A 250,184-nucleotide genomic window follows, 5' to 3' on the forward strand; every position below is an offset into this window, starting at 1 on the left:
ATAGAAGTATATATTTATACCTAGACCCGTTCTGCTGTGAAGATGGAATGGGAAGTAATGCTATATATTTCCATAGACAAAATTAAAACTCTATCCTCTAGTCATTGTTTTTCCTTCTCTATCTAGGTTTATCTGTCTTACTTTCACTTTACCTACTGCTGGTCATCTGCGATGGTGGTGAAGATCATGCTGGAAAGAGCGCTGTGAATAAAAAAGAAATAACAACAACAACAAAACAGTGGTGACACACAACATAGTTACTGTAGGCTATCCTGAGATAAACAGCATCATCATGTGTGAATTCTGTTTTTTTCATTATTAGTGCCATATTCTTCTAGATTTGTTGCCCCAGATCACGCTTTTTTTTTCTTTTTTTTTTGAGATGGAGTCTCATTCTATTGCCCAGGCTGGAGTGCAGTGGTGCAATCTCGGCTCACTGCCACCTCCGCCTCCCTGCCACCTCCGCCTCCCGGGTTCACGCCATTCTCCTGCCTTAGAGTAGCTGGGACTACAGGCGCCCGCCACCACGCTCAGCTAATTTTTTTGTATTTTTTAGTAGAGACGGGGTTTCACCGTGTTAGCCAGGATGGTCTTGATCTCCTGACCTCGTGATCTGCCCACCTCAGCCTCCCAAAGTGCTGGGATTACAGGCATGAGCCATCGCGCCCAGCCGATCAGAAGTATTTTTAAAAATACTTCTGTTTTCCTGACTTTGCCAACATCTTAGAGCCAATCTACAATTAAAAATGGATCCAAGGTAGTATTCCACTGTGAGAATGCCCGTGGCCTGTTCACAGTCCCTCTGGACTCTGCCACAGGCTCCCAGGTTGGTTCCAGTTACAGACCTCTGCTGTCTATAAGCCAGCAGGGAAGATAGAAAGGTAAGCAAAAAGGCTAGTCACAGTGGTCTGTGAGGTTTGACAGCAGGCCTCATAGAGGTCCCCATGGATGCTAGAGAAGCCTAGATTGTGGCTAGGGATGCCAGAGTCCCAGAGTAGTGAAGTCCATCAGTGAAAAGATACAAAGGCACAGGTGGATCTGCCATAATTTCTTCTTGGGCAGAGGTAAGACTAAATTAGATCATCCAAAATCCAAACATCAACAACATTGCTAAAGAAAAACTCTGTACCAGAAAGGCCTTGGCTTATCAGGTTGGTACAGAAACAGGGGTTATCTGGTTGGCCAGCAGAGCAACACAGGGCATTACAAATGCAGACAGCAGTTGCCCAGGAAACAGTCTTAGCTTTAGACTGGACCACAGAAGCTGAAAGTGAGAGAGATGGTGGCTTGAGATCTTAGAGGTCAGGAAAGAGCCATGTGCATCCCCATCTAATTGTTTTTCACAATGAGGACTGGAAATAGCAGGAGGGTTTAATGCTCCATAGTCAGGGCTAGAGACTGGACTCAATGTGGTTAACAGAGGCAGAGGGAAGAGCCCCGATAATAAACTGTAATATCTGTTGACAACGTATCCTCGGTCTTGGGAAGGATGAAAAGGATTCCCGGAACACTGTGGCTAGAGGGACATAACAAAATCATGTGGGGACCTCAAAGCATTGAGCCTCCCTGCTATGGTCTGAATGTTTGTGTTCCTCTGAAATTCATATGCTTAAATTTATTGACCAATGTGACAGTATAAGGAGATGGGGCTGTTGGGAGGTGATTAGGTCATGAAGGTGGAGCTCTCATGAATGAGATTAGTGCCCTTATGAAAGAGGCCCGAGGGAGCTCTGTTGCTCCTTTGCTGTATGAAGAAGTGGGCTCTCACCAACACCGAATTTTCTGGTACTTTGGTCTTGGACTTCCCAGCCTCCACAGCTGTGAGAAATAAATTTCTGTTGTTTAGAAGCCACCAAGTTTATGGTATTTTGTTACAGCAGCCCAAATGGACTAAGGCACCCCCATGCCATTGGTCCTGAAAGGACCCTCAAGGGTTGAAGGTACTGCTAGGCCCCAACCTCTTGAAAGCATAGGCAGGGGTCTTCTTATGTTGCACTGATCTCCTCCCTTCCGATTGACCATTGTGGTGGCTAATCAAAAACCAGAGGAATGCTGGCCCTTGTTCTCCTTTCTTCCTCTGCTCCCTGGGGGTGTGGTGTGGTGGGGATGAACACACACACACTCTCACACACTCAGGATGTGTTATTAAAGCACAATTAGAGTGGTTGCAGCATTCTGCCAAGACAAGCAAAAGCCATAGGTCTAACTAACCAAATCCAGATGGGTTGTTTTTTAACACAGTCTTAGGCTCTTTCTGCTCCCCCTTGGGATTCTCTTTCTCTTGTTGGTATTCAGGTTGACAGGCCTGAAGATCCTTTCCTGACCCAAGAAGGACAAAGATGGGCAGCTCAAACTAAGCAGTGTAGTATAGTATTGAAAAGCATGGACTTTAGGGCTAGGCTGCCTGGGTTGAAATTCCAACCCTGCCATTTACTGGGTGTGTAACCTCTCAGTGCTGCATTTTCCTCATCTGTAAAATACACAAACAATAATACCAAGCTCCAGGGTTCCTTTGAGATTTAAATAAAGGAAAATGTGTAAAGTTCTTATAACAGTCTTTGGTTTATGGTAGATGTTACATAAATGTTAGCTTTTAGACACTGGGCCAAAGTACTTATGCCACAATAATTTATTGAGCATCTACTATGTTTCAGGCACTTAAGTCCTGGTAATAAAGCAGTGAATAAGATCAGGTCCCTACATATATGATGCTTACCTTCTATCATGAAGGCCATTAGTAAACCAACGAACAAGTAAAGAGAGAAGATAAGAGACAGTGATAAGTGCTATGAAGAGTATAAAACAGGTTGAACAGATGGAGAATTACTGGGGGGCTACTGTAGTTTGAGTGCAGAGACAGCCTCTTTGGGGAGATGACACTGACTGAAAAGGAGCCAGCCATGCAGAGATCAGTGAAGGAGCATCACAGGCAAAGAGAACAGCTTGTGCAAAGTCTCCAAGGCTGGAAGACACTCGATATATTTGGGAACATAAAGGACAATGTGGCTGGAGTATAGAGAATGGAGAGTGGTATGACATGAGATCAAGGAAGTAGGCAGAGGACAGATCATAAAGGACCTTAAGAATTTTAGAATGTCTGCAAGAATTTCAGATATCCTCTGAGTGGTATATGAAGCCATTAGTAAATGTTAAGCAGACGACTGACATGGTCTGATTTATGCTTTGCAAAAATCACTTGGTCTGCCATGGTGAACATGGATTGTATAGGAGGGGCAATAGTGGAAGCAGGAAGACCAGTTAGGAGATTGATGCAATAGTCCAGGTAAGAGATCATGGTGACTTGCACTAAGGTGGAAGTAGAGAGAGCTACAGGTGGATAGATACACTTTGGATGTAAAGTGTATGGATTTGATTTTGCTAATGGATGGGATATGGGGGTTTAGGATAAAAGGGAACTCATTCTAGGTCTTTGACTTGAGCTTCTGTGTAAATATTGATATTTTTATTGGTATAGGGAAACAGGGAGAGAAGCAGGTTGTAGGGAAAATCTATTCAGAATATATTAAGCTTAAGATAAGTTTAAGAGGGCACATGGAGATGTCAAGTATGCAGGTGGATATATGAGAATGGAGTGTAAAGGAACATTCAGGTTTGGAAATATAAATACAGATGTCATTGTGCAGGGCAGGAAAGCCCCAAAATGGAACTTAGCCCATGAAGATTCTTGGCTTTGCCCAGGAAAGAATTCAAGGGCAAGCCAGAGGTAGAAGAAAACAGCTTTACTGAAGCAGCAGTGTTACACCTCAGACATGTTACAGCTCTATGACTGCTCCTGGAGAACAGGGATACCCCCTAGACAGAAAGTAGCAGCTCGGGGAAGCTTTGCAGTCATATATATATACTCACTTTTAATTGCATGTACATTAAGGGGTGGTTTATGCAGAAATTTCTAGGGAAGGGGTAGTAACTTTTGGGTCATTGCCATGGAAAGGGGCAGTAACACTCAGGTGTTGCCATGGCAATGGTAAATTGACACAGCACACTGATGGGCATGTCTGATTGAAAACTCCTTTTGCCCTGGTCCAGTTTTGGCTAGTTCTCAATCTGATCCAGTGTCTGAGCCCTGCCTCTGGAGTCAGGTCCTGCCTCCTACCTCATCATCAACATCTAGTTAGAAGAGAAATCCATGAAATTGACTGAGAGTACCTGGGAGGAAGGTATAGATAGAGAAGAAAAAAGGCCCTGAAATTGAGCTCTGGGACACATCAACAGTCAGAGGTTGGGCAGAAGAGGAGAGGCCTGCAAAGGAGTCTGAGGCATGGTCAGTGAGGTGGGAGGAAAACTCAAGGAGTGTAATAGCATGGCTCTTTGTAAACACAGAAGCCAAGAGAAGGAAGAATTTCAAAAAGTAGGGAATGGTCAACTGTGTTGAAAGGTCAACTATTGTAGAAAGGTTAAGTTAGCTAGAGGACTGAAAATTGTCCATTGGATTTGGCAACATGGAGGATGCTGGTGACCTTGGCCAGAGAGGTTTCTATGATGGGGGAGGAACAGAAGCTGGATTATAAGTGACTCCTGCAGAGGGTGGGGAGTGGGGAAGTGGAGTCAGTGACTGTATTTTTTGGACTGCTCTTTCCTCACCATTAGAGTAAGTAGTAAGGAAAGAAGGCAAGGAAAGGCCAGTTTGTTTTTCAAGGGAAAATGGGTAAGAAAGGCCTGCCTGTAGCCTAGCTCAGCTCAGCAAGGGACTGCATCAGAGGCACACTGCTTCTTCTTCTTTTTTTTTTTTTTGAGTTTAAACATTTAGGTTTATTCAGAAAATTTGCTAATCCACTCCTTGAAGACTGATTGATCATCAAATCTAAGTGAATTCATTCTTTATCATATTGCTAGAAATAAATCAACAATTCTAATTTCCATATAATCTTATGCAGGGAGGAGCAAAAGCGTTCTTGTTTAAATAATATTTGCATAAGAATCATACTTGAAGTTTGCAGTTTCAAAACACCCATTTTTTTAGTATTTTTTTTTTCTATTGCTTCCTCCGAGTCCTTCACATTGCCTCTTTCTGCTTGCACTTTCTTTATCTCTGAAGAACCTTCGGGCAGGGCTGGCCATGGCAGGGTACCATCCAAGTTTTTTGTCACAATCTGTTTTTCTCTCTATTCACTAAGAAAATCAAGTTATAGTTATCTTTAACACTGACAAGAAACTATTAGACTATTAATTTCATAAATCACTTCATTTCTTTTTTTGGTATAGTTGTTTAATGCTAATGACCCTTTACCTTCAGTCTTAGTTTTTGGAAAGCTTTTAATCTTGTTAATCATATGCTTAAACAAATTAAACAACATGACTAAGTCTGTGATCTAGTCGCTGGCTGATTCCAACAGGAAATTTGTCTTTAGGAAAGTTCACTCTGCAGGTACATTCATCTGATGTCTAGTCATAGATAGCGCGTGTTTCAGACTGTGAGGCAAGAATATAATATTCTAATAATAGGCCAGTTGAACCTGTAAAATTGTTTATTCACTTTGATTTCTTGTGTGTGTGTGTGTGTGTGTGTGTGTGTGTGAGAGAGAGAGAGAGAGAGAGAGAGAGAGAGAGAGAGAGACAGGCTCTTGCTTCGTTGCCCAGGCTGGAGTGCAGTGGTGTGATCTTGGGTCACTGCAGTCTCCACCTCCCGGGCTCAAGCAATCCTCCCACCTCAGCCTCCTGAGTAGCTGGGACCACAGGTGCACTCTACCATGCCCAACTCATTTTTGTATTTTTAGTGGAGACAGAGTTTTGCCATGTTGCCCAGGCTGGTCTTGAACTCCTGAGTTCCAGCGATTTGCCCACCTCGGCCTCCCAGAGTGCTGGGATTGCAGGTGTGAGCCACCGCTCCCGGCCCACTTTGATTTCTCTATCCAAAGCAGTGCTTTAAACACTAAATGGTTAAGAACCTTGTGTTTGAAATAGGTTTCCAACCCACACCCCCACCCTGTCCTGAAGGCTAAAGCCTGCTCCAGCTTGTATTCTTTGCTCCACCCTGGAGGAAACTGTTCATTTCTAGATCTTTTAAGATGCCAAACTGGTTAGTCAGAGGATTTCTAAGCTCATTCAAAATTCATCCTTCTATTCAGTCATCACTCTTATGCTTACCCACTCCACTCTGAAAAAAAAAAAAAAAGAAAGAGGACAAAAGTCGATCTTTTAAAATGGCACCTGTGCTCTCTAGTTTTGAAGGCATAATATCAGGGTATTAACGATGGAAGATAATAAGTTGTTATAATCGAACCTCTCTTGCCTTCTAGGGGTTATAAGGATTAATTAATTAATCAATCAAATGATGAGCTCACTGCTTGCTATTATTATTATGTTAAAATATGTGAACACAGAAAGTCTTTGCTGCTGTATCAAGCCCTTCATGATCCATTCTTTGTTCATTTCTTCAGTCTCATCTCTTATTCCCCAGGTCATACTGTAATTAACAATTATATCACAATTCTTTTCAAAACCTGAAAGAACCAGGAGAGCTCTCTTTTGTTTCTTGGCCTTAATAATGAATTAGTTTTTTTTCCCCCCTAGGAATACTTTTCTTCCTCCATTCCTTTCTCTAGGCATCTTGTTCTAGTTAATGAATGAGAGTTAGGTCTCACTTAGATGTCACTTCCTCCAGGAAACCTTCCTAAGTATCCAAGGTTGGATTAGACATCCCTCTTCCATGCCCTGGTACTCCCTGCATCACAGCACTTATAACACCCTGTTGTAAAAGTACAGCTGCTGGTGCACATGTCTCCCTGGTACCAAACCTCAGGTATAGTAGTTACTCCATACATATTTATTGAATGAATACATTGAATAATATGATTTTGTAAATAATAAATTAAAAACACACTTCCCTTTAACACATTTTTACAAATTACAGTAAGAAGTAAAACATTAGATTAACTTTATGAATATTAAATAAAATATTAAATAAACAAATTTAACTTTAGTTTGGCAGTTTGTAAAGTTCTAAAAGTTCCATGTCTTGTGACCAGAGACACCAAGCTTATGAGACTGTTTAATAAGATTTCTGCACAAGTCAAAGTTAATGATTTACACAGAGTAGGTATTCTTTTTATTGGTAAAGAAATTAAACTTTAAGATGTTGAGGTACTTTCTTGATGACAAAAAGCGTACGTATACTGAAGTGGTTTTTCACATCCAAGTTAGCAGCACTATAGTGTCCTCTGTGACACTGCAGTGCACTTTCTACCATGAAGATGAAACCCAAACAACCCCACCCCTCTAGCCCTCACATTCTTCACTGCCCTCTCCAGCAGCCACTGATGGGACCCCCCAGTCTGCCATCAGCTTCACTGGGTGCACGATCTGTGTGAGTACCCACGGGTTGGGGGCTGCATAAGGGGACAGGCAGGACTGGGCAGACAGAATGGCATGCAGTTTATTCTGGGCTCAGGTACAGCTGGAACCCATTTGTGGCACAGACATGACACAGGAGGTAACACCAGCCAGGCCAGGCCAAGCGCCTGAAGTCCTAGCCCATCATCTGCCTGTGGCCTTCCAGGCTCCTTCTGGGCTAAAAAGGCAGAGAGATGGAGGAGAGAAAGGGGCACCTCAGGATGATTAGCTGGGTCCCCAGTGGGTGAGAAGGTGCAGGAAGCATGGTCAAAAGAAAGTAAATGAAGGAGAGTGTCTAGGAAAGAGGTGTCATGTATGCAAGAGGCTGGTAAAAGGGAGGGACAGACTGGACCCAGCCTGTTTAAGACCTTTGTACTGAGGGCAGCTGCTGTATCCTGGGGCAACGGGAAAGAAAACACACTTTAGCACTGGATTCCAGTCCAGGTCATAACAACAGTTAACATTTGCAGTGCGTTTCTCTTCCTTGTGTCCTTTATTCTTGGCTCTGAAAAGACAGAGTTCTCCAAGTCTTATTCCTCAACCTGCACACCAGACCTTTCCCCACTGATTAGTCCTCTCTCTTTGGAATGTCTTTCTATTCCCCTACTAGCTCCTTTACACTTGCCTTAACACATGTTTGTTTCCCTCTATTGCAAGACAATAATAACCTCCCTCCACAACTTCACCACCTGAGTTCCTGAAGTGTAGTCCATTCTCCTTCCCACTCCTCCCTTTGCACCGTGATTTCCTGATTCGTCTTCTACCCCTTTTTATTGGTAAAAAAATTAAACTGTGAGGGGACTTCTGTGCGCTTAGAACTCCACATCTTAGCTCCACTTCCTAACAGTGCTCTGACCTTGGACAAATTGTTGAATTCCTGAACCTTGGTCTCCTCATCTATAAAATGGGGATAATGATAATCTCCTCATATGGTTGTTCTGATGATTAAAACTAAAGTGTCACTCATTTAAAAGAGAGCTTTAAAAACCTGTTATGTGCAAAATTTTTTAAAACCTATGGGTTTCTAATTCTAGTAGCCACTAAAAGTATATGACTTCCTGCATTAATAATGAGAGGCAATGCTCCCCAAGTAATTTGTGTGACATAAAAGTAATAATCCTCCTATTTCTTTTCCTTTTCAGCTGGGGTTTTTATGCATGTAAAGAACTCATATCATGCCAGACATTTTTAGTACAGTCTTTCATTTCGCCCTCCAAGGGTACTAAGAAATTGGTATTATAATGCTTGTTTTAAAATGGGAGAAACAGCTGGGTGGGGTGGCTGATTCCTGTAATCCCAGCACTTTCAGAGGCCAAGGTGGGTGGATCACCTGAGGTCAAAAGTTTGAGACCAAGAGTTTCTGTATTTAGGGATTTAGTAGAGATGGTGAAACCCCATCTCTACTAAAAATACAAAAATTAGCTGGGTGTGGTGGTGCGTGCCTGTTGTCCCAGCTACTTGGGAGGCTGAGGCAGGAGAATCACTTGAACCCAGGAGGCGGAGGTTGCAGTGAGCTGAGATCACACCACTGCACTCCAGCCTGGGTGACAGAGCGAGACTCTGTCTCAAAAAATAAAAATAAAATAAAATAAAATAAAATAAAATAAAATAAAATAAAATGGGAGAAACAACTTGCCTAAAATCCTGAGGTTGATAAACAGAAGAGCAGGCGTTCCAGCACTGTTCTCTTTAACAGCAAATTCCATGCTCTTTTCACTAAGCGCTAGTGTAGCTAGTGTACCTTGGTGACAAAGTGCCAACCCTCACTCTTCTTGCCATGATTCCTTCCTTGCATAGTTTTCCAAAAGAAAAGTGTCCCTAACCCTCTTTGAGAAAACCACTGCATAAACATTGCTGCATTTCTTGCTTCAGGTTAGTCCCTTAACCTGGCCTGGTTTTGCTGAAGTTCCCTGCCCCTGGTGTCGAAGGCCAACAATTGGCCACTGCTCCCACTGTGCTCTCCAGCCTCCTTGACTCCCGATTCCTTTTCTGCCGATGGGCACTCAGCTTGGTCCTGAGCCACCTGCCTTGGCGCTTCCTTCATCCCCCTTGCCCCAGTTCTCAGCACTTGACCTGGGCATGATTCATGCTATTCAGTTCTTGACAACCCCCTCACTACAATCTAGAACTCAGTCCTTTAAAGCGGCTAGGGCCTTGCCACTGCCCAGATGAAGTCTGCTGAATGTATTCTCAGGGATCACGCGAGCTACATTCCTCATCCTTTACTCTGCTTGCTTGGTGGGAACCCCATTTTTTTTTTTAGATACAGTCTTGCTCTGTTGCCTAGACTGGAGTGCAGTGGCACTATCTCGGCTCACTGCAGCCTCCGCCTCCTGGGGTCAAGCGATTCTTCTGCCTCAGCCTCCTGAGTAGCTGGGATTACAGGTGCCCACCATCACACCCAGCTAATTTTTGTATTTTTAGTAGAGATAGGATTTCACCATGTTGCCCAGGCTGGTCTCGAACTCCCGACCTTGGGTGAGCCACCTGCCTCAGTCTCCCAAAGTGCTGGGATTACAGGCGTGAGCCAGTTGTGCCTGGCTGTAACCCCCTGCAGTAACCCAACATTTTGCTGTTGTTTGAATCACAACTAAACCTGTCACATTGTATCTTAATCCTAGATCCAATTTTGCACCCTTGCCCAGCCTAGAACAGAGGTCCCCTACCCCCGGGTTACTGACGGGTACTGATCTATGACCTATTAGAAACTGAGTTGCACGTTGATGCAAAAATCCTCAATAAAATACTGGCAAACCAAATCCAGCAGCACATCAAAAAGCTTATCCACCATGATCAAGTGGGCTTCATCCCTGGGATGCAAGGCTGGTTCAATATACACAAATCAATAAATGTAATCCAGCATATAAACAGAACCAAAGACAAAAACCACATGATTATCTCAATAGATGCAGAAAAGGCCTTTGACAAAATTCAACAACGCTTCATGCTAAAAACTCTCAATAAATTAGGTATTGATGGGACGTATCTCAAAATAATAAGAGCTATCTATGACAAACCCACAGCCAATATCATACTGAATGGGCAAAAACTGGAAGCATTCCCTTTGAAAACTGGCACAAGACAGGGATGCCCTCTCTCATCACTCCTATTCAACATAGTGTTGGAAGTTCTGGCCAGGGCAATCAGGCAGGAGAAGGAAATAAAGGGTATTCAATTAGGAAAAGAGGAAGTCAAATTGTCCCTGTTTGCAGGTGACATGATTGTATATCTAGAAAACCCCATTGTCTCAGCCCAAAATCTCCTTAAGCTGATAAGCAACTTCAGCAAAGTCTCAGGATACAAAATCAATGTACAAAAATCACAAGCATTCTTATACACCAATAACAGACAAACAGAGGGCCAAATCATGAGTGAACTCCCATTCACAATTGCTTCAAAGAGAATAAAATACCTAGGAATTCAACTTACAAGGGACATGAAGGACCTCTTCAAGGAGAACTACAAACCACTGCTCAATGAAATAAAAGAGGATACAAACAAATGGAAGAACATTCCATGCTCATGGGTAGGAAGAATCAATATCATGAAAATGGCCATACTGCCCAAGGTAATTTCTAGATTCAATGCCATCCCCATCAAGCTACCAATGACTTTCTTCACAGAATTGGAAAAAACTACTTTAAAGTTCATATGGAACCAAAAAAGAGCCCACATCGCCAAGTCAATCCTAAGCCAAAAGAACAAAGCTGGAAGCATCATGCTACCTGACTTCAAACTATACTACAAGGCTACAGTAACCAAAACAGCATGGTACTGGTACCAAAACAGAGATATAGATCAATGGAATAGAACAGAGCCCTCAGAAATAATGCCGCATATCTACAACTATCTGATCTTTGACAAACCTGAGAAAAACAAGCAATGGGGAAAGGATTCCCTATTTAATAAATGGTGCTGGGAAAACTGGCTAGCCATATGTAGAAAGCTGAAACTGGATCCCTTCCTTACTACCTTATACAAAAATTAATTCAAGATGGATTAAAGACTTAAATGTTAGACCTAAAATGAGAAAAACCCTAGAAGAAAACCTAGGCATTACCATTCAGGACATAGGCATGGGCAAGGACTTCATGTCTAAAACACCAAAAGCAATGGCAACAAAAGCCAAAATTCACAAATGGGATCTAATTAAACTAAAGAGCTTCTGCACAGCAAAAGAAACTACCATCAGAGTGAACAGGCAACATACAGAATGGGAGAAAATTTTCACAACCTACTCATCTGACAAAGGGCTAATATCCAGAATCTACAATGAACTCAAACAAATTTACAAGAAAAAAGCAAACAACCCCATCAAAAAGTGGGCAAAGGACATGAACAGACACTTCTCAAAAGAAAACATTTATGCAGCCAAAAAACACATGAAAAAATGCTCACCATCACTGGCCATCAGAGAAATGCAAATCAAAACCACAATGAGATACCATCTCACACCAGTTAGAATGGCAATCATTAAAAAGTCAGGAAACAACAGGTGCTGGAGTGGATGTGGAGAAATAGGAACACTTTTACACTGTTGGTGGGACTGTAAACTAGTTCAACCATTGTGGAAGTCAGTGTGGCGATTCCTCAGGGATCTAGAACTAGAAATGCCATTTGACCCAGCCATCCCATTACTGGGTATATACCCAAAGACTATAAATCATGCTGCTGTAAAGACACATGCACACGAATGTTTATTGTGGCACTATTCACAATAGCAAAGACTTGGAACCAACCCAAATGTCCAACAATGATAGACTGGATTAAGAAAATGTGGCACATATACACCATGGAATACTAAGCAGCCATAAAAAATGATGAGTTCATGTCCTTTGTAGGGACATGGATGAAATTGGAAATCATCATTCTCAGTAAACTCTCGCAAGAACAAAAAACCAAACACCGCATGTTCTCACTCATAGGCGGGAATTGAACAATGAGCACACATGGACACAGGAAGGGGAACATCACACTCTGGGGACTGTTGTGGGGTGGGGGAGGGGGGAGGGATAACATTAGGAGATATACGTAATGCTAAATGACGAGTTAATGGGTGCAGCACACCAGCATGGCACATGTATACATATGTAACTAACCTGCACATTGTGTACATGAACCCTAAAACTTAAAGTACAATTAAAAAAAAAAAAAAAGAAACTGAGCTGCACAGCAGGAGGTGTTGGAGAGGTGCCTGTGCGAGCATTACCACCTGAGCTCTGCCTCCTGTCAGATCAGCCGCAGCATTAGATTCTCATAGGAGCGCAAACCCTGTTGTGAACTGTGCACGTGAGGGATCTAGTTGCATACTCCTTATGAGAACCTAAGGCTTGATGATCTGAGATAGAAGAGTTTCATCCCAAAACCATCCCCCACCCCATTGTCCGTGGAAAACTTGTGGAAAAACTGTCTTCCATGAAACTGGTCCCTGGTGCCAAAAAGATTGGGGACCGCTGCCCTAGCGGACAGAACCCTATGCCCCTGTTATTTTGCCTTCTCCTCTGCTCCATTGCTACCTCATTCTCAGGCCCCAAATACATTTTTTCTGTATTTAGGGATTTATATTTTCATAATTGTGTTCTACATTGATTTTTTTGTTTAATTATGAGCAATTATTAATAATTTTCTTCTCTCATAAGCAAAAAATGCTTATTGTGGGAAAACAAAGAATACAAAAAATCCTACCACATGTCAAACAAAAACAAGAAAGGAAAAAACGCATGAGGATTACGGAATCCTACTGTCCATCACTAATCACTAATCACTTTTCCAGGCTGCAGTGTAGTGGCGCCATCAGGGCTCACTGCAGCTTCAACCTGCTGGGCTTAAGTGATCCTCCTGCCTCAGCCTCCCAAGTAGCTGGGACTGAAGCCACCTGCCACCAAGCTTCACTAATTTTTAAACATTTTTAGTAGAGAGGAGGTTTCGCTACACTGCCCAGACTGATGAACTCCTGGCCTCAAGCAATCCTCTCACCTTGGCCTCCCAAAGTGCTGGGATTACAGGTGTGAGCTACTGCCCAGGTGGCCAATATATTTTAAATAATTTTTAAGTTTTTTTGTCTCTTTATATTGTATGGGATGAGGGCAGGAGAGAAAGATAAGATCATCTGTAGAATTTGCACACCTGAGTTGTGGTCTATAAGAAATCGAGAATATCACTGCACACTTGGCTACATGAAGAACCATGAAGGCCATTCTCACTAAAGACAGCAGGGATAATCTAGCCAATGAGACTAGATAATAGTTTGGTTTGTTATGAATTCTCTTTTTGTGTGTTTCAGATTACTTTCATAAAGTAAAATGGGGGCTGAAATTTCCATCTCTTGCTTCAGGTTCATTATTACTACGATGCCATCTGCTTATGAACCTGCTTCAAGTGTAATCCTCAATGAGAAAGTCTTTATCAGATTATTTCTACGAGAAGGTTTGTTAGACTCCAATGTATGCTCCATAAAAGCTCTGGCTGGGCAGTGGAATGCTGCAGTGCTTTGCTTTTGCAGTGTGAGGACTCTATGCCTGTATTTTAGTAGGTTACATTCCCCATTGAAGAGAATCCATGGTCTCCAGGTGTTGTGTCAGAGGGAAGGAACATCCTTCTATGCTTGCAGGCTGTGCTGATAATGGACCTCTGAGTCCCCAGGAGCATGAACACCAAAACCTACTGAGATACACCAGTGCTGTATTGGATTATTCCAAAGATGACACCACAAGCATACATAGCTCATTCCACGTGTACTTCTTACAATGTTCCTGACTTCTCCCCCTAATAGGTGAGGGTCTATGTTCTATACTCTTCAATCTGGACAAGGTCTTTTTCTTCTCTTTTTTTCTTTTCTTTTTTTTTTTTTTTTTACAGTTCCAACCAATTCATTTGGTGGAAGTGATGCTATGTGACTTCTGAGGTGACTTTATAAAAAGGATAGAGCTTTCACCTAGCTCTCACTCTTGACATACACCATAGGAATCCTGATCCTACATGTAAGAAGTCAGTTCAGCTACTTCAAAGCTATGATGCTGTGAGGAGTTGTGGGGAGGGCTCTTGGAGATAGGGAGAAATACCCAAGGATTCCCAGTTATGATAGCCCTCAGCTGTTTTGAGTCTTCCAGCATCAGCTGCCAGAATATGAGTGAGCCAAGTAAACCTACAGATTCCTGGCAGAGTCAAAAGTAAGACCCCTCTAGATAGGTGGCTCCATAAGGCATGCATTACTTCCATGGAGAACAAGTCCTACTGAAGAGAAGCTCACAGAAAACATAAAGCTTGCAAGGAAACAAGCCACTGCAAATATGAGTCAGCAAAGGCAACAAATGCGAGAATTTACACACCAGCAACTCTAGATAATAGAACAACTTGAAACCCACTTCTAAATAAATGTGTTTGAAATGTTTAAAAAGACAAAGAAAGACTAGACTCTAAGAGAAAGTTAGATATTATGAAAAAAGAATGTAAATTTGAAAAATAATGAACATTCTAGAAATGTAAATAAAAAGTTAATGGACATATTGTAGACTGAATATAATTGCAAAGAGAATTAGGGAATCAGATAATAAATTTGAGGAAATTACCCAAGACTAGCAAAGAGAAGTAAAAAGATGGAAAATCCTAAAGAAAAATTAAGAGATGGAGGGTAAAATGAGAAACTCCAGCCCATAGCTAATAGGAGCTCTAGAAGGATAAAACAGAGGAAAATGCATGGAGTAGGGGGTGGGGTAAGTAATATTTGAATACATAAGGGCTGAAAAATTTCCAGAATTGAAGGATTTGGGTCTTCAGGTTAAAATGCACACCAAGTCCTGAACAAGATATACAAAAACAAAACCCACCTTGAAACAGTGCAATAATGCAAATATCAAGTGATAAAAGAAAATGTTAACTAGAGAGAAAAAAAAATCTGTAAGTGATGAGACTGACTGCAGACTTCTAATCAACAGCAGCAGATGACAAAAGATAATGGAATAGTCACTTTGAAATGTTAGTGTCAATAATGTCAATTTAGAATTCCCTAGCTGATAAAATTATTACTCAAAAGCATAAGGGAAATGGAGTGAGAGTGATATACAAAGTTGTAGAAAATTTTACCCACAGACCTTTGGTGAAAGAACTCCTAAAGAATGTGCTTCCTCAAGACAGAAATTAAGCCCAAAAGGAAAGCATGAGATAAAAAAACAAGCAATAAGAGAAAACATTGGTAAAATATGTTGGTAAATTGAATTAGATAATAACTATAAAAGCAGTAACAATGATGACTAATCAGTAGAGAATTTAAAATAAGAGGGAATTAAAAAATACTAGACAGTAATACATAGTTTATAGGAGGGGAATTTGAGAGTTAAAATGTTTTGTTTAAGATCTTGAAAAGAAGGGGGAGATATTAACTGACCTTTGATATTAAGTATAAATGTTAACATTTTAAGGGTAATCACTAAGAATTGAAACAGGAGGTATACATTTTAAATCAGTAGAAGTGTTTAGAAAAGTGAGTAAACTAAAGAAAATTCAATCAATTCAATTAATAAAACAGAAGGCAAGAAAGGAGAAAAAAGAAGCAAAGAAAAAGAAAGTGAAATAAATACAAAATGAGAATGTGGTAATAAATCCAAAGATAGTCATAATTTAACAGAGAGTGCTAGTTTTCAGCAAAATCTGTTAAGTCTTCGGTAGTAATAGAATTGCGGTTGGGATACAGCTGTCCAGCTAGTGACCTCATTTTCCTGCTCCTTTGCTGCTAGCTACGGTCATGAAACTAAGTTCTGGCCATTGGGATATGAGCAGGTGAGAAGTGGGTCACTCACTTCTGGGTCTGGGCCTTAAGCAGTTGGGTTTGTGCTCCTTTATGCTCTCTTCTTCTTTCCTTAAACAGGGTCTCCCTAATCAGCTTTCACCCTGTAGATAAGGGCAATGCTCTAGAAATTGGAACGGCAATGTGGAACAAAGAAGCCACCCCCAACAACCTGACCACTAATCCTGGCACTGTTCCATGAGAGAAAGCAACACTGTGTGTCTGGTGAGGCAGGGGGAAGGATCTTTCTTACGACAACTTCTTATTCTAATTAATAGACATGATAAATGAAAACAGATGAAAATAGACTACTAAAAGGCAGATTCTCAGAATGGGTCAATAATATAAAAATTCAAGTGTTATTTACAAGACACACTTAAAACATAATGACTCAGACTGGTTTAAAATAAAAAGATGGAGAGATATTCTTGGCAACCACTAACAAAAATCTACAAAATAGAATCATGCTAAACAGAATTTAAGGGGGAAAACAATGGATAGCTGTCATAGTCTGTTTCGGCTGCTCTAACAACACACCATAGACTGGGTGGCTAATAACAGAAATGTATTTCTTACAGCTCTGGAGGCTGGGAAGTGCAAGATGCAGATGTGTTGTCTGGCGAGGGCCCGTTTCCTCATAGTTAGCCATCTGCTCACTTTAACCTCACATGGCAGAAGGAGTCAGAAGTCTCTTTCTGGACCTCTTTTATAAGGGCACTAATCCCATTTATGAGGGCTCAACCCTCATGACCAAATAGTCTTCCAAAATTCCTACTTCCTAATACCATCACCCTGGGAATGAGGATTTCAACATATGAATTTTGGGGAGACATAAACATTCAGACCATAGAAACAGGCAAACATATAATGAACTGAACTGGGCAAACTGAGTTCAAGTCCTGGCTCTGAAGTATATACAGTAGAACCTTGGGCAGATTGCTTTATTCCTTTGTAGCTTCAGTTTCCATTTCTATAAAAGGTGATAATGATATATCTTTTGCAGAACTGTCAAGAGTGAAATGAGATAACGCATGGGAAAACGATTTTCTATAAGCCACAAAAATATAATAACTCAAGGTACATCACATAATTAATTCATTCCACAAACACTGAGCACCTACTAATGTCAGGAACTGTACTGGGAGCTAAGAAGACGAAAGTAAGTCTGTCGTAATACTTGCCATCAGGAAGACTATAAATAAAAACTGAGTTTAATAAAGTCTTCTAAAGCATTATAATTGTGGGAGAGAGGCATTTAGTGTAGAGAAAGCGCAGTGAAATCAGTTCTAACCTGCAGCAGGGTCAGAAATGATTTCATAAGGAATGTGACTCTTAGGGTGAATCTTGAAAGAGCAGGTAAACTTAGGCTGTGTAAGAGAAAGGACACTCCATGTGAGGGCACAGCATAAAAGTAAGTGGCCCAACAGGGAATGGTGGTGCAAGAAACTCACTGTTTAAAGAGAGTGGAGACTTAGGCCCTGGCTAAGATATCGGGACTTTACCCTGCAGGCTATGGGGAGCCATTGGCAGGGCTGATGTGGGGAATGACTTGGTCAAAAATTTGCATTTTAGAAGGCTTACTTCGGTCACAACGTGAGATGGCAAGGGTGGAGGTGCAACAAACTTAGAGGCAGTGAGACTAATAAGGAGAGTAATGTAGTGTTTCAGGGTCTTGAAACAAGAGACCTGAAACTAGGCAAAAAGCAGTGGAATGGAGGGAAGGTGATAGACAGAAATGATAGGTGCATGGATGGGCAGACAGCAGATGAGAGAAGGAAAAGCCTGGGATAATTTCCAGATTTCTCCTTTGGGTGACTAAGTGGATTGTGGTGACATTTACTGAGAATGAGACTAGAGAGAAAAGCCAGCTGGCAGGAAAGTTGAGTTCTGTTTTAGTCAAGTTGAGTTTAAGGCCGATGGGACATCTGGGTAGAGATTTCTGGTAAAAAGTTCGTTTTATAGAACTGGAGATGTAGGACAGAAATGGAAATTTATGAGTTATCAGCACATGGTTGGTAATTGAAGCCATGTGCCTAGGCAGCATTAGAGACAGACTAAGGGCAAGACCATTTAGATGCTCCAACATGCAAGAGGTGGCTGAGCAAGAAGAGGTTAGGAAACACGGAGACCGAGGTGTCACAGAGCCAATGGAAGGGATGGTTTCAGGAATTAAAATCGGGGCCAGGCGCATTGGCTCACTCCTGTAATCCCAGCATTTTGGGAGGCCCAGACCAAAGGATCGCTTGAGGCCAGCTTGGGTAACATAGTGAGTCCCCCCTCGTCTCTAGTAACAATACAACAATTAGTTGGGCTTTGTGGCGCCCGCCTGTAGTCCCAGTGCTGGAGAGGCTGAGGCGGGAGGATCGCTTGAGCCCAGGAGGTCGAGGATACAGGGAGCCATGATCGCGCCACTGCACTCCAGCTTGGGCGACAGAGCGAGATCCTGTCTGAAAATAAATAAATATCTGATCAACAGTGCAAACGCTGCAAATAGGTCAAGTAAGACGGGCATTGGAAAATATCCAATGGTTTAGGGGATTTTCAAAACCACGAAGTGACTTTCGTCAGTGCAGTCCCCGTGGAACAGCCGGCACAGAAGTCGGTTTGCAGGATCCTGAAGAATTAGAGGGCTGGGGACGGGCTAGATCAATTATGTGTTTTTGACTTGACGATTTGTTTTTAAAAGTTGTGAATGCATTTGACATGATGGCATGATTGAGGGCCCTGAAAAGATGGTGAAAGAACGAACCTGAAAGTCCAGGAGGGGGAATAACCTGTGTAAAGCCAGTCCACTTGGACTGGAACTAGATGAAAATCGCTTACAATGCCAAGATGATCAGAAACGCTTTTTCAAAGGGCAGGAGGAGACTTGCTGTTTACTGAGTGCTCACTGAGAGCCAGCCCATGTCCTAATTTGAGTCTAGGGATAAAACTGGAAGACAGATCGACTCCTTAGCCGGTTCTTTCCATGAAAACGTTGATAATGAATTTAAAAAGCACGCCCTCAAGTTTAACCTCTCCTGTACCCATCTGCATTCTTTTGAACGTCACAAGGAAGAAACCGTGCCCGGCGCAGCTTGCCCTGGAGCGTAGCTGGAGTGCGGCTGAGTTTTCGCTCCGCTGAAGCCGGTTACTGTCCAGTGGGATTTCGCTCAAGCCTCAGCACCCCCAGGAGGGGAGGCGCCTGCAGCGCGGGCAGCCAGCGTTTGGAGGGAGGCGGGCGCGGGCTGCACCGGGAGACGGCGAGAGCGAGAGACAGGGGCGCTGGGAGGCGTCTCCCGGGACCCGCGTCTGCTCCCGTCGCCAGCGCGGTGGCCAGCCTAGCCCAGCCCAGCCCAGCCCGGGCTTTCCTCGCCGCTCTCCGCGCGCCCGGCCCCGGGGGAGGCCGCTCCTCTCCGCGCGGACGCCCGGTGCCCGTGACCACCCGGCGGCCGCTTTCGGTTCCGCGCCTTATAAGGCCTGACAGGGGGGTCACGTGTGTCCCGGGCCACCCGCCGGGAGGAGGGGGCGGCGGGGGGGAGGGGCGGGTAGCGGGGAGGAAAAGGGGAGGGCGCCGGGGGCGGAGGAAGGAGCGAGGGGCGGATTCTGCGCCCGTGGGAGGCGGTGGCGGTGGCGGGGAACGGACCGCTCGGAGCCGCGCAGGGGAGCGGGACCGTGGAGAAGGAGGAGGCGGCGGAGGAGGAAGGGACCGGCGCGGGGGCGGGAGAGCGCGGCGGAAGCCGGAGACGGCGGGTGGGCCGGTGGCTGGCCCCGGGCGGGGAGCCGGGGCGGCGGCGGCGGCCGAGAGGGACCGCGGCGAGGGAAGCGCATCCAGCAGCCCCGGCGCAGCGGCGGCGGCGGGGACCCGGGTCTGCGCGCCCGGGCGGCCGGCGGGCGCGGGCTGGCGCGATGGAGCCTCAGCACGTGCGCCCCGCGCCCGGCGCCCGCAGCCCAGCGTGGGAGGAACCGGTGGGTACCGCGCCCGCGCCCACCCCCTCCCGCTTCTCCTCTGCTCCCCCCGCCCGGGCCGGGTTCCGTTCAGGAAATGGCCCGGGATAAGGTCCCCAGCTGCTTCCCAGCCGGGGCAGCGCTTCCTCCGCCGCCCGGGCTCCTCCTCGCGCGCCGCTTGGAGCGCCTTTGTCCGGCTGATCGAGGCTCTCCCCGAGGAACCGCTGGCAAACCGCTGGCGACGGCCCTGCGAGGACCGTTTCCCGGCTTCACCGACTCCTCAACTTTTCACTTGCTTTGAGACCGTGGAATGTAGGCGGGGGAGAGGAGAAGCCAGGCTGCGCGGTCAGCGTGGGGAGTCGGAGGAGCCCGGTTTTCCCTGTGGAGACCGCGCCCTGGTCGTCACCTGGGCGCGCAGGTTCCCGGGGACACGCGCCTGGAGAGGCTGAGCGCGGCGCGGAGCCCAGAACCACGCCTCCGACTCCTGCCAGCCGCTAAAGCTTGGGCGTTTGGAGGGTGCAACGGGTTTTGCCGGGGACGAAGCAGAAAGCTGACTTCGTTTTCGCCTGGGATTTCGCTGCACACGCAACGCGGAGGTTGAGTAATTTTAGGAACCAAGAGTAGTGTGTGTGCGTGTCTTAAGTGTTCGAGGATAAGGAGGAAGAGACCGGGGGCTTTGGATTTGTTCCCTCAAACTCCCTCAACTTCCTTCTCTCTTCCGATTCAAACAGAACCGTCTCACATCCCTCCAGGGATTCCACCCCGGAATCCCCCTCTCACTCAGAGCTCTGGAAGCCTGTGTGGGCTGCCTTTTCCCTGGCGTCGAATTTTGGCTCTCCACGCCCTGCCTCGATATTTGCTACTCCTTCTTGGTTGACATTGTGAGCCAGTCTGAAAAGCCCCGTCCGAAATTTCTGGCCTCACCCATGTTCCGGTCAACGTGTTCGGATGCTGTTTTCCCAGGGACTCTCCGAGTCTGCTCAGGCCGGCCCTCTGCCTGTTGAGAGCCGCTAGGTCAGGTGCCAGGGTTGGCTGTCCTTTTTCTTTTCTAGTATATACGCTCTCAGCTCCTTTGCCCAGAGTACCTCCTTTGCCCAGAGTACCTCCTTTGCCCAGAGTACGTTTCTCGGCCTGATTCCTGACCTTTCAGAAGCGTGCTTCGACTCTGATCCCTCTGCATCTGCAGCTGTCTTTGCTTTCGTGAATTTGAACATGTCGTCAGGTTGCCCATCTGCTCTTGTTTCTTCCATTGTGGTTATCACGGGGGCTTAAGCTAGTCTCCAAATTAAAAATACAATCCAGTTTTGAAGTTTAAATCAAAGATCATTGAGAACTAAATTCAGTGACTTTACTTTTAAACTTTCCTGTAGGAACCTGGATACTTTAAGCCAACACCAATCACAATGGAAATATCCGGGTGTATGTGTTTTGCTTTAGGCTGCTGATGTCAGAACTACTTAACATTTAGAAAATTAGAGAATTTTCTTTTCTTCTCAAAAGTGACAAGTAAACTGCTCATTTATTTTCCACAGAAAATATTCAGTTTCCAGTCTTAGCACTGGAGCTTTTAAAACTAGAGCCCTAACATAAATGTGTGAATGGACTACAATACTTTATTCAGACTGCAGAGCCATCTTTTAAAAATTAGGTTTATTTTCTTTAAACACTGAAGGCCTTTTCATTTGCTCTGCACCTATTTTCATTCCGCACCTATTATGTTCCGGGACTGTTGGATAGCAGTTACCAACAACAGAGAAACAGATCCTTGACCTCAGAAAGCTAACGTTCTTAACTAAACAGAATGTCTTGTTTCATATATGTTAATGGTTTACAATCAGAAAGTCACAAAAAATACATTCAGAGATCATGGGTATGTGGCATAAAATAATACTTTTTACAAGCGACTTTATTCTAAACCCTGTGGTCATACAGATATGACCAAGTCCATCGAAGAACTAATGAAGGGAATTTTCATTTAACTTCTTAAAAAAGACAATTTATCCAAATTACTAAAAAGTGGCATATAAAGATAAATGTGGGATACATTAGGGAAAAAAGTAGTGTTTAAATGTTAAACCTTTCAGGCATTTGGAGCAAGGGGAAAAGGGGGTGGAGAGACAGATTAAATATGTTTTGAAGGGACACAAAATCCATCAAAATTGGGGATTTGTGACCTTTTTTGGGGTCAGCAATCCCTTTAAGAATCTGATCAAAGCTATGGACCCTTTTTCCCTCAAACATGCACTTATGTGACATATATGTTACATACATATGTTTTATATATGTATTGATGTGTGTGTGTATATATATATGTAAAACATTTTAATACAATTTCAGGAGTGCCACAGATTTCTTTAAGACCAATCTGTGGATCCTCAAAGACCTCAGGTTAGGAATACCTGCTTTGACTTGGACTCCATTTCAAAGTTTTTTTTTAATTTAAAAACTTTTTTGTTTTGTTTTTTTTGAGACAGGGGCTTGCTGTGTTGCCCAGGCTGGAGTGCAGTGGTGTGATCGTAGCTCACTGCAGCCAGGAGGGATCCTCCCGTCTCAGCCTCCTGAGTAGCTAGGACTACAGGCACATGCCACCATGCTGGGCTCATTTTGGATTTTTTTTGTAGAGGTGGGATCTGCCCAGGCTGGTCTCAAACTTGTGGCCTTAAGAGATCCTCCTGACATGGCATCCCAAAGAGCTAGGATTACAGGTCAGAGTTATGTAAAATTTGCTTTTTAAATTCAAATATAGGCAACTTAATGCTTTACCATAAAAGTATGCTCATTTACATTTATGAAAAGGAATGTCCAATACTGAACAATATTGAATACGCTTAATATTCATTCTGTTCAATAATGAACAGATCCTGTTGCATTATCCCTTACGGGATAACATAAGGGCGTGTACATATAACAATAGCATGCATGTAACCATTTACTCTCCTCATTGTTTGAGGCAGTGTCTCACTGTGTCACCCAGGCTGGAGTGCAGGGGCCTGATTCTCAGCTCACTGCAACCTTTGCCTCCTGGGCTCAAGCAATTCTCCGACCTCAGCCTTCCGAGTAGCTGGGACTATAGGTGCTTGCCACCATGCCGGGCTAATTTTGGCATTTTCTTGTATAGATGGGCGTGGTGGTGCGCACCTATAGTTCTAGATATGTTGCCCAGACTGGCCTTGAACTCCTGGGCTCAAGCGATCTGCCCACCTCAGCCTCCTAACGTGCTGGGATTACTGGCATGAGCCACTGCACCTGGCCTCTCCTCATTCATTTTTGATGGAACCTAAAACATGATGGTGTGATTCTGCGTGGAACTATTCAGGCAGAAGAGTAAACACAGTATCAGGAATTGATGCTGACAAACAGTGAAGAGAACAGCACTTCTTTCTTTTTTTTCTTTTTCTTCTTTTTTTTTTTTGAGACAGACTCACTCTGTTGCCCAGGCTGGAGTGCAGTGGCGCCATCTTGGCTCACTGCAACCTCTGCCTCCTGGATTCTCCTGCCTCAGCCTCCCAAGTAGCTGGGATTACAGGCGCGTGCCATCATGCCTGGCTAATTTTTTGTATTTTTAGTAGACACGGGGTTTCACCTTGTTAGCCAGGATGGTCTCGATCTCCTGACCTCGTGATCCGCTCGCCTTGGCCTCCCAAAGTTTTGGGATTACAGGAGTGAGCCACTGCGCCCAGCCCAGCACTTCTTTCTTAAAACGCAGCCATGTTGAGCTGTTGCTGAACTTTACGACACGATTGGGAGATGAACTGAAGTTAGTTAGTTAAGCAAACCATTTAAATAAACGATCAGCCTTAGCATTCTGGCTAAGTCATTGGGCCTAAAGAAGATAAATTTTAGCATTCTAAGTTTCTGTGTATTTTCTTTAATGCTAGCTTTGAAATGCAATCAAATTTCAGTGGAAATAGAGGCATAACCTAAATTTCTAATCAATTAAAAAATACTTTAGTGGTGGCCTTGGATGGGTAGAAAGGTATTTAGCCAAACAAGCCTTATTGGGGGGAAAATAGGTAGTTAGAATTCTAGCAAACACTTCAAAAATGTGGAAGTATTTACAAAGTAGTCCTTAGTTGGGGGATGCTAGAGTACACTTATTAAAATTTGCTTTTGGTGCTGTGGCTCATGCCTGTAATCCCAACACTTTGGGAGGCCGAAGTGGGAGGATCTCTTGAGGCCAGGAGTTTGAGACCATCCTGGGGAAGATGACCAGGGGAAGATGATGTCTAAATAAAAACAACAACAACAAAACTAGCCAGGACTGGTGATGCATGTCTGTAGTCCCAGGTATCCTGTGATTACCCTGGGAGGCTGATGCCAGAGGAGCCTTTGAGCCCAGAGTTTAAGGACGCAGTGAGCTGTGGTTGGCCATTGCACTCCAGCCTGGGCAAAAGAGCAAGACTTTGTCTCTAAAAAAAGAAAAAAAATTTGCTTTATTTTGAAATGGTTTTATACTAGTTAGCGCTGATAAAACTATCCAGGTCGAAAGGAAAATTAGGAAGGAAAGAGTTTCAAAGGATAGGGCCAAAATGTAAATGAGAGGTTATAAACATCTTTGCATTAGGTCTAGATGATGAAAGGTTTTTGCCTCAGATACAAGGATGACCATATGTATATGCAGTTAATATCACAGTTAATCCCCAAATCTTTTTCATTCAGGTAACAACTAAGGAAATGGTAATAGGTTAAAAGTTTTGAATGTTAAATTCTTAATATGTAGCAAATAGCGTGTTCTTAAGTTTTAATTAAGGCAGCTTCTCAATGCCTGTACTTGGTCAACCTGCAGTATTCTTTGATTGCATGGTTCCTTATTGATTAGGAACACAAGTCCTAGAACACTTTGAACTCTTCAGGATATAAAATGTAACATTCTGCGTATTTATGGTGTAATATTTAAGATAAAGCCATAGAATATGTGAGATTTGAAAGTTGCCAATGGGTATAAAACCCCTTTTGTTATGAGTAGTGATCAGTAAAAATATAATTCAAAATACCTCTGTAGAAAATAATACAGGAATATTCATAAAGTTGACATGAAATTTGGCTGTGACTTACACATCTTCAGTCTAATAGGTGTTCTTTGTTTTAATGGGCCAGGATCTCTATTAAGTAAAAACCTAATTTAGGGGTAGCTACCACCTATTTCCATTTCACCCTAAATGCAGTGTCTACACAGCTTATGTTGAAGTCTTTAATAGTGTGTTTGTCACATGTTCTGAACAGAGATTTCAAAGTAACAATAAAAATGTAAGATGCATCTAAGCAATTATTGAAAAATCTGAAATCACTAAGTAAGGAAAAGATCAAGGAATTCTTATAAATCAAATAAATAATGTAAGATACCACATATTTGAAATTGTTTCAGTTGCTATTTTGAGCTACATGGTTGAAATGGTTGGAAAGATTGAGACCTTGACCTTGTAATACTTTTGAGGAAGGTGAAGTACATTGCAGGTACACAATGCACAAATTAGATATTCATTCTAAAAACTTCTAATTTACAGATAAGACTGAGAAGAGGCTAGTAAGTCAGGTATCTTAAATAATGGATTCGTTGAAACCGGCTCTTCAGAAGAGGTGATTGCAGAAGTGCAAAGCTGGCTCTGAGGTTAAATCTTTATGAGAAAGGAATACCTTTACTTTGAGGTATTAATGGCTCAGCTCTGGGATATGAAACTTTTTAAGTATCTTTAAGCAATCAGTGTTCAAATCAAAGAGTGAGATGCGTAATCTGACCTGTTAAAATCACAAAATCAGGCTGGGCATTAGATAATGCCTTTCAGTTTAATCACTTGCTGCCTGGATTCTGGAAAATGTTGCTATATAAAACACATAATGTATGAATAGAAGTATATGGTAACTGACAGACTTTTGTTATACAGTGTGATAAAGTGAATAGAACATTAGAATACTAACCGCATGATTTTGACTTTGGTCCCAGTTTGTCAACTGGGGCCTTAGTTTCTTTACATTAAAGGAGAGGACTAAACTAAGTTTATTCTTTCAAAAGACCCTTTACTGGTGTCCTTGTCTACATTTCCAAAATATTGGACTTGTCCATGACCAAACAGGTGGGAATGAAGGCCATTATTTTGATTATTTTTCTCTTTTAAGAATTTCCAGAAATATGTTCTTTGTAGATAAAGAATTACATATTTGTAGAGTTCTAAGCGTTCTTAAAATTCATTTTGCCCAACTCCTTCCTTTCCTAAAGGAGACAACAGAAGCTGCAGAAATAGCCTCTCTGTTATTATTACATAGCAGCAGTCTCCTGTCTTTAAATATTTGAACTAAACACATTTTACATTTTAATGAATTTAATTTACAGTGTGATGTCCAGTATTGGGAGTGCATACTATTTCTTAAAACTTCTTAGAACTGTTAGCTCTAATAAATCAAATTTCTTGTTGGCAGTAAGATTGCAAGTTAAAAAAAAAAATTAGAACCTTAGTTTGGAGGAACCTTAAAGGTCATGTCAACTGAAAAAATACGAAAGGAATGGTACTGAAAGGCATGAACATAACAGAGATTGAATGCTTTCTCCAGGTGGAGAGACTCCACAGTCTGGCAGGGACTTTTTGTCCTATTTAAAAATATAGCTAACACCAGTTTGGTGTTCTCTTTGGATGACAAGAGGGATCTGTCGTTTTAATGTCTTCTCTCGCAGCCCCCTCACACCTGTGAGGCTTCTTTGACGTTGAGCGTGCACAACCCGCTGCCAGTCCGCGGTTCCCAAGTGCCCGCGCAGCCAGCTTGCAGGGGAGTTGTGCGCGGTGGCTACAGCCTGTTGATCCCATTTCCTCCTGCTCTAGTCCGGGCTAGGGAGTGGCTCTGCCAGGACTTCCAAGGCTTTTTGTCTCGGGTACTGGTGTTCGCATGGCTCGAGTGTATTGTTTTCTTCCAGGCAATCTCGGTTAGCGCTTCAGCTTAGACACTTCTTGTGCGTTCTGTCGTCTTGGGCTGCGTGTAGTCTCTTGTTTCTGCGCTTTCTCCACGCCCTTCCCAGTTTCCTGTTAGCCGAAGGGGATCGCTCTTTCTGAACGAAAAGTTCTCAGAGCGGAGCTGAACCTCCCGGAAAATGCTCTTCTCTTCCGTGTGCGCCGGATGGGGGTGGGGGTGGGCCAGAAACTGAACGCCGCAGTCAGGAGAGCTGAGAGGACCCGACGGCCCTGGCGGAGGCGGGAGAGGTACGGTCCTCGGAGTGGGGCTGGGGGTCGGGTAACCGACGAAGGGCAGCCCCCGACTGTCTTGGTGGCAGGGGGGACTTTTATTCAGCTGGAATCGCGCGGCGAGGCCCAAGTGTCTCTGGAGAGATTCGGGGTTCAGGAGGTGGCGGGTGCACCCAAGGGTGCTGGGAGGAAGCTCCAGGTTCCCATTCTTCCCCAGGGATCGGCGTTGCCCCTGCTGTCCAGAAGTGAGAGGGGGTGTGCGGGCATCGCCACTACGGGGTGGGCTGCAGAGGTTTCCTGCCTCCCTCACCCTCCTGTCCATCCTAGGGACCCCAGACCGTAGAGGGAGTGGAAGAGATGTTGCTCCAAACCCTGTCACCCCATCCTCTCTACCCGCGCTGGTCCTATCCGAGGCTGGGTGCGCAGGGGTCCCAGGCGGGCGGGGGTCCGTTACCTCTGCGTCCCACCGTGGCCGCCGCTCCGGCGGGAACCGAGCGGAGGAGCCGGGTGGACCCCTGCCTGGAGGGCGCCTGCCCCGGGCGACCCTTACCCCGCGGGGGTAGCTAGGGAAACGGAAGATGGCGGCGGCGGCCGGGCACGGGGTTCCGGGCTCCGCTCGGGCAGAGCCCACCCGCTGACCAACGCCGCCGCCCCCGCCGGGCGGTGCTGTGTCCCCGCAGGAGTCGGAGAGGATGGCAGGGGCCGGAGGCCAGCACCACCCTCCGGGCGCCGCTGGAGGAGCGGCCGCCGGAGCCGGCGCCGCGGTCACCTCCGCCGCTGCCTCGGCGGGGCCGGGAGAGGATTCGTCTGACAGCGAAGCGGAGCAAGAGGGACCCCAGAAACTGATCCGCAAAGTGTCCACCTCGGGGCAGATCCGGACCAAGGTAGGGCGGAGGAGGCGGGCCTGAGGGCCGCGTGGAAAGCGGGAGGTGGAGAGGGCGCGGGGGCGCTGGAACGCGCCGGGCGATCCCGGGAAGGCGGGGAAGGCGGGGAAGGCGGGGATGGTGAGACGGTGAGGCGGGGCGGGGCCTGGGGCGCGGGCGGGGCGGTGAGGGGTGGGGCGGGGCCCGGGGGCGCTGGACCGCGGTGCTGCGGGACGGATTCCCGGCGGCCGCGCGGGAGGCTGCGAGCCTGGGCTCCCAGGGAGTTCGACTGGCAGAGGCGGGTGCAGGGAACCCGCGGCTCGGCGGGAGCGTGGGAAAAAGCTGACGCGCAGTCGCGAGTTCCTACTTAGGGAACTTAAAAGGAGAGTTTCAATTTTTCTTCCCTGCCGTTCGGGGGAGCGTGCGCATGTGCTGGCCAACCAGCCTGCGCTGCAGTGAGCCCTGCTGCTTTCCCACTTAGGCCCACTCAGAGGGTGGGTGGAAGGTGACACCGGTCAGCCTTTCCTGCCCCTCTGCCTCCTGCTGCGGTCTGGAATGCAGAAGCCCCGAGGCAGGCATGTGGGACATGGTGTTCGCGGCTTAACCGCACCCTGCATGGCTCCAAGGGCTGGCCAGGCTTTCGTGTCGCAGGTTCCCGCCAAGTGCAGGCAGGGTTCAGAACCATGCGTCCATGGTTCTTTTTAATAATGAGAAGTTACCTCTGTGCTGTGTGGACATTAGGATGGTGTGTTACTCTTGTTAATGAAGCTTGTGCTGTCGACCTGTGAGGTCTCAAAGTTAATTTTTAATTTGATCATGAACATACCAAAGCAAATGCTTATGGATATTAAAGGATTTTTATGTATTCTAATTTTCATAGTAGTTTAAAAATCTTCACAGAGAGAGTCTGTTATCAGTAGGGAAATTTAACGAGGAATTTGAAAACGGAACCACAAAATCATTGGCTTGGGGTACCGTTTTTAAAAATAAATTTGCAAAAAATTCATTCTACAGTTATTTTTATGAAAAATTTTCCCTAAGGTCAATGAACTCCTATTTGGAAACATAATTTTTATTCAGTGCCTGTGGAGGCCGGTAACGGTGGCTCATGCCTGTAATCCCAGCACTTTGGGAGGCCAAGGCAGGCAGATCACTTGAGGCCAGGAGTTCCAGACCAGCCTGGCCAACATGGTGAAACCCCATGTCTATTAAAAATAAAAAAATTAGCTGGGCTTTGAGGCGTGCACCTGAGATCCCAGCTCCTCGGGAGGCTGAGGCAGGAGAATCGTTTGAACCCGGGAGGCGGAGGTTGTGGCGAGCAGAGATTGTGCCACTGCACTCCAGCCTGAGCGACAAAAAAAAAAGCTAGTGGATTAATGTTTGTAGTAGCCTGCCTCCTTATTTTCTGAAATACATATGTGTAAGAACAACACACAAGAACAACTGTTGACAAGATGCACTTACTAAAGAGTTAGGGATTCAGTCACTTTAGTTAAGAGTACATCTTGTAACTCCTTTTAATAGTGACGTTTTTGAGTTTGTAGTAAATGAAGAATATGGCATTTAATGTGTTTTTTAAGATTAAGGCTTTTAAAAAGTTAGGGACTTTCCTAAAAGTGTTTTTAATATTTCAAATCTTAATTCTGAAAAAAGTTCATAAACTGTGTTAATAATGGGCAAAATGGCAGGTAAAAAAAAAAATTGTATAGAGGCCGGGCATGGTGGCTCACGCCTGTAATCCCTGCACTTTGGGAGAACAAGGTACCTGAGGATCACTTGAGCCCAGGAGTTCAAGGCTGCAGTGAACTGAGATCTTGCCATTGCACTCCAACCTGGGCAATGAAGCGAGACTCTTGTCTCTTAAACAAACAAGCAAACAAACAAACGTGTATGTTACATATTTATATGAAATGGTCAAAATTCCATGCATACTTATATCAGGATTAACCAGTAGATTTATACTGTTCGAAAGAAAACTGAGAGATGGCTCTAAATTGAATTGAATCATGTCAAACAACAAATTTGTTGGGAGTACCACTGTATTTTATAGGTTTCATGCGCTCATTGTAATAGCTAAGATTATATGCTTATGGAGACTACAAGTAAATTTAAAAAGCACATTATTTGTGATTTTCTATCTGACTTTCTAATGAAAACATTTAGCACATACATTTTGCCATGAGAGATCATTTTTGACTATGAAATCAAATATTGCTTGAATTTCAAAAGTGTATTGAATGTCAGAAATTCAGCATTTTACACTTTCTCCTATGTTAGAGTGCATGTAAGTTCATCAACATTTTCATATATGAACACTTGAGATCAGGGTATAAGGTTTCTGAGACCAGTGAGCTTCAACCTCATACCCCGCCTCCTGCAACTGGACTGTTCATGTATGTCACAGACTTCATTATTTACGTCTTTTATCACATATACTGATTCTTAGGGAAGAAAGTGAGAGCAATAGGGGGAATTTATAGAATGAGAACTACTAAATTTAACGTTGGTTCCCAGTCTTCAATTATGATTCAGATGAGAATTAAGGGAAGGATCTTTAGAAAAAGACAAATACTTTCTGTGTCTCCGCACAGGTGTGTAAGATGGGAGCACCTGGAGGAGAGGTAGGCCCTAAGATTAGCTCAAAGCCATCTTTTTTTTTTTTTTTTTTTTTTTTTTGAGATGGAGTTTCACTCTTGTTGCCCAGGCTGGAGTGCAATGGTGTGATCTCGGCTCACCGCAGCCTCCACCTCCCAGGTTCAAGCGATTCTCCTGCCCCTGCCTCAGCCTCCCGAGTAGCTGGGATTACAGGCATGCGCCACCACACCCAGCTAATTTTTTATTTTTAGTAAAGATGGGGTTTCTCCATGTTGGTCAGGCTGGTCTCGAACTCCCGACCTCAGGTGATCTGCCCACCTTGGCCTCCCAAAGTGCTAGGATTACAGGGGTGAGCCACGGCCTCAGCCCCAGTCATTTTTAAGACAGCACAAGCAGTTCTTGCTCATCTATCCTGCTTTGTCAGTAGGTCAAAACTGGTCAAATATGGAATGCTTCATATGGTTCAACCTAATATGTCATCATTTAACCAGTTTTTTGCAGAAGTAAATATGGGTTGTTTTAGGACAATGCACTAATCTCAGCTTTTTCATAGTGGATTTGATGATTTTTAAGTAAAGAATGGAACTGGTATGCTTTTGAAATCAGTGTGGCTTAATAAAATCCTCATGTGTATTTTAGCACCCTCATCATAACTCCATACAGTATACTTTTTGTTCCCCTTTTCATTTTCCATTTATTCCTGGTTTCTTTGTATGTCTATGCTGTCCTCTCTACTATTTTCCTCTTCCTCCGTTTTGAACTTTTTCCTTTCTCTGAATAACCTAAGTGGAATTTCAGGTGGTCTCATCTAGCCACTCAGGTGCTAAACACTAAATGATTTTATGCCTGCCTTTATTTCCCAAAGACAAAAAGTCACTTATGTACAAAAGTGAAAGTGGTGCTGATGTAGGAAAGCCAAAATGGAGTCCTAACACTTGTCATATCTCTTCCTCCTCTTTACCTTCTTGAGTTTTTGGATTTGCATTCAGACATACTGTTGTAGAGAATTTCACAGGTATTTACTGAGAATAAGATATTTTTGAAACAACGCTAATACAGATTCAGACAAATTGGGTTTTGAGGATGAATGTGAAAGAAGCTTTGTTTGTTTTTTGTTGGCCCATGAATACTGCAACCTTTCATTTTATGGGAATGGCTGGAAGAAACTTGGTCAGGCTTACAGCCTAGGATTGTTCAACAATCATAAACCAAACAGTATAAACAAATGGGAACCATCTCAATGACTTTTTCTGCCTTTGGGTCATCTCGGCTAAGGTTGTGAAGCTGCATGTGTCAAAAATACTCCTGATGAGGTTTATTGTGTTCTCATTTATTATTATTTTTTTTTGACATTTATATGTCTTCTTACAGCTAATGGCCACAAATGAGTCTCTAAATTTAGGTAAAACATACCTAAACACTAAAAAGATATTCAGAATTTTGCATCAACATTTTATCTAGGCTGAGGGCGGTGGCTCATGCCTATAATCCTACCACTTTGAGAGGCCAAGGTAGGACAATCAGTTGAACCCAAGAATTCAAGACTAGCTTGGGCAACAGTGAGACTCCATCTCAAAGAAAAAAACAAACCCAAAAGAAGACCAAAAAACACACCAGTATTCTATCTGGATTAAGGTATATTTTTGGTGCAGCAAACCACCATGGCACATGTATACCTATGTAACAAACCTGCAGGTTCTGCACATGTAACCCAGAATTTAAAGTAAAATAAAAAAAAAATTTACTACTACTACTAATTATATATATAACTATATATAACTATATATGTAACTGTATATATATAACTATATATGTAACTCTATATGTAGCTATATATAACTATATATAACTATATGTATAACTATATAACTATATGTATAGAACTGTAACTATACATAACTATATATAACTATATATGTATATATAACTATATATGTATATATAACTATATATGTATATATATAATTATATATATGTATATATATAACTATATATGTATATATATATATATATTTTTGAGACGGAGTCTTACTCTGTTGCCAGGCTGGAGTGCAGTGGCATGATCTCAGCTCACTGCATCCTCCGCCTCCTGGGTTCAAGCAATTCTCCTGTCTCAGCCTCCTGAGTTGCTGGGACTACAGGCGCATGCCACCACGCCCAGCTAATTTTTTTGTATTTTTAGTAGAGACAGGGGTTTCACCATGTTGGCCAGGGTGGTCTTGATCTCTTGACCTTGTGATCCACCTGCCTTGGCCCCCCAAAGTGCTGGGATTACAGGCGTGAGCCACCACGCCTGGCCAAAAACATGTATTTTTAAGCCCAGTAAGGATAATGATCACATTCTTCAATTGATATCTTGGTTTTAATTTAATATGAAGGATGTATAAGTAAACTCTTGTTCCTTTATGGTAAGGCAGTATATGAAAATATTGATTTGCATTTTTCACTGCCTTACAAAATACAGTTTGTGCCATTAAAACATTATCTTTCATCACAAACCCTAGGTGAAGTATGCTGGGGAAGACTTGCTCTGTGTTTTTGAAATTGTAGGTGGCAGCCCATTACTGGGTCATATGGTTCATGGCCAGCATTTAAAAGAGAAGCAGAATAAATTAGGAAATATTATTTAAAACTTTTAGCTAGAGTTCTGTGTGGAAACATGGGAATCATAATGATCCAAATAGATGGGAAACAGAAACATGGCCAGAAGAATATTAGGAAATGAGAGTAAAGTGATACTGACAGCCTTATTGCTCTGAAACTCAATATGAAATGAGAAGCAAGTAGGAACTTTTACATTTTGATAGGTGATGAGCAGAAAGATATTTCAAGCAATTAACACACATCCAGGTCAGAAGTTGGCTAACTTTTCCCATAAAAGGCCAGATAGTAAATAGTTTAAATTCTGTGGGCCATAAGGTGTCTGCTGAAATTATTTAACTCAGAGAATGGAGGTTACTAAGAAGGGGAGGGTGCTGGGGAGAACTGGATAACTCCAGAATAATTCTGGAGAATAAGTTCTTATTCTGGAGAATAGAATAAATTCTTTTGTACAGCAAGGTGACTGTAGTAATAATAAGGCATTGTATACTTGAAAATTGCTAAGAGTAGATCTTAAATGTTCTCACCCACAAAAAATTAAGTATGTGAGGTGATGGATATATTAATTCGCTTGATTTAATCATTTCACAATGAATACATACATGAAAAATCACTCCATGTACCAGAAATATGTACAATTTTTATTTGTCAATTATACCTTAGTAAAGAAAAAGAAAAAAAATTACTCTACTTTGTCATTGTAGCATAAAACAGCCATAGACAATACTTTAAGTGTTGCTGTGTTCCAACAAAACTTTATTTAAGGACACTGAAATTTGAATTTCATGTAATTTTCATGTGCTAAGAAATATTATTATTCCTCTTTTTAAGAAATCAATTTGAACATGTGAAAACCTTCTTAGCTCGTCGACTATATAAAATCAGGCGGCCGGCAGGATATGGCCCATGGATATAATCTGTGGGCTGCAGTTTGCTGGCACCTATGTTAGAAAATGGAAGGTAGTATAGTTAGGTTTGCCAAGCATTGCAAAGTTAAGGTGCTGTTAAATATGATCCACATTTAAGGGACCAAATAAAGCTAGATTTCAGTCCATTTAAAAAATCTCATCTTTGTAGAACATTTTATTTTTAGCTTGGTTTGCGTCTTTGCTTCCATTTTAATGTGAACTAAATATAGACTGGAAATTCTGACTCTCAGTACAGTAATATATGGTATAACAGCTTTCTTTCCATTTTGATTACAAGTTAAACATGATATCCCATTATTAAAGATAAGAGACATAATAAATAATTTACTAAACCTTTACATATAACTTAAAGATGCCTTATTTTAAAGTATCTAAATTTAGAACTCTTTCACTTAGTTTAAGTTTGCTTGTTTGCTGTTGTGGTAAAGAGGCAAAAGGTTATATGAAACTACCATTATAAAGGACGTGGGGCCCCGTTCTGTTTCCAGGGTACAGTGTTTTTCACTCATATTGGATTTGTTAGGCTTTACTTACTCAGGAAATGTGTTTATAAGCAAAGGTTTTAATTAAAGAGAGTTTGTTTTACATCTAAGAATAGACCTTTGAAAAAGGCCATAACATGTTAGTACATTACAGTTTCCCTTGGCAAATTTGTTTGGTTTTGTTGGATATTGAGTATTTTACTCTATGACTATTTAGTCACTGGAAACACATTTGTAGCTGGGCACCGTGGCTCATGCCTGTAATCCCAGCAATTTGGGAGGCTGAGCTGGTAAGGTTGCTTAATGCCAAGAGTCTGAGACAAACTTTAGCAAAACAAGGAGACCCCATCTCTATAAAACATTAAAAAATAAGAAAGTTAGCTGGGCGTGGTGGCACCTGTGGTCCCAGCTACTTGGAACCACTGCTCTCCAGCCTGGGTGACAGAGCAAGACCTTGCCTCTAAAACAAAAGAAATAAAGAAACATTTGTATTTTTGAGTTGGTTAAATGATTTTAAAGTGGTCAACAGCTATTGGTGATAGTATGAAATTAGGAGTTAATGTGCATCATTCCTATTTTATATAGTTCCTTATTTTTTTTTCAAATGATCATATATGGTAATAATTCTCTCCCTCCTGCTTTTTGTTATGAGGCTATTTGGGAGACTGTTAGGCTTCTGTTTTATATGAGGAAGTACGGTTAACTTTGTCATGTGTAGGGCTGGAATCTCTGACCTTCTCACTGTGTCATTTGAGTATCAGCACTTTTTCAGACCACCAGAATGTAATTTAGCATAATAGATCTTTTTAAATACAAGCTTGGTGCATTTAATTCAGAAATTTAGAAATACTTTTCTATTTAGCATTTTATTGGTTACAGAGCAGTTTTCTATACATGATCTTATGGAACAGTTGTGTACAGTTACCTAAATTTTATAAATGATTATACAAAAGTTTGAATATCTGCTGAGTAACGGACAAAGCTGGAACTCAAAAGCAGTTCCTTCTGATGATTGTACCCATATCCCTTTCACAGTGGATTAAAATGGGGGGGTTCCAGATGCCTTGCTTTCGGTAGCCCTGTAGCTTCTTGGGCAGTGAAACTTTAATCTACAGCATGCAAGCATGTGTGTGTGCAGGCAGGCAGGCTCCTTACTTCTCTTGGCCTCTCTCTCCTTCTCCTTCCCTTCGCTCTTTTCTCTCTCCCTTAAATTCCTCTTTTCCTCTCCCTTATTTCCCCCTTCTTCCTGCTCCTGCCTTTATTCATTTGTTTAATCCATGAGCATATCTCTCATCAATGTTTTAGGTTTCATCATGCCGTTTTGCATTTGGATCCTATGTTTTTAGGGACAGATATATGACTGCACATTTGAAAAGTAAATTTTGAAATAAAAAATTCCAGCTGAAATTTATATTCATTTGAATTAAACTTAACAAAAATTATTGAGACTTTTTAACGTACTTTTAAAAGGATTATTTTAGAAAAAAATGCTTCTGGGTACCTAACTCTTCAAATAGGTTTTCAAAGAAAACTGTTAGTTTCACTTCTATAAGGTAAGATGCCATTTTTGAAAGGTCATGGTATAGTGTTAAAAAGAATCATGTGAAGTAATTTTCCACATGGCCTATTAAAACATATTTGAGGAAAAAATATGAGTAAAATTTATTTTTACCTAGCTAGAGAATGAAAACGACAGGAATTTTTTGGCCTACTTTTCTCCATCTCACTATTTTGTGTAGGTAAGAAAAAGTGCAAGAGTTTTATCTGAGCAAGCATGGTGATTTGAGTTGTAGTGTTCCTCTACACTCTTGTAGTACTTTAAAATTATGTGATATTATAGTATTTGATATTTATAAGAATATATAATATCTCTGTAGTTTGTGAAGCACAGTGGTAAAATGAACACCCGTGAATCCAGCTTCAGAATGGGAACATTTTCAATATCATGCATCTTCCTGTGTGCTCCTTCTCAGTTTACTCCTTTGTTGCTCCTCAATTCATGCATTCAAAGAAATATCTATGGTGTTCCAAGTACTGTTGTAGGTACCAGGGATAGAGCAGTAAGCAAAAATATACAAAAACCTCTGCCCTCATGGAACTCACATTTTAATGCAAGGAGAATTTATGAACTTGTAAATACTTGAAACGCATAGTATATGAGAAGGTGATAAGTGCTATAGAGAGAAATAGAGCATGGCTGTGAGTGGAGGTGGAGTGGGAAGGGATTTTTAGGCAATGAGCCATGTGGACCTCTGGGTGAAGAGCAGGCTAAGTAGAAGGAACAGCAGCTGCAAAGAGGGAGGTCAGTGGGGCTGAAGGGGGTTGGGGGGAACCAAGTAGAAAGTTGAAAGTGAGTTAACAGTGTCCAAAGTAAGGTACTATAGAGAAAAGTTCTTAGCCTGGGTTCATGCATCCCTGGTTTTGTTGGGTTTTAGAGGGCTCTCCACCAAAGTTTATGTCTATGTGTATGCCCCTCAGAAGGTTAAAACCACTGATTTGTGAAAGGGAACTGCAGGTCAGAAAATAGAGATAGGTGAAAAAAATACATATATATGTAGTAAGTCCTCACTTAACATCGTTGATAGATTCATGGAAACTGACTTTTAAGTGAAATGACATATAACAAAACCAATTTTCTTTCTCATTGATGTTATAATGAAATGATGCATGAAAAAGTGTTATTCTAGGACCTACTGTACATCATTTCACTTAACATCACAGTTTCTGAGAACCTATTGATGTTGTTAAGTGAGGACTTACTGAATACACAATATAATTCCACAGTAATATTGAACTCTTGAATATAAACCAGCTGTTGTCATTTTCATTTGGAGAATTGTTAAATTTGCTGGTGGGTTCAATGAAATGGAGTGAGCCAGCGGCATAGAATAGCAAGGTTCCTGGAGAAGTTAGATAGTGTTAGGTTTGATTCTCAGCTTGTCATGTACTATATTAGATGACCTCAGACATGTTACTTAAGGGGGCAGAGAATGCTGTGCCCACTGATAACTGTGTTTTTCTATTCTTCTTGGCCCACCATTAGACTTCCTTTTCCCCTTGCAGATAGATGGAGCTATGTAACTGACTTCTGGCCAGTGAAATACAGGTGAGAGTGATGTCTGTCACTTGGCCTCTCAAGCTGTGGGACTCTCCATGCCTTATGTTTTCCCTCACCTGCCAGGTAGATACAGATTATCCAGTGGAAGCAGCCTGGATCCCTGAATGACTTCATGGAGCAGAGCCCTTTGTGCTCCTCCCTGAATCCCATTAGCCACATTGGATTGTGACATGAGGGGGAAATAGAGCTTTATTGTGTTAAGTCCCTGAGATTTGGGCATTGTTTGCTATAGCAGTTAGCATACCCTGAGCAATACACATCATCACTCTGAATTGAGGATTTCTCCATTTCCAAATTGGACGTAGTATTCCTACCTTGTAAGGTAGTAATGGTGATTAAATAAATATAAAATATGTTTTTGTATCTGTAATTATTATAATTATTTTTAAAAATTGGTATTAAAATTCTGATAATTACTCCTATGTGTGTCTTTTACATAATTTAATCTGTGGTGTGTATAGGCCACTGTCTTTTGTTAATGATTTTTCAAGTGTCTTTTTTCTTTTTTTTTTTAAGATGGAGTCTCGCTCTGTTGCCCAGGCTGGAGTGCAGTGGCATGATCTCAGCTCACTGCAGCCTCTGCCTCTGGGGTTTAAGCGATTCTCCTGCCTCAGCCTCCCAAGTAGCTGGGATTACAGGTGCGTGCCACTGTGTCCTGCTAATTATTGTATTTTTAGTAGAGACGGGGTTTCTCTATGTTGACCAGGCTGTTCTTGAACTCCTAACTTCAAGTGATCTGCCCACGTTGGCCTCCCAAAGTGCTAGGATTACAGGCGTGATCCACCGCGCCTGGCCTTCAAGTGTCTTATGAAAAAATATTTTAATAAGAATGAATGACCACTTGGAGGTGGTAGTGGAAATAATTGGCCAGGTTGGCTTTTAGGTGCTTCTATGGCCTGTTCTATTTAATCTTGAAATATCTTTCTAAGAGCCTTCTTATCTGCCCTTCTTCAGCTTCTATTTACTCTTCATTCTACTGCAGCTATTTCATGAAGCTTCTTTTGCAAAGGCCCTTAGTAATTTTAATTGCTAAAATCGAGTGGTCTCTAGTTTTCAGTCAACTGCTTCTTGCCAATTTGGATGCTATTGACCACATCTTCTCACATCTTCTCTTCTTTTGCTTTCAAAGTTTAAGTTCTCTCTCTTTTTTCTTCTTTTCTTTTTTTTATATATATAGAGTCTCACTCTGTCATTCAGGCTGGAGTACAGTGGCACAACCTTGGCTCACTGCAAACTCCGCCTACCAGGTTTAAGTGATTCTCCTGCTTCAGCATTTTGAGCAACGGGATTACAGGTGCATGCCACCACGCCTGGCTAATTTTTGTATTTTTAGTAGAGATGGGGTTTCACCGTGTTGGCCAGGCTGGTCTCGAACTCCTGACCTCAGGTGATCCACCGGCCTCGGCCTCCCAAAGTGTTGGGATTACAGGCATGAGCCACTGGGCACAGCCAAGTTCTCTTAACTTTCTTACTGTCTTTTCACTGCCTCTTAGCCTCTATCCCTGATTCCTTTATCTATTGTCAAATGTTTTTGTTTCCTAGAAGTCTTAATTCTGTTTGCCCCTTCCTAAGTTAATGTGATTAATTAGATTAGGCTTTGACCACCACCTCTATCGGTCTTTTTCTAGCCTGTACTTCTGAGATCTGGGCCTCTAGTTCCTTTGCCTACCAGACATTTCCTGTAGGGGGTCCCCTAGCCATCTCAGTCTCCATATTCTCAAACTGAACATATTTGTGCAGTCTACTCACTCCCGGCCAAATTTTGCTCCACAGCTTTTATGTCCTGTAGAATAAATTGCCTCATATAGAAGGGATTGACTTTTTGTCTTGCTAATCACTATCATTAATTCATTTGCTTTCATCAAATACCCATTTAGTGCCTGCTATGGCCAGGCATAGTGTTAGGTGCTGGTGATTTAGAAGTGTATGAAAGAGACACATCCCCACCCACAAGGACCTCACTCATAGTCAGTGGTCACCAAATTTGTTCATTTCTGTATATCTTAGATCTTATTTAATCCTCATAGTAAAACTATGAGGTAGGTAAGTACAATTATTCTCTCCTTTTTAGAAATAAGAAAACCAAAGATTAGATAAGTAACATGCCCCAGGTCACACATGTCAAGTGACTTGTTTGATGCCTGATTTAACTGTTTTTGAAGTGGCTATGTTGTCTGGGGTATATACCCTGGGGTTCATTGTCACACTCCAGGAAAACTTAGGACATGGACACACAGGAGGAGTTTAGGAGCGGCGGTTTAATAGGTAGAATAGAAGAGAAAGGGAAACAACTTCCTCCATAGAGGAAGGGGTCTCCGAGCAGAAAGGACTGGCTGATGGCAAATGCACCGAGTTTTATAGTCCAGTTTGAGGAGGCGGTGTCTGATTTACATAGGGCTCACAGATTGGTTCAATCAGGTATGATGTTTACATAGCACGTGTGGAAGGCTGGTTGCCCTACCCTAATCTTCTTATGCAACTGGGCTTTCCCGTTGATCTGCGCCATCTTGTCTGCTCCTTACAATACACGTAGCTGGCAGAGAAGGGAAGATGGAACTGCCATCTTGAAAATGTGTAGTCCTTAGTTCCTGCAGGCATTCACCTATGCAAGCTCCCAGCTTGTAGGCTGCTCTTTGTTAGAAAATGATTTGGGGCTGCTTTTTATTAAAAAGAAAAGCCTTACCGAGGAGTCTCATACTCTTGCTATCTGTCTAAGTAATTTCTTCTTAACTCCTATATCATTATGATATACTGTCCCTTTGCTGCATGAATCTCTCATGAATTCATTTCTCCCTTTCCATTTGCTGCTTACCCTAACTTCATTTAACCTTTATTATCTGTCATTTGGATTTTTGCCATGTATTTCCTCTCTTCTCCATTCTCTACTCCAGTGCCAGAGTTATCTTTGTAAAAGAGAAATATGATACATGATACATTTTGCATAAGCTCTTAGACTTTGCCCATTACTGGTGGGATAAAGTCTAAATTAGTCTTTTCTAATTTGATACTAAATGACCTTTCTATTCATTCAACCAATTTTTATTGAGTTCTATTCTAGGTGCTGAGATGGTAAAAGAACATAAAAGCCCTGCTGTTATAGAGCTTATAGTCTATCAAGGGAGAAGTTAATTAACGTATACACAGACACAGTTCTATCATACAGCTGGTGTTCATAAGCATAATGAAGGAAGATAAAGCAGGGTAAAGGGAGAAAGATGGAGAGGGGGTGTGTGTGTGTGTGTGTGTGTGTGTGTGTGTGTAAAATATTTGGGTTCAATTGACCAGGATAGACTCTCTTTGATAAGGTAATATTTGAACAGAGATCTTAGTGAAGTGACAGAAGCTATGTATGCAGATAGCTGGGCTCCAAGCACCCTAGGCAGAGCCAATCAATGCCATGGTATTCCAGTTGTGTTTTCTGTCACTGTCACCCTCTGTACAGTCATGCAAACTCTTCCATTTCCAAAGTAAGGCAGGCATTTTCATCCATCCAAGTGTTACGGGTATCTCCCTTTTCCTATTTCTCTGTTTGACTTTTTATTTATATACCATTATTTCCACACATTTTTCAAAATATTCAAAATGGTTTATATTCCACACTGTGTATTAAGCTTAGGTAAAATAGGGCTAGAGGACTATGAGATTAGGAGGAAGGTTAGAAGGCTAATATATAGAGTGAGGTGTCTTGCACAGCTAGAGATGAGTTGTAAATTTGATCCCGGGTAGCCAGAGCAGCAAGACCAGTTATACAGTCATATTACCAGCGGGAAAAAAGCCCTCTAGATTGTAAGGGGGAAAAGCTTTTCTAGCTTTCCTTGGGGGAACCAAAGAAATATGTTCTATCAGTCTTTGATGTGGGTGGGGGTGAGGTCTGCAATATGTTCCCCTCACCTACATCCACTTGGGAGGTGTCCTTATGATGTCCTCCCTTGTGAGGTCCGGACATAATCCAGACTTCAGCTTTGTGTGACAGTAGTTCTGTAGGAGATGTAATTAAGGCAGTTTTAGTTACGGCCAACTTCAGGCATAAAATCCAAATTATTTTTGAAGATTGAATAAACGGCATGTACTTTAAACAGTTCTCGGGTTAAACCAGGTATCTGCTGAAATACTTTCAAAGTGTAGAATCTTAACGTTATCTGCATTTTTATTTATCTGTTCACGTGTAGTTGATACAAGGGGATGGAGTGATATGTTCTTAGCTATTATGGGAAGAAAAATCTGATATTTCTTGGTGGCTCTCATAAAAACTGGTAAAATGATTCTACATTCAGGTTTTAAAAATGTCCTTTGGAGCTTTATGAGTGCATTGCAGAATATTAAAAGCTGTGTGTATTTTAGGATTATTGTGAAAATAGTGTTGACTTCATGGACCTTTGAAAAAGGTCTTGGGAACACTTGAAAATCCTGCTAGGGCAATGTATCTGGACCTATTTTTTTTTTTGAAGAGAGTGCCATGAGGATATCTGGAGGAAGAGCAGAGCAAGCTGAAAGAACAGCAAATGCAAAGGTTTTGAGGAAGAGACACACCTGACACATTCCAGGGATGAGCATTCCCGAACAGCTGACACATTCCAGCTGGTGGGAAGGGAGTGAGGGGAAAGTGAGTAGCAGGAAAAAAAGTCAGACATCAGGGGAGCAGTAGAGAGGTTGCTGTGACAATTTCCTTGACAGTTTGGCACAGTGGTTAGCACATAATTAGCACTTAATACATGCTAGTTACCATATTAATATTAAAAGAATACTATTGCCGATCCATTAGCAAGTTTGATCTTTAAAATCAGCATCTAAAACAAACCCTTTAAACGAGAGGAGGGAAAAAATGAAGCAGTGGCTGGAGAGGGATGCTGGGGTCAAGCTACAGCTTTTTTTAAAAAGTGAAATGACTTTTTTAGGAGAAAGACTGTGGGCTGGCCGGATGTGGTGGCTCACGCCTGTAATCCCAGCACTTTGGGAAGCTGAGGCGGGTGGGTCACCTGAGGTCAGGAGTTCGAGACCAGCCTGACCAACATGGAGAAACCCCGTCTCTATTAAAAATACAAAATTAGCCGGGCTTGTTGGCGCATGCATGTAATCCCAGCTAGTCGGGAGGCTGAGGCAAGAGAATCTCTTGAACCTGGAAGGCGGAGGTTGTGGTGAGCTGAGATCGCGCCATTGCACTCCAGCCTGGGCAACAAGAGCAAAACTCTGTCTGAAAAAAAATATATATATATATATACACTGTGGGCTGAGGAGAATAATCTAGCTAAGAGAAAAGATTAAATGATGCAAAAAAAGAGAGGAGAATTACTGGAGCAATGTCCTTATATATGCGAGACGGGGTGGGATGGCTTGAGGAGCTGGGCTTCCCTCAGAGCAGGTCAGTTTATCCATACAAGCCACTTTATCCATAAAATGCAGTAGGGGCAGAGGTTGGCACTTCTAGAAATTATTTTCTGATTATTTTGATTTTCCCAGTGGAATATGAAGTTAGGTCGTCAGCTGAGAATCAAGATGGAGAGGGTATGGAGGTCTGAGGCTAGGGGAAATGTATGAAATGCTTGAACAGGGGCGTGGGAAAGGGAATAGACTAGAGAAATGCAGCAGTGTGAATATCAAGTTGCATTTAGGGCACACCTGAGCCGGGTGACCCGGACTCTAAGCGCTGTCAGCCTGGTGTGGGATCATGTTCAGCTGCTTGGGTGCAGTAAGTGAAGTGGAGGACAGGGTCAACCCACTGTTGTGGTTTGTCTGTGTGTGCCAGGAAAAGCGTGGGTGGATACAGTAACAAGCTCTGGAAATGATGTTGGATGAAGAGTGAGGGCTTGAGTCAGGTCCTAGGGAGTAACCATGGGACTGAGCAGCTGAGGTAGGAAAGAAGAGAAGACTGTTGGCAGAGGTTAAGTCCAAGAATTAAACTTTAATCATTCAAATTTAAAAAAGGAAAGAAAGAAAAGAAAGAGTACTAAAAGAAACTGTATAATTTTAATGATTTTATATATGCATTAGAGATGCGTTAATAACAGGTTTTGCTGGGGAAAATCTCTAGCTCATGTATGCACAGCTGGGGGCCCTCTTTAGTAAAATACAAAGACCGTTTTACTTAGAACACAAAAAGAAAGTATCCTAAAGAAAGAAATAAATCTGATTTGGATTTTTTTTTTTTTAATTTACAAATGAAACCCTGAAATGCATTGAAGAACACGAGTCCCAGTTTGAGTTCCTATTAGGCAAGTTACATAACCTCTTCAAACCTTACTTTTCCTCATATGTAAACGTTCGTAAGGATATTGAGGATTAAGGAGATAAAGCCTTCAGCCTGGCATACAGTAAGTGCTAGTAAATGCCAATTACGTATTCAGGAATCTTGACGTGAAGGGCACTTTTTCCAATAGGGCACCTCCGAACGTCAGAAGGGTGTGAGTGAATGAGAAGCTAGTGAAATCTTCCAGTCACAGGGAAAGAATTCTCATGCTTGTTCTGCCTTGGACAAGCCAGAAACCAGAACTGTTTGTAAACCTTTTTGTAGATTTTGTAGATTGAGTATCATCTAAGTAGACAGAGCTTTTTATCATAGATCTAGTTAAGATTCCACAGTAGGAAGGGAAGAATGTTGAAGGAAATTCAACCTTCCCTTGGTAATAAACACTTCTACCTTATCATCATTCATGGATGTCACAACAATTTTAAATTATTACCGTTTGAGTATTTGTGGTCTTACTCTTTCTCCTCTTAGAGAGGCAACACCCTAGCCTGTTGGATCAACTCCTTCATTGTCATTTGCTATGGAACAAGGGAGTGGATATAATGAAGGGAGAGGAGAGAATCACTTTATGGCATTGCCTTAAGGCCCCAGGGTGTGTGGAGTAATTGAGGGTCTGGAGTGAACAGGTGAGTCACAGGAACTTTACTTTCCTGTACAATGGTGGACTGGGGGTAGTTGAAGGGAGAGGTGAATATGAGCATATGTGAGATATTCTCTAGGAAATATTTGGGTGAGGAAGGAGGCCGGGGTCCCATCGGAGTAAGTAAGGGAAATAGCCAGTAGTAAAATGTGGATTATTGTCATCATTGTAACCCCATGTTTATCTGTAGGCTGATAAAGCTTGGGGAGCTTGATGTACTCTTTAATTAGCCACAAGCAATGTGATCATATGATATATAAAACATTGAAATTATTATTATTTTTTGAGACAGAGTCTCCTTCTGTGATCCAGGCTGGAGTGCAGTGGTGTGATCTTGGCTCACTGCAACCTCTGCCTCCTGGGTTCAAGCAATTCTCCTGCCTCAGCCTCCTGAGTAGCTGGGATTACAGGCATGTACCACAATGCCTGACTAATTTTCTTGTATTTTTATTGGAGACAGGGTTTCATCATGTTGGCCAGGCTGGTCACTTCTGAGCTCAAGTGATCCGCCCACCTGGGCCTCCCAAAGTGCTGGGATTACAGGTGTGAGCCACCGCGCCCGGCCGAAAACAATAAAATTGTGAAGCAGTTCTACACCATGTTCGTAGCAGCGTGATTCATAGGAGCCAAAAAGTGGAAGCAACCCAAATGTTCACTGATGGATGAATGGATAAACAAAATGTGGCACACACATATAATAATGGGACATTATTCAGCCTTGAACTGGAGGGAAATTCTGACAGGTCACTGTGAGGTGAAAGGTCGCATTTTCAGGTGTCAGGGAATCTTTACTGCAATTTGCTGACATTATTGAACACCACCACATTTAGCATATTTTCACATAACAAAAAACACTACATGTATGTACTTAACATTTTATTGGGTCGATCTTCCTTATTCATGGTTTCAGTATTTGCTAATTTGCCTACTCACTAACATTTATTGTGACTCCAAAATCAATACTTGTATGTAATTTTTCACATGTGAAAAATTCACACATTCGCAGCTAAGGTTGAACCTGGCTGTGCTCTGTCTTCTTGTTTTAGCTCTCATGCAATAAACAAGCACCCTTTCATGACATGGTTTTGCATTTTTGTACTTTTTGTTGATGATCTCACTGTTTACAGCGGCCCCCTGTGCGGAAGTGCTGTCTGGTTTTCCTAAAAGTAAAATGTTATGATGTGCATTATTGAAAAAATATGTGTATTAGTCAGGCTTCCTTCAGGCATGAGCTATAGTGCTGTTGGCCCTGAGTTCAGTGTTAATGAATCAAGTATACTTACATTTTGTTTAAAGAATGTATGTATATGTTTTATTAAGAATATAACATATAACGTGATGTTATATGTGTCATATATATTGTTAATATATATGTATATACACATATTCTTTAAACAGAAGCACACATAAAATGAAATTATATGTTGATTAATTGACAAAGATGTTGTGACCAGAGGTTTGCAGGAACCTAAACCTAGTATTTCCCATAGGGTCAGTGGTTCAATATCTGTTAATCTAGAGTTGTAGTGGCTTTATTGAACATAACTACTGCAAATAATGAGAATCAAATGCGTGTTAAACTATTTTAAGGGAAAAATAGTATTAATTTCTGTGCTTTTCAAGGAAAACCAATATTTGAGTTGAAATCCATCAGTTTAGAACCTATCAAATGAGAATAGTATATCAAATCAGCATAGTATACCCAAAAATCTCTTCTGTAAAAATAGATACTAGTTTATGCTTTAATTTTCAACACACTTAAAAAAGAATTTGAAGATAGAACACAGAATTACTCATTTCATTTAAGAAGACCATTTTTCTCTCCTCACCAAGCACATATCTGGCTTTGAGATAATTTGTTCATGTCATAGAAAAATGTCTTTTATTCTAGAAAGATCATAAAGGCTTGAAATGACAAATAGATACCATTGTGTGTGCTAACGCCAACATTTTATATTACCTCTTAATCTTTAGTTTTAATTATTAATTATTGCCACAACTGATCTAGCAATTAATAGTACATTTCTTGCTTTTATAGTTGATTTAATTAATTAATTAATTAATTTTTTTTTTGCTGGCCATGTTTCATTTGTCCTTTTACTTCAAACAGGATAACCAAAGATATAGACAGTATTCAATAAAATAAAATAGATGAAACAAATTCTAAGAGACTGTGATGCCACATGCTACATTTAACCTAATTTTATTCATGCTTGCCTTGGGATGGGGAATAGATCATTCAGTAAAAACAAAATGTCTTATCATGTACAACTTTTAAACTATAATAATGATGTACCTTAATTACTTCCATGCACACAATTCTAACATTCATTTTTTTAAAAAAATAAACACAATTAAGACTTCTAGAGCATTTTATAATAAAGTAATTCCTAATTAATTTTTCTTTGTAGCTAGATCAAGCACCTCCAAAATACAAATTCCTATACACAGTGAGCACATTACTTAAAATGAGTATGTGGACAGTCTTAGGATAAACTGACATAGATTCGGCTAGGTAGGCAACAAACCATAGTGCCAAATGGAAAAAGTGTATTTGCAAATAAATTTTAAAAACTAAGTTAATTTTTATAATTAAATACAGAAAATATATTGATTTGCTAAAATAAATAAGATGTGATGTATTAACACTTCACTATAAAGAATGAATACCAGAATATTTATAAACAGTGAATGAGTCTTATTAAGAATAGTTTACTACAATACACACTGGCTAAATAGAAGTGCGTTTTGTGACGCACTATGGGTGGTATATGTTTTGTCACATATTTTTGTTACTTTGAGGTAGATAACACACATATACCAAATTCAGCATTCATTTTCAGTTGCTTCTGGTATCGTGTGTTTTACGAAATGTGTACAGTATGAAAAACTTGAAACTACTCATGAATGAAAAATGTCTTAGGATAAAAATAGATATTTTCATGCAATTATGTACAGTCTCACTGTAAATTTCAAGGCAAAATTTGTTTCCTGTAAAACAGATCATTGTTTTATGAGAGGATGGTCTTTACTTGTCTTAGTGCATTTCTTTTGTCTCCTCCTGCATTGCATTATTTTGCTCTATTCATTGTGCAAATGACATGTCAGTTAAAATGAAAACTATCTCACATGTAGAAAAAGAAAGTCTGGATTTTAAAAACCAAGTACTCATAAAATCCTTACTAAATGACACCATCTGATTCAAGTAAAAAATGACTTAAACTCTAGTAATAAAAAAGACAAAATACATTTCATAAGAATACAAAGATAAATGTCTGCTGAGTTCAGATGTTCAGAATGCCGCTGTATGTTCGATGAGGAATTTGAGGGGAAGATTTCATAGCAGAAGCTGTTAATGTGGCCTGTATTGACTTAAGTGGTGACCCAACTGGACTGTGAAACTGCGGGATGCCTATGGGCTCGAGCTGCTTGTTAAAGAGGAACTCCCCACTGTTGTTCAGAAATCCTTCCTCATTTCTCTCTCCCCAAGCTTCCCATCCTCTACTGGCTCAGTTTCTAGCATTTCAGGATCTTCTTTCCTGCTGAAGAACTTGTCTAAGTAACTAGTGTGTTTTCCTTCTTAACTTGTTCATCCTTTCTTACTTCACAAAACTGATTTATGGGAAAACAGTTCTCCCCATCACTCACAAACTGGCTGTCCCAAGAAGATGGGTACAAAGTTTCTAATTGAGCCAGATTTGCCATTCCTTTTTCCTGTTTTTCTTGGCTTACTGACTTTGATATCAAACTTTTCAATTCTAGTTGGGACACTGAGCTATTCAAGTCATTTAATTTATCAACAACATTAGTAGGCTCATGTTGGAAACTAAATTGAATAGTTCCTGCAATAAAGGAATGAAAATCAAATCCCTGATTCTTTTCCCTTTCTTTTCCAGCCAGTTGCCGTGATGCTTCCTCTAGCACTATCTGGGCTTTAACCAATCCATTCCTTTCACATTTTGATTTGCTTTTCTTATCAGATTTTTCTTTGCTTTGTTCTTTCCAATTGGAAAGATCTGTAATAAGCTTGGGTTCATAGTAACGGTTAACTTCATTCTCTCTCCAAACTAAGTTATCTAAATATGATCATGACCTCGTTTTGTAATTACAAGTATGGCTACACTCCAGATCACAATATTTGTTTTCATGATGATCTGGGTACTGCCAACAAGGCTCAGCAGAGTAATTGGTATCAAAAGCAGGATCCCCCAGATACCTTTCCCGATCTCCATCCAAATAATTTCGGGGATCGACTTGTACTTCTTCATCAGTGACATCAGACAGAGCTCTTGGATCAAGCTGAACTTCATCAATATCAAAGTTGTTAAGTATAGGCCAATCATGCTCTGAAAACTGACAGTCATAGTACCTTTCCCAGTTATAAATGTGACTGTGAGTTTCATCCATAAGCAAAATATTATGAGCTTCATCTTCAATATGAAAAGGATGGCTTGAAATTGGCTTATCCATTGGAAAAGAATATATGCTCATGTAAGGATGGGAGAGTGCTTCTTCTGCTATTAACTGATCCATGGGGCTAAATGTCAAAATTTGTTCCAGGAAATTCAGTGCTTCTCGACTAATTCCTGGAAGTAGCTGAGTTAAAGGTTTCTGTGGCTCAGTCATGTGATTTCTAATGTAAACTGGAATTACGCTGAGAAGCTCCTGACGATCTTCCTCATGTGCAACAGGAATAGATTCGAAAGTCAGCTGCATCTGTTCAAGTTCATGTGCACCTGCAAAAAGGGTTTTACAAAACAGTCAGCATTTCAGCAGAGATGCAGCCTGCAGCCCACATGTCAATGGCTTTAGTATAATTATTAGGAGAAAGTAAAAGACATGGAGATCTGTACCATTTAGTAACCAGTCCTTCAAAAGATGACTCTTATGGGAATAATGAGGATCCATGATCCGTGCAAGACCAAAGTCACCTATCTTCAGCACCAAGTCTTCAGTATTAATGAAGATTAGTTGGTTTGAGATCTCTGTGCAGTACATTTGCAGAGTGAATATACTTGAGCCCCCGTAGCAGCTGATACATGAAAAGCCTGGCATGCTCTTCCAGTAAAGGGCCCTGCTCCAGCACTTTAGACAAGTCTGTCTTCATGTCCTCCTGAACAATGTAAACACTGTTTAGTTCCGTAAGAGAGCCCACATCATCTGTTAATTGGCTCCCACTGGGACCAGGAATTTCAAACACTTTCACAGTGTTATCATGGTCAAGTCTTCTAATAATTTTGATTTCACATAGAGCATGTTTGACACTCTGGGGATTGGTAAGGACAATTTTCTTGATGGCTACCCTGTTGTCACAATCATTGTCTACAGCAGAAAAAAACAAGTAATTGCCTCCACAGCCCAGTGGTTTTAAGTCCATATACCTAGAATCCAGATCAAAACCATGAATGTTCATGAGACTTTCAAATTTCTCTGCCACTTTGAAACCCTTATGATTGCCTTTTCCTTTGGAATTGTTGAACTTGTGTAAACAAGGAAGAAAACTGGCATCAAAAGGAAAGATCTTTCAAAAAGGGATAAGAAAAATAATTATGCTTCCACAGCAAGATGGTTTATTGATGTTCATTGCTTCTGCCAAACAGGCCTGTTGATTTCCCCGTAGGTTTAAAGCTCAAAAAGCTCTACTCATGTTGAGAATTTAAGATTGCAGTACTCATAGTTCAAGAAAGGGGCAGCAACTCTGCAGACATTTAAAGAAGACACTCAAGAAACTCAAACAGAATGAAATGACATACTATGCACTCAGATGACTCTGCTAAACGATTTAACATTTAACAAAAATATGAATATGCACACAACAGGCTTCTATGAACATTCTCCTCACAGTGCAGATACATTCAGTGTTGGACTGGTCCTGAGCAGCATCGTTCTAAGATGCTGGTAAGCACTATTTGCGTTTTGCTTCTTTTCTTCCTTTGTTGCTATATATTTCAACAGGAACCCCTGGCGGCTGTTGGATAACAGAAGATGTCCTTTGTTAATGATCAGGTGGCTCCAGCTCACCACAATTAAAATCAAAGCTACTGTCCATCTTACTCTGATACAACGGGACTTCTCTGACTCATCAAGAGAGTGCAGGCCCCGCGGACAGCCCCCAGTGTCAGCTCAGGTCTCCGGCTGTGCTGGCGGCAGTGGTGTCTCTGAGGCCCTCACTTTGCCGCAGTCACCGCCATGTAACACCGACCCGTGAGAGAGGGCCATGTTGGTTTAATTTAAAAGGAACAACCCTGAGACTAGAGACATTCTTAGAGACAGAAGGATGTGGTTTACTTTTATCAGTACATTTTATTTCCTTTTCCCTATCGTAAAGACCCCTGGCATCACTACTCATTGTTTATGTAATAGATTCCCAAGATGGTCTTTAAAAATAGGAGCTATATTTTGCTCCTATGAGTTCATATTGCTTAATGTTTGAATTAGAAGAAAAAACTTTTGTTAGGAGGTCACTTTCTTATTAAGTTTATATTTGAACAGTTAGTAAGCAGGCATATTGAAATGCTGTATGACATAACCGCTCTTATCTTTGAGGCAATGCAGTGTTGTGGTTAAGATCACGGACTTTGTGTTTTGAGAAAGGCCTGGTCTTAAATTCCAGTTGTCCTATTTATCCTCTAAGTGACTTCGGGTAAGTTACTTAATCTCTGTAACCCAGCCTTATCTCTGAAATCTGGACAATCAATGTACCTACCTCACAGAGTTGTCGTGATGATTTGCATGAGATAATTTGAGTATTTAGAACTGTGGCTGGAACATATTGGTTCTTAAAAGAGATAAATTATTGTATTGATGTTAAAAGAATATAGATGATGTTCCACAGTAAGTAAATAAAATCAGCATCTAAAACAAACTTGAATTGTGATGATCAAGAAAAAAAATGTTTACCTTGCAAAGAAATACAGATCTGCCCACTGTCATGAGACAGTGGCTTCCCATTAGCTCTGTTTTAGATCATTTCTAAATTTACTAGATTGTGAAATCTCATTATGAAAGCCTAGACAGGGTGATGTATGTGGAGTTCTGTTTATAATTAACACCTTATAGAATGTAATGTTTTTAACCAATGAATTTTTAAACAAAAGAAAAAGGGATTTTCAACTAATAAAAGTCCCTCCCTCACCTCAGAGGTCACCTTCTCAGTGCGACCTGCCCTGGTGATGCTATCCAGCATTGCAGTCCCCACCCCCAACCTGGCATGCCCCAACTTCCTTTCCTTCTTAACTTCTCCCCTTAGCACTGATCACCACCGAATACACTAGATAGTACCATTTTCTCTAAATCCATCTTCTAATATTAGAATATAAACTCCATGGGGGCAGGGATATTTGTCTATTTTTTTCCCTGCCCTGTCTCCTGTGCCCAGAACACTGCCTGTTACATAGTCATTGCTTAAACGATATTTGTTGAATGAAAAAGGGAATGGTTCTAGTTTTGAGAAATTCTTTTATATATTTTAGCTGTTATGATAATGCTCATCCTTCTCTTTGCTATCTATTTGGTAAGAGGAATGAAATTTTAGAGCAGTGTCCTGCTCGATATACCCTCAAGATTTTAGAGCAGGGTATGCAGTGTATTAATTCTTTGTTTTCTTAGCCATTTATTAAAATAGTGTGTATTTTGTGCAGGAGATCAACAATTAGTAGAATGCAGTCCTTTCTTATAGTGGGGGAGACAGCTATATGTACAGATATACAGATGGTCTTTGACTTTTGATGGTTTGACTTAAGATTTTTCAAATTTACGGTGGCAAAAGCAATACATATTTAGTGGAAATCATACTTTGAATGCCCATACAACTATTCTGTTTTTCACTTTCAGTACAGTACTCGATAAATTATATGAGATATCCAACACTGTATTATAAAATAGGCTTCATGTTAGATGATTTTGTCCAACTGTAGACAAAATGTGAGTGTTCTGAGCACATGTAAAGTAGGCAAAGCTAAGCCGTGATATTTGGCAGGTTAGGCGTATTAAATGCATTTTCAGCTTATGATATTTTTAGCTTTCTATGGGTTTAAGAGGATGTAATGCCATTGTAAGTTGAGGAGCATCTGTATATGGTATACAACCATGCATGCAAATATATATGGTAATGGATACATGCTGTCACAGAAACAAACATAGCGGGCACTCTTGAGCAGATATGGAAGGCTTCCAGAGAAGGTCACATTGAGCTGAGTCTTGAAATGTGGTTAATGACAGTCGTGCACCAGGAAAAGGATAGCATTCTAGCAGGACTGAACTGCACAATGGCTTTGGCGTTTCCTCCTAGTACTCTGCTATGAAGCGTCCACTGAATTCATGGAACTTAGTTCTCATAGAAATTATCTTGATGTTTTTGTTAGACAGTCTACAACAGGAAAGATGAACTAGAAAATTTACTGAGTTGTTTATACTCTTATTATGATCAAATAAGTGTTTTTGAATTAAATATATATAAAATTAGAGTCATTATTGTCTTAAGGTACATAGTGGAAAACTCAATAATAGTTGAAGGAAGCTGATTTGTTTGCATTGCTGTGTTTTGGACATAGAGAATTATTACTGGGGTAATGTGTGTTTTGTTTTAAAGAGTAATTTGGCTTAGGTATTGTTATTCTTCAGAATATGATTTCTGCCATTTATAAACCCTATTATTCTTACAGCTTCATATCTTCTGTCAGGTCTTCACATCATTTATCAAAATTTCCATCCTGAGGATGATAAAAGTTCAGGTATCTCATTCCAAATTGGTTGTGAAAATTACCTAGATTTCATCTTCCTGTTTTCCTTCAAATAAAGGAAATATTTGCAAACTTTTTATTTATCAGTGACATAGTAAAATAACTATTAAGATATGATTTGAAAGAATCCACATGGAAGGGCAAGAAAGACACCCTTGCCCTACCTTGGCATACAGGCTATAACTTACCTGTTTATTTCCTAACCCAAATGATGTATCAAAACAGGCCACTGTATTGTATCTATCCGTCCATCCATCCATCCATCCATCCATCCATCCATCCATGCATCCACTCATCCCCTAACAACTTGAATATAGATCCTATTTATGTGCTGGACTTACAAAGACTAATGAAACATGTCTACATTTTAGCTGTTCACTATCTAGTGTGGTTATCTAATGTTGAAGAAAAGCTAGAGACATGCTTCTAATAAATGCATAATTTAATTTAGCAAAACAGTTTTTGGAAAAATAGAATTGGAATTTGAAAGTGTGTGCCACTCATGAAGTAAGGGTTACGTGGGGCTTTGTTTCACGTGGAGCATGAGAGTGGCAATGTGTAGTAATGGAGATTAAGTTAGTACAGCAAACAGGCCTTTATGCCTTTTATACTTACTAATTGTGTGATAATAAAGGAGTTATGTAACATATTAAAACCTCAGTTTCCTAATTTTAAAATTGAGATACATTCATGTGGTTGGATTGTTATACAGATTAAACGAGATAACTGCAAGTGAGCTTTGATTTACTTCTTGTTTTTTCATACTTTTTCCTGCGTTAGTCGTGTTTCTGCGGTTTGTTAAATTCATGTATAAATTTTCTAGTGGTGTTTGAAGGTGTAATAATCCTTCCAATTTGTTAATACATTTAGAATAGTGCTTTTGGGGCTAGAAGATTGGTGGTGACCATGCTGTCACATTGTTTCTCACTGTTCTAAAGTGAAAGAACTTTATAATGAAAATATTTATTTCATCATGAAAGTGTGTCTCTTGGGACCCAGGACATCAATGAATATGAGATCTAAGTGTAAAAGTGCACTAAGGACTTGGCGCAACTTCCACTATCATTATTTTTGCACCATTGTTAATCTGTATATAAAATAACTTTTTCTTCCCTTAAATCTTTCAGAAGCCCCTTTGAAACTTAGCCCTTAACAGATTTGTCAACTCATGCCTGTTGCTGCTGCTAGCTTATTTAGTCTACTGAAAGGTTATTTATTAATGTCTACAGGTTGCTGGAGCCACTAACTGAAACTTAAGAAAGGTGCAGGTGGGGACTCTTTTAAGCCTCATGCCATGATGGATGTTCATCCAGTCATCATGGTTACCATGGCAAGCACTGGCTGCTACCTGTTTCAGCAGCTTCCTCCTACTCTTTCCTATTTTCAGACTGCTATCTACATTTTACAAGCTCATTGTCACCTTGTTTCTGCCAGTGTTACCTAATTCCATCCTTAATTTCTATGCTTCTAATTGAACTTTCCTATTTTTATTTTTAAAGGCACCAAATCTCCAGAACAGTCTTAAACAATGTTATAATACCATAAGCTTTAAGTATCATACAATAATAGCCTTTTCCTTTTTAATATAGCCCACTTTCAATGTGATTCTACTTTCCATTTGGGATTGTTGCATGTAATCCTCTTACAGCCTTTTTCTGGAAATTCCAGATGGTGTTTGTAAATATTGTGCAAGTGTATTTTGTAAATAAATTCCTCAAAATTTAGTCTATGATTTTTTAAAAAAACCGAAGTCTGTAGGCACCAAGACACCAACTTAAGTTTTTAAAAATCACTTAACAAGTAAAATCATTTCTCATGTTGTTTGCAGCCTGTGTAACAGACTGCTGTGTTTGTTGGATAGGAGACAGCTCAATTCTTTATTGGCTTAAAGAATAAAAGAATTATTACACAGAGAGAAATTCCATGTATGCTATATTTGTATGTGCAGCTGATCTAAAGTAGTGATTCATGTTCTATTACCTGTCATATTCTTGTCACGCAAACTTTCTGTACTGGCCTTTTGGATAATGGCCAATTGAAGAGAGAAAAGAAAATCAACCCCCAACATAGAGCTGGAGGGAGAAAGATACGGTATTTATATCAGGAGAGTGTTGTGTAAGAAAACATCATAACCCTCTTTTTTATTGCCCATTTTCCAGAAATCTTACTGCTATTCAAGTTTAGGTTAACCACTTTTTGTCTGCAGTTGGGTCTATTTTTACTTTGTTTCTATTTCTTGTGACCATAATGTTTTAACATATAATGTTGGGAATGTAATTATTTTATCACAAATAATTTATGGCTCTTTTCCAAGAATATATAAGCAACAGAATATTGGTTTAAAAAAAGTACTGTTTAGATTTTTTTCTTTCTACAGATGTGACAGTGTAATTCATCCAAGGGAAGCTGCTTGAATCTGCTAATTAAAATGACTTGTTATAGCTCCAATTTCTGTAGGATGAGAAAGAAGTTATATAAGTTATTGGAAGTTATGGGTTCTTATTTCTTAAACATGCTGTAAAATGTGTCTGTGTGTAATTTTTTTCTTTCGGTAGTTCATAGCTGAGATTTTTATCTTGTTAAATGAAAGCCCTCAAAGATTTTCTTCACCACCTTTTATAGAATATAGAATTATGCATCACTTTCTCTTCATAATGTTTACTTACTTTCTTTTGGCAGTTTGGTTTAGATATTCTTCTTGGTACTTTCAAATTGCTCATATTTGTAATAATTCTTCCACTAGACCATTAATAAATTCTGTAACATAGCCCCTGAGAGACTGGATAGTGTATAGAAAGACTAAAAGCTGCTTTATTATTCTGCCCATATTATGAATTTCACAACATTTGTAAAAATAACAGTATGTTTTCCTGATGTGGTTTAGATCTCCACTTTATTAATACTTAAAATACTTAATATATTAATACTTAGAATACTTAAACATGAGTTGCAAACTTCAGAGCAGAAAAACATCATTAGAGAAAGTCTGGTATCAGAACCTTGGAAAGCTTCATGAAGCTTTACTATTGATTATTACTGGTGACACTACCTTAATGTTTCAATAGCAAGAAAGAATAAAGTCATTTATCCAAGATATAAAAAAAGGATCAATAGTATGTTCATACAAGGAATGACAAATACAGTTTTCTGAATATTATCCATCTGAAGCAGAATAGAAATTGGAAAATAACTTTTACTATCCTTGGCCCTGGCCTTGAACTTTCATCTGGTTAATGGAAAAGTTAGAGTGATTTTAGGTCAGCCTATTTAGAAACATCTTAGACTGGTTTGTCTTTGGTTGAAGGCATTCATATTCTCTTCTGTCTAAAGAAAATAAAAGAGACAGCTGACCATCCAGATTTAAAGGCTGTCTACTTCCATTTCAACCAAATAGAATCAGGATAAAAATATCCAGCTATAATGTGAGCTGCAAGGGTAGTTTGGGGTTATTTCATCAGCAATCTAAGTGATTTTTCTGATTCCAGCCCTGCTTCCCCCTAGTTCTTTCTCTACAGTTAAAATGATCTGTTTATTTCTTTAAAAGAGAAATATTTTGGGGAAAATGAATGGAAAAGTAAAAAGAAGATAATAGTCTTTCATAGTCCCACCATCCAGAATTAAATAGCATGAACATCTTGTTATATAGTTGCTCCTATTCTTGTTTTTATTTTCTGGAACTAAAATTACTCTGTTCTTTTTGCAAATATAAATATGATACATCAAAGAATCAAAAGAAGTGTAGTAAGTACGCATCAGTGAGCTTTCAATGTTGGAAGCAAAATATTTTAGGCATTTTAAGCAGAAAGGGATTTAATTCAGGGAATTGCCTTCTTAAAAAATTCCTGAGAGGTCGGGATGTGTGAAAATCAGAGGCTGCCACTGGACTGTAAGTGTTAAGTTGCCATCTAGAGGTCAGGAGGCCGCTCCTATTACTGGTAGCACTGCTGCCACTGCCATAGCTGTCTCATACCTACAGGGCTGGTGACTAGATGCCGGAATATGGATTCTGGTCACTGCAAACACATACTTCTGTTGGACCTTGTTTTCTGGCTACCTGTTAACAGCTAAAAGATGGCCTTTACTTCACTTTCACCTTCCAAATCTAGTGCATCTGATTGGCAGAACTCAAATCACATCCAGAACCTATGGGAGTCTGGGAAATGGAGTTTTTAGCTTTCCTGCCCATGTGCTCTGAGGGGTTGGGCGGGGACATGGGGGATGCACATGGATGCCAGATGCCAACAGATAATACCAAACTGAAGCATAAAACTGAAAACTCTAAAAAAACCTTGAAATTCCACTTGCCAGAAATAACTCTAATTAACATTAGGGGTACTTCATTCCAGACATACTTTCTGTGCATATAGACAGATAGACAAAAATACCTTAAGAAATAGGTTCATACAATAGATATTTTAAAAGTAATTCATTTTACTTTAACATACTGACAGAATGACTGAATTTCAAATACATTACTTTCCTCTCTTAAAGAGGTATATTCTTTTTTTTTTTTTTTTTGAGATGGAGTCTGTCTCTGTTGCCCAGAGTGCAGTGGCATGATCTTGGCTCACTGCAACCTCCGCCTTCTGGGTTCAAGCGATTCTCCTGCCTCAGCCTCCCGAGTAGCTGGGATTTACAGGCACCCACCATCACACCCAGCTAATTTTTTATATATTTTTTAGTAGAGACGGGGTTTTGCCATGTTGCCCAGGCTGGTCTTGAACTACTGACCTCAGGTGATCCACCTGCTTCGGTCTCCCAAAGTGCTGGGATTACAGGCGTGAGCCACCACGCCTGGCCCAAGAGGCATATTCTTTAAAAATATATGTACAAAGTTATGGAGTATATGCACAAAGTTATTTGTATATTTTTAAAAAATATATACAAAGTTATGGGTATATGTACAAAGTTATGGGGTATATGTGCAATTTCATTACATGCACAGATTGCATAGTGATCAACTCAGGGCTTTTAGGGTATCCATCACCCAGATAATATACAGTGTACCCACTAACCAATTTCTCATCATCCATTCCCCTCCTACCCTCTCGCCCCTCCAAGCCTCTGTTGTCTCATTTCACTAAAAGAGGGATATTCTTAAAGAAACCTCTAGGTTTAAGAAAAGAGTAAAAAAATGATTTCAGTTGCTTTGGTCAGTGGGTTTTTTTGCTCTTCACCCCCATTCCAGTTTAGGTGTGCTCCCTTGACCTACTAGGAAAGATGAACTATTCTCACTCACGGAGTTCATCCCTGTCCCCTCCCACCACTTCCTAACTTTGTATGATCATGGAGACCTTTTGTTTTGTAACCATAATGCTAACTTTAAAAACTATTTTTATTTGAATGCATTCAGCACTCACCATAAGTCATTTTACCACAGTTTGTGCACTTCTGAGTTCTTTATTTTTGACTCTGTTCTTAATTACTTGTATTTTATTGTTAAGTAGTACTTCCAAGAATGGTGCATGGGTGTTTTTTGAGTTCTTTGAGGTTTGAAAATGTCTGCTTGTTGTTTTTAATACACGAATAACTTGGCTATATATGACACTCTTTGGTCCCATTTTCCTTCCACTTTCTTTTGACTTTTTTATTGTGGAAAAACCTGAGGTCATCCTGATTTTCTCACGTTGCTTTTTCAATCAGGATAACTTGAAAAATTCTTTCTTTATCCTTGAAGTTCAATAATTTAATGTCTTTGTTTTCACTATACCCAAATACAAAATTAAATTGCTACTTAACATGGTAATTTAGATTTCTTCCTCATCTGTTGGTGCCCTTTTTATTGTATGCTTTTTGATGTGGTGCATTCTACAGAATAGTTAATGTTTGTCAGATCAAATGTAAGAGTGTTACAGAAGGCATTTAACTGCACGATTCCAGATTCACTCTATACTTTATGAGGTGCTGAGTTTCGTACCATATAGGTGGATGAGCACTTGTGGTTATGAGATGGATTTCTGCCCCCTGGGAGAGAAGTTCCTTCCCAGCTCTGTTATTCCTTAATGAGTATATTATGACTTCCAGTATAAGCTCATACCTAGGCTGTATTCTAGTGAAATTTTTTGAGTGGTCATTATGTTTGGTGTAATGAAATGAATGAACTGTTTCCGTTTCTTGGTCATAATCTCTTGAAAACTAACTTCTGAATTCATTTTACAGAAATCTTTCTCTAAGAGTTTTAGATTCGGAAAAGGCTACTAAATATGACAATTGTAAATGAAGGAAAAATCAAGTCTACAATATTATATTAGAGTATAACAAATAATCTTTGTGACTATTTATTTTCCTGTCCTACTTTTTTTTTCTTGAAATCTGTAAGCTCCAGGTTTCCAGGCATTTTCTGATAAGTATACCAATTTTAACTGTTATTTAAGTTTTCCTCGGAAGATTTTTATCTCATTATTTATCTGAGTTTTATATATTACAGCTTTTTATAAGATTTTATTTGAAAAAAGAGGCTTTATTGAATTTAATAGTTTAGAACTATGAATCTAAGTTCATATCACTTTACAGGCGAGGAAACTAAGAATCAGAGAAGTAAGTGACCTAGCCCAGCCCAGCCAGTAAGTCACAGAGCCTGACTCCTAATTTTTATGCTTCTTTAGCCAAACAATACTGGGAAATGAAAGCTTGGATTATTCTTTGTTCAAAATTTACCATGCTATATACATATTTTTTAATACTAGAGATACATTTTATTTTGAAATAATTACTATCATGGTTGCCAAATGAATTTTCCAATTTTATCGTTCTTTATTTTCATCATTCTTTTCTCTATTTAGGTTGCCATGCTACTAAGAAAAATCTTTCTCTCCTATTTTTTTTTTCCTGGAGATGTGTTCTCGTTCTGTTGCCCAGGCTGGAGTGCAGCGGCACGATGTTGGCTCACTGCAACTTCTACCTCCTGGGTTCAAGCGATTCTCCTACCTCAGCCTCCCAAGTAGCTGGGACTACAGGTGTGCACCACCACGCCTGGCTAACTTTTGTGTTTTTAACAGAGACAGGGTTTCACCATGTAGGCCAGGCTGGTCCTGAACTCCTGACCTCAAGTGATCCACCTGCCTTGGTTTCCCAAAGTGCTGAGATTACAGGTGTGAGCTACTGCGCCTGGCCTTTGTCTCCTATTTTTAAAATTATCTTTGTATATATCAGTTTGGACTTAAACAGCTCCATGTTTTTTCAATGTATATAAGCCATTAGAATTATTATTTCTTTGGATGCCTGAATTGTCTCAGATTATAACAGTAGGAGCCACCTCAGGCTGTTTTCTCAATTCTTCTGATATGTCCCCAGCATTCTTAAGCACTTAATTTTCTGGCATAATGAGATATCCAGAGTTCATCTTGCTCTCTCTTTGCCCCAGCTTTGAAATAGCTCTTTCTCCAAGGATTCCTGCTTCCTTTCCGTGAAGAATAGTATTTAGAAACCAAGATCTGAGCCTTAGGAGTGCTCATTGGTATTGAGGTGTCACTGTTCCCACCAGGCCCTCTCAGTGGACAGAGTTACATCTTATTTATTTTTGTATCAATTAATATTGAAAACAATGAGTTCACATAGGAACCTTTGATTCCAGTCCACCCCACAAAGTTCATTCACATTTTTTTCCTTAGACAGTGAGAAACGTGGCTCTCATTATCCTCAATATATTTAACCTATCAGATCAATCCTCATTGCTATCCTCATTCCATGTAGTCTCTCACACCTCCTGTTGGGCTGCACACATATCCTTCTTGCTCTGCTTGGACTCTGACACTGGCACTGGCCCATGAGGAGACCTGCATTACCCTTCTGGGCATTTGACACCCCACGCTTGTCTACCTTGCTCAGTCTCACCTAATGGCTTTTGGGTTGAGTTATTAAAGAAGGAAAAACATCTTACATGTTTATTGATAGCAATAATAGCAAAAGTAAAGCCATTTTAAAAGAATATTTTTCTAGACCTTACAATTGCATTTTTAATGACCTTCTTTATGTTCTTAGGATTTTCATATTCTTTACTTAGTGTTTATTCTCATGTTGTTTGCCTTATTATCCCAAATTATATTCAGCCATCAATTTCTATTATAGGATTTTTCCTTCCCCAGAGTTAATACATTTCCAAGACAAAGACCCATTTTCTTTTGAACTTTAGTTTATGGTACAGTGATTTTGCTTGAGGTCATGGATGATTGGATCTCACTGCTTGTCCTGCAGTAGAAATAATGTTTGTAAAATAATGCTAGGTTGCTCCAAGTAGTCAGTATTTTCAAGTCACCATTTTCACCAGGTTCTAGAATGCTGTCTAAATTTATTAAGAGAAAGGCACTCCATATTGACATTTCTTGTAGAAGGTTAGATGCCCCTTCTGTGGACATCAGTAATACTATGTATTTCCCTTTCCTTTACATGTACAAATTGCATTGTCAATTTATATTTGTTTCCCCACTAAAGCCTCCAAACCTTGCTTGTTTTGTTTAAGTATCCCTGGGGCTCATCACAGGGCCTGTTGAAGTTCTTTTGAAATGAATTGAAGAATGTGAATAATAGTTCTAGTTCTTCGGGATAATGGAAAGCTAATAAGGTTTATGCTAGAGGCTCTTACTGCTGGGACTCTCTTCCTGTTTTTGGTTTTTAGGAAAAAAGCTAGAAAATCCAACTTCAGCTAGAGTAACAGTAGTAACTGACTTGAAAGTATGTCAAAACAAAAACTGTTAAGGTCATGAGGATTTTAAAAGATTAGTGAATATAAATGAAGATGTTTAAAGATGACACTGTTAGTAAATATGCTGCCAGTGGTCAGCATTTTAAAATGTGTATGAAGCAAAAAACAAAAACAAAAACACAAAAAAAGAGGGAGAGAGATTTGCTTCGTGCTTCAAGGAACTTGCAACTTAAATGATGAGAAATCCAGAGGGGTGGTGATGCGAGGGTGTGGTGATACTGTAAGTAGTGGTATGACATCGGAAGGTCATTGAAACTCTTTTTTCCGCTTGTAAAATGGTGACATGCTCTCCTCTCTTTCTGTTTTATTCAGCTGCGAGGCTCAAATGGAGAACTTTTAAAAACCATAGTTATACAAATGCAAGTTTGGGTTATTTTACCGTTTGGTAATGCAGGAAGTTCTGGCGGGGTTCCTGGCGCCATTTTATCTAGCGCTGCCGCTGTAGGCATGGAAGTACCTTCCCTGCCCTGGGGCATAGCGGAAGTTTGGATGCGGGCTGAACTGGGCTTCGGGTTGGACTGGGCTTCTGTGGCTTCCCTGAGCAACTCGTTGCTTCTTGAGGACCCATGTCTGGGTCACTAACCCACCCACTAATCTTTTCCCTTTAGGGAGCCCAAGCTACTAGGACAGACAACTTAATCTCTGTCTTTAAAAGCTTTTAAAGAAATATTGAAAAAATGAAACAGGCTAAATAAAAAGAGAGAGAAGAGAAAAAGTACTCCTGGAAACCAACGATATTTTCTCAAGTATTGTACTTTGTAAGAAATAAAAGTGGAATTAGTGTTAAACCCACTTCCAAGAAGCATGAACGACACGGGGATGGGCAGCATTCCTGCCCGTCTCTACTTGGAATGCAGGTAGAGACAGCGACCAAAAGTGACCTTTTACAGGTAGAGACAGCGACCAAAATATGAGAGCAAATTATGGTGAAGCCATAACTAGAAATTGATCACTAACCTTTAATCACAATCTAGACATAATTATTGATATAAAATAACTCCTGGTCATCCATATTCATGTAAATATATTCAATATTTAATATAAAAGACAATAGACATTTATACATATATGTCTTGCATCATAGTTTGTATACGCTTACAGATGCTTGCTCCATAAAATTATTTTTAAAAATCACTTAAAAAAATTTTTTTGCCATGTTTATTCACAGGTATCTCTTGGAAGTTCTTTGCTGTTCATTTTATTGCTGTCCAAATAGAAATAGTACAATCTGTTTTCTTTTTCTTTGATACTACATCTTAGGAAATGATCCCATCTGCTATTCAGTGTTGTATATAAGAGTGCTTGTGTGTTTTTAGTTTAGGTGTAAATATTTAAAACTACCAGATTTTTTTAAAGGAAGTTATTCACAATAGCCTCATTCATCTTAAAGAGTTTTATAATTAAAAATTTTAGGTAACTAGATCTATGTTTATATAGAGTTAACCTTAGTTATATGTATTTCAATGTATTGCGTATTTTTAAACAAATGTTAAAATAACTTTGATGGCTATGTTTTATTTAACCTTTATATTTTTAGAATATAATTTTACAGTTAACAATATTCTTTATAGGTTGCTACAGCTAAGGATTAGACTTTTTTTTTTCCAGGCTAGTAGTATAAACGTGCTACTAGTTTATATACCCTTAATAATTTGGGTTGGTAGTGTCTGGCAAAATGACAAGGACTTTAATGCCACCTAGGTTCTAAACATAACTAAGATGTATAGCAATTTGGAAAACAGATGTTAGTGGTTAATTTAATCTTGCTTTATTAACCTAGTGAAAAGTTTCATAATGATTGTTCTTAGTAAAAAAAAAAAAATTAATCCTATAAATAGATATGTATGCATTCTGGATTTCTGTTTTTGCTCATGATACTTTACATTGCTATTTTTATTCCTACTTTTAAACATGAAGCAGTTGTCCATTTTGAGTTACCCATTTTATGAATTGGCATATGATATAATATAAGAAAAAAATTTAAATTTAGGTTATGTTAATGCAGATGATATAAAAACAGCTGAGACATGCTAGATCATTACCTGAATTAATAGCTGGGGGATACTGACCAATGCAATCTTTATAGGGCATGCGAAACCTCTTAGAATATAACTGAATATGTAAATCATAATTAATGTTACATTTCATGCTGGTGAAATGTAGGTGAGCAAAATAGTTTATGGATTCCCTTTCTCCCTTCCCCCTATGCTTCTCTCTCCCCAAAATGGCCATCCTGCCTGTGAACCTCTCTAGAAGCTGCCCAGAAATGCCATGGTTCCATGGAATACACTCTGAGATACATTGCTGTAAAGGGAAAAGCCCAGTGATTGTGATTTGGAGTTTGTGGCAATAGGTAATTTGAAGGTTCTGACCATTCTCAAAATATGAGCAATAAGGCTGCTATGATATGGCAGACCTACACTGTGAAATGTTAAAAGAAATGATTTAAGACGGTAGGTTTACAGCAGAGTAAGCCTATTATGTGGATGGAAAGGATTGTTTTTGGGGAAAAATGTAAAGTAGAAATAACATTTTCAAAGAGAACAAAAAAACGAGCCAGAGTTTGATTCTAAGACATAATCTTATGCTTTTTACTTGAAGCTAATATAGCCAGAATATTTAAGTTGAAATAATTGTTTTTAAAAAAATTATTCAACTCTTGGAAAATCCAGGTATGTTTAAAGTCCATAGTCTGAGTGATCTCTTTCCTCTATGAATTTCTGTAACACTTAAGAAATATTTTTCCAAAGATATTTACTACATACTGATACTCATGCATGATGTCTGTATTTTTATCTAACCTATTAAACTAAGTTTTCTTTTTTTGAGACAGAGTCTTACTCTGTTGCCTAGGCTGGAGTGCAGTAGTACAGTCATGGCTCACTGCAGCCTCTGCCTCTGGGTTCAAGCGATTCTTGTGCCTCAGCCCTTGAGTAGATGGGATTACAGGCATGCACCACTACGCCCACCTAATTTTTGTATTTTTAGTAAAGATGGGGTTTCATCATGTTGTCCAGGCTGGGCTTGAACTCCTGACCTCAAGTAATCCGCCCACCTTTGTTTCCCAAAGTGTTGGGATTACAGGTGTGAGCCCCCATGCCCAGCAAACCTTAAATTTCTTATAAGAGCAATAAAAACAGGGATCTTTCACTCATCTTTGTGTCAACCTTGTTGCCTAAAGTGTTGCTTTAGATATAATCAGATTCAGTAAGTGTTTATTATGAAGAAGTGAGCAAATTTCCTTGCCATTTCTCTTACTTTGCTGTCTCTACAATATTGGTATAAGGACAAGCCTGAAAGCTATGATAACTTTATTGTTACATGGTCAACCTGAAAATTTTATATTTTTATGGTTTTGTATACTGAGGAAAAAATTACTCTAACATATATCTTCCAACTATAATTTTTCTCAAGCAAACAACAAAAATCAGTTATAATATGTTCTTTTAAAATTGATTTTATACAAATGGATTTTTAGAGAAAGGAAACAGTTTTAATTAATAACAAAATAATTTGTCTTTGGCAATGATAGACTAACAGGGACTTTCTGCCTTAAAGAACTATTCTAAACAATGGTCTGTTTTCAGACCACAGGCAGCACATGACAGTGATCACTTAGAGAAAGAGGGAAAAGCAGTGTAAGAAACAAACCTGGGTGTGAACCCTCTGATTGTCCCAACTTGCTGCCTAGAGAGTTTTCAGACCACAATGCTGGAGGGGAAACCCAAAGAATGCCCTATGGTCTTGTTGAGTTGAAGCAGCAGAGTTCAGAGTTTGAGGAGGCTAGAATTTGTGGGGGAAAATATGAGAGAGTTGGGAACCACGCAGAAAGAAAGCTCTAGAGATCTGCTGTGTCGGCCTGAGTCTGTGGCCAAGAACTATTCTGTGCGTTAATGGGAGAAAATTGTTGGAGGAAAGAAATGCCAGAAGGAAAACACACACACACACACACACACACACCCCAGAACAGAGTAGGCAAAACAATCCCTGGAGCTCATACAGAACTAGGAGTAGTTCATATTCCCACTGGACAGAGTGGAAAGGCCTCATAATACACAGAGATCCTGTAGAAGCCTCAGAAGGGCCTTGCCTCAGTAATGGGACAGGTTAGCCTTAGACTAAAGGCTGCTCTGGACATGCCATAACAGGACTTAAAAAGTAAGCCTGAAATGAATTTAAGTGTATCCCACTACAAAGCCTGACAATATTTAAAGGAATACAACAAAATCCAGATCCCAACAGTGTAACATTAATAATGTTGAATATTCATTAGAGCATCATCACACATACAAAAGCTGGAAAATTCAACCCAGAAATAGGAGAAAATGTAACCAATAGAAAATGGGTTAGAAATGAAAGGGATGATAGAATTGGTTAACAAGTTCATTCAAACAACTACTGTAAGTATACTTCGTTTGTTCAAGGAGGTAAAAAAAACATGAACACAAGAAGAAGATTCATAAAGGACTCAGATTCAACTTCTAGTGATGAAAATGCGATATCTGAAATGAAAATACTCTGAATGGGATTAACAGATACTACAGAAGTAAAGAAAAGTCAATTTGAAGACACAGAATTTAAAAATACACAATATAAAACAAAAAGTTGAAGCACTGCTCTTTTTTTTTTTTTTTTTTGCAATGAGCTGTGGGACAGTATCATGCTTCTTACATATGCGTATTTGGAGTTCCAGTAGGAGAAGAGAGAGAGACAGAAAAAGCATTTGAGGAAGTAATGGCCACAATTTCCCTAAATTTGATGAAAATTATAAATTCACAAAATCCAAGAAGCTCCATCAGCTTCAATCAGAAGAATCATGAACAAAACAACCTGATAGCACATCAGAATCGACTTGCAGGAAACCAGGAGTAAGGAGAAAATCCTAAAAGCAGCCAGAGGAACAAAGACAGATTTTATATAGAACAAAGATTAAAAATTAATAGCAGATTTCTCAACAGAAACTATGACAGATAGAAGACAATAGAGCGACAGTTTTAAATGGCTGAAAGAAAAAACCATCAACCTAGAATTATATGCTCAGTGAAAAATATCTTTCAAAAGTGAAGGCAAAATAAAGAATTTTGGACAAACAAAAACTGTGAGAATTTATCACCAGGAGACCTTCACTGGAAGAAATTTTAAAGGAAGCTACCTAGACCAAATAAAAATAGTACCAGATGAAAATTTGCAAGTTCAGAGAGGAATGAAGAGCACTAGAAATAATTAGAATATGGGTAAATACAAAAGACATTTTCTGATTATTTTCCAAATTAGAGGATAATCAACTTTTTAAAGTAAAACTAATAATGTTTTCTGGGGCTTATAAACTTGTGAAATAACAGTAGAACAAAGGAGGGGAGTTTGAGGAAATGGATGTTTACCATTGTAAGAGTCTCATACTGTAACCGAAGAGAAAATATTATTTGAGTGCACATTGTGATAAATTAAAGATGGATATAGTAAACCTTAGAGAAACCACTTTAAAAAATAGAAACACTAAAAAAAAGAGCATGAGTAATAAGCCAAAAATGTTGATAAATTGAATCCTAGAAAATACTGAGTTAATCCAAAAGAAGGCAAGAAAAAAGAAAGATGAGACCAATATTAAACAGCAAAATTTTAGATTTAAACCTAATTATATTGATAATCACATTAATTGTAAGTTTTCTAAACACTTCCTTTTGAATGCCTTGTTGGGCTGGATAAATCAATACAATCCAATTATTTGCTCTACAAGAATCTCACTTTAAATACAAAGATACAGATGTTTTAAAAGTAAAATGATGGGAAAAGATATACCATGCAAATGTAAATCAAAAGGAAAAACTAGAGTTGTTATATTAATATCAGACAAAATAGACTTCAGAACAAGAACCATTACTAGGGATAGTGAGGGATATTACATATGACAAAGGGGTAAATTCATCAAGAAGATCTAATATCCTAAATGTGCATGCAGCCGATAACAGCTTTGAAATGCATGAAGCAAAGATTGATGGATCTGAAAGGAGAAATGGACAAATTCCCAATTATATTTGGAAATTTCAGCACCCTTTTTCAATAACTGATAGAACAAGTAGACAAAAATCAGTAAGGATATTGACTGGAACATCATTAACTAACTTGACCTAATTAATATTTGCAGAGCATTCAATCCAACAGCAGCAGACTGTACATTCTTTTCAAATATATTTCCTAAGATAGGCTATATTCTAGATAATAAAGTCTTAATAAATTTAATGTTTTCATTTTTTATGGCTATGGTGACAAATGACTGCAAACTTATTGGCTTAATACAATACAAATTTATTATCTTACAGTTCTGGAGGTCTGAAGTCCAGAATGGGTCTCAGCTAAAATCAAGGTATTAGCAAAGCTGTGTTCTTTCTGGAGGCTCTGGGAAGAGAATCTATTTCTTTGCCTTCTCCAAGTGCTAGAGACCACTAACATTCTTGGCTTGCAGTTCCATTCCTCTGTCTCCAACAGCAGCAATATCTAATGTTTCCTCACACCACCATCTCTGCTTCTCTGCCTTCTGCTGCCTTCTTCTACTTATAAGGATCCTTGTGATTTCATTGGGCCCCCTTGGGTAATCCAGAATAACCTCCATCTCTCAAGATCAGCTGATGAGCAAACTTAACTTCATCTGGAAACTTAATCCCCCTTTGCCACATAAAGTAAAGTATGCCCAGGTTCTGGGGATTAGGACATGGTCTCTTTGTGGAGGGACATTACTCTGCCTACTACATTTTAAATGGTTGAAATCATGTCAAATATATTCTCAGATTACAAAAAAATTAAGTTAGAAAAAAAACAAACCCCAGAAAGGTATTTGGAAAATTCTCACATATTTGGAAACCAAATAATGCACTTCCAAATAACCCATGGATCAAAGAATAAATCACAACCCTAATTATAATATATTTGGAAAAGTTGGGTGAAATCCCAGAAGAGCTGACTGGAAAAAAGGTGAAGATGTGGCTACTGGAGTGGGACACTCTGATTTTGTGGAGCAACAGTCCTGGCATCTGAGGAGGGAACACTGCACTTAAAATAGTATCAAAATGAAATATCTATGAATAAATTTTTAAAAACTGTATGCAGAATGGTGAACTAAATATTATAAAACATGCATAAAATAGATATCTTGGGTTTATATATTGGGAGGAATTAATATTGTTAAAATGTCAGTACTCTCCAAAGTGACCTACAGATTCAGTGTAATCCCTATGAAAGTTCCAGTGGCATTTTTTTCATAAATAGAAAAATACGTTCTAAATTTCATATAGAATCTCAAGGGACCCCAAATAGACAAAACAAATCTTGGAAAAGAACAAAGTTGGATGTCTCACACTGCCTGATTTCAAAACTTATAAACTACAGTAATGCAAAGAGTGGTACTGGCATAAAGACAGACATATAGACGAGTGGAATAGAATAGAGAGCCTAGAAATCAACCCATACACATATGGTCTAATGATTTTCCATGACGATGCTAAGATCTTTCACTAGGGAAAGGACAATTTTTTAACACATTGTTTTGGGAGAACTAGATACCTGTATTGCAAAAGCATGAAGTTAGACCCTTACTGCTATGATCTGAATGTTTTCGTCTCCTCCAAAATTCACATTGAAACTAAATTGCCAGTGTGAAGGTATTAAGAGGTAGGGCTTTAAAGAGGTGATTGAGCCATGGGGACAGAGCCCCCATGGATGGCATTAGGGTGCTTATGATAGGGTTTGAGGGAATGGGTGTGCTTCTCTTCCACTCTTCTGCTGGTGAGGAGACAGCGTTCCTCCTCTCTGGAGGATGCAGCAACAAGGAGCCACCTTGGAAGCAGAGAGAGCAGCCCTCACCAACACTGAACCTGCAGGTGACTTGATCATGGACTTCCCAGCGTTCAGAACTGTGAGAAATACATTTCTGTTGTTTATAAATTACTAATTTCGTGGTATTTTGTTATAGCAGCACAAATAGACTAAGACATTTACATTACATTATATGCAAAAATTATCTCAAAAGTGATCAAAGACCTAAACATAAGAGCTAAAACTAGAAGAACATAGATATGCTCGTAGAAGAAAACATAGAAGAAAAGCTTCATGAAGAGTTTCATTAGATTTAGCAATGACTTCTTGGATATGACACCAAAACATAGATAATAAAAGAAAAAATAAATAAATTGAACCACATTAAAATTAAAAACTTCTGTGTGTCAAAGGACACTATCAAGGTTGAAAAGGTATCCTAAGAATGGGTGAAAATATTTGCAAGTCATATATCTGATAAGCAGTTAATATCCAGAAAATGAAAAGAACTCCTACAATTCAACAAAAATACAAACAACCCAATTAAAAAAATGGGCAAAGGGCTTGAATAGACATTTCTTCAAAGATATACAAATCATTTTGTGTAAGGCACAAGCAACAAAAGCATAAATAGATAAATGGTATTACATCGAGCTACAAAGCTCTGCATAGCAAAGGAAACAATGAAGTGAAGAGACAACCTACAGAATGGGAGGAAATATTTGCAAACTGTTCATCTGACAAGGGATTAATAACCAGAATATGGAAGGAACTCAAACAACTCAATAACAACAACAAAAAATCCGATTTAAAAATGGGCAAAATACTTGAATAGACATTTCTTAAAAGAAGACATACAAATGGCCAACAGGTATATGAAAAAATGCTCAACATCACTAATCATCAGGGAAATGCAAATCAAAACCACAATGAGCTATCATTTTACACCTGTTAGAATGGCTATTATCAAAAAGGCAAAAAATAATAAATGCTGGGATTGTTGGATCATATGGTAGTTCTTTTTTAGTTTTTTGAGGAACCTCCACGCTGTTTTCTGTAATTGGCCGTACTACTTTATAGTCTTACCAGCACTGTATGAGTGTTCATTTCACTTCAGTCAGAATGGCTATTATCAAAAGACAAAAGATAACAAGTTTTGGCAAGGATGTAAGGGGAACCCTTACACAATATTGGTAGGAATAGAAAGTAGTAAAGTAGTGCAGCCATTATGGAAAGTAGTAGAAGGTTCCTCTACAAACTAAAAATAGATCTACTGTATGATCCAGCAATCTCACTGCTGGCTATATATCCAAAAGAAAGGTATCAGTATACTGAAGAAATATCTGTACTCCCATGTTTATTGCCCACTGTTCACAATAGTCAAGATATGGAATCAACCGAAGTATTCATCAATGGATGGGTGGATAAAAAATGTGGTATATATACAAAATAAAATATTATTCGGCCATGAAAAGAATGAAATTCTGTCATTTTCTGCAACATGGATGGAACTGGAGGTCATTATATGAAGGGAAATAAACCAAGCACAGAAAGACAAGTATTGCATGTTTTCACTCATGTGAGAGCTTAAAAAAAGGTGAATCTTATTGAGATAGTGGAATGGTGGTTACTAGAGGCTGGGAAGGGAAACGGGGAGGGAGAGAATGAAAGAGGCTGGTTAATGGTACAAAAAATATAGTTAGATAGAAGGAGTAAGTTGTAGTGTCTGATAGTATAAAATGGAAATTATAGTTAATAATTTATTGTTTATTTCAAGAAAGTTAGAAAAAAAGAATCGTAATGTTACAAGCACAAAGAAAAGGTAAATGTTTAAGGTGATGGATATCCCAATTAACCTGATTTTATCATTACACATTGTATACAAGTATCAAAAACAGCATGTGTACACCCAAAATGTTACAATTATGATACAACAATGCAAAAGTACAAAAAAATTAAAAAAGAAGGTATACAAATCATCAGCAAGCACACGAAAAGATGCTCAGCATTGGCCGGGCACAGTGGCTCACACCTAAAATCCCAGCACTTTTGGGAGGCCGAGGTGGGCAGATTGCTTGAGTCCAGGAGTTCAAGACCAGCCAGGGCAACATGGTGAAGCCCTATCTCTACTAAAAATGCAAAAATTAGCCAGCCATGGTGGCACGCACTTGTAGTCCCAGCTACTTGGGAGGCTGAGGTGGGAGGATTACCTGAGCCCGGAAGATGGAGGTTGCAGTGAACTGAGATCATGCTACTGCACTCCAGCCTGGGCGTCAGAGCAAGACTCTGTCTCCAAAAAAAAAAAAAAAAAAAAGATGCTCAACATCAGTAATCATTTGGGAAATGCAATCAAAACTACAATGAGATACCACCTTACACCCACTAGGATGGCTGCTCTTAAAAAAAAAGATAAAGAAAAAGAAAATAGCAATGTTGGCAAGAATGTAGAGAAAGTGGGACCCTTCTGCACTGACGTATAATTGTGTAGCCATGGTGGAAAACAGTATGATGGCTCTTTAAAAAAATTAAAATAGAATTATTTCATGATCCAGCGATTTCACTTCTGGTAATATACTCAAAAGAATTGAAAGCAGGATCTTAAAGTGATATTTATATATCTGTGTTCATAGCAGTATTATTCCTAATAGCCAAAAGGTATAAACAACGCAAGTGCCAATAAACAGACGAATGGGTAAAGAAAATGTGGTGTATACATACAGTGGAGTATTTTTCAGCCTTAAACAGGAAGGGAATTCTGACATGTTCTACAGCATGGATGAACCTTGAGGGCATTATGCTAAGTGAAATAAGCCAGTCACAAAGGGATATTTCTGTATGATTCCACTTATATGAGGTACCTCGAGTAGTCGAACTTACAAAGACAGAAAGTAGGATGGTAGTTGCCAGGGGCTGAGAAGCGGGGGAGTGGGGAGTTGTTCCATGGGTGTAGAGTTTTGGTTTTGCAAGGTGAAGAATTCTGGAGATTGGTTGCACAATACTGTGAATGTACTTAACAGCACTGAACTGTACACTTAAAAATGGTTAAGATGGTAAATTTTGTCATGTGTATTTTCCCTCAATAAAAAAACTTGCAGAAATTGTATAACAATGATGTCAAATTGAACAATGAGAACACATGGACACAGGAAGGGGAATATCACACACTGGGGCCTGTTGTGGGGTGGGGGGAGGGGGGAGGGATAGCATTAGGAGATATACCTAATGTTAAATGATGAGTTAATGGGTGCAGCACACCGACATGGCACATGTATACATGTGTGACAAACCTGCACGTTGTGCACCTGTCCCCTAAAACTTAAAGTATAATAATAAAAAAAAGATGTCAAAATAGCGTTTCTGATCTAACAATTGATCAACTCTGATGATACTTTTAAATTTTAAGCAGCTTTAAAAGGCAAACTTTGACTCAAACTTGTTAGTACAGTTTTCATCTTTAAATATACATTTTTTTCAATCATAAATTAGAGTTGGGCTTGGGGGAAATATTAGAATTTAGTATGAGTCTTTGAGAAGCATCATGAAGTTCAGAGAGGTCTGTCTTGGTATCTCTGTGGTAATGCTTTGTTTGAATGTTGATGTTTCACAAAGGGTTTACATTTTATCTTCCTATTTCTCACAGGCCTAGGTCTGTGTAGTGAATTGAGCGTCCTCAGTTGGATGGAGTTAAGAGCCAAACGTACAACATTGTACCATTTACAAGTTTTATTTCAAAAGGAGATTTAAATTTTTATACAGTCAAATTTCTGCCAAAAGAGAGATTCCAAATTAATTTTTGTTTATGCAAAGCCCATATGTTGTTTTCCACAGTCTCAAAAAGAGTGCAAATTGACAGATTCCTGCATCTGTATCTCACAGGATACATATGTATCATTGCTACCACTCACTTATTTCCTGCCAGATTTTTAGCAATTGTGTTTTAAAAGAAAACCTGTAGAAAGGTAGCAGAAAACAAATGGGTAGTGGGATATGTGTCAGCTAGTTCCCTAACTATAGAAACCCTTGAAATAAGGCAAAAAACTTGTGTTAACCTGGGAAGGAAAGGAAAAATTGGGCAGCAGGATATGAAGGGGCCATGGAAGGAGCGGTGGGCCCTCCTGAGACGCTTTCCTGCTTTATAATTTTTTCCATTTTGACTGTGGGAGATACTACTGTAATACTTTCCTAGATATAGCAGCCGCTCAATAAATGTTGACTCCTTTTTTTTTTTTTTTTTTTTTTTGAGACAGAGTCTCCCTCTGTTGCCCAGGCTGGAGTGCAGTGGTGCGATCTTGGCTCACTGCAGCCTCTGCCTCCCAGGTTCAAGTGATTCTCCTGCCTCAGCCTCCTGAGTAACTGGGATTACAGGCACCTGCCGCCATGCCTGGCTAATTTTTGTATTTTTTGTAGAGATGGGATTTCACCATGTTGGCCAGGCTGGTCTTGAACATCTGAACTCAAGTGATCCCCCTGCCTCAGCCTCTCCAAGTGCTGGGATTATAGGCATGAGCCACTGCACCCAGCCAAATGTTGACTACTTTTAATGAGTGCTTAATACCTATTGGTAGAAGAAATTACATGTTGGAGTTAGGAGCTGTGTTTTTAGCCTTTTAACTTGAATTAGACACTGATGATTAGTAATTTTTTGTTCCTCCCAATTTTCTTCTATATTCCCTCTCCTTCAAAGAAAAGCAAAAGAAACTTGTTCTTCCTGTTTTTCTTAAAATGAATTTAAAATTTTACCATCTCTATATATCTATGTGAATATATATTTATATGCCCCATTTCTATAAAGCAGTATTTGATTTGGTACCTATGGATAACTATTAGCCTAATACTGCCATAATTACAATTCAATTAAGTTTATAACCTGACTTGTTCACTAGTTGGGAAGTAACTATGCATTTGTTGGCATTCTGGTTTAAAAACTTTACATTTGCTTGAACCAATCTGTCTAAATTTATAGAACAGAGTACTTACAAATGTCTAATTGTTTATTTTAAAGTTATATTGTTTCTATGTCATTGCTTGTTATTTTCTTAATAGAATTGAAAACTTTTTTGATTTTATGAATACTTATATTTTGATTTTTGTAAATTCAGTAGTTTTAGGTCACAACAAGTAATGTTTTGTCTTTCAAATTTAATTTGATTTTCATTTTATTTTAAACTTTGTTCAGGGGGGTCCATGTGCAGGTTTGTTACCTGGGTATATTGTGGGATGCTGAGGTTTGGAGTATGAGTGATCCTGTCACCCAGGTGCTGAACACAGTACCCAACAGTTAATTTTTTTACCCCTCCCCACCTGCCCATCTAGTAGTCCTTAGTGTCTGTTGTTCCCATCTTTATGTTTATGAGTACCCAATGTTTAGCTCCCACTTATAAATGAGAACAGGCAGTATTTGGTTTTCTGTTCCTGCGTTAATTTGCTTAGGACAATGGCCTCCAGCTGCATCCATGTTGCTGCAAAGGACATGATTTCATTCTTGTTTATGGCTGCATAGTATTCTGTGGTGTACATGTACCACATTTTCTTTATCTAATCCACCATTGATGGACACCTGGGATGATTCCATGTTTTTGCCATATGACAAGTAATTTTTGAGAGACTTCAAATTTAATTCAGATCCCATTTATGTGGTAAGCTTTTCAGTCACTCCAGACTTGCCTGTTCTCTCCTGGCAATGAATTTCAATGACTTTTACCCAATAATGTCATGCATTGCACATTCTGCAAGGTTTAGTGGAATTGGCAAAGATGAATAAAATTGCTACCCTACTGGAAGCTAATGTTCCTGTTACCTGACTGAGGACCCTTTCAAGATGGAGGTATCATCATTTGAGGTGGGGTTGAGGGAACCACATGAGAAAGGAAAATGTACAAAGATTATTCAGGGACCAATGAGTTTGATCATATGGGAAGAAAAAGTCCTGCACACGTGGGTTTCCGTGTCTGAAGATGGTTCCATTTTTCTTTAACACAAGATTGGTGGTTCCTCTGGGTTTAGAATTCTAGGTGAGAAGCCATTTATCTCTCAGACCACTGAAGGCATTGTTTCACTGCGTTCTAGCCTCCAGAACTGGGAAATCCTTTACAAGCTGGATCTTTGTATAATAGCTTTTCCCCAGCCTTTCCCTCCGGGGCTTTCAGGATCTTCTCTTTTCCTTAGGAATCTGAAACTTCACAGTGAAATTCGTGTGGGTTTATTTTCATCCATTGTGTGGGCTTTTTGTATTCCCTTTCAGTTTTCAGTTCTGGGAAATTGTCTTGAATTAGCTCTTCCTTCTGTTTTCTCTGGTCTTTCTTTTTGGAATCACTATTATTTAGATGTTGGACCTCTTCCACTTATTGTATAATTTTCCTATCTCCCCCATTTTTCATCTTTTTGTCTTTTCATTCACACACACAAGAGAACACGAATACCCTTGAAGCCGACTGGAATCTCTGTGTTGGTTCAGTGGGGGGACTTGTCACCTGTGTCCGTCACTGTTTAATCAAACTAGTCATTTTGTTGGTAACCCCTGTTATCAGCATTTTTTAAGTCTTTTCTCTCAACTTTGTTAGATCTCCAAATAAGACTCATCCAGTGGAAAGTTGTAGCCCCAGATGCCGGCAACTGCGAGCCCAATAAACAGGAAATCCAGGGAACTCTCAATATTTAATATGTAAAATTTGTGTAACCCTCCTGTTTTCAATAATATATTCTTGCCCTCAGTTATTTTTGGGTCTTCTATTCCAGACATTCTCTGCTGGACCCTCTCCAGAATAAACCTCCAGCCTTATTCCTGGGTGGGGGAGGCAGTTGCAGCTTTCCAGAGGTGAAGAAATAGGGAGTGAGGTGCAGGGGGTGTGTAAGGGGAGGAAGGAGCACTTAGTGATTCTAAAATACATTTTCACCCAATCCTTGTTAGCTTCATCTTATCCTGGCATCCAGAGGTACATGGTACTGCCAGTTTTTGAGACATTTGAGGATTGTTTGTTCAAGTGAGTTGATTTTCAACCCTATATCTGTCTTCTGGTTGTGCTAAGTCAATTCTCAGCCATCCATCTGCTTTATATCTTACAAAATCTTCCAGTTCTTGTCTTCTCTCCCATTTTGTTTTCCTTATAGTTTTACACATTTTTAGAAGTCTCTTTTTTATTGGGAATGAGTAGAGCTAAAAGCCTACACTCATTAAGGTGTTTTTAATTAGGAATTTGAGAAATTAAAACTTTACACAGGTGAAAAAATAATTAATATTATAAATTGAAAATTAGGCCAGGGCACGGTGCCTCATGCCTGTAATCCCAGTACTTTGGGAGGCCAAGGTGGGCAGATCACTGGAGGCCAGAAGTTCAAGACCAGCCTGGCCAACATGGCGAAACCCTGTCTCTACTAAAAATACAAAAATTAGCTGGGCGTGGTGGCACATGCCTGTGGTCCCAGCTACTCGGGAGGCTGAGGCATGAGAATTGCTTGAACTCGGGATGCAGAGGTTCCAGCGAGCCAAGATCATGCCACTGCACTTCAGCCTGAGCAACAGAGTGAGACTCTGTCTCAAAAAAAAAATTAATTAATACTTAAAAGTTTGTTAATGTGTAGTGGCATTTGTGTCATATTTTAGGAGCCATTCCTTTTGATGACACTTCCAAAATCAATCAGAAGATTCTTAAGTATATGATTCCTCAAGTTTTTATTTTCTTTACGTTCTTAATGTCATGCTGGTCTCTTTGTGATCTAAATGATGCAGTGAATATTTCATAAATACAAATAATTTAATCTTAAATTTGTTAGTAGTGTGTATTTATAAAGTGAATTTTATTAAAAATCCACTAACAACTGTTTGAGTGCATCTTTGTGCTAATGCTATGAGGTCATTATATTCTTAAGCTAAAGTCAGCACTTCCGAATTACTCTTAGGTGAGAAAAATAACTTTTAATATGAAAGGACACATTCCGGAAGTACACTGGAGTGCATAAGGAGTTACCAAAGAGTTTTCTTGTTGGAAAAATTACAAATTCATAGGAAACATGATTAAATGCCAAATTCTATATTAGACTTAATTGCAATAGAAGGTCAGAGAGAGAGAAATCAGTGTGGGCCAGGATAGCAAGAGGATGCTTCATCCCTGCTTGTGTAGCCTTTTGTCAAAAATGCACCTTTAAAACTGGACTCCTCATCTTCTCGCCCACACTAATTCATAGAGTCAGGTTTGCGAGTAACCTTAAAGGTGCTCAGTTCACTGGCGCTTTCCGGCTGATTTCATCCTGTCCTGCTTGTGTTTCTTTGCCTTATTCCACATTATCAAGGCTTGTTGATTCTTCCTTTGTAACAGGTCTCAGTTTGTCCATTCAATCTAGTGCCTCAACATGTTTATTTAAGCATCTACTGTGTGTCGGATGTTGTGCAGAGTGCGGGGCTGAATAAAGGCCCTAAAGGAGCCTGCATCCCTTCATGTGTGCAGTGGACACAGAAAATTTCCAGAAAAATGTGGGGTGTGCTAGGAAAGTGTTCACACTGGGTCTGTGGCAGCATGGAGGATTGATGCTGAAGCCACCTGGGGAGAAGACCTGAGAGAGCAGGGGGTATTTGGGCATAGTTCAGTGTCTCTGAAGTGTGAATGGCGGGGCTGAGGCCATCTTCACTGCAGGTGAAGCAGCACTGGTAGTAAGCAAGGGTAAAGGCTTGAAAGGTATGTTACCCATTCAGCAAATATTTATTGTGTGCCAACTACGAGCTAGGCAACTATTTTGCAACCGAATGCAACAGTGAAGAAAACATGAAAAGCATAAGTATGATAAATAAGATGACTGAGTAGCGCGTGTGAAGGTGAAATGTGTTGTCGAAAATGATAAAGCAAGATGATGGAGTTGGGGACTTTGGGCCCTAAGCTGGGGTTGAAGGATGTTTACGGTGTACTCCACAGAACTCTGGGGGCTGCAGAGGTGCTTCTGGGGTCTATAAGAATTGTTCTAAATTTTGTTTTAAAATATGCCTTAAAACATTTCAAAAACAGTAATGAAGAACAGCATGAGCAAACAGATACATTATTGTGAAAATTTACACATTAGATCAGGGGTCCCCATCCCCTGGGCCACCAGTCCGTGGCCTGTTAGGAACCAGGCCACACAGTAGGAGGTGAGTGGGGGGCAAGTGAGTGAAGCTTCATCTGTATTTACAGTTGCTCCCCATTGCTGGCATTACCACCTGAGCTCCGCCTCCTGTCAGATCTGCAGCGGCATTAGATTCTCATAGGAGTGCAAACCCTGTTGGGAACAGTGCATGCCAGGGATCTAGGTTGTGCACTTCTTATGAGAATCTAACTAATGCCTGATGATCTGTCACTGTCTCCCATCAGCCCCAGATGGGACTGTCTAGTTGCAAGAAAACAAGCTTAGGGCTCCCACTGATTGTACATTATGGTGAGTTGAATTATTTTATTATATATTACAATGTAGTAATAATAAAAATAAAGTGCACAATAAATGTAATGTGCTTGAATCATCCTGAAACCACCCCCTCCACCCCCGATCCGTGGAAAAACTGTCTTTCACGAAACCGGTCCCTGGTGCTAAAAAGGTTGGGGACTGCTGCATTAGATACCACCAGCGCATTAACTGGTGCCGCCATGGTAGCTCATGTTTGGAAAAATGCGTGGATTTTAAAACAATTTTTTTAATTAATTGACTTCATAATATATAATTTTGCCCATTTAACCCTAAAGTTGAATTTACATTAATAAAACATCTCATTTACACATTTTGTATAAAGATAATCTACTGCTGAAATTATTGGACATTCACCTTACAGGAATTCAACCCGCCTTACTCTTGGATTATCATAGTTGCCCTCAGCACCTTCAAATTCTCTCCCTTCTAATCTCTTTTGCATACCATTGCTAGAGTTAATTTTCTTAAATCACTAAATCTTTTAATTAAATGCTTGAAACTCAAACTCTGTGGTGGGGGCAAGTAGACTTACTAGTTACAGTTCTGCCACAAAATGCTCTGTGGCCTTAAGCAAGTCTTTGTTTTCTCATCTGTAAGAATCTTTTTTGCTCTCAGATTTTACTCCCATAACTCTCCTCACTAGCTGTTGATGATCTTTGTGATCTGTCTCTAGCTTATCCATCCAGCACCGGCTCCCCCACTAATCTCTGCCTTTATCCTCTGCTCTAGCATGGCCATTCTCTTCATTCCTGTCTCTTTCCTTCTGCAATGCACACACCACTAGCTGATTAATTATGCTCGCATATGTTGATGTTATTTCCCGAGCCCAGACTGGCCTCTTTAGTTCATTGACTTACATTCTGCGTATCCTTTAAAAATAGTCTTCTAGAACTTATGGTTAAAGAAAATTTATTGGAAGAACAATAACAGCACCAAATGGTACAGCATTAAGGCAGATTGAGAACTAGGAATAAACCGTTTGATTTGTTGAAAGCTGTGCTGTCTAGTACAGTAGCCACTAGCTACATGTGGCTATTTAAATTAAAATCAATTAAAATTTCACACAATGAAAAACTCAGTTTCTCAGTCTTACCAGTCACAGTTCAATGGTTCCATTTGGCTAGTGGCCACGCTATCAGACAGTGCAGACAGCGAACATTTCCATCATTGCAGAAAGGTTTGTTGGACAGTGCTGGTCATGGGTGGCTTGAAAGTTTTGTTTCAGGGACTTCTGGAGGAGAAATAATATATTTACAGATGGTCCAGAAGGAAATGTTTGATAAAGAAATGGAGGTGAGGAGTATTGATTCTAGAGGTCTGACAGTGGCAAGAAAGAGGGACGGGGAACAGGTAACGTCCAAGTTAAAAAAGGTATGTGTGTATGTGTGTGTGTGAGAGAGAGAGAGAGAAAGAGAGAGAAATAAGAACATTTTTAAAGGCAAAGAAAGTTGTGGCAATGGAAAGACTGGATCTGTTGTAGACATTGGAAGAAGAGTGTGTAGGAAGAGGTAGGCATATTGGATGTCAGGAAAACAAGTGAAACAGGATGTTGAGATAGGTTTCATTCTGTCTCAGTTTTGGCTGAGGCCCCAAAACATTACCAAGAAAACAATAAGTGGCAATGAAATCACATTCCTTAGTGAAGGTTTCTAACCCTCAGCCCAGCATCTTGATGGTGTGATTGAAGTCCAAGAGATCAAGGCCGGGGCTGGGAAGGCAGGAAGGAAAGGGATGATTCCGTCTCACCTCAGGCTGAGTGAGGGAGTTGCAAGGAGACTGCTTGGCTCTGTTGACTTGCTCTGTGTCCTCTGGAGGCTGTGGAGACACTAAACCTACTAACCCTGAACTAGAGAAGTTTAGAGGTCAAACACCTGCTGGAGCTACACCTGCCTGGCTGGCTGCAGAGCAAAGAGGCAGCTGCACTGGGAGCCAGCTGTGCTTTTGCTAATAAAGCAGCAGGATCTGCTGTCCAGGGGCCAGGAGAAGCCTGGTGGCTTTTTAAAAAGTGGCCCCACCCAAGAGTCCTTCCTGCCAATGGACAATGTGGCCTTGGCAGTGGAGGCTGGAGGTGTGCCCAGCAGACGCAGATGTTGGAGTGTAGGCAGCATTCTAAGTGACCACCTGCTTGGACCCTGGGAGCTGCAGAAGGCTCCTTCCAGCAGGAAAACCTCTGCAGAATGAATGAAGAAGCCCCATTTGAGGAGCAGACACTCTGCCTAGTGAATTAAAGGAAGGAGCTGACTGATTCAGGAGAATCCTGCTGTGCCTGGAATAGCCCAGATGGGGGAGAGGAGAGACTTAACTTTGAGTAGAGTTTGGAATTGGGGCCTGGACGTTTTCCCTACTGAAATGTAACATGTTTTTGTGAGTAGAGGTGACCAGAGAACTTTGAATTTTTTATGAAAGACTAGGAAAGCCTTGGAACGGAGTTCATTCAGGACAAGAAATGAATAGGCTTCTGAATGACTTAAGGTGCCTGGAGAAAGCATGGCTTTTTGCTGCTTGCACTCTGTAGGGTCCTACTTATTTGGGACAATGACTATACTGATTTGGTGTTTGATGAGAGTACAGAATGTTTAGAAAAGCTCTGAGAGATGTGTTGAGAATTAAGAAGTAAGTGAATAATAACCTGCAAGAGGCCTGATTGAAGAGAAGCAGCAGGAATTAAGCGGACTGCTCAAATGAGATTTTTTGCCTCCCTTTCCAGAAGAAGTCTGCAGTCTGCGATCAGGAGATTGTTGTATATTTATTTGGGGTTATAGTGTGGGTAATTGGAAGCCTCGTGGTTTTGTGGAGTTTCATTTTGAAGGAAGCATAAGGTAAATGGAGAATGCTACTTGAATGCAGCTGGGTTTTCTTCCGCATGTGGTGGTGCAGGAGCCCTTTGATGTTATTAGGGTGGTAGTAATTAAACACGTTTCTTCCATATGAAATGATTGGGATAGGGAGTAGTATAATATTTCTGTTTCTAGCATGGTTTATTTATTATCTACATTATATGAGGACTCTTGTTGTATTTTATTTGTTAGGATGCTGCAGTTAACAAAAAACCCCACATCATGTTGGCGAAGCACCTGGAGACAGGGCCAGCTCTGACTCACTTCCCTCTGCGATTCCCAAGTCTCTGCTCTCCCGCATGAGTGCTATCCTTAGCAAAGTGCCTGAATCAATTCCAGGTGTCACATCCAGGCAGCAGACAGAAAAAGGGTTCTCTCTTGCTGTGCACCAAATGCAGTCCCCCATGGCACCTCCACTTACCTCTGATTGGCTGGAACTGGGTCACATCTCACCTCTGAACTAATTACTAATGGCAAGGGGAAAGGAATCCTCATAAGCAATTTATTAAACTAATTAGTATGTACTTGCTAAAGCCAGGAATAGAGTCAGCATTCCCTAAGCACATGACTTGGAGAGAAGGAGTGGATACCTAAACCAAATCAGGGTTCGGTTAGGAAGGAGGAAAGGGGAAATGGATGTTGGGTAGTCTTGCACCTCTTCCTAGAATTATATAGAATGACTAATATAACTAATCAAAAATGAGTGATTACAGATTAGATGGTAGGAACATATTAATAGTATATATAGACTAACAAGCTGTGGCAAATGTCAGAAATGCAGTGGCTCAAATAACATCAAAGTTTATTTCTCTCTCACCAGTAACAGTTCAGAGGTATGTGGTCCTAAGCTGGTGGGGTGCCTCTAATATAGCTTAAATATTAGAGTTGTAAAGTTGTAATAACAAATAAGTCCCCCAAATTCAGGAACTTAGGGAACAAAGACATTTCTCTCTTATATCCCAGTCCAAGGAAAGCTGCTGAAGTGAGTATCTCTGTTGCATGGGACCATTCAAGGGCCCAGGTTCCTCCCATGTTGTTGCTCTGCCATTTCTCCCCCCCAGGGAATTGTCTTTGCTTGGGCTAAAACTGGGTCACCACTTGCAGGTTCCAGCTAGAAAGTGGAAAAGGAGAACATGAAGGAGATAGACCAGTTTATAAAGGCCTAGGCCAAACTGGCACCCGTGACCATTGCTCGCATTTCATTGGCAAGATCTTAGTGACATGGGGGCTTCAAACTTCAAATAGCCTGGGATATGTAGTCTCACAGGGCAGTTTTCAGTGTTGCTTGAGTCATCCCTATTTCTGGTCAGTAGAAAGAAATAGGACCAGGTGTCTTTAAGAGGATGAATCTTAAGTTGCATCCCTCATTTCCGCTCATGTCCTGTTGGCCTAAAGTTGTTCACATGGCCAGATGCAAGGGAGGTCAGGAAATGGAGTTTGTAGCTGGGAGGGTAAGTACTGGGAGAAAGAATGGATTATGGTAGACCATTAGCTGTTTCTCTCACACAAAAATTTCTCTCTGCTCTGCATAGGATCTTTCTATCTGGAGACCTGACTTATTAAATGTTAAAGAAAATTTTATCTAATGCCTAAAGCTGGTAATTCCTCATCATTGTTTGGCTGAATTTGGTAACTTGCCATTCTTCTACCATAGGAAAGACTGATATTAATAATAAAGCAATATTACTTTTTTGTAATAGACATTACAAAAAAAAGTTCCAAAATGCTTTTTATAAAATATATGAACTTGGCCTTCTAAAACAACTTGTATAGTTGTATCATGTGTTTATGTACATACATATGTATGTATGTATGTATGTATGTGTAGTTTTAAACTTTTATGACTGTCTTAGTCTGTTTAGTGCTGCTATAATAGAATACCTGAGATTGGATAATTTATAATGAACAGAAATTGACTGGCTCACAGTTCCAGAGGCTGGGAAGTCCAGTATCAAGGGGCTGGCATCTTGTAAGGACCTTCTTGCTGTGACATCCCATGGCTGAAGGCAGAAGGGCAAGAGAGGGCCAGAGAGAGAGAGAGAGAGAGAGGAAATGAGAGCAAGTGCACGAGGGGGTTAAACTCGTCCTTTTATAAGGAACCCCCTCTATGATAACAACATTAATCCATTCATGAGGGCAGAGCCCCTGTGACCCAGACACCTCTCATTAGGCCCCACCTCCCAACACCACCACACTGGGGATCAAGTTTTCAACACATGAACTGTGGGAGATACATTCAAACCATAGCAGTGACCTAAAATTGTATGTTTGATTTTTTTTAAAAGGTATCCTTTTGGAGATGAGTAGTGAATTATCTTCTCAAAGTCTGTTTAGACTTTGATTCTGCTACTTTGATGTGGACTTCTGCTTTCTTATCTGGAAAAGTATTGTCTGAGTTGTCATAGGATGTTGTCCTAAACTTTGATGTTTATTCTTCCACATGCTAGCTCAGGTTTTCTTTGGTCATGCCTACAAACTAGTAAGCTTTATAAGTAGATAAGGAGATTAAACAAACCTTTTATATGTAGGTAAATGAAATTAGGTGTCAGAAATCCTTTCTAGATCTTAAATATGGCCTTCGATATATGGTTACCTCCCTGCAGGCAGGCATTTTTCTTTGTTTTGTTTATTGCTATATCTCCAGCACTCTCAGCACTTCCTGGCATGCAGTAGGCACTCAGTAACTATGTTTAATGAATAAATAGATCTGTGAAAACAATGTATTTCGTATGTGAATAATTAAACCTGATTTTTACCTTGGAACCTAAGGAATGTGTTTTTTTTTTTTTTAATTTTTTTTATTTTGAGACAGAGTCTTGCTCTGTCACCCAGGCTGGAGTGCAGTGGCACAATCTTGGCTCACTGCAACCTTCGCCTCCTTGGTTCAAGTGATGGTCCTGCCTCAGCCTCCTGAGTAGATGGAATTACAGGCATGTACCACCATGCCTGGCTAGTTTTTGTATTTTTAGTAGAGATGGGGTTTCACAATGTTGGCCAGGCTGGTCTTCAACTCCTGACCTCAGGTGATCCACCCACCTTGGCCTCCCAAAGTGCTGGGATTACAGGCATGAGCCACTGTGCCTGGCCTCAGGAATGTGTGTTTCTTAGGCATCTGGATGAAGTCATCTTTATTTGCCATGCCTTCCAAGTGAAAAGCGCAGCAAGCCTTCGAGTCCTGCCTGGCTCTGCATACTCTCAGCAGAGGACGACTGCACGCGTGCAGAGCAGCATAGACAATGAGAGTAACATGTGATATGGCCTCACATCCAGGACGTAGGAAAAGAAATGCTTCACTTCATCTCAACAATGAAAAAAGTCTACTCTTTTCAAGACAGCTATTCTCAAGTTGAGTGGCATGTGGTTAGGATGAAGAAATAAAGTAATTTGGATGCTGGAATGACTTTTGGGGTTAGGGAGATAAAGTTAGACTATCTTCTAAAGATTGAGTGGATAAACTTGACCTGTTTTATGATTTACCTTCTCCTCATACTGTAATACAGATTTCAGAATTCATATACCACTGAAAATATTGAAAAAAGAAGCTGGGCGCGGTGGCTCATGCCTGTAATCTCAGCGCTTTGGAAGGCCGAGGCGGGTGGATCACAAGTCAGGAGTTCAAGACCAGCGTGGCTAAGATGGTGAAACCCCGTCTCTACTAAAAATACAAAAAAAGTAGCCAGGCACAGTGGCAGGTGCCTGTAATCACAGCTACTCGGAAGGTTGAGGCAGGAGAATCACTTGAACCTGGGCAGCAGAGGTTGCAGTGAGCTGAGATCGCACCACTGCACTCCAGCCTGGGCGACAGAGTGAGACTGTGTCTCAAAAAAAAAGAGAGAAAAGATAATTTTGTGCATCACACTCCTGTGTGAATCTATTGCAGTTTACAAATATGGCTCTGTGAGGACTGACAACATAGAATTGCAAATGAGTGAGCTCTGCTTGAGTGACATTTGGAGGAGCGGTTATTTAAGTCCAGCATTTAAGGGTGAGTCACGAGAGGAAAGGTCCAGGGCGGGGGTGTGCATTCTGCACCTGCAGAAAGCCACCCATATGAAGAACCCAAGGTGGGAGGAAGATGAGTGTTTTGTTTGGCCAATGGCTGGTAGACCAGAATGCCAGGAGCAGACACTGCAGGCAGTGGGGAGTGGGGATAGAAGTGATGTTTCAAGAGGGTGAAGCTGTGAAGATGAAACCAGTGGGAGGCCTTCCATGCCGAATTAAAGGGCTTTGCCTTGTTCTGTAGTTGATGAACAACCAACAAAGATTTTGAGCAGGGAAGTGACCAGATGAGATCTGCCTTAAGGAAACAATTCTGGAGGGAGGGAGGGAGTATGGAGGATTAATTAGACAGGGGGCTAGTTCAGTGTAAGGAAATACATCTGTTTTTCCTGTTTCTGTCCATGTGATTGTCTTGTGAACAGTGGGGGACTTTTGTGGGACTGTGGTGTTCAGTTGAGGCCTGCCCGGGTAAGGCAGCCCCGCTGTGAGTACAGGAACAAGAACTGCAAGGACAGATCGTAGACAGGCAAGCAGGAGGGCTCGGCTTCTTAACTTTGGTGTGGAGACCTTGAGTGTGCTGTCTCTCTGAGCTTGTGCTCCTTGGCCTTTGGGGACCCCTGGTATGCCCCTGATGGGGGAGCTGAGACAGAAGGGTCCTAGAGTCTCTCTTCGGGCTCAGAGGCATGGAGGACGAAAGGGATTTTGTCCTATTGTCTAAAATGGTACTTTCTGTCTACTTCCCTTTTATTAGTGCCAACCTTTAGAAAAGTCTTGTTTGAGTGTTCTGTGTCACCTCTGCTTTATTACGAGTCCTTAAAAGAAGAGTCATTTTTCACACTCGGGCCAAACTTCAAGAGGAATCAAATGAAGAGTTAGTGTTGTGACAGGCAGGTGGTGGTTCTGGCCCTGCTCACCATCAGGAGGTTCTTTCTGGTGTGCTGGTCTTGGAAGCATTTCTTCATAGGGGGTCATTGTTATAGTCTAGGCAAGAATAATAAAATCACAAGCATTAGGTCACTGGGTGCAGGAGCAAAAAGGAAGACCAGTTTTCAGAAACCTTTTGATGGGCAGATTAATTTAAGGGTGAGGGAAAATAAATTTTAGGGTGAGGGAAAATAAAAGATAGGTTGGGAGTTCTGGGGTTGTGTGCTTAGGAAAATACACTGCTGCTAACAGGTGAGGTCATAGGAAGAGGAGCAGAATTGCCACGGGAAGGTGCTGAATTCATTTGGAATTCCGTATAGAGTGACTTACCCAGTGCCGTGTAGTTAGCTGCTGGCAATTTTGGAATTAGAATCTAGGTTTTCTGAAGCCAGGCCAGTGTCTTTTCTATTAAACTAAGACATGTGTTACGTGAAATAAAATGTACTTGAGTTTCAGGTGGTGACGGCATCTCTAAGTGGAGATGTCAGGCAGGCAGTTGTAAATGGAGCTGGAGTGAAAATGAGAATAAATACAGAAATTTATTTTAGGAGTTATGTATATATTCAGAGGAGATAATTGGAACTATGGGAAGAAGTTCATTCAGAGAGATTTGGCACATAGGCTGTAATTGGAAATAGCCAAGGGGTAGATTTCCTGAAAAGGAGGGAGTGGAAGCTATAATGCATGCAGTAAGGCTGAAGGAAAGGAAAGGACAGAGGCAGCGAGAGGATTCTAATTTTTTAAAGCGGTTTTGTCATAATGGAGAGGAAGGCATAGCTTGGAAGCTGGGACATAATCAAGAGGTGGAAAAAGTTGTTATTTTTAAAAATAAGATATGCCAACGGGAAGGAGCGGATGGAGAGAGAACGATTAGAGATGAAAGACAGAGGGACTAGTTCAATTTAGTTTAACAAACAAATTGTAAGTACCACTGAGGTGATAGGCATAGTGCTGGGTGCTAAGGAGACAAAGATGAAGTAAACATGAATCTGACTTGGGGACATTTACTGTCTAATAAAGGACAGGAGCGAGAGTAACACAAGACCAGCTGGTATTTACTGAGCACCGTGTGTCAGGAACCATTGCAGATACTTTACATGCATTGACTCACTGAGTCCTCACAACACCCCTATGGCTTAGTTATTGTTATTATCCATAAAGAAGCAGAAACTCAGTCACAGAAACGTTAAGTAATTTGCTCAAAGACTTTAACAACTAGTCAGCCATGGAGCCAAGGTTTGAACCCAGGCCGTACCTCTGCACCTCTGTGCATGATGGAGATGGACGATTACACCACAACGCAAAGGTGGAATAAGAACAATAAACAGAAGTAGCCTAAGGGAGAGAGGGCTTAGATTTTTTTGGCAAATGATAGAGAAATATAGAAAGATCTCAAAGGAGGAATAAATGGAAGACGGGATGGATCCAGATGAAGGGACGCAAGAAAATGCTGTCAAGACCAAAGTAGAGAACCCATGTGCAGCTGTGTGCGTGTGCGTGCGTGCATGTGTGTGTGCGTGCGTGTGTGCATGCGCATGCGTGCATGTGTGTGCGTGCCTGCGTGTGCGTGCGTGTGTGTGCATGTGTGTGCGCGTGTCTGTTGCTGTTTTTTCTAGTAATTTGCACAGCCTTCATCTCTGACCATTTCTTGGTTCCATGCTAATCACAGACGACACTCACATTTGATTCTCTTCATTTCTGTGAACAGTTATTAATAAGATATTTTTTAAAAATCTACTAGAACTGGGTTATCCTTTTTAGGGGTATCAGTCTGGTCCATCAAAATCATCATTGGAGTGGAGTTTATGATATTAAATATAACATATATATGTGTATCTATCTATATCTATCTATCTATGTATCTAATCTGTCTACCCATCCAGAGAACTGACAGATTTCTAACTGATTTCTGATTTCCCATGTAGTTGGGACTCAGATATTCTTTGGGGAAAGAACTAGAGAATTTCAGAGGCAGATTATTGAAGATGCAGTTGAAATTCCAGAAAATAAGCAGATCTTTTGCGTGAAATGCTGAGTAGCTCTTTCTGAGATAACTGGATGTGGTAGATGTGAGATTCCTGATTGTCTGTGGCTCAGCAGTCAGATGCCTGCACTTCACCCTGTTTCCCATCCCACCCTTGACCTTACCACTGACCCCCAGCTCCTCCTGCAGCCACAAACTGCATTCCAGGATAGGGGACATTGTAAGCGCAGCAGTCCTGTGAGACTCAGGTATGGTGTGAGGCTCTCTACTTTGCACATTAGTTATTAGTTAAAAAAACAAACGTGATGTCTAGTGGTTTATTTTAGACAACATCAGAATGTCCCCACATCAAAATAGTTGCATCATTGTGGCCATGGGGGGAAAGTGGTTGGTTACATCAAAATGTCATGTGTGGGCAAAGGGATTATTCTTGGATGTGAGTAGGGGCATTTGATAAGGAAGAAGTAAATTCAGAATTTGAAGGATAATCATTCATTCATTCATTCATTCATTCACTTGTTGTTTTACCCATTTACAACACAGTTACACATACGACATTCAGGCATTCACCAGTTACGGGAAGGATTTGTGCAACTGAAGAAAAGCCCATCTGTGTTCACATTTGAGAAAGAAAATCCTAATCATTAGCATAGCACCACTGCCACCTTGTGGTAATGTATGGTAGTTCATTATATTTTATGAAAAAACTGTATGTCTGGTATTTATACAGCATGTACATTTTGTACCTTCTGCACATAACGGTACGTTATAAAGCCATATAGTTTTACCTAATACTAATTTAAAAATACACTCAGTGGGGGGAGGAAGAGCATTAGGAAAAATAGCTAATACCTGCTGGGCTTAACACCTAGGTGATGGGTTGATAGGTGCAGCAAACCACTATGGCACATGTTTACCTACGTAACAAACCTGCACATCCTGCACATGCACCCCGGAACTTAAAATAAAAATTAAAAAAAGAAAAATACATTCAGAAACTGCTCTAAAGAAGGTACATATTTAGAAATTAATAAATAAATGTTCACAAAATACAGTCTCAAGGAGGTAATTACATCATTATAGATATTCTCGAGAAAATTATAAGCCATTGCAAGGGACAAAGTACATTAGCAATCACTAGATGGTTTACTGATACAGAGGGTGATTAGAATATGTTGGATAGGCCAGGCACAGTGGCTCATGCCTGTAATCCCAGTACTTTGGGAGGCGAGGTGGGCAGATCTCTTGAGGTCAGGAGTTCGAGACCAGCCTCGGCAACATGGTGAAACCCCGTCTCTACTAAAAATACAAAAATTAGCCGGGCGTGGTGGCACGTGCCTGTAGTCCCAGCTACTTGGGAGGTTGAGGTGCGAGAATCGCTTGAACCTGGGAGGCGGAGGTTGCAGTGAGCTGAGAGTGTGCCACTGCACTCCAGCCTGGGGAAGAGTGAGACTCTATCTCAAAAATAAAATATGTTGGATAATCTTCATTATTTTGCTTTAGAATGCATAATTTATATTTAAATGTAAATGTCCCAAATATTAGAGTTTATAGTATTTCAAACAAAATAATAAAGATATTTGAATATATCCAGAGGTGTTGGAATACTTCACTAGACAGGGGGAAGCTTGCTTCTGTGCATTTCTTGGGCATACATTCCCTCAATTAGGTCTCGCGGGGCAGACATAACCACTTCTCAGGTTTGCACAGGCTGCAGCATAACTGGCTTTTGACAGGTTGAATTTCTTCCTTTCTGGACAGGGAAAAGGGCACAGGAATTGTGGTGGAAAGCCATTTTTTTATCCCTGGGTTGAGCATGGCAGGATGGAATACTGCAGACAGACCCACTGAAGAGCGAGCGCTTCACTGGGCTTCACCCTGGCATGCCCTGCACAGAGAGTGAATGCTGCCAGCACACACTACACTGTGGCCAGACTACAGCTTTCTGTCACATGGACGTCTCAGACAACCAGAATCAGAACATGTGTGTGTTTTATATGTAAAAGTAAACGATTACTTCTAGTAAAATTAAAAACAAAACAAAAGTCGTATATGGTTTTTGTGAATGAAAACAGACTATTGTACAAACCTCTAGAATATTAAATGTCAAGGTTTTATGTCATGTTAAATGTCATTATAGTCAATGCATACCATCTAGCCTTGTGGCCTTTTTTTTTTTTTTTTTTTTGACTTAGTCTCGTTCTGTTGCCCAGGCTGGAGTGCAGTGGTGCAATCATAGCTCACTGCAGCCTTGACATCCTGGGCTCAAGCGATCCTCTGGCCTTGGCCTCCTGAGTAGGTGGGACTAAAAGAGTGAGCCACGATGCCTGGCCCCACGTGGCTTTGGAACTCTGTTTCACAGAGCCATAGAATTCCTCAGAGGCATCCCAGAATGGGGAGGCTGTGCTGCTTAGGTTCTGGATGGCCTGTTCAAAGTGCCTGGTCACATGTATTTGGGAAAAGCTCAGATGATCCTGATACACCAAACTGCTTGAGGACAACTGCTCCTGGTGGCAGTTTATAAAAAGGGAAATGTTTTGTGATATTGTAAATGACAAATCACCCTCATCATCTGATTGCATTGTCATTAAATGTTGATCCCAGAAACATCCCTCACCGCCATTCTCCTGTAAGTGGGGACATCATTCTCTGAAGCTCCCCTTGTTCCCGCTGTAGTTCTTCCACCAGCATTTGCTTTCCTGGCGAGGTCAGCGAGACAGTGTGGGGATGGACATATCACGAAAGGGGGCATACAGCAGCTGGAGCCATTCTTCTCTGCCCGTGTCCAGAAATTTCCCACCACACAGGGTTGAGTCCAGTACCCATGCAGCTCTTATTCCCTCGTTGGAGGTCATATTCCAGTCTTCATCTGCAGTTGGATCTGGCTTTTGTTCGGATCATAGTTGAGTGTAGCTTGGTTTCTTGTGGGTGGCTAGCCCTGAAGAGCTACAGTGAGCATGCTCAGTCATTAAACCTAAATTAGCTTCTGCTCCTACTCCTGGGTGGGGGCAGAGCTTCCTAAAAATGTGTTTTAGGAAGATTTTGACACCAGATTTTTAAAATGCACAGAGCCAGGTAAAAGTAAGTGGTTACACTTAATGATATTAGTTAAAGGTGCATGGGAAAAGGAACAAAAGTGCTGAATTATACCTTTTTAAAGGGTTTATGCAAATTATTATATGTACAATAGTCTTTTAAGCCTGATAATTCCAATCACCAAAAGAGATTTTAGTATGTGTAGGTTCCTATGCCCTACTCTAAACCAATTGAATCAAAGTGCATTAATGTTTATAAAGGTCTCCAAGTAATGATCAGCCAGACTTTAGAGCAACTGGGCTTATTTAATAGAGCTTAGTGTCATGTGTGTATCCTTATTTAAATACAGAGTCTTACATTTACTTTTAAGAGAGTAGGAAATTCATGGTGGGACAAAATTCACAAGGGGAAAGGAGGATACCAGCACAAAGCCAAGAGTCTGGAGTCAAAAGGAGCTGATGGGAAAGTTTGGAGGCTGATAGGAAAGCCAGGCTTGAAGCAGTTTCACAGGTGGCCGATGAAGGAGGTTGACAGACGGAATCAGAGCAAGATCAAATGACTTCCCTTCCAGACCCACGAGAGGAGGAGCAGTCATTGCTGAGATATGAGTTCCGGCATGGCTACGGGGAAAAATAGTTCTTATATGATAATCACATAAAAATATTTAGAAGGGCAAATAAAAGGAAAAAGCAACGTTATGATAGGAGACACAATATATTGAATATATTGAATATATTGTGGTGAAGATAGGCTTTAGGATGGGGTAAAACATGGGTCTGTGTGGTGTGTTTGGCCACCTTTGAAGCTAAATTATGCTAAGTTTAACTGTTGGATAAAATATGGAAGGATAGAAAATCTACTGTCTTTTAATTTCACTCTCTACAAATAGTAGTTCATTTACACATTTTGTAGGTATATCTCTTCTGTATACCCATCCTCTCCACGAAGATAATATTAATGTGGACAAGATAGATAGCTTCCCCTAATAACAATGAAATGGTAGTGGATAAAAGCAGAATGGCTTTTAATTTGGGGGAAAAAAGTCCAGAATAGACAACAGCTAATTGCTTATATTTGCCACAGGGACAATTTGCAAGTGAGGAGATGACCCGCCACAAAATAGGCACCTCTGGCTAGAGTTCTTACAGTGCTGCTGGGTTCCTGCCAAGGGTCTGCCTGAAGAGCTCCTAAAGATAGGCTTCTGTGCAAGTTTCCCCCAAAAGCCATCTCAGCTACTTTATCGGAATGTCAGTGTTCATTCATTCATTTGTTCAGTATATCATTACTAAGAGCTATTATCTGTGCCAGGAACTCTGGTAAGCGCCAGGGCTCCAGTGGTGACTGAGGTGGACGTGGCCTCTGCTCTCACTGAGCATGCAGCCTACTCGGGGAGACAGACATATTAGTTTGGGGCTTATTGAATTTTGAAGAGCCAGTGGCATCCAAGTGGAGTTATCCAGCAGCAATTCTAATCATTTCCTAATTTTCACTGGTAAACAAGATAAGATCGGTGTTCTAAGAAGTAAAATAATATTACATAGCTTGTTATAAACCATGCTCCATTATTATATTAAATAAAATTTCATGATTGATTTTTGCTTTTATGCTTAAGATTTAGAAAACTTTAGACATTTTCTTTATGTGGTTAAATTAGGGTTTTGTGCAATAATTTATCCAAATAGAAGCATTAGGCCCTTGTCTAGGATTGTCTCTTTATGTACTTTGTGTCAGTCCCACTAAAAACACCTTTTTCCCCAAAGTGTGACCTACTCAAATAATACCTTACTTCTGATACTTCATAGCATTTCGGAGTTTACAGGAGATATTTGCTTATCATTTTGTTTCTTCCTGACAAGTCTGAGGAATACAGGGCAGGTGATGTTTATTTATTTACAGATGGGGAAACTTAGGTTCATAGATATGATTACTTATGTGAAGTCACAGAGCTAGTAAATGGTGGAGGCGGAAGTGGAACCCAGCCTGGGGCTCTTTTACAGGAGTCAGGTCTATTTTTGTTTTATGCTTCCTGCCAGTATAGTGACTTGCTGGAAAGAAAAATCGAATTGTCTTTTTCCACTGAATTCCTCCAGTTGTTATCAAAGAAAAAAAGTTTTAATCATTTAATTTCTTACTTTTTGTTTCCTGATTCTTCAACAAATTAATTAACATGTATTAATTATTTTCTTCGTATCAAATACTTGGCTATATGTGGGATAGAAAAATAAATGAGGTACAGTTTTTGTCACTGAGAAACTCAGTCCTATAGGAGAGACCCAGGCATCAAAAAAAATCCCTATGCAGCATGATTAATGCTATAAATAATGCATGAGCATAGAGCTGTGGGTATACCAAGGATGTGATAGTGGCCAGAGCTTTGAAGGAGGATGGGATGGGGTGGGAGGTTTAGAAGAGGCAGTGGAGGACGGTATTGAGTAGAAGGGAGAGCTGGTGAAAAAGCTTGGACACAGGGAAGCATGGTGTATTACCAAGTACTTCTCTTTTACTTTACTATTAGGGGAACTTAGGAGGATTGCTGAAGATGGGGCTGTTAAGGAAGGTGGGGCACTTGTGGACGAAAGAGTCTTGTATGACCAGCTAAGAGGTCTGGAATTATGCGGGTGATGGGCACACCTTGAACATATTGAACCAGAGTTTGGCAGTTTTTCAGAGATAATTTTGTCCACAGTGGAAGGAATGGACTAGTGGTGGGAAAAATTGATAGCATGGAGAGCACCTAGTAAACTATTGAGTCCAAGAGAATTAGAGGAGCCCAAACTAAGGCAATAGCAAGAGGGGTGGAAAGGGATGGATTTAAGGAACAAAAACTTTCCCATAATAAATAATGCTTAGGATGAGGACTGTTATGATGATAATATCTTGACATGCCATGTTTTTAAAGAATTATATATTATTTTGAATCCATTGCCTCACATATCATCATAGCACATAGTGATATGCAGGCATTATTTCCATTTCAGAGGTGAAAGTCTGTTAACTATAGAGGCTTAGTTTGACCATTAAAGATAGTCAGATAGATTCATGATGTTACAGGTTTTGTACAGACACCCAAGAAAGCCTAACACAGCTTTCCTGGAATTTATATGACAAATGAATAAGGAAATATATAGGCCAAAGAAAAATTGTTTGAGAGGACACAATAGATAGTAGTTAGAAGAGACAGGAAAGAAGTGACACAAATAAAATGTAGAGTATTGAAATCTCCCCTGATCCATCTCTCCCATGACGCCAAATTCCATTCCTTAGATGAGAAGTGGAGGTCATGCTGGGACATGACTGGTAGAAGCTAGAAGTTCTTCTGGAATTCTTGAAGGCATCTGTAAAAGACATGCATCCTCACTGACCTTTGCACTTTACACACCTGTTTAACACTCCTCTAAAAGCCAGCATCGCATATGAAAGTGTATACCTACTGGATAAATCAGGCAGTGCCTGATTTTTCAAGGATTCTTAGCTTTACAAAAGGCTCATCGAAGGGCTGTTTTTAAAGTTGCATTCTCCTTGGGGCATTAAAGTGGTTTTCCATCTAAGGAGCTTCCACTTGTGACACGGAGGCATTTCTGAAAATTTAGGTGACATCCTGGAGCATCCATGTGTGTATATAATTTAAAAGAGAAATTACTTTTATTTTCTTTAAGCAAAGGGCATGAAATGAGCAATTCTGCAGCTTTAAGACATTGGACTAAAAACAGTTTCAGAAAGCCAGCTATATAAGAATTTATTCAACTTGTAATGCTTTTATTTTTGGAAAACGATTTTTCAAAGTCAGGTTCATTGATCTTTTTGCTTTTAATTTTTTTAAACTAGGTTATTGGATTCCAGTTGGAGTCTATATGGCTTTACTGATTTTCCATGAGGGTCAGGTAGTACTAAACCATTAACTGCCAGATGATATGACTAAATGGCAGTTAATACAAATGTTTCTAAGCCCTTTTTGGGAGGAGGGGGGAGTTAATGCCTCATCCTAGAATTTGTGAACAAAGTAAAACTAAAACATACTTGCTTTTAACAGATTCTTAACCATAACTCTCATTATAACTATTTCTTATATTTGTTACTAACTTTGTTATTTTGGTTGAACATTAATATCGAATATAATAGCATGATTTTTAAAAAATGAATCTTTGTTTCTTCACTTGGTATACTCATTATTTTGAAATATTTGGAGCCACTTGCTTTTTTCTTAACCACACTTTGATTGTATGATTATATTTGCTAGAGCTGTTACAAATTAATCACATTTTGGTTATGCTTGTTCTTTTATAAGAAGCGTTTGTTTAGCCATACATAAACAGAAGTTTATTTTGAGGATTAACTTTCACATGAATAACTGCCTCCCAGCTAAATCTTTTTAATCACATCTTTTAGAGGAAGGCAAGAATGTTTTTTCCTTTTCTTTTTTTTCTTCAAGAATTTAAAATTAGCTGTTTGTATATTGTAACATAGAGAGGTTTGTAGCTTCATGAAGGCAAGGACTATATTTTATACATCTTTATATATACACCACAGCCTCACACATCGCAGGAGATTAATCCATGCTTATGTAAGATTTGAAGAATGTAATAATTCTATAGAAAAAACATAAATTATTTGCTTTGAAAATGACTCTATAAGGAACGTCTCTAAATGCACAATATTCTCATAAAAAATCAGGATAGACATTTTCTGCCCCTCCAGAGGTACATACCTTTGAGCATTGTGTCCATTTTCATTCATGTGAAAAGAAACAGCCTCAAATCTGCTGAACCCTGGAAACCATACAAGCATTTCCGGCCGGGCGCGGTGGCTCACACCTGTAATCCCAGCACTTTGGGAGGCCGAGGCAGGTGGATCACGAGGTCAGGAGATCGAGACCATCTTGACTAACATGGTGAAACCCCGTCTCTACCGAAAACAAAAAATTAGCCGGGCGTGTTGGCGGGCGCCTGTAGTCCCAGCTATTCGGGAGGCTGAGGCAGGAGAATGGCATGAACCCGGGAGGCGGAGCTTGCAGTGAGCCGAGGTCGCACCACTGCACTCCAGCCTGGGCGAGAGAGAGAGACTCCGTCTCAAAAAAAAAAGCATTTCCAGCCTGTGTTTCTTGTTTACTCATTGATACCATTTCCCCTCAATCAGGGGCCCAGGGCTTTCCCGTTTTCTAATTTTTTGTCTTTGTTTTAAAATACACAATTACCTTACATACCATTTTATACTGTTGGTAAAAGTTGTTTAGGTCAACTCAACCAACATTTATTTATGGAGGCCCTATGATGTGTTACCTAATGCCATGGATGGTGATGTTACAAAAATGGATAAGTTGCTGTCTTTGCCCTCTTAAAGGCCGCGACCTGGTGGGACCATAAATATGTGGATGGACACTGTTCAGTGTCATAGGTGCTGTTACACAGACAGAATAAGGATGTATTAGAGACCCGAAGGTGGGAGTGATGGCTTCTTCCTACCCCTACGGGGTCAAGGAAGCCTTCCCAGGGCTAATGGTGCTGGATGAATGTTGAGATGAATAGATTTCAACACAGACAAATGGAGCAGAGGATATTTAGGGCAGAGGAAGGAGCTTAGGAGGGGTAGGCCACGCATTTGGAGGGCTGTGTAGGGGCCTTCTATGGTACATGTAGGAGCTTGGACTTTATGTGGCAGGCAGAAGAGAACTAATGAAGGGCTTGAAGCGGTGGCGTAATTTAACTAGATTTTCATTTTAGAAAATTAGCTGCAAAACCATGGGAGAATGAAGTAGGTTATTTACATTTCCTTAAAACAGTACTTTTAGAACATAAATAGACCAAACATTAACTTTTCTTCCCCATTGCCTTAAACAGAACTTTACAAAAATCCGAATACACCCACTTCTGCCATTTGAATTTCCAAATGATTTATTCTTTGGCCAAGATGTATTTTTATAGCACTTTAATGTTCTGTGTTTGGGTTTAGGAATTATGGGCTGCCTACCTTGGGTGACACCAGATGCTACAGTGATGCAGCTCACCATATAACTCTCCCGAATCCCCCTTGGCAGTGGCTGCAGGCTTCCCGTATTTCTCCTCAAAGCATCTTGAAATAGGACTGTATTGAATGGGCATGACTGGACTGCATATTTTAGGCATTTTCAGGAAAAGAAATAAAGAATTTGTATGTGAATGAATCTGAGCAAGCATCTGAAAGAAGAGGAATGGATTTAGAGTAACAAAAGACTAGCATGATGTCACATGACAAAGTTCAGAGACGCTCCTCTTAGCCGAGGTGGCTTCCCATGGTGTTACTGGTCATCTGCACTCTGGTCCCAAAAGCAGTCCTGTGGTCAGTGCTAGGCCATAAGTCTTCAGTTCTGAACGCGGTGAGATGGCTCTTCCATGACATTCAGTGTAGTTTCTTTCTCCTTCTCTCACTAACTTTGTTAGACTAGAAGCTACATTATCCTCTTAAAAGTTTTTAGCTCTTATCCCAAGGACTTTCTGGGATATTTAAGAGTGTTGTAATCTCTCTTTTTAAAAAAATTATTTACATTATGGTAAAAATTTTATAACATAAAATTTACCATCTTAATCATTTCTAAATGTGCATTTCAGTAGCTTTAAGTATATTCACATTGTTGTGCCATGTAATCTGTATGTTTTTAAATGAATACTTCATATTCCTTTCTCATCAAGTTAATGATTATTTAACATACTATTAAGTCTTGATTTTTATACCTCTTATTTTTTGCACATTCTCTTTTTAATCATAAATGCTGAATCAATGTTATTTTTTTGAAGAATAACTCTACAATACTGATAATACAAACTTTGATACTTCCTTTCCACTGTGGTTATATTTTCCCCATATTATCTTTTGACCTCTCTCTATGGTAGTGTCCTTTTATGAGTCACAAGTGCACACTTTATGCAGCAGTGAACCATGAAACTGGATAGGACATTAAAGACTCTGAACCGTTGTTTGGTTATTTCAGGTTATTGAGGTGTGGGTGCTAATTGAGCTTTCCTAGTCTAAAGTGAAAATAATATGTTACCCAGAGGTTCCACATCTCCAATCTTGGTTTGAAAATATACTAGGACTGAAAACATGGAATGAAAATATATTCTTTTGTGTTTTGAAGGAATGAATATTTGAATTCAAATTAATTTTTCTTAGGGTAAGCTTTTCATTTTTATAAAATAATGTTTAATGATCTTGGGAAGAACAACTATATGGTATATCTTCAAAAATAAAATTTTCAAATTGAATAAATAAGTATATTTCAAACTTTTGAATTAGGAAATGCCTGTATATTTTAGGATTTGTTTGGTTATATAATTATTAACTACTGCTGAAAATGCAACAGAAAATTGGAACTCAAAAATTTTCAGTTATTGCTCTCTAACCTCAAGTAATATCAAATTACGCTGTTTCAAATGGTATAGGAGACCATTAAGCTAACTGAAGACAAAGTTTAAAAGAATTAATATTTGTTACCCATAACCATATTAAGGATATGATTTATTTAAAAAACAACAACCAAAAAACTAATCCAATTATTTAAAAAACAACCACCAAAACACTAATCCAATTTACTGTTATATGGAGGCTGTAATTTTTAGTTATGGTAGATCTCGAAAGTTCATGAACCCTCTAAAATTGTATGTAATTTTTAGTGTGTGTATTGTGTGTGTATGTGCGCACATGCACGCATGTTTCTGGAGAGATAGTATTCACAACTTTCAACAGATTCTGAAAAGGCATCTTGATCCAACCAAAGTTATGAACCACTGTCACAGAGGTTACTTTGCCCATTTTCCTTTTTACTTACAGACCCCAACTCACAACTAGATTTTGTTCCAGAAGTAGTTTATTTATGAACTGGTTGTTTGGAACTTAGACCACATTTTTCTATGAAAGTAATAATATATATTATACACACACACACACACACACACAATACGCACACACGCACACAAGACATTCCCTGACTTACAGTGGTTCAACTTAATAATTTTCCAATTTTCTGATATGAAAGCAGTATGAATTCAGTACAAAACGTACTTTGAGTTCTCATGCAACTATTCTGTTTTCACTTTCGGGGTGGTATTCAATTACATGAGATATTCAATACTTTATTAGAAAATAGGCTTTGTATTAGATGATTTTGCCCACCTGGCTAAACACCAGACTAACGTAAGTGTTCTGAGCATGTTTAAGGTAGATTAGGCTAAGCTGTGATGTTCAGTAGGCTAGGTATATGAAATGCATTTTTGACTTACAATATTTTCAACTTATGATGAGTTTATTAGTATGTTCATTGTAACTTGAGGAGCATCTGTACTTACATAAATTATAGAACCTTCACAATGGTGATACAAAGACAAATGAGATAGACCTCCCGGACTCCAAGTAGTTTATAATCCAGGCCAGGGCAAAAGGCAGGTAAAACCTATCCTCAGTTGAGATTGACCTCCTAATTTGCCTGTGACCTTCCTGTTCATTTTTCTGCAGCTGTGTCAGGACTCATTCCTTCTCACCACTACACCCATAGAAGTATTAGGCAACTGGTATCCTTGGGATTCAGACACATGAGAGAATAGCATGGGGACTTAAGCGTTAAGGCAGATTTATGACATGGTTTCTATGGAAAGATGTACTCCTAGTTCTAACTTGGAACCCAGGTTCCTGGGACACAGAGAGTCCTTCACTTGGAGCCTCATTAGTGGATACTGTCTGTGTGATGAATGAAGAGTACACCTCACCTCTGCCATGGAGTCTCTCCCTCAAGAGTTCTTTACACAATTAACCAGAATAAAGACCTTCTCATTACTAATGACCATTTGTGTTTGAAATATTCATAAGTCAGACTTTTCTTTCTGAGGTGCGGCATGAAAAATTTTCCCCACTACCCCAATTAGGTTCTTGATGAGGGACATGATAGTTCTTTGTAGCTAGACTACATAATTTCTGGTAAAACTTTTATAATATATGTTAGTTGTTGACCAAAGGGAGAAGCTAAAGGGCGAAAGAGGGCAGAAAGAGAAAGTGGAATGAGAGGGCATGAGTGCTTCATGATGTCATCACAAGATTTAGCTTCTCATTATGCCACATAAAGAGTGGCAGTTTCTTAGTTCATTTTTCTTGCTTAGAACACCTGAGGCTGGGTGATTTATAAGGAAAATAAATTTATTTGTTACAGTTCTGGAGGCTGGGAAGTCCAAGGGCATAGCTGGGCATCTGGTGAGAGCCTTCTTCCTGGCAGGGACTCTCTGCAGAGTCCCAAGGTTACACAGAGTATCACATGGCAAGGGGGCTGAGCATGCTAATGTGCTAGCTCAGATCTTTCTTTCTTCTCTTGTAAAGCCATCAGTTCCACTCTCATGTTAGCCCATTCATCCATTAACCATTAATCTATGTATGGATTAATCCATTCATGCAGGCAGAGCACTCATGACCCAATGCTTCTTGAAGGCTCTAGGTCTCAACACTGCTATATTGAGGATTGTATTTCATCGTAAGTTTCAGAGGGGACATCAAATTATAATAGACAGTGTCAGTCTTTCTTTATAATTCTTCATGTTTTCTACAGGTCCTGGGAAAGCTTTTTAGATTAGACTGTTAGTGTATCATGTCATTGCATATGATGTGTGCACATATTTTGAAACATGGATCAAGAAGACATGCTCCACCTATATAGATGAATAGGAAGAAATTTTGTCTTCAGAGAATACAGCAAAGAGTGGGCATGTTTTGGAGTTAAACATGAATTTACACTAAGAATTATAATTACTTTAGCCAAATAATTTTGCAAGATGTTCTTTGATTTGACTAAAAAATCTGTATGATCCAAGACCACAATAATTTTTAGCGTTATAAAAAGATGTGACTAACTTTAGAAAAGTCAGATTGGATTAGCTTGTACATTCACCATTTGCTACCAAAAAGCCAACATAGAGGACTGTGGTCTATTTCTTAGTTACATATTAGCTACATTAAGTCGCTGATTCCTCAAATATGGAGGTGCCTCTTTATGGATATGCAAAATGTATATTATAAATTTCAAAAGTTATACATTTTATGATGTTCATCTAATAGTCTATCTACAGGGTAATTGCTACAAACCAGTATTTTAGATAATTATACCTGTTCATATTTTCTAAAAAAAAAGAAAAGCAATGTAGACAGGAAATTAGTAACAGAACAACTGAAAATTGGAATGACTAGATTCTATGTTGAGATTAATAGTCATGCATGTGCAAATAATGTTTTCCCATTGAAGATAATCTTTGTGACTTTGGGTTAGACAAAGCTGTTTTAGATTTGACATGATTCGTAAAAGAAAAAAATTGATAAATAGGACTTCATCAAATTCAGGATCCTCTGCTCTTCAAAAGATGCCATTAATACAATGGAAAAAAACAAGTCACAGACTGGGAAGAAATATTTGCAAATCACATATTAGATAAATATCTTGCATCCAGAATACATAAAGGGCATTTAAGACTCAAAAATAGGAAAACAGTTCAATTTTTAAAATGGACTAAAGATTCAAACAGACATTTCACCAGTGAAGATGTGCACATGAAAAATAAGCAAAGGAAAATGCTCAAAGTCAGTAGTCATTAGGGAAACGCACATTAAAACCACAATGAGATACTATGTACCTATTAGAATGCCTAAAATTAAAGTGACTGACTGAATGTTGGTGAGGATGTGAAGCAACTGTTGGCAGCAGACCAGTGGTTGCCTGGGGACAGATAGTGATTATAAAGGGATGCAAGGAAAGTTTTGAGTGTGGCGAATATGTTCAGTATCTTGACTATGGTAGTGGTTTCATGGCCATATTTGTATGTCAAAACATATCAAATTGTATACTTTATGTGCAGTTTCTAATATGATCATGATATCTCAATAAAGTTGTAAATTTTTTTTTCCTGTAATGTTGCTTCCTTTGGTTTGTATTTCTGACTTAATTGGTGATAACATAGATTTTATTTTTCAGGGGTAAATTCTCAAGATATATGACATTTAAAATATACAAAATAATTAGATGATTAATATGGATTTTTAGTCTTTCTGGTATAAATGTCACATAATAAATCTGAATATTTTTGATAACTGACATGTAGCTAATACTGATATGCACTTACTATAACACTCTCAGCCTCAATAGATTTAAATTATATTAATTTGACTTATTTAGAAATTTATATCATTTATGTTTTTCCCCTTTTTAAAAATACCTTTGTTATGCATATGTTTTAATTTTTATTGTTATAAGCAAAACTTTAGTGTGATTTATGGAATAAAAAGGTAGTTATAGAATATAAGTCAGTGTGAATTGCTGGTACGTGTTATTTCCTTTCTGTATTGGGATTCCATGTTATGAAATATTGCTAAAAATAAGTAGGCTTTGGGGTGAGACTTGGGGACCTTTTAATTCCTGCTACAGTCAGTGGTGGTAATGGTGTATTTGGTGATGGGATTTGCCCTGTGTTTACATGGGTCCTGAGCTCTGGTGATGGGAGAGATGATAGATGATAACTTATTCCCATCCCTGTATATTAAGCTGGTACCATGTGGTAGGACATTGAAATGGTTGTTTACACTATAAAAAATGAGTTGCAATTATAAAAACAAAGGCGGAGGAGGGAGGCCTTAGAATGCTGGCATTAAATCTTATTTTTCTTAAGAGTCTGTGCAAAATGGGGCCTGGAGTTTCACTCCAGGAGCACTTTTAGCTGCTGCCACATGAAGCTTTTTAAGGGCAAGATGTTCTCCTGACACCTGGCCTTTCTCACTGCTTCCTCTCAGGAGGCCTCTCTTACCATTGCTTCTGTGTGGACTCCGACAGTTATAATTGGTTTAGATGTGCAGCTAGACCCTCCCCTAGTCTAAGGCAGTGGTTTTCCACCGTGGCTGCCATTTGAATCGCCACCTCCTTTCTCACCCGTTTCCCCATTGTCACTTTCCTGCCTTAAACATTTCCCTAGCTTTTTGCACTTAGAAGAAAAAGCACACTCCCTGTTGTGTCCAGCATATTCTGACTCTTGTCTCCTATAACCTCCTCTCTTGATACAGTCCTACTCCAGCTGTTATTTGTCCTGACAGTGGCTGCAAACACTTATTTACTTCTTACAGGAAGCTCTTATAATTTGATGCCTGGCAAACACTCCCTGGACTTAATAGCATAATGATATCATAATAATAACACTTTCTGCCATCTATTGAATGTTTTCTCTAACCCAGACAGTGTGCTAAGTGCTCTACAGGCATTATCTTATAATTAAGTTAGATGCAACAAGCTTGTGAAGTTGGTATTGTTATTTCTGATTTTTAGGAGAGAAAACTGAGGCATAGAGTTGGGGTAATTTGTCCAGGTTCATACTGTTATTGTATGCTGGAGCCTGGCTTGAAATCTGTCTGTCTGACTCTAAATTTGCTCTTTGGTACTGACTTTCAAAAGTGTTTTGTTACGATTAAATTGTAATGATTTCATAACAGTTCCAGGAAGACAGTCTTAGAGCAAGCTGTAGAGTAAAATTCTTATTGAAATTCAAAGTAAATATTAACTCAACTTAACTGTCTTATTGGAGACAACAAACTTTTCTCAATATATTATGTCTTTATGGTAGTAAGAAATAGTGTCATGTAAAAGTTGGAAATGAACTGTGGAATCAAACTGACAGAAATATGATCTCAGCACCTGCCATTTATTCATATAGATCTCATTATCATGTGTACCAGATAATGTTCTAGGCACTGGAGATATTGTCAGTGTGCAATCCAGTGGGATGATTTAAAATTTTGGTTCTACAAGCTGTTTTTGTCTTGGAGGCTCACTATAGCACTGTAACTCTTTATTGAATGCTGTATAAATGTGATCCATCTTGGACCCTATCCTAAGGGGGTCTATTTGAGCCAATGTTGTGACATGGCCTCTAAGGTAATCCTATAGAAAGGCTCTAGTGTAGTTTGCTTTCTTTTTTCCTTCCTTTCTTCTTTCCATCCTATTAAAATGAAACATTAAATTTAACTTTTTTAGATATAATAAACTCAGGGACCTTATATTCTAATAGGGGTAGCACAATAAACATAGTAAATTACATTATGTGTCAGAAGATGGAAAGTACTTCGTGGGGTGGGTAATAAGATCAGGATGGGGGAAAATATGGTGAGCAAGCACAAGTTTCAGTGTGAAACACGCAGTTACTCAGGTGGGTCTCATTGAGATGGTCAAGACCTGAAGGAGGTGAAGGGGTCAGCCAGAGGGATATCTGAGGGAGGAGAGGGGAGGTAGTGCCAGCCTACAGCAGGAGTATGTAGGCCCACTGCAGAAGAACGCAGCCATTGTGTTGGAGGAAATCAAGAGAGGGAAACGCTAGATGAGGTCAGAGAGGTTAAAAGTATTTTGATGGTGAAAACAAAATGAACTAGCATACCTAAGGCACTTAACCAGAGCCTGGCCGAGGGCCACAGAGTCCCCGCCTACCTCTTACAGCTGCATCTCCCTCTGCTCCCTCTTGCAAACTTTTCACTGCATTTATAGCAGAAAGCTCTTTGAAGATGACTCAAATATCCATGTTGTTTTAACCTTTCTACTTTTGCACACACCTAAAATGCCCTTCCCCCATCTCTTGTCATAAACTCCTTCAAGACCCACCTTGGGCCCTTGTCTGGGAACATTGCTTTGACTCCCTCTGAGGCGAGTTGATGCTTCCTTCTCTGGACCACCTGCATAGTACTGTGTATATGTTAGAAATAACACCTGGCTGATGGTAACTAACTTTAATGAGCACATACTATACACCATGCACTAAGTCCTTTAACGTGTTTTTCATTTATTTCTCACAACAACCCTATAAGGTATGTCCTATTGTCATCCCCATTTTACAGATGAATAAATAAAGCCATGAAGAAGTTTAGTAACTTGCCTGAGATCATCCAGCTACTAAGTGGTGGCACCAGGAGGTGAACCCAAGGTTTCTGGCTCCAGGACCTCTGCTCTTTCGTAATCATATTATACTGCACCTCCACCATACTTACTATATACAAGGCAGTGTGCACATAACACTGTATTGCAAGTATTAGTGTATGTGCATGTGTCTTGCCTATTATTTGTGAATTCTTTGAGGGCAGGGAACCATGTCACATTCACTTTTGCTCTTTGGGGCTTTGCACATATGCAAAGCTGTGGTGAGAGTAAAATATTCTCCTGTAATTTGTAAGACATGAGAAATATTATTCAAAATGTTAATGAAAATGCACCATTGGCTCTGAATTTCATTTGGTTTTGAATTTCATTTTAATCGTGTCATTGTGCTTCTGCTTCTCTCTAGACCAGTATTAAAGAGGGACAGCTATTGAAGCAAACCAGTTCTTTCCAAAGGTGGAAAAAGCGATACTTCAAACTTCGAGGCCGTACCCTTTACTATGCAAAGGACTCAAAGGTAACTCGCGAGAATACTAGTTTCAAGCATTTGAGGCTATGGATGGATGTAAAATTTTGGTTCTGTAAGCCGTTTTTGTCTTGGAAGCGCACTATAGCATTATGCTCTTATATGAATTCAATATAAATGTGATCTATCGGGGACCCCATCCCAAGCGGGTCTATTTGAGAGTCCCATAACAGGTCCTAAGAATAATCTTTTAGGAAGGCTCTAGTGTAGTTTCATTTCTTTCTTCCTTTCTTCTTTCTTTCCAATTAAAATAAAACATTAAATGTAACCTTATTAGATGTAATAAACGCAACATTCTGGGTTTCCACCTTTTACCTTGTAAATCTTTCCCTGACCATGAGAGAGAGAGAGAGAGAGAGCTGCTGTAGTTGCTAAGAATTCATGCTCTGTGTTCAGACAAGAGCTCATATCCCACTTCCAGCATATTCCAATGGAGTGGCTGTGGACAGCATGTGTTGCTGAGAGGAGGCTTAAAGGAGAAAATACACATCAAGAGCTTCCATAGTACCTGATTTAAAATAATCACTCCAGTATGCTAGCAATTAGGAATACAAATCATATTGAAATCAAATCAAGACTTAAAATATTTTTTATATAACCATTGAATCAAATAATGATAATATAGTTTTGGGAGAAGCAATTTGTAAAAACTCGTATTTTAGTATTCAAAAATAAATTAAGATTTCTGGCTACTGTGCCAGTTGAATAATTAATTATTTTCATTTTTATAAATGTATGCTCCTGATGTAATTGGTAGGGTTGTACACCAGGAGGTAAAAACAAGCAAACAAACCTAATTCTAAGTTTATGTATCTATAGAAGTAATAACCATGTAAAATAATCTTATTTTACAAGTCATTATGTTCAAAATTGTCCCTCATCTGGCTCCATCCTGATTTTTCACATTTGTCTCTAGACAGCATTGGCTATTTGACAGCCTCCAGTTTGGGCTCATGCTACCATCACTAGGATGACTTTTCCTTTTCCATCTGCACTTGACAAAGTTCCCTGTTTTCTTCAAGATCCTCTCAAATAGTCCTTATTCCATGATTCACGAGAGAGAGAGTTCAGTTTTTCTGCTGGATAAATCATCTGTGACCTTCTATAGCATTTCATTGTATTTCTTCTCTTTTAATTGTCTATCTTACCTTAAAGTTAGTTGTGTCTATTTAATCTCCTGTGCCAGACTGTAGGTTCCTTCCAGTCAACGAACAAGTCTTACAGTCACACTGGTTGAATTGAAGTAGACTAGTTCTACAGTCTACTTCAGTTTCAAGTTCCGCTGTCAACTACTTCAAGTTCTAGTTTCCGCAGTTCTTGCGGTGCACCGTTATGCCTGCCTTGCTGGAACAACGCTGAATGAGTATGAACAATGAGTGACTAAAAGTGGGAAGCCTACATTTATTGACTAGGATTTCCTACTTGCTACCTTGGATGTTAAGAGTATACAAAAAAGGTCATCTGCTACTTGCAAAGCAAATTCATTACCTCATTTGAACGCATAGTTGTAGATGAGGAAAATAAGGTTCAGAAGGTTCAGTTACTTGTCGTGAGCTAAGCCAGGACTGGTTCTCAGCTCTCACCTTGCAAACCTGGAAACAATGATATTGCCTCTGCCTCCCTGGCAGAGCTGTTACAAGCTTCAGAGAGATTGCATTGTGCATGTGTATGCCACACACTCAGCAGGTTCCCTGTAAGTGGTAGCTGTTATGCTTCCAGAGAGCACACACATTTGCATTGAAACAGTGTTCCCAGGGCGTCTTTAAAGTCCTTTTCAGTTGGGGATTTATGGATTAGTTGTACTTTATGCTTTTATTTTTCCTTTCTAGGAAGAAATTGCAGAGAGTACCACCAACTTAACTTTTTTTCCCCATTTTCTACTCCTAATTCCTGTATTGAAAAAATGTATTGAAGAGCATTGAGTTAGGTTTTCTTCTAATGTCTTTGTATGTTTTTTTTCATTAACAGTCTCTGATATTTGATGAAGTTGACCTCTCAGATGCTAGTGTAGCTGAAGCAAGCACGAAAAATGCTAACAACAGCTTCACGGTATGGTTATATTCTGCTAAATCCCTTCTCAAAAGTTATAGAATGACCTTTCTTAAGCGTGTACAGAATGCCCTGTTCAATTACAAACTGTTGCTAACTTATGCATGTTGGAGTTCCTACCAACACAATCAACTTTAAATACGCTGTATATTCTAACACCCAGTACCAGTTATGACTCAGTTAACCTGAGGTTAAATATACTTTTTAAAAATTTTATAATTTTTCCCTCTTAATTTTAGTGCTTTAAGTTTTTCACCTCCTTTAAATTAATACTTCAATTAATTCCATTGTTCTTGAATATTTAAGAAGTTTATTTACCTTCAGTCTTAAAAATAATATTTTCTCCATATAGCCTACTTTCACTCCATTTCACCCCAGTTGCCATCGTTCAGGTCACTTCTCACTTAGGTGATTCATTCGGCAGCTCTGTTCCAGTTTCTTCTTTTCTGATCACAGATCACATTGCTTAAAAAGACCTCACTGGTTCCACATTGCCTGCAAATGGCATCCCCCAACTCAGTCTTCAGATCTTGTAAGATCATGCCTCAGCATTCTAGTGTTACCAGACAATTAATTTGTCCTTCTCTGTCCCACCAGTGCAGCAATTCTACCCGTGCCTATGCTTTTCCTGTTCCCTCTGACTTCAGTGATTCCTCCCCCATCTATCACGGTGGGAATCCTACCAATTCTTCAAAGCTTATTTCAGATAACCCATTTTTTTCCAGCTTCTTTGATTCACAAAGTATGGATTGAGTTCCCACCATGTGTTAAGCACAAGAAATTCAGAGGTGAATGTGTATGTATATAATTTCCCTCAAGATATTCCTGACGTCGTTCAGCCCAATTTCATGTGGGCTACTTTTTATAACTACATACTCCCTAGGTCTTCAAAGGTGCATTGTTCTTGCTGTGTTGTCACTCCCATCCACACTCCCAGTCCTCCCTGGAAAGCTACCACTCCTGACAGCAGTGTGCAGTGTCCATCCCCTAGGCATGCCAGAGCAGGGGAGACAGACTGCTAAACAGGTGTACAGCAGTGCCATGATAGAGGTGAGCACTGGTAGGGGTTGGGGGAAGAGAGGACACAAATGAATTCAGATGTTGCCTTATTGATTTATGGGCATGTGGGATAATTCATAGTGTAAATATTCCTCCCCATCTCCCCTGATCCCCAGGGAGAGTTTAGTTTGAGAAGAGGAAAGCCAAGAATAGAGTCCTGGGAAAATGTTAAAATTCAAGGTTTAACCAATAAAGACTGAGAGCATTCTTAAGTAAAGGAGAATCAGGAGTCAGTGATGTTATAAAAACCAAGCAGAAGAGAGTTTCAAGACAGATGCTTTGACACGTCCTATACTGTAGAGAGGTCAAGTCAAAGAAGAATTGAAAAGTGATGGTTCAATTTGTTAACTTGGAGGTCATTTGGTCCCATTGATGTGAGTAGTTTCAGTGTGGGGCAGGCTGGCGGCAGGCATTAGGCTGTACTGTGAATGCAAAGTGAAAGGCAGGCAGAGACAAGGTAGGTAACTGTTTTCTAAAAGCTTGGCTGTTAAAAGGAGAACAGAGATAGCTAGTAAAATGTTTCAGCCAGAAGAGAATTTTAGTTTTGTTGTTGTTCTTTTGTTGTGTTTTAAAAACGATTTTGAATGCATTTATATGAAGAGAGGAGGAATGTTAGAACCAAAAGTTGAAGACTCAGGAGAGAGAGGGAATGACCGATGAAGCATGATTGCTGAGTAAGCTGACGGGTGTAGGAATCAGAGCGCAGGTTAAGAGATCAGCATTGAACAGGAGACAGAAAGCTTACAGAGGCAGGTGTGACCAGGAAGTTTATATATTTCAAAACCAAATACTGTTTTCTCATTGAAATGGAAGGATAAGGTTATTTGCTGTGAGTGAAAGTTGAGGATGGTTAATAGTGGCTTCTGTAGAAAAAGATAATCGAAACTGAACAGGGACCTATAGATGATTACTAAGTAGTGAGTGGTGTCTACCAAAGATTGGAGATCAAGTTTAGTAATGTCGTTACTCCCTGTGCTTATAGCATTTTCTTTAAATGGGAGTAGAGAACAAACAAATGAATTGATCCAGGGTTGGTGGTTTATAGGGCATATTGGACAGAAAGAGAAAGGGAGAGATTGCTAGATATTTGAGGGATTGTTAACTCATCCATCTCCCTGCTCTTCTCAGTTTTTGAGACTACAATACAAAGAGTAGGGGACAGCTTTGGCTGAACAGGATCCAACAACCACTAAATACAGAGCTTCTGATGAATTGTTGGAGACCTAAGGCCAAAACCTTGCTTATTCCTTCTTTCTTCCACTTGAAGGTGGGGTAGGGTGAGATAGAAAGAACTTCACCAGTCCTACTAGTAGGATTAGCCACTTGCTTTTCCCTGGGCAGTGAAGAATAATCGTCTCTCTGCTGGAGCCTCATGGAGGGTGAATAAGGTTTTCCCCCAATCACCATTTATTTGTTTTTTAATGCTTTTTATTTTTTTAATGACACACAATGATTGTACATATTTGTAGGATACATAGTGATGTTTCGATATATGCAATGTACAGTGATCAGATCAAGGTAATTAGGATATCCATCATCTCAAACATCAACCATTTCTTTGTGTTGCACACATTCAATATTTTCCTGTGGCTGTTTGAAGCTATATAATGTGTTATTGTTAACTATAGTCATCCTACGGTGCTACAGAACACTAAAAATTATTCTTCCTATTTAGCTAGAATTTTGTATCCTTTAAGAGTTTAATCTGAAAGAGGGTTTCAAAATTTAAGATTTGAAGCATGCATTAATTTCTGGTGAAGACAAGGTCTAGGGTTTTGGAGTAGGAAATTATTCAAATCCTTATACAGGTCTTTCTTGGCCCTTCAACTGGGCATGTGATCTCTCCTGTAGTGTCTTTCTTACAGAATTTAGCATATGCTGCCTTATACTTAGTTAAGTATTTATTTTTGACCAGGCACAGTGGCTCACACCTGTAATCCCAACACTTTGAGAGACTGAGGCAGGAGGATTACTTGAGGCCAGGAGTTTGAGACCAGCCTGGGGAACATAGATTCCCATCTCTACAACAAATACAAAAATTAGCTGGGTATGGTGGCATGCACCTATAGTCCCAGCCACTCAGGAGGCTGATTGCTTGAGGAGTTCGAGGCTCTAGTGAGCTATGATCCCAGCCTGGGCAACAGAGTGAGACCCTGTCTAAAAAAAATTTTTTTTTGGCCGGGCGTGATGGCTCACGCCTGTAATCCCAGCACTTTGGGAGGTTGAGGTGGGTGGATCATGAGGTCAGGAGATCGAGACCATCCTGGCTAACATGGTGAAACCCCGTCTTTACTAAAAAAAATACAAAAAATTAGTCGGGCATGGTGGCACGTGCCTGTAGTCCCAGCTACTTGGGTGGCTGAGGCAGGAGAATCGCTTGAACCCAGGAGGTGGAGGTTACAGTGAGTCGAGATTGCGCCACTGCACTCCAGCCTGGGTGACACAGCAAGACTTTGTCTCAAAAAAAAAAAAAATTTTTTTTTTTTACTATTTATTTTTATTATAACCTCCTTGAGGATAGGGACTCTGTCATACCTTTTTAATCTTATGGTGCCTTATCCATAAGTATTTGTTGATTTTAACTAATAAGATGAAAGTTTATTTTAGGCATGAGAAGACTTTTTGTTGAAATATTTTGAAGAAATTTCTTCATTCAACCAAATACTATTTTTTTAGTTTACTGGACTAGAAATATAGGGACTGGTTGGGCACAGTGGCTCACGCCTATAATGCCAGCATTTTGGGAGGCTGGTGGTAGGATCTCATGAAGCCAGGAGTTTGAGACCAGCCTGGGGAACATAGTGAGACACCCCTTCTCTACAAAAAAAATCCAAAAATTAGCCAGGTGTAGTGGTGCGTGCCTGTAGTGCCAGCTATTCTGGAGGCTGAGATGGGAGGATCGCTTGAGCTCTGGAGTTTGAGGTTGCAGTGAGCTATGATTGCACCACTGCTCTCCAGCCTGGACAACAAAGTGATTCCCTGTGTCTAAAACAAAACAAAACAAAATAAAAGAACAAAGAACAAAGAAACAAAAACAAATGTAGGGACTAAAAAGTTAGGCAGATTGCTTAGGGTTTTAGAGCAAATGAATTTGGTAGAACTTTCCGGGGTATAAAATGGAGCAAGAGACATGTTTTCAACCAGTAATTGACAAACCTTCCTCTCTTTAAATATTTAAATATCTTACTTTCCTCAATTATTGTGATTGCTACTGATGCTGTTATTGTGGCTGGTTTGTGTCAGAGGCTAATGGTGTAGTTTGGTGTATTATGGCTGGAGGATCCGGGAATGGCCAAATTCTACTTCATTTCAGCCATCCCTCCTCTTGCTGAAGTTTCTAAGGGTGATATATTGACAAAGTACAATAGTGGGTGGAAACTACATAAATGGTAAATGGGAAATGGAAAACCTGTGCTTTGCCTGAAAAACCCAGTGCTGAACTCTCTGGTAAAATGGGTTCTAGAGATCAGGGCAGTGATTGACCTAGCCTGGGAAGTTCCTCAGTGTCATTTCCGCAACATTCAGTTGGTATTCAATTGGTATGAATGAGTCACTAAGGCCAGCCATGCTTCAAGGGGGGCCACAGACATTAAGACAGTCATGTCAAAGGATTTGGGACATGATTTAAAACCTACACACAGTATGATTACTCTTCCTTTCTTGTGCAGTCTCTCACTCCCATCTATGGAGTTAATAACTTTGTTTTTTCAGTTATCTAAATTGCCTCAGGTATTCTATTAGTTTTCTATTGCTGTATAACAACCAACCACAAACTTAGTGGCTTAAAAAAACAATGCCCATTTATCTCAGTTTTTATAGGCCACACAGTATTGCTAGATTCTTCTGCTCCAGGTCTTACAATATAAATAAATAGATAATGGGTTGGGCAGGGTGGCTCATGTCTGTAATCCCTGCACTTTGGGAGGCTGAGGTGGGTGGGTCACTTGAGGTCAGGAGTTTGAAACCAGCCTGGCCAACATGGTGAAACCCTGTCTCTACTAAATACAAAAATTTGCTGGGCGTGGTGGCTCATGCCTGTAATCCCAGCACTTTGGGAGGCCCAGGCAGGTGGATCGCTTGAGGCTAGGCGAACCCCTCTTGTCTACTAAATATACAAAAATTAGCTGGACGTGTTGGTGCATGCCAGTAGTTCCAGCTACTTGGGAGGCTGAGGCAGGAGAATTGCTTGAACCCAGGAAGCGGAGGTTGCAGTGAGCCAAGATCGTGCCACTGCACTCCAGCCTGGGCAACAGGAAGACTCTGTCTCTAAAAAAAGAAAGAAACAGATATGACAAATTTATACATATACTTGTATTGACTCAAATTAAGCTAATTTTAGCTATAGTTTGAGTTTATGATTTCACAAGTGTCTTCTGCCATAATAAAACTTACTAACAATGAAAGTATTTTTTTGTGATTTTAGGTGGCAGTGATGCAATCAGGGAATGGAAAAGGACAATTTCTGACAGGATTTAGGTTAATGTTTATTAATATATTTGTAGTTCAAGCCAGGCATGGTGGCTCATGCCTGTAATCCCAACACTTTGGGAGGCCGAGGTGGGAGAATCACTTGAGCCCAAGAGTTCAAGACCAGCCTGGGCAACATGGCGAAACCCCATCTCTACAAAAAATGAAAGAATTAACTGAGCATCGTGGTGCATGCCTGTAGTCAAAGCTACTCAGGAGGCTGAGGTGGGAGGATCTCTTCAGCGGAGGTTGCAGTAAGCCAAGATCACACCACTGCACTCCAGTCTGGGTGACAGAGAAAGACCCTGTCTCAAAAAAAAAAAAAAAAAAAAGAGAGAGAGAGAAAAAGAAAAAATAATAATTTATTTGTAGTTTAAGTTCTACCATGGCATTTTCTATGATTGTTAAATCAATAAAATATTCTTTTTTGTTGTTCATTTAAAAAAATTCATTTTAAAAATTTGATTGCTATATGCATGGTGTTTTGGAAGTTTCATTTTTATCTTTAACATAGCCCTATGCTGTATGTGAATGTATTCCTCCCAGATGAGGCTAGAGAGAATTGATCTCCTTTTGGTCACACTGGTGCCACCCTGGGAAAGGGCTCCCAGACCTCCTGATGTTTAATCCAAGGCTCTTTCCAATCAGACAGAGTCCTTTCTATCTGGGTAGTCTCTGCCTCTACTGTTCTCTTTCTTCCTCAAACACTGCTCTCTTTTCTCACTAATCATGATATGTCTATCCCCAGATTTTTTTTTTATTTACCCAATTTGTAGAGGATAGGAGCTTAGACCATGAAAGTCAAACAGCCTGGGTTTGGGTCCTGACTTGGCTACATCCAGTTATGTGACCTTGGACAAATGGGTTAACCTTTCTAAATCCCAGTTTCCTCAACAGTCATTGAGAATAACAAGAGTACCTGCCTCATAGGATTATAAGGATTAAATTAAATGTGATAATACACCACAATACCTGCAGTTTAATAAAAGTGGCAGTTATTCTCCCGAGTTTATCATCTCCCTATTTCCAAGTAGCAGTATGTTGCCAATTCCTGAAAGTTTGGGAATTTGGAAGAAGAATGTGGATGAACTTTATCTTGAGAAAACATTCCATGCTGCTTATCTTTCAGAGATATAGCAAAGATTTATTTCCACTTTTATCTCATATTAATAACTATGACTGGGAATAATAAATGAAATTATAATCTGACCATGTTAGGTAAATGTTATTTGCGAAAGAAGAGCTATTTAATGATATGAAAGTCATCACAATCACATGGTATATGTTAACCTTTCAAAGCATGCTGTTCAAATGACTGTTTTCTTTAAATTTTAATGAAGATTAGGCTAACTCTTAAATGGGTCACAATTTTAAAGAAATTATTGTACTGGTATTGTTAAAACTTCTTATGGAAGTTTGCTAGAGAAAGTAGCATGTGTTTTTTATTTGTTTGTTTGAAGTAGAAAGAAATACATAGGTAATTTATTTCATTTATTTAACCACCAGTAACATTTTCAGGGAGCAGTCTGTAGGTGTGTGTGAAATTTCATGGGTACGGCACACCCACATGGGCTTACTCGGTTGATGAAACACAGGCACCCTCTGGTAACACTTACGTTTAGAACTAAATGATCACTGGAACAAAAACGGATTTTAGTTCAGGGGTCCCTTGTCACAGCAGATGTGACTAAAGTTTATTAGCATTAGATTATGATTCTTTCTACAAGGATTTAAAAGGTCTACATAAAAAGACACCAATAAACATGAGAACATACTCTTATGGCATATCAAATATCAGAAGTTATGCATTCATAATATAATTGAAATGAGCAGAGTGGGTTTTAGTGGTACAGAACAAAATGTTCTTAAGAATTCCTTTAATGTTTCCTTTCTATTTATTCCGCTTTTCCCTTAGCTTCCTCTCAGTTAATATAGTTTACTTCATCTCTCTCTTAGAGGGAGATCACATCCTTTGAACTTAAAAAGCTGTCAGTTTATTTTTCTCCATTAATCTATCAATATTTACTTACAAAGGCAATAACTAAAAGCTACTTTCTTTCCATATCACTTGTGAATGCACACACACAAAAGGTATTTAGATTATCACCTGAATAATCACTGACAAGTAAGTTGCCTACTTTATTTGATATTTGTTGTAACTGTTATATTTCTGTTCTGAATGCTTTATGTCTGATAACTCATTCAATTCTTTATATGAATCCTAGAGTGCAAGAATTATTGTGATTCCCATTTGATAGATGAAGAATCTGAAACAGAGAGGCTAACATCTAATAATATAATGACTAGAATCTGAACCTGTCCACATCATCTGGCCTCAATTTCTATCTTCATGACTTTGCTATGCTGCGTCTTTATTGTGGAGTTTTAAATAAATGTGGTTTAGGTAGTATTCCTCTAACTGGTTATTACATGTTCAGTTGTTTTTTCTACAAGTCAAGCAGAGTCTTATGCTGCATCACCAGATGAATAGCAAGCACTTGCTGGTCAGACTACAAATTTAGAATATTTCATTGTATTTTGGCACTGTACTTTAAAGAGAAATGTTGACTAAAGAGCTCACAGAGGATGGTAACCAATATTATAAAAAAGGTCTGGGAATCCTGGGATTGATTGGCATTTAAGGGCACTCTTTATTTTAAAAATTTGGAAAAATGTGACAGATGTATTTTTAATATTTGAGGCGTTATCATATAGGAGAGGCTGTAGACAGGTTTTGTGTTACTGCAGTGCGCAGGACCCGTGGTTGAATTCGTGGAGGAATAATTCAAGCTCAGTATAACAGAGAACTTTCTAACTTGAGTCATCTGATAGAACAGGCCCCTTGTGAGGTAATAGCTCTTCCCATTATTAGAAATCTTTAGTCATCTCATTCCCTGTGAGCTGAAAGGGGCCTTCAAGAAGAGAGTTCTCAGAGCAGACTCAGCTTTAGGTGCTGAAATGAATTTCTCAAGGTTAGATGGCTAATAGCAGGGCACAGCTAATATGGAATTCAGGGCTCTCAGCTCTTGATGTTTGTTGGGAATAGACAAAGAAGAGTGGATTTAGAGACTGCTGGGCACTATGCTAGACACTTTACATATGGAGGCCCATTATACCACACAGCAAGAGCTAAATGACCATCTTTCTAGAATGCAGTTGGGGAGTTCTTTGCACAGTGTGTGCATGTGAGAGGGGGTGAGGAGAGATGGTGGAAACTGAAATTTCCTTGCAGATGCAAAGACTGTGTCTTCTTTACCACTGAATCCTCAAGGCTAACACAGTGCCTGGCACAGAGGGAAAGCTAATAAATATTTGTTGAATAAATGAAGGGATATATCCTTGTTGGATGAATGAATTAGTGACATCTGTAAACTGTAGTGGGTTTTTTTGGACAAAAAGTATTAGGTCATGTTTTGGCTTAGAGAACAGTTTCCTAATCCCTCCCTATGATATTGGTTTATATATATTATACCCATAAATTCTTGCACCCTCATTGAAATATTTATGTAATGACTTGACTATTTTATACCATGTTTACAAACATGATTCTTGCCTTTCATTAATCATTGCAGTGGTCCCACCTTTGCTTACATAATTATTAGATGACTGATAGCAGCAAACCTCATATTTTAACATTTATATTAGTTAAAATATTTTATAGCACTCTAAAATGATGCCATATTAATGCAATTTAAGTGGTTGTGTTTTTTGCCTTTTAAAACTGACTTAAGTACAATTTAGATGGCTTTATACTCTGAAAGCTGATAATTTATGTTAAGTTTAAAATTCATATTCCTTTTTCTATCTTAGAAATTAGGGGCTTTTAGAAATGAAATATCTTTGTTTCTTTGGGTGTTTCATATTTATCTTTTTATTTAGTGATATAGCATCTTTTCCAAGACTAACCCAGAGAAATAGCTCTTAAGGTTATTATCGGCTTCCTCACACCAAAGTCTTAGGGCGTAAGAAACCATTGGTCCTTTTGTAGCTAGACGAAAATCTTGGGGTGAAGATAAGGTGTGGAAGAAGAACAGAACCAGTGTCTCCACCTTCACTGGTAGCCTTCCAGAAATCTTTCAAACGGGCTTTCTAAAGGAAGGCAAGACCCAGTGAGCATGTCCTCAGTTCTTCTGCCAACTCTGGAGCTCTGGGAACCTAGGACTTGCTTGCAAAATCAGACCAGGGGAGTCCCAGGACATAGATCAGTTTCATCAAAGGGTCCGAGGTGGTTAATAGACACTATCAATAGGTTGGGAGAGGGCACTTGTCATCCAAAGAGCTGTGTCGGACTTTCAGTCAGGGTGTCATGATCATTTGCCGTGCCTGGTGTTACCATGTTCCCCTTGCCCTTACTGAAGATCCATGACTCGGAAAACATAGTGCTCCTGCTCAGTAACCTTCAACCTGCTGCCTCTAGTACTTTTTCTGTCCTAGTCTGTTGCACAGCAGCCCACTCCCCATCTATCTGTCCACTTCCAGGACTGCCCTTAGAATTCATTCATTCATTTATTTAACAAATATTTATCGAAGAGTTCATTATATATAGCAGGCATTTGTGCTAGATTCTGGATATACAGTGCTAAATAAAAAAAATTGGCCACTGAGTACCAAATTTTTAAAAAGTTTTTGCTTGAATTTAAACAAATTTAAAGGCTATGCTGCCTGCCTTCAGGGATAGGTCCCTGTCTTTAAAGTATGTGGCCTTGTGAATAGGATTATTTGGATACCAAAAACGAGGAACTCGCCTCCCAACTGGGACTGGAAACTGTGCCATCACAGGGGCCCAGGTTATAGGAAGGAGGGGACGGAATTACAATCTTCTTAGAACTTGAGGCCCAGACCATTCAGGATTCCATAAACAAACTTCTGTGAGACTAGTTCATCTGCTCTTCTCCACAAACATGCCCCCGTCCCAGTATTTCTGAGGCCAAACCCTGGCCACTGTGTAGAACTTTTTATCCCTGAGTCTGAATATCCATGTTTTATGAAGCTGATTTCCTAGGTGGCCTTTAGCCTTTGGCACCTTGTGGATTGCCAGTGGCAGACTGCTGTCACATGAAAAGCTTGGCCAGTTATAACCTTGTATCATGGAGGACTGACCTTCCCAGTGTGTGTGCCATGTTGTAGCTCCCGGTGCATGGCCACGTGCTGTGCCGCCTCCTGGTCTTGGGGCTGGTTATAAATCTGCAGTTCACTCATGTGTTCCTATACAAGGCCTTTTACAGGCTCCAAATAGATGGTCCTGAGCTGATACTGTCATTGTCACCATGATCCTGGAGACACAGCCTGTAGCTGTGTGGAAGTAAACTTCTAAAACCTGTCTCTTCTGAGAGTTACTGCATGAAAACAGGCAAGGATGGGTCAAGTTTTGGACCAGCAGCCCAAGTTCCAGCAACCGCTCTGTTATACAGAGGCTTCTAAGCTATGCAGAGTGCTATGAAGGGTTTATTCTTCTTTTGCCCACCTGACTGATATACTGATGTACTTTTTGAAGAAGGGCAATGGAATTTACCTAGACGTCACTGTGGTCTTGATGTGGCTGAAGTGTTTTGTTGAAGGCTCTTTAGTCCTGTACTCATTTAGATTGCCTCTCACTTCTGGTCCCTTTTTGTGGTGCAGACTAAAGCCTCAAACTCTGTAAAAGACAATGGCTTGTCTCATGTAAGTATGTGGAATAGGGGCCTAATACGGGAAAATAAGCTACTGGCAGTAAAAAAATTTTATATTTTTATTTATTTTTTATTTTTTTATTTTTATTTTTATTATACTTTAAGTTTTAGGGTACATGTGCACAACGTGCAGATTAGTTACATATGTATACATGTGCCATGTTGGTGTGCTGCACCCATTAACTCATCATTTACATTAGGTATATCTCCTAATGCTATCCCTCCCCGCTCCCACCAACCCCACAACAGGCCCCAGTGCGTGATGTTCCCCTTCCTGTGTCCATGTGTTCTCATTCTTCAATTCCCACCTGTGAGTGAGAACATGCAGTGTTTGGTTTTTTGTCCCTGAGATAGTTTGCTGAGAATCATGGTTTCCAGCTTCATCCATGTCCCTACAAAGGACATGAACTCATCATTTTTTATGGCTGCATAGCATTCCATGGTGTATATGTGCCACATTTTCTTAATCCAGTCTATCATTGTTGGGCATTTGGGTTGGTTTCAAGTCTGCTATTGTGAATAGTGCTGCAGCAAACATACATGTGCGTGTGTCTGTATAGCAGCATGATTTATAATCCTTTGGGTATATACCCAGTAATGGGATGGCTGGGTCAAATGGCATTTCTAGTTCTAGATTCCTGAGGAATCACTACACTGACTTCCACAATGGTTGAACTAGTTTACAGTCCCACCAACAGTGTAAAAGTGTTCCTATATCTCCACATCCTCTCCAGCACCTGTTGTTTCCTGCCTTTTAATGATCGCCATTCTAACTGGTGTGAGATGGTATCTCATTGTGGTTTTGATTTGCATTTCTCTGATGGCCAGTGATGATGAGCATTTTTTCATGTGTCTTTTGGCTGTATAAATGTCTTCTTTTGAGAAGTGTCTGTTCATATCCTTCGCCTACTTTTTGATGGGGTGTTTGTTTTTTTCTTGTAAGTTTGTTGGAGTTCATTGTAGATTCTGGATACCCTTTTTCAGATGAGTAGATTGCAAAAATTTTCTCCCATTCTGTAGGTTTCCTGTTCACTCTGATGGTAGTTTCTTTTGCTGTGCAGAAGCTCTTTAGTTTAATTAGATCCCATTTGTCAATTTTGGCTTTTGTTGCCATTGCTTTTGGTGTTTTAGACATGAAGTCCTTGCCCATGTCTGTGTCCTGAATGGTAATGCCTAGGTTTTCTTCTAGGGTTTTTCTCGTTTTAGGTCTAACATTTAAGTCTTTAATCCATCTTGAATTAATTTTTGTATAAGGTGTAAGGAAGGGATCCAGTTTCAGCTTTCTACATATGGCTAGCCAGTTTTCCCAGCACCATTTATTAAATAGGGAATCGTTTCCCCATTTCTTGTTTTGGTCAGGTTTGTCAAAGATCGAATGGTTGTAGATATGTGGCATTATTTCTGAGGGCTCTGTTCTGTTCCATTGGTCTATATGTCTGTTTTGGTACCAGTACCATGCTGTTTTGGTTACTGTAGCCTTGTAGTATAGTTTGAAGTCAGGTAGCGTGATGCCTCCAGCTTTGTTCTTTTGGCTTGGGATTGACTTGGCAATGCAGGCTCTTTTTTGGTTCCATATGAACTTTAAAGTAGTTTTTTCCAATTCTGTGAAGAAAGTCATTGGTAGCTTGATGGGGATGGCATTGAATCTAGAAATTACCTTGGGCAGTATGGCCATTTTCATGATATTGATTCTTCCTACCCATGAGCATGGAATGTTCTTCCATTTGTTTGTATCCTCTTTTATTTCATTGAGTAGTGGTTTGTAGTTCTCCTTGAAGAGGTCCTTCATGTCCCTTGTAAGTTGGATTCCTAGGTATTTTATTCTCTTTGAAGCAATTGTGAACGGGAGTTCACTCATGATTTGGCTCTCTGTTTGTCTGTTATTGGTGTATAAGAATGCTTGTGATTTTTGCACATTGATTTTGTATCCTGAGACTTTGCTGAAGTTGCCTATCAGCTTAAGGAGATTTTGGGCTGAGACGATGGGGTTTTCTAGATATGCAATCATGTCATCTACAAAAAGGGACAATTTGACTTCCTGTTTTCCTAACTGAATACCATTTATTTCCTTCTCCTGCCTAATTGCCCTGGCCAGAACTTCCAACACTGTGTTGAATAGGCGTGGTGAGAGAGGGCATCCCTGTCTTGTGCCAGTTTTCAAAGGGAATGCTTCCAGTTTTTGCCCATTCAGTATGATATTGGCTGTGGGTTTGTCATAAATAGCTCTTATTATTTTGAGATACATCCCATCAATACCTAATTTTTTTGAGAGTTTTTAGCATGAAGGGCTGTTGAATTTTGTCAAAGGCCTTTTCTGCATCTATTGAGATAATCATATGGTTTTTGTTGTCGGTTCTGTTTATATGCTGGATTATGTTTATTGATTTGCTTATGTTGAACCAGCCTTGCATCCCAGGGATGAAGCCCACTTGATCATGGTGGATAAGCTTTTTGATGTGCTGCTGGATTCGGTTTGCTAGTATTTTATTGGGGCTTTTTGCATTGATGTTCGTCAGGGATATTGGTCTAAAATTCTCTTTTTTTTGTCGTGTCTCTGCCAGGCTTTAGTATCAGGATGATGCTGCCCTCATAAAATGAGTTAGGGAGGATTCCTTCTTTTTCTATTGATTGGAATAGTTTCAGAAGGAATGGTACCAGCTCCTCCTTGTACCTCTGGTAGAATTCAGCTGTGAATCCGTCTGGTCCTGGACTTTTTTTGGTTGGTAAGCTATTAATTATTGCCTCAATTTCAGAGCCTGTTATTGGTCTATTCAGAGATTCAACTTCTTCCTGGTTTTGTCTTGGGAGGGAGTATGTGTCGAGGAATTTATCCATTTCTTCTAGATTTTCTAGTTTATTTGCGTAGAGGTGTTTATAGTATTCTCTGATGGTAGTTTGTATTTCTGTGGGATCAGTGGTGATATCCCCTTTATCATTTTTTATTGTGTCTATTTGATTCTTCTCTCTTTTTTTCTTTATTAGTCTTGCTAGCAGTCTATCAATTTTGTTGATCTTTTCAAAAAACCAGCTTCTGGATTCATTGATTTTTTGAAGGGTTTTTTGTGTCTCTATTTCCTTTAGTTCTGCTCTGATCTTAGTTATTTCTAACATCACAATTAAAAGAACTAGAGAAGCAAGAGCAAACACATTCAAAAGCTAGCAGAAGGCAAGAAATAACTAAAAAAAATTATTTTAATTCCCACTATAAATATCTGGATATTAGCAAAAGAGAGTCTGATACACAGTAACCATCTCATTGAAACAGCAGAGCTCTGAAGAGTTTTAATATCTTGACAGTTCTATCCTGGCTAGCATGGTAGAGTTCTGTTTGCTGAAATTTTTTATGTTCCATAACCTCCTTGAAAGCCAGAATCTTTGGTGTTAACTACAGTTTCTTAACTATACCTGTTAAGAAATAAGGTATAGTAGGGAGGCATGGTGCTCAAACTCTCTGGAAAATCCCAGAGATGTTTGCAACCCTATGCCTCATGAACAACCCAAGCCTGGTGAAGTCCTGAATCACCCTAAGAGGCCCCCAGTGATGTGCACGAAAATCTTAGGGTGAAGGTAAGGGGTTCAGTGGGCCAGACCCGGTGGCTCACGCCTGTAATCCTAGCATGTTGGGAGGCCGAGGTGGGTGGATCACCTGAGGCCTGGAGTTAGAGACCAGCCTGGCCAACATGGTGAAACCCCTTCTCTACTAAAAATACAAAAATGGGCAGGGCATGGTGGCGCGTGCCTGTAATTCCAGCTACTCAGGAAGCAGAGACAGGAGAATTGCTTGAACCCTGGAGGCAGAGATTGAGCTGAGATCGTGCCACTGCACTCTTGCTTGGGTGGTAGAGTGAGACTGTGTCTCAAAAAAAAAAAAAAAAAAAAAAAAAGAAAGAAAGAAAGAAAAGAAAGGGGTTCCATGTCCATCACACGTGGTCTTATTGACAACTCCAGAATTGGGCTTTACATCCTGTATGAAATGCTTTAAAAATATGAACACATTGTTATACCTCACAGATTTTGGTTCCATTAGACAGTAAAATCACAGTAACCAAGTAAAAGCCCACCCTTTTAAATAGAATTTAGTCTAGCCTGGCCATTCCTAGTGAATCCTTATTACCTTCAAGTGAGAAGAAAGCTCACCTAGAACAGTGTTCCAGCTAGCAGTGATTAAAGTGCTTGTGCCATGGCATTGATTCTTGCAGTCACTAGGTTGATTGTCTTTAATGGATGAGAGAGGATTAGCAATTTTGATTCCCCTTTACATTTTAGTCTTACGTAAGGATTTAATTTCCAACAAGAAAATCATGAAATTAGTTTCTGGCAAAAAGAGATTTTCTATTTACTGGTTTCTGCCTTACACATTTTTGTGGTCTCTGGATCCAGTTTAAGCTTCGCCGAGCCCAAATCTCAATTTATGAAGGCAAAAGTAGGTTTGTACTTACGAGAGACAAATGACAATCTAGTCAGCAACAGACAAGGGAAGTCAGAAGCAAGATCTTCCTGTTGACAACAGATAGGTTGAGTGTTATCTAGTTGGAGATTTTATTTTTTAGCTGTTTATTTTGTTGGTTGCCACAGGTTGAGACTTGCTGGTAGCACATCTAAGGTCTTTGGGACAATCCTGGAACTCAGGGTTGGGGTGGAGGGTTGGCCAGCTGTCAGGATGCTCTCGGAACCTTCTGGTAAGCTGCTCCCACTGAGATGGAACTCAAGGCAGAAGTTAGTCTTTGTATCTTGGAAATAAACAGATTAGTAGTAAGAAACTATTAAAGAGAGCTGACATCTTAGAAGATGTGGCTACACAACAGCCCTGGCCCTTGACATCAGGACTTGGTAAGGCCAAGACATCAGCGATGTCTTCCACTGATCCAAACACCAGGCAATGCCCAGTGATGTAGTTTGTTGGAATCAGTTGGTAGGGTTTCTTGTTGGTAGGGGATGCTTTGACATACTTCATTAATGCTTTGTAATAATCTAGCATAACACTATTTAGTATGAAATGTCTGACAGTAGTTAGCTACTGGGGGAATAACTAGCAGCCACATAGGCCTAATATTTCAAGTGGCAAGAGTCACAGCATTCTGTGTTATAGATCTCATGTTTGTAAGAGCAGTAGACTGAGTGTTTGGCCTTTGTGGTCTGGTTTCTGCACAGATTTTGGTCATTTTATTTTTCAAAATTCCGCCAGTAAAGGGTGCTAATAATAACTAATTTTTCCCAGTTACTCAACAATATTATTAGAGCTGCCCCATTTGTTAGAACCATAATGTGAGAAAAGCTGTCAGTACAAAGCAGTTAATCCTTCTCCCTTTGGAGCCTTTGTAAGAGTTCAGATTCTGGGGAGGCTTTTTTTTTTTTTTTTGTACAGGTAAATTATTCATATGAATATACTTTAGATTGCATGGACCTTTTTAGGAAAATGTAGAATCATGTCCACCAGCAAGGACAGACGTGACTATCCTCAAAATGACTGTAGATAAACTTCTAAAAGGCGTTAACCTGAAGTTTAACACAATATCAGGACACACACTTTATAGGACAGAGTGTAAAGAAAGGTTTTCAAGTCTTTAGATTCATCAGTGCCTTCACTACTATCATTATCTGGAATCAGCAGGCGTACTGAAGTGTGCCATTTATGTGTACAAAGACATGTATACAAGGATATGATTGTACATTGTAATAGCAAAAGATTGGAAACAACCCAAATGCACAAGTTAGAGACCCGTTGGAGTAGATTGTGAAATATATCATACAATGGAATGTTATGCAGCCATTAAAAAGATGAATGAGTTCTGTCTGTAACAATACATACCAAACTTCAAGTTTTATTCAGTAGGAAAAGCCAGATGGGAAACAGTGTGAATTGTAAGATGTTACTCTGTGTGTGTTTGTGTGTGTGCACACATGCATGCATTTAAACCTCAACAGAGCATATAGTTGTTGTATATGGATAGAATATCCCTGGAGAGAAACACAAGAAGATAAATAGCTGCCTTCAGTAAAGGAAGTCAGTAGCTGGGGGCAGGCTTAGGAGGGATATGTGCTTTTCATTCTAAATACATTTTGAATTTTGTATTGTAAATGTTTATTGCCTATTCAGAATTTTTAAAAATGCTACATGGGACCCACCTTCTGGAATGCATTTGATAGGAGTGATGGATTCAGCAGGAAGACCACCTTAGACACTGTCAGGATGTTCAGGGAAACCAGGATAAGGACATAGATTAGCTTGTCTGCACTGGGAGGGAAGGAAGGGCTAGATGAGAGACTTTGTGCCAAGGACTGGAGAGCTGTGTGGCCGAAGGGAGGGGAGAAGGAGAGGAGGAAGTGAATGTGGAGTTACTGATTTGGGGAGGATTGGTATATAAATGATGCCTTTAATTAAGTGTTGAAAATGGGAATAAAAGCAGGTTGGTAGTGGGGGTTGTGAAAAGAAGACTTCAGGTCCAGACATGGTGAATTTGAAGTGATGTGAGATACCCTGGTGATGTCTTGCAGTCAATTCAGAGAACAGCTTTAAACACTATTAAAATGGCTTAAAGTACTTTTTTGGTATCATTTTCATAGTTCTTTTGAAGTTTTTAGCATACTCAAATATCTTTTCCATTCCTTAAGTATCATTATGGTGTAATGGAAAATTTAGGTTTTAAAAATATTTTAGTTTTGTGGTGACCAATACAAAACAAGATAATTATTTTGTTTTGAAATTTCCCATTACATATGTGTCTTGTACAAAGCCATTTACCGTTATAAACTAAAAGAGCTTGTGCCAAGGGAATGAGACTAATGGATTGTTCCAATCTCTGGTACAGTCGGAAAATATTAAATGAATGGTAAAACATTTAATGTGTCCATTAACTAATACTGCTAATTTACAGTGGGAGTGTGTGTGAAAGCCTACATAAATAATTTCTGAAGTCACTGTGATCCCTGTAATTACAATTAATACTGAAAAAACTTCTCAATTTCCCATGTGCGTTGTAATAGTTCCAAAACAATGCCCTGTGTTAATATATATCTTGTAAATATTTTGTTCTCGGAAGGTGCCTGGCTTACATAGACTTGCCTATGTGAGTGAATGAAGTCATTATTACTATTATTATTACTAGCCAGCACTTTCGCATTTCCTTTCTTGCTCACCATTTAAAAATGCACAGTAAGGTATAAGGCTGAGATGCAACTGTGCAGCAGCCCTCAATATTGTTCTTAAGGGGAGAAAAAGTGAGCAGCACGTGCAGTCTTTTCTGCCTGTCCTTTCAGGATAATGTCAGTAAATTCTTTGCCATTCCTTCATTCTCTCGTAGATGGCTAGGGAGGAAGGCAGATATAGTTTCAAATCTTACCTACACATCGTGACCTTGGACAAGTTGCAAACCTTTCTAAGCCTTAGGGTCCTCCCAGCAAAGGACTGCTTGCCACTCTTTGAATTATGTGGATGAAATGAGATGATATACCTGGCCTGTTATAATTACTCCATAAATGGTAAATCTTAGTATTTTGGACTTGTGAAATGATTTCAACTCCAAACATGAATAATGGAGTCATCTAAACCCTCCCTCACGGTCACTCCTCACAATGAGTTAGCAAGTCCCATGAATTCTACCTCCTAAAAATCTATGGAATCCTTTTTTATCTCTGTCAGCTGCTGAAATCTTCATGGAGTGCTCCTATGCACAGCAGCCTCACTGCACCCCTAACTCATGCCCTGCCATGCCTTTCCTGCCATTTAATAAGAGTCTCCCACCACGGCTTTCCACTACCAAGTGGACCATCTACACTGCTGCCCTGCCAGTTATCTTCCTAAAATGAGTATCTGGTTTGTGTCTCTTCCTGGCTTAAAGCCCTTTAGTAGCCGTGCTCTGTCACTTTTAGGATCAAATCTGTACTCTTTGGTGTGGTTAAAAGGTTCCTCATAATTGCCCCTCTGATTTTATTTTCCATTTGCAGCCCATGGTTGTCACATCACACTATTTATAATACCCAGCCCCTGCCTGATCTTTCTTCTTCAATGTGTTCATGTATCCCTTGGCTTACAGTATCCATGCCTTCTCCTTCTCCCTCCTTGTGGCTTCTTCCCCGCAGACATACACAGGAAACCTTACTTGGCCTTCCCACCCACAACCCCACCCGCCCCCCCCTTTTTTTTTTTTTTGAGACAAGTCTCACTCTTGCCTGGGCTGGAATGCAGTGGCGTGATCATAGCTCACTGTAGCCTCAATCTCCTGGGCTCAGGTGATCCTCCTGCTTCAGCTTTCCCAGGCATATGCCACCATGCCAGGCTAATTTTTGAGTTTTTGTAGAGATGGGGCCTTGTGATATTGCCCAGGCTGGTCTCAAACTTCTGGCCTCAAGTAGTCTTCCCACGTTGGCCTCCTAAATTGCTGGGATTACAGACATGAGGCATCGCTCCTGACCTCTTCCTCCCTTCTTATTTGAGTATCTTCTTCCCCGACAAAGCATTCTCAGATCCTCTAGTCTTGGTTAGTTTCCCCTTCACTGTGTTCTCATTGCACCCCAGATATTGAAAGCATAGATACAGTTCAGATCACGAAGGGTCTTGTAAGCCATGCCAAGTGGTTTAGAAGATGACAGGAACCTACTCCACTGAAATTAGTTTCACTTATCTGTGTTTCCCCATTGGACTGTGAGCTCTCTGAGTGAAAGGACTGGGTATTTCATTTCTGTTTCCTGGAGGCTGCAACATTGTTTGGCAGAAAATAGGAATACTTTGTATTTTCTAATGAATGAACGGATGGATTCAAATGGAGAGTGTAAGTTTTAAACTATCACAATAGGTGACCTTCCGCACTTTGCTCACAACCTTATAGCTTATCTAACCCTTCACCTTTGCCCATCACTGAAAACATTAACATACTCTGTTGTTGGATTGTCTTTTAGAATAAAGTCACAAAACAGACATGAAGTGGGTGCAGCAAATCAAATGTTAATATGTAAGTGGAGAAAAGTGCTATAAAGATAAGAATAGCATGTCGTGATGGAGAATAAAAGGGGAGACCTTAGATGAACTTATAAGGGAAAACCAGAGAACTCCTATTTTTCAAACACTTGTTTATTGAACTCACAGGGAGCTCACAAACTTGGAGACACTAGGCAAACTACATAGAATTATGCTGCAGATTTGTGTGGTTTGCCTATCAGTTTTGAGTTCTTTTATTTACCTTGTAAAATATGCTTGCTTTATATTGGCAGTGTAGTATTAATTGACTTTAGTCTGTTCTTAGAGTACTAAGTACTTTTTAGATTTTTAAAACCAATTTTAGTAATAAGACATAGCTATGTATTATATAGTGAAATGAAATTATGCTTAATTATTTTAAAAATTATGATAGGAAAAATAATTTTGTTATTGGTAATCTGAAACTTTCTTTCCATATCTTAACCTTTTTATTTCTGTTGAACAGTTGTTTTTTATGACCTTTGAAATCTTAGAGTTCCATATAACAAAATATGGCAAAATGGATTGTGCCCTAGACAGAGTTCTATGGACTATGTGAAGGAGCCTGAGAAATAGGCACTATTTGTCTAGTATAACAGGAGAAAGAGGTTGTGATTTAAAGCTGAAAGACCTGACTACATCTTCTGCCTGCGTGACTTACCAAGTTTGCAATTTTAAAAAAGTTACATTTCTTTTTACCTCTTATATACACCAGTTACATGGAAGATTAAATGAGATGGTGAATATGATCATATTGATAGCAAAGCACTTTGAAAATGTAAGATGCTGCGGAAGTAATCCTTCTGTTTATTTATCAAAACCAGAGCCCCATTAAGTGTCCTGTGTTTAATGAGCTTAATTATTAGTTCTTTTGGTTGTTTGTAACCATAGATATTAATTGATATTACTGAAATTACGAATATAAGAGAATAGATTTCAGGTATTATTGATTTACCAGTTTATTACAATATCAAAATTTGTAATTTTTTTTTTTTATGGGTGTGGTAGGCTGAATAATGGACCCCCAAAGATGTTCACATCCTAATCCCTGGAACTTACGGAATGAGTGGCACGTTACCTGGCAAAAGAAACTTTGTAATTGTGATCATGTGATCTTCATATGAGATGATCCTGGATTATCTAGGTGGGCCCAGTGCAATAAGAGGGAAGCAAGAGGAATCAGAGAGTCAGAGAAGATGTGACTATGAAGGCAAGAGGTTGGAGAGATGAAAGGAAGGGGCTGCAAGCTGAGGAAGGTAGGCAGACCCTGGAAGCTGAGAAAGGCAAAGACATGGATTCTCCTCTAGAGTCGAGAGTCTCTGGAAGGAATGGAGCCCTCCCAACATCTTTATTTTATTTTATTCATTTTTAAAAATAGATTTAGAGGGTACAGGAGCAGCTTTATTACATGGATATATTGCATAGTGGTGAAGTCTGGGTTTTTAGTGTAACCATCACCTGAATAGTGCACATTGTGCAAATTAAGTAATTTATCATCAGTCACCCCCCTTCCACCCTTTAGAGTCTCCAGTGTCCATTATTCCACACTATGTCCATGTGTACACATTATTTAGCTCCCACGTATAAGTGAGAACATGTGGTACTTCTGCTTCTGAGTTATTTCACTGAAGATTAATGGCTTCTAGTTCCATCCATTATTCTGCAGAAGACATGATTTTATTCTTTTTTGTGACTGAGTAGTATTCCATGGTGTATGTGTGTGTGTGTGTATATATGTGTATATATATATACACACACACACGTATATATGTAGTTTCACATATATATATGTAGTTTCACTTATATATATATGTAGTTTCACATATATATGTAGTTTCACATATATATGTAGTTTCACTTATATATATATGTAGTTTCACTTATACATATACACACACACACATACACCATGGAAAACTACTCAGTCATAAAAAAGAATAAAATATATATATATCACATTTTCTTTATACAATCATCTGTTGATGGATACTGGATACTTAGGTTGATTCCATATCTTTGCTATTGTTAATAGTGTTGTAATAAACATATAAGTGCAGGTATCTTTTTAATATAATGATTTCTTTTCCTGTAGGTAGATACCCAGTGGTGAGATTGCTGTGTCAAATGGTAGTACAATTTTTAGTTCTTTGATAAATCTCTATACTGTTTTCCATAGATGTTGTACTAATTTACATTCACACCAACAGTGTACAAGCATTCCCTTTGCTCCACATTCTTGCTAATACCTGTTGTTTTTTGACTTTTTAATGACTGCTCTAAGATGGTGTCTCATTGTGGTTTTAGTTTGCATTTCTCATGATGAGTGATGTTGAGCATTTTTTTTATATGTTTCTTGGCCATTTGTATGTCTTTTGAAAAATGTCTGTTCCTGTCCTTTGCCCACTTTTTAATGGGGTTATTTGTTGTTGTCATTTTGTTCAACATCTTGATTTTAAACTTCTGAAATCTACAACTTTAAGAGAGTACATTTGTGTTGTTTTAAGCCACTAAAATTGTGATAATTTGTTACAATGGCAATAGGAAACTAGTACAATGTGGATTGACTAAACATTAATAACTATAATTTGTTTGAATTCTAAGAAATTAAATTCTAGGTTTGTCCAATAGTCTTCAAAAGAAATGGTGGTGAAACTGAATTCTAGCTTTGACCAGTAGTCTTCAAAAGAAAGGGTGGTGAAATTAAATTCTAGCTTTGACCAATAGTCTTCAAAAGAAATGGGGGTTTATTATTGAACATATGATTATATATGTGTATATATATATATACATACACACACATATATATACATACACATGTATACACACATACAAACACAAACATATATATATATAACATATATATATATATAAATCACATAATAAGATACCCCAACAAGTAACACATGAAGCCTTTCTTGGTGATTCCTCAAGGCCAAGTCCTTTGTCATGTCCTTTTCCCATGGAAGGCAGGGCAGGAGGGCACAGCTGCACAGGGACCTCTTTATTCTTGATGGTTTCACTATCACCTTCTATTTTTGATGCTCTGGTGAACCAGAGTCTTCTGTGAAGTAACAGTTAGAACCACGATTCTGAAATACAGGCTTAAAGACATTAAGAGGGGACAGTTCCCTGGACTCCTTCGTGGGACCTGTGACAGGGGTGGGAGGGGTGGCTTGTTTCGCTGGGCCAAGTTCAAACCCATTGTGGGAGGGGGAGCACATGGGCCAGCAGGTCCTGGGGCAGGTGTGAGTGCTTTTGGGCTCCAGCCCCATGGTAGCATCTGGGGGTGTGTTACAATTAATGCTCTTTTAGCAGCTGCTGTCCATGGACAAATCTAATCAGTAGATTTCTTAATCACAAGGCCTATAAATCAAAATAATTTTCCAATTTTTTTTGCCTCTGGAAAACGTAACTGTATTAAATATGTTATGATCTTTCCTTGCTCATTACTGTTCACTTTAAAACAAGTTTTTATTGAAAAGGAGAAATTGCAAATGTATACATTTTACTTTATTAGTATATAAGTACACATGGTTTGTATTGCTGAAATCATTTAGAATTGAGGCATTTGTGTAATTCCAAATACACAAAGAAAAATTAGAAGCTATTCTTTATCCTTCTTTCTCCCCTTTTTCTTGAATTCACAATGACTTTACAAGACATTTAATGTAAAGGCACTAAAGACAGTTAAAACCATTAGTCATCATGCTTTACTTAGAATTCAGCAAAGAACAAAGTTAAAGAACAAAATAGCAAGCCTGGTTTATTTGTCTGAATAATGCTTGTCTCATGATACTTTATCTCATATAAGGAAAGGAGAGGGAATCCTTAGAGTTACATCATATAAGGTAGCAAAAAATAAATACAATAAATGCTAGAGACAATATTTATTCAGAAAACATCAGTGAGTCCAGTGAAACTTGGAGACTCTGAAATGCTGTGCCAGTCATTAGAGCCAGGAGTGTATTATGATTTAATGGTACCTCTCTGCTGCATCTCATGAGCTGTCCTAGAAAAACATTTTGAAGCAATAAAGCATCCATTTGGCTCCTAAGTAATGAGAGGCATTGTTCTTTGCATTAACTATTTATTCAGGAAGAGAAGTGACCAACTGTTAATAAGCTTTATCCAAAGAGGGTCGTGGAAAACAAGAAAATGCAAAAGTGAGGTTCTCTTCAATTTCATATGCAATTAACAAATATCCAGAGCTGACTGATTGGTGCTCCTCTTCCATGTGACTTTTGGCTGGCTGTATTTAAGGGTGAGTGCCTGTTAGATGTATTCAAAGCTTCTGGGTTTAAGGAAGGATTCTGTAGCCTAAACCCATGACAAATGAGAGGCGGCAATGACTCGTGAGTAGCTAAGACTGGATTGATCTCTGTTGTTTTGAATATTGGACTTATTTTCTAAGATGAATAGTAATGATTTAGGCTTACTAGTTTATTCCTTTTGGGAAGAATTCTTTTTGTTTGTTTGTTTTAGAAGATTATTGCTTTTTCATTACTTGTGAAATCTGCTCTATAATCCAATGTAATGTTTAGACTTATCACTTGATCAAGAAGCTTTTAACTTGAGAACAATTCTTATTTGGTATATAAATAGGTATGTGCTTTATTCTTTGGAAATAGTTTCCAGGTAGGAATGCAACATTTTTCTCTTGTTCTGCAAGTAAATAAATGATCTCTTCTTGACAGTAAATGTGTAGGATTTAGTAACTTTGAGATTCCAACCAGAATATTGTATTCACAAATAAATAGGGGCTTCTTTCAAGTCATTTCAGAACCTTACTTTGAAGCACTTTGATCCTATGAGAGTGTGAAGTTTTCATTCCACTTGCTTTAAGGTCCTTAATGTAATTAAGTTGCCTTTTTAATAACATGAAAAAAGATAAAAGTCGCAATTCTTTTCTTCCCTAAAGCCAACAAAAGGATGTTTATGGTAATTCTTTGTCCCTGCTCTCACTAAATACTAGTACAGTGGAGTTCTACACAATGGGGGAAGAATCTTCATAAATCATTAAAATAGACTGGAAGTGATATGTAAACTCAATATTATTTAAATATTAACAGAATATTCTTGATACCATAATAAATCAATTAGGTGGCCGGGCACAGTGGCTCACGGCTGTAATCCCAGCACTTTGGGAGGCCGAGGGGGGCGGATCACGAGGTCAAGAGATCCAGACTATCCTGGCCAACATGGTGAAACCCTGCCTCTACTAAAAAAAAAAAAAATTAAGAAATCATTTAATATTGCATTCCTTTGATTTTTAATTTAAAAATATTTTCCATATTGAAAACTATGTATTCCTGCTAAGCTTACTATGAATTATTTTGAAGTATATTTAAAATCAGTTTGTAAGATGTACTTCGTGGAATAAGAATGCATTGTGTATTTGGGTCCATAGCCTTAGAAAAAAGGGCTAAAGAGCCCAAGTAAGTAGCAAAAGGATCAAAGGTAGAAAAACTCCTTAGGCTTTTTCTTTCCTAGACCACATTATTTTATCATACAGATTACAAAAACGTAAGAAATAAAGACTCAAGTTAGAAATGGAATTACCTCAGAAGATGTTAGGTTTTGCAACAATCTTTCTCTTTTGGTATTAACAATCATTAGATTGAATTATGCCTTTCAGATCATCACTCCATTCAGAAGGCTAATGCTGTGTGCTGAGAACAGAAAGGAGATGGAGGATTGGATCAGCTCACTGAAGTCTGTACAGACCAGAGAACCCTACGAGGTAAAATAGCATCTTTTCTTTCATCTCGTGTTCTTAGGAAATAAATGTTAACCAAAGGGCTAGAGCTCTACCGTGCAAACATAAGTATGTGTACACTCATTCAGCAACTTGTTTAAACCAGATTTTGAAATTCTTATCTTAAAGCAAAGTGCTTTCGTTTTAAAAATGATGGATTTGAAAATTTGACCATAACTATATGCATTCCAAACAGTTCAGCATCTGTAGCCTTGTTCACTGCCTTGGCAAATCTGTCCTCACATCTCATTTCTAGGTGGCCCAGTTTAATGTGGAACATTTCTCAGGGATGCACAACTGGTACGCCTGCTCCCACGCCCGACCTACCTTCTGTAACGTGTGCAGAGAGAGTCTTTCTGGAGTCACCTCCCATGGCCTGTCCTGCGAAGGTACTGTAGCACCTAGCATGTGTTTTCTCCCAACAGTGACCATACTGTAGACATGCTGCCACTGGTTTTATTGTAGCTTAAAATTGAGCTCTCCACACATAGGACCAGCTTGGAAAATATTTTTGCTCAGGAAAAAAAAACATAGTCATTTAAAGGAAACATACATCAAAATACAGCATTTCACCCCCAAGAAACTAGGAACTACTTTCTAAAAAAAAAAAATCTTTGGACTTTGTATAATCATTCTGGTATTCTTTATTCTGGTTGATTATGGAGAGCAAAACTTTTTGTGAGGACAGTATATACTCTTTGGCAGAATTTCTGATTGTTAATTATATTGCATTGTTTTAAATATTGTTTTCTTTCATTTCTTTTGTTTAATCTGAATAGGTATCATCCTTTTTAATTTCCTTAAAATTTTCTAAAAATAAGGCCTATGCTGTTGTTATTTTGTTTTGTTTCGAGAAGGGGTCTCACTCTGTCACCCATCCTGGAATGCAGTGGCATGATCAAGTCTCCCTGCAGCCTCAGCCTCCTGGGCTCAAACGATCCTCCTACCTCAGTCTCCCTAGTAGCTGGGACTACAGTCAAGCACCACCACACCTGGCTAATCTTTTTTTTTTAAGTTTCTAGAGACAGGGTCTCACTATGTTGCCCAGGCTGGTCTCAAACTCCTGGGCTCAAGCAATCCTCCCACATTGGCCTCCCAAAGAGGCATGAGCAGATTTGTGAGTTATTTTTAATATAAGAGCAGTGACCACCAAAAGCAAATACATTAATAATTGCCAACAGAAAACTCATAACTTCTTTAGATTTATTTTATTTCATACTTCAGTGATTACACTGTTGTATACTACTTTTTGAACTATATATGATAATAATAATACCAGCTTTTTTTCTCTAATCCAAAAATTTCGTAATTTGGAATATCACTTATTTATAATTAAGTAATAAAGTAGTAATAGAATCACAGCCTTAATTGATTTTAAACTATAAAATCTGTGGTATGTCATTGTTTCAACTATTTAATATGATACACCATAGTGGTTAAGAATAGAGCTCTTCAGTCAAACCCTCTTCCACTTCCACCATTACAAACTATAACCAGGAGAAGTTGTTTAACTCACTTAGGCTTTCCTCTCCTCATCGATAAGATGGGGATAATAGTCATTTATGCCTCATAGAATCACTATAAAAACTAAATGAGGGAATACATACAATAAAACTACTTTTCTAGTTCAATAAATTGGAAGAAGTTTGTAACTGTTTTGTAAGAAGCTTATTCCAAATTTGCATCATGGGCTTGATGCATTAAAATTCATGAAGGAGAAAATTTGGAGAAGGCATTAAAGCTTTCTTTTTAGACTTAAAGAATGATTGCAAAAGAGATCTGATTGGCCTGTATTATGACTTTAGTAATCTAAAAGGATTCACATAGAGCTGAATAACTCCTACCAGGTCTGTAATATGGTATTATTTTAAAGATTTTACTAAAATCTTTATTCCAAAAATGCTGAAAAGACACCACATCTGAGACACTCTGTGGTACCCTTCTGATTTGAGTGTTATACATTATTAAATATTTTTATTTAAAAATTGAGTCAGTAGTGGAATGACTGAGTATTTTTCTAAGCATTTTAAAAGAAAAATGAAAATTACATTATTTGGTGAGAATAAGAAACTTAAAAGTCTTTAAATAAATTTGTTATATTCGGCCAGGCACGTTGGCTCACGCCTGTAATCCCAGCACTTTGGGAGGCCAAGGCAGGCAGATCACCTGAGGTTGGGAGTTCGAGACCAGTCTGACCAACATGGAGAAACCCCGTGTCTACTAAAAATACAAAATTAGCCAGGTGTGGTGGTGCATGCCTGTAATCCCAGCTACTCGGGAGGCTGAGGCAGGAGAAGTGCTTGAACCTGGGAGTTGGAGGTTGCAGTGAGCGGAGATCGGGCCATTGCACTCCAGCCTGGGCAACAAGAGTGAAACTCTGTCTGCAAAAAAACAAAACAAAACAAATAAATTTGTTATATTCTTCTGTAAATAATGTAATTTTCAAAACTTTTAAAAAGTCTCAATTATTGGACTAAATAATTTTTTTAAAGAAAAGTATATATTAGTATTAGTTTCCTTTGCTGGTAAAAATTTTTTAATCTGCAGTATCTTGCCTATTAGTATTTTTAGAAACATAGCAGAAGATTTTATAAATCCCAAGGGTTTAATAAATATAAAAGTTGCCTTTTTATATCTTTTGAGAATATGGTTATTCTGGATTTCATCATAATCAAAGTCATACTTACACTTTTGAAAACCCCCTAAAATCTGAATAAGCAGCGTGCTTGATAAAACTGAAAACATTAGATACAAGAGGCTTTAAATATTGTAAGAGATGCAAATATAATAATTTATTCAACAGTGAATATGAATAACTTTGTATTAGCATAGAATTCAGCTTCCAGTGTGTGAAGCCTTCACTACATTTACTAGCCTTTCTACCCTCATCTCCACAATAAAATGAAGCCATACTGATTTGTTTCCTAGATTTATATTGAATAACTAAAGTTATTATTTTAAATCTTCGCATATATAAAATATTATATGAATGAAAAATAGGAGACAGAAAAATAGAATTTATTAAAAATCCCCTAAGTCAATCAAGAATATTAATTATAATTTCAGGGCATAATTGTCCTTTACAGTTATTTAAACAGTAATTTAACCAAAAAAGATAAATGGTAATTTAAAAAAAATCAGCAGCATCAAATATGTCATCATGGGTATTTATGAATTTTGATCTTAAATGATATTTTTTTTGCAATGGGGGGACTCATTTTGTTGCTCAGGCTGGAGTGCAGTGGCATAGTCATGGCTCATTGCAGCCTTAATTGCCCAGACGCAAGCAATTCTCCCACCTTGGCCTCCCGAGTAGCTGGCACCACAGGCATGCACCACCCATGCCTGGCTTTTTTTTTATTATTATTATTATTTGTAGAGACTAGGTCTCACCATGTTGCCCAGGCTGGTCTCAAACTCCTGGGCTCAAGCTATCCTCCCACCTTGGCCTTCCGAAATGTGGGGATTAAACCACCACACTTAACGATTTTTAACACTCACAAAGATTTAGTATAGTAAATACTGAATATTGTAATAATAAATCATAATCTTATTACGTCTGCATTTTTTTTTCTTTTTTGAGATGGAATCTTGCTCTGTTGCCAGGCTGGAGTGCAGTGGTATGATCTCAGCTCACTGCAACCTCTGCCTTCCGGGTTCAAGTGATTCTCATGCCTCGGCCTCCCAAGTAACTGGGACTACAGATGCGCGCCACCATGCCCAGCTAATTTTTGTATTTTTAATAGAGACAGAGTTTCACCATGTTGGCCAGGATGGTCTCGAACTCCCGACCTCAGGTGGTCCGCCCACCTCGGCCTCCCAAAGTGCTGGGGTTACAGGCATGAGCCACCAGGCCCGGCCTATTTTTTAAATTCTGTCATTTTAAACAATAACTTTACAGGTCAGGGGAAATTGCTTTATTTGAGAATAACTTGTCTGGAGAAATTTGTTAACTAACAAAATTCGAGTGCCTGCTGATCACTCTCATTTCTTAGTTACCATAATTACAGTCTGATTTGTTTTATTATTAGTGTTATGTTATATTAAGCAACTTGGTAATTTTCAAGGCTCATTACATGAAGCACTTTATTATTATAAAAGTGTGATTTTTTTATTTTTAGTGGGCTGTTTGATTTTTAATGGCAAAATTTTCAAACAGCTATGAAATTATACCATTACTCTCTTTTATGTCCTGCTTTTCCCCTTAGAAGCCAGATATTGACTGTGGATATCAAGTACTTATTAGTACTTATAAAGCACCTTGGGGCATCTGTTGCAGATAGTTTTAGGACTCCACTTTTGACAAAGACCATAATAGATGAAAAGGCCTAGAGATGCTAACCAACCAGTTTAAAGTAGTCACTTATGTTAAAGCAAAAGAGAGTAAGTCATTGTAAAAATTTTCACCAAGCTAAGCTTCCTTCTGATGGTGCTGTGTCTTCACACTTAGGATTTATCAGCAACAAAATTCAAGTGAAGTATTATTTTCTTTTTTTTTTGAGATGGAGTCTCACTCTGTTACCAGGCTGGGGTGCAGTGGCATGATCTCGGCTCGCTGCAACCTCCGTCTCCCAGGTTCAAGCGATTCTCCTGCCTCAGCCTCCCAAGTAGCTGGGACTACAGGCACGTGCCACCACACCCAGCTAATTTTTGTATTTTTAGTAGAGACGGGGTTTCACCATGTTGGCCAGGCTGGTCTTGAACTCTGGACCTCAGTTGATCCACCCGCCTCGGCCTCCCAAAGTGCTGGGATTACAGGTGTAAGCCACCACGCCCAGCCTCAAGTGAAGTATTATTTTCTATATGAAGTCTGTGTTCTAGTTACACACTCATTTATAACAAAAATGGTGGAAGGGAAAGAATTTTTCAAAGTACACAAAAGAGAAGGTAAGCAAAACATTTCCAGTGTGTATACATTATTATCATTATTATTATTGTTATTATTTTTTGAGACAGAGTGTTGCTGTGTCTCCCAGGCTGGAGTGCAGTGGCATGATCTTGGCTCACTGCAACCTCTGCCTTCCTGGGCTCAAGCAATTCTTATGTCTCATAAGAATCCCGAGTAGCTGGGATTACAGGCATGCGCCATCACACCCAGCTAATTTTTTTATTTTTAGTAGAGACAAGGTTTCACCTTTGTGACCAGGCTGGTCTCAAACTCCTGACCTCAGGTGATCCACCATCTCAGCGTCCCAGAGTGCTGGGATTACAGGCGTGAGCCACTGTGCCTGGCCTAGACGAATATTTTTCAAGGATAAACCAGCTCAGTTTAACCATCCATTTGTACATGATACCTGAAGCACTTTGAACATTTGGCTAAAGACATCTTAGTTATTTTACCTGAAACTTTTGTTTTCGTGTTATATCCAATTAAGACAGTTTCAAGAGAATGGTGTGTAATGCAAAATTTGTTAATGATTGACTTAGAAATCCAGAAAAATCACATGAAAAGGAGATACCTTTCATTTAAATTTAGCAACACTTACCTTAGTATGTTTCCACTGAAATGCTCTCTACTTTTAACTGTTTAGCTAAAAGTCAGGAGCTGACCTAATATCAGTATCCACTCATACTTGAATAATTTCCTTAGAGAGATAAACATGTTTAATAATAGTCAAGTTCCAATTTTTGTAAGTATGGTTAATTTTTCGAATAACCTATAGTTCATTTCTTTTTCCATATATGTGCTGCTTTTTTTCCCTAGTTATTTCCTCCAATTTCTCTTTTATAAGTTCCTTTTGATAATATGGCTGGGGAGATTTAGTGAAGCCTGTAGTGACAACATCACTTCATCATCCCTTCTTTCTACATTTGTCATTTGGTCATCTCAACATAATACTTTCCAAAGATAGGGCCGTGTTTGTGACCCTCACCAACCTATTTGCCATGATGCCTGGCTGTCTTGTTGGTATACTTGCACTTTACAGCCCCCTGGATCAGCTTTATCGTACTGACATTTTCAGACTTATAATCAGTATTTTATATGTATAGAAAAATAACTACCAGAAATGTACAGCTTGATGAATTTTCACAAATTAAACACATTCGTATAATCAGCGCCTACATTTAAAAATGGGATGTCACCAGCAGACCTGCTACCAAATTTTATTTGCTTCCCTCTCTCCCTCTGTCCTATGTGTGTGTTGTCTGCCTTCTCAAGCAGTAATTCTTTTGCATTTATTTCTTTTCTGTTCCTCTAAGTAGCAGTCTACTTATAGCTTGATAAAAGTGCTTCATAAATACATAGCCATATTTGTTTTCTAGAATACCATTACTATTGTTGCAGAATAATTTAATCTTTTAAATATATTTGTTTTCTTCTACTTCCTCCCTCCCTTTTAAAATTTTATGCTGTGATTTCCTTTAATCATTGGTCCAAAAGTTCTTGTCCACTTAAAAGCAGTTGCTCTTTTTTTTTTTTTTTTTTTTTTTTTTTAGTGTGTAAATTCAAGGCTCACAAAAGATGTGCAGTGAGAGCAACAAATAACTGTAAATGGACTACCCTGGCCTCCATCGGGAAGGACATTATAGAAGATGAAGATGGCGTAAGCTGCTGCTCTGTCTCTGCTCTCTTCCCACTAACTCCTCTTTTATGTTCTGCTCTTGTGGAAGCTGAGAAAGATAAGTAGGAATGCTTATTATTAGGATTTAATAGAAGGTTTGGTTGATTCCAAGTTTTTATTTTTAATTCAATCCTTCATAGCTTCTTTAGCTCTTAGATTTTGAAGGAAATCTGTTGTGAATAGGGCTTAGAAGTGGCTGTTGTGCTGGGCTGTTGTTGTCAACCTCTGATGAACTCTGAGATGTTCTTTAAGGCTTAGCTGAAATGTTCACTCTTCAGACTTTGGGGTTGCCTCTCAACAGTATACCTCCACTTTCAAAACCTCACCTCCACTGCACCATGCATATGGATTTCTGGGAATGCTTAGTGATCACTTTATTGTAATCCCTTTACATGCCTCAGCTAAATCTACCTGAACCCTGAAGGGAAACAGCTTTTACCTTACTTTTATATTCCTTGAACGTCCATAATAGATGCTCAATAAACGTGGGGTAAATGAGTGAATGCTATGCATGAAACGTACTACTGACCCTCTAGAGTGAGAAATGATTCAAAATCTCCCCTGGGGTAAGGTTGGTGTCCGCCAGTCTTCACCTGGCTGCCCTTTCTTCCTTCTCCACAGGTCGCGATGCCTCACCAGTGGCTTGAGGGCAACCTGCCTGTAAGTGCCAAGTGTGCTGTCTGCGACAAAACATGTGGCAGTGTTCTCCGTCTACAGGATTGGAAATGCCTTTGGTGTAAGACAATGGTGAGGGTTTTGGAATCAGTTCATCCTTTTTAATTAGCTTCTTTCCCTAACTTTGTCATCCACGTGGTTTAGAGGCAAAGCAAAGAACTTATGACAGAGCTGAACCTGGTAGCATACGCATCTCATGATGACATTCTTCTTTCCTTACAGTATAGTCCTCCTAGTCTGGTCATTGTTTCAAATGCCCTGTAAAACTTATTCTTGTTCATCCGTGTCCTGTGCCTCAGGATCTCTTACCCATAGTTGTATTGTTTTTTCATTTTGCTTTATCAACAAAGTGATTTGCTATATTCGGGCCTATTTTACTACCTGAAAGCCCTTCTCTGGTATGTCACCAAATTTTGGTTGACATGTGACATGTAAATTTGCTACAACCCTACCAGTGCTCTCTGACAGAGGTGAACAGCACATGCAGCCGAACATGAAGCCTACAGCTGATTATTTATGCCAGATATGGTGAGGACAGGGCCTCCGGACTGTGTGAAGACAGTCAGAGTAGGAAGGAGATCATGCAGACAGTGGCATGGGACTGAAAAACTGCAGGATGAGGAGGTCGTGGGTGTGAGCGTTCATCTCAGCACTGGGCGATGCTGCTCTACAATGATAGTGATTGCCTTGCACTGGGGCTGACTTATTTGGTGGTTTTGAGTCTTGTCTTTTAACATTGCTGGCTGAAATTTGGAAGCCAGCCTCAAATTTTAAAATATGGAAAAACTATTTTTTTTGGTATGTATGGTGTAGATCAGCAAATGTAAGAGATGTGTGATGTATTGCTTTCCTAATCAATGAGATTGCCTGATAGGCTGCAAAGGAAAATAAGTCCTACAACTTTTTAGTTAGGCCTGATCAGGTAAATCTGTGTTTCTTTTCTTTGTCCTCATGCTTTTGTTATTCTTCATTGATTAATCAATGAGATTGCCTGATAGGCTACAAAGGAAAATAAGTCCTACAACTTTTTAGTTAGGCCTGATCAGGTAAATCTGTGTTTCTTTTCTTTGTCCTCATGCTTTTGTTATTCTTCATTGATTGCCTCTTTTACTAGCCTTAGATATGTTACTAATACTTTTTCTCTTATCTCATTTAATCTAATATATAGACTGTAACAGGTGTCTCTCTTTACAATCTTAGTGCAAGCCTAGCCCCTAAAACCTTGTCATGCCATTTTTTTATTTTAAAGGAATTCTACCCATAAACAAGATTTTAAAGCATCATTCCACCTCAGATTTCTTTTTGAGAGGACAACCACTGATAACAAATTTTCCTGCTATTTTTATTGGCCTGTACATTTACTAAAGTCGATTTCTCTACTTCTAGAGCTTCAACTGTTCACTTCCAATGTATCAGAAAGAAAACACGGCCGGGCGCGGTGGCTCACACCTGTAATCCCAGCACTTTGGGAGGCCGAGGTGGGCAGATCACGGGGTCAGGAGATCAAGACCATCCTGGCTAACACAGTGAAACCCCATCTCTACTAAAAATACAAAAATTAGCTGGGCGTGGTGGTGGGTGCCTGTAATCCCAGCTACTCGGGAGGCTGAGGCAGGAGAATTGCTTGAACCCAGGAGGCGGAGGTTGCAGTGAGCTGAGATCGTGCCACTGCACTCCAGCCTGGGCGACAGAGCAAGACTCTGCCTCTCAAAAAAAAAAAAAAAGAAAAGAAAAGAAAAAGAAAGCACATAATGTGTGATGAATTATTTTAGAAAGGTTTTATGTAAATTTTTTTCCCTGCAATTTGTATATCTTTACTTTAAAAAAAAATCAGTAGTTTTTAAACTCTGTTAACTTTAACAGCAGGAGTTAATTAGGTTTATTACTTGCTCATTCTATTCACCCCTAACTTTTAAACATTTCTTAACTAGAATAGCAGTGGTGTTACAGATGGTAGAAGGGAGAATGCCTTTTCTCTCTTTTTTCGTGGCAAACTCAAATTTCACCTTGTGACATCATTCCTGCCCCACCCTATGTAAGTTGGACTTGCTGGTTTCTGAGCTACCATCACCTTATAGCACCTCTCTTAGTCTTGCACTTCCTATACACAACCATTTGCCTGTTTACATATTATTTTGCCTTTAAAACACGAGTTTCTGGCCTGGTGCAGTGGCTCATGCCTGTAATCCCAGCACCTTGAGAGGCCAAGGCATGTGAATCACCTGAGGTCAGGAGTTCGAGACCAGCTTGACCAACATGGTGGAACCCCATCTGTACTAAAAATACAAAAAAATTAGCTGGGCACGGTAGTGCATACCTGTAATCCCAGCTACTTGGGATGCTGAGGCAGGAGAATCGCTTGAACCTGGGAGTTGGAGGTTGCAGTGAGCTGAGATTGCACCATTCCACTCCAGCCTGGGCAACAAGAGCAAAACATCATCTCAAAAAATAAAAAATAAAAAAATATGAACACCTGTAATTCCAGCACTTTGGGAGGCCAAGGCGGGTGGATCATCTGAGGTCAGGAGTTCAAGACCAGCCTGGCTAACATGGTGAAACCCCGTTTTTACTAAAAATACAAAAATTAGCCAGGAGCAGTGGCAGGTACCTGTAATCCCAGCCACTTGGGAGGCTGAGGCAGTAGAGTCGCTTGAACCCTGGCGGTGGAGGTTGCAGTGAGCTGAGATTGCGCCATTGCACTCCAGCTTGGGCAACAAGAGTGAAACTCCATGTCAAAACACAAACAAAAACATGAGTTTCTTTTCTTTTTTTTCATTTTGCATATGTCTTTTTTTTAATTATTATTATACTTTTAGTTTTAGGGTACATGTGCACAATGTGCAGGTTAGTTACATAGGTATACATGTGCCATGCTAGTGTGCTGCACCCATTAACTCATCATTTAGCATTAGGTATATCTCCTAATGCTATCCCTCTCCCCTCCCCCAACCCCACAACAGTCCCCAGAGTGTAATGTTCCCCTTCCTGTGTCCACGTGTTCTCATTGTTCAATTCCCGTCTATGAGTGAGAACATGCGGTGTTTGGTTTTTTGTCCTTGCGATAGTTTACTGAGAATGATGATTTCCAATTTCATCCATGTCCCTACAAAGGACATGAACTCATCCTTTTTTATGGCTGCATAGTATTCCATGGTGTATATGTGCCACATTTTCTTAATCCAGTCTATCATTGTTGGACATTTGGGTTGGTTCCAAGTCTTTGCTTTTGTGAATAGTGCTGCAATAAACATACGTGTGCATGTGTCTTTGTAGCAGCATGATTTATAGTCCTTTGGGTATATACCCAGTAATGGGATGGCTGGGTCAAATGGTATTTCTAGTTCTAGATCCCTGAGGAATCGCCACACTGACTTCCACAATGGTTGAACCAGGTTACAGTCCCACCAACAGTGTAAAAGTGTTCCTATTTCTCCACATCCTCTCCAGCACCTGTTGTTTCCTGACTTTTTAATGATTGCCATTCTAACGGGTGTGAGGTGGTATCTCATTGTGGTTTTGATCTGCATTTCTCTGATGGCCAGTGATGGTGAGCATTTTTTCATGTCTTTTGGCTGCATAAATGTCTTCTTTTGAGAAGTGTCTGTTCATATCCTTTGCCCACTTTTTGATGGGGTTGTTTTTTTCTTGTAAATTTGTTTGGGTTCATTGTAGATTCTGGATATTAGCCCTTTGTCAGATGAGTAGGTTGCGAAAATTTTCTCCCATTCTGTAGGTTGCCTGTTCACTCTGATGGTAGTTTCTTTTGCTGTGCAGAAGCTCTTTAGTTTAATTAGATCCCATTTGTCAATTTTGGCTTCTGTTGCCATTGCTTTTGGTGTTTTAGACATGAAGTCCTTGCCCATGCCTATGTCCTGAATGGTAATGCCTAGGTTTTCTTCTAGGGTTTTTATGGTTTTGGGTCTAAAGTTTAAGTCTTTAATCCATCTTGAATTAATTTTTGTATAAGGTGTAAGGAAGGGATCCAGTTTCAGCTTTATGAGTTTCTAACAGCAGGATATCTAGTGCCTAAAACATAGTCTATGTAGTGAAAAAAGAAAACAAAATAAAAAAGCCCATAGCCCTATAAACCTAATGAATCAACTTATAATTTTTCCTACTGTCATCCAGGTCTGTGGACATAGTTTTACCTTTTCTGTAAAAATTGTGAAGATATAATTTGATCATCTGCTTTTCTTATTTAGCATTATTATAAATACCTTTCTGTTTTGCTCCATGGTTCTTATACATTTTTAAATTACTTTTAAAGCTATCTGTGTGTGCTAGTTTTTCTAAAATGCATTTGGATTGTTAATTATTGTAAAGCATAATAGAAAACTGTCTAAAAACAGGTCATCACCAGAATTAGAATTATTATTGAATTTTAGTTATTCTCCCAAAGGTTTTGATAAATACAGGTTTAATTATGCCAGTTTTCTAAAAGGACTAATAAAATAAAGTCATATTAAATAAGAACTTGATGAAAAGTGTCTGCTTTTACTGGTTAAAACATTTAGAAGGCTCTCCAGACAAGTACACAAACTAAATTGCCTGGGTCCTACTTAATAAGTTATCCTTGTTTTTGTTCTCCATAGTACCTTGCATGACCATGAAACTCATTTCTACTGAAAGCACATTTACTGGGTGCCTGTGATACGCATCACTTTCCTTTACCTTACAGGGCAGCAGTCCAGCTGAGAAAATAAGCATGGGGGTACTTGTAACTTTAATAATAGGGAAATGTCATAAAAGAAATGTGAATAGAAAGTTATGGGATTACTGCAGAAAAAGCAGGCACTTTATAGATTTTATCTTTGTTAAATTTTATAAGAATTTTTATAAGAACAAAATAAATGTTCTGTCATCAATTTATTTTATGGGCAATGATATTGACACACTGGTTAGTTTCCATCCTTCTTCCTTTTCCCCTTCTTTTTCTCTTCTCTGCCTCCCTTCCTCTGCACTTGGTCTCTTCTCTTCCTCTCTCTTCGCCTTCACCAGTTATTCATTAACTATATATTCTTCTCTGAGATAATTACAAAAATTGGTTGCATGGACCAAAATCAAATTTCCATTTCTAAAATGTTTAGTCATTTCCTGAAGTATAAATGTTATACCATTTAAAGTAGTTTATGAATTACTGAACATTTTGTGGTACAGTTGATTCTAGATTATCAGTTCGTTAGATGTGATTTATAATGGCAGAACATTATTTTTATGATTCTTGAAGGTATATTTGTTTGTCATTAGGTACACACTGCCTGCAAAGATTTATACCATCCAATATGTCCACTTGGTCAATGTAAAGTATCTATCATACCTCCAATTGCACTAAACAGCACCGATTCCGATGGTATGTAGCAGTAGTGTAAGTACGTATATTTCTGGTATATTTAATATTGATATGTATATTTCTTTTCCTAGAATAACTATGATGGTAATTGACTATTGTAGTCAGTTTTTAAAAATAATTCCATTTAAATTGCTGAAAGTACATTCCATTTTTAAAAGAATATATTTAAGTGAAAGTTGTAGAATAGCTGTTAACATTGGCGAAATTACTGTATATAAGACTTTTAGATTTTACGTTTTAGTAAATAAAATAAGATCATTACTCTGTACTGCAATACAATCTGAAAAGGTTAATTTTTATAAGTGTTTTTTTCCTCTATAATTGAAACTGCCTATTAGCATGGCTGTTATTAAAATCTGTTTTTCTGTAATTTCATTGTAGGAATTTATATTCCTATAAATGCACTTTTCCCAAAATCTTACAACTTAACTCTAAAGTGCTGAGGAACCCCTCTACAACACCGGTTTTGGGATTGCATACTAATTACTTCCTTCTAAGCAAACCGTATTGCAAAGGCTTTTTACCATGTATAATGCTATGCTGTTTTATGTAACAGACTTGAGCAACTGTGGATTTTGATATTCATAGGGTTCCTGCAGCCAATTCCCCCAAAATATACAGGGAGGACTGTACTATTATTAATGTCTTGCATTGATATCATGCCTTATGCTTTTCAAACTTTTTAATTTATGCCAATAGATATCTTAGATATAAGTTTATAAACCTGAAGATGTAAGTTTATAAACCTCAAAATATGTGACTTTTTAAAAAACCTATGCTATTAACAGCCCTCTCCCCCAACCTAAGCCCTGATTTTGTTTACTATAAATTTTAAAATATTCTCTCAGACTTCAGAAAAGAGCAGTTAAAATACTTTGAAATATTGAATATGAACATAAGAATTACATACAAACATATAGGTTTGTATGTAAATAGTTAACCTATCTCTATTTGGAGAGCTAAATTATAACTTAATGCTCCAGTTTTTATAAATTTATTTTGTTTTCTCTGAATGTTTGCTAATAATTTAAAAGAGAAAGCTGTATGTATTGATCTTGTATTGTGTTTTTTTCACAGGTTTCTGTAGAGCAACATTTTCGTTCTGTGTTAGTCCTCTATTGGTTTTTGTCAATTCTAAGAGTGGAGATAATCAGGGAGTAAAGTTCCTTCGTCGCTTTAAACAGTTGCTAAATCCGGCTCAGGTGTTTGATTTAATGAATGGAGGTCCTCATTTAGGGTAACTGATTATTGATAAATCTTATTTGAATGCAATGTAGGACTAGGTGTTAAATGTGTTTGGTTTTTCAGCTCATGAAAATTACAGATTCCTCTAGATCCCTCCCTCGTTTTTAAAGCCCTAATTATAAGTTTTAACACAACCTTTTGGATAGTTATACAACTGTCTTGTATAAATTCCTAATTTCTCAATTTCAAAATTTGTTTAGAAAATGTTTTAGAATATATTCTACATCAAACAATACTAACAATTTCTTTAGCTCCAATAAAGATCAACTTGCGTAAATATAGAAATATAAAGTAATATTAGAAAATGATTTGCATGGAAGGCTGATATTGATTTACATATAATATAAATAATCGATTATTAAACCAAAGTACAGGGACTCTCATGGCTGTCAAGGGCAGTTCTTCAAGGATCTCAGACTCAGTTCACATAAATGACAAAGAAATACTTTGTTGATGATTCTTTTCAGCTTTCTGGATGTCATATGACTTAAAATCTGTAAGATAAAATGAACTAAGTGGTATTTTCACTGAGGGAAAATATACCTTTTGGCACTTTCAATACATTTTTAGGGTATGCATATGATTTTTCTTAAGAGGCGATATTATGTCTTCTGAACCAGGGGCCTTCAAACCTCTATGTAACATACTTACAGCAACTCAGCTTTTCTCTTGGGTTCCACCATTACCTTAAAGCATGAACACGGAAGTAGAAGTGGGGATTTTTGATACCAGTGCCTGAAAAGGCATTTTGTGTTTCGTAATGTGATACTTTCCTCTGTCTTCTCTATTTCTCTCCTTTCTTCTCTCTTGGTGCCTCTGTTCACTTTTGCCCCCTGAGTCTTCCTTCCTGCTTCCATTGCCTTTATCTTGCTAAGTCTCCGGCCCTTCTGGTCACATGGATGTTGGTCTTCTTCATTTATACCCAGCTTCCTCCTTATCTACGTGTACTGCCCTTCCTTTCCTCTGCTGAGGTCCTAGAGTTTCCTCATCTAGCCTCTCTTCTCACCTTCTTTGTCTCTGCCATGCTAGGGTAGTTTTGTCCCCCTTTCTAACACGTCCATTTTATAATCCTTTATAGTTCCATTATCTTATAGTCTTGATTTATTTTCCCATTTGTCCTTGAAGGCTTCAAGGACCTCTCTTGATGAAACTTCCTGAGATTGTCCCTCTAATATTTTTCAGATTTTCCATAATACTTGAAGTAAGTGTACAAGGGTACATTTAGGAGACGGGATGTGTCAAAAGTTGAGATGAGGGAAAATAGAAGGATGGGCCTGAGAATAGGAGAAGAGGAGGAGAAAAAGCCAGTTGGGAGTCCTGAGAGCAATACAATGATTGGTGTCTTTAGGAACTGCCTGAGCGTCACTCATTAGCATCAGCACCCTAGATTCCTTACCCATGGTTTGTAATTCTTAAGGAAAGAATTTATTCTTGTAATAGAAAGAGAAGAACCACTACTTCCACCATCTTGTATTACTTTACCTTTCCCGGTTTCTGCTTCTTTTTTGTTTTCTCATTTCTCACCCCCATTCCTCCTAATTTTATCTTCATTTCTACTTATCATTCCCTTTCCTCCTTATGATTCAGAAGTTTTCTTGAGTTAAAATTACACTTCAGTGAATGTTTATGGTATAATTAACATGTAAGTAGGAGTTCTTATATTTAATCTGAATATGAATACTGATACAGAATAACAAAGAATTGAGGAAAGTGATTTTTATTTCTTTATACTAAAATAAAATCCTTTTTGCTTTCAGTTTAAGATTATTTCAGAAGTTTGACAATTTCCGGATTCTTGTTTGTGGAGGTGATGGAAGTGTAGGTTGGGTTTTGTCAGAAATCGATAAGCTCAACTTGAATAAACAGGCAAGTGCTAATTCTTTTACTTGCTAGTTAACATGAATGCATACTAACATACTTACCAGAGAGGTGCAGAAATGCAGTAGTCCCTATTTCTCAACTTGTCTGAAAGTCACCCTGTTGCACTGTCTTTCAGTGTCAGCTGGGAGTGTTGCCTTTGGGTACAGGAAATGACCTTGCCCGAGTTCTTGGCTGGGGAGGTTCATATGACGATGACACCCAACTTCCTCAGATCCTAGAGAAACTGGAACGAGCCAGTACCAAAATGTTGGACAGGTAAAAGTAAATTATTTTCTACAACTAGATGGAAAATGGCATACTGAAATCATTTTTTGATGATTTCTTAACAAATATTTATTAATAAATTTTACTGACCAGAAGCTCCATGAAGGCAGAGCCTTCCTGATCTTGTCCACTGGTTAATCCCTGAGATGGAGAACAGGGCCTATCACAGAGAAGACACTCAATAAAGATGTTTTATAGTGAATGAATGAATTATAAAAAACTAGTCTGAGGAACTCATTATTTTAAATACAGAAGGCTATGTTACTACTATTTACTTTAAATTGCAGTTCAGGTCAGAAAACGAAAATAGTTCATTTTGTGGGAGGCCTTTTGATGAGTATGGTAGGTAGTCTCCTGTCATTGTATGGTTTCCAAAAAGCTAAAGAGGACATATAAACGTTAGATTTGTTAGAATATCTCCTCTTAAATATACATATTAAGAATGCATTGATCCAATAAGAACTAGATATGTTAAAATATAAGCAGTCCTTTCCCAGGGGCAGGAAAATATTAGGAAGACAGCTTCAAATGAAGGGACTGTCATTGTGTTTATGCTGTTCTTGATCACATCTCTTAATTGCTTTCTCTCTGAATGTCCGTGTATAAAAAAGAAGCTACAATGTGTGTACCCTGCGTGTTATGGAGGAAGTGTTTAAAATTTGGGTATAAGGAACAACAGGACTCAGTAACCAGCCACTCCCCAACCCCCAATATCAGTAGAAGACAGATGTCAAAATATCATGATCAACTTGAGGTAGCATAAATCAAAACAATTTTGATAGAATTAGCCATCTGTGGAACTCTTCCCGAAAATAACAAAATTTCACCAGGGAGCCACCAATCTGAAATGTAATTACTCTAAGATGGGCTATAACCTAATTAATTGTAACCTTGCCTGTCATAAGGTAAAATATTTTGCTGACAGAATATTTAAAAAGAGAGCTGGGAAGTAGAACATTTGTCTCTGTTTATCCAAAATTACATGAGAGAGATACTCCAGTAGCTTGGGTGCATAAAAGTTTATAATCTTATGTGCTACTGGGTTCAGCCTCCAGCCTTTAAAATAATCTGGAGGTTAAAAGAAGAAAAGGAATGAAAAAGAGAAATGGTACCTATGGATATGTTAGTTAGCTTGATTGTGTTGTATATATATCCAAACATCAAGTTGTACACCTTAAATATATACAATTTTTTATTTGTCAATTATACCTAACTGGGGAAAAAAGATTGAAAATAAATAAATAAAATCACCATTATTTGTAAATGAGCCTGGAGGTGACTTCCCAGACAACTGTCCAATTCTGTGGTTACCAAACAAAAGGGGTTATTTAAATGCTTTCTTTGTTGCAAATGTAAAGACCACTTCCCCTGCTGTTAGGCATTTCATCTACCCTGGGTATGTGCTTTCCCCTCGTGTGCTATAGAAATTCACTTCTCAGTTGGGGGAGGTGGCTCACGCCTATAATCCCAACACTTTGGAAGGCCGATGTGGGAGGATCACTTGAGCCCAGGAGGTGGAGGTGGCAGTGAGCCACAATTGCACCACTGCCCTACAATCTGGGCGACAGAGTGAGACCCTGTCTCAAAAAAAATTAAAAATAAATAAATAAATGAATAAAAAGTCACTTCTCCAGGTGGTTAGCCAAGAAACAGCACCCCCATGGTGAAATTCCTTGAATACCAACTGATATGCAAAATCAAAACAAAACAAAAGAAAATACACACACACAAAAATCAAAGTGGATTCAGAAACTTAAGATCTTTGTTAGAAACATAGGAATATTTTATTCCTATGTTTCCTTTATTAATTTACTGTTTGTAAAGAACAAGTGGGTTGGTTGCAGTGGCTCACGCCTGTAATCCCAGCACTTTGGGAGGCCCAGGTGGGCGAATTACCTGAGGTCAGGAGTTCGAGACCAGCCTGGCCAACACGGTGAAACCCTGTCTCTACTAAAAATACAAAAATTAACTGGGCATGGTGGTGGGCACCTGTAATCCCAGCTACTCGGGAGGCTGAGGCAGGAGAATCGCTTGAACCCGGGAGGCGGAGGTTGCAGTGAGCCAAGATCATGCCAATGCACTGAAGCCTGGCCAACAGAGCGAGACCCTGTCTCAAAAAAAAAAAAATACACCAGTTAAAAAGTCATTGTTTAATGTTCTAAATTAGATGAGTTTTTCAAATATATTTATTTGATCCTCAGAACAACACTTTGGGTTGGGTCAGAAAAGCATTATTTTACAAAGATGAAAATGTATTTTTCTGGATACAGTGGGAATAAAAACAACTCATTTTTTGTCTGCTAGCACTTTCTAGTTGCTTTACTTCGTGTATCATCTCATTTAATTATCTCCCTTCTCCTAGAGATAGCTAATATTGCCATCTCCATTTTACTGGTGAAAAGGTTTAGGAGGCTTTCACATTATCTAAGTTAAATAGCTAATAAGTAATAGAACGGGCACGGTAAACTGCAATCCCTGCTCTGTCTAGTGTCCAGGGTCCTTTCTCAACCCTGCACTCTTTCCCCTTTATGTGTGTAGGCCAGATGGTTCCTTCCTTCTGGCCTGTGCCTCTGCTTAGCTGATACTCATATGCACCTCTTCCTCACTTTTTCATCTCTTGCTGCCACTTTCTCCTTTTTATTTAGCTCCAACCATTTCCTATCGAGTGGGGAGGTATAGCATGGAAGGTGCAAGGAACTCAGACATTTGGATGGATTTATTTACCATTTATTTAACTGTCTTTGACCAGAAAAGTATTTCCAGCTATAAGGAACTTGACTTTTATATTTCTACTCGTGGTTTTCCCTGTTTGGATATTTACAAAGTTTAATTGTTTTGTTTGCTTGCATCCTACCTATTTTTTGCACTGGAATGTTAGCTTCATTGGGGAAGCCTATTCACCCTTGCGTTTCCAGACCCTGTGACTTTTGAGATGCTCAATATAGTATATCTGCTGCATGGATAAATGATGGCTTTTGGTTTTCAAATATAAATTTCTTTCTTTTTTTTTTTTTTGAGACGGAGTCTCGCTCTGTAGCCCAGGCTGGAGTGCAGTGGTGCGATCTTGCCTCACTGCAAGCTCCGCCTCCCAGGTTCACGCCATTCTCCTGCCTCAGCCTCCCAAGTAGCTGGGACTATAGCTGCCTGCCACCACGCCCGGCTAATTTTTGTATTTTTAGTAGAGACGGGGTTTCACCATGTTAGCCAGGTTGGTCTTGATCTCCTGACCTCGTGATGCGCCCGCCTCGGCCTCCCAAAGTGCTGGGATTATAGGCATAAGCCACCACTCCCAGCCTCTTTTTTTTGAGACAGAGTTTCGCTCTGTCGCCAGGCTGGAGTTCAGTGGCACAATCTCGGCTCACTGTAACCTCCACATTCTGGGTTCAAGCGATACTCCTGCCTCAGCCTCCCAAGTAGTTGGGACTACAGGCGTGTGCCACCACACCCAGCTGATTTTTGTATTTTTAGTAGAGACAGGGTTTCACCATGTTGGCCAGGATGGTCTTGATCTTTTGACCTCTTGACCTCGTGATCTGCCCGCCTCAGCCTCCCAAAGTAAATTTCTTTTAAAGTATTTTCATGTGAAGAGTTGAATAGTAGCTAAAAGTAACTAGTTTACATGTCCCGAAATATAATGTATGTCTATTGGGGGGCTTTCTGGGAATTTGAATTTTTATGCAAATATTTATTCTCATAGGCTGAATGATACACTAGGTTCTGTTTAAATATTGATCTTGGGATTTTCCTCTGGGTTCTATCAGTAGCTTCAGCTGTGTTATGCTTTTCTTAAAATTCATTTGTTAAGGTACTGCTTTTATTATGCTTTGTTTCTGTGTAAAAATCTTTATTTTACATCTTTTTCTTTGAGATGGAGTTTTGCTGTTGTCATCGAGGCTGGAGTGCAGTGGCACGATCTTGGCTCACTGCAACCTCCGCCTCGCAGGTTCAAGTGATTCTCCTGCCTCAGCCTCCTGAGTAGCTGGGATTACAGGTGCCCGCCACCACACCTGGCTAATTTTTAATATTTTTAGTAGAGACGGGGTTTCACCATGTTGGCCAGGCTGTTCTTGAACTCCTGACCTCAGTGATCCACCTGCCATGGCCTCCCAAAGTGCTGGGATTATAGGCATGATCTACTGCACCTGGCCTTTTTTCTTTTTTTTGAGACAGAGTCTGGCTCTGTCACCCAGGCTGGAGTGCAGTGGCGTGATCTCAGCTCACTGCAACCTCCACCTCCCAGGCTCAAGTGATCCTCCCTCCTCAGCAATCCAAGTAGCTGGGATTACAGGTGCACAGCACCATGCCAGGCTATTTTTAATTTTTTTGTAGAGACAAGGTTTCACCATGTTGCCCAGGCTGGTCTGGAACTCCTGAGCCCCAGCAATTCATTCACTTCAGTCTCCCAAAGTGCTGGGATTACAGGCATGAGCCACCACACCTGGCCTTTATTTCATATTTTGTTAGTCTACAATAATGTCCTGGCCCAACTCTTCTTCCCAAATTTTGAAATTATTATTTTGGATAGAAAACTGGACCTACCTTGAGTTGATTGCTTTTCTCTAACACCAAATGATTTTATGTTTGCTTTGAAATTAATACTTGTAGCTAATTGAAATAAATTTACTTCAGTTAAGTATTATTAATATTTTCCCCCTACTCTCATGGTTACATTCATTATTTCTTAATTTAAGAAGGGGTATTTAGCTAATTTTCATTTTATGTATGTATAAGCTGATTTGGCAAGTGTGATTGAGTAACAGTTTATAGGTAGTATGTATTTATTTAATTTAAGACATTGTTTTAAAACTTTGGGTTATGACTCATTAGTAATTTATAACCTAGTTAGTAAACTGCAATGAGCATTATTTTTTAAATAGAACAGAAAAGAATGGAAAAGTCAGAATGCATTGCACCTGAGAAGAAATGGGGGCGTTGTAACATGTGTGGATTTCTTATTGTGGGCTATGGGTCTTAAAACATTTGGAAGCCACTAATTGGAGAAATGGTAAGATGTAGAAATCATAAATTATAAATTCAACATTTTATGAGATTACTGAAATGTGATCTCTTTTCCCATTTTTGGTTGTTTTAAGATAAAATAAACCATAGTTCATGAATGTGTGTGTGTGTGTGTGTGTGTGCGTGCGTGTGTGTGTGCGCGTTTATGAGATGCTAACAGTTAGTTTATCCAATTTTAAGGAAATCTTAGACCAAAGAGTTTTTCTCCCTTCAGGTGGAGTATAATGACATATGAACTCAAATTGCCACCAAAAGCTTCCCTACTTCCAGGACCTCCAGAAGCATCTGAAGAATTTTATGTAAGACTTAACCCTTTACCTATCATTTGAAATGGGGGTGGATATCTTGAAAAAAAAAAAAAAAGAGAGAGAGAAAATGTACTCCTAATATATGGTGGTAGCATGTTAACTTAATTTTATTTTTGGGGTATGGTCTCATTGACTACCTCTAGTCCTCTTCCCCAGAGAGAAGAATCCTGAATCTAGGCTAGAGTCCTTCCATGACCACCCACACCGGGAGTGCCCAGTCACTCCTCTTCCTGGGACTCTTCATGTGTAAAGTGAGGCTACAAAGTCGTGGAAGTTAAATGATATAACAGATGTGTAAAGCACTATCTCTTCTCCTGCCCAGATAATTCCTCCCTGCATGTTCTATCTGCCTGTTTCCGTTTTATCAGCAGAGCTCTAGGAAGGTCAGCTGGTGTTTCCTGTTAGTGTTTATTCATCTTCTACTTTGGCCATTAGATTGTTTGATTATAAGATGTTAGCTTCTTTAAACAGTATCCAAACACACCAATACTCATGGCCAGAATATTATGCAATTTCTGTCTTACTGCTTGCTTTGCGTACTCTTTTCTTGTTCTTTTCTTTTTGAGACAGGGTCTTGCTCTGTGGCCCAGGCTGGCTGGAATGCAATGATGCAAACACAGCTCACTGCAGCCTTGACCTCCTGGTCTCAAGAGATCCTCCTGCCTTAGCCTCCCAAAGTGCTGGGATTACAGGCATGAGACACTGTGGCCGGCCCCTACTCTTCTGAAGGGACAGCAAGACAGGTCTCTGGGTTAAGCCTGTTGATATAGTTAAAGAAAGACCACTTAATTCCATCTCTACTACAGACCATAAATGACTAATGTTTTTAAAGATTTAGCATTCTGATTAAACCTCAAAGCAGTGTAGATTTAAAACAGAACCTGACTTTCAAAGGATTATTCTCTGACTCATTAAGACCATTTGATCTATGCTAGCTTATTTTTCCCTCCAGGAAAATTCATCTGTTTATTTTACAGTTGAAATCTTTGTTTTGTCATTAAGAAAATTATGATCTTGTCAAAACCAAGGCAAGGAATGATAACTAAAAACATGGAGCCGTTTCTTAGAGAAGCTAATTGTATTTTAAAAACTGTTTCTGACATAAAAACTGCTGATAGCCAAAACTGCTTCTAAAAAAATTTGGGAAATACAAAATTATATGAAAAAGAAAATAAAATCACCTGTAGTCCTACCACCCAGAGATAATCACTATTAAAGATTAATATATTTATCATTTTATTTTCAGCAGCATTTTTAGTTATGTGATTCCATAAACATAACACATTTTTATGGAAACCAGTCCTTTATCTTAACAGTATTTTTGTAAATGTTATTAATTTCTTTCCAAAAAAGACAAAAAGGAGAATTTTTTTCTTCCATTTACTTCAGAAATGTCTGTTTTCTAGCATATAAAATAACAGTAAATAATTTACTTTTATCACTTATGTATAATCACTAAATATGAGGTACAATTCTAAAGATATGAAGGAAATCTCTCTTTTTTTGTACGAAAGTTTTAAATGAAACTTTGCTTTTTAAAAATAAACTTATTTTTGTAACAAAGGGATAGCATACTTTAAGATAACAGATTAAATGAGTGTTCTGAATGGCCCTGACTAGGCCCTGAACTAGGCTGGCACCAGGAATGCATTTTACTGTGTGTGGCCTTTTTACCTTGAAAACTGCGATAAAAGTAGACTAAATCTTTCTTCTTAGCTTTTGTATACTTCATTAGCTGTGGGTCTTAGGCAAATTACTCAGTAAGCTTCAGGTTCTTTGGCTATAAAACAGGACAGAGGGGTAAATATATACAGAGTGCTTAATTACAGTGCCTGGTACACGATGCAAAATATTAACTCTTATTATTACTTACCTTTCTAACCGTGCTAAGTGACTGCATAGTAGGTTAATAAGTTACATCTATAATTTTATCTTTGAACATAGAGGCTATTTTATTTTCCTCTGAGAGAAGTTGTATTTTTTGATCTTCAAATATTTTTAATGGACAAAAACTCGGATTTTTTGAATGTAAGTTTCAAATGGCATTAATCAAATGTTATTAATTAATACATTAGTCAACTGGCATTAATGAATTTATTAATCGCATTAATGATCATGTAAAATATTTTCTACCCTGCAGGGAAGAAAAATAAAACAAATCTCTGGAGAACATTTTCTTTTTTCAAATTTTAAAGTTTATTTTTAGATTATATATTTTCATTTTTCTCATCCTAGCTGTAAAGATGTAATTTTTAGTGTTTAAGAGATCAGTAAGGTGGATTTGTGGGTAAATGCAACATCGTGTGTAACTTGGGAGCTCCTGGCCTCACTTCCTTTCTTTGATGTAAAATTGCTTTCCTGTAGTGGTCTGCCTTTGAAGGAGGGAATGTAGAAATTTAAAAGAGTAACATACTTTTGAAAGAGTAACATAACCACTTGTGGAATGAAGGTAAATTAGGAATGTGGTTCTTTTGGGAAGAGGCTAGTCAGGAAAGCTTTGTGGGGAAGGCTTATTCAGACTTAATTGAATCTTCAAATAAGTCTGAATAAACTGAGGCTGACTGGTAGAAGTAATGAAAAGATACCTGAGTCAGGCAGAAGAGCATAGGCGGCCAGCTTGCCTAGAGCAGATCATTTATACTAGAAAATTTTGTGCTGTGTGAAATGGAATATTATTTGAGGCATACATTTGATGTAAGGCTCTGAATATGAGGCTGTTTAAATATTGTGCACATTTTTACATATTAGGAAAATGTATGTGGTCTTTCAACGGGATGTTAAAGTTTGAGTCAAATAGAAAAGGGATTATGGATGCTTTTGGCATTTTGACTATTGTTTAAAAGAAATATTTATTTACATGATTATATGAAAGTGTATTCAGCATTTTTAAAAACTTTTTGATTGAATTATACATACAGAAGAGTGCACAGGTCATAAATGTATAGCTTGGTAAATTTTCACAAACTAAACAAATCTATGCCAGGCCACCCGTCAGTGTTCAAGTACCCCATAAGCCCCCTCATGCCCTCTTTCAGTCAAGACCCCCACCTCCTACCCCAATAATCACTGTGCTGACTTCTAATAGTATAGATTGGTATCTGTTTTGTACTTTATAAAATAGAATCATTTTGTATGCTCTCGTTTGTTTCTGGATTCTTTCACTCAATGTTATGTTTATCAGATTGATCTATACTGTGGCTTGGCTATAAATCATTCATTCTCATTCTCCTATGGTCTTCCATTGCACAAATACACTGCAATTTGTCATCCATTCTACTATTAGATGAATGCTGCTGTGAACATCCTAGTGCATGTCTTTTGGTGAACACAATTCTGCATTTCTTTTGGGTGTAGATATAGAAGTTGAATTTCTGAGTCCTGTGATATCATTGCATATGTTCAGCTTTAAGAGACACTACCAAATCGTTTGTGAGAGTGTATCAGTTTGCATTCCCATCAGCAGCGTTTGAGAATTCTGTAGCTCCATAGCCTTGCTAGCACTTGCCATTTTCTAGTTGTTTTCATTTTAGCCATTTTGGAGCTGCATGGTGGTACTGCATTGTGGTTTTAGTTTCCATTTGCCTGATGGCTGAGATTGGATATGTTTTCATCGGTTTATGGGCCATTTGGATATTTTTATATTTAAATGTCTAGTCTTTTGCCCAATTTTTATTAGATTTTTTGGCTTTTATTCCTACTTTGTAGGAATTATTTTTATATTGAGATATTGTTACATTAAAAAATTTTGTAAAGGAGTTTTTATGGATTTCTGTAAGAATATAAATTAAAGAATTCCAGAAACCGAAAGCCTTTTGCCAAAAGGAAATATCTATTTTGCATGATGACTCTTTCATATATTTCATTATAGTGATTGCCTTGCCTAAACATATGTCATGAAGGGTTCCATTTCTGGAGCAGCAATAAGTGAGTTGTATAAATGCCAGCAACAATAATACAGTGTAGAGTTTTCTTTTCTTCAGATGACGATTTATGAAGACTCAGTTGCAACGCATCTTACAAAAATCCTCAGTTCTGATGAACATGCAGTGGTCATATCTTCTGCCAAGTGAGTTGTGGGTTTTAAGTCTTTAAATATGGTGAAAATGAAATGATAGCTGGCTCCTACCATTTAGGTCATTTCTTTGTGAGTTTTCTTCTCAAAAAATATCTTGGAAGTAGCTTATAAAATTAGATGTACTAAATTTGAATTGATTTTTAAAAATCATGTTAGCATCTTATTTGCAGTGGTGTATACTTAGAGGGTATTTTTTAAATGTTTAATTTGAAACATTTTTATCAAAAAGGTGTAAGAAGCGTTTAGAGTTTAATTAACCTAAATGTCTATTTAAGGAAATGTTTATGATTACTTATAATATGGAAAACACATTTCGTTATAATTCGTTATTTCCATAAACACTACTATTTAGGAACTGTTTACATCACATTAGAAAAAGGAAAATGATGAGATTTTTCAAAATGATATTTCTCAGCATGTTTAAATTGAATAATTACATTTTAATTCAAAGTTATCATATTTTAATGAAGTTGATTTTGTACATGGAGCCAAAGCTACTTGATGTTATTATCCCAAATGTTGCCTGGCTGGAATTTAGAATTTAGTTTTGAAACATCCTATGCTGATGTCAAGAGACTGGAAAGTCGACTAGAAGAAGGGGTGACACCAACTGAAATTTTCAACTGATAAGCAAAAGAATGCATTCAAATTCTGGCTTAGCAAGCATGGGTTACTGTTACGCAGGAAGAGAGGAGAAAAGGGGAAGAAAGAAAGAAAAGGAGTGGGAAAGTGGTAAAGAAAAAATATACAAATTTTGGTATATTATGTACTTAATTCACAGTAAAGTTGAGGAAAGACAAGATCAATCATTATAAACAAATTTGCTTCTGAAAAAAGTACAAATGTAGTAACAATTGCTTTTGACAACATATTCCCCAGAAATAGGAACCAGGACTGCACAACAGGAAAAGAATTGAATGGCTTACAGCAAGGGAAGCACACTAGTTGGCCCAGGAGAGGTGGGCTGCAGACTGTATTTGGCGGGCAGTGCTGCAGGTTTCTGTTTTGTGCAAATATTGGACTAAAGCATCTTCTGCCATTTTTACTTAATTGAAAACAATTTCCTTACGATCATGTAACTAAAATAAAATACAGAAATAATTGGAAACTGCATCGAATAGAAGACTGTAACTGTCATCTGTAACTTTATTGCTTAATTTTTCTTGTAAAGGAGAAAATTTAATTCTATCTAATTTATTAATGTCAACAAAACAGAGTTTTAGTATTTTAATATTGGAATTCTGTGTAAGATTGTATTTGAACCAGGTACAGTGGCTCATGCCTGTAATTCCAACACTTTGGGAGGCCAAGGTGGGCAGATTACTTGAAGCCCAGGAGTTCAAGACCAGCCTGGGCAATATGACAAAACCTCATCTCTACTCAAAGTATACATACTAAAATTAGCCAGGTGTGGTGGTGCTTGCCTGTAGTCCCAGCTTCTCAGGAGGCTGAGGTGGGAGGATCACTTGAGCCTGGGAGGTGGAGGTTGTACTAGAGCTAAGATGGCACCACTGCACTCCAGCCTGGGTGACAGAGTGAGATCTTGTCTCAAAAAAAAAAAAAAAAGATTTTATTAGAGAAAAGGTTTCCACTGCCAAAAATGTTGTACTACAAAGGTGTTAAGATTAAGAATGATAGGGAGAAAAAGGGGTGGCTACTCTAATTATCCTGTTTGCATCTGTAGAAATTTCTTAACAAGAATTCCACTTCATTAAAAATATGTGAAATATATGAAAGGTAGTGATCAAACACATGAAAGTAAATATGAAGGTTTTGCTGACATCCAAACTATAAAAAGTGGCCAGTTAAAATATTTACTTAACTATATTAAACAAAAAATAATTCTCTTATGACTTGCTATACCTTAAAAAAGCTTCCATTGCAGCTTTCCACCTTTTCTAGCAATGTCCTCTGAAATGTCATATCAAAATACATTTGATTCACAGGGCAAGGGCCAGCCCATCACTTAGGTGTATGAAGTGGGCCTGGGATGAGAAAGACAATAGGGAGTGCTAAAGCCTGGGACAAACTGGAGATTTGTCCATTTCACCATCAAGCAATACAATTCATTGAAAACCCCAGCAGCACTGCCCACCAAACAAAGAGAGTGTGTAGCCCACCTCTCCTGGGCCAGTCATTGTGCTTCCATTCAGCGCTTTTTCTAGTGTTCAATCCTGTTTCCTATTTGTGGGGGATATGGAAAGAAGGCCTGTTATTTCTCCCTCATGGAACTGCTAGGATAATTAAGCTGAGTAATATAATAAGTATAGAGCTTATAAATGACAGAGGGCTATATTAAATTATGGTAGCATCACCTCGCGTTTTACCCGATTACATTTCAGATGTTTTCTTTGACCTTGGCCTGACTCTTTGTCTAAGGCTTTGCTCCTAGCCCTAGCTTTGGGTTTTTCCCTAACCAGCTTGCCTGCCCTTAAGCAGATTCCATTCTGATGCAGCATCCCTCTTGTCACTCACTCATCTGTGCTTCCAGGCCTTTACAACCCCAGATACAATTCTAGGGAATTTGCCATAAAGAGGCTGAAGAGAAAAAAGAGGAGACAATATATAATTATTTGGTACTAGTAATACAATATATGTTAAATTTTATTTCTTCTTATTATTATTTTTGGAAGAAAATCACTTTATTCCAGTTATCTCACAAACAATAAAATCACAACAGCTGGTTTAAGGAGGCCACACAAACATTTACCCAGCCCCAAACTCTATACCATCTTAATGAAATTCTGCACAGTAAGAATATCCTCTTCCACTGCAATTCTGAAGCAAGGAAGCTATGAATGACAGAGGAGAGGCTTAACTGCTGGTTTCTCACTTTATACCTTCACTATCTGTTACATTTTTATGCTAAATTTACTTGGTCATGAAAGCTGATTTTCCATGTCTTCAGTTGAACTTCTTGATTAGACCAGTCCATGTGCACGTCTGCACTGTTTCAGCACCTCCTTGGAACCCTCACTGAGCTTGACATCACCCTAGTTCTGGGAACACTCCAGAAACTGTTCTGTCTTATACAAGCAAGGCTGCTGCTGCTGTGCAGCTAGTCTCCCAGAGGCTCCTGGTAAGTGATGTCAGGCCTTGTGAGCCCAGCATTACTTCCTCTGTTTAAGCGCCCCCATTCCCATGATAGTTGACCCAGTATATGCCCCACAGCAGGGCCCACAGCCACGCCAGCTGCAGTGGTTGCCATCTGGACCATCAGACCTGGCTGCCAGGATGCAGCAGCAGGAGACTCAACTGCAGTGGGTGGGGCCACTGCTGGCAGCTGAGCTGCTGGTGCTGGCCGGGGTGCAGGTCTCATTGGAGGTGGCTGGCTGGCCAGAGGGGCCATGCTGGAGGTGCAGCTTTGACTTCCATGTGCCATCACAAATGGGCAGTGGCTCAGCATCTCTAAATTTTATTTTTATGGACATTTTCAAACAAAACTGATATAATTACTTCCCACCATACCCATCATTCAGTTTCAGTATTTACCAACATTTTGCCATCTGCTTCCTACTTTATTTTGCTACAGTATCTCTAAGAACATCCTGAAAATTATTCTACTACACTTTTGGTATATAGTCCTCCCTCTCTATCCATGGGGGATTGGCTCCAGGACCCCCTTGGATACCAATATTCATAGGTACTCAAGTCCCTCATAGAAAATGCCATAGTATTTGCATATAACCTACACACATCCTTCCACATACTTTAATCATCTCTAGATTATTTATAATAACAAATGTATTTGCTATGTAAATAGTTGTTATACTGTATTGTTCAGGGAATGATGACAAAAAAAAAGTCTGCACATATTCAGTGTAGACAAAACGATCTGTTTTCTTTTTCAAATGTTTTCAATCCATGGTTGGTTGACTCCATGGATGTGGAACCCATGAATATGGAGGGCTAACTGTATGTGTGTGTGTGTGCTTGTGCACACGTGTGTATAATTAATAATAATTAGTTATTATTAATCTAAAAATTAATAATAATTCTCTAACACTATCAATATTACTTAAGCCATATCCCATTTCCCTTAGTTTTCTCAGAGGTTTTTCTGTGAACCTTGTCTGAATTTTGACAAGGTCTTTAAAAAAAAAAAAAACCACACACACTTTATTTGTTCAAAATTCAGACAATGCTCACACACTACATTTGAGTGATATCTCTTTAAGACTTTAAAGATCTTGACCAGGCATGGTGGTCCATGCCTATAATCTCAACACTTTGGGAGGCCAAGGTGGGAGGATTACTTGAGCCCAGGAGTTCAAGACCAGCCTGGGCAACATAGTGGAATCCCATCTCTACAAAAAGTTTTAAAATTAGCTGGATGTGGTGGTATGTGCCTGTAGTCCTAGCTACTCAGGAGGCTGAGTTGAGAGGATCCCTTGAGCATGAGAGTTCGAGGCTGCAGTGAGCTGTGATCACGCCATTGCACTCCAATCTGGATGACAGTGTGAGATCCCGTCTTAAAAAAAAAAACACTTAAAAATTCTATAATGGTTTCCCTTTAAAAAACAATTCTTACTGAGGCATGACATATACAGTAAAGCACCTAAATCACAAGAGCACAACTCAATGATTAAAAAAATACTGCATGTACACACAGTCACACACACACACACATACACACTTGTAATTACTACCTAGATAAAGAATTCCCTTTTTTTGTGAGTGTTATTTATTTATTCAGTGATACAATATTAAGGCAAAATGTTTAAACCCTCTTGTGCATGTTTGTATTTATTTCATGCAATAATAATTCCCAGTAGCCTTAACTGTTTTCAGCTATTTTTAAAATGTTGAAATGCTAATGGAAAAGTTGTATTCCACTAACATAGCTAACATGTAGGTTAACCTAAAACAACATTTCTTTGACCTTAGAACTTCATCAATTTGGTATGGTAATAGGAGTTATCTTCTGAGAATCACAGCTCTAACTAGCAATCATAGATACCATTTATTAGTAAAAATGAAAAACAGTTATTAAATAAGTTGTCTTTAGCTACAATATATGTCTCTCCTTTTATTTAGTCAGTAGTTTAAAAACTTTTTTAGCTTTAACAGTAGGAGTTAATTAGGTTTTTTACTTACGCACTCTACTCACCCCCCAAGTTTTGAAATAAATGCATTTTGTTCTGTGTACAAAAGTTTCAGAAAATGGGATAACTAGCTAGCAGGAATATTGACGCCATTGTCATAGAACCATAGAATTTAGATTTGGAATCTACCTTAGGGATAATTTAGGCCAACCCGCCTCATTTAATTGGTAAAGTGAGGTAGTTGTTAAAAATATTTCCTCAGAGCACAAAGATAGCTAGAGACAAAGATAGCTAGAGATTTTTATGTATTATGCATTGATAGTTCTAAATCATCTTCAGTTTCAAATTGGAACTTTTTATTAGATGAAAAATGAATTTTTCAGATATGATGACCCTGCCTGCCAATCTATGATTCTGTCTGGGTACCATTGCCATATTTATCTTAGTGTAGTATGTGCATATTTTACTGTCATTTGCCCACACTTTAAGAAATTAAGTGGAAAGGTGATAAATGAGGGTACTAATACTAGTGATGAGAAGTATGGGTCTAACATATGTAATATAGTAGAGATGATAGTGGAAATCATCAGGTATGTGAAATGTGGACTGTTGTTAGCCTCAACTGAGTATTTGGTTCACACAGTTGACTATGTTCAATTTTGAAGGAAGAGAACAAAATTAAGGAAATAAAATGTTGGAAATGCCAAAAGTTCTGTCTAGGCCTTATGCAGTGGCTCACCCCTGTAATCTCATTGCTTTGGGAGTGCAAGTCAGGAGGATCGCTTGAGGCCATGAGTTAGAGACCAGCCGGGGCGACACAGAGAGACTACATTTCTACAAAAAAAAAAATTTTTTTTTTAATTAGCTCAGCATGGTGACATGGACCTGTGGTCCTAGCTACTCAGGAGGCTAAGCTGGGAGGATCACTTGAGCCCAGGAGTTCAGGGATGCAGTTACCTATGATCACACCATTGCACTCCAGCCTAGGCAACTGAGCAAGACCCCCATCTCTAAAAATGATTTTTTTTTTAAAGTTCTAACATTGATTAAAGATATAATTAGGAATTTAGAATTTTTTAATCTCTATGGGAAAATCTGTATTCTGCTTTCATTTATTTGACTTTTGCACATATTTTCTGGAAGTCTTATGTATAAAGTAGAAAACTGTGTATAGTTGGAGAATATCTTTTGTCTTCCTATAGTAAATACATCTTAAGATTGTTTTTTCTCCAATTTGCATGTTTCTGGTTGGTAGGACTTTGCAATCATACTGTTTTAAAGTATATATTTTATTTCTGTTTTAATAACTCTACATTCACTATTTAGGTATAATAAAAGGTTACTTCATTCCCCCAGAATATAAATATCCTATATTCCTTTTAGCATATGGAACTTAATGAGCAATAAGATAGAGCATGTCTTCTGATTCTTTCCACACTTGTGTGGCGAGCACTCTCCTAACCTTCACATGCCCCTTCCTCAGCTCCTTTGGCCACCACTGCCACAGGATCATAGTGTCTCTGTCAGCCTCTGTTTGCCTCAGTGACATGGCACATTGAGGAGGGGCACCCCTGCTGCCCTTTTCATTCCTAGGCTGATGGACTGAAGGGCTCTGTCTCTAGGAGTGAATAAGATACCAACAAAAGCAGCTATGATAATGATATGACATATGCAGTTTCACAAACCAAGAGAAAATTATGTCAAGATGATGTTATAATAATGGCAAGAAAAACCTCTATTTCAGAGTTACAGGAAGATGCATCAATGCTCCTCTTCCTTAAAGTAGCGCATTTTACAGAAACTTTCAGTAAAATGCCTAGAAGAGATTTCGTGGTAGTGTTATATATATTTCAAGAAATCCCATGAAGTATTGTTCATGATCAAAGAAGACAAAACTGGACATGAAGTACATGAATGCATGTCTAGTAAATGATAAGCTAGATTCTCTGTAGAAATTTGAGTTTAAAAGCCAACAAAGAAGGTTCAGGATTAGAAAATATTACCTTTTGTTCAAATAAAATCTAGAAATGTTTGCTAAAAAATAATAAAACAAAAATTGTTAGGAGGAATACAATTTCCAAGTTGATAAATCTGAAGGTTGGTAGTGTGTGTGTCTGTTGGGGGAGGAGTGGTGGTGGTGGTGGTGGTGTGTGTGTGTGTGTGTGTGTGTGTATATGTCCTGTGTCTATTGAATTGCTCAAGTTCATAATACTGAAGTATATGGAAATTTACCATTTTGCCACTCAACTACCAGAGAAAGTTGTGAGTGTAATAGAAAAAATAACTGCTGGAACCTTTTTTAAATTTAAATTTCTCAATTTATATCAATGATAGAAAGCAATACTATGATTTAAAAAATAGCCTGATTCTATCAGCATAAGCCTTGGCTTTAAAAAAGCTGGTCATATACCATTCTGTTGATTGTTGTTTTTAATCCAGCACCAGATCCAGATCCAGATCCAAAGCCTTTCAAAAGGCAGATTTTGTTAGTGTTTCAAGTTATTTTGTCTTTTAGCTTATTTCTAATGCAAAGAAGCCAAATGTAATTAAAATAAACAAACAAGTAAACCATATACTGCTGACACTAACAAGACCTAAATTAAATTAGTCTTGTAGTTATTGCATTGATTATCTCAAGGAAAAAATGAATAGATTTACAGAGAATATAACTCAAGTGGCAGATTTGTTTTCAGCATAACGCACAACCTCTTTCTCTTCAGTAATAATATATTGTAACTGTAACAATCAAAATATCCATATGATGAGTCATGGCTTGACAGTGACAAGTGACAATCTTATTTTTGTTCGGCAATGTAATTTCTGTTATGGAAATATGTAAGTTTAGAATTTCAGTGGAGAAAGCAAGATGATGCTTTATCATTTTTAAATGGGATCTAAAAATAATTTAAATATTTGAGGAAAGCTTCTTATAACATTAATTACTATAATTTAAGTAATATACAGCAAGGCTTATTCATGTATGCATTTATCACTTAGAATGTCTTGGACTTATGTGAGACAAACTGCACAGCAGATAGAAGCATAGATTTATATACAGATGACCCAGATATTTGACAGTTTGCTTAATTGTGTTTCTTTTTAAATATATTCATAAATCAAGGCAAATTAATTCATGAAGCTTACTAAATTGTACAACTTCTTTTCCTCAAAGGACGCTATGTGAAACTGTAAAGGACTTCGTTGCCAAAGTAGAAAAGACGTATGACAAAACCTTGGAAAATGCCGTTGTAGCTGATGCCGTGGCCAGTAAAGTAAGAGGGGACTCTTCAGGGCATGAGAGTTGTTTATGGACAATGCTCACATTCAACTGTGTTTCAAAGCTAAATTGATTAGGTGGTTTTCCTGCCCAAACATCTTAAATCGAGAGAAAAATTACTTTGGATCAGATCTGAGGATTTTAAAAAATATTCTATTTTATTGTTACCCTTTAATATGTAGGAAAACTGCATTGCTGAAAACCTAACTCAAATCCCTGTCCCAGTGCTTGACTTTTTTTGGAGAGAGAGTCTTGCTCTGTCACCCAGGCTGGAGTGCAGTGATGCTATCTCTACTCACTGCAACCTTCACCTCCCAGGTTCAAGCGATTCTTCTGTCTCAGCCCCCCAAGTAGCTGGATTACAGGTGCTTGCCACCACACTCAAATAATTTTTGTATTTCTAGTAGAGACGGGGTTTCACCATGTTGGCCAGGCTGGTCTTGAACTCCTGACCTCAGGTGATCCGTCCACCTCAGCCTCCCAAAATGCTGGGATTACAAGTGTGAGCCACCACACCTGGCCGTGATTGACTGAAGGGGAGATGCACAGCAGTCAGACCACAGGGGATCCCATGCAGCTGGGCTCCAGTGGAGAAAGCAAGGTTTTCCATTTCCAAGCAGATTTGGGCCAGTTCAGCTGTCTTCCAGCATGGTTCTTTGGATTTCCTAGACATTACAATTCTTGGTCTCTTTCAGAGTGCTGCTTCTTGCATTGCTTTTTTCTTTACAGATTTCTTTCCCCCTTTATAAACTAAAATAAGAACAGTTTACTGAATCTTAAAAACTACCATCTTTGCTTTCATTGGTTCACAACAGGACCTTCTTACAAAAGGCTTGAGTATCTTGGGCTTGCAAAGGAATTAACTTCCCCAAATCCATGTTGGAGATGGCAGTTTAATTGAGTGGAAGAAAAAGAAAATAGAAATAAATATACATTTGAAGTTTTCTGCCTTTTTCTCTGTGGAGAGTTTCAGAAAATAGAAACCCTTTCTGGCCATACTTCTGTCTCTAAACTATTTCTGCTGTAACCTTGTCTCAGCATATCATCAAAGACAAATAGATGAGGAGGAAAGGGACTGGAAATTTTATGGAGATGAAAAGTATATTGGGGGGTAGCATCAACAGCTTCAGTCCTAAATGTTTCTTCACCTCTCGTAATACAAGAAAAGCAGAAAGAAACAAGCGCTTGCCTAGTGCATGCTTTTCTTTCTGTATCCCTCTTCTTTTCCCTCCTTATCCTTGTGCATTTTCCTTCCTGCACTTTCTTTGAGCCAATAATCCCTTAGGCATTGTTCACTCCTTTGCAAACCAAAGCTTTGAAGGGGAGTTTGCCACAACTCAGCCAGATGTGCCATTTATGACACTCAAAATGGTGCATTAAGTCAATTACTTTTTTTAAAAAGTTGATCCAATGTTTTGTGTAATGTATAGCAAATTTTGTGTAATTTTTTATATAAAGCATCCCTTTGTATAAAATGTCTGTTGTGTTATTTTGAGAAAAATAGCTGTATAAATATTATAAAGATTTTTTTCCCCCATGAAATGGAGTCTGAGTGGCTCTGAAATTATGTAATAATTGTGCCAACTTAAAAAATTATAAATTATTTCATGTAGTAAACATCAATAAAGCCATCGTCCCTCTAAATCAAAAGCCATAATTTAAATTATAATTGTCTATCTCTACTAAATGGAGATTTTAAAATTAGCTGCTTCTAGAACCAAAACATCTACAAAATTAAAGGTGAGAATTTTAGTGTTTTTCTCTCTAGTGATTAAACTTTCAAAACATCTCTATAAAAATTTCTTGTACTTTGTCTGCTGATCTTGATTCTTTTTGAATATTTTTCTCATTGCCATATTTTCCTCTCAGTGTTCAGTCCTAAACGAGAAGCTCGAACAACTGCTGCAGGCTTTGCACACAGATTCCCAGGCTGCGCCTGTTCTCCCTGGCCTCAGCCCTCTCATTGTGGAAGAGGATGCTGTGGAATCGTCCAGTGAAGAGTCCCTGGGTGAAAGCAAAGAGCAGCTTGTGGATGACGTTACAAAACCTTCCTCCCAGAAAGCCGTCAAACCAAGGGAAATCATGTTGCGGGCAAATAGTTTAAAGAAAGCAGTGAGGCAAGTCATTGAGGAAGCCGGAAAAGGTACACATTAACAAATTTAGCTTTGGAAGAAGTTGGCAGCATTTCTACTGCAAGCATAACGGAGTTTCCATAGTGGTCAGATTGGATACACTTTTTAAAAATGAAATTTTTAAGGCAAGATAGAAGATACAGTCATTATAAGAAAACTTGTACATAGTCTTATATATTGTTATGGTAGTAGTAAGAATCAGCATATTAGTGAGGAATAAAATAAAATATCAGAAATAAATGGAAACATTTCTATCTAAAACACAAAACTAGTTTAAATGACATTTTAAAACATTTAGATATAGTTTACTTAATTGGAATCTGTTGAATTCTTAAAGAAAATAAAACCTATAAACTACTTTGAAAATATAGAAAAAAAATTTTTTTGAGAAAGGGTCTCACTCTGTTGCCCAAGCTGGAGTACACTGGCGTGATCTCAGCTCACTGCACCGTCCACCTCCCAGGCTCGAGCTATCCTCCTCCCTCAGCCTCCCGAGTAGCTGGGACCACAGATGTGCACCGCCATACCCAGCTAATTTTTTGTAGTTTTGGTGGAGGTGGGATTTCACCATGTTGCCCAGGCTGATCTCAAACTCCTGGGCTCAAGTGATTCGCCCACCTCAGCCTCCCGAAGTGCTGGGATTACAGGCGTGAACCACTGCACCCTGCCAGAAAATATTTTCTTAACATTAATTTCCCAAATGTTTATGTTGCTTTATTAAGAGCTTATAAAAGCTCTGCCTTGTTTTAATTAATGTGTATATTAATACTTCTCAGAATTTTAGCTATAGTCTAAATGTTAATTTTAGTATGAATGATTAATGTTCAAAAACCCCTTTATAGATTGTAACTTGTAATTGTATTTCATTCTCTAAAATTCTTATACTTTACTTGTTTATTCTGATAAAAATATAATTTTAGCAACTTTAGTTTTTGATCTTTAGTTCTTTGGACATCAACCCCAAGTTCATTGCTAAATAGTGTTTATTTGTGAATCTGGAATTTCTTTTGGCATATGTTTCAATTTGCCTTTCCTGAGCATATCTTAATATTAATGGGCTTTATTTTCACTTATCCAAACTATTTGTCTTCTTACTACCTGAAGTTATGGATGACCCGACAGTTCACCCCTGTGAACCAGCTAATCAGTCCTCTGATTATGACAGCACAGAAACAGATGAATCTAAGGAGGAAGCTAAAGATGATGGTGCCAAAGAATCAATAACTGGTGAGGAAACTGGGAAAAAATTATTTTGGAATTAAATAAAATGTCATTTTGCTTTTAGTTTTCAAAAGGCTGATCAGTTTGAAAAAAACTATTTGTATTTTTATTTTTGAAAAGGCTTTTTGGAAGTTAAAGCTTAGATAAATATTCATGAATAATAAAACAATAAAGATAACACCTAGACTATTGTCCAGTACTCTCACATCCCTCTCTTATCATGTAATCTAGAGATTATAACAATAAACTAAGGATTATAGGACTAAGGATGATTAAATATGTTGGTTTTCCTGAGGAAAGAGGAAACACCTAAATCATCTGATTTGAACCTATTATAGCTCATAGATTTCTTTGAGAATTGTAAGAAAGCTGCAGCTCTCCTAACGCTCCAAACGCAGAAAATTTGGCATTTAAGTGATTCAGCAGTCCCTTAAGTTCCATCGATCAACCTTCTGGGTTGATAGTCCTTATTAAGCTTCAAAATCATAGGACTTTAAAGCAAACGTTAAAATCACTGGACTTCTAATTACAGCCCTTGCTTTGTCAAAACTATTTTGGTAAGGAAATGAATATGTAATTGCTTGAAGAATGTTAAATATCTTTCTACCTTTTAGATTTTAATTGAAAATGAATTTATACTTTTAATATTGTATATTGCCTAAGGGAAAAGTTTCTAACTTACTGGAATAAAACAAAGCAGAAATTAAACTATTAATGAAGATGAGACAATATGAAAATAAATACATGGCACTTATGAAAAGTCAGCACAATTATATCAGAATTGTTTGCAGTCATTGGGGACAATAGACAATAGACATTGGGGACTACTAGAAGTGGGAGGGTAGGAATGGTAGAAAAGCTAACTATTGGGTCCTATGCTCTTTACCTGGGTGATGATATCAATCATACCCCAAACCTCCGCCTCACTCAATATACTCAGATAATAAACCTGCACATGTCCTCCTGAATCTAAAATAAAAGTTGAAATTAAAAAAAAAGAAATTGTCCTCATACAATGAAAAAAAACCAAATTTTTGGAGAGCTGACCATATCAGATTAACATTTTCTGCTTGAGCTGTGGCATGATGAAGACCTTTCATTCCCCATGTTTATGGCCGATTTTTCCACAGGACTAGTAGTAGTGAGTACATTTTAAATTTTACATGTTTGAAACATCTCTTGTTAACTATGAAAAAAATTAGATAGTAGGTTTATTAATATGTTGCTAAATTTATTCTAGCTTTCATATGAAGCTAAATAAGTAAAATGTAAACTTAATAAGTAAAAGAAAGTGTAGTTGATAAAGTTACTTTAAATTTAAAAACCTGTTTTTATCTTATTCTCAAAAAATTTTTTAAAATGTTTGCAATCATTAAATTTTTGCTTTTACTTTCACTACATATAAACTTGGGCAAATTTCTTAACCTCTTTTTGGTTTTCTCATCTCTAATATGAGGATAATAATCTACCTACTTCATTGGGTTGTTGCGAAGGTTGACAAGTTACTATACGTAAAGTGCCTAGAATAGTGTCTGGTAGATAGTGCTGCCTGAGTGTTCACTGTCATCTTTATTGTTGTTATTTTTATTGCTACTACTGCTGCTGCTGCTGTCACTAATTACATTAACTGTGAGAGAATATTTCATTGTACTTGAGACTCTTAAAAAGTTTGAAATCAGACCTCATGGACCTCACATGTTCAGCATACAACCCAATGCAGGCATGTTCTAGGACCCTTGAAGCAGATGGCCACGAGCCTTAGGACCACTCACTTTCAATACATCCCACTCTTATGGTCAGCTCTAATTGTTAGAAAGTCATTCTTTATATTGAGCTATTTTCTCCCCTAAATTTCTGCCCATGATTACAGTAATTATTAGGTTTTATGAATGATAGTTTGACAGTAACAACTACTGGCCTTTATGTAGTGTTTATGGTTAGTTTAAGGAGCAATTTCATATACATTTCACTGTATCAAAGAGGACTCTGCCTCTGGAGCTATTTCTCCTCTTCCTTCTCCTCCTCCTCCTCCTTCTTCTTCTTTTTCCTCTTCCTCTTCCTCTTCTTCTTCTTCTTCCTCTTTTCTTTCTTCTTTCTTCTTCTTCTTCCTTCTTCCTTCTTTCTTCTTTCTTCTTCTTGTTCTTCATGTGGCAGCCCTTAAATGATACCGAAAACAGCTTTGGTGGGATCAGATCTTCTCTCACCTTACATCTTCTTTTCCAGATGATCTGCCCTAAGGTTTCTGTACCAGTTTTTAAACTGATGATTTTAAACCTTTTGTTTTCCTGGTTGCACCCATTTGGTCAATGTTTATCTTAAAATGTGATGCACCATTTTAAACAAAATTCTTCAGGTATTTTCTGTGGTGTATTAGCACATTGGTACCCATACACTACTCATTAAGGACATTTTTGATGTTACAAAGACTACCCAAGACTTCTCTTTTTTAAAACCTAATTATAGTAGTTTACACTCATCCCAATGAACTTTTATCTTTTTTATTTAGATCTATTATTTCATCCTGTGAAGCTCTTTGGAAGCTTGATTCTATCATCTTAAGCTTATTTCATCTGTGAATTTGATAAGCAGGCCTTTGATGTTTTCATCTATTAGAAAGTGTTGATTACAGCAGAGATGACAATGGCATCCTTACTATACACTGATAATTCCTCCTAAGATGATGGCTGTTAGGAGGATTGGTTTGTCAAAGCTTATTTAATGGTTTTCCAACTGGCTATCATCCCACCTTGCCATACTCTTAAACTTGACACTTCCGTTGTGGCCTATAAAGGAAACTAAAAAATACAAATATAGTGCTGTAAATGTTGATATTGAAATAGACAGAGATTTAGAAAAGTCTTTAATGGTACAGTATTTTGTCTTTATTTTGGCTAGTAATCTAACTTGTTGGAAATGAATAGCAATAGTGGAAGTAGAAGTATATGAAATACTACTTTTTGAGGCACATTTATTGTATCATCATGTAATAATTCATATGTCTGAGATGTGAGAAATACAGTATATTAATATGATTGATGAGATGATTTATTTAAGAAGAACCAGAAAACATTAATTTAGTTACTTGTAATGGAACATCAGTCTTAGTCATTAGTACGCTCTCTGCTTTTTGTCAGAGTTGAACATCAAAAAGTTGTTTTTATGAGAAATTAGCCCAGGAGTCCTATCTATTTAAAAAAGGGGTGGCTGTTCTGTTACTTTAGTGCAATGGGACTGTTTTTGAATGAGACAATAGAGTGTAAAATTAATATAGTTAGCTTGTAATTAGTTTTAGGGAGAGTGAACATAATTAAGTTTTAGAGTATTTTAAAATTGAGTTTGAGAATTACAGTTTCTTAAAAATACCAGTAACTCCTAAATTGGTTAAAGGTACCATTTGCTCTGCATTAACTTGCCTCACTTTAGAGTTAAATCTTTCTTTTTGTTGTGTACTTTGAGAGTAATTATGTTTTAGAATAATTTTTTAAATGTATTGAGCTTTTACAAGAATATGATAGAACTGTTTGGGCAAATCATCATTTTGAATAAATAATTGAGAAGTACAGGAAAAATATGTTCGTTTCACTTGAAGATGGATGCTATTTTTCTTCCATTTATTTGTTTATGTATGAGACAGAGTCTTACTGTGTCACCCAGGCTAGAGTACAGTGATGTGATCATAGCTCACTGCAACCTCAAACTCCTGGGCTCACGTGATCCTCCAGCCTCAGCCTCCCAAGTAGCAGGGACTACAGGTGCGTGCCACCATGCCTGGCTAACATTTTTATAGAGACAGGGTCTCGCTGTGTTGCCCAGTCTGGTCTTCAATTCCTGACCTCAAGTGATCCTCCTGCCTTAGCCTCCCAAAGCTCTGGGATTACAGGCATGAGCCACCACACCTGGCCTCTTCCATTTATTGAAGACAATGTTAAATCATGTTTCACGTGTTTGCTCTGGGAATTACATTAATTAAATTTGATCATTCACTTGATATTTATGAGACAAGGATTACATGGGTAGTGTGCATTATAACACATGTTTCATTTTCAAAAATAGACTTCAAAAGCTTCATTTATCTTTAAGTGTGCATTGATCATATTCAAATTTTGAGTATTAGTGACCTTTAATTATGGTAGACATCTGTCTTCTACTGATATTCATTGATTTGAGATGAGGAATCAAGACTTCTGATTCCCTCCATGTAAGTCTCAAGAAAATGTAAACGATAGCTATGCATAATATTTTCATTTCTACTGATTGATTTAAACATTATTTTATGTTTTAAATTTATAGGAACGTGCTTATTTTTATAGCTTTATCATTATCTCTTTTTAATCTGGACTTTTTGCCAACAGTTAAAACTGCACCTCGGTCTCCAGATGCCCGGGCAAGTTATGGCCATTCCCAAACTGATTCTGTCCCTGGTCCAGCTGTGGCAGCCAGCAAAGAAAACCTCCCTGTGCTCAATACCAGAATAATCTGCCCAGGTAGTACAGATTCTGAAACATCGTGTATTTTTCAGTATTTCTGTGAAAAGGTGTAAGTATTTATTTCTATTACTGTGGAAACGTGTTCTTAAAGATAAATATTCTTTTAGTAGAATGTTCTTGTTATACTTTCAGTCAGAATCCAGGCCCTTAGATTCTTCCCTGTGTAACAGTTGCCTAGAAAGTATTAAAACACATGTTTCGGCCAGGTGCAGTGGCTCACACCTGTAATCGCAGCACTTTGGGAGGCCAAGATGGGCAGATCACAAGGTCAGGAGTTCGAGACAAGCCTGGCCAACACGGTGAAACCCTGTCTCTACTAAAAACACAAAAAAATTAGCCAGGTGTAGTGGTACACCCTTGTAATCTTAGCTACTCAGGAGGCTGAGGCCCGAGAATTGCTTGAACTCGGGAGGCGGAGGGTGCGGTAAGCTGAGATCACACCACTGCACTCCAGCCTGGGAGACAGAGTGAGACTCCGTCTCAGAAAACAAACAAACAAACATGTTTCTGGGCCCTGCCCTGAGAAATTATGAGTCGGTAGTTCTGGAGTGGAGTCCAGGAATCTGCATTTACTAAGTTCCCAAAGTAAGTCTGAACTTACTATGTTCTACTACTTCTTAAGCTTTCCTTTGGTGTTTTTTTAGTCAGCATTCTGCTGAATCCTTTTGGTTTTAAGCCATGAGTCTCTCTGTAGTCATTTTTAGGCAACATTGATGTAAATTATTCATGATTTTGGATTAGGCAATGATTTCTCAGATATGACAAGCACACGCCACAAAAGACAAATAAATTGGACTTCACCGAAATGAATAGTTTTGTGATTCAAAGGACACTATCGAGAAAGTGAAATGACAATCTAAGAATTTACAAATATTATATCTGATAAAGGACTAGTATCCAGAACATATAAAGAACCCTTAAAATTCAACAATAAAAAGGTAAGTATCTCACTCTTAAAATGAGAAAGGAATCTAAATAGACATTTTCCCAAAGAAAATACACAGATAGCCAGTAAATACATGAAAGGATGCTCAACATCGTTAGTCACCAGGGGAATGCAAATTAAAACCATAATGAGGTGCCCCTTTATGCCACTAGGTTGACTGTGATCAAAATAGACAGATGATAACAAATATTGGCACAGATGTGAAGAAATTAGAACTTTCATGCATTGGTGGTAGGAATGTAAAATGGTGCAGCCATTTTAAGAATAGTTTCACAGTTCCCCAAAAAGTTAAACATAGAGTTTACATGTGACCCAGCAATTTTACTACTAGGTATACACCCAAGAGAATTGAAAATACATGTCTACACAAAAACTTGTTCATGACTATTTATAGCAGCATTCACAATAGCCCCAAGGTGGAAGCAACCCAAACATCCATCAGTTGAATGGAAGAAACAAAAGTGATATATTCATACAATGGAATATTATCTACCCATTAAAAAGAATGAAGCACTGATACATGCTATATAGAAACACTATGGAAAATGAACATAAAAGCCAAATGTAATATGACTGCATTTATATGAAATGCGCAGAATAGTCATAACCCATAGAGACAGAAAGTAGACGGTGGTTCCCAAGGAACTGGAGGTGAGGTGATCGACGGAATGGAAAATGACAGCTAGTGGGTACACCGTTACTTTGCAGGGTAACGAAAAGGTTTTAGAATTAGCAGTGATGGTTGCACAACTTTGTGTATATATTACGAACAACTGAATTATCTAAAAGCTTTAAAAGGGTTAATTTTATAATATATCAGTTGTATCAGAATAGAAATATTAAAAGAAAAAAAGAAAGATCAATCTGAAACAAACTGGTTCTGGAAAGGCCTTCAGGTTTAGATGCTGTGTTTCTATTCCAACTAGGAACCTTGGGATAACCCCTCTGGAATAAAGCTGAAAGGAATATGGCTAACCCTAAAACATCTTAGAAAATATTAACACGGCTGGGCGTGGTGGCTCACGCCTGTAATCCCAGCATTTTGGGAGGCTGAGGCAGGCGGATCACCTGAGGTCAGGAGTTTGAGACCTGGCTAACATGGTGAAACCCCGTCTCTACTAAAAATACAAAAATTAGCCAGGCATGCTGGCTCACCCCTTTAATCCCAGCTACTTGAGAGACTGAGGCAGGATTATCCCTTGAAGCTGGGAGGCGGAGGTTGCAGTGATCTGAGATCATGCTACTATACTCCAGCCTGGGCAACAGAGTGAGACTCTATCTCAACAAAAAAAAAAAAAAGAAAGAAAGAAAATATTAACACTTCCCTCTAGGGCAGCTGGAGTGTGGCTCTCACCTCTCCAAACTGTTCTTTATGCTTACTAAATTTATTGTTTTCTTCATTCATTTACTTGTTTAGACATAAAGGAAATTGGCATAAAGAAGTATGCCACAGTATATTCAAAACTATGACATTAAACGAAAGAACAAAATTCATTGTATTTGATAATTGCCTAAACATTAAAATAATGAATAATAATAATTCCCTAAGAAGAGCATAGTGCTGAGGAAAGGAATGTTTGCTAAAGAAAGGAATTGCTGGGCATGGTGGCACATGCCTGTAGTCCCAGCTACTTGGGAGACTGAGGTGGGAGGATCTCTTGAACCCTGGGAGATGGAGGCTGCAGTGAGCTGTGATCACACCATTGCACTCCAGCCTAGGTGAGAGAGTGAGACTCATCTCTAAAAAAAAATAAAATAAAAAGAAAGAACTTGTTTTTCTAATTTCCTCGTGTTTCCCTTGTTCTTGTAGGTTCCTATTAGTTTGTCTCCTCTCCAGTCTTTAGTGCTTCTAGCTTTCATATTGGGTTGAGTAGATCATAAAATTCATTAGCTTTGAATACTGTAAGAGTTAGAAAACTAGTTGGAAAGCATGTTGAAATAAATTTGAAGTAAGAGGCTTCATTTTTTATATTTAATACTATATTCTTCTAAAATTCACAGATACCTACATTTAATACTTTACTACTTATTCTTAAAATTAACACTGAGTTTTCACCTTAATACATCTCTTAATATTTTAAATTAAGTATCATTATCTATGATTTGAGAATATGGAAGTGATAACTCCATGACATTTTGGGTAATTCCGCCTTTATTGTAAATTCCTTACAGACTTAATACCATCTTTGCTATAACAAAGGAAGTAAAATGTATTTGTTATAGAATTATTGGGATGGTAAATGAGAAAGTGTCACAAAGCCATTCCTATTTAGGTCCTCCTCTCCTTAATTCTTTATGATAACATATAGATCCTTGGAAGTGTCAAAAGCCTTGTACTCACAAACGTCATTGTTCTTAATTTTCATTAATAAGAAGAGTAGGCACTGAAAACCTTGCTTTTAAAAGTAAGATATTTGATATTAGGCCTGGATGGACTGGTTCTTTCTGTGTTTTTTCTTAACATGCGATCCCATATGTGTTTGCTTTTCTTTCCAGGTTTAAGAGCAGGACTGGCTGCCTCAATTGCTGGGAGTTCGATTATCAACAAAATGTTACTGGCAAACATTGATCCTTTTGGTGCCACGCCGTTTATTGACCCGGATCCAGATTCCGTGTAAGAAAATGCTTTTGCAAATATTTTGTTTGGGTTTTTCTTGTTTTTTTTTTTCAACATGAACTGTAACATTTTAAATGTATTACAATAAATATGGTCCCATGTAAAAAAAGGATGATCAGAAAATTACAAAAGTTGATAATGCCAAGCATATTGAGTCCTTTAAAATTCAGTGGTCTCCGATCTGTCCCTGAGATAGGTCCTTTTCCAGCCCGTTCTCTCTGAGAGCAACCCTCTGGCAAAGGAAGGCACCAATAAATAGAACTGATGCTATTCCCTTTACATCCTTTCTTCTCAGTCTTGCCAGATCTGTCATCTTTCCACGTCAGCTTCTAGGTTTACTTATTTTGGGAATCTTTTGGCCCACACTGATCTCTTCCCTTCTTAAGTCTCCTACAATTTTTTGGCATTTCAAGATATACTTTCTTTTACTTCCTTTTTAAATTTTGCTTCTGTTATATCATTTCTGTAATGACATTCCTCAAGGACAGTACCATATTTTAAACGTTCCAAAACACCTGGAAGAATGGATTGGATCTAGTACTTTTTTGCTCAATAAATATTTGTCCATTGTTAAGTGTAGAAATGGAGGGGACTTTCTAATGATAAAAAAGAGAGAGAGAGAATTGGCACCTGACTGTAAAGCCTTCCCATAATCACCTGCATTTTTCTGTGTAGTGAGGAACTTAAGTAGAAATAGAACTAAGATTTTGTTACAGTTAGAGAAAATCACACCATAACTGTGTGTCTTACCATCCCTTTATGTCACATGTACCAGAAATTGTACACATGTCCTGTGGTTGTACACATGGCATAGGAATAGGAAGTGATTAGTGCTAAGTTTTACAATCTGCTATAAAATGGAAGCTTAAATGGTTTTAAGTACTATCTTGTGTACAAATTGTAATTGTTATAATGAATCTCAAATTGACTTTGATGTACTTTTCCCTGTGATCATAGAGATGGATATTCAGAAAAATGTGTCATGAACAATTACTTTGGGATTGGATTAGATGCAAAAATTTCATTAGAATTTAATAATAAAAGAGAGGAGCACCCTGAAAAATGCAGGTAATTTTAGTAAAAGTAATAATGCTATTGCATAAAGGCAATTTTTTCTTCATTTATTATGTCTTTTTGCTTGCTCTGCCTTTAAGGAGTAAATAAATAAAATTTCCTCAAATTGCCTGCCAATATTTATTTTCAGGAGCCGAACTAAAAACTTGATGTGGTATGGAGTCCTTGGAACCCGGGAGTTATTACAGAGATCATACAAGAATTTAGAACAAAGGGTTCAACTTGAGGTAAGTTCATCTTAAAGTAAAGATATTTCATATTATCTTACTTAAAAAAAATATCGTTTTGGAGCTAATTTGACCTAAATGCGTTTTGATTAGCGATTAAATAAATATTCAAGGGGAAAAATGAATGTGATTATCAACTTTGTACTAAAGGAAGTATATACACAGGATATGAATGACACACTTAATTATCATCATCATTATCTCCTGAAATTGGGGCTACTCTGGAGTTGTGGTGCCCCATGTAAAAGTGGAGCCAAGGGAGCACATTTATAGGAGAGGGTTTTTAATGGATTTTCTCATGTAAGCTTCCAAATTCTGACCCAATTCTGTAATAACAAAAGTTTTGCAAATCCCTGAAAATAGCATTTGAAGTAAATAGAATCTTTTAATTTAAATATACGTTTATTTTTTGCTCCAATTATTTCTAACAACAAGTAAAATTAAAAGAGATTTTGAGCATTTAAATGTTTTACTGTTTTTTACTAATTTAAATAGGAAATTAAGGACAGAAAAAGTTATCTTATTTCTTCCAACAACAGAAACAACAAGGCTGAGGATATAGCTCTGAAAAGACTATTAATTTCTGTGAATTTTATTTTATTTTACCTTTGATCCAGGACTCACTGTTTATGCTGATGGGGCATGTCTTTCCTATCTTGTATCTTTTTATAACTATATATTTTTAATTAAAGCATATCATACATATAGAAAATTATGAAATCTTAAGTCTACAGCTCAACAAAATAAATAGAGCATTATTATTTGGGGTGTTATCCAAACACTGGAATGTGGACTAAAGAGGTGTCTAGCTCATTCTTTAACAACTATATTTCCTAGTGAAGATGAGCCTATTATACTTTCCACTCTAAACATACAACTGTATGATCAGCTGGTTTGATTTATTATTGCTTATAAAATTAAGATAGACTTACTGGATAAAAAGGTACAAAATCAGGAAGGTTCACATTTTGTAAATGCTATCCTTGACACCCCATACCCAGGTCAGCTTAGGTTCTCTCCTAATCATGTAATCATTCCTTTTTTTCTTCATATACCCCGGTTGGCCACATTCTTTTTATTTATTTATTTATTTATTTATTTTTTTGAGATGGAGTCTCGCTCTGTCAACCACGCTGCAGTGTAGTGGTGCGATCTCGGCTCACTGCAACCTCCACCTGCTGGGTTCAAGCGATTCTTCTGCCTCAGCCTTCCAAGTAGCTGGAACTACAGGCGCACGCCACCACGCCCAGCTAATTTTTGTATTTTCAGTATACATGGGGTTTCACCATGTTGGCCAGGATGGTTTCCATCTCTTGACCTCATGGTCTGCCCGCCTCGGCCTTCCAAAGTGCTGGGATTACTGGTGTGTGCCACCGTGCCCAGTTTGGCCACACCCAAGGACACATAGGAAGTTGTTTTTATCTTTGTTATCCCCAGTGTTTAGCTCAGTACTGGTCCTGTTTTGAGGGTGAAATAGATGGGTAAGTGATCACTTTAGCACAATTTATTAAGTGCTGTGATCAAGCATAGCCAGCTATCTTTAAGGGTTGAAAAACTGGCTGGATCTGAATGGCTGGATGGTCTTAGTTCCTGGAAGAGCCTCAGCTCTTCAGAAATAGGATTAGTAACCTCTTGTACTGGTGTTCCAAATTTTGAACAAGATATCTTATTTACACAGCTGCTTTGTACTCTCCTTTTTAAAAGGTTCTTAATCTTTTTTGAGTTGTAGGCACCTTTGTCATTCTGGTGAAAATAAAGACCCCTTCTCAGAATATTGTTTTCAAATGCATTATATGAAATACAGACTTACAAAAGAAGACTTACCAATAAGATTAAAATAAATTAACAACATATTTTTATGTTGCTAAAGAATAATATATGTGTTTCATCGTTACCGTATCAAATAAAAATCTAATGGCATGTCTAATAAATACCATAACTTCAAAGTGATGATGAACTTATATACAAGATATCTGAAACATCTATAACGTAATATAAAAATGTCTCATTTCGATTGATGATGAAATCACGGGTGTTACTAATGCCTTTTTTCCCCTACATTTATAATTGAGGGCAATGCTAAACTTCAGAGGTTAGTGAACATAAAGATACAGATTTTTACCATGAAGTTAACAAGTCACCTGAATCTATCCATGGACTCCTGGTTTCTGAACCTTAAGTTAAGAACACTTGATATAGATGTATATGTTAAATGATAAAGGAAAATAAAATGAGTAAAACAAGATAAATGAAAACATGTTAATATACATAAAAATAAAGTAGAAAAAGTAGAGCATTCTTTGCCATCATTAACAAAAAATAGTAACAATAAAGTAAACCAAAAAGATACATTCTACTTCTAAAGACGATGGAAGGCTGTTGTCTAAAAATTCATTTTTCTGATGATGGTTCACTCGGGATAAAGGTGGAAAAGAGAGACCCACACCTTGGGAGGCTCTTTCCAGAGAGACGCCTTCACCAATGGCCTTCCTTTTTAGCTTTTTACTCTTACCTTTTTCCTCAGATAAGTTTTCCCTCCCCGTTATGTTGTTGGTATGGAACGAGGCTGACTTCATGTCTTAACTTTAAATTTGTGCAGAACAAAGACTTTGACCTTGGTTTCCCTATATACGAAATTGATAAAATAATGATTTTGTGCAAATCATAAATAAATGAGCCCAAGGTACTGTAAATCACAGTGTAAATGGAAAAGAACTGTACAAATGCAAACTTTGTTTCCCAAGCCACATTATCAGTGATTCTGATATATACTCAACTTTCAGAAACTTGGAGTGAGATTTAGAATCCTTTTTACAATGATGGGAATTCCAGAAATGTAAATAACATCACAGTATCATATTTTGCTACTTTTAGAGTAGAAACACCTTTCACATGTAAATGGAAGAATTGTATTAAAATTTCAAACATTTTTTGTAAGAAGGATGACTTTTTTGCCCATAATATACGTAATTTACATGGGTTAAGCAGCCTATTCTATTTATTAACTGAAATAATAATTATATATTGTTTCAAGTTCTGTAAGTACTAAGATACATGAAGAAAAACAAATAACTTTAAAAAACAGTCTTCATCTGTAGGCTATAATGAAATATGTGATTGAGAACAAATAGTTGTTTAATTCACATTTTTAGTTATTTCAAATCTTCCCATAATCTGTATCTTTTTAAAAAACAAATTTAGTTTATTATATTAATAGTAATTTCTGTATTTGTTTAATTCATTTCAGTAATAACTAGTTGTAACTACTTTTTAAATCATTTTGAATGAAGTTTACCGTGTGCCTTCTACATACCACCTTTAATTCTTAACAACTCATGAGGTAGGTATTATTATTCAGTTCAGAAGAGTAAAGGCATTGCTTAAGTTCAAACAGCTGATAAGTGGAAGAGCCAGCATTTCAAATCCAGTGTTTTTTCCATAAGACAATTTGTAATTATAACTGAAGAAGGAAATTTACTGACTTCCCACATGTGTTCTAGGTGCTTTTCTTTACCTTATCTCATTGGCCTCACTGTGTGCTAAGAATTGTTAGCCCATTTTACAGATGAGCTAAGTGAAGCTCTGAAAGCTTAAGGGACTTACTCAAATACTAAGTGACAGAATTCAATCCAGCTCTACCATCTTCCCTCCATATCAGATTGTCTGGTGAAAGGAGCAGAGAAAACAAACACTAATGAGGAAAATATATATAGCTGCAGTTTTGTAGCATTTTGCAACATCATGAACCACAAATAGAAACATGGGATGGCTAGGGAGCCAGCTCTGGTGGTGTGCACCTATAATCCCAGCTACTTAGAAGCCTGAGGCAAGAGGATTGCTTGAGCCCAGGAGTTCAAGACTGCAGTAAGCTGTGATGACAACACTACATTCTATCCTGAGCGACAGAGCAAGACCACATCTCTCAAAAAGAATAAATAAATAAAAATAAAGGGTATATGGGGCTACTGGAAATATTTTTTTAAAATTTAACACTCCTGAAGTTTTTCCTGGATATGAGAAACTTTTAAATCATGTGAATTTGTTAATTTGTTGAATCTGTATTCCTCGTATTTTTCCTATGAGACTCTATGAAATGGACATTAAGCATTTAGATTTAGGTGTGTTGCTTAAGATATATATATGTTCACTTCAGCACCGCACATGAGACTTCCTTCTGAAAATCTTCATCGTTTTCCATACCATGTTTGCAAATAAAGTGCATCCATTTGGAAAATCTTTTTAAAATATTTCTTTTATATTTACAGAGATAGTATTTTTCCCCATTTCCTTTGTTAGTCATATGATTTAAAGCAGCTTTTTCTAAAGCACATAAAGATATCTGTTTAATGTATTGGGTTGAGAAAAAGTTTATTATTCTGTTAAGTATTTCATATTTATTCATTGAACAAATATACACTGAGCACCAATTATGTGCCAGACACACCCCCAGGTGCATGGACCTTTGAATGTGAAAAGCTAAACCTGCTAATGGTTAACACTGTGTTTTCATGAAAAAGAAAAAAAGGAATTGTGAAACATGCCCATGAAGGTAAATCAACCAATCCTGGCCTTCATCCATTACACCATTCCAGTCAGCCAATAACCCTGAGGTCTTCCCAAGAACTGACTTTGGCTGAATTAGCGAACACAAGCTTCTGTGTGATTCTGATGGTGAACATTTTTTGCAGTACTTGGGGATGAGATTAACCTCCTATGCATCCTCACTAAGCTCTTATTCTTCCCCGTTCTCAGATTCAGAGAGCAGAGAAGTCCCTTACGGGTTGGTCTTGGACCAGCTGTAACAATTTCCAAGTGTTTGCTGGTCTCTGCCCTGGATTTTCACCAGTTTAGCGAGCTAACTTGGAGAATCAGAACCTCACTACTGAATAGACATTAAAGAAAACATTGGTACTCTTGACATTGAGACCTTTTCCTTCCATCTTCGCTAAACCCAAACCATCCTAGACCAGTAGGACTTAATACTCTTTTTAATGAGATGTCCCATTACAGAAACTCTTTCCCTCACCTTGGTTTCTACCCTAGAACAAATTATTCTCTCACAGTCTCAGAAATACAGTTTATTTCTTTCTGTTGGAAATCATTTTTATTGGGCATTAAAATGTAATTTTTAAGAAGCTATGTTAATTATTTTTAATATAAGAATTATTTAATGAAAATACAGCATCCATTTTAGGTGTGACATCTGTAAGCTCTTCTCTTTTAAAATGAAGGCTTAAACATTTCCATTGGATTTAAATGTTCACTTAGAAAAATGTTAAGTGGTTTGGTTTAAATGTTAATTAAAATAATAAGTATGATCATAAAATGTATGTAACATAATTATGCTCATTTTTCTTGAGTAATTTTTAAAAAATTAGTTTCATAACTAATTGTCTCCTTAATAGCCAACTAGACTTTATTTAAAAGTTAATAGAATAAACAGCATTAATTGAAATTAAGAAACAACATTTATGAGAGAAGGTAACAGTTCTGCTTCTACTCAGTAAGAATTTATTCACATCCATTCACCAGCCATATCCTTTTTTTCCATTTACATGGTAATTTATTTTTCATTTAAGTGCTTAATGAGAAAGTAAGGACTGCAAGGAGCTTTCTGAGATGCATATATTTTTGCTTGACTTTGGTTCTGACTTGTACTTGAAGTATTCAGCTTTGAGTTTCACCAGTCCCCAGGTGGTTGTAGAGCCCCAGCAATGTACCAGGGACTGTGAGAGGGGCTAAGTGAGATGGTTAGGGTCAACTTTCTCTTACCCAGTCTGCTTTCAAAAAGATGCTTAAAATAAGTACATAGAGGACCACAATGCAGGTGAAAGTACATAAAAGGCCTGAAAATGATTCAACAAAAGGACTCCCTGGTTTTGGAGGAAAGAGGTAAAACATTTCTTTAAAAATCAGTTTTTTGTAATAACTTCTGCTATAGTTATTTATACTTCAAACTTTTTTTAATTAAAAAATAAGATAAATGATTTGGTAACGTGTAGAGAGCAGACATTACGAACACACTCTGCTCCATTGTCCTTCATCTTTAGTGTTTTAGTATCTTCCATACTAGTGGTTCTGCTCTTTTTATCTAATCTCTACTTTTTTTTTTTTTTTTTACCTTACAGTGCGATGGGCAGTATATTCCTCTTCCCAGCTTGCAAGGCATAGCCGTGTTGAACATTCCCAGCTATGCTGGAGGCACTAACTTTTGGGGTGGAACTAAAGAGGATGATGTAAGTAATGGGAGTAAATCATTTGTTTCCTCAAAAATAATTATGTCACTGGAATAATTTGCTTTTGTAAATGGGCTGTTGAATAGTAGTTTAATTTCATGTTAAATATTTTGCATTGGGTAAGTGAGGCATGGAATAGATTTATTTAAGATTTTATTGTAACAGTCTCTTGTGGATGTACTCTTAACTTTTCTCATGTTGAAGATACAGATACTCGTATCTTGGGATGTATGTCACAATTTTCTGGATGAACATTAAATAGTGGGTCTGCTTTTGGAAAGTAGATTTATGAAATAAGGAAGGGAAGATTTTACTTTTTAATTTTATACCTGCATCTGTTTTCTATCGCTGCTATAACAAGTTAACACAAATTTAGCCACCTCAAACACATTTATCATCTTACTGTTGTATATGATGGGAGACTGGCACAGTCTTACTGGGCTAAAATCAAGGTGTCAGCTGGGCTGTTGCCTTCCGGAGGCTCTAAGGGAGACTCTATTTCCGTCTTTGGAGCGTCTCGAGGCTGCCCACATTCCCCTCCATCTTCAAAGCCAGCAAAGGCAGGTTGAATCCTTCTCACATGGCATCTCTCTGATGTCTGCTGCTTCCTCTTCCACTTTTAATGACCACTGTGATTACATTGGGCCCACCTAGATCACCCAGGATCATCCCCATCTCAAGGCCCTTTATTTAATCACATCTGCAAAGTTCCTTTTGCTGTGTAAGGTAACAGATTCACGGGTTTGGGGGATTAGGACATGGACATTTTAGGGGGCAGAGAGGGGGCATTATTCTGCCTACCACAATACCTTTTGGTACTTTTACTTTTTCTTTCTTTCTTTCTTTCTTTCTTTCTTTCTTTCTTTCTTTCTTTCCTTCTTTCCTTCTTTCTCTCTTTCTCCTTCCTTCCTTCCTTCCTTCCTTCCTTCCTTCTTTCTTTTTTGAGACAGAATCTTACTCTGTCGCTCAGACTGGAGTGCAATGGCGTAATCTCAGCTCGCTGCAACCTCTGCCTCTCAGGTTCAAGCAGTTCCCCTGCCTCAGCCTCCTGGGTAGCTGGGACTACAGGCACGCACCACCACACCTGGCTAATTTTTGCATTTTTAGTAGAGACGGGGGTTTCACCATGTTGGCCAGGGTGGTCTCGAACTTCTGACCTCAGGTGATCCACCCACCTCGGCCTCCCAAAGTCCTAGGATTACAGGGATGAGCCACTGCATCCAGCCTCAGTACTTTTAATTTTCTAAACTTGTGTGTGTATGTATTTTTTATTTTCAGAAATATCAAGAGGGCTCATTTGGCCGGTCGAGTTTAGGGCTATTTTTGTTTTTCTTTTCATACTTTTCTATATTAGAAAAAGAAGAAAACACAACCTTACAAATGTAATTGTTGTGAAAAGAATGAAAGAGAGGGCACAATTATTAAAGTGTGTATATATATATATATATATCAGTAAAAATGAGAAGTGTTATCACAGTCTTTATTTGAAGAGTCACATCCATTGATTTGAGTTTATGATATAATGATATAATGGTTCCTACTGATCTGTTATTCTCAAAGATCTTAAATGGACAGATAGGGATTACAGTATAAGATCAATTGGAAAGTATTTGTAATTTTCATGACATAAATATATTCCAGTCCTATTCGAGTATAAAAGCATCTTTTGTCTGCTTGTCACTATTAAGTATTTTGAAGGGGAGAAATCAGTGAGATTAAGGTAAATAAAGCCAACATTCCTTGAACACCTGCTAGGTAGTCCGACAATGTTCTAAGAGCTTCACATTCATTATTTAATGTCCACATTGTTTATTTGATTTTTACTGCTGAAGAATCTAAGACAAAGTTTCCAGTTAGTAATAGCAGAGACAGGGTTTAAATTCAGGCAGTATAATAAAAAAATTACAAATTACAATGTTAGCAACTTTGTGTCCTGATATTTTCAGTGAAAGTTTTAATTAGCTTATTACTTTATACTGAAAATTGTTTCAGATGCATATTATTTATGATATAGTAAAAGAGAGAGTAAGGTAATACAGCCTACATATAAAATTTTAGAGTAAATTAATTTTTTGAAAATGCATCTAATGTAAAGACAAAATAAGTCTGCATAATTTTTATCTTCTGAGGTTTCTATTTGCATACTCTCAAGTTCCCTCAAAAGTTTTGTATTAAAATATAAAGCACATATGTATATTGCTTGTAAAACCTTGAAAGATTTCCCTTAGAATATATCAAGTAAACTGGATCATAATTTGCATCTTCATTAGCTTTAACCTTATGAAACTATATCACCTTTCTATGACACTATATCGCCTTTGTAGTTTTTTTTAGATTTCCAAAACTTACATGTATCATCTTATTAACACGTTTGAATTAGGTATGAACATGTATTTAACATGTTTTATTCCAAGGTGAATTATTTAGAAATATATTAGTTAACTGGTCCAAAGAGTAGTTTAATGAGAGGTATGAGTAGTATATCCGTGTATATTTGAAAACCCTTTTTAAAGTTAGGTTTATTGGAAGTCATCTTCAGAGATTTTTTTCTTGGATTATTATTTCCTAATAATATTTACTTAAATATATTATTAAATATATTAAATATATATAGATATATATTGCAGTTTACATTGCTTAATGTGCTCTTCACCTAAACATTCAGTAGAAGTATAATGTAGTTTTTCCTTTCAGATATTTGCTGCACCATCCTTTGATGACAAGATCCTGGAAGTTGTAGCAATATTTGATAGCATGCAAATGGCAGTTTCAAGGGTCATTAAACTGCAGCATCATCGAATAGCCCAGGTTGGTTTCTCTCGTCAAACCTGACTGCACTTCTTGGGCTAAGGAGGGTTGAAGGAATCTATTCTAAACAACTCGTACACTGGATATTCATCTATAATATTCTGACTTTGTTGTCATATCAGTTTTTACCATGTCATTTATAAGTGATAAAGCATAACAGTCTGTTCTGTAGAATAGTCTAATACTCAAGCCTGCATAAAGATTGAGTGTCATTTTCTCCGGATGATTCATACTCTAAAATGATTTGTTTTATTTCAGTGCCGTACAGTGAAGATCACTATATTTGGTGACGAAGGAGTCCCAGTGCAAGTGGATGGTGAAGCGTGGGTTCAGCCTCCAGGGATTATCAAAATTGTGCACAAAAACAGAGCACAAATGCTAACAAGGGACAGAGTATGTAACAAAAACGTTCTTCTAGAATATTGTCAGGTTTTTAAAGAATCTGAAATTGTTATAAAAAAATAGAAAATGAAAACATTTAAATTGTCTCTTAAATCTGACATTTAGGTCATGGTGGTTTGAAATATGAACAAATATTTATTTGTTTCAGTAGGAGTTTATTTTTCAGAGCCATTTTAGGTTTACAGAAAAACTGGGCAGAAAGTAAAGAGAATTCGAATTACGTTCCTATATACTTCCTGCTCCCCCTTCTTCCCTACACATGTAAATTCCCCTGTTAACATCTTGCATTAGTGTGGCACATTTGTTACAACTGTTGAGTCAATACTGATTGATTATTATTAACTAAAGTCCATAGTTTCCATTACTCTTTGAGTTGTACATCTGTGAGTCTGGACAAAGATATAATCACTTGTATCCACCACTGCAGTATCATACAAAATTATTTCACTACCCTAAAAATTCCTTATGGTCTACCTATTCATCCCTCCTTCCCTTACCCTTACTCCTGGCAATCATTGATTTTTTTTTTTTTTTTTACTGTCTCTATTATTTTTCCTTTTGCAGAATGTGTTTTTAATTAAGGCCTATCTTTATCAAAGAAGACTGCTAATATTTGCCCATCTAGTATATATAAAATAGTAAAGATTAAAGAATAAATTGAAGCAATAGTAAAGATTGAAGCATGAAATATTTTTTTGTTTTTGTTTTTGTTTTGAAACAGTCCTGCTTTATTGCACATGCTGGAGTACAGTGGTGTGATCATAGCTCACTGCAACCTTAAACTCCTGGGCTCAAGCAATCCTCCTACCTCAGCCCAGCTAATTAAAAAAAAAATCTTTTTTTGTAGAGATGAGGTCTCACTATGTTGCCTAGACTGGCCTCAAGTGATTGTCCCGCCTTGACCTAAATCTCTTTTTTAACTTTTAAATGATGTATTCATGATCATTGATTGCACTACTTTTCATGTGTTGCAGTACATTGGAAAACTTTGAAATGTCTTTTTTATACTTGTGATTTATTTGAGGAGTCATTAGAGAAAAAGCAATTGTAGTTTTATTAAAGCACACATTTACATGGACCTCTCAGTTCTAAACTAACAATTCATTACAATATTGACTTTAAATAGGCCTTTGAGAGCACTCTGAAATCTTGGGAAGATAAGCAGAAGTGTGATTCTGGTAAACCAGTTCTCCGAACCCATTTGTACATCCATCACGCCATTGACTTGGCAACAGAAGAGGTGTCGCAGATGCAGCTATGCTCCCAGGCTGCAGAGGAGCTCATTACTAGGTAGGGGGCTCTGCTGACTTTTCAGGCTGTGGGAACTGTGGTCTCAGCCAATTTTTGTTTTTTTAATCTTAATACATTGTTTCAGTAGTGGTATCAAAAAGAGATGCAATTACTCTTCTTCACACAGCACTCTTTCCATTATTGTTTATTTCTCCATTTTATATACATCTTTACACTATACTACCTACTTATATGTTGCCTTCTAATTACTAATTAAATGTTTATGGAATGGAGAGGGAAGTCTAAACATTCATCCTGTTCCAGAGAAGAGTCAGGAGCAAAAAGAATAAAAAGACTTCAAAAACCAATTTCTGACAAGTTATTAGAGAGATTTTGAGACCACACATAACATTAATTTCAATAGACAAAAAGAAAGGAGATAAAAAGCAAGCCTGTGAGTGTTAAACAAATAAAAATCACTATGACCAGGGAAAACTTCAGAGGGGAGGAGGGACCATGGGCCAGTGTCTTACCTCCTCACCTGAGTCTTATCTACCGAATGGGGCTAATAAGAGCTGTTTCAATAGGGTGCGTGAAGATTAAATGAGACTCTAGGGATGAGTCCTATAAGCACATTGTATTAGTCCATTTTCATATGGCTATGAAGAAATACCTGAGACCGGGTAATTTATAAAGAAAAACAGGTTTCAGGCCAGGCACAGTGGCTCATGCCTGTAATCCCAACACTTTGGGAGGCCGAGGCAGGTGGATCAGTTGAGGTCAGGAGTTCGAGACCAGCCTAGCCAACATGGTGAAACCCCGTCTCTACTAAAAATACAAAAATTTGCCATGTGTGGTGGTGGGCACCTGCAGTCCCAGTTCCTCAGGAGGCTGAGGCAGGAGAATCACTTGAACCTGAGTGGTGGAAGTTGCAGTGAGCCAAGATCATGCCACTGCACTGCAGCCTGGACGACAGAGTGAGACTCCGTCTTCAAAAAAAGAAGAAAAAAAAGAGGTTTAATAGACTCACAGTTCCACATGTCTGGGGAGGCCTCACAATCATGGCAGCAGGCAAAGGAGGAGCAAAGGCACGTCTTACATGGCAGTAGGCAAGAGAGCATGTGCAAGGGAACTGCCCTTTATAAAGCCATCACATCTTGTGAGACTTAGTCACTATCACGAGAACAGTACAGGAAAAACTCACCCCCATGATTCAGTTACCTCCCACTGGTCTCTCTCATGATTCATAGGGATTATGGGAGCTACAATTCAAGATGAGATTTGGGTGGGGACACAGCCAAACGATATGACACATCATGTCTGGCATATTGAGTGCTCTGTGTATAGTAACTTAAGATTCTTCCCACACCTTCATCTGGTCACTGATAAAAATGTTGAAAAAGAAAAGAAGGAAAGCAAAGCTCAGTGGTTTCAGCGGCTAACTCACATCTTTCCTCCTCTCTACTATTTGCCATCTGCTCCCCTCCCATTCCTTACTCTCTTTAAATATTTATTAGATAACTAGACTGTGTGAGATGTTAGAGACAGAAGAGAAAAGGCATACACCCCCTACTGCTGGACCAACATTCAGAATTAGAATCAAGTCTTACAACTGCAAAATACTGGGCAGCTCAGAAGAAAGGGAAGAGAAAATGAATATTTACTCAGCTATACCCACACAGCTGCATTATTGTACATCTCGGCTTCTTATCCATAGGGTTGTTAGTTTCAGACTAAATACATCTCTTTTAAATACTACAGACAACTTCTGTGGCCTCTAATTTACAGTGTTTTTTTGAAACCAAAATATACTTCCCATGTTCTCATCCTGTGAACCAACCAAATAATCTTATTGTAAAAAGGAAGCGAAGATTGACTAGGCTTGCTTCTGGTCAACGTAGTTTGGCTTCCCATCTGTTTTTAAATTTTGCAGATGAAATCAGGCTCACTTGTCTATTTTCAGAATTTATTCATTGACTATGCAAACATATTCAATTTTTGAACCTCTTCTTAGGCTGGAGATACAAGATGATTATTTGACAGCCCTACTTAATTGGCTCACAGATTAGTAGGAGGGAGAAATGTGGCCAAAGGGTTGACATGAGGCACACAGTGGACTCTGTAGATACACTCTAGAGGAAGTCAGAGGCAGTGAAGGAGGGCTGCCTGGAAGAAGTGACCTTTCATCCGAGTCTTGAGGGAAGAGTGAGAAAAGGAGCAATTTAAGCATGGGAACCAGCTTAGGAAGAGGCCCAGAGGAGTGTGAATGCATGCTACTTTCAGGAAATCTCAGAGAGTTTGGGGTGACTGAAAGGTTGGCATAGTATATGCAAGAGTGTGTGGAATGTAGATGAAGAGGTGAGGAGGAGCCAGATCTTTACTGGGCTGTTCTAGAAGTAGTGTGGAGGGGTTTTTCTGGACGACAGCAAAACTGGGGCAAGGTGAACACTGAGGATGCTGTAGAAGTTGTCCCTATAAAAAATGATAGACTAAAGCAGTAAAGATAGAAAGGACAAGCAAGATTAAAGACAGTTTAGGATTTAAAATTGGTAAATGGGCATGAATTAGGAAACAGGTTGACCTTAATGTTCTAATGAATGGCTGGATGATTGTGGGGTGCCTTTGATGGAGCCATAGGGTTCAGGAAGAGGAGTAGGTATTAGAAGGAAAATGATGGGTTCCATGTTGGGCTTTAGAATTTAAATTACATTAAAAATACCTAGCAGATTTCAGTAGGCAATTAGAAATGTTGATCTGAAGTTGATTTACGTCTTTCCCTTTCTCTGAAAATTAGAATAACCTTTATCCATCTCTGTTCTTCTGAAAAATAGCTCATTCTTCATGGTTTCTCAGGGTTGCTGATAATAGTGCTGAGGTGACATTTGCAAGCTTCTTTGTGCCTTAGATATCCATTGTATAATCCTTAAGAATTAAATTCTTTTTCTTTACTCTTGGTTCAGCTATATAGGGCCTCAGTCCCTTTTCTTGTTCTGTCCTTTCCAGATAGAAAATATTTCTCCGTGAAGCTGTCAGAAGCAAAAAAACACTTGAACAGCCCTGCCTTCTTGCTCATCTGCAGGTCTTACATCATTTTCTAGCAATCGGAGGGACTTTTTCTCCTTTCTTGTCCTTGGCGTTAGTGCCTTCCAGAATTTGGTCTTTTCAGGACTATTCTTAGAGGTTTGGATACCAGTGGAGTATGGCACAACAGGCTTTGGAGTTAAATAGACATAGATTCCGATCCTGGCTGTACGATTTACTAGCTCTGTATGCCTACCACGTCTCTCTGAGCCTCAATGTCATCATCAATAATATGGAGATAGTAAATCATAGCTACATTTAAAGGCTGTGAATGTTAACTTATATACTGCTTATGATCACTTTGTGTATTGATGACAAATATGGTAATGCTCTTCCCTAATCTGTTGCATTTGCAGTTTCAATGAATGAAAGAGAAGTTTCTAGTCTTTATATTTGTGATCCCTCTCACTTTCCAAGGATACTGCAAAATGAAGTATTACTATATTTCATTCTTCAAAATAGCACTTCAATATGTCTCCCTCTGATTTTTAAGCCTAATTTTTTATATGAAGATTTTTTATTTCATATTTTTTGTTGCAGTGGGGTCTGGATTTATAGATCTACCTGTGCCATTCATAATTGAGCAGCCATTAAAAGTGTTGTTCCGTACTGATCTTCATATATTTTTTACTTGTTTTATCCTAACATTTCTATACTTCAAAAAAAATGAGCAACACTCAAAAAAGTTTTTTATTCATTTGTTTCATTTTTGCTTTTAGGATATGTGACGCAGCCACAATTCACTGTCTTTTGGAGCAAGAACTGGCCCATGCTGTGAATGCCTGCTCCCATGCCCTGAATAAAGCCAACCCAAGGTGCCCGGAGGTGAGGATCTAATGGTAAATTCTCATTCCACAGATTCTTTTGGGTGTTACACATGTATTTTAATACTGTAAAATATGCCACGCTCTGTGAAAGAAAGTTATGTTGTCTATATGAGTCTCTACAAACCTGCAGTAAAATCGTGGACAACTTTTTATTTTCCTTTTCCTGTTATTTTTTCATTCCTGCTCTTAAATTCTCTCATTTTTTATGTTTCACTTTCAATCACTTGTCACCTTCCATCTGTCTTCATTTCTTTCTTTTTTGAACTTTAATCATCCTTTCTTACTCCTTCTTTTACCTTACCTTCTGCCCTGTACCTTGTTAAAGGGCAATCCTAGATATCATCAGCGTGCATTTTGTTAGAGATGTTCACTCGTTTTCGAAGTTATGCACTGAAATTATTCCTACTTCATTTTGTTTTGCTAAATCGGAAATTGATGCTTCTGTAAAATTTTTAATATATAAGTTAATAATAGAATGGATAGAATATAACTCTTAAAATGTGCCACATGGTACAATGCTATAGTATGGAGAAAACTGATAGCGTTTTTTTTTTTAATTATTTGATTGAAGTTACTTAAATTAATATACAGTTAAGTGCTTGTTCTCAAGATAATAGTCTAAAAAGCAATATGGTTAGTGCTACTGAGAGTAAAAGTTTTCTTTGACTTAACTTTTTAATGGGAATATGTATATGCTGGTGCTAGCATATACATATTCATTAGGTAGGAGGTGTGATCCTGAGTGTATTCACTGTAATCGGTGCATTCTTTTGGTTCTGTAATATAATAATAATGACATAGTCATACAAACAAATGTATGAAACTTTGCAATTATAGAATTTTGGTAGATTAAAAATGTGTGCTGTGAATTTAAATTATAAGAATAAAATTTAAAGTGTTTATGGTAATGAAATCCTGTTTTAATACAGATCACATGTCTTTGATATTCTTCTTTTCTAGAGTCTTACAAGAGACACTGCCACTGAAATAGCCATCAATGTGAAGGCGCTGTATAATGAAACAGAATCTTTGCTAGTTGGCAGGGTTCCTTTGGTAAGGAAAAGAATGACTGGTAACATAAGAATGATGAATTAAATGTCTGGGTCTTACCTTCATTGGGGAACAGGCATTTGGCAGATTCTAAGGCAGAAGCAGCCTTCTGGCTTCCATCCTGAGAGCTGCCTCTTCACCTGGTTTTTGTCTTCAAGAAAATATATGGCTGAAGTTGGGAGTCATGATTCAGGCTAACAGGAGTGGAGATTTCCCCTCATATATGCCATCCTGTTTTTAGGCAGCCCTGCTCTGCCCCATTCAGCTTCGAGAGACGTGAGCTTTATAAAGTGTAGTAGACATTCCTTAGGTACTTATTATTGCACACAAGTAGAGGAACTCATGGAGTTTGTTCCCTGAATTAGCATTTGAATATGACTGGTATGGTCCTCCAGGTTTGCTTAAAAGAGGACATTTTCTAGACACAGTGTTTCAAGAAGTAAATTTCAAGAACTCTGCCTTGTTTAATGCAGATTGGTCCTGGAAATCAAGTTTAGGCCAAGTCTGAATCTGACCACAGTCCATGGATCTCAAGCATAAATGCTGGAAGCTTGTGGGTGTCCTATTTTGTTAGCAGCACGAGTTAGCCTTTCTTTATAAATACCTCACCATTTTCAAGTATTCTAGCATCTTGGCTCTTGCCGCCACCTAGAGTTCGGTTGTGGCTTATTCCCACATGCTGTTATCACTGTGTGGAAGGCCTAATTCATTTGCTGTTTTTTTATTCCTTTTTATAATTCTGGTTAATTGGTAGTTGATGATCTTAAAACATTTCTTTTGAAAGTAATTTTCTCACTTGGTTGGGCAAATCTACACCTAAATAAAAGTGATACTAAGAGTCATAGTATCTGGCACAGTGGGTGAATGAATGGGAGGTGCATCCCACAGCCTTGCTATTAAGTGCCTGAGCTTAGGGTTTCTGTTTTCGCCTATGGTCCAGAAAAGTGCCACCTTTGGGGCATCCTTTGCTCTGAGAAGAGAAGCTGAAAGGCTGCATGAAAGCCATCGCTCTTACCTACCTGCAAAGGAAACTGAAACACAGCTTCCTTGGGACAAGAAGTGACTGGCTCTACTATGGCCATGAAGAAAACCTATTACAAAGAAACATTGGTTATCTCTTTTGATAAAACCAGTGGAGCCCCTTCTTGGCTTTTTTTGGCACTACTGTTTTTAACCAGAATCTTCTGCTGGTCCTATAGGAAATCCAGTGACCTATGACGATCATTTCTTACAACTAAAAGCATAATTTATTCTGTACTTATTTTCTCTACACGAAAAGTACCTGCTGAGTTCTACCTTGCTAATATTTATTATTTGTATTATGTTAATATGGATGGACTTTCCTTCTCCACTTTTAATTTTCTCTCATTGTTAAATATGAATTTTGGTTTAAAATGTGTACCGGTGAATTTTACCAAAACCTGTGGCAATAGTGATATTACAATAAGGAATTGATTATATTTGAGAGCAACTAAGGTTTACTCTATATTTTAGTGCCAGAATGAATTTATAATAACCATTTTATATGTTTTATAACACATATTCTTAGACTAAACGAAAATTAATAAATTTTAAACACAACAGGATAGAGAATCTCCTTTTTTTTTGAGACAGGGACGCACTCTGTCGCAGTAGCGTTATCTCTGCTCACTGCAACCTCAGCCTCTCTGGTTCCAAGTGATTCTCCTGCCTCAGCTGCCGAGTAGCTGGGACTACAATCGCGCACCGCCATGCCTGGCAATTTTTTTTTTCTTTTCAATAGAGACAGAATTTCACTATGTTGGCCAGGCTGGTCTCGAACTCCTGACTTCAAGTGATCCACCCGTCTCGGCCTCCCAGAGTGCTGGGATTACAGGCATGAGCCACCGCGCCCAGCCAAGAATCTCCGTATTTTTAATCACTACTAGAAGTGGTAGATACTGTGAATAACAAGGAGAAACAAAAAAAAAGTTCATAATAACAGTAATATTATCTCTGAACTTTTAGTTCTAAAATTCTATAAACATATTTATGAGAACTCTATAATTTTAAAGTAATTTATAAATATATTGATTAGCTAGAAGAGACCTCAAAAATAATCTAGTCGGCCAGGCTCAGTGGCTCACGCCTGTAATTCCAGCACTTTGGGAGGCTGAGGCAGGCAGCTCATTGTAGACCAGGAGTTTGAGACCAGCCTGGACAACATGGTGAAACCCCATCTCTACTAAAAATACAAAAATTAGCCAGGCCTGGTGGCATGCGCCTGTAATCCCAGCTACTTTGGTGGCTGAGGCACGAGAATTGCTTGAACCCAGAAGGCCAAGGTTACAGTGAGCTGAGATTGCTCCATTGCACTTCCAGCCTGGGCAACAGAACAAGACTCTGTCTCAAATAATCATCATCATCATCATCATCATCACCTTGTGCTATTTCCAGAGGAAGAAATAAAGTCTCCTGAAGTCAATTAACCTTCCTTTGGTTACATAGTTAATTACAAGGCCAGGAGTAGAATCCAATCGACTGCCTTCCAGTTCTGTGCAGAGGAATGTTTATTTAATCTTTATTCATTTATTGAACTTGTAAGTGCATTTTAATACCTGCTTTCAATGAGTTAATGCAGACAATAGGTGAGCAGTTAAATTCTCCTTAAAATATCCAAACCCAGTTTCAGATGATAAACCATTGAGCTTTTTGCTTTGCCCTAATTTTTACGACAGTTTTTCATCACAGATTTTTCTAAGATTCATGATTTTTTACCCTTAAGCTTATTCTTTAAATTTTCAAGGAGATTTTTCTGCAGTTCTTTTTATATGACAAGTTTTTAACCAGTTTAAAAAGTATTATTTGTTCATGTGGTGACTTTTTTTTTTTTTTTTTTTTTTTTGAGTCAGAGTTTCTGGCTCTGTCACCCAGGCTGGAGTGCAGTGGCGCTATCTCTGCTCACTGCAATCTCCACTTCCCAGGCTCAAGCAATTCTCCGGCCTCAGCCTCCCAAGGAGCTGGGATTACAGGCGCCCAACACCATGCCTAACTAGTTTTTGTATTTTTAGTAGAGGCGGGGTTTCATCATGTTGGCCAGTCTGGTTTCAACTCCTGACCTCAAATGATCCGCCCACATCGGCCTCCCTAAGTGCTGGGATTATGGGCGTGAGCTATCATGCCCAGCCTGGTGACCTATTTAAATCAGAAGGAATTTTGGCACAAATAAGTAGAATAGTAAGACTGTACACTTATACCACCAGGAAGAATTGGTAGATAAATTCTTGGAAAGCATGAAGGAGGGAGACAGGAAAGAAGACATTTACACAGAAAAAAACACCAAAAGAATACTTTTTCTATGAAGTTATTAAAGTTACACTAGCTACTCATATGATCTTTGGGAAGTAATGATTAGATTAAATCTATTCAGATTTTTAAAAATGAAGTCAATATAAAAGAATTTATTCTCTTAATATTCCTTAATTTAAAAAAATACTACCTTAATAAGGAGTGAGGCTGTTCACTGTCAAAGTACAATGATTTATTCTACTTGAGGCTGGCCACTGAGTCTTGTTTTGTTTTGTCTTTTAATCTGCTGGTAAATAGCAGCTGGAATCGCCACATGAAGAGCGGGTATCCAATGCCTTACACTCTGTGGAGGTGGAATTACAGAAACTGACAGAGATTCCTTGGCTTTATTATATCTTACACCCAAATGAGGATGAGGTATGTAAAATTCAGCCTGTTTCTCTAGAAATGTAGAGCATATCACTATAGAATTTGAACTCATCTTTGAAAAAGAGATATTTAGGGAAAAATGAATTTTGAATACTACTTTCAAATGTTCTGTTCGTGAACAAATGAGAAAAGGCATTTATGTGAACGCATTTTAGGGGAATTGGGACATTTTTAGTAGTACATTGTGAACTTTTTTTGAAGAAGTTATCACTGTTCTATAATGTTTAGTGTTTATAACTTATTCCTGTGTTATCCCTATTATCAGAGTAGGTTTTTCTCCTTTTCATATCCTGAAAAAATTCTTTTCTTGCTCGATTTGAACAGGAACCTCCTATGGATTGCACCAAAAGAAACAACAGAAGCACCGTATTTCGAATAGTGCCAAAGTTTAAAAAGGAAAAGGTTCAGAAGCAGAAGACAAGTTCACAGCCTGGTAGGTGGTCCATATGGGAAGGGGAAATATAACATTATGAAAAAAGAGCTGATTAAAGTGACATCATGGAGGTCATGAAAATGTTCTGGAGCTAGATGGTGGTTGAGCATTGTGCAGTATGATGAACATACTGTCATTGAATTCTATGCTTTAAAATGGTTAAAATGGGGAATTTCATGCTTTATGAATTTTACCATAAAAGAATCCTCTCATACCTAAAACACATCTGAGTATCAGTGGGAATCTCTAGTAAGGAAGCACACAAAAAAATGAAGTGGTTGCTAATTTGCTTCTACTTTGTTTAGTGGATGTCAGCATTTCTGTTCAGATGGTTCTTTCTCAACAGCAAGTCAAAGCATCAGTGTATAATTTGTTTTTCTTCTTTTAAGTACAATTTTTAGATTACTTTGATAAATGGAACATAGAAACTTTCATTTACTCATTTAACTTGCCGAATATATTTTCCACCTAAAGTTATATATTCCCTTTCTCCTGTTTTGAGGACACTGTTTCAACCCCTCGACAATGACAATATGCTGTGATACTTGCATTCTCAAGCAAAGATTAAGCCCCCTCTTTGCTGCTATTTCTCTTGTTCCTTTTTCACCTTTCCTTAGAGTTTAAATGTACAGGTATGCTAGTACTAAAGCACCTTCAAATTCTGTTTATACAATGGTAGCTGCCTTTCATAACCAAATAATTTTATAAATTCCTCTGAGTGCGCTATCTTTAAAAAAGTGATGTAAAGCCTTATTTGTGATATTCATAAAGCAGCTAAGGAAAGCCATTTAAAAACCAAACACAGCAAATAAGTAGGCTTTTATTAAGCTAATCAATGTTGAATAAAATGTATAAGCAAATGATACACACTAAAAATAACGTAATCCAACTAATGTCAGAGAGCAGTGCTATGGACTTTTTAAATGACGTTAAATTGTGATTTAACAGCACATTGATTGCCGTTATTATCAGTAGTAGGAGAATCAATCAACACTACACTTGAAGTCAGCAAGACCTTAAGCAGAAAAGTCTGTGTAAAATTGAATACCCCATATCAGATTTTAAATTGTAATTAGCATTTGTAGCTCATTTCAGTCTATAGCCGTTTTCATACAGGGTCTGAAGGAAATCATCAGAGCTTATTTAGAGCTTGCACCATTGATCCTAATGATGTGAAATACATTTTGTATGCATATTGTGTAGGTTGGGTGGCTTTAATGAGTAAACTGGACTAAAGCTAAGCATGGGTGCACGGCAGCAAATGGTTTTGTATAGTCGGATCCTTGTGTCGATAGTGTGTAACTTGCATGGGAAAAAGTGGAACTATGGTTTTGTTGAAACAACACCTTTAACCTTTTCTTTTGCTAGCACTGCCGCTGCACTCTGTTTTGCATCTTCTTTGGCCAACCTTTGCTTTGTAATGCATTGAGCATGTAGAAATTAAGGGGGTTTTGCTCTTAACTTTGGTAGTTCAGAAATGGGGCACAGAGGAAGTTGCTGCTTGGCTGGATCTGCTCAATTTGGGAGAGTACAAAGATATCTTCATCCGTCATGACATCAGAGGGGCTGAACTTTTGCATCTGGAAAGGCGAGATCTTAAGGTATTTCCTTTGTGCTCTTCTGTTCTTGAAAATTTTATTGCAAAACAGAATCCTTTCTCCTGTGCCTCTTCTGATACGTGCTTTTAGCTTCGCTTATGTTATGCAAATGTGTAGTAACCTAACATTCACTGTCCTGTGGTCTGAGTTTCTTGTATGCTTTTTAACAAGAATGTCAGCAGTATTTTCCTGTCAGAATCACTCTATTATAGCTAAAGCTTAGCATGAACTTAGTAATTTTTCTCTGCATCTAGTGATATGACTGTTGCTGTGCTAGTATTTCCAAATGAATCATGTTTCCATCAGCCCATTTTATTGCATCAGCATGGAAGGTGATAATTTGGCTGAAAATGACTAAAATCTAATATATGGTTAACAACTAAAAATTAATGCAAAATACCAATAACAAAGCCTTCTAACATATGGAATGAGAAGCGAGACTTACAGCAATGGCTACTTAGAGTCTTACAATTTGTTGTGTTTCTAAATCAGCCTTTTTTAGGTCACATGAATAACTAGACTGAGAAATTCAAATTTCCTTTCTATGACATATTATTAAAATTCTATTATTCTCAAAAAGAAATTTTTTTCTTTAGTAAACGAGGTAAAAATTTTGCCTAGCTTTTGCTAGAAAACAGCTCAGAGCCTATTTGTGAACTGACGACAGAGAAAACCATTCCTTCATCACCTGAGGCATTTCCCTTTTATTCTGTGGGTGAAGTCTCAGTAGTAGTAGCAACAGCTGAAGTAGGCTCTCTGGCCAAGGTTTAGGAGTAGGATTTTGTCACGTTGTATTTTCTTACCACATATTGCCATTTTAAATTTCCAATAAGTAGTAACATTTGTTGGAGTGATCCCTTTCATGTAGACCAAGTTCTAAAATGCATTAAATTTTATCGTAATACAGAGAATTCCTAACAAATTAATGAACTGTTGCACCTTTATCTACAAATACATTAGCAAAGATCTTTGAATAGATAATTGGTAGTATAAAGATCTTTATTAAACAGATTCACAAAGAGTTTTAGCACATCAAAAGATGAGCACCACTTATACCTAAACAACTTTAGCCATAATAAAATAAAATAATTAATTAATTACCTTAGTTGAGAGTCCTAAATCTGGAACATAGCAAAATATGTAGTATTAGAGTTCATAAAGCAAAAGTTGGCTTCCAAGCTTGAAATGAGTCCACAAAAAAGTAAATGTAGGGGGGATCATGATATCCAACATGTTTGTGTAACTTGTGATATCCTTGGCAGATACCAATATTTATTAATGACTGATTAATATATTATGCTAGCTTCTCTGCATGATACCTGTCCTCTAGAAGCATGCATCGCATTTGCTGTGAATAAGCATACATTCAGGGAAAAGACTGTGTGTGTATGTATAAAAAATATACATACATAAATGCATATATGCGTACGTGTTATATATATACATACAGACATAGAAATATACAGGTACACACACAATGAATGTAGCAGAATGAATGTGTAGAATGGAAAAACATACACTAAGGCAAAGTTAGAAAAGAATAGAAAGGAGATGGTTAAGAATTATCTTAGAAAACGTTCTTTTTGCTTTTCATGGGACTTTTTTGTTCTGTTTTGTTTTTATTTTTAATGCAAATTACATTCTCTCTCTTAAAACTTTTAGACATTTGTATTGACATGGATTTTAAAAATTGTATTGGGTCTGAAACAAGATGTGGGGGGTGGATGAGAAAAGGAACATTTCACAGAAAGAGTCTTCTGTAGCACAAAATCATAAAGCTAGAGAAGAGCTCCCATTGTTCTCTGCGGTTGTAGCTGTCAGCAGCGGCAAGTCCTTCAGACCGATGCCTCTAAATGCTGGTGAGGGATCACTCACTCCTTAGGTACTCCATTGCTTCCGGTACTACTTGTGAATATGTCAGTGGCACACAGGTTCTCTCTCAGCCCTGCCTGACCTGATTTGTGAACTTTTGGATTATAGCACCAACCGGCTACTTGGTACTCAGGTATTATACAGGGATATCAATCTCTGTTTTTGCTTTTTAAAAATTAATTTATTTTTATTTATACAAAAATATATGGGTACAGCTGGGCACGGTGGCTCACTCCTATAATCCCAGCACTTTGGGAGTCCGAGGCGGGCGGATCACGAGGTCAGGAGATCGAGACCATCCTGGCTAACACAATGAAACCCCATCTCTACTAAAACTACAAAAAAACTAGCCAGGTGTGGTGGCACGCTCCTATAGTTTCAGCTACTCAGGAGGCTGAGGCAGGCGAATTTCTTGAACCCAGAAGGCAGAGATTACAGTGAGCCGAGATCACGCCACTGCACTCCAGCTTGGGCGACAGAGCAAGACTCTGTCTCCAAAAATGAATATATATATATATATATGGATACAAGTGCAATTTTATTACCTTCATAGCGGTTAAGTCAGGGCTTTTACGGAATCCATTGCCTGAATAACATATATTGTACCCAATAAGCAATTTCTTATCCACTCCCTCCCACTCCCTTACCCCTCCAAGTCTCCATTGTCTATCATTCCACTAGGTCCTTGTATATACCTTATTTAACACCCACTTATGAGTGAGAACATGCAATGTTTGTCTTCCCGTGTCTTCTTGTTTCATTTAAGATAATGACCTCAAGTTCCATCCAAGTTGCTGCAAAAGACATGTTTTCATTCTTTTTTAAAATTTATTTTCTATGGCTGAATAATATTCCAATGTATATATGTGCCACATTTTCTTTATGCAGTCATCCATTGATGGAAACCTAGGTTAGAGAATTTCAATCTTAACATGTCCAAAAGCAACTCTTGAGCTCCTATTGCACCCCTGTTCTGCCCCTTCTCCAGTGCTCTGCATTTTATAAATCAGATCTCTGGCCCTCCAGGCACTCTAGGCAGAGAAATGAGGCTCATACTTAGCACCTTCCTCTTTTTTGTCCATCTTCCCCTAACCCATCAAGCCCATCACCAAGTCATATTGATTCTAATCTCCATTCACTTCTCTTTATATCCTGTCCACAATCCTGCTCCATGCTACTGTCCAGTTTTGCTTGTGTAAGATCAATAGCTTCCTAACTGGTCTTTCCGCTGCCACTCTTTGTCTTCGCAGTCCATTATCCACATTGCAACCAGAGTGTTATTTTAGCATCATCAATCAGGTGTACACTTTTCTGCTTAAAACTTTTCAGTAGCTTCCCATTTCTAGGGAATAAAAACTCACATCTTTATGCAGGCCTACAAGTTTCTGCCTATGTATTCAACCTCCTGTGAAGTCTCTGGCTCCTCCCTGGGCTATGCTCCATTCATCCTGGCCTTATTTCAGTTGCTTAAAAACTCTATACTTTTTCTCACCTTAGGGATGTACTCTCTTTTGCTGTGCTTCTTCCCCTACCCTTCACCTGGTTAACTCCTGCTCAGAGATTAGCTCAAGTGTTACTCCCATATCACCAAAACAACTAGACATAGTAACATGACAGTCTAAAGCTGGGAAAAGGAAAAAAAAAAAAAATATATATATATATATATATACATATATTTGTTGTTGTTGTTGTTTGAGATAGACTCTCATTCTGTCACCCAGGATGGAGTGCAGTAATGCAATCATGGCTCACTGCAGCCTCAGCCTCCTGAGCTCAGGTGACCCTCCCGCCTCAGCCTCCTGAATAGCTAGGACTACATGTGCATGCCGTCACACCCAACTAATATCTTTTATTTTTTGTAGAGACAGGATCTTGCTGTGTTGTCCAGGCTGGTCTTGAACTCCTGGCCTCAAGTGATTGGCCTGCCTTGGCCTCCTACAATGCTGGGATTACTGGTGTGAGCCACCATGCCCAGCCAGGAAAGTATTTCCAATGTGCTTTAGTAGATAAGGAAACAAACTGATTGCATCATTTTCTTTGCTAGAACACAGTAGGAGAAAAAAGAGACACCAAAGAAAATGGTAAACATATGGTGTGAGTTTTTCGTTTAGTTTATTTTTTGTTTTTTCTATTTGGAAAGTTGTGTATGTGTGGCTGGAAGGATAACTGAATATCTACAAAGCATGCTTTGTCAAAATTTGGACTGTTTATCCAAGGAAAGAGAAAGCTACTCATATGATAAAAATTGGCCAGGAGCGGTGGCTTATCCCTGTAATCCCAGCACTTTGGGAGGCCAAGGCAGGTGGATCATGAGGTCAAGAGTTCAAGACCAGCCTGACCAACATGGTGAAACCACATCTCTACTAAAAATACAAAAATTAGCTGGGCATGGTGGTGCATGCCTGTAGTCCCAGCTACTCGGGAGGCTGAGGCAGGAGGATCGCTTGAACCCGGGAGGCGGAGGTTGCAGTGAGCTGAGATCATGCCACTGCACTCCAGCCTGAGTGACAGATTGAGACTCTGTCTCAAAAAAAAAAAGAATATGATAAAAATTAATATATAATGATATGTGATAAAAATAAAGATATAACAAATGTCACAGCATAGCTTTATTACAGCCTATACCCTCAAAGGCATAAAAATATTGAACTCAAACTAAAACGTCAAAAGCAATTGCAACAAAAGCCAAAATTGACAAATGGAATCTAATTAAACTAAAGAGCTTCTGCACAGCAAAAGAAACTATAATCAGAGCGAACAGACAACCTACAGAATGGGAGAAAATTTTTGCAATCTGTCCATCTGAACGAAGGTCTAATATCCAGAATCTACAAGGAACTTAAACAAATTTACAAGAAAAAAAACAACCCCCATTAAAAAGTGAGCAAAGGACATGAACAGACATTTCTCAAAAGAAGACATGTGGCCAACAAACATATGAAAAAAAGTTCAACATCAGTGATCATTGGAGAAGTGCAAATCAAAACCTCAATGAGATACTATTTCACACTAGTCAGAACGGCAATTATTAAAAAGTCAAGAAGCAGCAGGTGCTGGTGAGGCTGTGGAGAAATAGGAAAGCTTTTACACTGTTGATGGGAATGTAAATTAGTTCAATCATTGTGGAAAACAGTGTGGCAATCCCTCAAAGACCTAGAACCCGAAATACCATTTGACCCAGTAATCCCATTACTGGGTATATACCCACAGGAATATAAATCATTGTATTATAAAGATACATGCACACATATGTTCATTGCAGCACTGTTAACAATAGCAAAGACATGGAATCAACCCAATTGCCCATCAATTGTAGACTGGATAGGCCGGGTGTGGTGGCTCAGGCCTGTAATCCCAGCACTTTGGGAGGCTGAGGCAGGTGGATCACGAGGTCAGGCATTCGAGATCAGCCTGGGCAACATAGTGAAACCCTGTCTCTACTAAAAATAGAAAAAAAATTAGCTGAGCATGGTGGCAGGCGCCTGTAATCCCAGCTACTTGGGAGGCTGAGGCAGGAGAATCGTTTGAACCTGGGAAGCGGAGGTTGCAGTGAGCCGAGATCACGCCACTGCACTCCAGCCCAGGCGACAGTATGAGACTCTGTCTCAAAAAAAAAAAAAAATAGTAGACTGGATAAAGAAAATGTGGTGTATATATACACCATGGAATACTATGCAGCCATAAAAAGGAACTGGATCATGTCCTTTGCAGGGACATGGATGGAGCTGGAAGTCATTGTCCTCAGTAAACTAACACAGGAACAGAAAACCAAATACCACACGTTCTTATAAGTGGGAGCTAAACAATGAGAACACATAGACACAGGGAGGGGAACAACATACACTGGGTCCTGTTGTGGGGGCAGAAGGAGGGGAGAATATCAGGATAAATAGCTAATGCCTGTGGGGCTTACTACCTAGGTGATGAGTTGATAGGTGCAGCAAACTACCATGGCACACTTTTACCTATGTAACAAACCTGCACATCCTGCACATGTATCCTGGAACTTAAAATTAAATTAATTTAAAAAAAAGTATAGCTAAGAAGTTAATGTAATTCTATGGAAAACATTCTTCTCATTTTATACCAAAATAGTAATTCTAAATAGATTCTACCTCCCCCAAAGAAGATTTAGTCTTGAGAATACAATGTATTTATGGCCTAAAATAAAATATTTAATATTTAAATATATTTTGTAGTTGCATACCTATGTTTTCACAAAGTGTAAAGATATTTAAATATTCCACTCAAAAAATCTAAATGTGACTGTAAACGCATGTACATTTCAAATTTAGGTAGCAAGCATCGGTATATTCCTCTAGGATTTGGCCTTGCTTTTAAGCTTGATACTTTAGCATGTATTCAGGAAATGTATAGTTGCCTTAGGACTAATTTTGGATGCCCTGTGTCATAGGAGAAAATATTTTTCTGAGTCAGTTAAATATTTATGAAATATCTTGAAATTATCTCAAGTTTGACAATAGCATTGGCTATGGAAAGAGTATTTTCCAGAAGGATTCATTACTGCTAAAGAACTCCAAGAGCTCTTAAAGGATAAACAGGAGAAAGAGAGAGACAATGACCGAAGACTTAAACCAGTTTGATCTATTTCATTCAAAAGTTGAAAAATAAATAAATTAAAAAACAAGGTGGATATTTGGAATCTTTAACTTCTCAGACAAGTTATTTTATAACCCTGTTTTTTAGGCCATTTTGGAAGTCATCTTTTTAATAATTTTTCAAATATTTCAGTTTTTTTTGAAGAAGTTGTTTGACTTCACATATTAGCAAACTGACTATGCCTTTTACTTAAAGAAACTAGGATTTGGAGGCCTTAGCTGTTTCTTTTAGTTTTTCAGACAGTGAATAACTAGCAGTTATTCACCCTTGGATAGGTTTAATTTATTCCTGCAACAAATATTTGCAAAGTACTTGCTGTGCGCATTCTGCAGTCATCATCTATTTCTGAAAGTTAAATATTGAATTCTTGGCACTTATAAGAAGTTTCTTTAAGAAGCAAGAATTATAATTTTGAGAGAAAAGAGCCAATAGTGTTTTGAGGGAAAGCATCAACCAACAGATAATTATGTTTAAGTAATTTTTTACACACATACATTACAAAGTATAAAGACTAATTAAATTAAATATTCCTCTCAAATTGAAGCCTTGTAATGCAACTGCAAATGTATTTACAGTCCAAATTTATGTAGCAGGTACTGGTATCTTTCTCTAGAATTAGGTCTCACTTTTAAATTTAATATTTTAGCACAAGAAATGTTGCCTTCGGACTAATTTTGGGTGCCCTGCTGTCCCGCATCATTTTTTTCTCAGAGATCCCAAAAGAGCCTTTGAGAGAGAGAGAGAGGGAGGGAGAGAGAGAAGAGAAAGAAAGAAAAGAAAGAAAGAAGAAAGGGAGAGAAAGAAAGAGAAAAGAGAGATGAAAGAAAGAAACTAAATTGGTTTTGACTTTTGAAGTCAAAAGCCACTGTGTATAATTATGAGAATGTCACAGTTAAGAGTTTATGTAGAATGTGATTTTTTTTTTTGTACCAGTTGGGAATTCTTTGGTGTCAGGTTATTTTTGTTTTATGAACTTATTTTTCTAGTTTCACTTCCTGAATCACTGAATATAAACTAAAATGAATGAACTGAATGCTAATTATGTTTCTTGCTGGTTAAATATTTAATCCCCAATTTTCTATTTTCAATAAACTTTTTTCCTTTCTTTCATTTTTAAAATTTTCTTTCTGTGTTTTTTCTTTCATTTTTAATTCTTTCTACCTTCTTCTGTTCTTTTATTTTAGGATCTGGGGATACCGAAAGTGGGCCATGTGAAGCGAATTCTCCAGGGAATTAAAGAGCTTGGAAGGAGCACTCCACAGTCGGAGGTGTAATCATATTGGTGCTATTCCTTGGAAGAGAAGTTATTGCCACTTAATACAAAGTCCTTGGAAGCAAGTGGCTGTTCTTGTAGTTTTCTGCATAGATAAGTAAGCACCACTGAAGCACCTCTGTGGCTTGATATTTTGCTGTGGGTGAAATTTTGATTTGAGGTATTAGAAAATATTTTTGTGCCAAACAATACATTCCACAAAGCCATTTTCTTTTTGTGCAAACCTGACATGTTCAAATATATTCACAATAGTAATAAGGTAGGAGGAATCTGAGACGATTGCATTGTCTAAACGGTGGAATTGCAAAATGTTTACTTTCCATAGATCTGGTCTGATGGAATGTTCCTACTGTGCAACTGCATAACAAGATGTGGTTAAAACTTCCTGGGTTTCATTACTGGGGGGCATTGGCCATTTTCTTAAAATCATAGGTTAGGAGACTAAAATATAAATTAAGTTGTGATTTGAATGTAGATTGGTATCACCTCCAACTCCTAGTGCTTAGTGGTCAAAGAATATTTTGAAAACCTTTCCAATACTATGAATGAATGCAAATCTTAATGCACGATGTTCCTGCCTGAAATGTCTTTCTTTTTCTTGCATGTCACATCTAATACTGTAACACTTTAAATAGCTTTCATGTCAGTTTTAATGTTAATGGGATTTAATTTATTACTAAAGTACATTTTTGTTGGCTAAGGGCACTGCACTTTTCTGTTTTTTAATGTGGGATTTTGCGTAAATATTCTGTACCTAAGACTTTGCGAAAGTGTGTCTGTGCCATAATCAACAAATGATATACATCACATGCAAGTCAATTTTATTTCAATCTATCATAAGCAGTAGGCGTGCACGTTAAGAAAATTCTCTGGATATTTTCATAAAATTACATGCTCCCTTACCTAACAAAACTTGTTACAGCTTTCCAAACCAAAATTTCCACATTTTGTTTCTAATTTTTAATTTCAATTTAATAATTATTTAATATTCTATTTGAATTTATAATATAGTAAAGTGTTGATATCCAGGAATTCCCTGAGGTCCCAACTGAGATTTATATACTGACGGATAACCCAGACTCACCTGCTCTCTACAGTGACTTCTGACACGATCTTCCGAACAGAAGAGATTTAAATTTTTTCTTAAGGGCTTTATGTTGTTATTATTATTATCTCACTTAATTCTTATCAGGTGGATACTATTTTCCTTTTTCTAAACCACTGTACTTCAGTGTATCTTATTATTGGAAGTCAACATTACAATGATCAAATCTTTGAAAGCCAAAGGCATATGTATCAAAAAGTCACAAAATATCCTTAAATAAGCTTTCTTTAGCCATTATATACCAAAACATTAATTATAATATTTTAAAATTTGTGTATAAGAGAAGTAAACAGGGTACTGACTCAGTGGTGACAATTTTTATGAAGTAGCCTGCTAGGTGCTTAATAGATATATATACACACAGATATATACATATACACATATATGTGTATATATACATACATACACATATACATTTATATGTGTATATATATACCTACATACATATAATCTTGTGATATGGCATCATTGATATTTTCTAGACAATTATTTCCCCAGTGTTTAAAGAGAAATACTAATAGGCGAGCATTTAAAATGAACTATTGTCAGGCATATTATTTAATTATATCAAAGGAGTTTAACTGTTTGACACTTTACTCTTGTTTATAACTTGGGTATTTAACTACTAGTAAAAATCACAAAATTTTAATGTCTTTAAAATAAATGACCCTGAGGGATTCCTGACCAAGTATGTCTGACTATATATTTTACCTAAGTTGTAAATAAATGGAAATTTTCCAAAGACAGTTATATCAAGTAGTTTAAAAAGTCATGAGGCAGGGTGCTGTGGCTCACGCCTATAATCCCAGCACTTTGGGAGGTTGAGGTGGGTAGATCACCTGAGGTCAGGAGTTCGAGACCAACCTGACCAGTGTATGAAACCCCATCTCTACTAAAAATACAAAAATTAGCCGGGTGTGGTGGCGGGCACCTGTAATCCCAGCTACTCGGGAGGCTGAGGCAGGAGAATTGCTTGAACCCAGGAGATGGAGGTTGCAGTGAGCTGAGATCACACCACTGCACTCTAGCCTGGGTGACAGAGCAAGACTCCCATCTCAAAAAAAAATAGTCATGAATTATGCAATTATTCTAATTGTATCTGCACTTATGAAGTCAGAGGTCTCCTTTTTCAGTCCCTCTGATAGTCCCACCTAAGTGCTGTCCTGCTCCTGTGAACACTTTCCTGTGCAACCAAACAGGAGGTGCCAGGTTCCCAGAACTCTCTAACATTACAGATCTCTGTCCATCTCTACTAAAAAAAGGAAATGTGAGGGAAAGAAGGGGAAGAACTCTAGCATAAATAATGTATTAATATAAATATCTATATTGATTTTCACCCCCCATTCCCCTTTGCTAATAGAAAAGAGTCTAGCTATGATGTGTCCCAAATTTAAGAGTGTGATGTGAAGGACTGAATTTTTGTTTGTTCGTTTGGTGAACTTTTCACTCGTAGGTGACATCTTTTGTATATGCTGTAAAGTCTCAGTTAATGGAATCCTACAGTGTATTTCTGGCTAGCTCGGTTGGTAGAGCATGAGTCTCTTAATGGAATCCTTAATTAGCTAGAATTTTCCTGCAAATGGCTTTGGATGAGGGAAATTCTATAAAATGACAATTTGGATATACTTTTTGTTAAATGAGAGCAATTTTCTCTGTATGCTTTGTCTATGCATGGCTGTGCAGGGCCCAAATGACTTCACTGACACCTCTTTCCAGGAGGGGGTCTTCAGAGCCTCCTTAGGCTCTTGTCAGTATCATAAATAATTCCTCTTCTTATAGCAGGTGGGGTTACCAAAAAAAATAAAAAGTAGGGAAGAGCTTCTCCATGGGATCGGATCACAGCTTTGGGGAGTGGGATGGGGCCTCTATGCTTTGATCTATGCATGAGCTGGGGTGAGAAGTTCCCACCTGCACCTGACTGCAATGACTGTAATGGCTGGAATTGTCACCTCTTCTCCCTGATAGGCTCTTCCTCACCTGGAGGATCGGGGCTGGTGGGAGGGCAGGGAAGGGGAGGCCATCAGCCAGAATGTATTTTCTTTCAGTTCCATTTCCTGAGGAAGAACTTGCTTTTAAAGGAGGAAAGGGACAGAATCAGACCTAAATAAAATTCCTGAGTATGCAATATTTCTCTTTAGTGTCTCTTCACCTCCCTTTCTGAGTTTCTTTCCTACATTCTGGCTCTTCATTTTCCCAATGCCCAATATAATCATGGTTGCTGAAATTCTCACTGCCTTCTACTTTCCTTTCCCCATCAATCAACCCACTACAAAATGACCCCTTTCATTTCTCGCTTAAGCATACATGGTGGGTCATTTAACTAAGTGTTAGGAAGAAAACAATTTAAAGACACTAATTTTACAGTTTGCGTTCTGTAAAAGGATACTTGCTGGATAATCTAAGTGAATTGATGGATTAGGTCATTTGGGATTGTGATATATATTGTTCTTGCTGACAAGAAATGACCCATGAATGTCTGGATCTATCCTGTCCGATATTGTAGCTACATGTGGCTATCTAAATTTAAATGTAATTTAATTAAGCCAGGCATAATGGCACAAGCCTGTAATTCCGGTGACTCAGGAGGCTTAGGAGGGAAGATGGCTTCAGGCCAGGAGTTTGAGACCAGCCTCGGCAACATAGTGAGACCCTGTCTCTGAAAAAAAATTTTTTTTAACTAGCTAGGCATGGTGGCATGCACCTGTAGTCCCAGCTATTCTGAAGGCTGAGGTGGGAGGATTGCTTGAGACCAGGAGTTCAAGGCTGCAGTGAGCCATGATCATGCTACTGCCCTCCAGCCTGGGCAGCAGAGCAAGACCCCTACTCTTTAAAAAAATTAATTTAATTAGAAATTCCATTTCTCAGTTGCACTAACTACATTTCAAGTGTTCAGTAACCATAGTGGACAGTGCAGATGTAGAAAATTTCCATCACTGCAAAAATTCTACTGGACAGCACTGGTGCAGATCATTGCTACTCAAAATGTGATCCATGGGCCAGCAGCATCAATATTACCTGGGAGCTTACAGAAATGCAGAATTTCAGGCCCACTGCAGATCTACTGAATCAAAATCTTCCTTTAGCAAAATTTCTCAGACGATTAGCACTGGCCTACATCCATTTTATCCTTCCTTAGCTATTAGGGATGTGAGGTCCGAGGGCTTCAAAAGGTCCCCGGAATAGCTTGTTCCTTCATCCACTGTGTCCTATTCATTCTTCAGCTAATTCCAGCAATGAGCTGAAACTCATTCATCACCCTTGCTGAGTTTTCTTCTCAATCCTTATTCCTAATTCTGGTTCTAGATGAGCCCTACCTACCCAGTGGTTGTATTTTTGTAGCCAGTGTGGGACACAGGAGATTGGCAGACCAACACAGCTGGCCTCTCTCTAGCCCTCCCTCCACCTCTAAGTCACTAACAATCCACGTTTGTTCAGTTTGTTGACATGTGGCATGTTCATTTGTTCACAACTTAATCACGGGGAACATTTCAGAAAAATGTGTACTAAGTTAAAACCATGTTTAGTCTCCTACAACTTGTACATTTTCATTTTCTCTTATCAGTAGATTGTCCTTGTTGACATAGCTCATGCATGAGGACACATAGCAGTACACACACATTGAATGAATTGTTAGTCATGCAAAAAAAGAAAAGGAATGAACCAAGATGATTGCAAGTTAATCTCATTTAAGCCCTCTAAAAAGGCATGCTTTGCTAGATTTAGATCTGTTTTCCTTACACTCACTTATCTTGATGTTCACATGGTTAATAATTCCTTAAAATAGTGCCTGAAGAATAATATTTCATATTCTTGACCCCCAAATAACAGTTTACTTAATTTTATAATAAGATTTTTCCCAATGAGACTTATTTTCAGGAATCCTTCTCTTAATAACTTTTACATATTGATATAATGTACCAAAACACAATTGCCTAGAGATGCTTTAGCTAATTTTTATTAATAAAGAGGACAATATTTTTATCTTCATGGAACTTATTTTTAACAGGAATCAAGGAAGAAAATATTCATGCAGAGCTATGACTTAGAAAGTTATAGGGGCTGCCACTATACAGCACTTCTAAAGTAAAACATCTTCTATCTCCAACTGGGCTGTCAACATAGTGGACTTTCATGCTCTATGGATATGAATTCTTTAAGGATATAGCCCTTAATTAAGCTGTAAAAACAATGCATCTCTCAACCTTGACATTTAGGATCTCTCCTGTCTGCCCCCTCTACGCCCCACTCCAATTAACTCATCCTACATCTCTCAGATGTAAGTTGGATGAGAGTGGGTTTGAAGTTTGGTAATACAAGTGGCAGTTTTAAAACACCAAATTCTTTAGATCAGCTGAAAAGAAGAGTGAGAATTGAAAATTCCTCCACTAGTAATTGTTAGCCAATAGAATAGCCTCCCAGAGCAGTCCCCACAGCACTTGGTTGCCATGGGTTTCTCTCCTCTCACTACCTGCCCCAGTGCCATGATGTCTGGGGCTTGTCTCTTCTATGGCATCCCCTGATTGACTTTTGTATAGCAACCTCTGTGTCAAGTCAGTAATATGATGCCATTGTAATAGGAGGCCTTCCTAAAGAAGTAACTGCAACTTTTAAAACGTGATGATTATTGGTTTTTATAATACACAAAGCATTAATTTTTTCTTATCTTATTTTCTCTTTATTATTTCTTTCCAAGTTTTGTTTGGAGACATTTATGTTAGAAGAAAAACTATAAAGTTTTATCATTGTAGAGAACAGAGAGATCAAAGACAGCTGGACTGTACCTGTTTGTGTAATTATTTCTGATATTTTTAGGAAAAGAAGTTTAACAGAGTAACTCAGACTGAGACTGTTAAACTCTGTTCATGATAAACTCCATATTACATAATATAGGTGAACAGATTAATTCCCTCCATGTAACTAAGATACTCTATTTACATTATTTATATACTCTCTTAGTTTTTTATGCACTTCCAAGTTTTAGTTGGAAAAATGAAAACCAAGCTACTACTTAAAAGTTATTAAAAACTTCACATAAAATATTTCATTTTAGCTACAAGTTATTCATTGCATAGGATTTTATAAATAGTCTGGGTATTTCATAGGAGCTGCATTTCAAAAGTGAATTAACCAAACCTAAAAAAAGGGTTACTTTTAAAATGCATTAAAATAAAGAAGTTTCATACTCAGTTGATAAGGCCATTAAGGTAGGATAATGCAGTTACATATACAAACTAAAAAAGGAAAAAGAATATATTTTGTGGTCCTTAATGTTTGATTGCACTATTGTTTCCCACAGCTTAGCCATATCTATTTCTGTATACCAAGTATTAAGCTGATATGTAGCTAAATATTTCTTACAGTTCTGGTAACTGGTAACTAGTGCTGTGAAAGGTTTTGGTATTGTAACATTCCCAGTTTTGTGAGTTATATATTGTATATTGAAGATGACTAGTAAATTCAAGTAATATATTTATCTACAGCTGGGAAAATATAATTATTTTCAAATCTTCAAGTAAGTTGTATCGAATGTTTTTCTTCCTCTTAAGTGAGATAAATCTCACTTTTATGTTAAAATGTCTATTTATACAACAGGTTTCTCCTTTTGCTGTTATTAATTTTCATATTAAAATTTTTCTTATCTTTTTATATCAAAATAATTATGCTGGCTATTCAAACTGCCAAGATGTATTTTAGTTTGCAGGATTTTTGGCAGACAAAATATTTAATAACAAATATAAAAGCTTTGTATATTTTGTGGCATTAGGGGCAAGAATTTTACCTTTGGATTTCTCTATGTGAGGCAGTGCTGGTATCAGCAAAGTCAGTAACAGACAGTATTACTTGTAATCATCAAAAGAAGGTTTCCACAAGTTGTATAAATCAGTGCATTTATTTATTATGTTGTGAAACTTAAGCTTTATATGAAATACATATTCTAGCTCTTTTCCTTTTTACTGCTGTTGCTTAGAGTGTGTAGTTCTGTTGATGATTTACTTATGTACTTGAAGTACTCATTTCTGTCAAACAGATGCCCAACTATTTTCCTTTTAAAAAACTGTATTCTTTACTGCAATAGATAGCGGAATAGTAATAGACACTTTGTTAAAAAAATAAGTTTCATGTTTAAAATAAATATTTTTTAAAAATATAAAGCCAAAATGAATTCACCAATATTAAGGATTTAATGTAGCCAAGGGATTCAGTGTGTTATATTTTGCCAATATGTATTTTATCTTCATGTCACAACTTATTTTCTGTAGCCAATTCTCAGTTTTAGTTGAAGAGAGATCTCAGTGATTGTACTGCCAATATGACATTCAAATGAACGTTAGGAATCTTGAACCATGGCTGAGCGCTGTTGCTCAGGCCTGTAATCCCAGCACTTTGGAAAGCCGAGGGAGGTAGATCACCTGAGGTCAGGAGTTTGAGACCAGCCTGGCCAACATAATACAAAAATTAGCCAGGCGTGGTGGTGGGTGCCTGTAATCCCAGCTACTCAGGAGGCTGAGGCAGGAGAATTGCTTGAACCCAGGAGGTGGAGGTTGCAGTGAGCCAAGATCTCGCCACTGCACTCCAGCCTGGGCGACAGAGCGAGACTCTGTCTCGGGGAAAAAAAAAGAATTTTGAACCCCCCAAAATATCACATATCTAGCAGTTCTTGGTTCCAGGGTGGCTATTTTTAACATATGTTTGCATTTGGTTCTGGGATAGTAACCGTTATGGATAATTGTTTGTTTCTGTCAAGTCGGTGAGATTTTAATTATTTGAATTATTTCTATTTAAAATTACTCTCAATTTAACTGTTTAAAAAACTAAAAATTTAAAACATAATGGCACAACATACGACACAGAATAAAACACATGTTTTCAAGGAAGAAGAAAAAACTGTTTTGACTTAATGTGAAGCAGGGGTTTACCAAAGAAAATTGCTTTAATAAGCCCTAACTTTAACTGTTTTCTTCTATGTTACAGTGTTAGCGGTTGATGTATTGTGTACTGTTTAAGAACTCATAGGAGACTAATAATTAATTTACTATAATTTTAAAGGCAAAGAGTTTTATATTAATTTTACTGTTGCACAAGCAGTTATTGGAAGTGGGGGAAAAAAAGAAAACTGGTGAGAGAAATTACATGGAAATTATAGGAAAAAGGAACTTGAATTGGTAATTTGGCAAAGATTTGGGAACAAATAGTTTGAACATAGATTTCTTTCACCTTATATGATAGAAACACAAAGCACACGTCAGCTGTATAGTGTGCTGAGCACACCCCTAGAAAACAAAAAATATCACATTGATGAAGTCCAAGACTGTATCTAGATCTTAGCATAACTAGTGAATTCAGGGAGCACATCCTGCTGTTGAAATTGAGAAGTCAGTAAGAAGGTAGTTCAGATGACCTAATCATTCAAGACATTTGATGGAGTCCACACAAGGGTTTATGATGTGGGGCAAATATCTGTGCTTTCTCATCTCAGTGATTGATGTCTGGAGAACTAGTCAGACACACTTAGCTGGTTCCTATAGAAAAACACCAGTAAATGTGGATCAGACCATACCCTGCAGACCAAGGAGATTTTCTTAAACTTGCTAAGCCTTTCTTAAATTTGCCAAGTATTAGCAATGATAATTGCTAAATGGATTTTTTCCTTTCACTGAAACAACAAAACAATTATTGAAATTCACAATACCTGGAGATGGGAACATGGTTTAGGTTTATCCAGTTCTGTAACTGACTTTGGCATTGGCTCATTGTGTCCTTTCTACAAGTTATGTTTTGGTGACTTGGTGTCCCCAGTTATAAATGGCACACAATATTATCAGTTGTTAGTACTTGGTAACGTTTCTTTTACTAAAGGAATTATATAAGTATGAATCATACCTAATTTTACAATTTCTTTCCCACGGTCATTTTGGATATAAAGATAGACTTCCCAGACAGTGAGGTTAGAAATTAGAAGTTCAAATTGATATCCCTGATGTTTAATTTAGAAATGAAAGTAAAGTTAAAATTAGTAGCATTTGTACCAGAGTAGATTATGGGTATTTTCATCTGTTATATAACATGTTCATATTATTCATTTTAGGATAGGCCAAAACTCACTTCTAAAATCTTCAAAAATTTTGAATAGTTTCATTTTTTCAATACTTAAGCCAAACGACAATTTTATAGATGTGAATATATATTTTTTAAAGTTAAGTCCTTCATATCTTTTCTTAGTTTAACTCCCCAAAGAGGAAAATGTCTCTTTAAACCAGTAGTTAAAAAGATGGAGTATGTGATGTTCCTTTCTCTGTACTGAGTTCTGAATGTTTAATCCAGAGCATGGATCACTGACTGCGTTCTCTGACTGTGGAATGGTATTCTTTCATGCAAAGTACTTTCAAAACTTCCCATAAAGAAACTAAACTAGAGATTGTCTTTATTAATTAATGGAACTCTGGGTATGATTAAGGGAATTAAATTAGAAAGTAGAATAACCTAGTTAAAATCATTATATTAGTTATACATGACAGTCAGTGAACGATGACTTGATTTTTACATGACATTTGAATTCTGTCACTATCTGATTCTTGACCTAAAGGTTTCTTTGCTAAATCTGATATTTATTATAGTATAATATGATAATTTGGAGCTCCTGTTGCATCTCACTGCCCCAAAAATGTTGGAATGCCATATGATACAGGGAAAAGATTGGAGTTCATCACTGTGGAATTTTGATTTGTCTTAATGACACAACTTAATTTTCATGATGATAGATCTCTGAATGATTAGTCCAGAATGATTTGGTACAGTGACTGGAAGAAATTGTTTTTCTGGGAATTTGCTTCCCATAATGACCTGATATACAGGTGACCTTAGTATAATTGAAATTAATTATAATTTTAATTAGAACATGCTCTGTTTACAGATTATAATTGTGCAGCATTTTAAAAAAATATACATAATTATGAGGATGAGAGAATTGCAAACTTGAACAGTTCTTTTGTTTTCTCTCCTTTTACTTGAAAAGCTTTCAGAAAGCTTTTGAAAGATGACACAGTTTTCATAGCAACAGTATGCAAATTAGGTTTTTCTGCCAAGAAACTCATAAACTAAAGTATGGAATAACACAAATGCTTAATCTTAATCTTGGCTTTGGATTTTGTAAGCAAAAGCATTTTCTGCATCAATTTTTTTCAGTATGCAGTTGCATATTTCATTTTTTGATTATGTCAAAAGTTGAATTCTGATTTTATGCTGTGTTTCTCATTAGTTGCAGTAAAGTTTGATTTCATTGCTGCCTTTCAGGCCTTCATCATACAAACCCTCACCATTTTTCACTCCTGTGCTTTTGCCATAGGTTTTTTTTTTGTTTTTTGTTTTTTTCCAGCAACTAGTTTTTCTACTTTCACTCTTTCCCACCAGAGTGGTCTCTCTAAAACAAATTTGCTAAAGTTCTTAAGTAGGCTCTTTTTTCCCTAAATTACAGAATAGCAAACTAACTCCTAAGCAAGATGAGTCAGTGTCTATGACCTCGCCTCTTTCTTCCTTTTTAGTATCCTCACCAACCTTCCCTCTGTTGACTTTTGTAATCCAGGAATTTGGAACTACTTATGACTTAGTGCCTTGGCATAATCACATGCCATAGATGAACATGTTCAAGACTCAGTTCAAATTTAACTTTCTGTCAAGCCCTACCTGACTTCCCTAGGCAGATATTTCCTCCATGCCTATAGTATATTGAAACTTTTTCTGTTAAAATAACATAACATTTCAATTACACACACACAACCTGTCTCTTCCACTGAATTTCTCTCTCCCCCTTTGTATTCTCAGTGTCTAGCTACACGTAATAGGACTTTGATAAATATTTTTGAATGAAGGTAATATAAAACTCAAACTTCTGTATATTTGTGTACTTTCACAAACAAAGGCTTAGAATTCCACATGAAAGTCCACATGAGGTAAGTGTGCATTCATGAGCATGTGTGCACTCTGGGCAAACCAACAGAAGATAAACAGCAAGGAAGAGCAGTTGTTTTGTGAAAAATAATCATCTGTTAGCTGTAAATCAGAAATATTGGCCAAATCAGAATTCTTGTTTCTAAAATGAGGCTTCTAAAATTTTCACATAACTGCCAAACTCTTATTTGTAATTCTTAAATATGCCCTAAAGATCATCTTTCTCTTTTATAGACATTTAGTGTATACAGTCCACATAAATACATATACTGATTACCTACAGACAATAATGAGACTTCAGAAAGAATCAAAAGCAATAGTGATGGTGGAATTTTTAAATAATATTCAACTGGGGGGAAATAGACTGAGTTTGTGTGATTTCAGGTTATTTAGAGTTATTAATGTAAACATAAGAAGGCTTGTGACTCTTATCACCCTCTATAGAATATAAAGACTAAAAATAAAAACTATTACCTCTGGGCCTGTTTTTCTTTGGGATTAGATAAAGCCTTTCTACCATATCACCAAATACTCATAAAGGCTAACACAGAAAGCTTTTCCAAGTTAATAATTTCTAAAATTAAATATCAGGGCCAGGTGTGGTGGCTGACACCTGTAATCCCAGCACTTTGGGAGGCCGAAGTGGGTGGATTACCTGAGGTCAGGAGTTCGAGACAAGTCAACATGGTGAAACCTCATCTCTGCTAAAAATACAAAAACTAGCCAGGCATGGTGATGCACACCTGTAATCCCAGCTACTCGGGAGGCTGAGGCAGGAGAATTGCTTGAACCCAGGAGGCGGAGGTTGCAGTGAGCCGAGATTGCACCACTGCACTCCAACCTGGGCGACAGAGTGAGACTCTGTCTCAAAAAAAGGAAAAAAAATCAAAATAATTGTAATTAACTGAAATGCCCTGTTCATTCACTTGATAGACTTTTCTACCTGCTCTATACTTGGCACTCAATTAGATTCTGGGGATACAGATAAAATAAGACAAAGCTCCCGTCTGGTAGAGTCCAAGTTTGTTTTCACAGTTATTTTTCCACAGTCTGTTTAAGGTATTAGGAGGACTTTTATAAACCGAATGTTTTTCAGGTTACTTCAGAGAGGAGTCTCCTTCCACCCAAAAAAACTAACCAAATTATTTTATCATAAAGAGGTAATCCCATTTTTATGTCCACAATTTTTACATTTTTGTGTCAGCCACCAATAATTTTGACTGTTTTGTCAAGTACATATTTCATCAATCCTATTTCCACAGCCGTACATGTGATCCCAGTGACTGATAGATCTGTAGAATGTGAACTCACATTTAAAGTTTATTTTAGGAAGGCATATATGCCTTTTGATGACACACACACCAAAATATATAAGAGCTGTGCATGGTAAACCCACAGTAGAAGGGAAAAAGTAATGCTTTCTGGTATACTTCAGAGGCTCCATTTGAAGATGTGCGTTGATGTTTCCTTGATTATTTTGAATGAGGAGTAGGCGGTAATATTTAACAGGTAGCATACGTATCTAAGCATATAGTAAATATTACTAGTACTTGTGTGCCATGAGGCACTAATACATAGGTGAAACAAAAATATTTTTAGTTCTAAAAAATTCTCTAGATATTTATGGATGGTTAGGCAATAGGGTTCCTTCATGAGAAGGAAAAAACTGTATCTTTATTGTCAGTAAGTGTGGAAAAAAACCAGACTTGTATGTGTATTCACAGTTTGATAGGCATATTTTGAAGTCATTGTTTTCCATCAATATTAAGTATCATCCATTTCTATGTTCTCTAGCAAAAGAAAATTCTTAGTGTGATACAGCTTTACTCTTTGTTTGACTTTGTACAAGGTCCACAAAAGGAGGAGGCTCAAAAGATTGGACACTTTACCCTGACATTCAGCACATTCATTTTATCTTTCGATAAAGATAACCAGAAATCATTTGCCTCTTGTTTATCATCATGTTGAAAACACAACAGTATAGTTCCTCTTGTCCCTTACATTGGAAAAGGTATTTTAAATTTAGCCTTGCCATATTATTTATAGTTAGGAATTTACTACATTTTGGTAGTCTGTTTTGAAACTAAGCACTTGTGTCTGAAAGATGCAGATAATATCTATCTATTTATTACACAGTGGGCTCTGTTTGCTGCAGAAAAGAGTGAAACTTTTAACTGCTTAGCACACTTGCCAGTGAAATATACCTGACAGAGCAGAGGTTATAACTTTGGCTCTAATTACTTTTAGTAATGGTAAGACAACGTGAGTTTTGTTTGTTTACATGCTGTTTACAATGGCATAATTTTAAAAATATATACAATTGAGATATTTATTGCCTACTATTTTAAAGATGTTTTATGTGTTTTCACCTTTGGAATATATTGTTACATTTCCTTGTACAGATAATTTTGGTGGCTTTGTTAATGTAGCTAGTAATTTTTATGACTACTAAGTGACCAGTTTTCGGTGCCTTTTATTGTGGGATGCATGATTATGTATTTATTGTACGGAAGTCACTGATGTGTGTATTTTTGTACTTTGCTGAAAGTAATGGTTGATCCCGATGTACATGATGATGAAAGACATCTTTCCCAAAGGGCACTGCCTTGAGATCATCCTTCTCAAATAAAAAGAATGCATTTGAAGAAAGTGTGAAGTCTACGTTGTTTCTGGTGGGAAATCTTTTTTAAAATTAAACTTTTAATTTTGAGATAATTGTAGATTCACATGCAGTTGTAAAAAATAATACAGAGAGAGCTCGTGTACCCTTTACCCATTTCCCCCCCAAAGGTAACATCTTGCAAAGCTGTAGTACAGTATCACAACCAGGACATTGAGATGCATAAGGTCACAATGCTGAACAGTTCTGTCACCACAAGGACCCGTAATACAGATCCCTCATGTTTCCCTTTTATAGGCACACCTACTTCCCTCTTGCTCTCACACACTTCTTAACCCCGGGCAACCACTTCTATACTTTTATCATTTCAAGAATATTACATAAATGGAATCATACAGTATGCGATTTTTTTTCACTCTAGAATAATTCCCTGGAGATTCATCTAAATTGTGTGTATTGATAGTTCATTTCTTCTTATTGCTGAGTAGTCTCGCATCTGGTGAAGGAATTCTTGATTGTAAGAACATAATTTGGTTTACATTTATAGTAATGATTCCTTAAAGTTCACCTCCCCCAAAAAACCACTCGTTAAAAGCCCAGTGCATGACAAGTATTGTCTCTAGTGGTAATGATCTGTGAATAGCCCTTTAAAATCACTGTCTGGTGAGGAAGAAAGAGTGTTGTAACACAGAGTGTTATGTGCAGTGATAAAAAATATGCCACCAAGTATAGAGGAGGACAAAGGAAGGGCAGAGATAGAGAAAGTTCAGGGGCACCTTCCTGGATAGGGGACATTAAGTCGAATCTTACATCAGTTAGCCAGGTGAAGTACGTGTGTGAGAAAGGCAGAGAGGACAGTGCAAGCAAAGACAGGCAAGCAGCATGGAGGGTAAAACATGCTGTTGCTGAAACATAAGGGAGAGATAGAAGGTGGAACTGGAGTAGGCAAGGTCAGAACTAAGCAATCCGGTTTGAGCCCTGGCCAAATCCATGACTTCCGTTGGTGGGATTGACGTGAAGAGAGCAGAGGACAAGGAGATCGGTTACAGGTTATGAAAGAAGTTTGGGTGAGAAATAGCAAGGGACTTCCTTAGTGCAGTTTTTGTGGAAATGGAAAGGAGGGAACAGATCTCAGAAATACTCAGGTGTAAATGGACTGTACTTGAGATTGGCTGTGGATGGATGAGGGGGAGAGAAGAAACATAACAAATCCCAGGTTTCTGATAACTGAAGAGGGAAGCATGAAATTCAAGTTCAGACTCAGCCATCATGGTTTCAAGGTGACTGTCTATGGGATACATCATGTTGGAGAGAGGTACAGCAGGGAAATACAGATCTGAGAGTCATTGCCATATGGGCTGAAACCTTTGGAGAAGATGAAGTTATCCAGAAAGATCCTTAGGAACTTAGAAAAGGAGCCCCACAGAACTGGGATTCAGACCTCTGAGAAGGGGGCGCTCTCCCGATGGTCGTTCTAGGAATGCCAGAGGAAGAAGCCGGAGAATGAATGAAGCCAGCCGCCTCAGCCAGGGTGAGAACCAGTGCCCCTGAGACACTGGCAGCAACAGTGAGCAAAACAGAAAGGGCAAGTCCTCTTTTCTTCTGCAGGAAAGCAGCTGGCAAAGCAGCAGTGCTGATCGCAGAGCCCAATGCCAGCATCACTGAGCAGAGTGTCAGGAGTGTATCTAGCACTGAGAAACAATAATCCAGTAGTTCGCCACTAAGTCTAACAAGGCGCTCTTAAGAACAACATACACAATCTTATCACCTTCAGAGGAAAGTGGGGCAAGAAGCTGACCCAGAAGGAATGCTTGAGGGACTGGAGGATTCTTAGCTTGGAAAAGAGAACATCCAGGGGCAGGGATTGGGGGTAGAGGTGGGAAATGAAGTTGGACTTAAGAACTGCCTTCAGATATCTGAGGGACTGTGATGGAGAAGTGGACTTGCATTAGTTCTAAATGAGACAAGCAAGTGAAATTGACAGCAAAAACTGATTATCTAAAGATGCACTGGATTATCTCATAAAATGAGATCTCCTTTGATAGAGAGATTCAAACAGAGGCTACCAACACTTGACGGTTGTTGACCCTTGAGAATGTGAATTCCATGAGGGAAAGGATTTTTTTCATGACGCTATCCCAATGCACGGAATAGTGGTTAGCATGTGGTATGTGCACATTATCTATTTGTTGAATAAATCAGAAGTAATTTAAGCATCAGATCAGAGGACCAGATCACCTTGAGGTCTCTTTCACCTATAGATTGAATGCTATTGATCATATGTAAAGGCAAAATATGCAGAGTCCTCACTGAATTAGGAAATAAATGAACCAGAATTTAAACTCCAAATAAGTTGGTTATCCACACCCTTTAAAAGCAGGTCACTACTAACCAATACTTTTTTTTTTTTTTTTTTTGAAATGGAGTCTCACTCTGTTTCCCAGGCTGGAGTGCAGTGGTGTGATCTTGGCTCACTGCAACCACCGCCTCCCAGGTTCAAGGGATTCTCCTGCCTCAGCCTCCCAAGTAGCTAGGACTACAGGCACGCGCCAACACACCTGGCTAATTTTTTAATTTTAGTAGAGACAAGTTTTCACCATATTGGCCAGGCTGGTCTCGAACCCCTGACCTCGTGATCCGCCTGCCTCAGCCTCCCAAAGTGCTGGGATTACAGGCGTGAGCCATCTACATCATGACCCTGAGGCACTGCCTGATTCTGAAGGGCTAGCTGAATCATCATATTAAACTACTTTTATTTTAAAATGCTAATTGTATTATATATCCTAATTCTTTAAAAAGTAGCAGTGTGTTTACATAGCCATAACTCTTGGCAGCTAATGGGTTATAGTACTAGCAAGTTAGAATTTTCACCAGGAAATCTAAATACAATAGATTTTTCTGATGTGGAAATCAAGAATCATCCAAGCAATCCAAGGATCTGAACCCCATCTTTCCTGTCCTACTGTGGCCTTGGTGTTTGTCTCCATAAGTTCTTGTGCCACCACCAGTACGTTCACAAAATGTAACAATTGGTGGTATGGTTGGCAACATAATGGAGCTTGTCCCAAAGCAAGCCTGGGATGGTGATACCAGCCGCAAGAATGAGAGACTACAAGGCTGGGCGTGGTGGCTCGCACCTGTAATCCCTGCAGTTTGGGAGGCCAAGGGAGGAGGATCGCTTGAGCCCAGGAGTAGTTTGAGACCAGCCCGGGCAACATAGTGAGGCCTCATCTCTATTAAAAAAAGAGAGAGAGAATACAGGCAAATATATAGTGTCATAGCAGTGTATAACACTTCTTAGTTTGAGGTACTATATCTACATTGAATCCTCATACCAACCCCGTGAGTTTATTATTAGCCCCATTTGAAACACCCTCACACCCTTGGAGTTGGGTCTACTTCTGGCAATGACATTTTGGATGAATGTGGGCATTGGAGCACTACCCTTTCTTAGAGGAGCGATACTAACTTATCGAATAAAAGGCAGCACAAGAATACAGTGAGTCAGGTAAAGTATGCTCTCCACATAGCTTCTCTCCCACGCAAGCCTCCCGCACACCCTAATCCATGTTGCTGTAGCACCCCCCGCAACTGAGAGGAAGGCCACAAATGAAAGTGATCTGAGATCTCGTTTAATTTGTTTCAAGCTTTTTTTGACTGCTCCCCATGGTGAGAAATACATTTTCCCCAATATACATAAATATATATGAATGTGTGTGTATATACACACACATGCAGTCATGTGCTTTATAACTGTTTCAGATAACAGTGGACCACATATATGACCACATAGATATCCGTGGTCCCACAAGATTATAATGAAGCTGAAAACTTCCTGTCGCCTAGTTACCTCATAGCCATCACAACATTGTAGTACAACACATTACTCTCATGTTTGTGGTGTAAACAAACCTACTCTGCTGCCAGTCATATTAAAGTACCATATAACACACACAATTACATACAATACATAATACTTAATGATGACAGTAAATGAATATGTTACTGGATTGGTTTATACATTTCCTACACTTTTTTTTTTTTTTTTTTTTTTTTTGAGACAGTCTTGCTCTGTTGGTCCAGGCTGGAATACAATGGCATGATCTCGACTCACGGCAACCTCTGCCTCCTGGGTTCAAGCAATCCTCCTGCCTCCGCCTCCCAAGTAGCTGGGACTACAAGTGTGCGCCACCATGCCCTGCTAATTTTTGTATTTTTAGTAGAGATGGGGTTCCACCATGTTTGCCAGGCTGGTCTCGAATTCCTGATCTCAAGCAATCCGCCTGCCTTGGCCTCCCAAAGTGCTGGGATTACAGGCATGAGCCACTGTGCCCGGATCTACACTTTTTATCATTATATTAGAGGGTACTCCTACTTATTGAAAGAAAAAAAAGTTAACTATGAAACAGCCTCAGGCAGTTCCTTCAGGAGGCATTGTTATCATAGGAGATGACAGCTTCATGCATGTTTTTGTTCTGAAGACCTTCCAGTGGGACAAAATGTGTAGGTGGAAGACAGTGATACTGATGATCCTGAAACTGTGTAGGCCTAGGTTAATGTGTTTTGTGGTTTAGGTTTTTTTTAAAAAAAGCTTAAAAAGTAAAAAAGTTAAAAACAAAAACAATTTTAATAGAAAAATGCTTATGGATTAACGATATAAATAAAGAAAAAGCTTTTGTATAACTATGTGTTTTAATCTAAGTGTTAGTACAAAAGAGTCAAAAAGTTAAAAGAAGTTTACAAAGTAAAAATCTTTCAGTAAGCTAATATTTATTATTGAAGAAAGAAAAATATTTTAATAAATTCAGTGTAGCCTGTGTACAGTGTTTGTAAAGTCTACAGTAGTGCAAAGTAATGCCCCAGGCCTTCACATTCACTCGCCATTCACTCACTGACTCACCCAAGGCAACTTCCAGTCCCATAAGCTCCATTCATGAATTAAGTGTCCTATACAGATGTACCTTTAGCCTGTAATCCCAGCACTTTGGGAGGCCCAGGCAGGACTATCACTTGAGGCCAGGAGTTCGAGACCAGCATGGCCAACATAGTGAAACCCTGTGTCTACCAAAAATATAAAAATTAGCTGGACGTGGTGGCACATGCCTGTAATCCCAGCTACTCGGGAGGCTGAGGCAGGAGAATCGTCTGAACCCGGGAGGCAGAGGTTGCTTGCAGTGACCTGAGATGGTGCCACTGCACTCCAGCCTGGGTAACAGAGCGAGACACCGTCTCAAAAAATATCTATATATAATATAGATATACATAAGTATAATATATAATTTATATATAATATTTTATATATAATTTATAATTAAATAATATATATTTATACAATTATTTAATAATTATTTAAATTATATTGTTTAATATTTAATATAAATATAAAATAATTTATAATTTTAATGTAATAATTTATATAATACATAATATATATTATTTGTAATATATAATTATGATATATATTTATATTATATATTTTATATTTTTACTGTAGATATCTTTTATATCTTTACTGTACCTTTTAGATATGTTTAGATACACAAATACCATTTTATTACAATTGCCTGCAGCATTCAGTACACTAACATGCTATACAGGTTTGTAGCCTAGAAGCAACAGGCTATATCATATAGCTTAGGTGTGTAGTAGGCTATCCCATCTAGGTTTGTGTCAGTACAATGTGATGTTCACACAACGAAAAAAATCACCTAGCAATGCATATCTGAGAATGTGTCCCCGTTAGGTGATGCGTGACTGTGCATACACACACATATATACATGATATATAAGCAGATATGTTTATATATCACAAGTTTAACAAAATAGCACTTATGTACATGCAATATAGCTTAATATTTTCTATTCTATTTTGTTTTAAAAAAAATTACTGATTGTGGCGGGCACAGTGGCTCATGCCTGTAATCCCAGCATGTTGAGAGGCCAAGGTAGGTGGATGGCTTGAGCCCAGGAGTTCCAGACCAGCCTGGGCAACTTGCAGAAACTCAGCCTCTACAAAAAATACAAAGATTAGCTCTGCTTGGTGGCGCATGCCTGTAGTCCCAGCTACTAGAGAGGCTAAGGTGGGAGGACCGATTGAGCCCGGGAGGACCAATTGAGCCTGGGAGGATGGAGTGAGCCCGGCCCTCTTGGTTGCAGTGAGCCAAGATCATGCCACTGCACTCCTGCCTGGGCACCAGAGCGAGACTCTGTCTCCAAACAAACAAACAAACAAACAAAAATACTGATTGTAAACAAAAATACTGATTGCAACCTATTAAACTGATTTTGTAACCCACTAATGAGAAGATCAGCAAACTTTTTACGTAAAGGGCCAGATAGTAATATTTTCAGCTTTGCAGGACACGTGGTCTCTGTCAGGACTATTCTACTCTGCCAATGTGGCAGGAAAGCAGCCACAAACGATATGTAAATGAATGGGCATGGTTGGATCCCAATAAAACATTATTTACAAAAACAGATGTTGGCACATCCCTACACTAATAGGTCATAGCCCACAGTATTAATTTTTAAAACCACAGAGCTAGTTCAACAGTTTCCAATGATTAGCTGAATGTCTAAGAATCATTTGCAGATTATGTTTAAAAAAAGTTTTCAGGAACCACCCTGGACCTACACAACTAGAATCTCTTGGGAAGGGGTTTGGGACACCAACATTTGAATCACTCTCCTTCATTGATTCTTACCTGTGGCCAGGATTAGGGATCACTGATTTGATCCAGCCTCCTCATTCACTCCAGCTCCAGTTTTTTTTTTTTTTTTTAGATGGGGTCTTGCTCTGTTGCCCAGGCTGGAGTGCAGTGGCGCGATCTGGGCTCACTGCAACCTCCACCTCTCAGCTTCAAGCGATTCTCCTGCCTCAGCCTCCTGAGTAGCTGGGACTACAGGCGCATGCCACCACACCTAGCTAATTTTTGTGTTTTTAGTAGAGATGGGGCTTCACCATGTTAGCCAGGATGGTCTCGATCTCCTGACCTCCTGACCCACCCGCCTCGGCCTCCCAAAGTGCTGGGATTATAGGCATGAGCCCCCACGACCGGCCACTCCAGCTCCTATTTTTTTTTTAAAAAAAGTTTATAATTAACATGTAATTGTACATTTATAGGGTACAATGTGATACTTCAATACCTGTATACATTGTATAATGATCAAATCAGGATAGTTAACATGTCCATCACCTCGAACCTTTATCATTTCTTGATGGTAATAACTTTCAAGATAACTAGAAAAGAGGATCTTGAATGCTATCACCAGCCCCTATTTTACAAATAATAAACTGAAGCCTTGAAAAGCTATGTTCTGGGCTACAAACAATTGTCAATAATGTTGAAGAACCTGGGTCATACAAACTGGGGACTCTTACTACAGTGCAGTCACATTATAAATTAATAACAAAAAATCTGAAACAGAACATAATACTCACTCTTACAATTTGTTCAATACATATCCCTGTGGCACTTCAGCAGAAAGTGACAACCAATTAAAGGACAGAAGCCAGTGCCCATTAAAGTGATAATAAGAATATTAAGCATCTCATGGCTGCTATAAAAGGTTGTTCAGCCTAAAGGCATAAATGTCTAGAAGCTCATTACTGCATGATAACAAATTTTCAACCAACAAAAAACACTAATATGTAGCACTCTAATTAGCTTAATTATGATTTCATGAGCTATGCAATTTCAATGGGAAATGATATTATTAAAGCATATCGGCTGATTTGAAAGTGATTACAGCATGCTGGCAATATGTTTAATGTTGTTTTGGCCTGCAGTAATCTTAATTTTAAAAGTAAAATTTGGTCTCTATTTTCATCAAGATAGAAATTATCTTGATACAGACTTTATATATGAACTTTAATATATTGAAAGAATAAAATGGGTAAAAATAGGCACAAATAAAAATTAAAAGTTAAAAACCGAGATTAGTGAAAAATTTATTGTAAAGCTCTGTGAATTTAAATATTTGTATTGGCCGGGCACAGTGGCTCACACCTGTAATCTCAACACTTCGTGAGGCTGTGGTGGGCATATCGCTTGAGCCCAGGAGTTCAAGACCAGCGTGGGCAACATGGCAAAACACCGTCTGTACTGAAAATACAAAAATTACCTGGGCATGGTGACATGTGCCTGTAGTCCCAGCTATTTGGGAGTCTGAGGTGGGAGGATCAATTGAGTCCCTGTCTGAAAAAATACATATATTTATTTATTTATTTTATATCTATATTCCTTTTATACCCACTCATGTCTGTTCTGCAGTCTCTGATAACTTCATCCCTTCGGTATTAACTGAAATCACTTCTTCCCTCTGTGTATTGAGTCAAAATGAAAGGAACGCTTCCAAGCTCTCCTCTGATTTCTCATCCTTGTCCATTTTTCATCCTCCACACACTACATGCAGATATGCACACCTGTGAACACATGCATCACCCTGCATTATATCCCTCCCATCCTCTCCACCTCCACTACCACCTCGTATTCACCTGTGAACCTTCTGCTCATCCATAAAGTCTCACGGGGACCCTCAACAGAATCTTTCAAAACTCACCAAGAGTGTATAATACTTAGATATTTTCATCTCTATTCCCATTACAGCGTGTTCCCATTACATACCCCCACTAAAGCAATTATATTGCATCATAATTATTAACACAGTTATCTTTCCACTTAATTAGCTTTTGCTTGAGAACAGAGAGCATATATTATTCATCCTGTCCTCATCACGCTGCACAGAGCTTGGTTCCTAGCTGGTCTTCAAAAAATGTCCTTTGAATGGGTGAGGAGAGTATTTCACTTGGAATATTGTTTAAAACTCTTAACCTCTGTGGTCACAAGTGATATTACACTGCCTTTGTCTAGTTTGGGAGCCAAGGTTACAGTAGGTCATAAAATGAAAGAGCTTTTCCTTTTTTTTTTTTTCCCAATCTGTGATGAATTTGTGTAAGAATAGAATTACCTGTTCTTTGAATGTATGGTAGAATTATCTGTAAAACTGTCCAGTAATAGTGGCAATCTTTTCTTTGGGTATGTTTTATTTTTCTGACTTCTTGGGTTGGATGTTTAATACAGTGTCTTTACTAATAAAAGCATGTAGAATTGTCTATTTTTCTGTAAGTACTACTTTAGCTGCATCCCGTAAGCTTTCTTTAAACATTTTTCAAAATAGAATTTTATTCTATTTTTTTAGAGGATATATATGAGTTCAAGATGGTCACCTGCTTGTCTAGGAATCCAAGGGACAACTTCAATTCCTTTAGGAGGTAAGTGGCCTGAGACTCCACACGGCCTATATCCCAAGCGAATGAATTGGTACTTAGGAAGTCCAGGCAGAATCTCAGTGAGATATCCTAGACCAGCATGGTGGAAGCAGGAAAGAGCCACAGAATAGGGATCCCATGGATGCTCAGGCTTGAAGGTAAGCTCCCCAGACACTAAACCTGCAATTGCACGCTAATTCTATATGCTAAATTCCACTGCGCAGAGACCTATGGCAACTGAGTCGGTTGGGGAAGGTCTCATGCATCCTACAACCTTTTTTTTTTTTGAGACAGAGTCTTGATCTGTCACCCAGGCTAGAGTGCAGTAGTGCGATCTCAGCTCACTGCAACTTCCACCTCCCAGGTTCAAGCGATTCTTCTGCCTCAGCCTCCCAAGGAGCTAGGATTACAGGTGCCCACCACCATGCCTGGCTAATTTTTGTATTTTTAGTAGAGACAGGGTATCACTATGTTGGCCAGGTTGGTCTTGACCGGCCTCCTACAACTTTTAATAGGTAGTATCATTATTATCCAATTTCAAGCATTTTGTAATTGACTTTATAATTTCTTTGATTCACAAGATTTTAATAAATGTGTTAAAGGCAGCTTTCTACCCTAAAGGTGAAGGTGTGGCATGGGTTAATTTCTGGTTCACCTTTATGCTGAGCGCTATGGTCTAGTTTGTGTCCCCCTAAAATTCACATGTTGAAACCTAATCCCCAAGGTAATGGTATTGGCAGGGGGATCTTTGGGAAGTGATTAGGTCATGAGAATGGAGTCCTCATGAATGGGATTAATGCCCTTATAATAGAGGATTCAGAGAGCTCCCTTAACCCTTCCACCATGTGAGGACACAGCAAGAAGAGGCCATCCAGGAACCAGGAAGCAAAACCTCATCAGACACTGAATCAGCCATTGCCTTGATCTTGGACTTCTCAGCTTCCAGAGCTGAAAGTGAAATGAATGTTTCTTATTTATGAAAGAAATGTTTATTTATTTTATAAAAGAAATATTTCTTACGTATAAACTAGCTAGTCTATGGTATTTTGCTATAGCAGCCTAAATGAACTAAGACACTTCAGGTGCTGCCCTTTGGTGTTTTAGCTTAGCGGGGAGATTTCCTGTGAAAGTCCCCACTTAGAGTTGGTACTAGCTTGACTATCTTTCTCCTAAGCTCCTGGGAATAATAAAAATAACGCTTGAATTTAGCCATTGTGGTAAATGCCTTCAGATAAAATCTGATTCTGTGATAAGCTTAACTTTCTAGGTTCTTGCCTTCATTTTGTTTTATCCTGCATTTGCAGTTATTTACAAAGGAAGGGTGGTACAAATCTGCACCGTTCAATATGGTAGCCACTGGCTACATGTGGCTATTGAACATATGAAATGTAGCTCCTTTGAATTTTCTAAATACCCATTGGATTTTGCAACTTAGTATGAAAAAAAGAATGTAAAATACCCCCATAATAATGTTATATTGTTCACATAGGCAGCCTCAAAATTGGGAGTGGGTTACCAAAAAAAAAAAAAAAAAAAGTATATTAATTGCTTAAAGCCCAGAATTTATTACCTCTTAAGATGTTTCTGGTGGGAGAGTATATTGGTGTAGCATTTTGGGGAAAGAAATTGGCAACATAAATTAAAATTATCTTTCTACCCTAATAAGATTCAGTAATTCCACTCTTAGAATTTATCCCTTGAAAATAAATAGAGGAATGTTCAAAATGTATGCATAAGTATGTTAATCACAGTGTGGCATGAGATAGTGAAATACTGAGAACAATCTAAATGCCAGATGATAGGGACATGTTCATGCAAATCATGATGCATTTATTTTGTGGGATACAAAGCAGCTTAAAACAATGGCTATATGGCCAGGTGTGGTGGCTCATGCCTGTAATCCCAGCACTTTGGGAGGCTGAGGCAGATCACCTGATCACCTGAGGTCAGGAGTTCAAGACCAGCCTGGCCAACATGGTGATACCCTGTCCCTACTGAAAATACAAAAAATTAGCCAGGCATGGTGGCGGGTGCCTATAATCCCAGCTACGTGGGAGGCTGAGGCAGGAGAATCACTTGAACCTGGGAGGCGGAGGTTACAGGGAGCCAAGATCATGCCATTGCACTCCACTAGGCAACAAAAGCAAAGCTCCATCAGAAAAAAAAAAAAAAAAGAATGTTATATAGTTATACCTTCCTTGTGTTTGGCATGGAAACAATATAACGTATTAAGTAATAAACTAAATTGAAGGCAGTATATATACTTTATAATCCTATTTTGAATTATACATATGTGTATGTATGTGTGTATATACTAATATAAATTCTGGATGAATGTTCAATGAAATGTTTTGTGATGATTTCTACACAGAATTAGAGATCATTTTCAAATGATTTTGCCATCTTTATGCATTTCTTTTTTTAAAATAATGAATGTGATGCTTTCATAGTCAGAAAAAGCAATGATGTTATTTTTGGCATTTTTATTAATAAAAGATTCTTACATTGCTAGACAAAAATTTTTATATTGACTAATTGTTGAAAATATCTTGTATATATTGGGGTAAATAAAATCTATTATTTTCGCGTGTTTCTTTTAGCTTTTTTACTGAGAGTACTAGAAAATTTAATATTATATAATGGCATACATTATATTTCTATTAGACTGTGGTAGTCTCAATAATCTAGTGTGCAGTATTGTTTAGGGAACATATCTTTTAACCATGCTATTAATCTTGTGTACATTATGAATGCTCAATATATGTTGCAGAATACTTGATAGATTGCTTATATTTTATGAGAATGAATGGAGATTTTTTTAAATTGAATAAGAATTTTTTTAAAAAACCAACTTAAATGGGGAGACTTTCAGTTCTAGTTATTTCCTAGAATTTTTACTTTAAAAGAGAACATATAATAAACATTTGATTTGCTGTCAGTGCTATCTCTCAGAAGGCAAATGAAACAATGAATTCCAACACAGCCCCTAATCTGTTTGAGTGTTCTGAGATACAGAAATAACAAGGTTTTTGGCTTGTAAAATGTCATTACATTATTGTAGAGGACAAAATGTGAACGCAGAAAAATTTGGGCAATGTCAGCCATGTTCCTTAGACTTTAAGAAAGTTGGTGGTTAAAAATTAAGAGAAGAAAAACGTTATTCAGCAAATGATGTTGGAATAATTAGATGTTCATATGAAAAAGAAAAAATATTAAGTCCCTTCTTCATACCATATTCTAAATGAGTTCCTAATAAATAAATGACATGTGGGAAGCAAAACTGCGAACTTCTCAGAAGAAAATATAAGGGAATATTTTCTCTGTCATTGGGTTAGGGAAAGATTATTTTAAGTAATATATAAAAAGGGCAGCCCATTTTTATCTTCAAAAAAGAGACTGATAGAGAAGGTTGCTGCAAAATTGGCTGCACGTACAGGCTTGCCTTTTGTCACTGCTCCAAATAAATTTGAAGCTCTGGCTGCTCATGACGCTCTGGTTGAGCTCAGTGGAGCCATGAACACTACTGCCTGTAGTCTGATGACGATAGCAAATAATATTCGTTTTCTGGGTTCTGGCCCTTGGTCAGGTCTGGGAGAACTGATCTTGCCTGAAAATGAACCAGGAAGTAGTATCATGCCAGGCAAGGTGAACCCTACTCAGTGTGAAGCAATGACCATGGTTGCAGCCCAAGTCATGGGGAATCATGTTGCTGTAACAGTTGGAGGCAGCAGTGGACATTTTGAGTTGAATGTTTTCAAGCCAATGGTGATTAAAAATGTGTTACACTCAGCCAGGCTGCTGGCGGATGCTTCAGTTTCCTTTACAGAAAACTGCGTGGTGGGAATCCAGGCCAATACAGAAAGGATCAACAAGCTGATGAATGAGTCTCAAATGTTGGTGACAGCTCTCAATCCTTGTATAGGGTATGACAAGGCAGCAAAGATTGCTAAGACAGCACACAAAAATGGATCAACCTTAAAGGAAACTGTTATTGAACTTGGCTATCTCACACCAGAACAGTTTGATGAACGGGTAAAAACTAAGGACATGCTGAGTCCAAAGTGATTTAAGTAAATTTATAATGAAAATAAACGTGTATATAATTTTTTTAAAAACTGATAAATCTGACTAATAAAAATGCAAAAGCTTTATTCAATAATAAACAACACATAAAAGTTGAAAAGACAGGCCGTGGACTGTAAAAATATTTTTAAACATACAAGTGATCAAGGATTAGCATCCAACATGCATACATAGCTCCTAAAGTCACTTACTTATGTTTTAAGTCAAGCTTATTGAGGTGTAATTTACAAGCAAGAAAACTCATCCTTTTTACAACAGCTGTATGAATTTTAATACATGCATTCAATTTTGCAACCGTCACTATAATTAATGCATATAACATTTGTTTTATCTTACAGAAAGGTCTGTAGGGCCTCTAGGTAATCAATCCCTCTCACACCTGAGCCATTGGCAATCACTGATCTGTTTTCTATTCCTGTATTTTTGCCTTTTCAAAATGCCATTTAAATGGAATCACATATAATGTAGCTTTTATAGTCTGGCTTCTTTAACTTAACATACAAATATTGATTATATCTATAGATTTTCCTCTTTGTTGCTAAGTTGCATTCCATTATATGGATAGACCAGTTTGTTTATCCATTCACCAAGTGAAAGACACTGGAATGTTCCCAGTTTGGGGTGATTACAAATAAAACCACAATAAAAATTTGTATACATTTTTGTATGAACATGTATTTTCCTTTCAGGAAAACACCACAGGACTGCTGGGTCATATGGTAGGTAGAAACTGCCAAACTATTTTCCAAAGTGACTGTGCCATTTTCATTACCACCATCGATATATGAGTATTTGTTTTCATTGCTTCCATTCTAGCCAATACTTGGTATTGTCATTTTTATGACAGTTCTAATAGGAGAGTGGTGGTATCTCACATGGTTTTATTTTGCATTTCCTTAATGACTAATGATATTGAGCATCTTTTTTGTGTGCCACTTTGCTATCTGTATATATTCATACAAGTAAATTTTTAGAAAACCAAACAACCCATTTGAAAAATGGACAATTGTATGAACAGGGAATTCCCAGAAAAGAAATTTAGGAATCAGTAAACATCGAACAATATGTTCAGTAGTACTAGCAGTCAGAGAACTGCAGGGAAATGAGATATCATTTTGGGTCCCTTGGACTGGCCAAACTGTGTAATTTTGGCAGGGGTGAGTAGAAATGGGAATTTGTACACACTGTAGATAGGAGTTTAAATCAGTACAACTACCTGGAGATCTATTTTGTAATACCTAATAAGTTGAAGATGTGTCTAGTTTGTGACCCAACAGTCCTGCTACTAGTATATATATATGGGCACAAAGAGGTACTTGAAACAATGCTCATTGTAAGATTGTATTAATGAATATGAGAGGCACTGAATAATAGGAGAATGAATAAAGTCATTTATTAATTCAACTGAGTGAATGAAATCAATATGACCAATCAGTATGAATAAATTCCAAGAACAATGTTGAGTGAAAAAATAAGCAGGCTGCAAAACTGTATACTACATTATACCGTTTTTGTAAAAATTGTAAACATTCAAACAACAGTATGTCTTGTTTATGGATTCATATATGTGTAGTAAAAGTATAAAAACATTCATGGTAATGATATGCATCAATTTCAGGATGGTGGGTTCCTATGAAGAGAAAGGAAGAGAAAAGGGACTCTGAGAAAGGGGCTTTAGCTCTCCCTGGAACGTTTTACTTCTTAAAATAAAACACCTGTATTTATTTATTTATTTATTTATTTATTTATTTATTTGAGATGGAGTCTCTGTGACCCAGGCTGGAGTGCAGTGGCGTGATCTTGGCTCACGGCAGCCTCTGCCTCCCGGGTTCAAGCAATTCTCCTGCCTCAGTCTCCCAGGTAGCTGGGATTACAGGCACACGCCAACAAGTCTGGCTAATTTTTGTATTTTTAGTAGAGACGGGGTTCACCATGTTGGCCAGGCTGGTCTCAAACTCCTGACCTCAGGTGATCCACCTGCCTTGGCCTCCCAAAGTGTTGGTATTACAAGCGTGAGCCACCACATCTGGCCTATTTTGGATTTATTTTAAATATTTTATAATTTAAAACAATATCCTAACTAGTTCCAACCTCTGCCTTCATTTTCTCCCTGCAGAACAACCTGAGCAAGGCTCTAGGCTCAAAACCTCTTTAGAATACACAAAATATCCTACTGTTGCCTCTAGCATTAATCTTATGCCTCCATTCTGAAAACATGGTTTCCTAATTTATTAGACTTGAGTTCTCTCTTTTCATTGAACCTGAGGTCCTTGGTAACTAAGGAGTTGACTGAGTACTGGTCACTGGTACTGATAGATGCAGGAAGCAGGTAAGAGGGAGAATCCCTGGAGAATCTCCAGCCCACCTGCCACTGGGAGAATGGGGTGGAGCCACTGAGAAGTTTCTGCCTTGTGCAAGGGGGAGGAGCCTGGGCTCTTGAGCTCCTGTGTGGTGTCCTGGTATTCAATCTGTGAGATGGGAGCCGTTGGCAGGAACCCCTCTCACTTTGCTGAGAGTTTTTTCTTTTTTCCTTTTCGCCCAATAAATTCCATTCCCCACCCTTCAATGTGTCTGCATGTCTAAGTTTTCCTGGTTGTGAGATAAACCCGAATTTAGCTGAACTAAGGGGCAAAAATTCTGCAACAGTAGTATATATACCGAGTACTTGTCCTGGCCATCCCTGTCCCCTGTGGTGTCCTGCTTCCACACCCACATGGATAGAGGCCATTTTATTTGTTGATATACTTTCTTAGTGCCTGCCCATTGTCAGGCTGGATTTCTGAGTATCTCCTGATTCTCTAATGCTATATTTTGTTAGCTTTTTGGATCATCTCTTATACTTGGTGTTGGATCCTTTGACACCTGGTGCATTCATGAACTGTCTCTGGAACATGGAACTCTGAGCTCCAGACTGAATTTCCACCTAGCTCTCTTGCCTAAAACCTGTTCCAATCTAGTAGATGAATGTAATAGAGGGCCTAAGCCAAGATGAAAATTTACAGCTTTCAGCACTTGCTAAGCTTCCTTATTTCCTTCCTAACCTGTGTCAGACTGATCAAATTAAGCACTGGAGATCCAGGCTCTTGAAATAGAAAATGTGTTAGGACACAGCTGTCTTTCATTACCTTTCCTTACTCAGACCTAGAGATAAAGTATTTCTTGGAACTATAACCCTCTGTTTTGGAGATGATAGTGGTCTCCGGAGTCTTTTAAGTGAGTACACAGGAAGTCACGTCCCCAAGCTACTTGCCTTATAAAATGCAACACCTCTTAGCAATCCTTTTGTCTTAGGTTACCTGAATAGTTCTGCTTTGAACAGCTTGGCCCTCCTGCTAATTTTCCTCCGGTTCTATGCTAGGTTGGCCTCTTGCTTGTTTCTGGGACCCCTCTATTTATTTCCCTATTAGAGACCACAGCTTATGCTTGACTTAGACTCTTTAGTAACTGCATCGTACCCAACCTAAGCACCCCATTGTCTTCAAGGCTACTGACTCCAAGCCAGACCTTCACTGCTATTTTGTCCCCATTCCTCAGGTCAAGCCTCAAGAAACCATATGAAAAGAAAGAATGAAAAGATATTGTGGAACAGCAGAAATGTGCCTGTTGATAACAATTGATGACAATTATTTGATTTTGTGACAGACCCTTGGGAGTCAATAAGGCACAGTCGCTACCTGCCTTCAAGTGGCACATTGGTCAAGTTGGTTATGAATAACCAAAGATAATGTGTAAAACAGGAGTAATGTGTATGGCCAGAGTCACAGACTAGGGAAATGTATCCCATGTAGGCTTCCTGACAAATGTCTTTTCAAGAATTCTCAAGGAGAGTCAGATCCTTGGGACAGGAGGTGATGCTACCCCCTTCAACTGGACTAATGAGTTTTCTAGGGACCAAATTGCAGTAGAAATCCCAGCACTATGGGTCTCTGCATCTTCCCTGTAGGGCAGTGGCCAAAGATCCCAATGGCAGGCAGAGATGAGGTGGCAGGCTCTCAATATTTGTTTTTTTTTCTTGTATTCCATTTGTTAAAGCATTGGATTTCTTTCCAGTGGAGTGAGAGTCTGAGGTGACATAAACTACATATTCCCAAATATAAAGTATGAAGAATAGGAGTTGAATTTGGCAGGATGAAGGAGGGACTAATGAAGTACATTCTGGAATTTGAAAGCATTAGGAGTTGTAATTATGTGTTACATACCCAATGGTCATGATGAGGAGATGAGAACAGTAACATGTAGATTTGTTAAGAGTTATGTATAGAGAAATTACCAAGATGTCACTGAGACTAGTAACATTCCTTTAGGGTTGTCCCTGGGTACCACTGTTGACATATCATTTGAAGGTCTTAACATCCTTGAGAAAACTTGTCAGTTATTCTTGGTGGCTTAGAATTCTTCAACATATTCTACAGCTGCAAACACAAGTAGGCCCAAGAAATACCCTGGTTAGAAAATGTAGTTAATGCACATTTTGTGTTCCGAGATAAGAGTGGATGACATTTAAATAAGCAAGTTAGCTGACAGGAAGAAGAAACGATCAGTTAGTTATCTTGGTAGTGGGAAGGGTGGCACTGAATGTTGCAGATAGTGACTATCTGAGGCCAACATTGTGTAAGTGGTAATAAGAATTTACCAAGTGATATGGGTTGGCTCTGTGTCCTCACCCAAATCTCATCTTGTAGCTTCCATAATTCCCACGTGTTATGGGAGGGACTCAGTGGGAGATGTTTGAATCATGCGGGTGGGTCTTTCACATGCTGTTCTCATGATAATAATAGGTCTCACGAGATCTGATGGTTTTAAAAATGGGAGTTTCCCTGCACAAATTCTCTCTCTTTGCCTGCCACCATCCATGTAAGATGTGACTTGCTCCTCCTTGCCTTCCACCATGATTGTGAGACCTCCCCAGCCATGTGGAGCTGTAAGTCCATTAAACCTCTTTTTCTTCCCAGTCTTGGGCATGTCTTTATCAGCAGTGTGAAAATGGACTAATACACCAAGACAATTGTAAGTAAAGAAAGACAGATTTATTAGAGAAAGTATGAAAGTATGTTTCAAGGAAGTAATGGGCAGGTCAGCAAGAGAGGAGCTGACTGCAAGGAGACAAAGGCCTGCTGAAGATTTTATAGGATGGTGCTTCTGTTATGTGAAGAGGGCTTTGTGCAGTACTGATAACACTAAAGTTTCAGTGAGCTAATTTGCATTTTTCTATCAGCCAAGGGTCTGGTGATAGCTGGGCACAGGAAGATTGTGAGTTAAATGTGCAAGAGGGCTATGTGTCCTGGACCATGAAGAAAGGCAGACTTATAACTTACCTGTTTTTTCTTTTTGCTTTCCTGTGGTCCTGCAGTCTGATTCCTTTTCCCAAATTAGGACTTCACATTGAAAATATATTATAGCCTTAGGGGTTGGCTGATTATTTCTGTCCAGCTAGTAGTCTGGGGGTCGTATCCCAGGACAGGTCCATTTTGACTGACCGGTAGAGAAGAGGTTCTGCCTAAGGCAGGATATAAACAGGGTATCCAAATTCTTTTCTAAACTGAGATATTTTTGAAAAATAAAAGAGGTGCTAATAACAGGCAGCAACTGTGATTGTACCAGTCAAAATAGAATGTAAAATCACCCTAAATAGAAATACAGAAGGGTCCTCAGACCACAGCAATTTTGTTGATGGCTTTGTGGACCAGTATTACTATCCAAGTGACTCCTCTGGGGGTTCCCTGGCATAGGTGGAAGTGAGCCACTGGTTCTTGGAACAGCTCTGAAAGTGGTATTATATTACTGAGAGGAAGGGAGCTTAGTGAGGAAATCCATTATCAAGGTGGTCCAGGGGAACTGAATGTTTGGCAGGGATCACAGAAAACCTTTGGCTTTTCCCAGTAGGTGTTTGTTCTTCTGTATATTTTGTATATCATTGTATTCCACTACTTCCATTTTTTGACCTAGAGTTGTTAGAAGTCATGAGTCAAGGAAAGTAGAACCTTGTGTTTGCCAAAATGAATGAATAAACAGAGGGCAGGATTCATGACAATTTTCTATAACATGTAAGTCTTTTGAAAGACACTTCTGTCTGAGGGCAAGCAGAGGATTTGCTAGATCTCTTAATATATTATTGCCATTCCTGGGTGAGAAATGAGAAGGTCCAGTAGAAGCTGGATCATAGGAGAAAACACTATAGTATTACAAAACCCAGTCCCCAATGGAGGTGGTAAATTAGATTACTGAGAACAAGGAGAGGAAGCATTTGCCATGTTCTGGCAGAAGGGGCTGGAATATAGATTCTGTATGGTGTCTAAGAATCAAGCATCATTTCTGTAGAGAGGGTTCTCTGTTTGTAGGATGGCATCATCCAGTCATATCTTAATGAGGGGATGCTGTAGCAGACAGCTGCACTGACCATGTGGCTAGAGACCAGGCAGAAATGTGGGTACTTCAGTGGAGGCTGATGTGGAAAGGTAGTAATGATCAAGAAACAGATAGGATAGTATACATTTCAGTGGACTTCAGTGGAGGACTTTATTCCTTCCTGGAACTTAGGTGAGAATTCTTAGAATTACATAAAGAGTAAAATGAACAAGAAGTGTTCACAATAATTTTTTTAAAGTTACAAAAATATAGACTAATATTAAACTTCGAAGAGCATAGGGTTTGACACTGAAACCCAAGTAGCACCTTATAAATGTTGGCTTCTCTTTCACAGAAAAGAAATGCCTTTTCCTCAAACCATACATGAAAATTTGTATGATATTTTATCAGACCTTATTTTACTGCAGATATTACTTTCGTCAGGAGTTTATATGCAATTTCAGAATAGCTACTGACCATCTAAAAAGGATAGAAAAAGTACAGGCCATTATACTATTAAGCTAGAGCTCTGTAGGAATTTTAATATACCCATTATAGTCAGCTTATAGGCATACTGTTTGAAGATAACAAAATCATTGTAAGATTATTACACCAACTGATAAGGATAGTAACCTGCACAATCAAATGTGAGTAAGGACACACTTAAACAGGAAGAATGGTAAAATCAGTTTAGAGATAAAGAGCAGAATATGACAAATTATACATTTATAATATAAATTTATGAATTATAAATTTGGGCTCTACAAAGGGACTTTTCTAAATAAATTACAAAAGTGCCAAGAAATTTGACACCCATTGTTTATAAAGATAACCCATCTATTTGAAAAATAATGGTAATTATTATTTTTCTCCCTCACATTGAACAAAAATCTGTCCTCTTCCTCTGGAAGGACAGAGGAAGCCTCAGATAGTTCTCAGACATTAGCATTTCAACCTCAGTTTACTATATCCCTCTGAGTCTCCCCTTCTTCAGGTTAAATACCAACAAGATAAATTTCACATATGAGATATTCCCTTAGGCTCCTCACCTCTGGTCATATTTCACTATGGCTAATGCAGGTGCATACTGACTAGTTAGAGTACAGTAGGACTAGCACCTCTTTTGTCTTGAGCATCACACTAGCATTCATGTAGCCTAAAGTTGCATTTGCCATGTTTTGGTAGCTGCATCCTTCCGATGAAGAAGATTGGACTAACCATAAAGGGTTGCAGGCCAGTAAACCAATAAATCAGAAATGGTTGGCTACTTTGATGTTCATGAAGATTGGCTATCAAGAAATCCTAGTCTATCTTTCAGAAGCTTAGCTGATTTCACATATTCCATTGTGGTGAAGGGGAACAAGTGTGTTCAAGATGACTTCGGGCAATCCAAAATAAATTGGGATCAAATCTAGTAAGGGGACAGACTGGATATCTCTAACGTAGTTTAGCGGCTTAAAATTGCAAATAGAGCAAGGATTTCCTACAGCCTGGGCTAGGAGGCATTTGGGGGTCTTAAAAGTTCTACCACTTTTCAACCTAGATTTTTACCCCAGTGTTTAATGACTTTCTGTACCATATGTAGGCATGTATTAATAATATTCATGTTTCATATGCATGACTATTACCTCCTTTAAAGATCTAATCATGTAAGGATATTTCTGTTAAATTTCATGTGAGCTAACTAATGAAAAGGATGCTCTGATCGACACTTTGAATTAATGTTTCATTTTTCAAGCAAAGCAGCTAAGCAACAGGAATGACAGACCCAGAAATAACTTGTTCTAAGATCTGTTTTATCTTATCATAAAGTTAGGACAATATTCCAAAAGCTGACCTTGTCCTTTAGATATATAATCCAGGGGAAGTCATCTAACATCTTTTTTAAAGCAGTAAGCATGTATGCTATTGGCTCACATGAAGAGGAAGTCTATCTCACTTTTTGCAAAAGACATTTTTTAAAAGTTGTGTATAAATTTTATATGGTAAATTAAACTATTATTTACTTATGCTAAATGCTTTTGAAATGCTTGATACCATTCATGCTTCTTTGAACTTGTAATGTCTGTAACATAAGCTTTTTATAATACCTTGCACTTCTAATTTAACTATAAACCAGTCATGTAAAATCAGCAGAGCAATGATATTTAAATAAACTCTTTTATCTTATCAACTAGTTACATTTAGGCATAATTACTTGTTTTTGAACTTTGGACAAGTATATATTACATTTTCTTAAAAGAAGGTACATCTATGTTTTACATATTAGAAGTATTATAATTCAGTAATTAGCTATGATTTAAATCAGAAGAATCATTATATTTGAGTAAAATATATAGTAGGACTCGGATTGATTTTGCTGTTCAAGAAGTGTTTAATTTGGATTGGCACTTCTGAATTATCATTTGTACTATATTTACTAATTAGTATAGTTAGGATTCTATGATTTTAGCATTGAACATTTAATGAGTGCCACTGTGTATTAAAATATCACTAGGTATAATTTTAACAGTGGTTAAGATGTGTCTCTATCCTCATAAAGACACTTGCTACAAAAGAATTAGGTAAGTGCTGTGAAATTAAATCATTTAAACTTAAAGCTGTTGGAACTTTACGTTATTCTGTGCCTTGAGAGGAACATGGCTCTGCAGCCTGAGTCACATGGCATGCAGTTGCAACTTCTGCTCTTTTTTTTCTGTAAATAATTAGTAAGATCAAAAGGCACCAGATATAAGACCCTCTCAGATCACTACTCCTCCTCACAGAGTAATAAAGTCATCTTCCTTGGAATGTAGCAATCTATAACCAATCAAATTGCTGTAATACACTGGTCTCCTGTGGAAAATGTGATAATCCTGCTAAAATTTCTCTCTCTGAGTCTATATAAGTGAAACCTTAACTTCTCCACTTTGGAATACTAACCCATTCATCTGGAATTGTTCCCAAGTTGTCATCCTCAAGCTTTATGCTCAAATAAACTCCATACTGAATCATATTTTCTGAATCTCATTAAGGTTGACAGTATGTACATTATAAAGTATATAGTAGACTGTGATATAATATATATGCATTCAAACCAAAGGCATGAAAGAGGTATTTCACTTCTTGAACTTAAAAAGCACCTTTACATATTTAAACGGCTGATGAAACTGTAATTTCCACATTTTTCCCCTTTCAGAATGTTTTTTAATACATTGGTTTATTAAGTATTAATAAATTTGGCTGGATGCAGTGTCTCACGCCTATAATCCCAGCTCTTTGGGAGGCTTGAGCCCAGGAGTTCAAGACCAGCCTGGGCAACATAGCAAGACTCTGTATCTACAAAAAATTTAAAAAAATAGCCAGATGCAGTAGTGCGCACCTGTAGTCCTAGCTACACCGGAGGTAAATGGGGAGGATCACTTGAGCCTAGGAGCTCAAGACTACACTGAGCTATGATCACTGCACTACAGTTTGGGTGACAGAGACTCTGTCTCCAAACAAACACAAAATAATAATAAGTTAAATAATACAAGTAAAGCAACCACCAAATAACTGGTCTACTCCATTATTTTTTCTTGTATTTTCTAATGTTCTATATAATGTGTGTATTAATTCATAATCATAAAAAACAAAGTCCTAAAACTGAACAATGTAGAAAAGAAGGACTTGACATCTCACTTTTACAAGTGAGCCACCAGCTGGGACCATCACTCAGGCAGGAAATATCACTCAGGCAGGAATTCAGCAAGTGGGCCAAAGGGAGACTCAAGTTTTCAAACAGGAAGCGATATGGAATCTGCTCTTGGCTGTCAGAGGCTGCTACTGTAAAGCTCCAAAGCTCCTGGGGAAAGATGATGCCTGCCTTTGTAGTCAGAAGGTCACCAAAGGTATTAAGCTGAGAGGCTAGCTTTGTGTATTAGGCTTAGTTTTGTTGAAAGGTAGGACCAGACCGAACTAGCTAATTTTAGTCTGAACTATTCCATTTAGTGCCCCATGTGATCCAGAATAAATCATTCAACCTTGCTGGGTCATAATTCTTTCATGTGCCTATAACCCAAATGTCTTGTTTCTATTACAGTATGTCTAAAAATGAAAGAAATATTTCCATTAACTTACAAAATTACAGTGGAGGAGACACCACCAATTTGATTGCTGGAAATTAGCCCACTAAAATGTCCCTAGGAGACACACAGGGGTTCCCAGGCACCCTCTTGGGTGCCCTTGGACACAGGCTGTGTTCCCTGACTTGCCACCCTGCTGCCCTGGCTCCTTTGTACACCACTGGTCTCTCCTCTCCCCACCCCGTTTCTGTGAGGAGTATGAGCAGGGGACACCTGTTTTCTCCCTGCTGCACCATCCCAAGCATGGGACATGCCTTGACATTCATTTCCATTAACATAGCACAGATTTGGCTTATAACATTTATCAGGACTTTACTGAGAACTCCTGACAATACAAATTAAAGAGAATAAAGAATAGTCTGGTAAGACACCCTCTTTCCCCGCTTCTCTTTTTTTGAATAGTTATTGGGTACCTACTATGTGCCTTAGGAACTCCTAAGCAAAAACAGAAACAGCCCTTGCTCATGGATCTTACAGTTTAGTGGAGGAGGGAGACAGACATTAACCAGGTAACAACACAAATAAAAATTGTTATAAGTTGATAAATGTGTTGAAGAAAAAGTAGGGAGTCCTAAATAAAGGGGATTTACTTAGTCTGGGGAGTTAGGACGAAAGTTCCTGAGGAAGTGACAGTAGAGTTGAAAGGTGAAGGATTCTTGGGCATTCAGCTGTTAACAGGGATGGACAGAGAAAGAATATTGGATCCTGAAGAAACAGCCTGTGGAAGGTGATGAGGCAGGCAGGGTCTGGTCCTATTTTGAGGAACTGAAAAGGGGACAGTCTGAAAGGGAGAATGATATGAAAGCAAAGGAGAAAAGCAGATTATGAGGAAAACCATGAGAAGCCACTGAAGGATTGTAAGCAGGGGAATGGCATGGTCAGATGCAGTAGAAATGGCAGCCCTCTGGAGATAGAGTGCACATACTTCAACCAGCAGGCAAAAAAGACAAATCCTGGAAGCAAAGGAACGGTGCTAGGAGGAGAAATATGAACTCTGTAAATGGGATAAATAGAACGTCTTCTATTTTTTAGAGTATTAAAAAGAATCAGCAACATCCACACAAAATTTGTATAGGAATATTCAAAGCAGTATTATTCATAATAGCCAAAAAGTAGAAACAACTGAATTGTCTGTCAACTGATAAGTTGGCCAATAAAACTGTTCTATATACATAGAATGGAACTGTTATTCGGCAATAAAAAATAAATGAAGTACTGATACATGCTTCAACATGGATGATCCTTTAACACATGCTAAATGAACGAAGTGAGACACAAGAGACCATGTATTGTATGACTCCATTTATATGAACTGTCCAGAATAGGCAAGTCTTTTTTATTTTATTTTTATTATACTTTAAGTTCTAAGGTACATGTGCACAACGTGCAGGTTTGTTACATAGGTATACATGTGCCATGTTGGTTTGCTGCACCCATCAACTTGTCATTTACATTAGGTATTTCTCCTAATGCTATCCCTCCCCCAGCCCCCCAGCCCCCGACAGGCCCCGGTGTGCGATGTTCCCCGCCTTGTGTCCTGTGTCCATGTGTTCTCATTGTTCAACTCCCATCTATGAGTGAGAACATGCGGTGTTTGGTTTTCTGTCCTTGTGATAGTTTGCTTAGAATGATGGTTTCCAGCTTCAGAATAGGCAAGTCTTCATAGACATAAAGTTGATTGGCTGCTACTGAGTATGTGAGTTTCTTTTAGGGAGGAACAAAACTTCTAAAATTAGATTTTGATGACAGTTGCACAACTGTAAATCTACCAGAAGCACTGAATTGTATGGTAAATGGATTACATCTCACTAAAACTGTTAAAAAACACAGTTTTAAAAAGAATCCAGGAACTGGGGACACAGCAGAACTGGATCTCAATCCTAATTTTTTCTCACTTTGTATTAAGGTACTGCAAATAATTGTAGCTAGCACAAGACACCACAATGACTGTCTTGCTAAGGTGAGTTGGGAGGATTTATTTCGGGCTCTGTTAATACATGTTCGATTGGGAGAGTTGGGCCCAGAGTTCATCTAAATTAGTAGTACCAAGCAGCTGTTTCAGTTAATCATTATGAGGGCTGTAAACACTCAAAAAGTACTCAATTAACATTTTAAAAGAATGGTCCTACTTTGTTAAAATAGTACTTTTTCTCTTTTTGGCGTTTTTCCTTTTAAAAAGTAGCCCTATGTATCTTGAAATCTTGCTTTCATTAAAATTAAGGTGTTAGCTTAACTTTAGGATATTGCCTCAGACCTTTTAAAAAATGTATTTGCTATCTAGTTCTTAAACTCTGATTAGGAACACATGAATCATTATTTAATACTACACAGGTTCAAAATAGCTTAAGAGAAACGGAATTCGAGGTTGAGCAGGTGGCAGTGTTTCCGTTTTCACACTCTGAGAAGGCCAAGGTTTCTTAGGGAAGCATTCCTGGTATCCGTATCAACCGCTTTCAGAGTTATTCAGCTGGTGTGTGTGTGTCTAATTTCATTTGGGTTGAGCCGCTGACTCTGTTAGGTTTTCATAAAAAATCATTTCATTTCCCTTTCCAGCTTCCGTCCCACTGGTATGTGCATGTTAAAGTGTAATTCAGGCTTAACTACTTTAGGTGTAGGCTAGTTACATTGCTTTGTTTTATGTA

General features: G+C 38.4%; 1 protein-coding gene and 2 pseudogenes across 21 annotated transcripts; 1 reads left to right on the top strand and 2 right to left on the bottom strand.

Moving 5' to 3' along the window:
* Positions 1-19,766: 19,766 nt before the first annotated feature.
* On the top strand, positions 19,767-210,135 carry DGKH (diacylglycerol kinase eta). Of its 21 annotated transcripts, none has more exons than XM_016925244.4 (31): positions 19,767-20,080; positions 27,909-28,112; positions 106,467-106,577; positions 108,555-108,635; positions 134,419-134,523; positions 134,795-134,927; positions 140,977-141,083; positions 141,723-141,848; positions 147,024-147,126; positions 148,204-148,363; positions 150,129-150,237; positions 150,368-150,507; positions 155,750-155,834; positions 159,824-159,909; positions 168,136-168,235; positions 170,110-170,383; positions 171,477-171,599; positions 175,946-176,077; positions 179,523-179,640; positions 180,601-180,711; positions 180,848-180,944; positions 187,073-187,180; positions 189,875-189,988; positions 190,247-190,381; positions 191,517-191,680; positions 195,421-195,526; positions 196,489-196,581; positions 200,143-200,262; positions 200,599-200,707; positions 202,178-202,308; positions 209,982-210,135. In XM_016925244.4, exons 1-31 carry the CDS (start codon positions 20,021-20,023, stop codon positions 210,069-210,071), a joined length of 3,735 nt encoding a protein of 1,244 aa, XP_016780733.2. In that variant the 5' UTR covers positions 19,767-20,020; the 3' UTR covers positions 210,072-210,135. The 21 variants fall into 21 exon arrangements, 16 of the variants coding, with proteins under 16 accessions (XP_016780733.2, XP_016780740.1, XP_016780739.1 ...); XR_010150444.1 differs by having other exon boundaries at positions 19,947-20,080; positions 195,421-195,540; positions 202,076-202,308; XR_010150445.1 differs by having other exon boundaries at positions 19,947-20,080; positions 195,421-195,540.
* On the bottom strand, positions 47,985-53,737 carry LOC104004365 (mitogen-activated protein kinase 6-like; annotated as a pseudogene).
* LOC104004384 (coiled-coil-helix-coiled-coil-helix domain-containing protein 2-like) lies at positions 162,840-163,300 on the bottom strand (annotated as a pseudogene).
* Positions 210,136-250,184: the final 40,049 nt, after the last annotated feature.

The sequence above is a fragment of the Pan troglodytes genome, chromosome 14, assembly GCF_028858775.2.
Source record: "Pan troglodytes isolate AG18354 chromosome 14, NHGRI_mPanTro3-v2.0_pri, whole genome shotgun sequence".
Lineage (NCBI taxonomy): Eukaryota > Metazoa > Chordata > Mammalia > Primates > Hominidae > Pan > Pan troglodytes.

Coding starts and splice junctions, on each gene's coding strand:
- DGKH (XM_016925244.4), top strand. CDS start 20,021: ATGGAGCCTCAGCACGTGCGCCCCGCGCCCGGCGCCCGCAGCCCAGCG. Junction 20,081..27,908: donor GCCCAGCGTGGGAGGAACCG/GTGGGTACCGCG, acceptor GTGTCCCCGCAG/GAGTCGGAGAGGATGGCAGG. Junction 106,578..108,554: donor ACTATGCAAAGGACTCAAAG/GTAACTCGCGAG, acceptor TTTCATTAACAG/TCTCTGATATTTGATGAAGT.